The sequence below is a fragment of the Sabethes cyaneus genome, chromosome 3, assembly GCF_943734655.1.
Source record: "Sabethes cyaneus chromosome 3, idSabCyanKW18_F2, whole genome shotgun sequence".
NCBI lineage: Eukaryota > Metazoa > Arthropoda > Insecta > Diptera > Culicidae > Sabethes > Sabethes cyaneus.
In genome coordinates this window covers 104,876,509-105,164,866 of record NC_071355.1, presented here as the reverse complement: position 1 = coordinate 105,164,866, position 288,358 = coordinate 104,876,509, and the positions used below count along the sequence as shown (strand labels likewise).

General features: G+C 38.9%; 3 protein-coding genes across 5 annotated transcripts; 1 reads left to right on the top strand and 2 right to left on the bottom strand.

The window, feature by feature from the left end:
• Positions 1 to 6,143: 6,143 nt before the first annotated feature.
• On the bottom strand, positions 6,144 to 57,565 carry LOC128742525 (uncharacterized). 2 transcript variants are annotated; one of them, XM_053838919.1, is made up of 4 exons: positions 57,543 to 57,565; positions 55,119 to 57,488; positions 27,483 to 27,677; positions 6,144 to 6,243 (listed from the first exon to the last, which is right to left on the bottom strand). In XM_053838919.1, the coding sequence occupies exons 2-3, from the start codon at positions 57,465 to 57,467 to the stop codon at positions 27,495 to 27,497; spliced, it is 2,532 nt and encodes an 843-aa protein (XP_053694894.1). In that variant the 5' UTR covers positions 57,468 to 57,488; positions 57,543 to 57,565; the 3' UTR covers positions 6,144 to 6,243; positions 27,483 to 27,494. The 2 variants fall into 2 exon arrangements, with proteins under 2 accessions (XP_053694894.1, XP_053694895.1); XM_053838920.1 differs by having other exon boundaries at positions 55,119 to 57,478; positions 57,543 to 57,547.
• A 29,585-nt stretch (positions 57,566 to 87,150) lies between these two features.
• Positions 87,151 to 173,869, bottom strand: LOC128743217 (protein-L-histidine N-pros-methyltransferase). The gene is made up of 6 exons (XM_053839750.1): positions 173,765 to 173,869; positions 173,614 to 173,704; positions 161,238 to 161,525; positions 125,749 to 125,900; positions 99,753 to 99,925; positions 87,151 to 87,526 (listed from the first exon to the last, which is right to left on the bottom strand). Coding segments are annotated over exons 1-6 (918 nt in total). The 5' UTR covers positions 173,767 to 173,869; the 3' UTR covers positions 87,151 to 87,314.
• A 7,961-nt stretch (positions 173,870 to 181,830) lies between these two features.
• LOC128743215 (protein ROP) lies at positions 181,831 to 275,850 on the top strand. 2 transcript variants are annotated; one of them, XM_053839745.1, is made up of 8 exons: positions 181,831 to 181,905; positions 182,528 to 182,689; positions 200,448 to 200,603; positions 226,068 to 226,171; positions 256,706 to 256,854; positions 267,670 to 268,444; positions 268,500 to 268,684; positions 273,940 to 275,850. In XM_053839745.1, exons 1-8 carry the CDS (start codon positions 181,878 to 181,880, stop codon positions 274,157 to 274,159), a joined length of 1,779 nt encoding a protein of 592 aa, XP_053695720.1. In that variant the 5' UTR covers positions 181,831 to 181,877; the 3' UTR covers positions 274,160 to 275,850. The 2 variants fall into 2 exon arrangements, with proteins under 2 accessions (XP_053695720.1, XP_053695721.1); XM_053839746.1 differs by lacking the exon at positions 181,831 to 181,905 and adding an exon at positions 182,069 to 182,113.
• Positions 275,851 to 288,358: the final 12,508 nt, after the last annotated feature.

Below are 288,358 nucleotides of genomic sequence, written 5' to 3'. Positions count from 1 at the left end.
TTGACGAGCCAGCTCAGTGAGGTTTTCATTAATGTAGATCCGCGAATCAATATCGAATCCTAGGTGATTCAACGACAATTTTCTCGTAGAGAGATATCGACCATAAAACTCATCACGCACGGTTCGGAAAGCAAATTGTAGCAGTATAGGGGGACTCACACCAGACGCAATTGGAAAGCGAGCCAGCCGTTTAGCATGAATCAATGGAATATTAGCATCTGAATATCCAAGTACACAAGACACTTTGCGGATGAATGAGCTTAAATCTTCCTCTGGGACAAAAGGCACACCGGTCAGCAGCAAATCATTTAACTTCTCGGTTCTGTTAACAGTTTCTTTGGTAAAAACCACCTCATCACTGGTTTTTCGTAGGGAGCCCGCAATATTGTTGATTTCTGCTGCACAATCCGCTTTAAACTGTTTCATTTCATCACGAATCGCTGATATGTCATTTCGTAGATCAGATTTGCACGCTTCAATTTTAGCCTCGATCCTAGAATTCCCATCGTTAAACATAGTTTTGATGCGATTCAGCAGTTCATCATACGATTCCACATTCTCATTTGTTGTATCCAAGTCGTCTCTAGAGCGTTTTGATGTAGTTCCATGTTTTTCGGTTTGTTGAACCAACGATGATTTGCCCTTCACCATACTTAAGATTGTTTATTTACTATCAGTTTTGAGTGACCTAGCGTGAGTGGCGAATGAACTTGTCAGCTAGTACGCTAAAGTCAAAATCGACCAGACAAGATGAACAATAGGCACTACGATAGAACCATCAATACAATAAATTGAACGCTTATTTGCACTTATAGCAATCGTTGGCTGGAGCAAACTTTATGCACAGCAGATAGAGTCGCACTTGCTGAATAAGCCGATATAAGGGAAACGTTACGTACGAATCAAAAACGAAATAAATCTTCGATTGATTACACAACAACGCTCTTCTCACTCACTATTCGTACATCCCTTCAGAAACTCTGCAATTATGATTCGTAAATAGTAAATGTATATGATGGACTTTAAGCTGTCAAAGCATGTCAAGTCCATATTAATGTTGTCAAATTATGCGGAATCGGCACTGATAAATCCTTGAAACGGACTTTTGCCCCACCTTACTCTATCTCAAAAAAATAAATCTTACATTAACTTTTGTTGTAGTGCAGAACAAGGTCTACTATGTTCTTTTTATGATAATGGCAGCAGTATGATTATTTCAAATCATTGTGTGATAAAATAAGCACAATTGTCTATGTATTTTGTCTTTTGCTACGAGATTTATGCCTTTTTGACATTAAATGGCCGTTTCTCCAAAACTGTGCCTACGATTTTTTTAAAATTTTGACTGAAGATGGTGGAAAGTAATACAAATCGACTGGTATACTCGGATTTTATGGAGAATTTTGTTTGATAATAATGCTATTTGGAGCACCGTGGTTATACTATTGGCAGGCTTAATGAGTGTCTGCAGGGACTCTGCAGAGCATGGGAGGGCATTTTCAGTCTGTTAAGCGATTGCTTCTATTTCTTCTGCCTAAGTCTAGTTCTAGTGGAAGAAGAGGTAGTTTTGATGTCCTTTTAATAAAAACAGCATATTACTTACATTTTTACCTTTGCTATAGTATATAACAAAGGTTTAGAAATTGGTCGAAAAACACGAAACTGATCCGAGGCCCGGAGGGCCGAATCACATATACCAATCGATAGAGCTCGACGAACTGAGCAATGTCTGTGTGTGTGTGTGTGTGTGTGTGTGTGTGTGTGTGTGTGTGTGTGTGTGTGTGTGTGTGTGTGTGTGTGTGTGTGTGTGTGTGTGTGTGTGTGTGTGTGTGTGTGTGTGTGTGTGTGTGTGTGTGTGTGTGTGTGTGTGTGTGTGTGTGTGTGTGTGTGTGTGTGTGTGTGTGTGTGTGTGTGTGTGTGTGTGTGTGTGTGTGTGTGTGTGTGTGTGTGTGTGTGTGTGTGTGTGTGTGTGTGTGTGTGTGTGTGTGTGTGTGTGTGTGTGTGTGTGTGTGTGTGTGTGTGTGTGTGTGTGTGTGTGTGTGTGTGTGTGTGTGTGTGTGTGTGTGTGTGTGTGTGTGTGTGTGTGTGTGTGTGTGTGTGTGTGTGTGTGTGTGTGTGTGTGTGTGTGTGTGTGTGTGTGTGTGTGTGTGTGTGTGTGTGTGTGTGTGTGTGTGTGTGTGTGTGTGTGTGTGTGTGTGTGTGTGTGTGTGTGTGTGTGTGTGTGTGTGTGTGTGTGTGTGTGTGTGTGTGTGTGTGTGTGTGTGTGTGTGTGTGTGTGTGTGTGTGTGTGTGTGTGTGTGTGTGTGTGTGTGTGTGTGTGTGTGTGTGTGTGTATGTGTGTGTGCAGGTCATATCCTATCGCCTGTTTCTCGGATATGGCTGAACCGATTTATGCGTTATTAGTCTCATTTGAAAGGTATTATTGCCTAGTATATCACTATTGAATTGCTTCGTGGTCCGATGTTTCGTTTAAAAGTTATAAGCAAAAATGTGAAAACTACGTGACACGATTTTCTCCGGAACCATACAACCGATTTCAATGATCTTAGTACCAAATGAAAGCTCTTGCTGAGTTATAAAAATTTTCAAAAAGTTTTATTGAAAACAAACAAGTAGTTTAAAAGTTATGCTTAAAAACGTGTTTTGACAACGTAATAATTATCGCCTGTTTCTCAGATATGACCAAACCGATTTATGCGCTATTAGTCTCATTTGAAAGGTAATATATCCGGATAGATCACTATTGAATTGTTTTTTGATTGGACTTTTAGTTTGAAAGTTATGAGCAATTGAAGTTACACGTTAAAATTTACAATACTTTATAGCGATTTTAACCAAGATAATTTATCTAGTTTCAATTGTTTTAGTATTAAACGAGAGGTCTTAACACTGTAAATGTATTTACCAAATTTCATAAGGATTGGTTTTACTGGTCAAAAGATATTTAAAAATGATTGATGAAATTTATTCAAGAAAACCTTAATGACCAAACCTTTAATGGGACCAAACCTCAAAAACAGAATAATATAGTAAAAATGTGTAATTTTTCAATGGGTGTTTCTTTGCAGCAGTTAATTAATAAAATATAGCACATTTTCTTACACTTTTAGGGTGACCGTGAATCCGCTTAGAAGGGTGACACAAATTTTTATTTTTGAAACGCGTCCAAAAACATAGCGTCTTCACAAAAATTGTAGAACACACTAAAATAAGCAACTTTGTTGTAAATAGTAACTATCTATCTCTTACTGGTTGCGAAATTTAATGATTTGTTTAAAGAAACCAGTTTAAATTCAAGCAAAGCAAAGTCATGGGTGTAAACGTCCTTCAGAACTTAACCCTTCTTTATCGACAGACTTCGCAGCCGGTTATTAGAGTACAGGAAAATTACGGGCTAGGGCAAAGATCCTATTAACTCTGTAACGGCACCGATCAGTCGAGATTCGAACATACGACGATTGGCTTGTTAGGCTAGCAGTGTACCCCGAGACAAACAGCCACGTTAAAATCAGTTCTGCTCAAAAATTCTGTACACGCTGTTTTCATTGCTTTCATATGTTCTATAAAGTTATTTAGTAGGTTAAAATACACACTGAAGATTGTTTATCGCTAGGATGCATATGGATGATAACTAGCGCAGCATTAACAAACAGTTGAATTAAGTTCCGAAGACGTGTCGATATCTGTATGATCATTTCCAGCTCAAAACGCTTAAAAAGGCATTTTTTTCTCGACTATTTTCGAATTGGAATTTGAATGTGAATATAGTTTCTTTCTAATCCTAATATTTGACGAGCAATATTTCGAAAGGTCCAATGTGCAAATGAGATTCTTTTTGCGCATCCTCTCTTACGCTTTTTACGGCGGTATAAAGGCACTTGAATGCATCTATTTTACATGGAACGGTTGCTGGTGTTATTGGAAAGCTAAAATCCTTTAGAAAAATAGGGTTGAAATGCATTTATGTCTCCGTAATAAGCATAAGAGAGGAGACGCATAGAGAATCTCTCATTTACACATTGAACCTTTTGACATGTTGGTCGAGATTTCCACGTTTATCTGTAAGTAAAAAATAAAAAGGTTCGACAAAACGGGTCTTTTCTTTTAAAAATGAGGTACTGCCATTAATCGTGGGGGGTATCAATCGGCACCAAATTTAAGATGTTTGCTTTCTGACCTATAATGAACAATCTGACAAAATTTGGTTCGAATTCGTGAAGGTCGATTACACGATTATCGGATACTTTGCATATGTTAACTTTAATAGATAATTTTTAGATTTCACATCTGAATAACTTGAGAATGGTTGGGCCTGGAAACAGCTTATTTAAGACTTTAGTTCAAAGTGATGTGTATAGAATTTGACTCTGTCAGTTTTATAAAAATTACAAATTCAAATACAAATTAAAAATAATATTTGACCTGGAAATGCCCATTTCAAATGACATATAAGCTGGTATAACAAAGGTTCCTTTCACCACTAGGTGGATTAAATCGGGTTTGATAGACTGAATTTAGAAACAAGTTAAAAATACATACTCGTACTCCGGTAGAATTTAACCAGAAAAAAGTTTCGTTTTTTCTTTCTATAATTTTGGTATTCTACTATTTTTAGTCAATACATACTGTCTTTTGCATCAATAATTCGACAGCAATCTACTGCCGAAAATATACAATCATATTGTTGTCCCCAACCAGCATCTTGAGTATAAATGTCTTTAAGATTTGACCCTTTTTTATCGACCGACTTCGAAGCCGGTTATCAGAGCATAGGACTACTACGGGGCTAGTACAACGATCACACTGACCCTAGCAGCACCGCCCAGCCGAGAGTCGAACATACGACGACTTGCTTGTTAGACCCGTGTCGTACCTGAAAACTAACTCAGCGGGTACTGTTGCACCAAAAATCAGCTCGCACTACATTCAAATGGTCATCAGAGCATTAGGAAACATTGCGAATTTGCATATGTACATGGACACTGATATACTACAGTACTCACATGCTCGCTATCAGTTTAGAACATGTAATCTTTCAAGTTATTATTTATTTTACAATAAAATTGAGAAATATATAATTCGCACAATCGATTTTGTAATCTATTGATGAAAAAATCTGCGGCGTCATGTTTGAAACATGTGAAATTGTAAAAATTATGCAAAATTTCAAATACAAATACAATTCTTATTTCAAAAGCACTGCCAACCATCATAAATCACCATTAGTATAAGTAGTGTGTTGGGTTAATAACCTATTGACATATTCCTGAACTACATATAAGAGCAATTTTATTATTGAACTTTTCAAACGAAAATTTGACCGCCATCCACATTTTCGAAAAATCTAAGAAAAACGTATTATTTATACATTTGATTGACCAATTTTTTGATAGAGAAAAATTAGCGGCGCTATCTTTGGAACACTGAAAAAAATGCTCTTGAAAACTCTTTCGATTTTTTTTACTGTGATATACGCATCGAAAAATTTCCAAAAAACAATGGAAATTTGTCCTGCAGTGAGCATAACATCTATGATTTTTTTCAGATTTTTATGATAATTGGTTTCGGGGTAAACTGCGAAAAATGAAATTCACTCTAGCCGCCATTACTGATTCAAGATGGCGTCTAATAATCTGAAAATTTGCCAAAATGCTCCCCAGGTCAAGCACTTTGTTTGAATCATTGCATAATTTAATTAGGTTCGGGGGCATTTTTTGTTTGGAAAACCGGCTAGTCCCTTTAAAAAAATCGCATGGCGTGCGCATTGTCTGTGTGTCTCACTGTTCCAAATAAGAATGTTTTATAAAAAATAGTGAAATAGTGGTGTTAGCAAACAATTCGATTGTCATATTTTTTATATTTTTATCTCTCATTGGTATGTGATGCCATGTGGTAAATTCTATTTGGATGAAATATGCGGTTTGCTGTCACCTGCAAATGTTTGCAATAAAGTTTACTTTGACCCCCCAAAAATGACATTATAAATAAATACATTCATAAACTTCACCTTCCATGAAAATATCATGAATCTTGAATGCTTTATGGCGAAGTTATTCACGTTGACTCACTGTCCCTGTTGTCTCACTGTTGACTACTCTCCCCTATTGATAAAATAATCTAATATTTTGCGAAAGAAATTTTCTTTACAATTATTTATTCAATTTACTACATATTATCCGCTTTTGTAATAACATGCATATGTGATATCTTATTCTTAATTGTCGTTCTTGGTGGTTCCGGATCCTGAAAAAAATAAAAGACGAATGTCAATGCATACAATAACTTTGAATTATAGTTTGTATTATTTTATGGGATATAATTTTGACCAATAAGCCTTATACGAATTTCAATAAAAGTTTATGTCACTCCCCCCCCCCCCCCTTCAAAAATTTTCGAGATGTGAAATGTGAAAAAATAAAATGCAATATTATTATGCTGCATTCGTAAGTGATAAGCAGATTTTTCACAGTTCAACGAGTTTACATTTCTAAATTACCCAATTTATGCAAAGGAATTATCCCGTTAGTCTCGATCTACTTTCTTTCGACAACTAAGCTTTTTCATTCCTTCTGCAGGCCACAGGCGACTATTGTGCTTAACCTTTAAGTTCCCGACGTCGAAAATTGGGGTGCTTGCAATCAGACTTTTGACTCTATGTACTTTAAATTTTGTTCTATTTTAATTCAACTTGTTTTAAAAGAACCGAATTAGACTGAAGCAACAATCGATTAAACAATATATTTATGAAATTTGGTACCGCTTTTGACGAAGATACTCCTAATTGCAGTGGGATTGTTTTCGTTAAACTCAAATATACAATTTTTCACTATGCATTGGATGTATGCAAAAAGGATGTCACTGAACTGTTCAAAACATGGAATTTTCTAACTATTGGCATGTTATGATTTTAATTGGGATGAATGGTGGCTCTGACCTTAACATCAAATCAAGTCATCTTGAGTTATGTTGCTTTTTTATTGAGTTAGATAAGAATTACCTATGCGCCGTAAGCACTCTTCCAAATTTTTCTGGTACGTTCATCATATAGTTATCAATCTTGCTGAACAAGTTAAGAGTGTTTTACTTACTTTGTTTAATTTTTTTTATATATCTCATTTATTTGATTTGGCTCATTTGCGGTAGCTAAGAGGAGCCGTAAGGCTTTTATAAAAATAGTACACGAACACGAGGTGCACTGCTTACATCTAGAAGGTATGATCGATACACCTGATTTACTGGGGTTAGTAGGTATTTACAGTTTTATTAATATAGAGTGTTGGCTAGGAAAGGTGGATTAAGGGTTTCATTGTATTTGTATCATTTGCGATAGTGCAGATACATTGGCAGTGTGTGGTATCCTATAGCAGGCATATTGGCGTTCTTTGGTGCTGGATAGCGTCTTACTGTCTTCAGGCCATGTCTGCTCTCTCCACTACATGATATTATTACAGTGGGGTGTGGGACGTGTAATCTGAGAATTAAATGCAGATTTTTTTTTAAATCTTTATGTCAACATTTTTCAGGAATTCGTATATGAGGCTCATATACTGAAGATCTCGGCTAGCCAGAATATCTCGTACAGGGACGTTAGGTTGTCTTCCTTGGGCCCAAAGAGAATTAGTTAGCTTAGACCTAGCATCACAGAATTCGGCACACGACCAAACAACATGCCCGATGTCGTGGAAGCCATCGCCACAAACACAGTGGTTACTCTCTACAAGCCCAATACGAAAGAGATGCGTGTTTAATGTGTAGTGATTGAACACTACATCACGCGAATGAAATCTCTACTTACATTCAATCCCTTTAACCATGCTTTCGTCGATACCTTAGGAATGATGGAATGTAGCTATCGTCCCAACTCATCTATATTCCATGATGTTTGCCAACTAATGAGTGACCTCTGATGAAGGGCCCCAAGAAATACAGGAAGTGCTTTACCATCTTCATCGATCGCAGAGCCTCAATGGCACTGAGACTATCTGTGAAGATGAAGTAGTGGTTTTCGGGCATAGTTTCGATGACCCCAAGGGAGTATTGAATTGCAGCAAGTTCTGCAACATACACGGAAGCAGGAGCATCGAGTTTGATGGAGGCAGTACAGTTTTCGTTGAAGACACCAAGGCAGTGGACTCGTCGAGGTATGATCCGTCAGTATAAAACATCTTATCGCGACTAACAATTTTAAATTTATTGAAAAAAATGTTGGGAATCTCTTGCGATCGCAATTGATCCAGGATACTGCAAGTTTCTTCTTTCATGGTAGTGTCGAAGAATAGAGCAGACTTCGAAGTATCTAGTGATGCGACATTTATGGGAGTGTACTGAGAAGTGTTGATATCTTGAGCTATGTAGTCAAAATATAAGGTCATAAATCTAGACTGAAATTTAACGCCCAATTGAACAAATTGTCCAAAGTATCTTGCAAAGGACCGTGCAAATCGTTAGCCGTAGATCCTGTAATGGAAACGACGCAAACATCTGCAGGTTGCTTTAACATGCATGACTTTTCGAGACAACTATCAATATCGTTAACATAAAAGCAAATATATTATATTAACAATATAGTTCACTCTTCTACAATCCTGAAGACACGACTACTAGCGCCATATTGGCATAAAAAGTACCAATGTACACTGTAAACTCGACACGTCTATCGGAAACAACTCAACTTTCAGTATAGAGTTTAGCAAATTCCAGATAGAATTAGCAAAAGGGCGAAAGTCGCAAACGTAAACAAAACGGGAGAGGGACCAGCATAAGAAAATCAGCTCTCCCTCGGTTTGTTAGCGCTTACTACGTTCGCCGTTTTGTTAGTTCTATCTTTAATTCACGACTAAGAAGCGCTATCATCCCTTTTACACTCATTCATACACCAAATCATCAAGCCGTCAATTGACAGATACCGGCGCCTTTGTTTATATTTTGAACTATTTTCTTTTTCATTTATATTATAATGTAGTGTGTGTTTAACGTTTCACAGGTATAATGGCTTTTCTAATTCAGGTTTGCTGCTGTTTAAACAACAAACATGCCGTTTAAGTAACTGAATCTTTGCTGGATTCTGTCGTTTGATATGTGAACAAGGGAACCAGCATAGTATGGATAGTAACACAATTAAATTTTATACCTAACGTTACAATCTAGAAAAATGACGTCATAGCGTTAGAGATAGCACATTCTATCTACCGCAGCTTTTTCTTATGTATTGGTTACACGCTTCAAAATTTTTATTACAAAAAACTTTTAGTCACCGTTTTGTCCGCAAGAGGGTGTTACTTTTGCGTCTCTTTGGATATATATAAGATTTTGCGAAGTGAACTATATCGTTAATATAATATATTTGATAAAAGTTATACAGAAGAGGACTTAGACATAAGGCCTGGGGAAGACCCATGTAGCTAATTCGAGATGTTGTCAAATCATCATGTGTAAAACTCATGCGTTTTTCCGGCAACAGATTGAGCAAAAAATTATTCATAAGCAGTGAGAGTCCCTGCAGGTAAAGTTTCTCGGTCAAAACTTCTACGGAGAAAGATTCAAAGGACCCTTTAATGTCCAAAAAGACGGATGCCGTTTGCTTCGTCTGAGCGTAGGCGAGTTGAATCTCAATAGACAGCAACGCTAAGCAATCGTTTGTGCCTTTACCCCTGCGGAAGCCAAATTGGGTATTTGAAAGTAAGTCATTCTCTTCGACCCATTTATCTACGCGAAGGAGGATCATTTTCTCCATTAACTTTCGAATACAGGAAAGCATCGCAACCGGCCTATAAAAATTATGATCGGAGGCTGGTTTCCCGGGTTTCTGAATGGCGATGACTTTCACCTGCCTCCAGTCCTGCGGAACAATATTCAGCTCGAGAAACTTATTGAACAGATTCAACAAGCGTCTTTTGCCAGGGTCAGGCAGATTCTTCAACAAGTTGAATTTGATTCTGTCTAACCCTGGAGCAGTATTGTTGCAAGAGAGAAGAGCTATAGAAAATTCTACCATTGTAAACGGGGGTTCATTTGCAGTCGAAGGGAACGCGTCGCGAAAAGATCTCTGAGCCGAGACAGAGTCCGGACAGACCTTCTTGGAAAAGTCGAGAATCCATCGGTTAGAGTATTCCGCACTTTCGTTTGTAACGTTACGGTTCCGCATACGTCGAGCGGTGCTCCAAAGAGTACTCCTTGCTGTTTCTCTCGACAATCCGCTCACGAACCGGCGCCAATGAGTTGCCATTTTGAAATCTGTGTTTCTGGCTTAAAAATCTGTGAAAATTTGTAAAACTATAGAAAAAATCTGCTGCTATATGCTCCCATGAAGAAAAACTAGCATTTTAATGTTTTTGAACCATATGGTTCATTCAATATCATTCATATGCTTCGTAAATTTTGATTTTGATGTGCAGAAATTTCGGTTTTGTAACTTTACCTCCCGATTTTGTGTACCATTTCGCTTCCACTGATAAAATTGATAAACTATTCTTCAACATGTAGCATATTTGTGAAAATCTGTGATTTTCAAAACTATCTGTCATCTGTGATCACAGATTCTGTGCTTTAAAATGACGTAAAAATCTGTGATTTTACAGAAAAATCTGTGAAAATGGCAACTCCCCATTACCCGCGTTTTTTCGCTTTCATTAGGCTTCATCTGTCTCTCAAGTACCTCGTACTTCCTAAGCAGATCTATCGGAAGTCCTTATACGCCAAGAACTTTTGCGCGTACAGTTCCGAGCACTCTTTGTCTCACCAGATGGTGGAAGTCGGCCGGTTGAACGTTTTCTTGTGCATCGGTTTCGTCTGCACTTGAGTCGTGGCGTCGTGAATCAAGCCAGTAATAAAGTTGCATTATTCCTCCGGAGAAAGTTCATCGGGCGATTTGATGTTTTCTGAGATTACGGCCGCGTAGCGTCTCCAGTTGATATTGCGTGTGAGGTCATATGTAACATTGATTGAATGCACGGGCGGGTAACTATTAGTAATTGATATAAGGATTGGCAAATGATCACTACCGTGGGGATCATTAATTACCTTCCACACGCTGTTGAACAAAGAGACCCCCAGTGTTTAAAAGTGCCATATCGAAGTCGTCAATCAGGTTATTAATTAGGGAGAATCGGTTTTCGTCGTATAGCAACTCCCATTCGCTATGACGGCGCCGCAGTGAAGACACCTATATTAGTTTCAGGTTTGCGTGAAGCAGAATAGCGATTTGTTAAAGAGTGCAAAAGACAGAAATATGTCGGAAATATTTTTCACGCATTCAGCTATGGGCAGTTCTGTAAGTGGAAAAGAGGTCGTGCGGTGCCGTCATAGCGAATTGAGTGCAATGGGAATTGAAATCTTCCAAAATTAGCAAAGGTGCGGAAAGCAATTCTGCTATATCCAAAAATTGCTTCTGCTCAATCCGCACCGATGGATGGATATATATCGAAGCGACACAAAGGTCTTTTCTTTTTATTCTAGCATGAATGGCAACGACTTTAATATTCGAGAACGAGGAGAGGTCTAATCGGAAGAACGAGTAGCACTTCTTGATCCCTTGTAGTACTTCTCCACCATGCACAGAGGAGTATTTGAACCAAAAAGCTGGTCAAAATGAAGAAAGTTGAAACTCGTTCAATCCCCTCCAATTAAACTTCGTTGTCTTCCCAGATACCTATCACACAATGTAAGGTTAATTTTGAAACCTTTTGTCTTGTTTACATCTTGCATAGAGCTGTCAAACTTCGAGTAAAAAGGGCCACATATTTTCGCTCATGTAGGTAAGGACGTTGCCTTTCACATTTCTAAGGCTATATATATATCCTATCGACCAGCTGTAAAAAGGCTTTTGAAACTCAAAGATTTTACAATTATTTGTTGATATAGACTTTAGATTTCAATAAATATAATGATGACAAGCGAGCAGTATTTATTATAGCAAATTAGCACAAATATGTTGCTACTTTAAAGTAATATTTGTTTATGTTCTCACCTTTTCTCATCACAATCTTTGATGCCATTTGATAGCTTAGAGTCCCAGGAAGAGCGTTGTGAGTGAAATTTTTGCAATTTCAGGAAATAAAAACTTTTTACTAAATGATGAAATATTCAATTTTGCAGCATTTTTCTTATGATAATTATACTTTTATGAAATTTCGAGCATTTGAGAGATAAATTTTATGTCATTGTGCTTGTGAGACACCAGAGGAATGCTCTATAAAGTAATTGAACAAGAAATTTAAGATATTAAAAGAGAAATTTGCCAAATTCCTTTAATTTCTATCAAATTTGCGCATGCTTTGAGTCTCTTCATTACGCAAATCATTCGATAAGCGTGTTATCATTCAAAAGGTTTGTTTTGTAAGAAGAATAAGTACATCCTGGATCTGGATTAGGTTTTCCTGTGATAATTTCCGGAGGGTCACCCATCGAAGGGATTCAATAATAGACTGAGAGAGAAGTTGTAGATCTCACCTCTCTCTCTCTCTCCACAACTCTCCACACACCTCTATTTCTCACCTCTCTTTCTAATACACACCTGTCTTTCTCACCTCTCTCCCTCTCACCTCTCTCTCTCTCTCTCTCTCTCTCTCTCTCTCTCTCTCTTACCTCTCTCTCATGTATATCTCTCCCTTTATTCTCACAATTTCTAAAAAAGTTTCCATTCTTCAACTATCAGTAAAAGCAATATCAGAAAAGTTGTGCTACACTACTAGGTAGATACAAACATAATTCCATAAAAAATTGCTTCATAGCACTAATGATACTATTTTTCACTCATTACCGCTTGTTTACTCTACTAAAAATGATTAACAATACTTTTGACCAACTTTTCAGCTCAAATACTCCTACGTGCCATGTGATCCTCGATTTCGTCGGGTGACGTCCAGGTGACGTAGAAGTTGAGATCATTACTTGAATTGAAAAATGTTTCACAGAGCGCGAATACGTCACAGTTGGAAATATTTAATAATTGTTTGAAAAGGGCGAATTTACAGTTCCACTGTAACACAGCGATAGAGTTCACAGCATTGTTCATCGAAGGCTGGTAAACGGCTGGGTAATGCGTACCATCGGTGCATTGCGCACTGGACATAAAATATACCTCAGGTCCATAGCCTCTTACCCAGCAACTCCTACCCCTACCTCCTCGTGATAGCCTAAGCCGGGATACGAGCAACCTCGGTGGAGATCGGGTAACCAACCCCGCTGGAAGCCAAGGTCGTATGCTGACAGGGGAGGAGGGCTCCTTCGAGCTACGCTGGCCCTCCGGCGATACAGTGGGGTTGGTTGCAAGCGTTGCAAGCCTGAACCACTAAAAAATCAAAGCAATGGACTTCGCAAGTAATAATAACTCTAATCGGGACAATCGGCAAAGACCCAGGCGACGAAAGCTGACTAACGATTGGAAATTAGGAACATGGAACTGTCGGTTCTAAATTTCCTCGGAAGTATCCACGTGGTTTCTAAAGAAGTGAAGAGCCGCAAGTTCGACATCGAAGCGCTGCAGGATGTATGCTGGAAAGGAACGATGGTACGTAAGTATAAAGATGGTCATCTACCAGAGCTGCGGCAATACACACGAGCTGGGCGCATCTTTTATAGTGATGGGCGAGATGCAGAAGCGGATAATCAGGTGATGGCCGATCAGCCCCCGAATATGCAGACATAAGCATAATTAACGTGCACAGCCCTCACCTCGGAAGTACCGAAGATGACAAAGACGAATTTTACGCGCAGTTGGAGCGTGAATACGACCGCTGCTCAAGACATGATGTCAAAATTGTCATCGGGGACTGTAATGCTCAGGTTGGTCAGGAGGAGGGATTCAAACCGGTGATTGGACGGTTCAGCGCACAGCCGCAAACGAGCGAAAACGGCCTAAGACTTGTCGACTTCACCGCCTCCAAGAACATGGCCATACGTAGTACCTACTTCCAGCATAACCTCTACCATCGGTACACCTGCAGATCACCCAACCAGACAGAATCACAAATCGACTACGTTCTGATAGATGGTCGGCACTTTTCAGAAATTATCGACGTCGGAACCTATCCGGGCGCTAACACCGATTCGGATCACTACCTAGTGATGGTAAGGGTACGTCAAAAAATCTGTTTTGAACAACTTACGATACCGGCGCCCGCCATTGTATAATCTAGCGCAACTGAAGCAACTGGATGTCACCGAAAGCTACGCGTTATCTCTCGAAACCGCGCTGCCGGAATAGGGTGAGCTGGATGAAGCCCCTCTTGAGGACTGATGGAATGCCGTGAAAACAGCCATTAACAGCGTAGCGGTGAACGTCCTAGGCCGTGTGGCACCGAATCGACGTAACGAATGGTTTGACGAAGAATGCCAGCAGATATTGGCTGAGAAGAACGCAGCGTGGGTACAAATATTGCGAAGAGCCTCCCGTCAGAATGTGGAGCGATACAAACAGAAGCGGAGTCTGGAAACCCAATTCTCCAGGGAGAATAAGCGCCACCAAGAGGAGAAGGAGTGCGAAGAACTCGAGCAGCTGTGCCGCTTTCACGACACACGGAAGTTCTATCAGACTGAAGTTTTTTGTTAAGTTTTTTTGGATAAGTTTTCTTATTTTTAAGTTCTATCAGAGACTCAACGAATCTCGCAAAGGCTTTGTGCCGCGGGCCGAAATGTGCAGAGATAAAGATGGAGGTATCTTGACTGACGACCGTGCGGTGATCGAAAGGTGGAAGCAACACTACGATGAACACCTGAATGGCGTATAGGCGGAAGACCATGATAGCGGAGGAAGTGACCACATTGGTGTAGCAAGTAACGAAGATGTGCCACCTCCATCGATAAGGGAAGTTAAAGAAGCTAGCCAGTGGCTGAAGAACAACAAGGCAGCGGGAAAGGATAGCATTGGAGCGGAACTTATTAAAATGGGCCCGGACAAGTTGGCCGGCTGCTTGCATTTACTGATTGTCAAGATTTGGGATACAGAACGACTACCGGAGGAGTGAAAAGACGGGTTTATCTGCCATATCTACAAAAACCCGATTTAATCCACCTAGTGGTGAAAGGAACCTCTGTTATACCAGCTTATATGTCATTTGAAATGGGCATTTCCAGGTCAAATATTATTTTTACAGAGTCAGAGTCAAATTCTATACACATCACTTTGAACTAAAGTCTTAAATAAGCTGTTTCCAGGCCCAACCATTCTCAAGTTATTCAGATGTGAAATCTAAAAATTATCTATTAAAGTTAACATATGCAAAGTATCCGATAACCGTGTAATCGACCTTCACGAATTCGAACCAAATTTTGTCAGATTGTTCATCATAGGTCAGAAAGCAAACATCTTAAATTTGGTGCCGATTGATATCCCCCACGATTAATGGCAGTACCTCCTTTTTAAAAGAAAAGACCCGTTTTGTCAAACCTATTTTTTACTTACTATTTATTTTTTACTTACAGATAAACGTGGAAATCTCGACCAACATGTCAAAAGGTTCAATGTGTAAATGAGAGATTCTCTATGCGTCTCCTCTCTTATGCTTATTACGGAGACAAAAATGCATTTCAACCCAATTTTTCTAAAGGATTTTAGCTTTCCAATAACACCGGCAACCGTTCCATGCAAAATAGATGCATTCAAGTGCATTTATACCGCCGTAATAAGCGTAAGAGAGGAGGCGCAAAAGGAATCTCATTTGCACATTGGACTTTCGAAATATTGCTCGTCAAATCTTAGGATTAGAAAGAAACTATATTCACATTCAAATTCCAATTCCAATCGAAAATAGTCGAGAAAAAAATGCCTTTTTAAGCGTTTTGAGCTGGAAATGATCATACAGATATCGACACGTCTTCGGAACTTCAACTGTTTGTTAATGCTGCGCTAGTTATCATCCATATGCATCCTAGCGATAAACAATCTTCAGTGTGTATTTTAACCTACTAAATAACTTTATAAAACATATGAAAGCAATGAAAACAGCGTGTACAGAATTTTTGAGCAGAACTGATTTTAACGTGGCTGTTTGTCTCGGGGTACACTGCTAGCCTAACAAGCCAATCGTCGTATGTTCGAATCTCGACTGATCGGTGCCGTTACAGAGTTAATAGGATCTTTGCCCTAGCCCGTAATTTTCCTGTACTCTAATAACCGGCTGCGAAGTCTGTCGATAAAGAAGGGTTAAGTTCTGAAGGACGTTTACACCCATGACTTTGCTTTGCTTGAATTTAAACTGGTTTCTTTAAACAAATCATTAAATTTCGCAACCAGTAAGAGATAGATAGTTACTATTTATAACAAAGTTGCTTATTTTAGTGTGTTCTACAATTTTTGTGAAGGCGCTATTTTTTTGGACGCGTTTCAAAAATAAAAATTTGTGTCACCCTTCTAAGCGGATTCACGGTCACCCTAAAAGTGTAAGGAAATGTGCTATATTTTATTAATTAACTGCTGCAAAGAAACACCCGTTGAAAAATTATACATTTTTACTATATTATTCTGTTTTTGAGGTTTGGTCCCATTAAAGGTTTGGTCATTAAGGTTTTCTTGAATAAATTTCATCAATCATTTTAAAATATCTTTTGACCAGTAGAACCAATCCTTATGAAATTTGGTAAATACATTTGCAGTGTTAAGACCTCTCGTTTAATAATAAAACAATTGAAACAAGATAAATTATCTTGGTTAAAATCGCTATAAAGTATTGTAAATTTTGACGTGTAACTTCAATTGCTCATAACTTTCAAATTAAAAGTCCAATCAAAAAACCATTCAATAGTGATCTATCCGGCTATATTACCTTTCACATGAGACTAAAAGCGCATAAATCGGCTTGGCCATCTCTGAGAAACAGGCGATAATTATTACGTTGTCAAAACACGTTTTTAAGCATAACTTTTAAACTACTTGTTTGTTTTCAATAAAACTTCTTGAAAATTTTTATGATTTAGCAAGAGCTTTCATTTGGTACTAAGATCATTGAAATCGGTTGTGTGGTTCCGGAGAAAATCGTGTCAGGTAGTTTTCACATTTTTGCTTATAACTTTTAAACGAAACATCGGACCACGAAGCAGTTCAATAGTGATATACTAGGCAATAATACCTTTCAAATGAGACTAATAACGCATAAATCGGTTCAGCCATATCCGAGAAACAGGCGATAGAAAATTAGCTGCACACACACACAGCCATTGCACAGTTCGTCGAGCTCTATCGATTGGTATATGTGATTCGTCGGATCAGTTTCATGTTTTTCGACCAATTTCTAAACCTTTGTTATATACTATAACAAAGGTAAAAGGTGATAAGCTGGATTGTGAGAATTATCGAGCGATCACTATCCTGAATGCCGCCTACAAAGGGCTGTCCCAAGTCATCTTACATCGAATATCGCCAATAGCCAATAGATTTGTGGGAAGTTACCAGGTCGGCTTCATGGAGGGTCGGTCTACAACGGACGAAATCTTCACCCTACGGCAGATCCTCCAGAAGTGCAGCGAATTCCGAGTCCACACGCATCACCTATTCATCGATTTCAAAGCCACATATGATAGCGTAAACCGACAAGAGCTATAGAAAATTTTGGACGAAAACGGCTTTCCGGGAAAGATTACTAGACTTATCATGGCTACGATGGATGGGATCCAGTGCTGTGTGAGAATGTCGGGTGGATTGTCGGACTCATTCGAATCTCACAGGGGACAGGGGACAAGGGAGCCTTTCCTGCCTGCTATTCAACATTGCGCTTGAAGGTGTTATAAGACGAGCGGCGATCGAAATGCGGGGCAAGATTTTCAATAAATACAGTCCATTTATCTGCTTTGCTAACGACGTGGATGCTGTCGGCAGAACATTTGAGGCGGTGGAAGATCAGTACACCAGACTAAAACGCGAAGCAGAGAAGATTGGATTGAAGATAAATACGTTTAAAACGAAGTATATGCTGGCGGGCGGGACCGAGCGAGCGCGACAGGGTCGGTGCCGCTTGGGCAGTACCGTGGTAATCGACGGGGATGAGTTCGAGGTAGTCGACGAGTTCATATTCCTTGGCTCACTGGCAATACCGGGCGATGTTACTAAAGTTACTTTTATCTCTGACATCTTAACGTCGTTCGTTGATTGGTTCGATATTCTACATTAATAGATAATAGATTAATAGCGCATAAATTGGTTTGGCCACCTCTGAGAAACAGGCGTTCATTTGTACCTTGTCAAAACTGGTTTTTTAAGGGTCACTTTTTAACTGCTTGTTTGTTTTCAATAAAACTTGGTGAAAAGTTAGCAATAGCAAGAGCTTTCATTTGGTACTAAGATCGTTGAAATCGGCCGAGTGGTTCCGGAGAAAATCGTGTCACGTAATTTATAACAATATTATTTTATAGCGATTTTTTTTCCTGTATGGACTCATCACTGCGATCAGTATTGTTTGATCTATTGTGATCAGGGCCCGGCATCGTCGAAACAAATAAATGAAACTGATTTTCTCTTACCTTCGCTTCATACATGAAGTGACTTGCTTCATTTGTTGAATAGAACGTTTCAAGCAAGCTTCAGTTAAAGTTGGTGACTGTTTCAATTGACGGCGACAGAAAGTCAGGAACGATTTGTCGACATTGAGTAGGTTAACTATAATATGCGTTGCATTGCAGGAAATATTACTCAAATTCAATTCATTTGCATTCAAAGTTGCTGGCCTTCTTCTGAATGTTTGATAGAAAAGTACAAATGAAAAGTTAAAACCGATAGTCACGATGAAGTGAAACCCGTTTCACTGACGCTGACTTAAGCCAGTTGGAAACCGAAGCGGTGCTGCTTCTGTTGAAACCGAAGCTTCACTGCTTCATTGTTAAGTGACGCTATGCAATTGAAGGGCCCTGATTGTGATATCGCCCGGGTGTTTGCTGTATAACCCGCACTGCATTTATTTTTGCATTAATCGCTATTGAGTGAGCGACATGCTTATTGAATTTTATGCGTGCTTGTGTGTAATTGGTAATACCCTTCCCTCAATGCTTTTCTCTACTTTACCCACGTCGTTCCACATGACAGCGCTGTCCCCAATTAGAGCCCTGGCGCAAATAAGGGTCTCATTTTTGCACTGTCAATAGTCCGTTTCAGGATAACATAGAATTCATCATGAAGGAAGGGTGGTGATGGGCCTGAGAATAAACCCATGCTAAAGTCACTTTGACATCGAATGGCCTGATTCTACTAAGATTCGAACCCATGACCATTCGCTTGTCCAAGCAGACTCGGTAACCTTGCGGCTACAGAGGACAGAGCCCCCCTTTATAGCGATATATTCCACACACACACACACACACACACACACACACACACACACACACACACACACACACACACACACACACACACACACACACACACACACACACACACACACACACACACACACACACACACACACACACACACACACACACACACACACACACACACACACACACACACACACACACACACACACACACACACACACACACACACACACACACACACACACACACACACACACACACACACACACACACACACACACACACACACACACACACACACACACACACACACACACACACACACACACACACACACACACACACACACACACACACACACACACACACACACACACACACACACACACACACACACACACACACACACACACACACACACACACACACACACACACACACACACACACACACACACACACACACACACACACACACACACACACACACACACACACACACACACACACACACACACACACACACACACACACACACACACACACACACACACACACACACAGGAACCATTTCTGCTGGCTACGCCTTTAAGTCAAGGTCATACCTGCCAGAAGGAATTGAAGATGCCAAAGACTTGGGAGCTTTTACGATTGGGAGCGGTTTCAAACTTGAATAGTTTTAGAGATTTTTTTTATACATGTCGATAACACAGCATTTGCGTTCCAAGTAAAAAAAAAACTGTAGGGACCTAAACTGCCATTTTCACAAATTGATTACGATACTATTTTTGTGGTTACCGAGATCTGAACTAGTAAGTGACACGGATTTAGAGTATTCTAAAATACGAGGTAATTAACAGAGTAACACGCAAATTCAAAGCAAAATTCAAGTTGTACGTACGTTTGTGGCATTTTTACAGTTACATTTACATTTTTTTATAAAACCAATTGTCTGTGGGCTCTACAGCCTAAAACACCCGAAAAATGAGTGTAGGACGAGTTGAGTTAACGCTTCTAGCACAAAATAGAAATGGAAGTTCAAACAGTGGAATTTCCGAAACTCGGCCAAAAAAATTTCTTTCATTTTTGTTTTTTTGTTGGTAGATTTTTGCATGAAAAATAACAACGCATTTATTAAAAGCAAGGATAGATTTGGTTTTCACGTTTAAGTTAAATAGTTAAAAATAGTTAACTTTAAGTAAAAATGCCTAAAATCCATATTTTTTTGCTCGATTAAAAAATTCTCTTTTTTTTCGCACCACCATCCCCCCCCCCTTCAGTGGTCCAACACCAAAGGGACAAAAACTTTTTTAAATATTTGTAATGGCCTAATATGGAAAAATAAACACGGTTTTCATCAAATTTTTTAAAATTTTTACGTTATTTTTTTTTCTTGCCCCCCAACAATATTTTGAGACCAGGACGTAAACTTTTGTTCAAATTTGTATAAGCCTAATAAGTGTTTGTCTCGCCCAGTTAGCTTCGAGGTACGATGATGGTCTAACAAGCCAGTCGTCATATGTTCGAATCTCGGTTGGGCGGTGCTTGCTAGATAGTCAGTAGGATCGTTGCACTGGCCCCGTAATTTTTCTGTACTCTAACAGCTGGCTGCAAAGTCTGTCGATAAAGAAGGGTAATGTCTAAAGACGGTATAAACTCATGGCTTTGCTTTAATAAGTGTTTGTGGGTGTTAAATAGAGCATTGCTCTATTGAATATATCTCAGCAGCAATTAAAATATATTTGGTGATCAATAATTCTATTCTCAAAAGGTTTGTAACGTATATTGATATTCTTAGACGATCAACTACAGCAAACGAAAATAGGCGCTGTTTAGGCTTACAAATTAACTTTCACAAACAATATTTGGAATAATTAAAATTATTGCTGAGCGTCTTAAAATGACAGAAAGAACAAAACCGAATGTTCAATACTCGTGAGTCAACACGGTATACTAGAAATTGGGCCTAGAATGGTACAGTGGAATTGATTTTTACATGGAAGGGTTCTCCTGCGATTCCTGAGATTCTTATAACCATGAATTGTATACAAGCGTCTCTGCTTGTGGGTTCAGGTATCAGGTATCAGCATCTTTGGCTCGAGCAGCACGTTCCTCACAATCATGTGGAAGATTTGTGCCTTGCCCATCTTGCCCGTGTCATCATTTACCTGATGAGGACGGGAAGGAAAACAGGAGGAATAGGAAGGGGTGGATGAGGAATTTGGACAAACACAAACATATATATACCGAGAGATTTTTGTACCCCCGAGGGGATACTGCAATCCTTGGTAGTTAACTTATCAAAAGTACACCCCCTGGGGTGTATACTCATGATAAATAAGAGCTTATAGCTCAATACCGCTTTCGGTAAGGAACATCAAAATGTCTCGTAATTTTAGTTTCCTAAAATCCGATTCATTTAAGACGTAGGATCCAAAGATCCTATGACGCAATTGTGCTACTGCAGGACAGTTGCAAATTACGTGATATGGTGTACCGTAGTCGGATTCACATAAATTACAATGAAACGATTCAGCTCGCTGAATCGTAGCCATATGATAATTTAGTCTGCAGTGACCAGTCAGTGATCTGACAAGAATACTGCAATTTACCTTTGAGTGTTGCAAAAGAAATTTCGCAACCTTCTCACAAGGCTTAACAATGAAACTTTTCGTATGACGACAAGTTTCAAGATTTTCCCAATAACGTACATGTTCAGATGAAAACCAAGATCGAATCTTTTGTTTTATCCAACATGCCGCAATTGGTAAAGCAGGTTCCGGTCCGAAAACCGACTTTTCTGCTCCAGATCTTGCTAGTTCATCAGCCCATTCATTTCCGGTTATACCAGAATGGCCAGGAACCCAAACCAGATGAACGGCATTTAGAATGCTTAGTTCTTCTAATTGGGTGTGGCAGGCGATGACTGTTTTAGATTTAGAATTAGCCGCACAAAGGGCTTTTATAGCGGCTTGACTGTCAGAACAGAAGTAGATAATCTTGCCTATCAGTTCTTTCTGAAGTGCAAACTGAGCTCCGCACATAATTGCAAAGATTTCAGCTTGAAAAACGGTGCAGTAACTACCCAACGAATAGGATTCCTCCAATTCCAGCTCACGGCAGTAAACACCAGCACCCGCGCGACCTTCGTACAAGGAACCATCGGTATAACAGACCACATAGTCGGAAATTTTCCTTTCCATGTAGCCTGACATCCAATCCTCTCTAGGAGGAAAGTCACTTGAGAAAGTCCTATACGGGAAAGTACGCATGAGCGTTACATCGCTAGGAGCAAGGGCAAACTTGTCCTCAGCAACAATTTGCGACCACAGTCGAGTATGACCAGTGGAACCGTCCACAGACTGCCAAAGGCCAATCGCGTGTAGTCGATAAGCACATATTAGTGCCTCTTGCTTCAGGTGGAAGTGTAGAGGTTCAGGCTTCTAGGGCGGCAGTAGGAGTTGTAGTAAATGCACCAGACATTGCCATTAAACACATCCTTTGAAGATGGTTTAGCTTTGTCTGGACAGTCACAACTTCCCCTCTCTGCCACCATACAAGACAACCATACGCCAGTATTGGTCTGACAACGACCGTGTATAACCAGTGTATGTATTTGGGTTTAAGCCCCCAAGAGTTGCCAATTGCTCGTCTACATTGCCCAAAGGCCATGCACGTTTTTTTAATTCGGAAATCAATATTTGTGGACCAGTCAAGCTTGGAGTTGAGAATCAACCCCACGTACTTCACTTCGTTCACAACATCAACATACGAATCGTAAAAGCGCAGAGCGCGAGCTCCATTGGTATTTCTACGTCTTGAAAATAAGACGATAGATGTTTTGCTCGGATTTACCGAAAGTGCAGTTTCTCGGCACCACGTTTCTACGACACGTAGTGCCTGCTGCATTAAGTCAAATAATGTGCTTATGCACTTTCCAACTACTAGGATGAGATAATCATCCGCAAAACCATATGACGGATAGCCTAGACCATTGAGTTTCCTCAATAGGCCGTCCGCCACAAGGTTCCATGCTTGTGGGTTAATCCCTTTTGACAGCTCATTCCTTTTCCAATAGTGGAGAATTCCACACTGGCAAGTCGTTGAACTGATGACGATTCCCCTACTACTACTACTACTACTACTACTACTACTACTACTACTACTACTACTACTACTACTACTACTACTACTACTACTACTACTACTACTACTACTACTACTACTACTACTACTACTACTACTACTACTACTACTACTACTACTACTACTACTACTACTACTACTACTACTACTACTACTACTACTACTACTACTACTACTACTACTACTACTACTACTACTACTACTACTACTACTACTACTACTACTACTACTACTACTACTACTACTACTACTACTACTACTACTACTACTACTACTACTACTACTACTACTACTACTACTACTACTACTACTACTACTACTACTACTACTACTACTACTACTACTACTACTACTACTACTACTACTACTACTACTACTACTACTACTACTACTACTACTACTACTACTACTACTACTACTACTACTACTACTACTACTACTACTACTACTACTACTACTACTACTACTACTACTACTACTACTACTACTACTACTACTACTACTACTACTACTACTACTACTACTACTACTACTACTACTACTACTACTACTACTACTACTACTACTACTACTACTACTACTACTACTACTACTACTACTACTACTACTACTACTACTACTACTACTACTACTACTACTACTACTACTACTACTACTACTACTACTACTACTACTACTACTACTACTACTACTACTACTACTACTACTACTACTACTACTACTACTACTACTACTACTACTACTACTACTACTACTACTACTACTACTACTACTACTACTACTACTACTACTACTACTACTACTACTACTACTACTACTACTACTACTACTACTACTACTACTACTACTACTACTACTACTACTACTACTACTACTACTACTACTACTACTACTACTACTACTACTACTACTACTACTACTACTACTACTACTACTACTACTACTACTACTACTACTACTACTACTACTACTACTACTACTACTACTACTACTACTACTACTACTACTACTACTACTACTACTACTACTACTACTACTACTACTACTACTACTACTACTACTACTACTACTACTACTACTACTACTACTACTACTACTACTACTACTACTACTACTACTACTACTACTACTACTACTACTACTACTACTACTACTACTACTACTACTACTACTACTACTACTACTACTACTATCTTTGGTAAAAAACCCGATTTAATCCACCTAGTGGTGAAAGGAACCTTTGTTATACGGTTTTACTTGCTCTTTGAGATAGAAATCAACACGTCTTCGGAACATAATTCATTCATTGGTTAACGTTGCATAGTGCGTAGGTATTCATAAAGTTTTTGGAAATTGAATAAGTTTACAAAATTTGAACAAAATAGCAGCACCTATAAATTTTGATAGATCCTTTTTTTCATGAAATTACTGAGTAAGGGTAAGTTGGTTGTTACTAATTTGAGTAAGTGCAAGTAAAAGCAAGTTGTAAGAGGAAATATTATTCTTTAACATATTATTCTTTTTTTCTTCTTTATTATTCTTTGAATGCCATATTGTTATAAAGTTACAAATCGCTGTTCAACTAATGTATATTCTTCAATTAACTTGTTATGAGCAAAACGTCATAATGATTCAATGCATTAATACTTTAAATTGTTGAGAAAATTGATCAGCATAAACTGACATCACAGAAACGAAGCAATCGGCATGTAAGGTGTACCGCGATTGGCCCTGGAATTTTCTCTCGTTTCTTCATATGGAAAAATGGTATCTGTATGCAGCAAAACTATCAGCAAATAAAAAATGTAAATGTATCTGTTGGTAGTCGAGTCATTCGGGGTCAAAATCAAGGCATTTTTTTAATCAAAGTTCTACAGTACCTAAACAAACAAACATAGAAATACTCTATATTCATCAAAGTTGTGTATTTTTACTATTTATACAATTTTGTAATACATGAAAAAGTCATACAACAATTACAAAAAGAGCTGAAAGAGAAAAAACTGATTTTACAAATTCATATACATTGAACAAGATTTTTCTATCTTCGCTGAATAGATAGAAGGTTACTGTATTCAACAAAATTTCTTGTAATAATATGTTCTAAAACTTTGCAGAACACATCAATATAACACATTGAATTGAATATAACACATTGAAACTGAAGAAAAATATTTTTTTTTATTTCACTTTTAGGGGGATTATTCAAAATTTAAATTGCGCCAGATGATAGAACTTTCAATTTCAAGAAATTCTTCCGAAGGTTCCATAAACCTAAAAGCAAGTTTTCCCAGTCAAAATTCTAGCGCGCATGTCTTTTTGGCTTTGGGCCATTGCGCGCGAGTAACCATATTACAAAAGTTGGCGCGAGTGTTGGAGGGTTAATATCTTTTGATCGACAAAACCGATTCTTCTGAAATTTTGCAGATATATTTGCAGCATTAAAATCTCTAATTTGATGCCAAAATAATTCAAACTCAATAAATCATCTTAGATGAAATCGTTATAAATTATAGTAAATTTTAATGAGTTGTATTCAATTGCTCATAACTTTCAAATTAAACGTCCAATCAAAAAACAAATCAATAGTGATCTATTAGGTTATGTTACCTATCGAATGAGACTAATAACGCCTAAATCGGTTAAGTCATCTCTAAGAAACAGGCGATAATTATTACCTTATCAAAACAGGTTTTTTAAGCATAACTTTTAAACTACTTATTTGTTTTCAATAAAATTTATCCGAAAAATTTAGTGTTAAGTAATTTTCACTTTTTTACTTATAACTTTTAAACGAAATGTCGGACCTCGAAACAATACAATAGTGATATACTAGGCAATAATACCTTTCAAACAAAAGTAATAGCGAACAAATCGGTTCAGCCATCTCAGAGAAACAGGCGATAGAAAAGTTGCGCCCCGCACATACATACACACATACACACACACACACAGACATTGCTCAGTTCGTCGAACCTTGTCGATTGGTATATGTGGCTCGGCCCTCCGGGCCTCGGATCAATTTCGTGTTTTTCGACCAATTCCTAAACCTTTGTTATAGTATAACAAAGGTAAAAACCCGATTTAATCCACCTAGTGGTGAAAGGAACCTTTGTTATACGGTCTTACTTGCTATTTGAGATAGAAATCGACACGTCTTCGAAACATAATTCATCTATTGGTTAACGTTGCGTGGTGCGTTGGTTTTCATTAAATTTTTGGAAATTTAATAAGTTTACAAAATTTGAACAAAATAGCAGCACCTATAAATTTTGATAGATCCTTTTTTCATGAAATTACTGAGTAAGGGTAAGCTGGTTGTTTCTAATTTGAGTAAGTGCAAGTAAAAGCAAGTTATAAGAGGAAATATTATTCTTTAACATATACATTGCATAGTAAAAGTCTAGTTCATAGGTTTTTGAACTACGCATAAATTTCTGTAACGCCATTATTTTTGATTGACATCAATAAAGTTTTCTTGAATAAATTTCATCAATTTCTATTAACCTTCGATTACTCACGCTGTTGCATTTTGTACAACGCTGTTGCATATAGTATAACAAAGGTAAAACATTAAATTTTCAACATATTATAACTTATTTGCCCTTCATTCGCCAGCAATGAAAGTTTCAGAAAAAGTAGTGCATATTGTTTCCTTTAACATGTCAAAAAATTAAATTTTTAAAAAATGCACTTTTTTAGATATTTAACTTTTTAGTTTTATTTTTTTTTTCAACAAAAAAATTTTTTTTACGATGCACATATTTATTTTAAATAGACAATTTTATTATCTACAACTTTGCTGAAGACACTATTTCGATCAAATGAACCATTTTTCCAATATAAAATATTTAATGGATTAGCACCATTTTTTGGTTAGGCCTTTTTGAAAAAGCAGTCGACATCTTAAAAAAATACCTGATATGATAAAATTACACCATTTTTTAAGAAGAACAGCTATGCCAATTTTCAGCTAAATCAAAAATGATAAATTAAAAAATATGTTATTTTTTCATCACTTGGCGTGGAATCCCTCAACAAATACTTTCATCGTACAATAAACATCCCGTTCTGTTCACGCAATATAACACTACTTACTCTGATAGATTTTCAAGGAGCCACTTGTTTAGGCTTAATTGTGAATTTGTGAGTAGCATTTTCCGTGCCGCAATGAGGACATTTTAGGAAAAGATCATTGGTGTTCCCATTAGAACTGTTTTCGGTGTCCGTGTTCCGGCTTTCTGCGCAGCGTTGATGAAAAATATGTCTGTAACCACACATTACAAAAACACCCTGAAAATAAATATTGCGTTTAATGAAATGGAACAGTCTGCGGAAAAGGTAGCAAAAAAACAAAGCGGAGGATTACGCAGTTAAAAACCCTGTTATATAGTAGCATAAGGGCGTCGCGAGACAAGTCGGTGAATGAACTATGTGGCGATGCAAAATACATGCTCGATATTTAATTTTCTATTTATTTTTTGTATATTTATTTTTATATGTTTATTTTGTATATATTTATTTTTTATATATTTATTTATAATTATGTTGTCATTTACCTGAAATTAAAAACCCCTAACATTACGAGTTGAAGAAAAAGTTTTCCGTTTAATTCTCTTATATAACAAAAATCTATCACAATATTCCCGTATTCGAGATTCTGCTAAGACGCTCAAAGTAATGACTTTTAATTACCTTAATTAATTAATTTAATTTAACTAGTTTGCTTTTCTTACTAGTCTCTTGCGATGCAAATAGAACAAAGCTTTGGGTATAACCGTCTTGAGGACATTACCCTTGTTTATTGGCAGGCTTCGCAGGCGGTTATTAGAATACAGGACAATTACAGGGCTAGTGTAAGAATCCAATTAAATTCTAGCAGTACCACACAGCCGAGATTAGTACATACGACGGATGGCTTGTTGGATTAGCATCGTACCTGTTAACAGGGCGATAGGATATAGTAAACAATATGATATATATGTCTCTAAAAGACTGAGTAACACTTTTTGGAAATGCAAATTAAATGATGAAGATACTTAAAGAGACAAATGACTTGGCATGTTTTAAGATCAGTTTTGAATGTACTTTCACATTAATTATATCTCGGTCGCCAGTTTTTCCAAGTTTTTTTTGTATAGCAGTACAAAATATGGCTAATTTTTACCTAAATCGTTCAGTAACTCGCTCTGTATAGGAGATACGTGTTCACTTTCTTCTGCAAAAGTGTGTAATTTTAATAGATGCAAATGTTTGTAGAACATTATTTTTCCCTAAATCACATAGTTTTGAAGCTACAGTGAAAAACCCGATTGGGGTCCGTCAAAAGTGTGTAATTTTAATAGATGCAAATGTTTGTAGAACATTATTTTTCCCTAAATCACATAGTTTTGAAGCTACAGTGAAAAACCCGATTGGGGTCCGTCATGAAAGACGCTTAATATCTCGAACACTGTGATACTTAGAGGAATAATGTTTTCAGCAAAAAGCTTCATAATGAGATTATCTAAAACTTTCTAGAACGTACTATAGCTCTATATCATCAAATTAGAAAGTTAAATTTTGCAGCGCCACCTGTGTATGAGTTCCGAGCTAATACTAACCACCAGTCGTTGCGTCTATTGATCTTAAGAAATGCTTCCTAAGACGCCATATTGAAAAAAATGCTATGAAAAGAGATATTAAAAAAGTTCACGATTCCAGAGCAATCAAACCACTGTGCATTGGATGTAAAAACTGACAATCTATTGACAATAAAATAATCGTGCCGTCCGGACAAGTAACAACAGTTCTGTAACATGTATTTTGTGTAGCAGACTGTAGTAAAAAACAAGTTACATCAACCAGAGCGGGGGCTCCGTAGCCGCAAGTTTACCGAGTCTGCTTTGACAAGCGAGAGGTCGTGGGTTCGAATCTTAGTAGGATGAGGCCATTCGATGTCAAGTGACTTTGGCATGGGTTTATTCTCAGGCCCTTCATTCCCTTCCTCCATGCTGAATTCTATATGACCCCTGATAAAAACACTCTTGACAGTGCAAAAAGTCACTCTTATAGTTAAAATGTCTGCTCAGCCTCGCCAGGGATGGCTGTAATTGGAGACTGCAGTACTGCAATTGAGGAGCAAGGTGGGTAGAGTAGATTTAGCATTGAAGGAAGGGTAAACCCCACTCACGCAAGCAAGCATAAAATTTAAAAAGCATATCGGTTATTTAATAGCGATTATAGCAAAAAAAATTGCAGCGATGGCAGTGAAGAGGCCATTCGCTATGACGGCGCCGCAGTGGAGACACCTAAATTAGTTTCGAGTTTGCGTGAAGCAGAATAGCGATTGGTTAAAGAGTGCAAAAGACAGAATAAGTCGTAAATAATTTTCACGCATTCAGCTACGGGCAGTTCTGTAGGTGGAAAAGAGGTCGTGCGGTGCCGTCATAGCGAATACAGGAAATAAAAAAAAGAGCGGACCGAAAAACAACCATAGAAACTTGGAATACAGATCCACTGCTCCCCTGAAGTATCAATAGCATTGGTAGAGCTGTACTGCCCATTAAAATGAAGAATTTCCTAATATGCCACGAACATGAAATTGAGAAAAATGCAATTTTATTCCTTTTGTCTGTCAAAAAGGTTTCACGCGGTAATGTCAACCTGTTTAATGTGCATATTACCCGTCATACATGCCGAAACCACGCCGTTGAACTGAAATAACGATACCTGTGGTCAAATTCCCTCCGGGGAACATTTTTAACGCAGCAGCCATTTTTTCATTCATAAACACGAGAGTTGACAATCCAGGCAAAAATTTGGCTAACGTGCATAAATTGTTAATTATCTTATGCTGGTGAGTCTTCAAAATAGGTTCAAATTATTTAAACAGTACGAAAGCACAAGTGAGGACGAAATGGACAATGAAACATCTAATCCGTGCACCCCGAAGAAGTTGCATAGTTCCTAAACTAGTTAGTTGCATAAACCTTAAATTTGAAAATTCAGGAATGTAGCAAGCATAGTTCCAACATGTATTTTTTACGTATTTTAATATTTTTCCGAGTTGGTTTTTTGTTATTTACAGTGTGACACATATGTATTCGAACAAAAGCAAAATCATATATTTTTGTAAATAAAGGACGAACTTTACTTTTATATTGGCTGCGTTAGTGTGAGATAAGATAAGATAAGATAAGATAAGATAAAGGACGAACTTTACTTTTAGACGTTATTTACCCATAGATACAGAACGCAACAAACAATTATTACTCTATTGAATCGCATTTTGCCTGGATAACACACTTCAAACGCTTTTAAAGTCGTTACATGCGGCACACACTACGTCCATCGGAATATCTTGTTGAAAACTTACTTAAATTCATCCAAATTATGATATTTATAATCCTTGAGCTTCTGCACACTTCAACGATTCGGTAAAATTTACCGAAATCTAAACAGCTGAACGTTCGGTAAATTTTTTTATTGCACCAAACATTACTAATGATCTGTAAACGTCGATTGGCACCATCGAAATTTTTACCGAACGTTCAGCTGTTTAGAATTCGGTAAAATTTTACCGAATTCGGTAAAATTTTACCGAATTCGGTGCTTTTTGTTAAGTGTGTGCTGCATGTACCGCCATTTACAAAAATCCAGATGTTCAAATCAGGAGAACTTGGAGGCCATTCCTTTTTCGATATGAAATCCGTCGGACTGGCTTTGCACCACGTCTTCACAAGATTTGCAGTCAGCCCAGCGTTCCATTCTGTTGAAAGATGCAATCTACTTCACCATACAGCACCGAGTTCGGTAAAATTTTACCGAAATCTAAACAGCTGAGCGTTCGGTAAAATTTTTTATGATGCCAAACATGATCCGTAAACGTCGATATGCACCATCAAATTTTTTGCCGAACGTTCGACTGTTTAGATTTCGGTAAATTTTACCAAATCGTTTAGGTGTGTACATTCCCGGACGTAAGGTATCAAATTTTGTTCTAAGACCATTTCTAGATAGTATTTTGCATTAACTTTCACACCCTTGTTAGTAAATAATAAAATAAGTTTCCCTTCCTTTGAAATACAACCCCATACCATGACCGCTGATAAATTTTGGTATCGTGGTACATTTGGAACGTCCTTGATCGAAACTAGAGCTGGTCGGGTAGCGGAAAATTTGCCCGATACCCGCACCCGTACCCGTACCCGCCGGTTTCGAGTCGGGTTCGGGTATTGAAAAAAAAATAATTTGCTGGTTCGGGTCGGATACGGGTTCTTAATTTTTGTTTTTGAAACCGGGTACGGGTCGGGTCGGGTATCCATTGACCACATTTAACACTAAAGATGGTCGGGTACCCGGGCCCGTCCCGTACCCGTCGGGTTGCGGTCGGGTTCGGGTATAAAAAATAATAAACTTGCGGGTTCGGGTCGGGTACGGGTTTTGAATTTTTTTTTCTTGATCGGGTACGGGTCGGGTTCGGGTATTCAAATTTTCATACCCGACCATCTCTAATCCACAACCGACCACAACCGATCATTTTGAGCATGATGCGGTTTTTGAAGAACAAACAACTTCTCATCAGAATAGATAACTTCCCAGGTAACCAATAAGGATTAACATAAGCAGCAAATCAACCGCTTATTAGCATATCTGGCATTTTATATTGCACGTTGTTGTATATTAGCTTTTTGACTGCATAGGTGTTGTAAATTGGCATCCAAAATTCTATTCAAATTCTTCGTATCGGTAATTAGCTGCAAATTAGCATTTTCAGCACTATAAAAAATTGGCAGTAAAGTAGTCGTATATTTTGCCAAAATGGCATTTATTGGCTTGCATTTGAACAGCATTGGTGATACTTATTGGCTACCTGGGTTCTGAAATATCGTGCCGATAGAGAACCAGTTTTCATCTTTCCCGTCGATTTTGTTTTGTTGCTTCCGTTAATCCATGGATTTTACGTTTTTTAAATGCTTTCATATCCAGATCCATTTTAAAAATTCGACGAAGAGATTTCCTTTTAATATTCAGCTGGATTTTTATTACGGTTTTCAACAGATCCCGTCTCGACAAATCTTTTTACTGTATACCTAGTATACAAATCCTCTTTTTATGCCGGGATGACTGAGGTCACGAAAAATAGTGCCGCATGTAGCACCGTTTCAAAATTTATTTATTATCAACGACCATAACTCAAACTCTGGTACGAGCACACCGAACGAGACACAATACGAACCAATAGAGAAACGTACAATTTTAGATTCTGCGTTAGAAACATTTTGTAGCAAATACAAATAATATATACAGCGCTGCAAGCAAATCTATTTGTGTTATTTCTTCTTTTGCTTTTTAAAACTTCTACCAAATTGGCTTTTTTTTATAGTTTAGCCAGTTTATTTAAATTAGTATTTACAGTTCTAGACTAGCTTTTAGCGAATTGTTGTCTATAAAGTTATTACAGTTATTTATAAAGCAGATGTAATTTGTAACTAAACACAATATTTTGTTCTTGCTTGTTTTCGACATTCTATTGAGCACTGGTTGTTTGATGTCTATGTACTCCAATCTTCGTCGTCCGGGAAGGCACGCTGCGATCATGTGCTGTAGCAATTTCCATGCATCATCGGCTACACGTGGGCATTCCACCAGTTTATGCTCAAACGTTTCTGCTGCTGCGTGATAATACAAGCACTGTTCACTATCAACACGCTGAGTGATGTACATTAAGCGACGATGTTCTATTTCACCGTTCACGAACAGATAGAGCACAGACTAACAGACGTAACACTTCGAAAGAATTTTCTAACAAAACATCGTTTCAATGACACCCCTAAAACTTGGAAAACACTAGCATCACCTGGTGCAGCCTTGGCGCTACGCAAAGCAGCTTGCTATAAATTTAGCAATGCTATAAATTTACTTGTATATTATCTGATAACAGCGGCAGCGCAAGCGAGCGGCTCTACCTTTGGTTTCTCTGTGCTGTCCACTAGATAGCGATGAATGTTGTCGGAGGACGGATTCAGCAGAATGTGCTGGGGAATCAGAGTTGTTTGCTGTTGTAGCTGCTTTATGCATGGGCAGATTGCTAGAAGATGTGTACGTTTTTTTATTTTCTTGCAGAATGGATTTGTAAAATGGCATGGAATCCAATTCCCGCAGGTGGCGGTTAGTGAATAGTGCCTTGGATTTAAACGCTGGTAGTTGAAGATTTAGTCCACCTTGCCTACGGTCGCGTGCTAGCTGAATATTAGGAATATAGGAATATTCCCATCGCTGACGTTAGCTTACCCACGTGCGCATTGGTCGATTGCAAAACGGAAGAGATATACCAGATTTTGGAGGATGCGAAAGTGTTTAGAAACGTTACGTTTTTGTAGCAAATTGAGCGTCCTCAATGAATGCAAAAACAGGATTCTGGTGAATTTCGTTTGCAAATCATCCCTGTTCAGTTTAACCATTATTCGTATAGAATTCGTGTAGATGATTCCTAGGATTTTTACAGTTTCTGCTGTCTGTAGCCATGGTGCTCCGAGCGGCTCCCCATTAGTACCACCAACGTCAATAGAGATGGTTTTCTGAAGGTTTAGCTTTGCTCCGGAAACGCGGTTGAAACGGCAAAACATTTCATAAATATCCGGTAACTTTCTAAGAGAGGTGATTATTATGCTGATGTCGTCAGCGTATGCGACGATTAGATCGGTTGCATATATCTGCTCCAACTGATCTGGCAGCGGTAGCAGATAAAGCGCAAATATGAGAGAACTCAGTGGGTTACCTTGTGCGATCGAACGCTGTAGGGAGATCGGGGATGATAGATGTCCATTGACAAGCAGCCGAGAGGATGAGTGTTCCGCAAATCATGTCAAAAGTGCCACTAGCCTCGGATTGAATCCATGTTGCCGAATAGAAATTCTCGGTTAACCCGATCGAAGGCATGATCCATATCGAATGATATTAGTTTGCCTCTCTGTTTACGTTCGATTAGTTGCGCGATACGATCCTTGGTGGAGAGTGTGGCTTCAAATATGTTGTGCTTCGCGTTCGAGCATTTTTGTACTCTGCCGAGTACGCGATGTGTCTGCACGATTGCCATCAGTCTTCTCTTTAGTATGCGACATATTAGTTTATAATCGAAATTGAGAAGTGAGACCGGCCTATACGACCGCGCAGTACTCCCGCCACCTTTCTTTTTCACTAGCTCTATTACACTACCTACGTACTCACTAGGAAAGTTGGACTCGAGAGCTTCGTTTAGGATCAAATTCAATTCTCTGTGTATTATATCGAAAGTTCGTAAGAAAAACTCTCTTGGTAATCCATCGCTTCCCGGTGACTTTCTCACCGCACTTGTTTTAATTGCAGTGAAGATTTCGGCAGTTGTTATTTCGCTCATGCAGTCGTCATTGGCGACGTCGCCTTGTGGTAGGATAATTCTCCTGCAGTTGAAGTCGTCATCTCGTTGAACTTCGGCTCTATTCGATGCATAAGGTTGCCTGTAGTACTCAAACAGATGCTGCTCGATGTCTTCGGTACGGTAGATGGTTTCTTCCGCCTCGTTCTGCAGGCGGCTGATCGTTGTTTGCTTTCTTTTCCGTTCTCCGAGCTGGAAGATGCAGAGTGGTTTGCCTGCTACATAGACTTCGTTGCTACGTACAAAACAGTGTGTTGATGGTCGCTGCATGGTTAACATTTCGGCTTTCAGTCGGTTGATAGTAGTCAATATACTAGGGCCACGATGAGCATCTTTGGCTCGAGCAGCACGTTCCTCACAATCATGTGGAAGATTTGTGCCTTTGGGTCACGATAGTATCCATCGTATGCTGCCCGAAGCTGTACGTACCGCTGGTGGTATTCGCGTTAGAAATCGTCGTGGAAGGTTTTAGACTTCCTGCAGAAAAAACTTTTAATTTTTGGCTTAGCGTAGTTCGTCCACCACATCATCCACGAAGGGTAGTTGCGACGTTGGCGAGTCCAATATTGCCACTTTATTTTGAACTCGTCAATATTTTCCAGAGTTAGAAGCTGAGGCCGGAGCGACCAGAATCCACGACCTCGCTCTCTGTCGAGATTCGGAAGGGACAGTCTAGCGGTGACTACTTTATGGTCTGAGAAAGAGCAGACGTGTGTATTTACATCTCGCAATTGATCGCAGAGTTCAGTGTTGACGTACATTCGGTCGAGACGAGATCTAGCATTGTGTGTTACATACGTAAAACCCGGCGTCTGTGAGCGGAGTTTTATCCACACATCATGGAGAGAAATCTGTCGGATGGTCGTGTTAAGAGATGGACTGTTATTACAGTCTGTTGAGTTGCACTGTCGGAGAACACAGTTGAAATCACCCGCGAGAATTACGTTTTCAGTACGGTGTCTAAGGTAGTATGTGATCGTGTTGTTAAAAAACCGCTCTCGTGCTTGCCGTAAAGCAGTTTCTGATGGTGCATATACGTTGCAGATCGTTGTGTTTTCTATTCGTAGCGCTATTAGTCGTCCATCCAAACTTTTCTCAACTTGAGAGAATTCTATGTACTCCTTCAGCGCAATTCCGGTTCCCCTCCTTGCTTGATCTACATTACAGATGACGTTAAATCCGGGTAAGTACAGTTGCCTGTTTTCTACTTCTTGCATCATTACTGTGTCTAGTTCTAGCGCGTGTATGAGGCTACGGAGAGCGTTCAGTTTGGTTGTGTTCGTGATTGTGTTAATGTTGACGGTTATAGCTTTGAGGCTCCATTACAGAATTTCCTCTCCCATCGAATCGTCCACTTCTTCGGCTCGTGATTTTTTGCCTGACGGTCGTTTACGGGAGGGTCGTGTACTGCTTGAAGAGGTTGTGCATCGATCGGTCTCACCCCCTTCCTTGTCTCGTTCAGGCGTAGTGATCTTACGGTTGGGATGTTCGGTCGGTGGCAGTCGTTGTGGCAGTTTGAAGTTTACCGCATTTGCTAAGCGCGTGGTGAGCGCCGACGTTGCGGGCTGGAGTGCGAGATTGTTTGTATTGGGTATTGGCTGGTATTGGTATATGACGATACCCGGATTGAAACAATCGCAAATTAATGCTTTGTCTTAGTGACCGGTCGGTTTGGGCAGCGATGGCCCGACCGCTCACAGATCCAGCACACTTTACTGTTCGATGCGCTTCGTAAACCATTATTTCACCTTTGCTCCGATTCGTAAACATGCACAAAATCTCTACTTTTGAGGTTTCCTCTCCCAGAATTCGAAAATCCACAAGCTTCTGTCGTATACTCAAAACTGCCAATGAACAGGGGCCAAACTTCGGGTTCCCCCCTAAACTTAAGCAGACTGTGGGACACCGCCTTCCGAGCGGCCGACTACCCATTGAGGTTCGATCTACGCTACGCGCCGGCCCATGGTTTCTAGCATTCTTTTCGGATACAGTACTGCTGCATGCACTCCCATCACTATCTACCTCGGTGCCTTCTATACCCTGCTCACGCTGGAACTGAAGTCCACAAGATCATAATAGAAAGTTCACATTAAATCGTTTCCATGTCAACTTTACATTAGAAGTGCATAATGATAAGAGTATGTCAAAACAAAGTGAACAATAAATTGTTTTGCAGTCGTGCGTGTCCTCATATACAACTCATGACTGTGAATTATAAAGCAGTACAGATGATTTCAATATTAAGTTTTATCTGAATCATATATTCTGGAGTATTGAGTAGCGTGTTATAAAAACCGTAGTATAAAATGCAAGATAAAATTACAAATAATTGTCCAAATTTTCGTACGTATATTGCCTCCACTTTGGTACATATATGTTCTTATCTGGCGTGAAATATAACTTTTTCGTTCAGATATGATGTCGTATTTCTGAGTTGCAATCGAGTGGTTTACTGGTTTACTGGGTGCTCACGCATCTCCCACTCTTGCTGCATTTGCAGTTCCAACAGCGCCTTCTTCCTGGCAAGTTGCGGCTTCCATGAATCCACTTGCTTTGCAAAGGTCTCTCTCATCAGCTGTTCTTCTCCCAATTGCTGCTCAGATGGATTCTTAATGGAACCAGCTCCTTGATCAGACCCTGCATCACTCTTTGCGCCGGATTTCTAAGCCCTCCTTTTTGTGGAAGGTTCTGGAACTCTCTGCTGTACATCAGGCCGCACACACTGCAGGCAATGCCAATCCGTTTTGGCTATTTTCTGGTCAACACCAGCACAAGAAAAATGAGCCTTAAACATACACAAAACATAGAGCATTGTACCCAGTCGATGTCCGTGGATTGGGCCTTAGTTTTCCCGCACTGGCGTCGTTGAAGCCAATAATTTTTGATTTTGTTGTGAACAGCAGATATAAGAAACGCCTTTTGTAAATCGAGCTTTTCATTGCGTCGATCAAAACCAAAAATATGTTTTGACCGTTAGTATTATTTTCGTCTTAACGTTATTCTTACTTCCTACTTACATTATTGTTTTCTAACTGCCTTGATTTATGCGAACTTCTTTTGCTATCTATCATGCCGTTCAAATTGAACCAGTTTTAATAAATGTTTTCCCGGCTTTAGTTTTCAATGTTGTTGTAAATCATGATAAATTACTCACAGCTACGCTATTTGTAGTTTATGTTTTTGCCTTTCCGTTTAACGTTCGTTTCTCTGCTCGTACCTATAGTTGTAGATCAATTATTGTAATCACTTAAAAGCATAGAATTCTCTTCATTCGACTTAAACTATTTTTCTTCCCGCAATACACTTTCTTGACACTACAACAGGTATTCTCTCGGTATCTTTCAACTCACTTTCGAGAACTCTTTCCAACTATCAGCCTTTTAAACTCTATAAACTTCAACTATCTTCAACTATAAATTCTATACACTCTAACTATCTAAGATTACTTTCGCTTTTCAATCAATCTTCTATCCTCTGTTTATTTTTTTCCAACTCTCACTATTGCAGATTGCTAGAAAAATCCTCACTTTGCGGTTATCTTGACAGCGGAATCAAACTACCAAAAAATAACCCCTTGATTTACTATAGTAATTTAGTATTTGAAAATTTACCAAATCAATTATTTTCCACCACAAACACGCTACAAAACTGATATTTTGTCGAGCCACAAACCAGAAAACTTAAATTTCAATTTTGCGGTTGTATCGAGGTTATCTCCTGAGCGCGTTACCACCGCCGCAGCAGGAGGATTTATTATAAGCGCCGCAATAACATCGGTCAACTTAAGTTCGTTGCGCGAGGGCCTCACCAGTGTGGCCAGAACAACAGCATTTTTCATATCTTTGCGCACCTGATAAAAAGACTCACGCAGTATGCACTTTGAACTTTTCATGCAAATTTTCAATTGATTTTACCCAACGCACAGTGGTCGGCAATTTAAAATTCTTGGCCAAAACCTCTAGATGATACGATTCCATGTTTTTCGGGCCGCTGATTTCAAAAATGATATTGAAAATGTGAAATTCAAAATGGCTGACCCAAAATGGTGGCCGTTTTCGTTAAATTTTGTATGTAAATTTCATCTAAAGGTGACTTTCAGGTCGTTGAGTTCAAGAACAAAATTCAAAATGGCTGGTCAATATGGCGGACCACTTTTGTATCTTTTAGTGCTTTTTGGTTTATAGCTGGTTCAGCACGTTTTTTTTGGTCCCTATTTTAAAAAACAAATTTGGATTAAATAACAAATCAAATTTAAAATCGCCTTTTTTACCCTATTAAAATCGCAAAATTCTATATTCTAATCTTTTCTATATCTAATTCTGTTTACCGGTTGAGTCTTCTTAATCTATTGAAGATACTAGATCTTTTTGCCTTTCTACTATTTAAATATATAGTATAAAGGTATAGAAACCACTCGGAAAACCGGAAATGGAAAGAAGGTTCTGCGGGCCTATGACATTCGGCCCATTCGGGACTCAGTTTCGAAAACTGAGCATTTTCTTTTTGTGTGTATGTATGTGTGTGTGTATGTATGTAACGCTTTCAAACTCACTCACTTTTCTCGGAGATGGCTGGACCGATTTTAATATTCTTAGTTTCAAATGAAAGGTCTAGGTGTCCCATAGGTCGCTATTGAATTTCATACTGATCGGACTTTCAGTTCAAAAGTTATGTATAAAAATACGAAAAATATGGGACCTCATTATCTCATAGGTCCCTTAACCGATTTGAACAAAATTGATTGCATATGAAAGGGGAGCCTTTTAAACCCTTAACTTCCGAATTTCATGATGAATGGGCTTGTGGTTTGAAAGTTACATAAAGAAATGTGATTCAAAAGTATTTAAAACATATTATTGTTATAAGCATCAATTCAGTGGGAAATACTTCACAATTCATTGTTATTTGAAAATTACTGTTGAGATCTATCAAACGAAACCGAGTTATTGAAAATCGGATGATTCCTTCAAAATTTATTCAAACTTTAACACTTAAGCACTGTATATTAAAACATTTCAAAAGTTCAAAACCAAAATATATCAATCAAGGGTCAATTGTATATAATGTATGTATGTATGCATGCGTGTATGTATGTATGTATGTATGTATATATGTATGTATGTGTGTATGTATGATGTATGTGTGTACAATTTGCAGTTTTGTAATTTGCATTGTAATACAGGAAAAGTGATGAATTCCAGGTCAACTAACAAGACGGTTTGATTCAACTATTTTTGATTAAAATGAAATTTTGCTGGTATGTTGGATACTACGCAAGAATTCATTTTCCATGAAACTAATTTTTTTTTCGTCAAGTGTAATTTTTCAAACGGGTGCATTTAGAAATGAGTTTATTATGTTTTTAAAAATTCATATCTCAATATCTACTTATTTGTTCAAAATGACGTCAAAGAAAAAGTTGTCGGAAATTAAGTGTATTTTCAAAAAAACTGAAAGAAAAAACTTCAAAATTTCATGAAAAACTATGATAAAAATCATAATATGAGAATTATCTCAAAACATGTTCCCTCAGATTCGTCTCATATTTTTTTAAAGATAGCCTACACTAAAACCAGGCGAAGAGCTATCGAAAACAAATTTTGTTTTCAAATCGAATTAAAAAGTATTTGGTAGCACTGCCGTTAAAAGAAATAATATTTCTTAGAATTTCTTGGTCAATTGTCTTTGGAAGATGATTTCTTCTTAAACCAAATATTTCCGGAGATATAAGCAAAAGAAAATAAGAGGGTTTAACAAAAAGGAGTTGCTCCCATTAACCGTGGGGAGGACCATCCGGTGCCAATTTTGAGTTTTTGTTTTTTGACCTAAAACGAATAGTCTGACAAAATTTGCTTTAAATCTGTGAAGGTCGATTACATGGTTCTCGGATACCTCGCGTAGAATTACCCTAAGACATAATTTCAGATTTTAACATTAACTTGAACTAACAATAACTTGAGAATGGCTGGGCCTAAGAAAGAGAGTTTATATGACATATTCTGTTCAAAATTATACGTAGAATTTGATTTTATTTGAATTTTATTGAAAGAAAGTAAAATTTGGGTATTTTCGAAAAATTTGTCAAATTTCAAAGATTTTTTTTAATTCGAAGGAGTATCCCTATCGATAGCACTTCACCAGATTTTGGAGCATAATTTAGGCTACATATCAAATATTGACCTCATTTCTAAATATGCCCTCTTGAACAGTTACGCTTGACGAAAAAAAAAGTTTAATAGAAATTGAATCCTTACGTGGTATCCAACACATCAGCAAAATTTCATTTCGATTAAAAATGGTCGAAACGAAAATGGCTCTTTTTCCAGCGTTTTAAGCAGGAAGTGCTCTGAAACATTTCAATCGTAATTTTCTTCTCTTACTGTTACCCGCAATCGTAAATGTTTGTGGCATTTTGGTTTTTGATTTGATGATATTACTTCATATTTTCATTCTGGAGTCTAGTAAGGAAAATACAATAGTTGCTCGCAGTAAATTTAAGTTTAAAAATATGGCTAACTGGATTATAGATACATATTCAGATACTAAGAAATAAAAAAAAATCTAGTAGAAAGGCCAGGTCTCGCCGCTATGTGGATTAATTCAGGTTTTTAAAAAGAACATTAGATCCAAAAAACACAAAATTAGTAACTTTAGAAACGGGAAAAATGGTTCGATTATTGCTGAGTGTGCAATAGGGGATGACATTGAAGTCGGGAAAAATGACATTCAAAGCAATCTGGGCGGACAGTTTAACGCTGTTATTCCTACAATTGCTAAACCGAAGGTTAAAATTGTAAAAATGAGTGATCAATATTCTCCCGATGTTTTCGTTGACTTGCTTAATAGCCAAAACGAGAACATCGGCATTAATGACGTAAAAATAATTGCGCAATATGAAAATCCACGCTTCAAATATAACAAATATAATGTAGTAATTGAAGTTGACAAAGACACTTATAAAAGCTTGATGAATGCTGGTAAAGTAAGCATCAGGTGGGATAAGTGTCCTGTTACAGAGGCCGTTAATGTTTTGCGTTGGTTTAAATGTGGAGAATTTGGCCATAAAAGCACGGAGTGTGTTAACACTGAAACATGCTCTAAGTGTAGTGGAAATCATAAAACATCCGATTGCACTTTAATTGCGTCAATTGTAAGAAATCAAAACAGAAAAAGCAACATTGTCAAGTAAATAGCAACAAAAGGAATTGCAATGCGATGGGAAGTTAGAAATAGTCTTTCTGAGTATTGCTGGTTTATCTACAAATTATGTTGCTTTGCGACATCTTGTAGAAATAAAACGTCCAATGTTGGTAGCACTAGCTGAAACTCATATAGTGGACTCTGATGCCTTTAACCAATATAGTATATCGGGTTATAAAGTTGCTTTTTGCCTTTCGCATTCCAGGCATACTGGTGGTGTTGCTATTTACGCCAGGGAATCAATTAAATTCAACGTTCGTACAAACGGTACAAACGAATCTATTGAGAATAATTGGTTTCTAGGGATTTCAGTTGAAAGAGGCATAACGATTGGAAATTATGTAGGGTATCATTCCCCTAGTACAAGTGACCAGCGCTTTTTAGAAATTTTAGACAGTGATGGGATAATTTTATAATTTTATTCCATTAGGTTATGCAACATTACTTTAAAAAATAGTATTAATCGGAATGATCATCGCTGTTACTTTCATCACCGTCACCGATTTTATCGCTGTCAGTATCATTCAATGTTATGCAGCACAACAACGCGATTGCAAGCAAGCATTCTTCGAAAAATAGGGTAAAGAACTAGTTTTCAGCAGTCTAAGCGGGTCACTGATTGTTTTACCTTATTACAAGCGATGGGTTGACTAAGTGGGGGATATCAGCATACCAATCTTCTTGCTATTTTTAGTTCTTCAAGCTGTTACCATTGGAAGACACTATTGTTGAGCTAAACTTTTGATTTTTCGCTTTAAAAGTTGGAGCGGCGGAACTAATTTTGAACACACCGAACCCATTTTCACCCGCAAGGTGCTATTTTAAGCAATCCTGAAATCTGAATTTTTTTACGTCCCGTTAAAAAATCCCTCGAACTTTTCCCCCTATTCAGTAAGTTCGCGTTCCTATCCGCGACCTACTAATCGGCATCTCATGCGTAATCGGCATAGCGTATCGGCATATATGCGTAAAATGCCATCTGTCTAAATTGTTTATCGGGGCATACACTCACCGCACCGTTCGGCAAACGGTATTCGTCGTCTCTTTTATTCGCTAGTATTCTTATGGGAAACTGCGAGTTTGACGTCTCACTCGCTGTTCATAAGGATGATGGGAGAACAAAAGAGGTAAACGGCAGTACAAACGATCCGACTCAGAACAGTGTTGTCAAAGCAAATAACATTGAAACACATCGTTGCTTTATTAAATCACTGAGAAAATCTTCGAAAATTATTGAAAAAGCTGTCTTTTGTGTTGTTTTTAATAAAGAAAAATTAATTATGAACATACATTTCTCTTGAAAGTATTGTACCACGTTTTCACCATAGGAGGTTTCAGGTAATTTCAAACTTAAAATTCTTTTTCCAGAACCGAAACAGTGTCTTGGCAACACGATAGTTCATCAGTTGTTCTGCAGCTGCTGCTAGTGGTCAACAGGTTCCGTCAATTCAGAATTTGTTTTCAGTTTTATTAGAAAATAATAAAACTTTTGGCTAGTGACAAAGCCTTAGATAATAGAAAAAAAAGAGACTGAATAATATGGTATGTGACAATTCAGTGCTTGACTTTCAGAGTGGTTGTAATCAGTGCTGAAAATTTGATGAATTCGTTAGTAGCGAGGTGGCGATTGCTGAAGAGCAGCTGAAAAATGTACGTTTTTGGACAACAATTTTTAATTCATCATATTTCTTGTCGGAAACCCAGTAAATTGTGTTTGTGTGAATCAAATGTATGGTTAAGTGATTTGTGAAGATGATCCTATCAAAAGATTTTGAAAATATGAATAAAAAAGTGCATTTTCGGATCATTTATGTTCAACTGATTAAAATAGGTAACACTGCTTAACTCGTTCCTTACCCTATCTTCCATTATCTTCTTTGTCGTATGTTTTCTCGAAAAGTATGTATCCTTGATGCTTTATATTCACGTTGTGCGATTCCCAAACCCCAGAATTTGTGCGGACACTTCCCAATGTTCAATAAAACGTCCTGCAGTATTTCCGTCATTAGAATTGCCTATTCCTGGTTTCGAGCGATCATAAAAGCATGTTTGAATGCTTATGCATGTTTCTATCTGTAATTTCCATGTTTCAACCGTTTTCTTGCCGGTTTGTTTACATTTTGCAGATTGGTCCTTTTGAAAAGTTGTTGCCGACTTGCAATATGTTCGATGTTAGCTGCAAAATATGGCTGCCTGCTAGCTCCCTGGTTTGCATCTGTAAAGTGTGGGCGTATTGGTAAGCTTTGTTTGCGTATTCCAATACGAAAGTGTAAAACTGCGAGCCCAGAATTTCTGGACAAAAAGCCACTAATTATCCATTATCGGATGTTTTGAAAACCATGGTTGTTTACTGAATTGCAGTATATTTATCCAGCTAAAGTACAACGTTGAACGAGTAAACGAGAAATTGTTCTATTGAGCCATATGAATAAAACAGTTTGCATCACTTTTATTGTGTAAGCCTTACGAAAAAAGTAAAGCAAACTATTTTATTCTTACCGGCCATTGAATTCTAGAATTTAGTTTTGTTTAGAAAAACTTTAAAATCTTGGAATTTGGCAGCTCTGCCAATTTCTGACAGTGTCGTACTGAGCAAACAGAGATGCCAGAAGTGAAGACATGTCTTCATTTTGAAGACATTTTTGTTACAAAAAAGTGAAATGTCTTCACTTGAAGACCTGTGAAGACATGTCTTCACCATGCAGTTTAAATGGGCATAAAGCCCAAGGAAGACAAATGAAGACATTTTTCCTTGGTTCGTGAAGACTTTTCAAAAAATCACCTGGCATCCCTGTGAGCAAACGAACCCAAGTTTGAATTGAATAGCACCTTGCCGGCACAATAAGCTACAATTTAAACAAAAATTGGCACGTATATGGCGCATAGAGTGTACTAAGCGACTTATTATTGTATTTTTAGCAAAATCTATTAAACGATTTACAATGCAAAAGATGTCATATTTTGCAAATCTTCTCCGTGTAAATACGTTAGAATTCTTGTTACAGATTCTGTTTGTAAGATTAATGTGAAAAATACAGCTCAACAATATGATATGACAATATTGTTAAAGATGTAAACAACAGACTTCATACCTCTAGACAAGTAGAGGCGCTAGTGTGCCCATTGTATAGAGCTTGCTAAGCCCAGTGCAAAAGGCTACAAAAACTTATCGTTTATCACTCAAACGTATGTTTTTTTACCGGGGTATAACTGGGGGAAAACAAAAACAAACGTGTAAAATCTAACAACAGCAACAACAAATCGCGCGTCGATGTGTGCGTGTGGCAAACGTCAGCAAGCTCAATTCCTGGGAAATCATCTTCAGCAAGCAGCCAGCACTTTCTAAGCTACAAGTGTCAAAAGTATGTTTACGTTTCGTTTACCAAAAACAGCTGTTCGGTGTCGGTGTTTGCGGAATAGTGTAAATCGTATAGACGGATTCCTTTTATCAAACACTCGACCGTGCTTAAATTTAATTTCTATCTATTTCGAAATCGCTGAGGGTGCCGGGAGCAGCTGCTGGTGTTGGAATAAGTACAGTCTGTGCCGCCGCCCGCAGAGTTTCCAGCTATCACGCCAAAATAGGTCGCTAAAGCAGCAGTTTGTGCTAGTGTTTGCATTCGTGATTATGTTTTCTACCGAGAAGTTGCCGAATATCATTCAGTTTATTGGGTTGCGGTTAAATGAAAGTACGATCCAGCGCTCAATTGTGGAAAGTTTCACCAATTCCCTAATGATGGAAAAAAACAACAGCGCATGAAGTTAGCGGTAGTCCACATAATTTTGTCGTATATTTGAAATTATGTATCAGCTAACCGGTAAAAATCTGCTGCAAATTGTGGTGCAGGACGTTATCGACTCGACAATTGAAAGCACTTGCAGTTTGTCCGCATCCATTCGGGACGCAATCCGTTTCGAACAGACTTATAAAACGATGCCGCCGGACCCGCTTACCGTTTAGATAATCAGCAGCCACGTCTGCAGCTGACTACGTAGTATTTCCGCACCATTTTTCGCAAGAAGAATCTTCAAGTGTGTTTAACCTACCAACGCTGTATGATTGGATCTGCACAAGTTAAATGAAAACACGTTTGACATTTGTAGTACAGTACATATACAAAACAGAACATAACCTGTAAATAACCAGCGATGCCAGCGCCAATACTTGTCTATGGACTATGAGGTCTGTTATGTAAACATAACTTTTTGGGCATTTCGGGTAATAAATTAACTACCAACAATCAACTTTTCTCTCATAAGAGAAATTAACTCAAGTACAAAACCGTCTTGTTCTGGTTATTATACCCTATCAAGATGCAAACGGACAAAAGTGACGTCGATCTGCGAATGGATCCATGAAGAGTGATTTGGAAACTGGAAACTGGAAACAGGTTTCTAAAATCACAACTGCTTGATTTCGGCGCTAGTGTACACATACGCTAGCGCTAAATTTAGTCAGTGAAGAATTCAGTAATGAGCGAATATCACATCAATACAGCTACAAGAACTAATCTCTAACTAACACATAGAGTGCAATTTGCCAATGTGTGGTTCATTGCAGAAACGCATACATAGATGTAGCTGTCATTTTTCTTGTTACTTTTAGGTTGTTACTCTTTTCGTCTAATGTACGGTCATAAGACGAAAAAAGTAATACATTATTGCTTAAAAACAACAAAATATTCTCCCCGAGTTTTGGGTGTATCTTTAGTGAATAAAACTAATAATGGAGTTCAATCGTTAACACGTTTTCTTTAATTTAATCTTCGTATCCGACTAAGACACTCAAAATTTTTAAGGAAGTTAAAAAGAGATAAAACCATTAGTCTGACAACAACCTTCCCAAGTGAATGGAAAAATCATGGATAATCACATCCGTAATGAGTTCTTAAAGAACTCCCCTCTGCATGGCAATCAACATGCTTATCAACGCGATAAATCTATGGAAACCGCTCTTCGTTGCCTAGTGACGCTGATTGAAAAGTCGCTTCAATACCGAGAAACAGCACTTTGTGTTTTTCTGGACATTGAAGGCGCTTTCGACAACACTTCCTTCGCTTCAATTAATACGGCTCACCTGAACAAAGGAACTGACCAGCCGACAATGAGGTCGATTCAAGCAATGCTGTCAAGCAGTGGAATCACAGCACACAGCCTGACCAGAAGATACATCAATCACGATCTCAGCAATCAAAGGATGTCCTCAAGGAGGAGTCTCTGCCCCTTGCTTTGGTCACTGGTGGTCGACGCACTCTTGCACAAATTATCACAACATGGTTATATAAGGCCATTGCTTACGTCGACAACGTGGTACTTATTGTCATAGGTCTAGACGTATGCAAGGAGCTCTAAATGCCACTCTTTCGTGGTGTTTACCAGAGGTGCTTAATATAAACCCCACCATAACAGTCGTGATACCATTTATTGGGCGGAGGAGACATACTTTTACTCTCTCTACACTGAATGACGTCAGACGCTTTAAGTCTACTTCGTATCAAAGCGTTACATGCGAATCTTTTCTAACGAAAATGTGAAAAATTAAATTGTCTATTTGTAGACTTTGAATTATATTATTAGTCTGTATGTGTCAGACGAACAAACACACATCTTTATAATCATACACAAAATGTATTAAAACCGCTTCAAAAACTGGCTGGTTAAAATATATTATCTCAAGCAACTAAAATATATATCTCAAATATCCAAAATATGTATTTTGGTACAGTGAAATATATGATTATTTTTTTTAGTTTGGGTACCTGGGTGGTCTAGGAGGCTAAATGCATGTCCTCTACGTGGCCAAAATATTTACGTTACCCTATACCTAATAAAATTAAAAAGAGCACAATTGTAAGATAGAATCATGTTTGTTATTTTGCCAAAATATGAGAGTTAAAACGAAGCTGTTTTCAGTCTCCGATTCGATATGTCTCGGTCCAATGTGCAAATGAGAGATTCTCTTCGTGTTTCCTCTCTTACGCTTATCCCACTGATGCAAATGCGCTTGAATACATCTATTTAGCATGAAATGGTTGCTGGCCTTATTGGCTAGCTAATCTTTAAGAAAAACTGCGTTGAAATGCATTTATGCTGCCGTGATAAGCGTAAGAGAGGAGACGCTAAGAGAATCTCTCATTTACACATTAGACTTTTTAACATGGTGCTCGTAATGTGGTTTGTCACATCTTCTTCTTCTTCAGCAGCATATAACCGGGGTGGCTCATACTGTTTCAAGCACTCGTCTCCATTCAACTCGGTCTTGGGCCACTCGTCGTCAAATTCCTAGTCGTCTCAGAAATCGCAAAACGCTTTCGACCTGGTCGAGCCATCGTGCACGTTGGGCCCCCTGTTCCTGGTGCCGGTGGGGTTGTTGAAGAGGACTATTTTCGTCGCACTGTCGTCCGGCATCCTTACGACGGGCCCGGCCCACCGTAGTCTGCTAACTTTCGCTAGATGGACGATGGGAGTCTCCCCAAGCTGTGCCTGTAGCTTGTGATTCATACGCCTCCGCCACTCTCCGCTTTCAGTTTGTACTCCGCCAAATATCCGCCAAGGGCGCGTATGTCCTCCGTAAACAGCTTCACGGCTTCAAGTCCATAAAGAACTACCGGTCTAATAAGAGTTTTGTACATTGTTAGTTCGTGCGGCGGCGTACGCTTCCTGATCGTAGTGTTTTACGAATGGCAAAGTTGGCCCGATTTACCACTTGGATGCGCCGCTGGATCTCATTGCTAGTGTTGTTGTCCGCGGTCACCAGCGATCCCAAATACACGAACTCCTCTACCACTTCTAGTTGGTCGCCGTCAACGGTTACCGTCCGTGGGAGGCGCGCGTTTGTTTCCTTTGAGCCTCTTCCCTTCATGTATTTGGTCTTCGACGCATTTATTTTTAGCCCAATTCTCCTAGACTCCGCTTTAAGTCTGGCGTAGATTGCCTCCGCCATCGCAAAGTTCCTGGCTATAATATCGCAGTCATCTGCAAAGCCTAGAAGTTGGCTACCCTTGGTAAAAGAGATTTTTTTCAATTAAATATGAAATTTAACTAAAAAAATAATTTTCCTCACTTTAGGGCTGAAAGTGACCTTAACAGTTGTAAGATTAGGCGGGTGATATATGGGAGGCAACAAATTCTACGTACAACTCTTAAAAATGGTCTCAAATTTGCAAATGTTGACCGATTTGGCTGAAATTTCGACCAAAGTCTTAGGATTGAATATAAACCAAGTGATGTTGAGCTGAGGAATGTGGGTCATTTTTAAGGTCACTTTCAGGACCCCTAAAGTGAGAAAAGTGTTGAAAAAATTTCGTATAACTTTTGTAGTACCGTCGTTAATATATCCTGAAAGCTTGTCCTCTAAGCTTTCCAAAAATTGTATAAAAATCAGAGGGGCTGTGTACAAGACACGACCGCATATATAGGTGACGCAGGACTACGTAAGTCTCTTTGTAGTGATAGTAGCATGTATTCATGCTTGTAATCATTCGTTTCTTCATGTATACATGCTATATGCAACATATATGCATGCTACACGCGTTGTATGTAACATTTATCAAAGTAGTAACATTGCATACGTTCAATTCTCAAAAGATTGTGCATTTGAAAACAATTTAACAAAATCAAGAACACAAACTATTGCTTTCCTGCTATCTTACTGAAATTAAAGATTGTTTTTATTATCCATGGTTTCCCACGCTGAAGGGATTTTACCAATTCAATCCTATTTTATCAACAGCACATCTTTTCCCTACACTTCTAATGAAACGGCAAGCATGCGTATTCATACAGAGTCGTATTATAACCGAACACTACAGCTGTAGCACATTTTTCCAACACAGATATCAAATTCGCGGTTCGAGGTTTAATCGTCTCGCAGTAAAGAATTTGCGATCTGTTGGGACAACGAACTTGTGTCATTTTTTCTAGCACACTTCCCTAACACAGACATCAAATTGGACTAGGTTTATTCGCATTCGTAAGAAATCTGTTGGCACGAGGTGGCTTTGTTACTCTCTCTGGCGTACTTCCCAAGCAAGGACATCAAAATGGTCTAGGTTGAACCGCGGTGTTAAGAATTCTTGTTGAAATGAGGAAACTTTGTCATTTGTTTTGGCTTACTTCCCAAGCACAGATATCAAATTGGTATAGGTTTAGATCATCATAAAGAATCTTCCAACCAGTCACGAAGCGAGAATTCTGGTAAAACATAGGTTCATTATTTTCAATTTTTCAGTAGTTCAACATCAAGAATCCATACTTTTCTTCATTTGGGTCAATTCTTAGAAGATTTTCCGATCGATTGGTATAAGAATATTGAACATCGATCGAAAAACCGCTGAGCTATTAGCGCTCAAAACCTTTCATTTTTCGTGACGCTCGCATTTTTCGATTTTTTGGAATGACACCCTATCTCAAAACTTGCCGTAAGACGTAGTCCTACGTCAAAAACTTAAAAATGCTTGGAAACTGATTGAGTTATTTATGATAGTATGTGTACACCTAGCCAAAAAACTTTTTTTGACGTAGGACTACGTCTTTGTTTACTATACTGGGACTGGGTAGCACTTTGTGAAAACGAAAATAAAAGTGTAACGTTTGAATGAAAGATTTCAAATGCTAACTACTAAACTACTGAACAAAACTGAACAATTTATATGTCGTTGGATAGATAAAATGACCAGTAATTTTATGAGGGGGTCAGCGACCAATTTTAAGGAGGGCGTAAGGGGGGAGCTCCCATACAAATGAAAGACAAATTTCCTTAAAACTCGAGAAATGATCTAGCAAATGGAACCAAATTTGGCATGTGGAGGTTTCAGAAGGCAGGATTTTTTTCTATGGTGAATTAAGTAGTCTAAGTCCCCCCTAACAAAAAAAAGACTCCTACTCTCTTTAAGCGGGGGGCTCCCATACAAATAATATGCAAATTTCCTCATAACTCGAGAACTCAAGCAAAAGGAAATAAATCTTCCTTTGAAGGGAAGATTTTTTTCTATGGTGTACTGAGACCCCTTTTCTTCTAAGAGGGGGGGGGCTCCCTTACAAATGAGATACAAATTTCCTCATAACTCGAGAACTAATCAAGCAAATGGAATCAAATTTGGCATGTGGGGGTCATTGGAGGCATGAATTTATTTTATGGTGGTTTGACGATAAGGACTCTCATGCAAATAAAACAGAAATTTTTGCGTATGAGCCATATTCTCTGCTATGTCACAAGCGATAAGCTATGAAAGTAAACTAGTAAAGTCTTCTCGGAGCAAAAGACAGGGAATCGACGCCGCTAACTTACGTGCCTATTGCCATTCATGTCAAAAGAGAAGGACATTTGAATGGCACGTCATATTTGCAATGAATGTGCTTTGACTTTAATGTTATTTGTAACCAATGGCCTTTTTAAAGGCCACAAGCGAGTTATAGTAAGATTGTTGAAACATGTCAAACTACGCATAATCATATTCAATACAATAATCTGTGGGCTGGTCATTCATTACAATTTCAACCTTTATGATGCACACAAGTGATTTTTAAAAGAAATCTCTATGTCTCATTGGTTGCAGGCCTTGTACTTATGAACCCCCGTCCACGTATTTCCAAAGCGACCATTGCATTCAATGAAGAATTGAATTTGAATATTTCGCTTTTCTCTTTTAAAAATTCAATTAAACAATGGCACTAACAAATTCTCATAAACATACATATTCCAGAAATGCAGTTTACATTAGTTCTTGATCTAATGATCTGATATAGTCCTATGTCGCCCTTTCGTACAACCCTTAGGGATGTATACCTTGTAGTTTTTGCAATAACTTAAAATTTTAGGGGTGTTAGGATGATGTCATATATGTTTTCATGATGTACTAGGTAACAACTTACACTAGATCACTTGCAAAATATTTAAAAAAAAATTTTTTGTCACACCGTGTAATTGATGAAATTTATTTAATAAAACTGTACTGATATGAATCCGTAGGACCAAACCTCAAAAACACAATAATTTAAGTAAAAATGCGAGTTTTTTGCGCAAATCAATTCCAAAATATCGCACATTTTTTACACTATTATTATAATCCTCCTAATAAGGTGATACAAATTTTTGTTTTTTTAAATGCGTCCAAAAAAATATAGTGCCTTTACAAAAATTGTGGAACACACTAAAATAAGCAACTTTGCTGCATATAACTATCTATCTCTTACTGGTCGCGACATGTAATGATTTGTTTAAAGAAACCACTTTAAAATCATTTCTGCACAAAAACTTTGCACATGATAATTTTTATCGCTTTCAAATGTTCTACAAAGTTATTCAGTATGTTAAAATACACTTTGAAGATTGTTTATCGCTAGGATGCATATGGATGATAGCTAACACAGCGTTAACGAACAGTTGAATTAAGTTGCGAAGATACGTCGATTTCTATATGAACATTTCCAGCTCAAAACACTAAACAAGCCATTTCTGACTCGAATATTTTGCACAATCTAACAAAATTTGGTTCAAATCCGTGAAGGTCGAATACACGATTTTCGGATACGCATAAATTGACCCTAATACATTATTTTTAGATTTTACATTTGCATTAACTTGCTGGGCCTAAAAAAAAGTTTATGTAACGATTCTGTTAAATGTTGGTGCATATACAATTTGATTTTGTTAATTTTGCAAAAAATACAAATTTCAAAATCTATACCTAGAAAGAAGGATTTCTGTCTGTCTGTCTGTCTGTCTGTCTGTCTGTCTGTCTGTCTGTCTGTCTGTCTGTTTTGTGTTCCTTATAGAATCAAAAACTACTGAACCAATCGGCGTGAAAATTTGCATGTAGAGGTTTTTAGGGCCAGGAAAGGTTTTAGTGATGGTTAGAGACCCCTCCCCCCACTAAGAGGGGGGGGCTCCCATACAAATGAAACACAAATTTCTGCATAATCCGAGAACTAATTAAGCAAATAGAACCAAATTTGGCATGTGGGTGTTTTCGGTGACAAGAATTTATTCTAGGGTAATTTGAGACCCCTCCCCTCTTTATAAGGGGAATTATAACTCCTCTCCCCTTTAAGAGGGGGGGTTTCCATACCAATTTCCTCATAACTCGAGAACTAATCAAGCAAATGGAACCAAATTTGGCATGTGAAGGTTTTCGAGGGCAAGAAAATTTTCTATGTTGAATTAGGACCCCTCCTCACTTTAAGAGGGGGGGCTCCTGTACAAATGAAATACCAATTTCCTCATAACTCGAGAACTAATCAAGCAAATGGAACCAAATTTGGCATGTGTGTGTTTTTGAAGACAAAATTTTTTTCTATGATGAATTGGGACCCCTCCCCACTTTAAGAGGGGGGGGGGGGCTCCTATACAAACGAAATACAAATTTCCTTATAACTCGAGAGCTAATCCAGCAAATGGAACCAAATTTGGCATGTAGGTGTTTTTGGAGGCAAGAATGTTTTCTATGATGAATAAGAACCTCTCCCCACTTTAGGAGGGGGGGCTCCTATACAAATGAAATACAAATTTCCTCATAACTCGAGAACTAATCAAGCAAATAGAACCAAATTTGGCATGTGGGTGTTTTCGGTGACAAGAATTTATTCTATGGTAAATTGAGACCCCTCCCTCTTTATAAGAGGAATTGTAACTCCTCTCTCCTTTAAGAGGGGGGGCTGCCATACAAATTTCCTCATAACTCGAGAACTAATCAAGCAAATGGAACCAACTTTGGCATGTGAAGGTTTTCGAGGGCAAGAAAATTTTCTACGGTGAATTAGGACCCCTCCCCACTCTAAGAGGGGGGGCTCCTGTACAAATGAAATACAAATTTCCTCCTAACTCGAGAACTAATCAAGCAAATAGAACAACATTTGGCATGTGGGTGTTTTTGGAGGCAACCATTTTTCCCATGATGAATTAGGACTTCTTACCTTTTTAGGAGGGGGGGGGCTCCCATTCAAACGAAATACAAATTTGCTCATAACTTTAGAACTAATCAAGTAAATGGAACCAAATTTGGCATGTGAGAGTTTTAGATGGCAGAATTTTTTTTCTGTGGTGTATTACGACCCCTTTCCCTTTTAAGAGGGTGGGCTTCCATACAAATGAAATACAAATTTCCTTATAATTTGAGTACTAATCAAGCAAATGGAACCAAATTTAGCATGTAGGAGATTTTTGAGTCTTGAATTTATTTTATGATAGTTAGAGACCTCTCACCCCTGTGGTAGGGGGATATGGACTCTCATACAAATAAAACAGAAATTTTGGCGAAACTCAAAAACTAATCCAACTCGAGAAATTCGAGACTCTTCCATAAAACATTACTCAATAACAAGACCACAAAAACTATCTATAGTAACACTAGATCATTCAGGACGAGCCGGTCGCGAGTGTTGCCGGTGACCCGCCGTCGGAAGCGCCGCCCACTGGGGGACTTGCAAAACTCGAGAAGTGATAAAGATCATCCGAGATTCATGATTTATGTACAACACAGGTTAATTTGTGGCAATACGAAGTTTGTCGGGTCAGCTAGTTAAAAATATAACAGAAAGAGTGTCCATGAGTTATGATGATTTAAAAAATAAGGCAAATAGGAGGATATATTTTGAGAAAATTAACATTTTATGACTATTATCATGTTTTTGCGAAGTTTTTTTTTTTCATTGTATTTTTTTCTGAAAATACACATAATTTCCCACAACTTTTCTTTTGACGTTATTTTGACCAAATAAGTAGTTTTAAAATATAATTAAAAATCTCATCATCAAATCTCATTTTTGAATACGTTGAAAAGTTACTTTTGGCGAAAAATATTACGTTTTATGGAAAATGAATCCTTGTGCGGTATTCAACATATCGGCAAAACTTTATTCCAATTAAAAATAATCTAGACCGACCAATTTGATATTTGAGCTGGAAATGTCCATATCAAGTGACAAATAAGATGGTATAACAAAGGTTCCTTTCACCACTAGGTGGATTAATTTGGGTTTTTTCAGATGATAGCAAACGCTCATCTTCCTATAGGGTAACTGTATTCCTTTCTGTAACCCTAAATAATTTTCGGCTCAAACCGGAATTACGCAGAATATCAATATCCTTTATAAATAACAAGCTAAATACTCATTACATTTGAAAACAAAAAACATACCTTTGTACAAAAAATGCCGCACACTGGACAACACCCGTGATGCCTCAATCTGTTACGATGTGTATGACAGAGCAGTTGATAACTTGTTTTGTTATTTACGCGCAAGAAATTTTGAAGATCTCCTTCTAATTGTGCAGTACAACCGAAACTTTCACCATTAATATCATCCGTGGCAGTACACATCATACGATTTGTTGCCTTTGTTGTAAAATATCGTGTACGTTTTTGGCAGTAACAAATGCATCTCGGTTGATTTATAAACAAGGTACTGTCCATACCATAAATTGCCTGAGGAGCATTGGAGTCGCTCAATGTATGCAAATTTGCAAGAGAGTCGTTGTAAATTATCTTTACTTCATCTGAATCATCTCTATTAACCGTTTCGGATGAGGCGGCTTCATCGTCAGTATGGATAGATGAACATCGATTCTCATTTTGTTTTTGTTTGTTTGTGAAATCGGGTAAATTGTTGACTGTATTTACTTCAACCGTAACGTTATGCAAGTCTTCAATAACTGAAGAATTGTTATATTGTTGTTTAGACACCACATTGATTTTTCGTAAACCTAACATTTTAAAATGCATTTCTTTAAGTTTTAGCAAACGTTTTTGCTGTTTTTTGTTGAGTTTTCTATTTTCCGGAGATCTTTTATTACCCAAATTTTGACGCTTTATTTCATCGAGAAAATCACTTAGATCAAAACTCTTATTTATGTCGCTTCTAGTTATTGATAATCGTCTCTTTTCAGCAATAAGATTTTGCTTTTTAGAACTATCTGGCAACAAGGTTGTTGTACACTTTTTTGGGTTTGTTTTACCTTTCATTTCAGTATTGATGCTCAACCTTAAAGTATTTTGCAGTTCAAACCCGTGCCTCAATTCAGCATTAGCAAGAATTTTCGCAGAAAGTTTGATTGGCCGGGAAAGTCGTCCCTTATGTTCTAACAAATCATGTTTCATGTTATTTTCAACATTTAAAAGCCGCCTTAATGGTTTTACACTATTATTTTTCTGTGTTTCTGATTTAAGCAACATAGAATCAATTGACAACACGTTAGATTTGCGTTCAGATCGCCTGTAATAATTACCTGATGCAGCCGATTTTTGCTTAATTGAATGTTTGTTCGAATTATTCAAATACGAAGATTGCCTATGAAGTACGGTTGCTTTCTTTGATAATGCACAAATCTTTCCTTTGCTTTGTTTCGAGCATATTTTTTGTGGAACTCGTAATTGATTGAGTTTTTTTATTGCATTACAATCCTTTTTTCTATGGTCTAAGTATTTATATCGGTTGTGTCGATTCCTACGAAGCTTTTTTTCAGTTGCGTGGTTAGTATTTGAATTCAATGATTTGTTGGTTTGCTTAGGTAGTACGCTTCTAGTAAATTTGGGAGTAATGTCAGAACTTATTCTAATGAAATCAGTATCACCTGTTGTAGGTTCATCGATAGTTTGTACAATAATTTTTGCATCATGATAGTCAAGAGTTGAAGTCTGATCTCGTTTTAGCCTGCCAGATCTTCGCAAGTTTTCTTGAAGTTGAGATGATACTTCAGAGTTTAAGCCACGAGGTGCCGGTTCGATATAATCTTTTGTTTGAAGATGTGTTTCATTCGGTTCATGTACTTTATTTGAATCTATGGAGTTTTCTTCAATACGACTTAATTTATTAGAAATAGATCCGTTGAACGTGTATGACATTTGAACAAATATGCTATTGATACCAGATGACACTTGTTCAGAAAGCGGCTGAATTTTCTCGATCCTTGATAAGTCATTTCTTGTTTGGCTGATTTCTTTGTTAATTTCGGGTTTCTCAAGAGATTTTTTTATCGTATTTACGTTATTACTAGCACGCGACGACCTAGATATTTTATCTCTTATTGAATAGGAGCTAGTTGACGAAGAAAGCGATGGTAGATTGCATTCACTTTTGTCAATCATGTCAATATTTCCACTCAATCTCTCGATATCTGTAGATTGATTGTTTAAACACTCAGTTACTGAAAATATACCTTGAGTGATTGCCACTATCTCTTGAATTTCTGCTCGGCTTATATCATTTTCAATCTCAATTTCTATGCTATCATTTTGATTCAAACCATTAATTGTACTGCAACTATGAGTCGTGTTTTCGGAATAATTATTACTCTGATCGATTTTCTCCTTTTCTTTCAACCGGTTCTTCGAGAATCGTACTTTTTTTGACCGACTAGCAAACTGGTTGTTTTTTAAAGCTCGCCATTTGAATGTTTCATCCATAGATATTTCAGCTTGAATTGGTATTGCTCCTTCTCGATTAAATGTTGATGACATTTGATTAAGGAGTGTATCAATGAAATCCATTTTGCTGTCAACTATGGAAAACTAATAAAGCAAAAACCTGAAAATTCGTATAAAATATATGTTTATTCAAATTACCTTGATTAAAGAAAAAGAATTAACTTAGCACTGCACATACAAGAACAAAATATTTACTCGCTCTGACAGTTCTGAAGTCAGGATAATATATGAAGAGGAAAATACATTTGAAGATAGAATTAACAAAGGGTGAATGTCGCACACTGAGAAAACTTTCCGTATAGTTTCTATGTGTTTCACACATAGATTTTTTCCATGTGCCCAGTAAATGAACTTTATGTGCCAAACAGTTACCATTCATGTGTTTTTAAAATTTACCTTTAAAATTTGCACATACTATTCATATGCATATAATTTTCATGTGTACTTCTGGGCGGATTGTATTTATATGTGGCACATAATAATCATAAGGATTTTCATATGGAAATTTTCCATTAGTTATGTGCGGATTATTTTGAGTGCAAGCTAACATCAGGCGGGCTCAGGAGTCGTGCGTGGGCCACACTGACAGCTGAAGAGCTAACTTGCGTGAAGAGTGGCGAATATATGATTTCTCGTTTACGCTAACGCTAACATGTTGGCATCAAAAACATGGCTGCCTACCAGCTACTTGATAACGAGCTGCAGTGAACGTCAGCGACAGCATGTCCTGGGCTCAAAATGTGACAGCGAGCCCAAATCATACTTACTGCTGGCAGTTGAGTGAAACGCAATGCTGACATGCTATCTCATTTTCGCACACACGAGATGTTGGCAGCGAAAACATGGTTGCCTGCCGTTGGGGTGATTAAAACTGAGTGCTAATCGACCTGAGCCAGGTTGATTTATGGATTCACTATTAGATTATTAAATATTAAAGGGTATCTTCTACGGTGATCCAAATCCTTAGTTTGGTACAAATTTTTAGACTAAACAGAAAAACGTTTCCGCGCTGGTGTTGTAAATCTAATTTTATACCGGAGCGAAGTTGTAAATTTTTTACAACTCGTATTGCGATTAGGGTAACCAACTTGATTTGGACCCCTACATGAATTGGACCCTTTCAACTTATTTAGCCACATTACTACGTAACAGCTCCAAATTCGATTGGTTTGATACCGTAATAATATTCTTTGGATTCTTTTCTAAACCTGAATATTTTCGGATCACTTTAAATTACTCTTATTTAGCTAAAATTTACAATCATAAAGTGTATTGCCATATACCGCTCGCAATCCGACGTAGATGAAGAGGAAACGATATTTGCAACACATTTTCAATTTGGTTTTAATAGCTGAATTCAATGAATTCGTATTGATGAAATCAGTTAGTTTTATTCTGAAAGACGTATTTTACGTGGTTTTGAAGGTTTCTTCTCAAGATTTTAATTGAAAACCACAAAAAAATACTGTCCAAATTGTATCGTGAAAATTTTCTTACCATCAGATTTTTGACACCCCTGAATTTGGATTTTTGACAGCAGTTTGTTTACCTAATAAGATTCAGTGGAAATGAAAAATTGTAGGGTAGAGGATCCATATTTCGCCAGGAGCCATATTTCGCCAGTTTGATAAATCCAAAGCTTTTTTGCATATTTTTGGTCGACTTAAAAGAAATTATTTGACGAATTGGTAAAATTAAGGGCATGTACTACCAAAAATAATTAATACCTTTGGCTTGTTATTAATTTATCATGTATTATTTACAATTTGAAAATACCATCTCATACTAAGTGCATATTTTTTTACAAAATCAAAACGAGAGGCGAAAATACTATTGGGGAAAAATGTACTCAAATAGTTTCATTATTCAATTATTTTTGAGTAATATGATTCTATGTGCAATATTTCAACTAATTGCATACCGATTTCACTATAAACTTTGGATAATTTTGAAAAATTCTTCAAAATTAAAGTGGCGAAATATGGTATCCATTTTTAGTTATGGATCCAAATTTCGCCATTTGACTTTTTTTAAACCCGTTTTCGTTGTATGGTCTCTAGTTATGTCATTTCTTTTATAAAATTGTAGAAATTAGAACAAAATCAATAAAAAAAGTTAGTTAACTAAATATCGATCATTTATCTTAAATATTACAGTTTCCCTAACGATACAAAGTTTTAAAAGTGGATTAAGAGTTTTATTACTTCATCAGTTGAATTTCAATGCCAATGACTCCGCGAAATTCCTTGCTATTCAATGCTAAAGGGACGACAAGTGCATTATTGTTGTGGAATCTTCGGGAATACAAAACACGTTTTTAAAATTAGCGAAGTGTTTCACAGGGAAAATCGTGTTTGAATAAAGTGTAACTAAGGTCGGCGAAGTTTGTAACAGAAAATTTAATGGCGATTTTGTGTGATTAATGGGAAGTGTGATTAAGGGGAAGTCCTGTATGGCCGGACACCGGCAATTTCTCAAAAACAAAAAATGATAAAAATATTACTTAAACGGTACTATTGTCCTATTCTTTCCAAATATTTTTATCATTCTTTATTTTTGAGAAATCGCTAGTGTCCGGGTTTAGGGGCTTGTCCGGCCATACAGGACTTCCCCCTAATACAATTTGACAATTTGACAGAAAACATTAGGAGAAAGTTATGCTTAAGTAGATTCAAGGTGCTTTGATTCTTTATATTTTGTAATTTATGAATTGTCTTAACCCCTTAAGGTCTACATCATTTTTAGCATCGCAAAATTCACCAAAATGGTGTTTTTAAAAACTTTTATATCTTTCAATATTTTTTCACCAAATTTGGGGAATGTCCCGAATTTTTTTTCTATTTTCATAATATCTATAAACAATGGTCATATGTCTTATGGCCCCGGAATTATTCCGGAGTTCCTTGAGGGACCACGACATGGCTTTTTTAGATAAAGTTGTCAAATATTTTTTTTTAATCTATTGGTTTTTGTAAATCTATCATCGACTATGGACATATCAGTTACCGCAGTTACGAGCCATGGTGCGCACCATCCGGATCCGGGGGAACACTATGAATCCGGAACATGTTCCTATAAGGGGAATTTTCAGCATCAGTAATATATGTCGTGTCGCATATCAAAAAACATCACCACTCGACAAAATCGCGATTGGCAATCATCTCATGTCTCTCGGAAGCCAGGTCTCGGACAAGTTCCTTCGAAATCCGTTCCGTGCTTGAATGGCATCTGAGAGCGGTAACTGCGGCAAAGTAACTGATATGTCCACAGTTGATGATGTGGTTACAGAAATCAACAGATTGCAAACAAATTACAAATATTTGTCATCTCATCTAAAAAAGCCATGTCACGGCACCTCAGGGAACTCCGGAATAACGGTGGGGTCATAAGATATGTGGCCATTATCTATAGATATTATGAAAATAGAAAAGATATTCGGGAAATCTCCCAAATTTGGTGAAAAAATATTGAAAGATAAAAAAGTTACGACCTTTTTAGTGGATTTTGCGAAGCTGTAAATGATGTACAGTAAACCTTAGAGGGGTTAATACAGAAGAAAATATTCTGAATTTTTTGCTAAGTTTCCTAAGGCCTATATGATACAATTTCGATGCGCATATATTTACCGAAGACAGAGAAAATTAAGTTACTTTATGAGTGAATTTTATTCAATATGTAAAAATATTTCTCCTATTTTGGTACTTTTCATTGATTTATTTATGGTTTTATTGGCATTTTATTGGTTTTCAAAAACGTTTCATAAAAAATCACTTGAAAACGAAGCAAAATCTATTTAACAACTGGATTTATTAAGAATATAGAGAATTCGTTTATAAATTTAACATTAAAATCTTTTTGAATCGGGTTTTTCTAAAGTGGCGAAATTTGGGTCCAGAGGCTGGCGAAATTTGGCAACTGGGTGGCGAAATTTGGGCTCAGAATACACATTTAAATAATCGATATAACAAGAACAATACACAATTTAGTTTGAATATGATGATTGAATCAGTAAAAGAAATGTCCAAAGTACAATATTTTAATGTTATCAAATATCTGAACTTATAGAACCTTGTTCTGTTTCGTTTCATGTAAATTTTTCGGATAAAGGTGGCGAAATATGGATCCGTCACCCTATATACCCGTAAATCGTTCATACGGAATACATCATGCAAAATACAACAAAACCGTGTAGAGTAGTCCGCTCGTAGGAGGCAATTGATGAGTGCTTGCAGGAAATCAGAAATGGTGTGGCAATTAAAACAGTTTGTCGCCAGATCGGTATTCCAGGACCGACGAACGAGTTTCGGCAAAGCAATCAATATAAACACCGGTCAAGACCTGGAGCTGCACTAGCACTTGATCATGCCGACGAACTCAAGATTGATAAATAAGTGAGAAAAAAGGGTTCAGAAGGGATACCCTGTTACTAAATACCGTATCATGAACTGCAAATTACAGCTCAAACTTCCCTGAAAGCGTTTTTAGTAATTCAATCGGACACAGAAGAAATACTTCACTTGCTGCGATTTTCTCGACGAACCCGATACCGAGGATGTAACAATTTGGACTTCACTTACATTAAATATTTTATCTCTCTGCCTGAGGATATTTTCTAACTTTCCAACTATATTAAATCGTATATTTTAATCTCACGTCAGATGTAATTAATAAACATGAAGACTGATTACTGTTATGTTATATGATAAACGAAGAGTTTTTTATCTACAGTAATCCAATTGTGTTGAAAATATAAAACAAGCATAAATTAAAAACGTTTTTAAACCATATAAAGTCGTGATTGACTTTATATTGAAATTTACTTGATCCCACCCCATGATAAATTTTTGATTTAAAATGAATTTAAATACTAAAAATAAACTGCACTAGTATTCTGGTTGAATGCATCTTAGAGTGTCCAAAATATATTCGTTGATATTTGCCGTGTCCAAAATACATTTTGGACACTGTCTAAAATAAAGTGAGAGGGTCCAAAATATGAAAACTACATTCTAAATAAAGATATCTATAGCACATTTTTATCGACAAATGGAAGATCCTACAACACTTTGGCTTTTAGGTAAGTTGTTCTAAAAGAGAGTATTGCATGATTTGCATAGCAAAACAAGGTTAATACACATTTTATTCCAATAAATGTAAAATTACTTCCTCTAGGGGTCCAAATTCGGTTGGTTGCCCTATTATCTAAAGTTTTTCTTTCGTCGATTTAGTTGTGCGTCTAAGGGTACCGCCAGAGTGCAAGCGACATGCGACGCGACGCGACATTTCTTGCTGTAGTTATACGCGCAGCCCTTTTTCGCCCGAAGCAGGACTGTGCATTTAGCAACATGAGAGCGAAGTCGTGTCGCGTCGCTGTCGCATTTACTCTGTACGGGGCCTAACAGTTGCGCGCAGCTCTGTTCTGGTTGCTCGCAGTCAAAGTATCTCTTTTACACTCACACGAAATCTCGTAAGAAACTATCAACGCTAGAGTGATGAGAAAAGCAACAATATTTCTCTCTCGCTCATCAGCTGAATGCTAGGGTAGCTTGATTCGTGTTTGCCCGTTCAAACATGGACAAATTTTTGACAAACGCAATCAGCATTTAAATTTTATCATTTTCGGTTAACGTAAGACATTGTAATTGTGTTGTTTGTAAGTCTGTACGTAATAGAACAAAACAAAATGATATCTAAGCAAAGAATAAGAGCATAAACATAGAAAACTTACACGTGCTTACACTGTCAATAATACATGATTTACCTTTGCGCACAACTATATAAAGCTGAAAAACGAAATATTTTCTCGAGAAGCACAATATAACTTTTGGTCTATTTCTGACTCGATTTGGAACAGCGCAAAAGTTGTTTTAAATCTTGCAGATACGGGGGAGTGACATTTGACAGGAAAAAAAAAACATTGAATACGGTGAAGTTTATAAAACCGTCATGGTTCAGATGGTCGTCGTTTTGTATTGGGAAAAGCCAAACGATGAACTAAATGTAAAAAAATCTGAAAGCAATGGTTAAACACGGCTGGGGTGGAGTAAGCGGGTGGATTACGGCTAAAGGTGTTGGCAATTTAGTCTTCATCGATGGCATAATGGATCAAAATGTCTATTTAGACATTTTAAAGCAAAATTTGAAGCCAAGTGCCAACAAAATGGGATTTAGTCAGAGGTCCAAGTTTTACCGAGACAAAGACCCATAGCTCAAAGCACTTAAGAAACCCACATGGTTACTTTGCAACTGCTCAAAACTTATTGCTACTCTACCATAATATCTCCAGACATCAATCCCATTGAAAATCTTTTGGAATATTTCGACAAAAAAGTGAGAAACCATCAAATTTTTAACAAAAACGATCTTAGAAAGCACTTGATGGACGAATGGGACCAAATTCCCACCGAATATACGAAAAAACTGGTAGACAGCATTCCAAAACGAATAAAAGGCAGTCGCAATGACCACCATACCACCATGGGATACCATACTAAATACTAATCTTTGAAATTACGTCACATCTGCGAAATCAAAACTGTTAATTCGAAGCCCGTACGAATATGGATTTGAGTGGAGTTTTTCATACGCTAATTTATAACTTTTTTTTTCAGATAAATAAAAACCATTTTTCCAAAACCAGATATCATACCTTAAAATTAACATCTGACACTATGATTTTACTTGAATAACATGTCACTAAAATTTCTGTTAAACGTTCGAATGTAGAAAAACGAAATCTGCAAGGTGCCGTACTAATACGGATTTGTATCACTGTAGTTACTCAAATTGAACATGCTTTTGAGGAATAATGAAGACCTCGCTAAGACCTTTTTTTAAATCCTCCTTTGTCTAAAATGGTTTGCATTCCTTATAAATATACATCGTGCCATGCCATTTATTCATAGCTATAAGTAATCTTATTTTAATTTATCAAAAGCACAAGAACTTCTGACTTTTTTTTTAATATCGACATTTTCTCATAGATTCTTCCCCATCATAGAGATTATGACCCTCAACCTTGAATGGAACAGTCAACTTTTGACTGGGAATATGTTTTCGGTATAGGGATCCAGATTGCTTGTACCTGCTGTTCCTATTTCGATCGCATGTATGTTGCATTTTATACCTGATACTTGATGTTTATGTATGCGTGAGAGTTTCAAGACGATCTCTAGTAAAGAATTGTTAAAACAAATATATTTATATATATAACCATGGGTATAAACGTCCTTCAGAACTTGACCCTTCTTTATCGACAGACTTCGCAGCCGGTTATTAGAGTACAAGAAAATTACGGGGCTAGTGCAAATATCCTATTAACTCTGTTGCGACACCGTCCAGCGAGTTTCGAACATACGACGACTGGCTTGTTAGGCCAGCATCGTACCCCGGAGCTAACTGTTGAACAAATATGTTCAACAGAAAAATTCATGTAATTTTGTGGTAACTTGCCATTAAATAAATTTGTGCCCTACACAACCATTTTTTTATATTACCCTCCAATAAGCTCTGCATCAATGTAGATTCGATTACTTCAAGCACAAAATAAAAGGACCCGAAATAATGTTAAAGGTTCAAGGTCGAATAGAACTTCAGTGTTCGGTGCTGTACAGACTGGTGGGTAGGCTGGTAAATGGTTGAATAATACGCTCCAGAACTACCACGAAGTTCCACAGCCTCTTATTTAGCAACTCTTATCTCTACCTCCTCGTGGTACCATCCGGGATACGTTCCTTAGTGGAAATCGGACAACCGGTGGAAACTAGGGTCGTATGCGGACAGAGAAGGAGGCACTCATACGAATGCTGAGTGTAAACTCTCCGGCTGCAAATGACGGATCTCAGTAGAAGCATGTTCATGAACCTGAAAATACTGAGAACCAGAGCAGAGGGTCCAAAGCCCCTGGAAAGAAGGATGGTTTTAACAGCTGTGATCCATGGCTAAATGTAAAATCGCGAATGGATAAATCCCTAATCCAAGGTGTCATGCGACCCGTGCCGAGGGATGAATGGTGGGGGGGGTTCTATAAATACTCAGCCGCAGGGCGCCCCCACAGTAATCTGTTCTTACCGCATCATGAGGGGCTCTGATGCGGCGGACTCTTATTTCCCCTCAACTCGTGGGACTTTATTTGGACGAAAACATAATAAATTTAACTTCAGTGAGCGTGGACGGATTAGATAATCCGTCCGCATCATCTCGGACCCATATCGCGTCCCTGCCGGAAACGGCAACTGGGTCTCGGATGGGTCCGGGACGGCGGTTATATGGACGACAAGCAGGTTCCCGGTTCAAGAGGTTGTGTCAACCGCAGACGAGGGATTTGCGGTTGCCAAAGTGGGTGGAGTGTTCTACTGCAGCTGTGATGTTCCGCCGAGATGGTCTATCAAACAGTTTACGCGGGTGGTAGACCGAGTATCAGTTGTACTGACTGGTCTAAGGCTGGTGGTTGTGGCGGGAGACTTTAACGCTTGGGCTGTAGAATGGGGATGTCGTCGCACGAACCATAGGGGTCGGATTCTGTTTGAGGCTCTGGCAAAGCTCAACGTAGATTTGGCCAACGTCGGCACCACAAGTACCTTCAGTAGGAACGGTGCGGAGTCTATCATCGACGTGACATTCAGCAGTCCTGGTCTGATAGGAGACTGGAAGGTAGACAATGGCTACACTCACAGTGACCATCAGGCGGTCCGCTATGGTGTCGGGTAGATAACGAGGCAGCAGGTGGCGAGTAGAGCCAACACTCCAACCACCCGTGGATGGAAGACATCATACTTCGATCCCGAAGTATTTGTGGAAGCAATCCGGAGAGAGTGCGGTGATCGCGGTATGCCCGATCCGAACGCTGATCATTTGGTTGAGGTACTGTCGCGATCGTGTGACGCTACCAAGCCTAGGAAAGGTCGACCTAGGTATGGTAGGTCACCGGCTTACTGGTGGACAGATGAAATTGCGGAACTCCGCGGAGCGTGCTTTCGTGCGAGGAGAATTATGCAAAGAGCTCGTTTGGACGAAGGCAGGGCTGAATGTCGAGTAGCGCTTGTTGCTGCAAGCGCAGCGCTTAAGAGTGGGATAAAAGCTAGTAAACGAGCCTGCTTTGAAAGGTTATGTGCTATTGTTTTACCTGACTTACTGCGAATATACGTGTTATTGAAATAAAACGTAACCATACGTTCGGCCTCCCAGCCGAACATCCAAAGTAACGTGGGCGACGGCGGTTTGGAGTTCGGGAGGAAGTGACGGTTACGAACGAGGAACTCATTGAGATCGCTAAATCCCTAAAGGTGAGCAAGGAACCAGGGCCAGACGGTATCCCGAATATGACCATTATTTTTATCTTGCTAAAGCTTTCGATAGGGTGCCGCATTCTTTGATGGCAAAGAAGCTGGTAAGGTTAGGATTTCCTGAATGGCTGACACGCCCGGTCAACACTGAATGTAACACAATATTGCTGTTATGTAACACAGAAGCAACATTGTAATGTAACAAAGTTATCAAAATTTGACGTAACATTTAAATAAAAAAATGGTAGCATTGTTACGTTAAAATATTACCTGTAGAATATGTAACAATAACTTTAAGTTTGTAATGTAACAAGCTTAATGTTATTGTTACATAACCTACAGGTAACATTTTAACGTAACAATGCTACCATTTTTTTATTTAAATGTTACATCAAATTTTGATAACTTTGTAATATTACAATGTTACTTCTGTGTTCCTTAACAGTAACATTGTGTTACTTTTAGTGTTGAACACCGTGTGTTGATGGTCTGATGATGGCCGAACGAAAACAGTAGGCAGAAACGTCACACCAAATCAATAGTTTTTGATTTTCACCGAAAAGAATCAACAAGTTCTAATAATAATAGAGTAACAGGATGGTTGAAATTTCCCACTTTTTTACGTAACATTGTTACATTACAATGTAACATTGCGATAATGTTTATGATGTGAGGTTGTAGTTACGTAGTCTGAAAGTAACAGGATGGTTGAAATTTCCCACTTTTTTATATAACATTGTTACATTACAATGTAACATTGCGATAATGTTGATGTAACATTGCAATAACATTAAAGCAATGTAACGTTACGTTACATTATTGCCATTGTTATGTAACAATCCTATTATTTCTGTCATGTAACAATATAAATGTTTTTGTAACTTTTTACTGATTTCGACTGTGAATAGTGTTTGGTTTAGGTATACGGCTTTTGCAGTCCACGAAATGATTTTAAAACGATATTTGTTGTATATCCGACGTTTCGGCCGTTGGTTTCGGCCTTTTTCAAAGGAAATCTAGCAATTGTTTGTTTTATTGACAACATGTAACGTACAAAACTATAATTTTACTCACATAGGTATCGTTTTACGTTAAGCGCACTAGCTCTGCGGTCTATTGTTAAGAGATTTTTAGTCCAAGTTTTAAGCTAATTTAGAAGATATAATTAGTATAAGGTTTTGATACAGCAGTGCTTGTTTTATAAATTGAGATTATACCATTTGTTTTGCAAATTGTAGAGGATTGTGCATTTGAATATTTTCTTTTTTCACTTTTTGCTAACTTTGGTTCCGTTTGCGTACACTGTGCTATCTAGCTTATTTAAGCTTTGAGTTATCAGAGCTTTATGTGTTATCTAGAGTGGCTGATTTGTTGTGGTGGGTGTGATTGGTTTACAAAGTTTTGTTGTAACGTCACAAAAAATACTTAACTGTGACACCTCAATAATACTTGCCACCAGAATGCAGCCTCGAAAATACTATGCGAATTGACTAACTGCTAGCAAGTGCACTTAAAAGCTGATCATAAACTCACGCAGTTTACGATTAGCTTGCAAGCGCATTTGCTAGCAGCTACATAGTCAATTCGCCTAGTATTGTCGAGACTTTACATATATTCAGACCTCCGTCACCAATCTTTGTTCTTTAAATAATAATCTATACCTATAAAGAAGGATTTCTGTCTGTCTGTCCTGTGTTCCTTATAGAATCAAAAACTACTGAACCAATCGGAGTGAAAATTTGCATGTAGAGGTTTTTGGGGCCAGGAAAGGTTTTAGTGATGGTTAGAGACCCCTCCCCCCACTAAGAGGGGGGGCTCCCATACAAATGAAACAAATTTCTGCATAACTCGAGAACTAATTAAGCAAATAGAACCAAATTTGGCATGTGGGTGTTTTCGGTGACAAGAATTTATTCTAGGGTAATTTGAGACCCCTCCCCTCTTTATAAGGGGAATTATAACTCCTCTCCCCTTTAAGAGGGGGGGTTTCCATACAAATTTCCTCATAACTCGAGAACTAATCAAGCAAATGGAACCAAATTTGGCATGTGAAAGTTTTCGAGGGCAAGAAAATTTTCTATGTTGAATTAGGACCCCTCCTCACTTTAAGAGGGGGGGCTCCTGTACAAATGAAATACCAATTTCCTCATAACTCGAGAACTAATCAAGCAAATGGAACCAAATTTGGCATGTGTGTGTTTTTGGAGACAAAATTTTTTTCTATGATGAATTGGGACCCCTCCCCACTTTAAGTGGGAGGGGCTCCTATACAAACGAAATACAAATTTCCTTATAACTCGAGAGCTAATCCAGCAAATGGAACCAAATTTGGCATGTAGGTGTTTTTGGAGGCAAGAATTTTTTCTATGATGAATAAGAACCTCTCCCCACTTTAGGAGGGGGGGGCTCCTATACAAATGAAATACAAATTTCCTCAGAACTCGAGAACTAATCAAGCAAATAGAACCAAATTTGGCATGTGGGTGTTTTCGGTGACAAGAATTTATTCTATGGTAAATTGAGACCCCTCCCTCTTTATAAGGGGAATTGTAACTCCTCTCCCCTTTAAGAGGGGGGCTTTCATACAAATTTCCTCATAACTCGAGAACTAATCAAGCAAATGGAACCAAATTTGGCATGTGAAGGTTTTCGAGGGCAGGAAAATTTTCTACGGTGAATTAGGACCCCTCCCCACTCTAAGAGGGGGGGCTCCTGTACAAATGAAATACAAATTTCCTCCTAACTCGAGAACTAATCAAGCAAATAGAACAACATTTGGCATGTGGGTGTTTTTTTTGGTGACAAGAATTTATTCTATGGTGAATTGAGACTCCTCCCCTCTTTATAAGAGGAATTATAACTCCTCTCCCCTTTAAGAGGGGGGGCTTCCATACAAATTTCCTCATAACTCGAGAACTAATCAAGCAAATGCAACCAAATTTGGCATGTGAAGGTTTTCGAGAGCAAGAAAACTTTCTATGGTGAATTAGGACCCCTCCCCACTTTAAGAGGAGGGGCTCCTGTACAAATGAAATACAAATTTCCTCATAACTCGAGAACTAATCAAGCGAATTGAACCAAATTTGGCATATGTGTGTTTTTGGAGACAATTTTTTTTTCGATGATGAATTGGGACCCCTCCCCACTTTAGGAGGGGGGTCCTATACAAACGAAATACAAATTTCCTCATAACTCGAGAACTAATCCAGCAAATGGAACCAAATTTGGCGTGTAGGTGTTTTTGGAGGCAAGAATTTTTTCTGTGATGAATTAGGACCTCTTCCCACATTAGGAGGGGGGGCTCCAATACAAATGAAATACAAATTTCCCCATAACTCGAGAACTAATCAAGCAAATAGAACCAAATTCGGCATGTGGAGGTTTTTGGAGGCAAAAATATTTTCTACGGTGAATTAGGATCCTTCCACACTTCAAGAGGGAGTGCTTCTACACAAATGAAATACAAATTTCCTCATAATTCGAGAACTAATCAAGCAAATGGAACCAAATTTGGCATGTGAGAGTTTTAGATGGCAGAATTTTTTTTCTGTGGTGTATTACGACCCCTTCCCCTTTTAAGAGAGTGGGCTCCCATACAAATGAAATACAAATTTCCTTATAATTTGAGTACTAATCAAGCAAATGGAACCAAATTTAGCATGTAGGAGATTTTTGAGTCTTGAATTTATTTTATGATAGTTAGAGACCTCTCACCCCTGTGGTAGGGGGATATGGACTCTCATACAAATAAAACAGAAATTTTTGCGAAACTCAAAAACTAATCCAACTCGAGAAATTCGAGACTCTTCCATAAAACATTAATCAATAACAAGACCACAAAAACTATCTATAGTAACACTAGATCATTCAGGACGAGCCGGTCGCGAGTGTTGCCGGTGACCCGCCGTCGGAAGCGCCGCCCACTGGGGGGCTTGCAAAACTCGAGACAGTGACAAAGATCATCCGAGATTCATGATTTATGTACAACACAGGTTAATTTGTGGCAATACGAAGTTTGTCGGGTCAGCTAGTCGACAAATAAAAAGTACATTCAGATTCCAAATCGTTTATTATTCGGTTCCTTTTAATTCATGTAGGGTAGATGCTCGAGTAGTTGTGGTAGTACCTATAGTGGTGGAAACTTTGAATATTCCGTTATTTTTGCAGATTTTGGTACAGTTTGACAAGTATCGATATTGACCAAACTCGTATTTTAGTCTTTGACCTTGAAATGCGGTCAGGCATTAATATTAATATTTTTTTGAAACGATGGTTTTTACTATTGATGGAGGGACGGTAGGGGAAAGTAATGAAATTTTTTTGGGAAAGAGTGGAAAGGAAGGGGGAGGGTAATAGGTAGCTACGCTTTAACAAGTTGTCGTTGTTGCTTAACAAGCATTGGACAAAAGATAGGAGTCACAACGACAACTTGTTAAGCGTAGCTACCTATTACCCCCCCCCCCCCCCTTCATTTCCAGTCTTTCCCCTCCTTTCCCAAAAAAATTTCATTACTTTCCTCTACCGTCCCTCCATCAATTGTAAAAACCATCGTTTCAAAAAAATATTAAGTATCGATATACCAGTACCAGTTTCATTCGGTAAGTATCAAGCGTCACTCGCAGTGCCTTGTAAGTCGCAAGGGTCTGCATAGTGTCGTCGTCCCGCCAGTAAAAACAAAGTTAGATTAAACTTCTCCGCCGGTGGTTCTACAGTAGACGAAGGAAGAGGCACAATTTGTGTCTAAAAATAACCTAACCCATGTCGCTAACTTAATAAGGAGGGTTTGCAGTCTCTTTTTGTCCAGCACCTCCAGCACCGCAGTTAGTGATGTCCGAAATTTTCAATTATTCGATTACCGATTAATCGGCGAGCGTTGTCTGCACTAATCGATTAATTCAACTATTCGTACTAGTGGTATTCGATTAGAAATATTCGTATACTTTTTTTATTTATTCGATTAATCGAACGATTATGAACGATTAGCGGCCATTATTCGGGGATTATTTGCATTCATATTATTTTCTTTGAACTATTCGATTAATTCAACTACTCGTGCTGGCCGTATTCGATTAAAAATTAATCGAATATTTTTATAGTTATTCGATTAGTTGAATTAATCGAACGATTAACGGACATCACTAACCGCAGTTGCAGAAATCCTGCAAACGTTCAACGAGTTTCATGATAGGCTACGTTTCACTATAGAAAATGAGAAAGACGGAAAATTGAAATTCTTGGATTAGATGCTTACTAGAAAAAATGATAGGGTGGAAAAGTCATGGTTGCCAAAACACGTGGATGGAAGATATTTGGACTTTTCGTCGGAATCTCCATTCATGCACAAATCCAATACAGCTATTGCGTTGATTGATCGTGCTATTAAACTTTCGGATGGTGAAAACCGTCCGGAAGCAATAAAAACTGCGAAAAATATGCTAGAGTTAAACAACTATCCAACATGGTTTATCAATAAAACTACAAAAGAGCGAGTTCACAAACACTACAACACCCTAAGTGAACCACAAAAACCACAACTAAAATATGCTGCCACAACATACATCCCGGGACTGAGTGAAAAACTCAACAAAATCATGCGCAAACAGAACATTGCGCTTGCGTTTAAGCCAAAAAATAAGATAGTAAACAACATCTACAGTAAACTGAAGGACACGATTCCAGCAGGGAAGCAGACGAACGTAATATACTCAGTTCCGTGCGGTACGGACGATGGGAAGGTCTACATTGGTCAAACAGGGAGGAAACTGGAGGTGAGGCTGGCGGAACACAAGAATGAAGGAGGCTAGGACTGGATTATCGCAGCACACTATCCAAGATGGACACCTGACCTGTTCAACTTTGATGATGCTCGAATAGTTGCACGGATAGAGGACCAGGAGACCAGACTCACAGCAGAGGTATTCCACATCAAAGTAGTGGGTGAGGAAAAAACGGTGAATCTTCAGCGAGAATGTGGAAAATTCAATACGGCATACGATGGGTTAGTGTTCAAACTCCGCCACATACAAACAAGAGAAGCAAATCGTAGGAGCTCAACCCGAATACGAACCGACGGGGTTACATAATTGGTTGTGAGTGATGATGCAGAATTGACGCGTTATTGTAAGTGATAAATTGGACTAAGTAAATGTATTGTAATTAAGAAATTGACTGAAAATTTTATGTTGTATGTAAAATAAAATAGTAAATAAATTTTATAATTGTTTTGTAGACGTCTGATGATGGCCGAAGGAAAACAGTAGGCAGAAACGTCACACCAAATCAATAGTTTTTGATTTTCACCGAAAAGAATCAAGTTCTAATAATATTAGTGATCTAAATAAGCAAATAACATCCTGTTACTCTCAGGTTACGTAACTTCAACGTCACATCATAAACATTATCGCAATGTTACATTATAATGTAACAATGTTATGTAAAAAAGTGGGAAATTTCTACCATCCTGTTACTCTCAGGTTACGTAACTTCAACGTCACATCGTAACACAGTTACGTAACAATCTGGTTAATGGTATGTAACAATGTTGAAGGGGTATTCAGTAATTTTTTTTTAATTCAGATATATTGCAAAATTGAAGCCAAGCAAAGCAATAGTAAAATTTTGAAATCAATCATTTTGTTGTAGATATCCTTTTTCTTCAAAAGCGAAATATAATAATAATTTTCTGAACTCTTGTTTTTCAAAGATGCTAACTTTTGAATGCATGGTATTAATATCAAAATATCAAAAAATCTGCTATGAACAAATACTTCATATTGTCAATTCAAAACAAGTTTCGTATGTGGCTCTGAAGCCCGAAAGTTAAGGCCGTCTGTAGACCCGTTAGAGGGTTAATTTCTAATTTTCTATACATATTCATTCAAGTCTGTAAAAATTATCTTTTGTGTTTACATTATTTTTCTATAAATCACAAAAATATTATAAAACTAAATAAGGTGTTCATTAAGTAACATAAATGACGCTTACATGTATTTACGCACCCAAGGAAGGAAAATATAATTATTCTACACAATACGTTGTGAATTTTACTGGCAAATAAGGATTTTGAGAAATACGGAACGGATATTTAAAAATATAGTCTAATATAACATCTATACAGCTACAATTAAGTTCCTGAGAAATTAAATAATGATTATTGTGGCAGTAGAAAGGCTAGGTCACGCCGCTAGGTGGATTAATTCAGGTTTTTATCGACAGACTCCGCAGCCGGTTATTGGAGTACGGGACAATTACGGGGCTAGTGCAACGATCCTACTGACTCTATCTAGCAGCACCGCTTAGCCGAGATTCGAACCGAGGGGCAAGACACTGTCGAAAATATATTACTTTTCCCTATGGAAATATTTTTCCAACCTTAATATATTGACCTTTCCCACCCATAATATAACCGAAAGCCCTATAAAGTTACATTTATTTATACATTTATAGGGTTTTAATAGAGCCTAATATATTAATATTATGATAATATTATGAAGTGTCTTGCCCCTCGATTCGAACATACGACGACTGGCTTGTTAGGCCAGCATCGTACCCCGAAGCTAATTGGGCGGACTTTTTTGACTTTATTTTTAAGTATCCGGTCCTTATTCCTCAAAACCCTTATTTACCAGTGAAATTCAGAACGTATTGCGTACAATAATTATATTTTTTCCTGAGGTGCGTAAATACTTATAAGCGTCATTTAATTTACTTGTTGAACACCTTATTTAGTTTTATAATATTTACGTGATTTAAAGAAACATATATGTAAACACAAAAGATAATTTTTGCAGACTTGAATGAATATATATAGAAAATTAGAAATTAACCCTCTAATGGGTCTACAGACGGCCTTAACTTTTGGGCTTCTGAGCCACATACATTGAGTATTATTCCATGATCGGCGTTTAGCATTAAAGTCACCGATAATTAGAAATTTTGAGCGATTCCTTGTAAGCTTTTGCAAGTCGCCCTTCAGAATTTTTTTTGTTCGTTTGTACACTGGTAAGGGAGATACGCAGCCGCAACGAATAATATTCCAAGTTCCGTTTGAACTTCAATCCCCAAAGCTTCAAGAACTTTTGCTTCAAGATGAGGAAGTGATGAGTGCTATGTTTAATTTGACGGTAGATAGCAATAGAAACTCCACCGCCAGAACTATGAATTCTATCAAACCTATGAACTATGTAGTTGGGGTCATATTTTTGTTTGATCTCTGGCACTTTATTAACCGTTAAAAAATTGTAAAACTCGTCTTCGCTCGCTTTTAATGAGCCAATTTAGAAATTTAATTGAATTATTGAAAGTCATTGTTGAGCTTTAACTTTATTACAATTTCATATGTATAATTTGTTCCAATTCGGATAGCTTCGGTCATGCAACTTGTTTGCAACAAAGCAGTCATTAGAGTAGACATTGCTTGTTGCAGCAATAAAAGTTTATCCTGGGTAATCATACCTAGGTCATCATTAATGGCATCGTCCCTAGGTAGCTCAGGATTAATGGTCTTTGTGGAACTGCCTGGAATAATAGGTATGTTCGAGTTTCCGGCTAAGACCGAGGCATATGTTTTACCTGACCTAGCTTGTACGGGTAGATAATTCACAGGTTCTGCTCTTACTACCGGTACAATTGGCACACGTTTAGGTAATTTAGGATTCTGTTTACCCTGACCTGATTTCTTCGCTGTAAAATAGCGATTCTAACAGGACAATCAAAAGAATTACTCTTATGATTATTACCACAATTAGCGCATTTGCTGGGGCCTTTGATATCTCAACCACAGCTGTTATGGATAAGTGGGTTGTAATTAGTCGTACTTAAACCATCGTTCGTAGTTCGTTTTAGAATTCAAATGGATTGAAAGAGATAGATATATTATCGACGTATCGGAAAAGTATCGACGGCATATCGTTTGCTTGTTATGGAAAATAAAAATAGATTCGGTCGTGGTTTAAAAAAACTTAAAAAGTATTTTCTCACATTCATTTTTTGCAGCATCTCAAGGGGATCAAGAATTAAGAGAACCATTTTTTGAAATGCTTAATAATATGTTATCTCCTGACAGGACTCTAACCGGGAGTTAGTCATGCAACCTCATTCGTCCCCTTGCACCTTTGCTATCCAAACCATAGTGTACGTGATTGAGTGAGTTGAAATTAGTCGTATTTAAATCTTGGTGACATTCCGCCTCATAGCATAGCTACTTGTCCTACATTACCAATAGGGTAGAAAAAGACGGCATCCATTAGGTGGAAGAGGGCACGAATAGTGGCCGTATAATAGCAACATAAGAAGTCAAGTACAAGCCGTTTATCAACACTTACGGCTCGTTTTAATGCAATTGACTAAATGCATTATATTAGGCCGTATGAATAAAACAGTTAGAGCAAATGCTCCCATACGATTTAAACGGGAAAAGCAAAGCAAACTGTTTTATTCATACGGCCTAATGTTACGTTATATACGCATATATTGCTTTCTTTAATGCTGACTTACGTTAATGCTTCTGTGCATCAACAAAGTTAATATACGTTTTAAAGCATTAAGATTGCTGATACAAAAGTTTGGCACTAGGGATGCAGAATTATTTCCAATATACGGTTTTGGATTAATGCTTATGGTTACTTGGGTACCGTCAAACGGGGTAACTTGCAACAGTTCTCAACTATGAGTGCAAGTGAAAACTTATCTGTAGTACATTTGAGGACATTCAATTAACACAAAGTTATTAGGTCTAGTATAGAACAATTTCACATATTGAGAAAAAATATGCGATCAATATTGGCTGTTGTAGAATTTTTCAACTAATTTGGCACTGGTAACCCCTTAAACGGGGTAACTTGCAACAAGCAATATTTTTTGGAAATTGAACGAACTTAAAGATTTGTATGAAATTCTTTTGACTTGAATATGCAAATAATAATCCGACTTGCGATTTTTAATGCTTTTGCTATGAATATACGCATAAATGTCCTAAGTCACGGTGGTGAAAAAAATTCATGAGCCCCGTAAAGGAAATTACAGAAATAACTTTTTATATTATTCATGCAGTTGATATTCCTTGTCTGGATCCTTTAGAGCTGCCTTCCTTAAGGACTATTCACATATTACGTAACGCACTTAGGGAAGCGGGAGTTGTGTAGTAACGCATTACACGTCCTATATCCACTATGCAAAATCACGTCATGAAATGGAGCGGGAGAGTTAAAAATCATCGATATCTTGCCTAAAAATAAAAAATAAGAAAACTTATCCAATTTAATTCTACTATGTGTATTTTATTCAATGACAGATACGTATTTCGCCTACGACTTGCAGGCTTCCTCAGTGTCTGTTTTCGAACTTTCGTAGTTCGAAAACAGACACTGAGGAAGCCTGCAAGTCGTAGGCGAAATACGTATCTGTCATTGAATAAAATACACATAGTAGAATTAAATTGGATAAGTTTTCTTATTTTTTATTTTTAGGTTTCGTATTCTACTAAGACGCTCCCAAAACTTCAGTCGATATCTTGGTTACGTAATATATAAATGTTCATTACGTTACGAGTGATCGTAATTAGACACAGTCATATTGCTGGTCGATTCTCCCAGTGAGGTTATTTTCTTTTTGGCCTCTTCTATGGCCATTTTCAGTATTTCCATAGAAAAACTGGCATATTTCCGACTTACCGAAAGTATCTTACACTCTTCAGGTGTGCTTTAGTATTGTTTGATGCAAAATTAAATGATAACTTGCCTCTTGAAGCTAACGGAACACAGCTTTTTATATCTACGAGCTGTTGCAAGTTACCCCGTTTAAGTACTTGTTTTACGAATAATGTGGTAACAAGTAAGATAAACAAAACTAGTCATCATAAATCGATTATTTTGTTTCCTTATTGTTAATTTTGCTATAAAAAATGTATATTAGGCTTCTTTTATTTGAAGTGCCTGTGGGCGACACAAACGTTTTACTGACGAAAAATTGACGATAAATTTGACACCATCCTGTGGAATTTTTTAAAAATCACCAAAACAGTAGAAAATCAACATAACAGTCATGGCACAACATCTATGGCTTCTTTGAACTGTAAACAACAAGATTCAGTGACTGATATAGATTAAAAATTGAAGTAACAGATCAAAAAGTACAGTAAATTGGATCGATCTAGTGTTGTTGCATGTTACCCCGCTGTTGCAAGTTACCCCGTTTGACGTTACGTCTGTTAGTCTGTGCTATACCTATAAAAATGGATTTATGTCTGTCTGTCCGTATGTTCCTTATAGAATCGAAAACTACTGAACCGATCGGCGTGAAAATTTGGATATAGGGGTTTTGGGGCCAGGGAAGGTTCTTATGATGGTTAGAGACCCCTCCCCCTTAGTAGGAGGTAGTAGGGGGGCTCCCATTCAAATGCAACACAAATTTCTGCAAAACTCGAGAACTAATCAAGCAAATGGAACAAAATTTGACATGTGTGTGTTTTTGGAGATAAAAATTTTTTTCTGGTGAATTGAGACCCTTCCCCTCTTTAGAAGGGAAATTATGACCCCTCTCCCCTATAAGAGGGGGGGCTTCCATACAAATGAAATACAAATTTCCTCATAACTCGAGAACCAATCTAGCAAATGGAACCAAATTAGGCATGTGAAGGATTTTGGAGGCATGATTTTTTTCTATGATGAATTAGGACCCCTTACCTTTTTAGGAGGGGGGGGGGGGGGGGGGCTCCCATACAAATGAAATACAAGTTTCCTCATAACTCCAGAACTAATCAAGCAAATGGAACCTACTGTCGTGTCCGTCGGTTATTTTCAACCTTTTCAACCGAGTCCTTACGGAACAACGTCCGTCAAAGTTTACGTTCGTCCAAAAACTGACTCTTGCTTGGAGCATGCTATATCATGCCACAGTATGCGTAAGTCTCATATTGAACGATTCATTTCTCTCCTTGTCTCTTATCGTTCGTGTGACGGTATTCTTCCTATGCAAGGGGTTTCAGTTACACTCAAGTAAATAATTCAGTTTCATTAGATTTGTTTTACGCTGATTCATCTAGCTCGGCTCGTTCCCTACATTCACCCCCTCCTCTACTCTTCTGATTAATTAACCAAACAAAATCTCATGACCATCATCATTTTCGACATCAGCATCGTTTTCATCATAACCACTATCAATTTCGTCATTACCATTATAATTACCATTTCCATCATCATAATTATAATCGTTAACATAATTAAAATCATCAACATCATCAAAACGTTCAAAATCATCATCATTTACGCCATCGAAATAATTAAAATTAACATCGTCATCAAATAGTTATCATTATCTAAATCCTCAACATTATCCACGACATCAAAACCATCAGCATCATCAAAATGATAATCATCCATTTCAACAAATCTAACATCATTAAAATAACCGTCAATATCGTCTGCATATTTTTTGACATCATCATTTACGTCATTATCACTATCATTTTTATCATTATCGTCATCATTTTCTATCATCAATACTATCATTATCGTCATTACCATCATCATTTTCGTTATTACCCTCATCATTTTCGTCATTACCATTGCTATTTTGCCATTACCATCATCATTTTCGTTATTAGCATCATCGCTTTCATCATCACCTTAATTAGTTTCGTCTTTACAATCATCACTTTCATCAGATTCGTCATTGCCATCATTTACTTCATTTTTATCTTAATATTCGTCATTACAGCCATCACATACGTCAGATTCGTCATTACCATAATCATTTTCCTCATTTTCATCATCACTTTCGTCATTACTATAATTATTTTCCTCATTGCAATTCTTACTTTCAATATCACCAGAATCAGTTTCGTCATTACCATAATTATTTCCATCATCATAATCATCATTTTCATCATCACCTCTTAGGGGAACCTTCGCACACAAGCGATTTTCTGCAGGCCAGATCAAACTACGCATATCAGCGTGTTTCAGTAAACTATTCTACCTTCCCAGAGGCACGCGAATCACACACGAAGCATATGCAAAAAGTGGCCCTCACAGAGACAGCTAAAACATAACCATCAGATGCGCACAAGCATCTTTTCAACTTTCTCAGATGAACGTTTGCCAGACGCCAGTAAAGTTAGACGCACACAAGCGAGCTGCTAAAAGTTCCTCACAGGGGAGCTATCGCATACAAACGAATTTGCACTGCCTTCCCAGAGGCGAACAAACAACGCATACCAGTGTGTTTCAGCACGCGAATCACACACAAAGCATATGCAAAATGTAGCCCTCACAGAGGCAGCTAAAAAAAACCAGATGCGCACAAGCATCTTTTCAACTTTCTCAAATGGACGTTATCCAGACGCCAGTAATACGCGCACACCAGCGTATTACAATAAAGTCAGACGCACACAAGCGAGTTGCTAAAAGTCCCTCACAGGGGAGCTATCGCATACAAACGAATTTGCACTGCCTTCCCAGAGGCGAACAAACAACGCATACCAGTGTGTTTCAGCACGCGAATCACACACAAAGCATATGCAAAATGTAGCCCTCACAGAGGCAGCTAAAAAAACCAGATGCGCACAAGCATCTTTTCAACTTTCTCAAATGGACGTTATCCAGACGCCAGTAATACGCGCACACCAGCGTATTACAATAAAGTCAGACGCACACAAGCGAGTTGCTAAAAGTCCCTCACAGGGGAGCTATCGCATACAAACGAATTTGCACTGCCTTCTCAGAGGCGATCAAACAACGCATACCAGCGTGTTTCAGCACGCGAATCACACACAAAGCATATGCAAAAAGTAGCCCTCACAGAGGCAGCTAAAAAAACCAGATGCGCACAAGCATCTTTTCAACTTTTTCAAATGGACGTTTGCCAGACGCCAGTAAAGTTAGACGCACACAAGCGAGCTGCTAAAAGTCCCTCTCAGGGGAGCTATCGCATACAAACGTATTTACACTGCCTTCCCAGAGGCGAATAAACAACGCATACCAGCGTATTTTAGTAAACTATTCTGCCTTCCCAGAGGCACGCAAATCATACACACAAGTATGTACAAAAAATAGCCCTCACAGAGGCAGTTACGCAAACAGCCAGATGCGCACAAGCATCTTTTAAATTTTCTCGAATAGGCGCTTGCCAGACGCCACAATATATAATCAATTTACTATACTCACTATTCGGGAGCACTACGCCAATGTCGTGTCCGTCGGTTATTTTCAACCTTTTCAACCGAGTCCTTACGGAACAACGTCCGTCAAAGTTTACGTTCGTCCAAAAACTGACTCTTGCTTGGAGCATGCTATATCATGCCACAGTATGCGTAAGTCTCATATTGAACGATTCATTTCTCTCCTTGTCTCTTATCGTTCGTGTGACGGTATTCTTCCTATGCAAGGGGTTTCAGTTACACTCAAGTAAATAATTCAGTTTCATTAGATTTGTTTTACGCTGATTCATCTAGCTCGGCTCGTTCCCTACACCTACTTTAGCATGTGGGTGTTTTTGCAGGCAATTTTTTTTTCTATGGTGAATTGTGATCCCTCCCCTCTTTAGGAGGGGAATTATAAACCCTCTCCCCTTTAAGAGGGGGGCTTCCATACAAATGAAATACAAATTTCCTCATAACTCGAAAACTAATCAAGCAAAAGGAACCAAATTTGGCATGTGGGAGGTTTTGGAGGCAAGATTTTTTTATGGTGGTTTGACAACGCTCACCCTTGTGGTAGGGGGATAAGGACTCTCATACAAATTAAACAGAAATTTTTGCGTAACTCAAAAACTAATCGAACTCGAGTAATTTTAGACTCTTGCATAAAACATTAGTCATAACACCAGTCATAACAAGACCACCAGAAACTATCAATAGTAGCATTAGATGATTCAGGGCGTGACAGACATAGGTCGCGAGTGTTGCCGGCGACCTGCTGTCGGAAGCGCCGATCACGGGGGGGGGGGATGTTGCAGCCCCTCGTAGAGATCTCCTCTATCTAGGTTTGATTTATTTATTTGATGTATAGGCTTTGCCCGTTATCACACTTAAAGATGTACATATAGATTCTAACAAGTAAATAAATACATAAAAATTTTACACATGATTATTAAAATACTGTCTAAGGTTATGTTTAAGCTGACCACTTGACATATCAATGGAAATTACGGATTGAAGATCGTTATAAATAGCCATCATTCGATACATGGGCTCATTCCGGGCATAATTCTGCGACCTGTTCGATAAATGGAACGGCCTAATTCTTCTTAAGCTGGTTCTGCCTTCATATCTAGTCACCTGGCTAAACAAGTATGATGCGCTGTATTTCTCCGAAATAACGTTTTTTAGAAACAGAACATCAATTAAAATCCTGCGGTCATTCAAGCTGTTGATTCCTACTAGCAAACAAAGAGATCGGTAGTCAGGCATTTCATCTCTCCAACCAAGATTGCGCAAAGCATATCGCACAAACTTTTTCTGCACACGCTCGATCCGGTTAACGTATATGTTATAAAATGGACGCCATACCACACTTGCATACTCAATTGTGGTGCGGACTAAACCAGTGTAGATAGTAATTATCGTGTACGGGTCATCTAATTCACGGCTAAATCGTTTCACCATTCCGAATAATGAATTTGCTTTCGTTACTATCTTCTCGATGTGCTTGCCGAAGGTCAATTCACTGTCCATTTCAACGCCTAAATCACAATGGCAAGTTTTCCTTGGGACTAAATCATCACCTAGGCGGTATCCATATTCGATTTTACTCGATTTGCGACTAAAAGAGACCACTTTGCATTTGGAAACGTTTACTTTTAGTCCAAACAATTTGCAAAAGTCCAGAAAACGATTCAAGTTCTCTTGAAGAGTCGCACAATCCTTTGGGGAACGTACAGGAGTAAACATTTTTACGTCATCAGCATAGGTTAACACGAAAACATCGTTTAGCATATCGGGTAACTCATTCATGACGATAACAAACAGCAGAGGGCCCAGATGACTACCTTGAGGTACTCCTGAGCGCGTATTGAACAGTTTAGAATTTGTATTGTGTAGTCTAACATATTGTAAGCGGTTGGTCAGGTACGAAGTTATCCATTTTAAGCAGACACCATTGAATCCATACTTCCGGAGAACTGCGGTCATTGCCCCTATGTTGACTACATCAAACGCTTTGGACATATCTGTATACACAGTATCGACTTGGAAGCCATCTGACATCCATTGCACTGTCCTGGAAACGAATTCCGTTAGATTGGTCACTGTTGAACGTTTTTTCAGAAATCCGTGTTGACAGTTTAGCATTAGAGGCTCGATCCATGTATATGCATGATCGTATACAATACTTTCAAACATCTTCGGTATTGCCGACAAAATAGAAACGCCTCTATAATTTTCTACGGATATCTTCGAACCATTTTTGTGAATTGGTACAATATGCGACATTTTCCAGATATCTGGAAATATTCCTGTTGTCAAAGATGCGTTGAATAGTACATAGAGCGGAAGTAGCAAGCCATCCACACAACGTTTTAGCAAAGAGTTCGGTATTCCATCCGGTCCCGATCCTTTCGATACATCCAACGAAATTATTTTGTCACGAATTTTTTCCATGTTCAGATCAATTACAGGCATGCTTATGTTAGATGCGATAAACTCAGGTATATTGTTAACCGTTGCACTGTCGTAAACACTTTTGAAGAAATCAGCAAACATATCGACGGCATCCTGCATATTTTCACTTATTTTAGAGTTTAGAGTGACATTCAAAGGAACTCCTTTGTCCTTACGTTTATTATTTACAAATTTCCAGAAACATTTTGGATTGGTCTGGATATCTCGTTGCAGCCCATCCAAATACAAACGGTGTAACTGTCGATGTCTTTCTTTAAAAGCATTTTTCGCTAAATTATAAGCGATTTCATCAGTCGCAGATCGAGTCCGTCGGAACCTATTATACAGCTTCTTTTTTTCTTTAAGAAGTCTTATCGTTTCATAGTCAAACCATACCGGATATTTACGCTTGATTTTAACATCACATACACGGCAATGGCGAGATAAAATACTGTATACAATATAGTAAAATATAATTACATTGTAGTCAAGTGCTGTTTCGGTATTCCAATTGTTAACATCTATCACGTTAAAAACGGAAAATTTACTCAGAAAAACCAACATAGAAGTAACGGAAGGTTTCACATCATCCGTGCTAAACGCATCGTCGGAAATAAAAACGTTACGCCAGTCTACACATAGTAGTTCCTGGGTGATCCGTGCTCTTGCTGCATCTTCGATTTGATGAGTGTCTAAAACCTTTACAATTTGACCAGTGTGTGCGACAGCATCTACAGATGCCATAGACAACTCACTAATTGTAATGTCAATTGACATGGCATTATGATGCACTTCGTTTCTGATCAGCGGGTCACTCACTTCAACACGGCAGCACTCATCGTCGTTAGTAAACACTAGATCCAGGAATCTGTTGTTTTGATTCGGAATACTGCAGGTTTATTTGTTTTCCTAGATGTACTGACTAGTGATGTCCGTTAATCGTTCGATTAATTCAACTAATCGAATAACTATAAAAATATTCGATTAATTTTTAATCGAATACTGCCAGCACGAGTAGTTGAATTAATCGAATAGTTCAAAGAAAATAATATGAATGCAAATAATCCCCGAATAATGGCCGCTAATCGTTCATAATCGTTCGATTAATCGAATAAATAAAAAAAGTATACGAATATTTCTAATCGAATACCACTAGTACGAATAGTTGAATTAATCGATTAGTGCAGACAACGCTCGCCGATTAATCGGTAATCGAATAATTGAAAATTTCGGACATCACTAGTACTGACCTCTATTACTTTCCTTCAGTGGGGTCACCCCTGCGAAATGGTACTTTCCAGGAACATTTTCCGTGAAACGGTACATCCTGCGTGAGGTTTTTCGCGAAATGGTATTCTGCGAAACTCTACATTCCGCGTTATGGTCTACCGAGAATTGGCGTTCCGCAAAATAGTATTCGGCGAAATGGTTTGTAATGGCTTGTAATTTTATCAGGCTAAGCAATGTGGGGAGTTGTTTTCTATTTTACTGTGAGGAAAATTGTTTACTTGATTAGTGCTTGACTCTCTCATGTCAAGACACTGAGGAGTTAACAAAAACGAGACGAGGTGGTTCCCTGATAGCGAGAGGAGGGTCCCTAATAGGGGGAGCCCATAACTCCGAAACGCCGTGACCATTCTTTAACAAACTTGGCACACATGTTCCTTGACATCAGGGAATCAACACCAAGGGTTGACAAAGGGGGGGAAACCATAACTCCAAAACAAAAGAGAAGGTGGTTCGTAATAGGGGGGAGGCCATAACTCGGAAATGCCTGGACGATTATTTATCAAACATGGTGCACATGTTCCTTGACATAAGAAAATCAGCACTGGGGGGTTAACAAAAAAAAGGGGGAGGGTCCCTGATAGGGGCGGCATAACTCCGAAACGCCTTAACCGTTATTTATCAAACTTGGCATACATGTTCCTTAATATAAGGGAATCAGAACTGAAGGGGTTGACAAAAGGGGGGGGGGGGTAACAGGGGGAAGGCTACGAAATGCTTGGACAGTTCTCTCATAAGCGACGGTGGGACAAAAGGAGGAACTGATGACCGGAGGAGGCTGACAGGAAGGGAGGAGTAACGTCAAATGATTGTAACAATTTATCCGTACACTCAAGGCTTTTTATACACGGTTTGTTTTTTTTTTGATTACTCAAAAATAGTTCGACTTGGGGAGCATTTACAAACTACGTGACGAATGTCGGCCCTTTCCCAAATACATTGAGTAATAAGTAAATGGCCCCTAAGTTGTCCCGTTCTTAATAATCGAAAAAACAACCCTTGCAAAAAAAGTACTTGAGTGAACAATAGAAAAAATAAAAATATTAATTTCCCACCCTTTCGTACGCGATGAATTATAACCTTCGCCAGAATCGTCGCGGGGGCAAATATCGTTTATTTTGTCAAGTAAATCAATAGCTTACGTGCTAGACAAGCATAATATATACTTATAACTTACATATAGCCAAACAGATTCTTCCTGCAACGATTTCAAGCTATCAAAAAAATAGCAGCGCTTTTTGTTACCAAAGAAACGGGCAATACGAAACACTAAACGGCAATGCTCGCAGCTGTAGATTTGTCAAGTGTAACTTTAGTGAGCGTATAAAAAGTGTTCGATCATTAGCGCTAAGTGTAGTTGGTCGACTCTTTGAGTCACAGGGGCAATCATTCAAACAGTGTGAAGTTGATCTGAGGACACCATGTTTTGCCATGGTCAACTTCCAGAGTGGGCTCGGCCAATAATTTGTGCATACTTACTTCTGCTGGTAAGACTAAAAACATTGTTTACAAACAAGTTTTGTCTTGAAGTAAGATTAAAGGTTTTTTGCTGAGAGAGAGGCGCCAGCTGGGATTGTTATTGTGCGTCGAACTGTCGTTGGAAACCATGTAAGAAATGTCAGTGTAAACCGGGCTACTGTGTTACCTGACTCATAACGAATATACGTCATATACGGGGGAGAGTCTCATAACTCACAAATTTTGTGGTTTTTCGTTTAATTGATCATAAATTCGAATAGAGCATACAAATGTCAACTATATAACATAAGAAATTACATGTTTACTCCAAAAATAAAAGCATGAGATTTTAGAATTTCGGAAATAGGGGTTCGTTATGAGTCAGGTAACACAGTAGCTTGATTGAATAAAACAGGGGAAGTTTTTATTTGCGTTGAAATTTCAAACACCTCGCAAACCGGAGCATGCTGACTTGATTTAAATTGTAGTATTTGAATTTTTTGCATCACATATAAGAAGAAGAAGACAACGACAACAATCAATCTGTCACAGAGCTGGTGCGTCTCTCAGGTTTTTACTATCCATGGAAGAAACAGTGTTGCATCTTCCACTTCTTTTCATTAGGACAGTATATAGTACTATACTACTAAATAAGTAAAAAGTTATGTTTGAAAAGTACAATAACAAAACTATTCATTTGCTTTGAGTGGAGTGGCCATTGTTGGAAAAAATGTCTTTGTTTCTCTTTTTTATAGGGTTTTATAGGGATTTCATTAAAGAAAACCGATGTGTAAGTGGCCGGGTTGGCAAGAGGAGGAACAGGTAAATGGGTAGGAACGTCCAAAAGAGGAACAAGCGTTTTATTTTTGCATTATAAGCATTTCGGTTACAACAACTGATGTATAAGTGGCTGTGAGACATCGGCGCCCCGAGTAAGATCGGGCACTCAGCTAGTATCGTATATTACTGGGTACAAAAACACATATGAAGATTGCTTGAGTTTTTGCGCATCCTCTTAAAGTAGGTGTTCAACTAACGTACCCATTTCTACAATCGTAAGGACATGGTCAGGTGTATGGTGTACTTACGGGTACATCATATTAGCCACCCATGATGTGTACGGTTGTCTATGCTATGCTATGAATCTACATGTGAGATGTGATATACGACGAATGCTATATTCCACAAAATGTTTTCGTATACAATAATAAAACAGGTCTAAAAAAACATTTTTTAATCTGTGCTGAAGCTTAAACAGTTTTGCCGAATTTGCTCCTAAACACAGTTTTACTTTGAACAAACTACAACAATATCATCTAACCAATAATATGATTGCTTTAAATCGCCTTCGCATAAATAAGGAGCTTTAGTCCAAACTACAATTTTGAAACCAACATTCTCGAGTGCTTCGAAGAAATACTCAATCTCTCTTTCTATTGGCAGGCATTGGGATGTTGGCCAGTGTTCCATCAACGGTTTCAATGGTAAATGACTAGAATCTGGAATAAAATAAAACAATATTTGATTACCACGAAAATTTTCAATTTTACACTTACAAAATCAAAGAGAAAATTTCAAGGTTTCCGAAAATAGCAGATGATCTGAATTGAGATATTTTAGTGTTGAAAAACGTTTCCATAAACTTTTACTAATCTTATACTAGTAGGGGGAAATTTTCTACGCTCCGACACTTAAGGTTTTTTAGATAAAACTCAAGAAATACCGACTTTATTACATCTATTTTCACTTTGATGTAGAGAAAAATAATATTATAAGCAAAAAAATACAAAGCAACAAAACTTGCGCTGCAAGGTAAAAATTAAAATTATTTTGTGTATAAATTAGCTTAAATGGAAAGCTGTCTTGACCTTCACCTTCACTTGACCTTCAACCCAGTATAAAGCATTAAAATGCACAAAACTTATTGCAAACAAGTTTAACTAAATAAATAAACCCGTACCTTTCTACTGTAACAATAATTTATTTTAGTTTCTCAGAATATATTGTGCTTTGCAGCTGTTCCTGGATTAATCCAGATTATTTTCTCTAATGCCAATGTATATGACAAAACAAAACAGCAACATTGCAATTGTCAGTCTTTCTCTTTCTTACTCACAGCATTCGCATTGTCGCACTTTTTGTGCCAGTCGCACTTTTAGACTGCGGTGTCCAGTAAGGTGCAAAATGCGGGATAAATGATTCTGATGATAAATGATTAAGTTGACTATATTTTTAATTATCGGTTATCAAAATCGTAATTTAACAGTAAAATTCACAAGAACACGGACACACACACACACGCACACACACGCACACACGCACGCACACACACGCACAAACACACGTACACGCACACGCACACACACAGTACTTGGTAAGTCGTAAGGGCCTGCATAGTGTCGTCGTCCTGAAAGTAAAACAAGTTAGATCAAAAACTTCTCGGTCGGTGGTTTCTACAGTTGACGGAGGAAGAGGCACAATGTGTGTGTCTAAAAATAACTCAAGAACCAGATACGTCGCTACATTAATAAGGGGGGTTGCGCAGTCTTCTTTTGTCCAGCGCCTCTATGGTTCAAAGGTACACGGGTACCTGCGAGCCACACGCCCTGGCGGGTGTTGTGGGTTCGAATCCAGTTATAATCTCTGATTATAGTTCGGTTCAACCCATGCACCTTCCAGCATTGGACAAAAGGTAGGAGTCGCAACGACGAATTGTTAAGCGTAGCTACGTATTCCCCCCCCCTTACCTTTCCACACTCCCCCCATTCTCCAAAAAAAAATTCATTACTTTCCCCTACCGTCCCTTCATCAATTGTAGAACCATCTCGAAAAATATTAATCAGAAATATGGCAAATGGGGTATCAAATCAAAGGGATTTTTCAAGGCGATTTCTTGCGTGGACTTTTAGGTGTATTTTGACCCGAACTGGACATTCCGGAATATTGTAGCCCTGACGCAAATAAGGGTCTCATTTTTGCACTGTGAATAGGGCATATCGGAATAACATAGAATTTAGCACGAAGTAAGGGTGGTGAGGGGCCAGAGAATAAACCCATGCTAAAGTCACTTTAACATCGAATGGCCTGATTCTACTAAGATTCGAACCCATGACCATTCGCTTGTCAAAGCGTTATGTTCTGTTATGTTTACTCACGCGGTAAAAAGTTACTAACTAATCAGCGTGTCCGGTTTTTTCGAATACAGTTTTCAAAATACCCACAACTCAAAAGCGAAAGGTTCAATCAATAAGGTGTATTCGGATAAGTTGTAGGAAATTAAATGTAGTTATTAGAAATTTTATGGAAACAGTAAAGCAACTGGATTAACATATGAAAAAGACATGTTCAAAAGCGACTACGTTACAATTTAGATAATACATTTTTACACGTCAAAAATCAGCCTAATCGGTCCTCTAGATACTGAGATAAACGCACTGTCGCTGAAAACATATGGTTTCGAGGAGAGCGCGTTTAAACTATTGTACAGCACTGCACTTCCCTTCAAGTGATCCCACAGTTTACTGTAGTTAATTCTTAACGAGACCACGTACCAGGAAATACTTTGGGCTGAGGTAAAAGGCTCCTGAAAATGCAAAACAAACAAGTTTTTCGACTTTCCAGTTAGGTTCCCCCCTTAAATATCAATCCTGCCCAAGAACTTTGCACACGATTTTTTAATTGATTTCAAATATTCTACAACTTTATTAGTATATTACATATCACACGCATATGTGTTGATGATAACCATTACTGCCCATAAACGCATAACAGTCCTATGTGATTTTTCACCACTTTTGAAGTAAGGCTAAGAATCATCTTTAAATTGTTCATTCTTTCAATATTTTAAACAGTACCGTCATCCGGGGCGAGATTGTGCCAAAAAAGCATATATTTTTGTTCTTTAGCTCAGTATACACACAATTTAGGAAGTTAATTTCAAACCTGTCAATATATACTAAATTGTTCAATAAACAACTACCGTAGAGATGGTTTAGTTACAATGAAACCTAATTTTACTAGAAGTGCATGAACTTTGGCACAATCTCACCCCTTCTAGGGGGTGACATTGTTCCAAACACATAAAGTTAGGCTAAAAATCTAAACAGAGAACATTAGCATGTTTATAAACAATACAGTAGTTCACATGGGGCCGTCCATGAACTAAGTGGACTATTAGGGGCTTGATTAGTTCTCGAGTTATGAGGAAATTTGTATGGAAGCCCCCCCCCCCCCCCTCTTAAAGGGGAGAGGAGTTATAATTCCCCTTATAGAGAGGGGAGGGGTCTCAATTTACCATAGAATAAATTCTTGTCACCAAAAACACCCACATGCCAAATTTTGTTCTATTTGCTTGATTAGTTCTCGAGTTATGCAGAAATTTGAGTTTCATTTGTATGGGAGCCCTCCCTCTTAGTGGGGGGAGGGGTCTCTAACCATCACTAAAACCTTTCCTGGCCCCAAAAACCTCTGCATGCAAATTTTCACGCCGATTGGTTAAGTAGTTTTTGATTCTATAAGGAACATACGGACAAACAGACAGACAGACAGACAGCCGTATGTTCCTTATAGAATCGAAAACTACTGAACCGATCGGCGTGAAAATTTGCATGTAGAGTTTTTTGGGGCTAGCGAAGGTTCTATCGATGGCAAAAGACTGTTCTCCCCACTAAGAGGGGGGGCTCCCATACAAATCTATGCCCATAAAAATGGATTTCTGTCTGCTCTATGTTCCTTATAGAATCGAAAACTACTGAGCCGATCGGAGTGAAAATTTGCATGTAGGGGTTTTTAGTGCCAGGGAAGGTTCTTATAATGGTTAAAGATCCCTCCCCCACTAAAAGGGGGGCTCCCATACAAATCCATACCTATAAAAATGGATTTCTGTCTGTCTGCCCGAATGTTCTTTATAGAATCGAAAACTACTGAACCGATCGGCGTGAAAATTTGCATATAGGGGTTTTTGGGGCCAGAGAAGGTTCTTTTGATGGTTAGAGACTCCTCCTCCCACTAAGAGGGGGGGGGGGCTCCCATATAAATGAAACACAAATTTCCTTATAACTCGAGAACTAATCAAGCAAATGGAACCAAATTTAGCATGTGGGTGTTTTTGCAGGCATTTTTTTCTGTGGTGAATTGAGACCCCTCCCCTCTTTAGGAGGGGAATAATGACCCCTCTCCCTTTTAAGAGGGTGGCTCCCATACAAATGAAATACAAATTTCCTCATAACTCGAAAAGTAATCAAGCAAATGGAACCAAATTAGACATGTGGGGGGTTTTGGAGGCAGGAATTTTTTTACTGATGGTGTGAGACTCCTCACCTCTGTGGTAGGGGGATAAGGACTATCATACAAATAAAACAGAACTTTTTGCGTAACTAAAAAACTAATCGAACTCGAGAAATTTTAGACTCTTTCATAAAACATTAATCAATAACAAGACCACCAAAAACTATCAATAGTAACATTAGATAATAGAGGTTTTCCGTCAGATCACACCCCTTCTTTTCTTATTTTTTTTGAAAGTACTCCCCATATGAGTGACAATGGTGCAAAAATATATTTTTTCCGTGGACTCTAGAATTTACTACGATTTTTTAAACAATGTAAATTGCAAGAATGTTGAGTTTCTTTCACCAAATCACGAATGTTGAGTTTTGAAAAATTCGTTGCGGCTGCACTGTTTATCAAAATTTTCAGATTTTCTGGTTGAGCGGTTGAGTGAAAAGGACAAAACGAATGAAAAGCTAAAGATTACCTTCTTTTTCGTTTCGGGTGTTGCTTGCCACAAGAGTAAAGAGTGGCATAAATGGTTTCGAAATGGTGAAAATAGAGAACACTGGTACAAAAAGGCATGTAATACATCCGAGAAGTGACGGGTTGAAATATACGTATTTTAGTTTTTCATTTTTACAATAGTTAGAGGCTTTAATAAAGAAAGTTTTATATGGGTATCATTTCTAAGAGTCAAAACCGAACATTTAGTGGCAAAAAAATTTTTGACGAAAAACCTCTATTCAGCGCGAGACGGCCACAGGCCGCGAGTGTTGCCGCCGACCTGCCGTCGGAAGCGCCGGCCACTGCGGGGGGCAGCCCCCCGTAGAGATCCCCTCTATCTAGGTTATTTATTTTCCTAGATCTACTGACCTCTATTACTTTCCTTCAGTTGGGCCACCCCTGCAAAATGGTACTTTCTACGAAAAGATTTTCCGTGAAATGGTACATCCCGCGTAAGGTTTTTCGCGAAATGGTATTCTGCGAAATTCTATATTCCGCGTTATGGTTAACCGAGAATTGGTGTTCCGCAAAATGGTATACGGCGAAATGATTTGTAATGATGGCGAATATTTAAATGCTATCCGCTTTATTTTATCAGGCTACGCAATGGGGGAGTTGTTTTCTACTTTACTGTGTGGAAAATTTGTATATTAAAACACCCATAAACTCCCCAGAAACTTGCAAAACTCAAGATTGTGACAAAGGTCATCCGAGATTCACGATGTATATACAACACAGTTTAATTTGTGGCAATACGAAGTTTGTCGGGTCAGCTAGTATATATATTATTGTTTTCCATGCAAAAACCTACAAAAAGAAAGAAAGAATGGCGATTTTTGCAAATTCTATTGTTTCAATTTTCATTTCTGTTTGGTGTTAGTCGCGGTAGCACTCCGTACACTCATTTTTACCCGAATGACTCTAGAGTTAAAGGGTCATAAATGTAAATCTATACCTATAAAGAAGGATTTCTGTCTGTCTGTCTGTCTGTCTGTCTGTCTGTCCTGTGTTCCTTATAGAATCAAAAACTACTGAACCAATCGGCGTGAAAATATGCATGTAGAGGTTTTTGGGGCCAGGAAAGGTTTTAGTGATGGTTAGAGACCCCTCCCCCCACTAAGAGGGGGGGCTCCCATACAAATGAAACACGAATTTCTGCATAACTCGAGAACTAATCAAGCAAATAGAACCAAATTTGGCATGTGGGTGTTTTCGGTGACAAGAATTTATTCTAGGGTAATTTGAGACCCCTCCCCTCTTTATAAGGGAAATTATAACTCCTCTCCCCTTTAAGAGACGGGGTTTCCATACAAATTTCCTCATAACTCGAGAACTAATCAAGCAAATGGAACCAAATTTGGCATGTGAAAGTTTTCGAGGGCAAGAAAATTTTCTATGTTGAATTAGGACCCCTCCTCACTTTAAGAGGGGGGGCTCCTGTACAAGTGAAATACCAATTTCCTCATAACTCAAGAACTAATCAAGCAAATGGAACCAAATTTGGCATGTGTGTGTTTTTGGAGACAAAATTTTTTTCTATGATGAATTGGGACCCCTCCCCACTTTAAGTGGGGGGGGGGGGGCTCCTATACAAACGAAATACAAATTTCCTTATAACTCGAGAGCTACTCCAGCAAATCGAACCAAATTTGGCATGTAAATGTTTTTGGAGGCAAGAATTTTTTCTATGATGAATAAGAACCTCTCCCCACTTTAGGAGGGGGGGCTCCTATACAAATGAAATACAAATTTCCTCATAACTCGAGAACTAATCAAGCAAATAGAACCAAATTTGGCATGTGGGTGTTTTCGGTGACAAGAATTTATTCTATGGTAAATTGAGACCCCTCCCTCTTTATAAGGGGAATTGTAACTCCTCTCCCCTTTAAGAGGGGGGGCTTCCATACAAATTTCCTCATAACTCGAGAACTAATCAAGCAAATGGAACCAAATTTGGCATGTGAAGGTTTTCGAGGGCAGGAAAATTTTCTACGGTGAATTAGGACCCCTCCCCACTCTAAGAGGGAGGGCTCCTGTACAAATGAAATACAAATTTCCTCCTAACTCGAGAACTAATCAAGCAAATAGAACAACATTTGGCATGTGGGTGTTTTTTTTTGTGACAAGAATTTATTCTATGGTGAATTGAGACCCCTCCCCTCTTTATAAGAGGAATTATAACTCCTCTCCCCTTTAAGAGGGGGGGGGGGGGCTTCCATACAAATTTCCTCATAACTCGAGAACTAATCAAGCAAATGCAACAAAATTTGGCATGTGAAGGTTTTCGAGAGCAAGAAAATTTTCTATGGTGAATTAGGACCCCTCCTCACTTTAAGAGGAGGGGCTCCTGTACAAATGAAATACAAATTTCCTCATAACTCGAGAACTAATCAAGCGAATTGAACCAAATTTGGCATATGTGTGTTTTTGGAGACAATTTTTTTTTCAATGAAGAATTAGGACCCCTCCCCACTTTAGGAGGGGGGGGTCCTATACAAACGAAATACAAATTTCCTCATAACTCGAGAACTAATCCAGCAAATGGAACCAAATTTGGCGTGTAGGTGTTTTTGGAGGCAAGAATTTTTTCTGTGATGAATTAGGACCTCTTCCCACATTAGGAGGGGGGGCTCCAATACAAATGAAATACAAATTTCCCCATAACTCGAGAACTAATCAAGCAAATAGAACCAAATTCGGCATGTGGAGGTTTTTGGAGGCAAAAATATTTTCTACGGTGAATTAGGATCCTTCCACACTTCAAGAGGGGGGGCTTCTACACAAATGAAATACAAATTTCCTCATAATTCGAGAACTAATCAAGCAAATGGAACCATATTTGGCATGTGGGTATTTTTGGAGGCAACCATTTTTCCCATGATGAATTAGGACTTCTTACCTTTTTAGGAGGGGGGGGGCTCCCATTCAAACGAAATACAAATTTGCTCATAACTTTAGAACTAATCAAGCAAATGGAACCAAATTTGGCATGTGAGAGTTTTAGATGGCAGAATTTTTTTTCTGTGGTGTATTACGACCCCTTTCCCTTTTAAGAGGGTGGGCTCCCATACAAATGAAATACAAATTTCCTTATAATTTGAGTACTAATCAAGCAAATGGAACCAAATTTAGCATGTAGGAGATTTTTGAGTCTTGAATTTATTTTATGATAGTTAGAGACCTCTCACCCCTGTGGTAGGGGGATATGGACTCTCATACAAATAAAACAGAAATTTTTGCGAAACTCAAAAACTAATCCAACTCGAGAAATTCGAGACTCTTCCATAAAACATTAATCAATAACAAGACCACAAAAACTATCTATAGTAACACTAGATCATTCAGGACGAGCCGGTCGCGAGTGTTGCCGGTGACCCGCCGTCGGAAGCGCCGCCCACTGGGGGGCTTACAAAACTCGAGAAGTGACAAAGATCATCCGAGATTCATGATTTATGTACAACACAGGTTAATTTGTGGCAATACGAAGTTTGTCGGGTCAGCTATTAAATAAATAAATAAACACTCAGTTTTCTAGTTCTTTGGGCTGTATAGCCCACAGACAATTGAAATCGAATTGGATTGAAAAAAAAATCGTCTTGCATCCCACAAATTATTTTTTGCCCTCCGATTTTTCAAACCAATTTCAAAAACTTTAAAAATAATTTCAATTGGGTCCGAACGAGCGACAGCGAGTAAGGAGAGGATCACCCCTACGAAATGGTACTTTCCACGAAACAGTTGTCCGTGAAATGGTACATTTACATTCCGCTTAAGGTTTTTCGCAAAATGGTATTCGGCGAAATGTTATACAATCACGGCGAATATTGTTTTCTACATTACTGTGCGGAAAAGTTGCAAATTTGTATATTAAACTACCCATCTATTTATTTAAGAGGCTTATGTCTGTACCGAAAACCAGGTCTCTGACAGGACGTCATAAGAGGCTTATCGGTAACTAAGCACAGGTCCCTGTCAGGACGTCATGCTTTCGTAGTACAGTGGTATTTCGATTATATCTACATCTGGTTTAATCTACACCCGATTTTAGGTATCCCCGATTTTGTCTACCATTTTTATCCGGTTTTATCTACCTATTTTTAAATTGTCATTTCAACCATGCGGCATGAAAATTTGGAAGATTTCATGCATTTATGCAGAACAGAGAATATTTCTTTGTATTTTATAGTTTATTATATGTTCTTATTGTATGGCATCTGTGGTATGTAATTATACCCAGAATGGTTAATAATGCTGAAGTCAAATACGAAAAGTAACTTCCATTTATTTTGTAACGCATATTTTTAACATTTCATAATAATCATTTGTGAGATTTTTTTATACCGTAACGCTAACGGACACACCCCGTCTCCGCTAGGAAATATGGTCACTTTTCTTTCCTTAAAAATTCTAATCTTTTGGAATTTTTAAACAAAGAAAGGTGGAAAATGGTAACTTTTGGGACCACATTGACTCAGAAAAGAGAATCCTAAGTACCAAATAAAAATACGGATCTAAAATTTACTACAAAGGAATAAGTACACAAAATCTGAATAAAATCGGAGCAATTTTGAATTTCGATATGTCTTTTTTCATAATATTGTTGAGTTGACATGCATTATGGCTAATGGTTGATATGAATAAAATGAGCCCTATGCGTAAAATTACGCTGAAATATTACATAATTGAAAAAAATGATTAATAATAATATTTTTTGTTCATTTAAATTATTTTGGAGCAATTTATTTTTCCCCAAATTTGTCTACTTTCCAAAAATTTTCGGATGGGTAGATAAAATCGGTAAACCACTGGGTTGTATTCTCAGTCACCTCACTGGTCGACTGCTGGACTGCTCGATTGCTCAACTGGTTAACTAGACTGCTCGACTAGACTGGTCGATTAGACTGCTCGATTTGATTGCTCGACTGGACTGCTTAACTGAACTGCTCGACTGAACTGCTCGATTTAACTATTCGAGTGGGCTACTCGATTCGACTGGGTAATACATTTGCTGCTCGACTGGACTGCTCGACTGAACTGCTTGACCCGACTGCTCGACTAGACTGCTTGACTAAACTGTTCGATTCGAGTGCTCGACTCAACTGCTCTACCAGACTACTGGATTCAACTGCTCGACTGGACTACTCGGCTTAACTGCTCGATTAAACTGCTCGACTGACCTGCTCGTTTAAACTGCTCGACTCGACTGCTGGGTTCAAGTGCCCAACTCGGCTGCTCGACTCAACTGCTCGGCTGGACTGCTTGACTGAACAGCCCGACTAGACTGCTCGATTTGATTGCTCGACTCAACTGCTTGACTTCTGTTTGATTCGACAGCTCGACTTAACTGCTCGACTGAACTACACACTTAACAAAAAGCACCGAATTCGGTAAAATTTTATCGAAATCTAAACAGCTGAACGTTCGGTAAAAATTTCGATGGTGCCAATCGACGTTTACAGATCATTAGTAATGATTGGTGCAATAAAAAATTTTACCGAACGTTCAGCTGTTTAGATTTCGGTAAATTTTACCGAATCGTTTAAGTGTGTACTAGACTCAACTGTTCGATTCGAATAAATTGCTCGGCTCAACTGTTCGACTTAACCGCTTGACCCAACTGCTTGACTAAACCGTTCGATTCGACTGCTCGACTAGACTACTCGATTCAACCACTCGACTTAACTGCTCGATTAAACTGCTCGACTGAACTGCTAGATTTAGCTGCTCGACTCGACCACTCGATTCAATTGCTCGACCGGCCTGCTTGACTAAGCAGCTTGATTTAACTGCTTAACTAGACTGCTCGATTTGACTGTTCGACTAGACTGCTCGACCCAAGTGCTTGACTCGATTGCTTGATTCGACTGCTCGACTCACCTGCTCAACTCGATTGCTTGTCGCGATATCATATGGCCGGTGTTAAACCAGACCGGACCAAGTCGCAAAATTTAAAAAAATGAGTTAATGATAGCAAACGATCAAAAATTTTCTAAGCAACATTTTTTTCAGACTAGGCGTGGTAGGGTAACCAACGTATTTTGGACCCCTCAGCAGCTGTACATAATTTGGACACTTACAGCAAAATCAAATGCAAGTGTCCAAATTATGTACAGCTGCTGATGGGGTCCAAAATAGGTTGGTTACCCTACACAAATTACGTAACGCAAAAATGTAACAATAAGTAACGCTTGGCATAACCCCCCCCCCCCCCCATTAAATTACGTAACGTTGACCAAACCTCCCCCCCCCCGTACCTCAACATTCAACAAAAATGACGAACCGCATATTTTTTTTAATTTTTAAGAAATTCTACCAAATTAGCAAGATTAGCAAATTAGCAAGCTTCATATTAAAAACAACAATCAGGCTTCGGCCCATGTTAAGCTGAAATGGTAAAAAAAGCAAAGCCAGGTAAAAACGTCCTGTTGAGAATTTGACCCTTCTTTATCGACAGACTTCGCAGCCGGCTATTAGAGTACAGGACAATTACGGGGCTAGTGCAACGATCCTACTGGCTCTATAGCAGCACTTCCCAGCCGGGATTCGAACATACGACGGCTTGTTAGGCCAGCATCGTACCCCGAAGCAAACTGGGTAGCCTGAAATGGTCTTCAACCGTAATAACTGAAAATTTAGTAGGAGTATCTTCATCAGCTACAAACCATAATTTTGTATCATAATTTTCATTAGTATAAACCGATTCACTGTTTTCCACCTCCAACACGTTCTTTCCTCATTTGGCAACTGCCTTTTTGGTATTCATATATTTGTTACGTAACTATTCTCATGACTCCCCCTCCCCCCTATGTAACAACAAGTAACGCTAACTCAACCCCCCTCCCTCCCCTCTAAGCGTTACGTAATTTGTGTACGAAGCCCTACATAAATGTTGCAAACAGTCAGAGTTAGATGATTTCGAATGCAGAAAACTTTGAATGCATTTTTCTCGAAGTCAGAATTTTGCCACTTGGTTCTGTCTGACTTAACACCGACCATATGAATCGGATTGTGGCAGACAATAGACGGTTCAGAGCCACTCACACAAAAGAGCCATATTGCCCGGCTATAGAATCAGCGCAGTGAAGATGTTTTTATTCAGTTAAATAAAATCCAATACGACCATAAACACTATTTGTTTCAGTTTCCGGCTATGACTGTTTTATGTACAACATCTTAGAGCTATATATTATGCAATATAAGAACTCAAAGAACTAATACAAAAATTAAACATTCTCGCAAATACTGACTAATGGAATGTATCCACAGTTTTCTGAATTCTGAACAGACATTTATATTTTCCGGATCGTAAGATTCGGGTTCAACTAGTGCTTTTATAGTTACGTAACTGCCTAAATGAATCACCCAAGGTTGATCTCCTCAGAAACTTGCAAAACTCGAGATTGTGACAAACAGCATATTTTGACTATGTCTAAAGGTTGAGATATATTATATAGTAAAAGCATGTTTACTTGGCGGCAGGTTTGGTTCGTTCACTTTGATTCAATTTTGATTCATTTGACAGTACCGTCTCTGCCGAGCAAAATTTGACAAAGTTATATATGGGACATTTAGAGAACAATTTTGCTGAATGAAGTTTTACTGTACCTTTCGTATTTACGGTGCTACAATGCTAGTTTATTAGTGACTAAATGAATGGTTCATTTAGTAACTAATGACGTACTAGCATTGTAGCATCGTAACTACAACAGATACAGCAAAACTTTATTGAGCTAAATTGAAGATGATAACTACTTCTACAAATATTCCATACAATTTTGTCAAATTTTGCTCGTCTGAGACGGTACTGTCAAATGAATCAAAATTGAGTCAAAGTGAACGTAGGGGCGATGATTGTGGAGGGCGTGAATGCATCTACCCTACCATTTATAAGTCAAGACAGAAAAGTACAAGAGTATTTACGACTCATTTTGCAAATTCGCAAATAATTACTTTTTTCCACATAATGGCTGTAAGGAAGCACCAAAGCAAGAAGCAGCCTTCCGTTAGGTGCCAAAACATTATAAATATCATGTAGAATCTGATGCGGGTCAATGCATCTATCCAGTACGTTGAGACATGAAACAATGTCCACATCCGACATGTGATTGATATCATCCATAACACTGTAAAGAGAAAATTATACTACATTAGAACCGTTGCTATTATATATAATGAATATTGCATATCAATGAATGTAAAATGCAAACGAAATCATGTACCGTCATCCGGGGATACTTGCAACACTTTTGAACTTTGGCTCGGTATAATTTTCGAAACGTACCGTTTAGGTTAAAGTGTAAGTAGCCCAAAGTTGTACAGTGGTCAGTACTTTTGATTATGGTTAGGAGAAAAAATATCAACTAAAAGAATCTGTAGAACGAATCGAAAACGGGGTTACTTGCAACACTGTTCTGATTTTGCATTTCTTATGATTTTAAATTTGATTTCAAATCGCGAATGACTATTTTTAGATATTTGCAGTAAAACCAGAGATATCAGAGATATGTTCTGCTTCTCAATTTCGTCTATCGCTTTTTTACGTAGGACTACGTCTTTGATTTGTATTCTATCTATATGGGGGTGCACTTTAGAAAAACGAAAAGGGAACATGTAACGAAAAGTGGTTATAGTTTGCACGCTTATAACTCAGTCATCCGTTAATAGATTCTAGAGATATTGGTATCAATCGATTGGAAATTTTTCAAAAAATCCATTATGATTGTATTTAATTTACGCCCTAGCTGTTGCTGCTTGAGTTTAGAGCACATTTTTTTTTAAGTAGGACTACTTCTTTGATTTCTATATTGGGGTGCACTTTAGAAAAACGAAAAGGGAACATGTAACGAAAAGTGGTTATGGTTTGCACGCTTATAACTCAGTCATCCGTCAACAGATTCTAGAGATATTGGTATCAATCGATTGGAAATTTTTCAAAAAATCCATAACAATACAATAGATTCCATGTTTTCCAAACAAACGTTTAATAATTGAGAAAATTTTAGACGGATATTCATTATTTCATTATTTTCATGTTTTTGCCTTCCCACGCCAATGCTTCCCTAGCACAGATGACAGAAATATATACGAAATGAGCTATGGGTTAAGCTGACCTTGGATTGTATTTCTTTACGCTTACGCTCTATAGAATCCGCTCGAAAATTGTTGAGCTTCAGCGGTTGCTGCTTGCTCGGAATAAGGCATCGAAGACATTCAAATTCACCAAGCAAGACGCCAACAAACCGAAGAAGCCACCGACTCGTCCGCCAGCGAACGATATGGTTTTTGCTGCTATCAATACCCAGTAAAATCAATGGATCCTCGCTGCAAGCCGTTAGAAGTAAATCGCCGCTAGCCACAATTGTGACGTTCGAAAGTTGGACACATTCGTGAAAAAGGTTTTGAAATTAGCTGTCGAAAAGCTGGTCCAAACAAAAAGAACAGGCGATTCCGATTCGTTCAAGGTTGATAAAACGGACGAAAACAATTTATCTTTGCTAACTGCTGCAAAGGCGGCTCCGATTAAAGCTGTTCTAGCAAATATGCGATGGTACCCCCGAACAAAAATCTACTAAGCCAATGAAAACCGTAGCAAAGGCACCGAAAGCCCCAGAGTCAAAGGAAGTCGTTCCAGCGGAGAAGGTGCCCGAAAAAAACTGCTGCCTAGATGTAAATTTCGTTGATTTGCATTACTAATATCTGGTAGAAAACAATCAGTTCTTTTAAGAACTACTGAATAAAAGTATACGAAGCAGTAAAATTGATTTTTCTCACATTTTAAAGTGATGTTGGCAGTTTAGTATGAGCGTTCGAAGTACGAGCCCGTCAGAAATTACATGTTTAAACTGTATTAAGACAAACCTTCCGAAGAATATTTCTGTCTTTTTCCTATCGCGCTTTGCGGCCTTTCCACTGATTTTCGGTGGCATGAAGACGATGTCGATGCTTCATATTAGGTTGCTCTGCAGAAACTGGTAGCTGTTCATTAAGGAAGCACCGGACACCGGTTTTGTTCAAACAATGTACGGTTTCGTTGTACGATGTACCGCCTTTTTTGCGTGTCTATGATTCTCTGCCCTACGTTGATCCGCCTTTGTTACAACTTGCTGCCGTTTGCTCTGGTATATAATCAGAAGTAAGCCGGCGAACGGCATCATTTTCGCATTGACATCGGTACGGTACAGAGCAGACAGCAGAGAGTTGCGATTATATCTCCCTCACTGGACTCGGCAAACTGGTAAAACGCAGCGCAGCGGCAGCAGCAGCAGCGGATCATTGTTCGGTGTAAAGTGCGCCGGAGCATCGATCTGTTATCTGCTATATTAGAATATTTGATTGCGGGAGCGGAAGAGCTTGAATCAATGGAAAATGCTGTGCCCGGTAACCATTGTCACCATTGCCCTGGGAGATGCTGTTTCAAACATTCAAGCCATTCTGCTGGCCGGATTTTCAACCACATAATTTACCACAACCCGTCCTTTTTAGGACGAACGAATTTGTTTATGAAGAGATGAAAATTTTCTGTATACTAAATATCTTTAATTAAATTTCCAAATGTCGCTGATTCTTGAAATCATGAAGAATTTCTTCTGATTTGATCTATAAATCGTTAAATATGTGGTAACTCACCATGCGGTCTTCTAACTCATGACGTTGCTTTAATTTTATTTCTGCTAAGAAATTTTGCCTTCTCACGCCAACGCTTCCCTAACACGGATGACAGAAATATATAGGAGAAGAGCTATGGATTAAATTCCCTTTAAATCAAAGGGATCAAAGTTTGATTGTATTTAATTTACGCTCTATATAATCCGCTCAAAAATCGTCGAGCTTCAGCTGTTGCTACTTCCCCGGAATAAGGCAACGAAGACATCCAAATTCACTAAGCGAGACGCCAACAAACCGAAGCCGCCAGCTACAATAGTGACGTTTCAAGGTTGGACACATTCGTGAAAAAGGCTTTGAAATTAGTTTTCAACAAGAGAAAGCTGGTCCAAACAAAGAACTGGCGCTTCCGGTTCCTTCGCCTGCCAAACTTGCTAGAGAGAAGCAAGATTACTAAGTCAAAGAAGACCATAACAAAGGCACCGAAAACTCCAAAGCCAGAGAAGTTGTTCTAACGGAGAATGCGGTCCGAAAAAAGCTGCTGCCAAGCAGTAAATTTCTTCGATTTGTATTATTAACAGCTGGTAGAAAACAATCAGTTCTTTTAAGAACTACTGAATAAGTATATGAAGCAGTTGAATTGATTTTGTGAACGGCATCATTTTCGCGTTTGAGTTACAAATAATAATGAGAGTTACGCTTTTATCTCCCTGTCCGGATCCGGACGCGGCAAAGGTGGAAAACTCGGCAGCAGCCGATTATTGTTTGGTGTGGAATGGAAATTACGCCGACCGTGTTGGATTCGAAACATCGATCTATTATTGTCAATTACAAGGAAAATTGTCCAATCAATAAGTGCGCAATCGCTCATAAAAGTGCTATGTTAGCTTAAATCGTTTCGGTCTCTTCGGCGCACTTATTGTTTGGAAAATAACGAAAAAGTGCGCCGAAGATCGAAACGATTTAATGCAAAATAGCACTTTATGAGCGATATCGCACTTTGGATGGTACAATTTTACTTGCAATTGACAATAAGCTGCTATAATAGAATATTAAATAAGCTAGAAAATCCAAATTTTGGTCGCGGAAGCAGAAGGGTTTAAATTGGTGGGAGCCCATCTGAAGGACGAAAGTTGACAATGGACACTGCGAGTCAGAAATTCCTTTTCAGGTCCTTTTCAGGTCCACCATATAAATTAGCTGAAGAGTTAAAATTATGAATTTCTCACATGTAAGAACACAATTCTTTAATGCGCAACTTGAGCATCTATATATGAAATTCATACAAAAATCACCGGCTTTAGCATTGGGAGACGAATTGCGCTACATTCGTAGTCCTACTTCAAGCCTGCGCCCGTGCCACTAGGCATGGACCCTTGTACTTTTTTGGTTGAGCTTCCGTTATCGAACCGACCAAACCAAAGGGGAATTCAACCAAAAAAATTAATGTGCTCTAAAATAAATGAGATAAGCCCTATTCGATTCTACGGACTTTTTTACACAAAATTAACTGTTGTTTTCCCAAATCCTTGCTTGAAACCAGTGTTGCCACATATTCATCTGTACTGGAAGGTAAAAAAATCTTTTTCATCTGTACTTTTGCTTTCAAAAATCTGTACCAAAATCTGTACCACAAAGTTGGTTTGTTACATAGGGAAACCTGGTTTGTTTGCTTTAAAAAATAGAAAAATCGCAAATTACTGATTTCTTTGATGATATTGGTACATAACCTTAAAGACAGACATGTTTTGTTTTGTTTGCATTCATGTCAAGAGGTGCTCCTCTATTGATTTCAAGTAACAAAACTGAAAGAAAAAAATTAGTTTTTGACACCCAAAAAAATCTGTACCCAGCTGTACTTTATGACAAAAATCTGTAATCTGTACCGTACATAATCTGTACCAAAAAAATCGGAAAAATCTGTACTTTTCCAGATAAATCTGTACATGTGGCAACACTGCTTGAAACAGTCCAATCAGGGTGTAAAATATTAAAAAAAGGGGAAAATGAGCAAAATGGGGCACTTCCCGATGATAAACAGGAAAGGGGCCGGCACCACGCGATTCTCCGGAAAATTTTACATAAGATCACCTATATTTTATAAGCCTGCAGGCCGCATATTAATTCCGTTTTTTCTCTCGTTTTTGCCCATAGTGCATCGGCAGAAAAGGTTGCACAGTGGACTCTCGGAAAAGTTAATCGATTGGGGAATGGGTCGATTAACTTTTCCGAACTATTAACTTTTCCGAGTAGTCCTAAAAATCACTGGAAATGATAAATAAAAGTCGTGGGCTTAAACCGTCATTAGACATTACCCTTCTTTATCGACAGACTTCGCAGCCGGCTGTTTAGAGTACAGGAATATTACGGGGCCAGTGTAACGATCCTACTGACTGTATCAAGCAAGCACCGTCTAGCCGAGATTCGAACATGCGACTGGCTTGTTAGACCAGCATCGTACCTCGAAGCTAAGTAGGCGGTGAATGATAAATACAAAAGCGAAAAATGCATTCTGGGATATCCAGCTTTTTACGAGCCATAATGGCGGACGTGTTCGTAATATTTGAACTGTATTTTTGACATTTCCCTAATACATCGCACGTTTTCTTTCCGTACATTCTTTTAGTTTTACAGTGAACTTGCGGAAAGAAAACGTGTGATGTATTAGGAAAATGTCAAAAACGCTGTTCGAATATTACGCCATTATGGCTCGTAAAAAGCTGGATAGGATACACATTTTTATGTATTTGGAAATTGTAATGGAAAGAAATATGTAGCAAGATCTTTATGAAACAATACTTGGTTCCTTTCAGTAAGTTCAAAATAATCGGTTACACAAGTTTACTTTTGTTTTTTCTGCGACTACGTTTTGATAATGTTCGCGCTTATTTTTAGTTCCTTACTGTTCCTTCTTTGGCATTTAAAATTCATCTGAGTTTGCGCTTTTCCAGTATGTTATCAATAATGAAGTAACTATGTGCTCGTATTGAACTATTGTTGCGACTGTCCGGTACAAAAGTTTAATTTAATCCCAGTTATGATGCGGCTCTTTATGAAACTGCTGAAAGGCGACAATAAACTGAAAAATGAGAAATAATGATAGAAGGTAAACTCACGTGTGTGGACGAACACTTGGACAACCAAACTTCAATTCACACTTCAATTCAAACTCTCAGAAAAGTTCATGCAAAAATTAACTTTTTAGAGCGTTGCATGAGAGCTGATATTCGCTTAACTTTTCTGAACAATTAACTTTTCAGAGAGTTAACTTTTCCAAGAGTCTACTGTATTAGAAACATTGCTGCTGCTTGCCTGCATTTTGCTGCGGTAGGATTGACATTTGAAACGTTGCTTCTGCTTGCCTGCCTTTTCCTGCCCATCGACATTCGGTCGCGACACATCGGCAGGAAAAGTTGTACAGTAATGACCCGATTTTGTCACCCCCATGATGAATTTAGGGGTGACAAAAACGGGGCAGTGACAAAATCGGGTATTTTTTCAATTTTTTATTTTTTGCAGATAACTTAGAACGAACTACATATACTTCATTCTGATCACTTTTAGGACATGTCGCACTTCCTTCTTCCTCTCTGTGGACATTTGTCACCTTTTCACAGCACTCCCAAAGGTATGAAAACACGCGTTTTTTAATTGCGCCGAAATGGTTGATTATACTGGTTAACTATGTTCAGAGAAATTTCACAGCGTAAGAAGCTCTTTCTTATGGTATGAACGATTCTTTGATTAACCCCCATAAAAATAAGATAGAAAATTTATTTTTCAGACAGTAAGAGATAGAGCAAAACAATGTTCTACAAAACTTTTGAGAAGATTATTATAAAGAACTTTGCCAAAGAAAGTAACCTTCTAGCTATTATAGTTGTGGAGATAAGAAACAACTTTTGTGGAAACTCCACGATAATCAACTTGTTGAACACAATTCTTTTCACAGTGTTTTAACACATTTGGCATACTAAGCTTTTGATAAATCAAAAGCGTGACAAAATCGGGTATAAAACGTGACAAAATCGGGGGTGACAAAATCGGGTCAAAAACGTGACAAAATCGGGGGTGACAAAATCGGGGAGTGACAAAATCGGGTTAGCACTGTATTTGAAACATTGCAGCTGCTTCCCTGCGTTTTGTTGCGGCAGGAAAAGTTGTATTTGTAGCATTGGTTGTGTTTGCCTGTCTATGCTGCTCATCGTCATTCGGTCGCGACACATCGGCAGGAAAGGTTGTATTTGAAACATTGCTGCTGCTTGCCTTCGTTTTGCTGTGGCAGGAAAGGTACAGCTGGATTTCAAATTTGGCAACAAATGCGTGTCGCCTATGTTGCCAAAATCGAAACCGTGCCAAAATCGAGACCCTTTTTTGATATGAAAAAATTGAATATAAATGCGTTAGAAATTGAGTAAATATTATTAATCAACGATTGCAATCATTTTATGCTTGAAAAGTCCGCGAAGAGCTATCCGTGTGGTGCAAGTAAGTTTTTGGGAACCTGCGGTAAGACCTAGTCATACGGAAATAAAAATAAGATTGTTCAGAACATTCTATAACTGCAAACTTTTTTTCATGAACACACGGAGGGCATCATTTTTTCGTCATTTAAAGCTTGTATGCGGAAACTGACCGGTATTTAAGCATATTTTGAAGTAGGAATTTGAAGCGTCATCAGTTGGTCGCCGACTTTCGTTGGCGAACCATCAGCCAGCAGCAGCTAGCTTGCAACGCATCGGACAGCTAGTTTTCGAGACACATCGGTGGCAATTTTAAAGGTTGTATTTGAAACATTGTTTGCCTTTGCCTCGGCGTGCGTGATCAGTCTGTCGCCGACTTTCGTTGGCGAAACATCAGCCAGCAGCAGCTAGCTTGCGACGCATCGGACAGCCAGTTTTCGAGACACATCGGTGGCAAATTGGCAATTTTAAAGGTTGTATTTGAAACTTTGTTTGCCTTTCCCTCGGTGTGCGTCATCAGTTGGTCGCCGACTTTCGTTGACGAACCATCAGCCAGCAGCAGCTAGCTTGCGACGCATCGGACAGCTAGTTTTCGAGACACATCGGTGGCAATTTGAAAAGTTGTATTTGAAACATTGTTTGCCTTTGCCTCGGTGTGCGTGATCAGTCTGTCGTCGCTGACTTTCGTTGGCGAAACATCAGCCAGCAGCAGCTAGCTTGCGACGCATCGGACAGCCAGTTTTCGAGACACATCGGTGGCAAATTGGCAATTTTAAAGGTTATATTTGAAACTTTGTTTGCCTTTGCCTCGGTGTGCGTTATCAGTCTGTCGCCGGCTTTCGTTGGCGAAACATCAGCCAGCAGCAGCTAGCTTGCGACGCATCGGACAGCCAGTTTTCGAGACACATCGGTGGCAAATTGGCAATTTTAAAGGTTATATTTGAAACTTTGTTTGCCTTTGCCTCGGTGTGCGTTATCAGTCGGTCGCCGGCTTTCGTTGGCGAAACATCAGCCAGCAGCAGCTAGCTTGCGACGCATCGGACAGCTAGTTTTCGAGACACATCGGTGGCAAATTGGCAATTTTAAAGGTTGTATTTGAAACTTTGTTTGCCTTTGCCTCGGTGTGCGTCATCAGTTGGTCGCCGACTTTCGTTGGCGAACCATCAGCCAGCAGCAGCTAGCTTGCGACGCATCGGACAGCTAGTTTTCGAGACACATCGGTGGCAATTTTAAAGGTTGCATTTGAAACAATGTTTGCCTTTGCCTCGGTGTGCGTGATCAGTCTGTCGCCGACTTTCGTTGGCGAAACATCAGCCAGCAGCAGCTAGCTTGCGACGCATCGGACAGCCAGTTTTCGAGACACATTGGTGGCAAATTGGCAATTTTAAAGGTTGTATTTGAAACTTTGTTTGCCTTTGCCTCGGTGTGCGTCATCAGTTGGTCGCCGACTTTCGTTGGCGAACCATCAGCCAGCAGCAGCTAGCTTGCGACGCATCGGACAGCTAGTTTTCGAGACACATCGGTGGCAATTTTAAAGGTTATATTTGAAACTTTGTTTGCCTTTGCCTCGGTGTGCGTTATCAGTCGGTCGCCGGCTTTCGTTGGCGAAACATCAGCCAGCAGCAGCTAGCTTGCGACGCATCGGACAGCCAGTTTTCGAGACACATCGGTGGCAAATTGGCAATTTTAAAGGTTGTATTTGAAACTTTGTTTGCCTTTCCCTCGGTGTGCGTCATCAGTTGGTCGCCGACTTTCGTTGACGAACCATCAGCCAGCAGCAGCTAGCTTGCGACGCATCGGACAGCTAGTTTTCGAGACACATCGGTGGCAATTTGAAAAGTTGTATTTGAAACATTGTTTGCCTTTGCCTCGGTGTGCGTGATCAGTCTGTCGTCGCTGACTTTCGTTGGCGAAACATCAGCCAGCAGCAGCTAGCTTGCGACGCATCGGACAGCCAGTTTTCGAGACACATCGGTGGCAAATTGGCAATTTTAAAGGTTATATTTGAAACTTTGTTTGCCTTTGCCTCGGTGTGCGTTATCAGTCTGTCGCCGGCTTTCGTTGGCGAAACATCAGCCAGCAGCAGCTAGCTTGCGACGCATCGGACAGCCAGTTTTCGAGACACATCGGTGGCAAATTGGCAATTTTAAAGGTTATATTTGAAACTTTGTTTGCCTTTGCCTCGGTGTGCGTTATCAGTCGGTCGCCGGCTTTCGTTGGCGAAACATCAGCCAGCAGCAGCTAGCTTGCGACGCATCGGACAGCTAGTTTTCGAGACACATCGGTGGCAAATTGGCAATTTTAAAGGTTGTATTTGAAACTTTGTTTGCCTTTGCCTCGGTGTGCGTCATCAGTTGGTCGCCGACTTTCGTTGGCGAACCATCAGCCAGCAGCAGCTAGCTTGCGACGCATCGGACAGCTAGTTTTCGAGACACATCGGTGGCAATTTTAAAGGTTGTATTTGAAACAATGTTTGCCTTTGCCTCGGTGTGCGTGATCAGTCTGTCGCCGACTTTCGTTGGCGAAACATCAGCCAGCAGCAGCTAGCTTGCGACGCATCGGACAGCCAGTTTTCGAGACACATCGGTGGCAAATTGGCAATTTTAAAGGTTATATTTGAAACTTTGTTTGCCTTTGCCTCGGTGTGCGTTATCAGTCGGTCGCCGGCTTTCGTTGGCGAAACATCAGCCAGCAGCAGCTAGCTTGCGACGCATCGGACAGCTAGTTTTCGAGACACATTGGTGGCAAATTGGCAATTTTAAAGGTTGTATTTGAAACTTTGTTTGCCTTTGCCTCGGTGTGCGTCATCAGTTGGTCGCCGACTTTCGTTGGCGAACCATCAGCCAGCAGCAGCTAGCTTGCGACGCATCGGACAGCTAGTTTTCGAGACACATCGGTGGCAATTTTAAAGGTTGTATTTGAAACATTGTTTGCCTTTGCCTCGGTGTGCGTGATCAGTCTGTCGCCGACTTTCGTTGGCGAAACATCAGCCAGCAGCAGCTAGCTTGCGACGCTTCGGACAGCCAGTTTTCGAGACACATAGGTGGCAAATTGGCAATTTTAAAGGTTGTATTTCCACCATTTGTCTGCGGATCAACCTTACTGAAAACAGTAATTTTATTTATTGCTAGATTCCCGAGATATACCGAGATAAAGTCAACGGTTCACAGGTGTTGTACAAAATACAACAGCGCAAGTAAACCTTCCGTTACTGCGCAACTGGGGAATCTATTATATGAAATTCGTACAAAAATCACCGGATTTGGCATTGGGAGACGAATTGCTCTACTCTACATTCGTAGTCCTACTTCAAGCCTGCGCCCGTGCCACTAGGCATGGACCCTTATACTTTTTGGAAGTGAAATATTTTGTGTTGCCAAAAATGGATACTTTTTTGACGTAGAACTACGTCTTACGGCAAGTTTTGAGATAGGGTGTCATTCCAAAAAATCGAAAAATGCGAGCGTCACGAAAAATGAAAGGTTTTGAGCGCTAATAACTCAGCGGTTTTCCGATCGATTTTCTATATTCTTACACCAATCGATCGAAAAATCTTCTAAGAATGGACCCAAATGAAGAAAAGCACGGATTCTTGATGTTGAACTATTTAAAAATTTGAAAATAATGAACCTATGTTTTACCAGAATTCTCGCTTCGTGATTGGTTGGAAGATTCTTTGCGATGATCTAAACCTATACCAATTTGATATCTGTGCTTGGGAATAAGCCAAAACAAGTGACAAAGTTTCCTCATTTCAACAAGATTTCATCGCGGTTGAACCTAGACCATTTTGATGCCCTTGCTTGGGAAGTACGCCAGAAAGAGTGACAAAACCCCGTCGTGCCAACAGATTTCTTACGAACGCGATTAAACCTAGTGTAATTTGATGTCTGTGTTAGGGAAAAAATGACACAAGTTCGTTGTCCCAACAGATCGCAAAATCTTTACTGCGAGACGATTAAACCTCGGCGAATTTGATATCTGTGTTGGGAAAATTTGCTACAGCTGTAGTGCTCGGTTATAATACGACTCTGTATGAAGGTGAAATTAGTCATCATCGATTCTGCCAATTTCAAAAGCAGTTTTTTTGTTTGAAACAAAAATTCGGTTTATGAAAATATATTCGCTGTGTTCAGATTGGCAAGAAGAATGCAGTATATACATTATTATAAACACAATCCCGCTTTTGGGCCGAAAAGCTGCTTCCGAAATTGGGCTTTCCCACGAAAAGTCAATGACTGCTAGTTTCCCGTGAATACGCATGCTTACCGTTTCATTAGAAGCGTATTGAAAAGATGTGCTGTTGATAAAATAGGATTGAATTGGTAAAATCCCTTCAACGTGGGGAACCATGGGTAATAAAAACAATCTTTAATTTCAGTAAGGTAGCAGGAAAGCAATAGTTTGTGTTCTTGATTTTGTTAAATTGTTTTCAAATGCACAATCTTTTGAGAATTGAACGTATGCAATGTTACTACTTTGATAAATGTTACATCCCGAGCAGGAGCGAAGGGTAAAATAATATAAAAACAATATCAAACTGTGTTATAATGCTATATTTTGTTATTGAACAGATATGGAGATACATTGATAACACATTTTGTTATTGAGTAGATATTTGAAACAGTGGTTGTAAGATCCATAACTGTTTAATAACTGATTTTGTTATCGTATCTTATTTTGACCTTAAAATGACATTCGATATATTTCATAATTTTTTTTTATTGATTAAAGAGATTTTAGATTATAACTATTTTATAAAATGTTTTTTAATATCTCATATGTCACTGCATTTGTTATTCAATACCTTAATAATACTAAAATATGATTTTCTAAACTCTGAATAAATTCATGTTATTACTTTGTTATTCAAATAACACAAGTAGTTATTCTTTTGGCCTTAAAGGAGCAAAATTTTGATATTATTTTTTGTTATTTTACCAACTATGTCAGCCAAAACAAGACCAAATTTAGATACGAGTTATTCGATTTCCAATAACACATTTTGATATCATTTTGCTCTTCGCTCCTGCTCGGGATACAACGCATGTAGCATGTATATATGTTGCATATAGCATGTATGCATGAAGAATCGAATGATTACAAGCATGAATACATGCTACTATCACTACAAAGAGACTTACGTAGTCCTGCGTCACCTATATATGCGGTCGTGTCTTGTACACAACCCTTCTGATTTTTTGCCAAAATCGAGGCATGCCAAAATCGAACCATGCCAAATTCGAAATCCTGCTGTATTCGAAACATTGGTTCTGCTTGCCTGCCTTTGCTGCACATCGACATTCGGTCGCGACACATGGGCAGGAAAGGTTGTATTTGAAACATTGCTGCTGCTTCCCTGCGTTTTGCTGCGGCAGGAAAGGTTGTATTTGAAACATTGTATCTGTTTGCCTGCCTTTGCTGCTCATCGTCATTCGGTCGCGACACATCGGCAGGAAGGGATTTATTTGAAACATTGTTGCTGCTTGCCTCTGCCTGCCTTTGCTGCTCATCGTCATTCGATTGCGACACCTCGGCAGGAAAGGTTGTATTTGAAACATTGCTGCAGCTTGCCTGCGTTTTGCTGCGGCAGGAAAGATATTGCAGATTGCAAGAAAAATCCTCACATTGCGGTTATCTTGATTATTGAGCCAAATCATCAAAAGATCACCGCAGAGCAGATTTCTGCAATTTAATACATGAAAATTTACTAAATCAATTGTTTTTCATCAAAACCATGCTACAAAACTGTTATTTTGTAGAACTGCAAACCATAAAACCTAAATTTTAATATTGCGTTTATCTCGCGGTTATCTCCTGAGCGCGCTATCAGCCGCAATATTTGAAACATTGCTTCTGCTTGCCTGCTTTTGGCTGCTCATCGTCATTCGGTCGCGACTCATCGGCAGGAAAGATTTTATTTGAAACATTGCTTGCCTTATGGTGCGCATCGTCATTCGGTCAGCGGCTTGGGCTTTGGTTGGCGACACATCGGCGAGCTTGCGACACATAACATCATCATAACATAACATCATAAACATAAAAGTCTATCTTGATTACAGATCCTACCAGTAGCGTTTGTCCGGTAAACAGTACCCAAGTAACAATTCTAAAGCCACTTGGTTTTACTTGAATTTTATAAAGGTTTTATTGCGGTATTAATCATTACCTCTGGGTTTATTGTGGTATTGCGCAATACCAAGAGGATACGAGTCCAAACACACTTATAGCTAGCTAGAAAACCATAATCAAACTGCTAATAAAGCAAATTTATTGTGGTTGCTTATATTACCACGTTAAGACTGGTTGGATGCACCACGTCTCTTACAAACTTACCATAAGTGTGGCATGGCAATACAATATGACGCACCAATCAAAATTGATCTTATCGCGGTTACTTGTCAAACCGCAATAAATCTGTGCTATTGAAACGGTAACACCCTGACCAAACAGTTTTTTTGCTGCTATTATGAAGAATACCAAAGTTCAACACCAAAGTCATTTTTTTATGCGAAGCCATATTGCCATATTGTAGTATTTTGTTTTAGCTCGCAAACAACAGTTCATCAAAGCAAAGTATTTTGCAGAAAGAAAGTTATTATAAATCGGTTTTCCTGTCAGAGGAAGCAACTAAAATGATTTTGCTAGAAATTGAGATTGACTAACTGAATATTTTTAATTTGTCAAAACAACCAGTTTACGAAAATTGCAAAATATTAGTGGCGCGCTGATTATATCGACCTATCATTCCAATATGCACGATGAAATTAAATGCACACATGCAGCAAATCAAAGAAATTGCTTAAAATTTAATAAATATTCTATGGGATATTTTATTCTGGTCGCTATAAACCAAATCGTTCAGAATGATCTGTCAGTAAAATTTAAACTTTTCTGATCACGAATATATTTTCAAGTTGACAACTTATTTAGCTTTTGCCAGAAAAGCAAAAAGCTTTTTTAAACTATGGCGATGGCTGTCAAGCAGCGAAAGCTTAACCGGTTTTATTGCTGCTTTCAGCAGAGCGTGATACGACTACTCGAGCTTATAGCCTGATTCTTATAGCGGTTATGAAAACATTGTGAGTAGTGGGCCACTTGGTCAGAAAGCAGTTTTATAGCGGTCAGCAGAAAGTTCTGGTGGCAATGAGCTTTTATTAGCGGTTTTATGAAATTGGTCATGAAAACTACTATACGAACGTAATAAAACTTGGAATTGTTACTTGGGTATTCCCACCATTAATCCACACACCAATAACCTATCTGATGGACGAAAGTAGACAATGCACACCACGAGTCAGAAATTTGAGAATTCGAGATTAACAAACGGGCCTTTTCAGGTCCACAGGTTTAATGCGCCACTTGGGCATCTATATATGAAATTCGTACAAAAATCACCGGCTTTAGGGTAACCAACGTATTTTGGACCCCTCAGCAGCTGTACATAATTTGGACACTTACAGCAAAATCAAATGCAAGTGTCCAAATTATGTACAGCTGCTGATGGGGTCCAAAATAGGTTGGTTACCCTAGCATTGGGAGACGAATTGCTCTACATTCGTAGTCCTACGTCTAGCCTGCGCCCGTGCCACTAGGCATGGACCCTAGTACGTCTTAAAGATATATGGTGAAAATGCAGCATGTAGACGAACTCCGAATTTCAAGGCACGTGGAGTTTTTACAATTTGAATTTTTCTGGAGATGGCAGTAGAGAAAATAGCATCGTATAGAAGCATACTTACTTTGTACATACTGTCTATTACGATAATTGTGTATTTTAGAAGCCGCGCCTTATTGGAAGTAACAACATGAATTCATCATTTCTTCTCCAAATTCAAAACAAAAACAAAGCTCAATGTAACTATTTGTTAGCTTATATGATGCACTAATTGTGTATAGGAACTAAACCGAAAAAAATAATTTCACGTTGATGAACTAACGCAACTTTGCATACCCATTTTTCCTACTGTGAAAATGAAATTACTTTCATTTCGTATAAAAACAAACAAAATAATAATATAATTGATTGAACTTAACTAAACAATTGGTAAACGTCCATTCTTTAAAATGGCATGGACTATAACTGGTTATGTAAACAAACAAATGCGTTAGAGCTGTCAAATGCGCCATACGCAAAAGTGTTGCAAATAACCCGGTGTTGCAAGTATCCCCGGATGACGGTAGTTTCTTATTCTTTGTGAATAACATTTGGAACTTTTGACATATTGCTCGTGATTTGCAGTGAAATTGCATGTAGGGTTTTTGGGGCCGGAGAAGATTCTTATGATGGTTACAGCCCAAGCAGCACTTGCAACATCTTCCATGTTGCTATTAAGTCTTGTTTAAATTGCAAAAAACTTCACCGGTTACAGTATTAAAACACGCAACAAATAAGAAACTTCATGTTATTAATACGTTGGATTCAGGTTACCCAATACTTATACTGGCTGTCACAAATATATTAGTCTATATCTAGTCAGGGATGGCACAATCACTTTGACTCAATTCACATTCATTTTAAAGTACCGTCTCAGTCATGCAAAATTTGAAAAAGTTATACAATATGGGACGATTGAAGAACTAGTTATAATAACTACAACTTTTTTGAATAAAGTATGGCTGTATATTTTGTATTTACGGTGCTACATTGCTAGTACCTCTTTAGTGGCTAAGTGAACGTTCATTTAGTCATTAACGAGTTACTAGCATTGTAGCGCCGCAAATACAAAAGATACAGTAAAACTTTATTCAGCAAAATTGTAGATAATAACTAATTCTACAAATCTCCCACATAAAAGTTTGTCAAATTTTGCTTGGCTGAGACAGTACTGTCAAATGAATGTGAATTGAGTCCAGTGCTATTAATATTCATCAGCATTACGTTCAAACTTCTGGATTATCAGTCTACCTTGTATTGAAAATCTGCTTGCTTTGATCAAACGTACATAATAACTAAATGCAGCAAGCATGAGCTTCATGCACGAGAATATAGAATATCAGCGCCCTGTGATATTGTAACAAACTGATATTCACGTTTGAGCAGTGAAAATCAATAAAAAAATTTATTTTGTGGTTTAGCATCTATTGCGTTCAGTTGTTGGACATAAGATTTTTCTTTTCATTAACTGCATTTAAAATTGTTTTTTACCTGAAGTGAATATCACCTTCTGGATTTGAAAATCACTTTCTCCTGTTCTATTTTCGCGATATATTGAACTTGTATACTATGATGAAAATCACTGTGCAGTTGTACATATGAAACTCAGAGACATAAAAAACAATGTATTCTGAGAAAAAAGATTTTCTGTTTTGTTTGAAATTCGGTGATAATTTAAGGCCTTGATTGAGCCAAAGCGATCGAGCCACACCTGTATCTAGTAACATGAAACTTCATCGCAACATCGTGTTATTATAATGTCATTGCTAAGCAATAATGTCACATGATGTTGATTACGGCATCTTTTTAAATAAAATGTAACCAAACAAATACAATCAATGTAACATCCTATTCCGCCATACTTTTATGAAAAAATATTTTTCAACGAAGAAATGTTTTTATTTTGACAATAAGGCCATTATTTTATATGGCCTTATATGGCCTTTATATGGCCAAATATATTATAAAGTTTTTGTCCTTCCGGTGTTCGGCCACTGAAGGGGGGGGGGCGAAAAAAAAACAAAGTGATTTAATCGAGCAAAAAAAATGGATTTTAGGTATTTTTATTTTAAGTTTAAACGTGAAAACCAAATCTATTCTTGCTTATAATATACTAGCTGACCCGACAAACTTCGTATTGCCACAAATTAACCTGTGTTGTACATAAATCATGAATCTCGGATGACCTTTATCACTTCTCGAGTTTTGCAAGTCCGCTAGTGGGCGGCGCTTCCGACGGCGGGTCACCGGCAACACTCGCGACCGGCTCGTCCTGAATGATCTAGTGTTACTATAGATAGTTTTTGTGGTCTTGTTATTGATTAATGTTTTATGGAAGAGTCTCGAATTTCTTGAGTTGGATTAGTTTTTGAGTTTCGCCAAAATTTCTGTTTTATTTGTATGAGAGTCCATATCCCCCTACCACAGGGGTGAGAGGTCTCTAACTTTCATAAAATAAATTCAAGACTCAAAAATCTCCTACATGCTAAATTTGGTTCCATTTGCTTGATTAGTACTCAAATTATAAGGAAATTTGTATTTCATTTGTATGGAAGCCCACCCTCTTAAAAGGGAAAGGGGTCGTAATACACCACAGAAAAAAAATTCTGCCATCTAAAACTCTCACATGCCAAATTTGGTTCCATTTACTTGATTAGTTCTAAAGTTATGAGCAAATTTGTATTTCGTTTGAATGGGAGCCCCCCCCCCCTCCTAAAAAGGTAAGAAGTCCTAATTCATCATGGGAAAAATGGTTGCCTCCAAAAACACCCACATGCCAAATGTTGTTCTATTTGCTTGATTAGTTCTCGAGTTAGGAGGAAATTTGTATTTCATTTGTACAGGAGCCCCCCGTCTTAGAGTGGGGAGGGGTCCTAATTCACCGTAGAAAATTTTCTTGCCCTCGAAAACCTTCACATGCCAAAGTTGGTTCCATTTGCTTGATTAGTTCTCGAGTTATGGGGAAATTTGTATTTCATTTGTATTGGAGCCCCCCCTCCTAATGTGGGAAGAAGTCCTAATTCATCACAGAAAAAATTCTTGCCTCCAAAAACACCTACATGCCAAATTTGGTTCCATTTGCTGGATTAGTTCTCGAGTTATGAGGAAATTTGTATCTCGTTTGTACAGGACCCCCCCTCCTAAAGTGGGGAGGGGTCCCAATTCATCATTGAAAAAAAAATTGTCTCCAAAAACACACACATGCCAAATTTGGTTCAATTCGCTTGATTAGTTCTCGAGTTATGAGGAAATTTGTATTTCATTTGTACAGGAGCCCCTCCTCTTAAAGTGGGGAGGGGTCCTAATTCACCATAGAAAATTTTCTTGCTCTCGAAAACCTTCACATGCCAAATTTGGTTGCATTTGCTTGATTAGTTCTCGAGTTATGAGGAAATTTGTATGGAAGTCCCCCCTATTAAAGGGGAGAGGAGTTATAATTCCTCTTATAAAGAGGGGAGGGGTCTCAATTCACCATAGAATAAATTCTTGTCACCAAAAAAACACCCACATGCCAAATGTTGTTCTATTTGCTTGATTAGTTCTCGAGTTAGGAGGAAATTTGTATTTCATTTGTACAGGCCCCCCCTCTTAGTGTGGGGAGGGGTCCTAATTCACCGTAGAAAATTTTCTTGCCCTCGAAAACCTTCACATGCCAAAGTTGGTTCCATTTGCTTGATTAGTTCTCGAGTTATGAGGAAATTTGTATGGCAGCCCCCCCTCTTAAAGGAGAGAGGAGTTACAATTCCTCTTATAAAGAGGGAGGGGTCTCAATTTACCATAGAATAAATTCTTGTCACCGAAAACACCCACATGCCAAATTTGGTTCTATTTGCTTGATTAGTTCTCGAGTTATGAGGAAATTTGTATTTCATTTGTATAGGAGCCCCCCCTCCTAAAGTGGGGAGAGGTTCTTATTCATCATAGAAAACATTCTTGCCTCCAAAAACACCTACATGCCAAATTTGGTTCCATTTGCTGGATTAGCTCTCGAGTTATAAGGAAATTTGTATTTCGTTTGTATAGGAGCCCCCCCCCTCCTCTTAAAGTGGGGAGGGGTCCCAATTCATCATAGAAAAAAATTTTGTCTTCAAAAACACACACATGCCAAATTTGGTTCCATTTGCTTGATTAGTTCTCGAGTTATGAGGAAATTGGTATTTCATTTGTACAGGAGCCCCCCCTCTTAAAGTGAGGAGGGGTCCTAATTCAACATAGAAAATTTTCTTGCCCTCGAAAACCTTCACATGCCAAATTTGGTTCCATTTGCTTGATTAGTTCTCGAGTTATGAGGAAATTGGTATGGAAACCCCCCCTCTTAAAGGGGAGAGGAGTTATAATTCCCCTTATAAAGAGGGGAGGGGTCTCAAATTACTCTAGAATAAATTCTTGTCACCGAAAACACCCACATGCCAAATTTGGTTCTATTTGCTTAATTAGTTCTCGAATTATGCAGAAATTTGTGTTTCATTTGTATGGGAGCCCCCCCTCTTAGTGGGGGGAGGGGTCTCTAACCATCACTAAAACCTTTCCTGGCCCTAAAAACCTCTACATGCAAATTTTCACGCCGATTGGTTCAGTAGTTTTTGATTCTATAAGGAACACAAAACAGACAGACAGACAGACAGACAGACAGACAGACAGAAATCCTTCTTTATAGGTATAGATACGTTATTTTCTATGCAAAAATATACGAAAAAAGACAAAAATGAAGGAAAATTTTTTTGGACGATTTTCGGAAATTCCATTGTTCGAATTTCCATTTCTGTTTCGTGCTAGAAGCGTTAATTCAACTCGGAGACTCATTTTTCGAGTTTTTCAGACTGTAGAGCCCACAGACAATAAATATTTTTAAAAAAAATTTGACTCATATCCTACAAATTATATTTTTGCCCCCTGGTTTTTCAAGCCAATTTCCCAGGGGGGGGGGGTTGACAAAAACTTTAAATATAATTTACAATGGCCTAATTACACGAACATTAATCAGGAATCCATGGCATTTACTAAAATATTATTTGATTACAGTATCTAGTTCGATTTTACACCGCATTTTTCCATCGTAAACGAATTCTTAATCTGGCTGGTTTAATTCTTTAAATTTGAAAATTAATAAATTAATAACTTTCACAAGGCGCATCAAATAATGCAAGGCGAAATTAAATTTTGCACGATAAATTTTGAATGGCATGAAAATTAGCTCATAATAGGCCCAAAAAACTAAAGTTTTGTTTCGCATTACGGATGTAAATAATTTTCGTTTTGGAGACCAGAGAGAAAATTTGTTTCCCGGTTCCCGCTAAACATAATTCGCGATTACGAAGTTGCTCATAATTGTTTGGTTATGAAAAAAGAGAAGAAAGTATTTTCGTTTTTGTATTCACGCAAGTTTTGAAAACGCGACATATAGGATTTCGTGTGAGTATGAACAGACTTAAAATCTCTTTTAGTATCGTAGTCGCAAGTTTTGACAACGCGACATAGGATTTCGTGTGAGTGCGAACAGGCTTGAAATCTCTTTTAGTATCGTAATCGTAGCCACGAATAGCTGCTTGTATTTAGATAACGCGCATTGGTTACTGTGCGAGAAAAAAAGAGCAGAAGTATTTTTGTTTTTGTTTTCACGCAAGTTTTGACAACGCGACATAGAATTTCGTGGAAGTGCGAACAGGCTTAAAATCTCTTTTAGTATCGTAGTCGTGAATGGATAGATAACGATTGATGTTCCATCAAACATCTGTGTAACATTTATTTTGAAACGATGATTCTACAATTGATGAAGGGACGGTAAGGGAAAGTAATGAAGAAGGATTTTTTTTTCGGGAATGAAGGGGAAGGGTGGAAAGGAAGGGGGGGGGGGTGGAATTGGTAGCTATGGTTAACAAGTTGTCGTTGTGACTCCTGTCTTTTGTCCAATGCTGGAAGGTGCATGGGTCGAACCAAGCTGTAATCAGAGATTATAACCGGATTTGAACCCACAACACCTGCCAGGGCGTGTCGCTCACTGGTACCCGTGTACCTTTGAACCACAGAGGCGCTGGACAAAAGAAGTCTGCACAACCCCCCTTATTAACCATAGCGCGACATGGGTTGTTCTATTTTTAGACACACAATGTGCCTCTTCCTACTCCTACTGTAGAAACCACCGACCGAGAAGTTTTAGTCTAACGTCTTTTTACTTTCAGGACGACGACACTATGCAGGCCCTTACGACTTGCAAGGTACTGCGTGTGACGCTGTTCGTCCGAAAGCGTGTTAGTCCGCGTTTCTCAGCGCGGTTCTTCGGAGAAAGGCTCCGTTCCTATGGAAATTGACTAAACTCGTGACTTTAGTCATGACCTTGAAATGCGGTCAGGCATATATTAATATTTATTTTGAAACGATGATTCTACAATTGATGAAGGGACGGTAAGGGAAAGTAATGAAGAAGGATTTTTTTTTTCGGGAATGAAGGGGAAGGGTGGAAAGGAAGGGGGGGGGGTGGAATTGGTAGCTATGGTTAACAAGTTGTCGTTGTGACTCCTGTCTTTTGTCCAATGCTGGAAGGTGCATGGGTCGAACCAAGCTGTAATCAGAGATTATAACCGGATTTGAACCCACAACACCTGCCAGGGCGTGTCGCTCACTGGTACCCGTGTACCTTTGAACCACAGAGGCGCTGGACAAAAGAAGTCTGCACAACCCCCCTTATTAACCATAGCGCGACATAGGTTGTTCTATTTTTAGACACACAATGTGCCTCTTCCTACTCCTACTGTAGAAACCACCGACCGAGAAGTTTTAGTCTAACGTCTTTTTACTTTCAGGACGACGACACTATGCAGGCCCTTACGACTTGCAAGGTACTGCGTGTGACGCTGTTCGTCCGAAAGCGTGTTAGTCCGCGTTTCTCAGCGCGGTTCTTCGGAGAAAGGCTCCGTTCCTATGGAAATTGACTAAACTCGTGACTTTAGTCATGACCTTGAAATGCGGTCAGGCATATATTAATATTTATTTTGAAACGATGATTCTACAATTGATGAAGGGACGGTAAGGGAAAGTAATGAAGAAGGATTTTTTTTTCGGGAATGAAGGGGAAGGGTGGAAAGGAAGGGGGGGGGTGGAATTGGTAGCTATGGTTAACAAGTTGTCGTTGTGACTCCTGTCTTTTGTCCAATGCTGGAAGGTGCATGGGTCGAACCAAGCTGTAATCAGAGATTATAACCGGATTTGAACCCACAACACCTGCCAGGGCGTGTCGCTCACTGGTACCCGTGTACCTTTGAACCACAGAGGCGCTGGACAAAAGAAGTCTGCACAACCCCCCTTATTAACCATAGCGCGACATGGGTTGTTCTATTTTTAGACACACAATGTGCCTCTTCCTACTCCTACTGTAGAAACCACCGACCGAGAAGTTTTAGTCTAACGTCTTTTTACTTTCAGGACGACGACACTATGCAGGCCCTTACGACTTGCAAGGTACTGCGTGTGACGCTGTTCGTCCGAAAGCGTGTTAGTCCGCGTTTCTCAGCGCGGTTCTTCGGAGAAAGGCTCCGTTCCTATGGAAATTGACTAAACTCGTGACTTTAGTCATGACCTTGAAATGCGGTCAGGCATATATTAATATTTATTTTGAAACGATGATTCTACAATTGATGAAGGGACGGTAAGGGAAAGTAATGAAGAAGGATTTTTTTTTTCGGGAATGAAGGGGAAGGGTGGAAAGGAAGGGGGGGGGGTGGAATTGGTAGCTATGGTTAACAAGTTGTCGTTGTGACTCCTGTCTTTTGTCCAATGCTGGAAGGTGCATGGGTCGAACCAAGCTGTAATCAGAGATTATAACCGGATTTGAACCCACAACACCTGCCAGGGCGTGTCGCTCACTGGTACCCGTGTACCTTTGAACCACAGAGGCGCTGGACAAAAGAAGTCTGCACAACCCCCCTTATTAACCATAGGAACGGAGCCTTTCTCCGAAGAACCGCGCTGAGAAACGCGGACTAACACGCTTTCGGACGAACAGCGTCACACGCAGTACCTTGCAAGTCGTAAGGGCCTGCATAGTGTCGTCGTCCTGAAAGTAAAAAGACGTTAGACTAAAACTTCTCGGTCGGTGGTTTCTACAGTAGGAGTAGGAAGAGGCACATTGTGTGTCTAAAAATAGAACAACCCATGTCGCGCTATGGTTAATAAGGGGGGTTGTGCAGACTTCTTTTGTCCAGCGCCTCTGTGGTTCAAAGGTACACGGGTACCAGTGAGCGACACGCCCTGGCAGGTGTTGTGGGTTCAAATCCGGTTATAATCTCTGATTACAGCTTGGTTCGACCCATGCACCTTCCAGCATTGGACAAAAGACAGGAGTCACAACGACAACTTGTTAACCATAGCTACCAATTCCACCCCCCCCCCCCCTTCCTTTCCACCCTTCCCCTTCATTCCCGAAAAAAAAATCCTTCTTCATTACTTTCCCTTACCGTCCCTTCATCAATTGTAGAATCATCGTTTCAAAATAAATATTAATATATGCCTGACCGCATTTCAAGGTCATGACTAAAGTCACGAGTTTAGTCAATTTCCATAGGAACGGAGCCTTTCTCCGAAGAACCGCGCTGAGAAACGCGGACTAACACGCTTTCGGACGAACAGCGTCACACGCAGTACCTTGCAAGTCGTAAGGGCCTGCATAGTGTCGTCGTCCTGAAAGTAAAAAGACGTTAGACTAAAACTTCTCGGTCGGTGGTTTCTACAGTAGGAGTAGGAAGAGGCACATTGTGTGTCTAAAAATAGAACAACCCATGTCGCGCTATGGTTAATAAGGGGGGTTGTGCAGACTTCTTTTGTCCAGCGCCTCTGTGGTTCAAAGGTACACGGGTACCAGTGAGCGACACGCCCTGGCAGGTGTTGTGGGTTCAAATCCGGTTATAATCTCTGATTACAGCTTGGTTCGACCCATGCACCTTCCAGCATTGGACAAAAGACAGGAGTCACAACGACAACTTGTTAACCATAGCTACCAATTCCACCCCCCCCCCCTTCCTTTCCACCCTTCCCCTTCATTCCCGAAAAAAAATCCTTCTTCATTACTTTCCCTTACCGTCCCTTCATCAATTGTAGAATCATCGTTTCAAAATAAATATTAATATATGCCTGACCGCATTTCAAGGTCATGACTAAAGTCACGAGTTTAGTCAATCTGTGTAACAATTGGTTGCATATAGGCTCCACCTTTTGCGCTTTTTCAATCACATAACAGTTCGATAAAGGTAACTGAGGCGAACTTTTACCATATTTGAATGTTTCAATTATAGTTGCGTAACCCTTCATGCAAAAATGGTGCTGCTTGGGAGACCTCTCCGCCCACTAAGAGGAGGGGGCTCCCATACAAATTAAATACAAATTTCTGCATAACTCGAGAACTAATCAAGCACATGGAACAAAATTGGCATGTGGGTGTTTTTTGAGGCAATTTTGGTTGGTAATTGAGACCCCTTCCCTCTATAGGAGGGAAATTTTCAAACCCCCCCCCCCCCCCCTATACGAGGGGGGCTCCCATGCAAATCAAATAGAAATTTTTGCGTAACTCAAAAACTAATCGAACTCGACAAATTTTCCACTTTTCCATAAAACATAACAAACAATAACAAAACCACTAAAAATCTGCAGCCCCCCGCAGAAATCACCTCTATCTAGGTTTATTTGTTTTCCTAGGTCTACTGACCTCTATTACTTTCCTTCAGTTGGGTCCGAACGAGCAACAACGAGTAAGGAGAGGATCACCCCGAGGATCGAAATGGTACTTTCCACGAAAATGTTTTCCGTAAAATGGTACATTCCGCGTAAGGTTTTTCGCAAAATGATATTCGGTGAAATGTTATACAATCACGGCGAATATTTAAGTGCTATCCGCTTTATTTTATCTGGCTAAGTAACGAGGGGATTGTTTTCTACTTTACTGTGAGAAAAAATTGAAAATATGTAAATTAAACTACCCATGCTTTCATAGTGACGTAACTGCCAAAATGAATTATCTCTTCAGAAACTTGCTAAACTCGATATTGGGACAGATTCACAATTTATGTACAACACATTTTAATTTGTGGCAATACGAAGTTTGTCGGGTCAGTTAGTAATACATATAGTTTCAATGATCAAAATTATGTAAGGGTTGGAAATTTGTTTGACGTGTTACATCTCTTAGTCTGGTACAATTAATATGTCAAGCGCATGGAAGTAGTTAGCAAGACGTGCAAGTTTCCATGGTCCAACGAATTAAAAGTTCAAAAAAAAAATCGGTGTAAATAATATTATCCTTTCTGGGAGTTAGTAGAATGCATTCAATATTTACCTAACGCTAACCCACTAACGGATAACTCCGTTTGAAGACGACCTTCGATTTCGGAGCTTCAGAGCCGTGTACAAAATTTATTTTGACTTGACAATATGAAAAATGCATTCAGAACAGATTGCATGGCATTTTGATATTAGTTACGTAACATTCTGACCATGCGTTCAAGGGTTAGGAGCTTTTACAAACAAGAATTATGGAAAATTGCAAAAAATATCTGAATTGAAAAACTATCTGAATAGAGCAACATGAAAAACGAAACAAGGAGATTGTACTACTGGCCTTCCTCCAAATAATTATTTGTGCATTAAAATAAAAGCTTAAGCTATTTTTGAGTGTACCTTTTACATTATCTTGATTGCAACGTTTTTACGATGTTTCCCATTAGAGGGTTAAGTTTAAGTTTTGTTTTCAGCAGACAGTCAAATTTCAGTTTGCAAACACCCTGTATACAACTATGGTGAACGAATAGATAAAATCCAACAAAATGATTTGATTGTGCATCCTAATCCAATAAAAATTATCTGAGCATGTTCTAATTTAAAATTACTGTTGAAATATTTGAAATGTTTTGGGAATCTGAATATGGGCACAGGTTGTGCAGTTCTACCAATTGTGATTCATCCAGAATTTTTCACATTTTCCTGGCAACTTAAGGTTAAATAACTCACATTACTATCTTACGAATACAGACACAGAACAGAAGTGGAAGCTAAATCCATAGCTTTTGTCACAGAAAGCATATCAGTAAGTGGGAGGAAGCATTCTGCTCATATTGTTGTTATTTCTAACCATGCGAAAACATTTTGATCATTGTTCGGTGTTCCGCTTCTATTCTGTGATACAGACATGATAGAAAATAAACCGCATTTACATAATTCGTAAAACAGAAAAAAAACTTACAAAATTTGCTTTTGACTCAGTCTTGATCTCATAATCCAACTAGACTCTGTGGCAAACAACTTAGTTATACTTGACGGGAATATATTTCTTATTGCTTTAACAAGTCTGATTGTTACTTCACCATCTCCGGCGCCAATGTCTAAAACATTTATCTGAAAAGAAAAATGTTTATTAATAAGAATTGTTTCCGGTGGAAACTGGGGTAGAGTAGAGTCCGTTGGCTTTGAATCCAATATTAATCGACTGGAATTATAAACCATCTGTAACACCGTGGATGTCTGGCTTGCCAAAATAAAACTACGAATCTAACAAATGTACTTTAAAAAATTTCGCTAATTTTTCGCTCCTGTCCTACCCTAACGATATCTAAGGATACTTAAATATTTTTATACACCTATAAAAAATTTCCCTTAAATCTACATATTCCACGCGATGTGTCCGAAACACATGTAATCGCCCTCCTCGGATTTGAATCAAATTTTGTCAGATCCTTCGATTTTCGTCAAAAGTAAAAATTCCAAAATTGGTACCGGTTGGACTTCTCCTCATTTTATGGGAGCACCTCCTTTTTTAAAGAAAATGCCCGTTTTCATCAAACCCTTTTTTCTGCTTATATCTTCAGAAATATTAAATTAGGAAAAAAAACTATTTTCACATTTTCAATGGAAATTGCCCAAGAAATTCGAAAAAGGTGGAAACATAACTGTCCCATGTTACATTTTGTCATTTTCGACATTTTGTTATCTAACGTCAGCTGAAGAAGAGATGGTCGGGTTTCAAGTTTTCAGACCCATTGGGTTCAGGTTTGAAAGTTTTAGCAGGTTCGAGTTCAGGTCGGGCTCGGGTTTAGCCGGAAAGTTGAAGTTCGGGCTCAGCGAAAAAATAAAGCTGGGTTAGGGTCGGGTTTAAGTTTGAGTAATGAGAAACCGGTCAATCCACATATCTCGTTGGTTTATTTACAATTTGCAATAACGCCTTTTATATTTTGTGCCGAATTTTTGAAAAGGTCACAATTTTCGATATCAGTATAGAGAATTTTCAAAGCTACCTTTCGGCCATTAGATATCGTTATAACTTGATAACATAATGAAACTTCTCTTTTTATATGGTTTCGTAGAAAATTTGGAACGCATTCCTGCCAAAAATTAAATAACGACTCTAGTGTACACTTTAGTTTTTCAGAATTTTCAATTAATTTTTCAATTCAAAAAGAAAGGGAAGGGTGAAAAAAACATAAAATTTCAACTTAACTTCAGAGTTCGAACGTAAAATATAATACGAATACGGCAAGATTTGGATCGAGGTGTGAGTTTTATGAAAATTAAAATAAAATTCGAGTTCAGGGCGGGTTCGGATTCAACGAAAAATAAAAAGTCGGATTCGAATCGAGTGATGTTATGGTTTGATCGAATATAAAAATTCGGGTTTGGGTCGGGTTCAGGTTTGAATGAAAATAAAATTTCGGGTTCGGCCAAACTCGTGTTTTAGTCTTTGACCTTGAAATGCGGTCTGGCATTAATATTATTTTTTTTTGAAACGATGGTTTTACAATTGAAGAAGGAACGGTAGGGGAAAGTAATGAAAATTTTTTGGAAAAGGAGTGGAAAGGAAGGGGGGTAATAGGTAGCTACGCTTAACAAGTTGTCATTGTGACTCCTTTCTTTTGTCCAATGCTGGAAGGTGCATGGGTCGAACCAAGCTATAGTCAGAGATTATAACTGGATTTGAACCCACAACACCTGCCAGGGCGTGTGGCTCGCTGGTACCCGTGTACCTTTGAACCATAGAGGCGCTGGACAAAAGAAGACTGCGCAACCCCCCTTATTAATGTATCACCCTCTGTGGGAGTAAAAGCCACATTCTAGTTGAACTTGAACCGGGACCCGCTGATTATGGCAGATGACAAAATTTCCAGTACACGGAACTGGTTTTTGAATTATTTTTAGACACACAGATTGTGCCTCTTCCTCCGTAAACTGTAGAAACCACCAACCGAAATGTTTTTAATCTAACTTGTTTTTACTTTCAGGACAACGACACTATGCAGGCCCTTACGACTTGCAAGGTACTGCGTGTGACGTTGTTCGTCCGTAAGCGTGTTAGTCCGCGTTTCTCAGCGCGGGTGATCGGAGAAAGGTTCCGTTCCTATGAAATTGACTAAACTCGTGTTTTAGTCTTTGACCTTGAAATGCAGTCAGGCATTAATATTAATATTTTTTTGAAACGATGGTTTTACAACTGATGGAGGGACGGTAGGGGAAAGTAATGAAAATTTTTTGGAATAAGGAGGGGAAATTTGTGGGTTGCCTGACCGCATTTCAAGGTCAAAGACTAAAACACGAGTTTGGTCAATTTCATAGGAACGGAACCTTTCTCCGATCACCCGCGCTGAGAAACGCGGACTAACACGCTTACGGACGAACAACGTCACACGCAGTACTTTGCAAGTCGTAAGGGCCTGCATAGTGTCGTCGTCCTGAAAGTAAAAACAAGTTAGATCAAAAACTTCTCTGTCGGTGGTTTCTACAGTTGATGGAGGAAGAGGCACAATCTGTGTGTCTAAAAATAACCCAAAAACCAGATACGTCGCTACATTAATAAGGGGGGTTGCGCTGTCTTCTTTTGTCCGGCGCCTCTATGGTTCAAAGGTACACGGGTACTAGCGAGCCACACGCCCTGGCAGGTGTTGTGGGTTCAAATCCGGTTATAATCTCTGATTATAGCTTGGTTCGACCCATTCACCTTTTAGCATTGGACAAAAGATAGGAGTCACAACGACAACTTGTTAAGCGTAGCTACCTATTACGCCCCCCCCTTCCCCTGCACTCTTTCCCCTCCTTTCCCAAAAAATTTTCATTACTTTCCCCTACCGTCCCTCCATCAATTGTAAAACCATCGTCTCAAAAAAAATTTCGGTTTGGAAAATATGAAACCCGACCATCTCTACTGAAAAATAATAGAGCCGTCGGAAAGGACTGGCTTCCAACAGAACTCTACAAAAATAGCCAAAAAAGCAAAGCCTTGGGTTTAACCGTCTTTAGACATTACGCTTCTTTATCGACAGACTTCGCAGCCGGCTATTAGAGTACAGGAAAGATACGGGGAAAATGCAACGATCCTACTGACTCTATCTAGCAAGCACCGCCTAGCCGAGATTCGAGCATACGACGACTGGCTTGTAAGACCAGCATAGTACCTCGAAGCCAAGCAGCGCTAGCAACGGCACTTCATCGGATAATTTCAAATATTTTAGAGGAGCAGAAACTAGCGGAGAAGTGGATGGAAGGTGTAGTCTGTCCCATCTACAAAAAGGGTGACCGGGTAGATTGCTGTAATTACCGCGGCATCACGTTGGTCAACACCGCCTACAAGGTGCTCTCCCAGGTTTTGTTGCGTCGTCTATCTCCAATAGCAAAAGAATTCGTAGGGCAGCATCGGGCGGGCTTTATCGGGGCCCATGCTACTACGGATCAAATTTTTATTCTTCGACAAATCCTCCAGAAATCGAGTACGGTTTTCCGGACAAACTGATGTGGCTGATCAAAGCAACCCTGGAGCGAGTGATGTGCTACGTGCGCGTTTCGAGGACACTCGAGTCCTTTCGAATCGTGCAGAGGGTTGCGGGTTGCGGCAAGGGGTTGAACTGTCCAGTATAACGCTATTGAAGGTGTGATCCTGTGAGCAGACATCGACACGAGAGGAACGATCTTCAGCAAGAGTAGCCAACTCCTAGCCTAGTCGATATGTATTTTTAAAATATAATTCGAAAACCAAGTTTATACTACATAAACTCGAAACAATTTGTCCCACTGAAAAAATGGACGTATATTTATCTCACTGCATATATTATTACATATAAAATGTTGTCAAGTCAAGTTGTAAAATTGGTTGAATTTTGTCAACATTTTCACAAAGAGGGAAAATGATAATATCAAAACTAAATAATTTTAGAAAAAACAGTTTTTCAACTTTGAAAGCGATTTGCTCATTTTCGTGTTTTGAAACATGGGACAAACATGACAGAGCGGCAGTCAAGGGAATATTAGGCATGATAACAATACAAGGAAGAATATATTTTAGCGCTTTTTGAAAATATTCTCTTAACTACTGTAACCAAAAACATAAGAAAAACTGCAAAATTGGCAGCACTGTTAAGGAAAACACTTTATTATATACTGTGTGTCAGAGTCTTTAATAATATAGTCGTCAGTCGCGCAGAGAAAGTGGTAACACGGTAACATATAATGATATTGTACGGACAAAACTAACAACCAGGCCAAATGCAGTTATTCAACGTGCCTTCATGAAACCCAAAAGGAAGATTTGTTCAATACACCAATTAGAACAACGTAATAAAAGTAATTAACATACGAGCAATTCCAGTTCAACTAGCAAAACGGTTTGACTCGACTATTTTTGAATGGAAACAAATTTTCCTGATGTGTTGGATACCACGCAAGAATTCATTTTCCACTAAATTTGTTTTGTTTCGTCATTCACGTCTCTCACGCCGAGGACCCGCGTTCAATTCCCAACCCTGCCGAAATCACGAGTGACTTAAGCTGTTAAAGTGACTATAATCAAAACAAAAAAAAACTTCAAAAGGGCGTATTTAGAAATGAGATTACCTTTCTTCAAACCATCATATCTTGAAAACTACTTATTTGATAAAAATGGCGTCAAAGGAAAAGTTGTAGGAAATTAAGTGTATTTTCCGAAAAAAAATACACTGAAAGAAAAAACTTTTCAAAATCATGATAAAAATCATAAAACGTCAATTACCTCAAAACCATCGCCTCTGACCTGCATATTTTTTTAAAGATAGCTTAAATTATACCCTAAAATCTGATGAAGAGCTATCGATGGACAATATTTTGGATTTTTTTTAAATCTTTGAAATTTAATGAGTTTTTCTAATACTAAATTATACAGTTTTTTTTAAACTCAAACCAAATCAAATTCTAAGCATCAATTTGAACAAATTATGCAAAACACGCACCTCGGTAATACGTACAGCCGCACATCGTTTAGCATACGTACTATCGACAAGTACGTACTATCGAATCGAATATTCAGCTTTTTACGAGCCATAATGGCTGGATTGACTAATGTTTTATGGAAGAGTCTAAAATTTGTCAAGTTCGATTAGTTTTCGAGTAACACAAAAATGTCTCTTTTATTTGTATGAGAGTCCTTATCCCACTACCACAGGGGCGAGGAGTCTCAAACCATCATAAAATAAATTCATGCCTCCAAGATCCCCCACATGCCAAATTTGGTTCCATTTGCTTGATTAGTTCTCGAATTATGAAAAAATTTGTATTTCATTCCCCCTCTTAAGAGGGGGAGGGGCCATAATTCACCATAGAAAAAAATTATGCCTTCTAAAAACCCCACATGCCAAATTGGGTGCCATTTGCTTGATTAGTTCTCGAGCTATGAGGAAATTTGTATTTCATTTATATGGGAACCCCGCCTCTTAGGGAGGGAGGGGTCGCTAACTATCATAAGAACCTTCACCGGCCCCAAAAACCCCTACATGCGGATTTTCCCGCCGATCGGTTTACTAGTTTTCGATTCTATAAGGAATATACCGACAGACAGAAATCCATTTTTATAAGTATTTATAGATTATAGATAAATGACCGTAAATCGAACATTGGTACGTGTACACCGAACGAGACACAATACGAAGATGAAACTACGTCAAGTAAGACTTAAGTCATGATGACACACACCAATGGTATTAGTTTGATTGTATTAATTGAGTGGGTCAGAAGGAAAGGGGTGTAAGTGGCAAAAAGTAAGTTAACATCACCTAGAAAATTCATCAGGTTATATAATACAAAAAGTAGTAACGCGCTATGGTTGTGTTAACTTCACTTTATTAATTTCTGTTGAAGTCTTGGGAAAGCATTTTGATTTTCGGAATTTATAAGAAACTATTGCCACAAATTAAAGTGTGTTGTACATAAATCGTGAATCTCGGAAGACCTTTGTCACAATCTCGAGTTTTGCAAATTTCTGAGGAGTTCAAGGATGTTTTAATACACAAATTTTCCTCACAGTAAAGTAGAAAACAACTTCCCCCATTGCTTAGCCTGATAATAAATAAAGCGGATAGGAATTAAATATTCGCCATCATTACGAACCATTTCGCCGAATACCGTTTTGCGGAACACCAATTCTCGGTTAACCATAACTCGGAATACAGAGTTTCGCAGAATACCATTTCGCGAAAAACCTTACACGGGATGTAACTTTTCACGAAACATCTTTTCGTGGAAAGTACCATTTCGTAGGGGTGACCCAACTGAAGGAAAGTAATAGAGGTCAGTAGATCTAGGAAAATAAATAAACGGGGCTGCCCCCCGCAGTGGCCGGCGCACAGTGGGACCATTCTGGAAAAAGGCGGTCAAAAGTTTTTTCTCGCTTTTCCTGACGTTTTCGAGCTTAGGTGTCTTAGGAGAAGTTTCATAAAAAAGTATTCTGCATCTAATGACATTTTCATATAATTATATATTAAGGGGATAACAAATTTGAAAAAAATAATTTTTTATAGAAACTAGATAGCATGGTCATGTGTTCGGCAAAGTTGTAGAACTTTGAATTTCATTAAACTTTGCCGAAGATACTATGTATCTGCATCATATGGTTTGCGAAATATAATTGACTTTCTGTCGTGACCCCCTTAAAATCAGTTTTTTAAACTTCTTGTACACAAAACCTCATCTAACAGGTTCGACATGTTCTACAAACTTTTGGATACTATCAAAATACGTAACTTTCTAGAAGGTATATATATCATATATTGCTTTATTTGCTTTAAAAATGGATTTGAAGCATAAATTTTACCGTTTTTACAACTAATTTTTTCCGTAAATAGGCAGCTACTGGCAGCTAAAGTTAGCATCGCTTGAACCGCCATAGAATGTAGTATAAGTGTGCCAAAAAATTTTGGCCGGGTCTGGCCGGGCATTTTGGTTATTTCAATGATGAATTACATACATATATGCTGGTTTTAGTAAGTTATCAGGGTTTTTTTATTCGTACATGTTCATAATAATTTCACAGGACCTCGTCCACGTCTGTTTCGTTATCTGTTGCAGAATTATTTTCGTTCTGGGATTTTTGTAAAAGTTTGTATGCTGCTGGTAACAACCGCATTGATTTTTTTTACTGTTGGTCTTCTTAAAGTTGAAATCAATGAATCCGTGTTTGTGTGTGTGTGTGCGTGTGTGTGCGAGTGTGTGCGAGTGTGTGCGGATGTGTGTGTGTGTGTGTGTGTGTGTGTATGTGTGTGTGTGTGTATGTGTGTGTGTGTGTATGTGTGTGTGTGTGTATGTGTGTGTGTGTGTATGTGTGTGTGTGTGTGTGTGTGTGTGTGTGTGTGTGTGTGTGTGTGTGTGTGTGTGTGTGTGTGTGTGTGTGTGTGTGTGTGTGTGTGTGTGTGTGTGTGTGTGTGTGTGTGTGTGTGTGTGTGTGTGTGTGTGTGTGTGTGTGTGTGTGTGTGTGTGTGTGTGTGTGTGTGTGTGTGTGTGTGTGTGTGTGTGTGTGTGTGTGTGTGTGTGTGTGTGTGTGTGTGTGTGTGTGTGTGTGTGTGTGTGTGTGTGTGTGTGTGTGTGTGTGTGTGTGTGTGTGTGTGTGTGTGTGTGTGTGTGTGTGTGTGTGTGTGTGTGTGTGTGTGTGTGTGTGTGTGTGTGTGTAACGCTTTCAATCTCACTCACTTTTCTCGGAGATGGCTGGGCCGATTTTAATGTTCTTAGTGTCAAATGAAAGGTCTAGGTGTCCCATAGGTCGCTATTGGATTTCATACTGATCGGACTTTTAGTTCAAAAGTTATGTATAAAAATACGAAAAATATGGGACTTCATTAGCTCATAGGTCCCTTAACCGATTTGAACAAAATTGATTGCATATGAAAGGGGAGCCTTAACTCCCAAATTTCATGACGATTGGGCTTGTAGTTTAAAAGTTACATAAAGAAATGTGAAAAAATAGTATTTAAAACATATTTTTGTAACATATAAGCATTAATTCAATGTAAAACATCACACAATTTATTATTATTTGAAAATTACTGTTGAGATCTATCAAACAAAACCGAGTTATTGAAAATCGGACGGTTCATTCAAAAGTTATTCAAACTTTAACACTTAAGCACCGTATATTAAACCGTTAAAACGTGTAAAAGCAAAATATATAAATCAAATGTTGATTGTATTCAATGTGTGTGATGTATGTGTGTATGTATGTATGTATATATGTATGTATGTATGTATATTTGTATGTACGTATGTATGTACATGTGTGTATGTGATGACAATTTGCAATTTTGGAATTTGCATTGAAATTCAAGAAAAGTAAGAAACATGTCAATTGTCTGAAGTTTTTGAAGTCTCTTAGTGGAATGTGGAATACGAACTTTGAAATTAAAGAAAAGAAAAAACTATTTCCGACTAAATTCCACTATTTAATATTTATTCGCGACAGACACGTATACGCTTCGAAATAAGATACTGATGAAGCCTGCACGTTGTAGGCGAACTACGTATCTGTCGCAAAAAAAATATTAAATACAGTAGCATTTCGAATTTGGCAAGAAATGCGTGTCACCTATGTTGCCAAAATCGAAACCGTGCCAAAATCAAGATCTTTTTTTGATATGACAAAATCTTGAATGAAATTAACTAAATGTTATTAATCAACGATTGCAACCTTTTTATGTCAAAAAATCCGCCAAGAGCTATCCGTGCGGTGCAAGTAAGTTTTTGGCGACCTACGGTAAGACGTAGTCCTACGGCAATAAAAATATTATTGTTCGAAACATTCTATAACCGCAAACTTTTTTTCATGAACACACTTAGGCCAATAATTTTTCGTTATTTAAAGTAATGCGGAAACTGACTGATATTTAAGCATACTTTTGGAAGTAAAATGTTTTGTGTTGCCAAAAACGGATACTTTTGTTGCCAAAAGCAAACCATGCCAAAACCGAACCATGCCAAATTCGAAATCCCACTGTAGTGGGATTCAATCGGAAAGTTTTTTCTTTTCTTTGATTTCAGATTTCAATTGCCATTTTCTTCACTTGCTGTTACTCACAATTGTACAAGAAAGGCAAAAGGCGAAGAAAAGCAGTTAATTTAAGCATATGTAGGTATAGTGGTGTATGGGATTAAAAATACTAGTGAGTTGATTTTTCCAAATAAACTTCAAACGATTTCGGCGCATCAATAGATGCTCTTTCCAATCAATAGATACTAGAGCTTAGAAGTTTTATATGAAAAATAGGAGGACAACATTGTACGGTAGTAATTTTGTACGATTTGTTTTCGTTAGTGACACTTTAAATGACAGAAATCTTATGTTATGTATCAAATTTTAACGAATAAATCGAATTGACAAGCACTGGAAATCATATCGATCATATTTCCCATTCTCAAGCATGTTTATGACGCAGCTTTTGCATTATTCGACCTCATCTTGTTTTCCTGACCCTCTAACGGGATACATTGTAAAAACGATGCGATCAAGCTAATGACTATCTTTTCATAAAAGTACATTCAAGCTTTAGTTTTGATTTTCATGCAAAAACATTATCTGAAGGAGCGCCAGCTAAGAAAAAGTTCAATTTCTCTTTTTCATAACCAATGCTCTATTCAGTTATTTTTTCTAATTCAGATATATGTATTACAAAATTGAAGCCAAGCAAACTAATAGTAAAATTTTGAGATTAATCATTTTGTTGTAGATATCCTTTTTCTTCAAAAGCGAAATATAATAATTTTTCTGAACTCTTGTTTTTCAAAGATACTAACTTTTGAACGCATGGTATTAATATCAAAATATCAAAAAATCTGCTATGAACACATATTTCATATTGTCAATTCAAAACCAGTTTCGTATGTGGCTCTGCAGCCCAAAAGTTGAGGCCGTCTGTAGACCTGTTAGAGGGTTAATTTCTAATTTTCTATATATATTCATTCAAGTCTGCAAACATTATCTTTGGTATTTACATAAATCTAAAAAATCTATAAATTTCTATAAATCACGTAAATACTATAAAACTAAATAAGGTGTTCATCAAGTAACATAAATGACACTTACAAGTATTTACGCACCCAAGGAAAGATTATTGTACGCAATACGTTGTGAATTTTACTGGCAAATAAGGATTTTGAGGAATACAGAACGGATATTTAAAAATATAGTCAAGTTAATTATAGATGTTCCTGAGAAATTAAATAATGATTATTGCGGCAGTAGAAAGGCTAGGTCACGCCGCTAGGTGGATTAATTCGGGTTTTTTATAATGTAATAAAAATTCTAGGTTTTGTCTTTTCTGCCGCAAAATCGGATACAGGAGGCGTACGATGCGATCCCGAGCAAAGTTTGATCACAAAGCGATATCTACAAGATAACTTGTTTTGTTAACGGATAACTCAATATGTTATATTGATGTTATTTAATGAATATTTCTATATAACATGATATGGTACACGGATATCAAGATTGGTTATCCGTAATAATCCCTCTAAACAAGTTAAAATACTATCAAATCATTTTGCAATTTCAATAAAAAGAAGTAATATATTAACCCTCTGATGTCCACCGTCACCTTTTGGCGTTGTCAATTAGTTTGGCAGATTGTTTCAGCTCAAAGTTATTATGCGAGATCAAATAAGAAATGTTTACACGCGTGTGATTCATATACAAAATATTTACTTTCATGAATTTGTTGCATAACAGAATAAAACGAAAAATTCCTTTGAGATTCTACTAAGATGCTCGCCATTAAATAATTGTCAAAGCTATCTTTTTTTTCTTAATTTTCTTTATAATTTATTACTAATTAAACTTGCTCGAATGAAAATGTGTTCGCTTTTTTATTAATATTTATATTGAAACTTTCCTATTCTGGTTTTTGTGTATTACTCAAGTCTTTTTTCCCATGAGGGATACAACGGCGCGTAAAACCGTTTAAAAAATCATGGTAATTCGAAAAATTCTGTAAAAAAACTATGTTACTTCAAAAATCACCTAGAAAGCTATTTAAAATCTAAAAGTCGTCGAAAAACCGCTCGAATTTAAAAATTGGTGAAAAAACCGCAGTAATCGCAGAGATAGCGTTTATTTTCTTACAGTTTCATGATTGATTGTACAAGTTACATTCTTTTAAGTACTTTATCACTTTTTCTTCACTATAACTTTCGTTTCGGAGTCTTTGTAGTGTTACTTCGTCAATATTACATTTTCGTTTGGCGTCTATATATTTTCTGCAGTCGAGGAGAAGGTGTCGTACGTTAATTATGGTTTCGCAATAATCGCATAATGGTGGTGAGTCTTTGTTAAGTAAAAAGCTATGTGTTAGTCTCGTATGCCCAATTTCCAGTCCGGTTAGAATACGTTGATCGCAGGCGTAGCTGCAGTCTACCCATTTTTTAGTTTCAAATTTCACTTCTCGCAGTTTTACGTCTTGCATTGAAAACCACTAGTTGTCCCAATGTTGTTCGATCTTACGTTTCATTTCTTTCATAGCGACTTCTGCCGGAATTGCTGTTGAAATGGGTGTATAGTGGACCCCCGTTCGTTTGAACGATTCCTCATGCAAACTAACGAGGTTAGTTTTTAATTTGAACAACTGGCAACCCTAAACATACCGGAACTTGTGTGAACTGGTCGCCCTACTCTTTGTTATTGTTTTGATGGTTTGATTCAGTTGGAAGTTGGAAGTAGCGAATATTTCATTCTCCGATTGGATTTCTATCATAATCGTTGGGAAAACGCAATGTGAAACAGATTAAACACGCTAGATCGGTTACAAACAAATCGCGTTTATGCGCATTGTCTGCATAAGCAAATGATGTCATGTTGTGAATTACATTTGAACCATTTTTAATTTGCACGTCGTGCAAACCAACGGGGGCACATTAAAAAGTGTTCAGATTAAAAACGGTCAAACGAACGGGGGTCCACGGTATTGTTTCTAGCGTTAGCGGATAATTGATTACAGCACTCGTTCGCTAATTGCACGAATGAGGTGATCCAACTAGCGAATTTCGTTTTGTAATTGCACGATGGCTGCCAATATTTATTGTAAAACGTGATACGTTTTCACCGTAAAGAATTCTTCACATGCACTCACACGTACGCTAGATTGTGAAAAAGACAGTTAAATCTTTAAAAACGAACCAAAAGCTTAAGGAATACGTGTCCAATTCATTCCAAAGTTTAGCAGAATTTGAATTAATTTGCTTTTAATATATCTACGTAATGCAGAAGAGAGCTTTTGTTCGGCATCGCTGCATTTTTGTTTATAGCAACCACCTAGGAAACCACGTGCCGTTTGACAGATAACTGTTTTTTAGTTGCACTATCGTGCAACTAGCGAACGTGCAATAAAAAGACGGTGCGACTAGAGGACGTGCAATTAGCGCACGAGTGCTGTTGCTGCTTCATAACCTTGACAGCATGACCGGGAATCCAGCAGAGTTCTGTCAGTCTGTTTTGTAGTAAAGTTTCTATTCTTTGAGTCCAGTTTACTAATAATGAGCTTCGAATTAGAATGAAAATTGAAACTAAACTCGAAAAAACACCACGATTGTACAATATTCGTCGACATACTCAAAGCTTGCTTCTATTTATAGCAGACTTGAATCTACGGTTGACACTTTGACAGCGAAGCCATTTACTGCGACGCAGGGGGAAGAGGGAGAGAATAAACAAGACAGAAAACTCTTGAACAATTTCACACTTATATATGGGCAGCACTGCGAGTGTAAAAGAGATCGTGCAGTGCCATAACGTCACTGCCATATTAGCGAATTGGCCAAAGCACATACGCTTTTAACCCAGTCACACACAAGAGTAGTTGTGGTGCACAGGTAAGGTAGTTGCATAGGGTGCTCTAAGGCGTGAGTTCAATCCTGGCCGGTAGAATAAGTATAAACGCATGGGGAGGTTTTTTCGAGGCACCCATTGTAACTCCCAACAATTATTTTTAGTTTTTTGGCAGTTAGCCGAGACAAAATGTCGATATAGTAGACTATGGTAAAGAAGTTTTTTTTGTTATTTAGGTAACATCATGATAACAACACATGTTCTCAATAGTGAAGAAATTCGATAACAAAATTTGGACTTCATTTGCTATCACCGATAACTGAGTATAGTATAAACTTGATACCATGCCGAACGATTTTTGTTATCATTTTTGTTATGTTGTCACTTAATTCATACAAGTTTTTACTAAATCCTGTTATCAAAACTTGATCACAGGATAACAAATTTTGCTATTTTTATGTTATGGAACTTTGCTCGGGTTCCCATCACCTGTCAATGACCAGGATCATCACAGAGCTGCGGGTGGAGCAAAAGGCGATAGAGGAGAACATCCTTAGAATTCTTCAGGAGGATGTTTTGAATTCGCGCTGAGAAATAGACGAAAATATCTACTCGAAATGTGTTATTGCACACAAAATGAGCAGCAAAAGTTTTGTTGACGCAGTTGCGCTTTTATTTAGCGCTAAACAAAGGCGTTCGTGAAGCATGTTTTGTTTGTTTAATAGTAGTAGTTTGTTTGATTAAAGTGATTTGCTAACTACTTGCCAATTCATGGTTTTTATTGAGTAGTTATTTAGGCATTCCGAAAAATGTCGGCCTTTCGTGATTCGGCCATTCGTGTATCGGCCATTCGTGATTCGGCCTTTCGTGATTCGGCCTTCTGTGACTGTTATTGAAACTCGGTCATTTGAATTTCGGCCATTCGTGATTTGGCCATTTGTGTTTCGGCCATTCGGTACCAGCCCGACTGCTCGATTGCTCAACTGGTTGACTAGACTGCTCGACTAGATTGCTCGATTGGATTGCTCGACTAGACTGCTTAACTGAACTGCTCGATTTAACACTAGATATACCAGACCAGTCATTTTGACTGGTCGTGCAATTTCAATTTGAAATTTCTACAACATATAACATTTGCTTTTAGAAACGATGTTATGACTTTTGTAACTATAAGTAGAGAATACATTTAATGAACTTAATGTTACTTTATATATATTAGTAACAAATATAATTTTTGCTTTTGCCATTTATACCAGTGATTGGTGCAAGATTCTATGAAGAAATGTAGCATTTTGGGAGAACAGTGAGCCCGAATCATGAATTTATTCAGTGAAGTGCCGTTCCTAATGGTTCTTGGCCATTTTTGTAGAGTTTTGTCGAGAGTCTGTCCTTTTCGGCGGTTCTATTCTTCAGCTGACCGATTTCTTGCCGGATCTCTTTGAGATCGGAAGTCGAAACGCCTATACACTCATCTACGTTGACTTTTGCTCCATTTCCCTTTGCTATATCGCAATTGAGATCCCTGTCAAAGAACTGCCTCCACTTACCAACCACCTCGCGTTCGTTTGTGACCAGGTTTCCCTACTCGTTCCTACTCATGTCAGGCCTCGGTGTGTATCCTTTACGAGATCGGTTCACCTTCTCATAGAACTTGCGCATCTCACTAGCCTAAAATAGTGATGCTAGCTCTCCTTCTGGCGTTTTTCGGCCTCATTTATTGCCGAACGTATCCTGCTCCATTTATCTTCGAGGGTCGAAGCACCTGGCCACAAAGGATGGCGCGTAGTACGCGCGTAGTTCTTAGCACCTTGCAAATTTTCTAATTACCGAATGTTTAACCGAGGAGGGTGGCTTTGTCGCAAGGTATATACCGTCGATAATTTTGAGCGCACGTGTACTGCTACTAGGTAATGATCTGAGTCGATATAGCCGTACCCCGTAGGGAGCGTACGATGCTGATGTTCGAGAAAACCAGCCCTTCGATGAGAATATAGTCGATTAGGTTCAATGTTAGTTGGTCAATTGATCTCCTGGTGGTTTTGTAGATCTATGCGGGGAAAGAATGTTTTTCTGATCCCCAGGCCTCGGGAAGCTGCAAAGTTGATGCATCGCTGGCCGTTATCACTATAAATTGCTTCCCTGTCGATCTGAGCGTTCATGTCCCCAATGACGATGATATCCCGTGGCGAGCAGCTATCGTATGTTGCCTCCAGCTGGACATGGAATGCTTTATTCTCGTCGTCGGGACTACCTTCGTGTGGCCAGTCCACGTTTATGATGGTGTAGTTATCGAAGCGACCTGTTATCCTCGACACACATATCCTCTCGCGATACTGCATTCTGCCCATCACTACGAAGCCCGTTCCCAGCTCGTTGGTTGCTCCACCGTTCGGCAAAATTGGGCCTTGCCGCCACGGATCCCCCACACCTTCCCGCCTTTGCGACAGATCTCCTATAGTGCCACAATGCCAAACTTCTGCGGTTCTAACTGAACGAACAACATCCTGTCGCCATTCACAAAATTTAGTGATTTACAGTTCTAGGTAAGAAGCATCCAAATCCTTATTTCATCGCCTTTGTCCATGCTAAATTTTTCGAGTAGAGTTTTCTTTATTTTTCGTAATATTTTAGATATAAAAAGCTTGCTTCACTAGGGCTATGACTCGGTAGCAAGGTAGCCCTCATGATGGGGCTGCCATCGTTTAGTGCCGAGACAATACAGTGCCTCCTTGCCTGTCGGTATACGACCTTAGTTTGCACCAGGGTTGGTTACCACATCTCCGCTAAGGTTGCTCGTATTCCAGGTGATAGGGTAATCAACCTATTTTGGACCCCATCTGTAGCTGTACATAATTTGGACACTTACAGCAAAATCAAACGAAAGTGTCCAAATTATGTACAGCTGCAGATGGGGTCCAAAACAGGTTGTTTACCCTACCACGAGGAGGTGGAGATAGAAGTTGCTGGATAAGAGGCTAAGGACCACTATGGGGTCTGTGTTGCACATTATTCAGCCGTTCACCAACCGTTTCTTATCCACCAGTCATTTTGACTGGTTTTGGTATAAATAGGAATATTTAAATTGCTGGTATATCTAGTGTTAATTGCCCGAGTGGACTACTCGACTTAACTACTCGATTCGACTGCTTGACACATTTGCTTGACTTACTACTCGACCCGACTGCTCGACTTAACTGCACGATTGAACTGCTCGACTGGACTGTTCGATTCGACTGCTCGACTGGACAGCATGACTTATCTGCTCAACTAGACTGCCCGACTCAACTGTTCGATTCGACGCTCGACTCAACTGCTCAATTCAACTGCTTAATTCCACTGCTCGACTGGACTACTCGACTCAACTCCTCGACTCGACTGCTCAAATGAACTGCTTGACTCAACTACTTGATTGGACTATTCGAATCGGCTGCTCGACTCAACTGCTCAATCCGATTGCACGATTCAACTGCTCGACTAGACTACACGATTTGATTGCTCGACTCAACTGACAGCTTGATTCAACAGCTCGACTAGACTGCTCGACTTAGCCACTCAACCCGACTGCTCGACTCAACTGCTTGACTTAACTGTTTGATTCGACAGCTCGACTTAACTGCTCGACTGAACTACTCAACTGAACTGCTCGACTCAACTGTTCAACTTAACTGTTCGACTAGACTGCTCAACTCAACTGCTCGACTAGACTACTCGATTTAACTGAGTGAATAGACTACTTGGTTCAACTGCTCGACTGGACTACTCGACTAAACTGCTCGATTAAACTGCTCGATTCGACTGTTCGGTTCAACTGCCAAACTCGACTGCTCGACTCAACTGCGCAGCTGGACTGCTTGACTGAACAGCTTGATTTAACTGCTCGACTAGACTGCTCGACTTAACTGTTCGACTTGGCCGTTCGACTCGACTGTTCGACCCAACTGATTGACTCGATTGCTTGATTCGACTGCTCGACTCGACTGCTCGACTCAGCTGCTCAACTGGACTACTCGACTCAAATGCTCAAATAAACCGTTTGACTGGACTACTCGACTCAACTGCTCGACTGGACTACTCGACTTAACTGCTCGATTAGACTGCTCGACTGGACTGCTCGATTTAACTGCACGACTTGACTGCTCAACTCGACCACTCGATTCAACTGCTCGAGACTGCTCGACCGGACTGCTTGACTGAACAGCTTGATTTAACTGCTCGACTAGACTGCTCGATTTGACTGCTCGACTTGACTGTTTGACTCGACTGCTCGACTCACCTGCTTGACTCGATTGCTTGCCGCGATATCATATGGTCGGTGTTAAATCAAACCGGACCAAGTCGCAAAATTTTAAAAGATGAGTTAATGATAGCAAACGATCAAGAATTTTCTAAGCAACATTTTACTCTAATCAGACTACATAAATGTTGCAAACAGCCAGAAGTTTCTATTCAGTTTAATAAAATCCAATACGTCCATAAAAACTGTTTGTTTCAGTTTCCGGTTATGATTTTTATGTACAACATCTTAGAGCTATAGTATGCAATATAAGAACTCAAAGAACTAATACAAAGATTAAACATCTTCGCAAACACTGGCCAATGGAATGTATCCGCAGTTTTCGAAATTCTGAACAGACATTTATATTTTTCGGATCGTAAGATTCGGGCTCAACTAGTTGAGAATAAACTGCGATTTTATAAAGAAACGAAAGTATTTTTCAAGGACTTTTGAAAGGAATTCAACCTGTACAGAAAGGAATTCGCCTGTACAGAATCTGTATGCATAGAATATAGATTTTCGCCAAATTACACAGATTAAACAGATTTTTGAGCTTTTACATGAGAGTGAAAGAGACGGAAATAGTCAGCAAAATGACTCTCTATCTCTTTCACTCTCATTGTTTTGCATTGGACAGATTTTTGCACAGATATTTTTCCTCGCCGTACAGATTGTCAGATTTTTCCAACAAAAAACACAGAATTATATGTGGCATCCCTAATGGCGTGAAGTATCAAGAAGTCTACTTGTATTTTATCTAGGTCCTATCTCATTGCGGTGTCGAAGGCAACGAAATAGGGGACATTGCGGCAAAATTTGGTACTACCTGCGATAATAAATTTGAACGAGGTATTCAACGCAGTGAATACTATCCTAATATCAGTACTATGGCAGAGGAAACATGGCAGTTTAGGCAAGCCATCTGTTTCGCATAAACGTCGTGAAGTCTAACTTGTGTTCCTGTCAGCAGGGCTATCAAGACATAGTTCATATTATTTGGTTGGTAAATGGTTTGATAATGCGTAAAACAGACCCCATTGTGGTACCTAGCCTCTTATCTAGCAACTCCTACCCCTAACTCCACGTGGTACCAGCCGGAATACGAGCAACTTTAGCGGAGATCGGGTAACCAACCCCGGTGGAAACTAAGGTCGTATACCAACAGGGGAGGAGGCACAGGGTTGTCTCGACACTGAAAGATGGCAGCCCCATCCCGAGAATCGATAGCGTAAGCCCTAGTACGGCTACCTATCTAAACCATAAAAAACTAACAAGAATCAAGAAATATCTTCTCGGAATATTCGGCATGGACCAAGGCGACGAAATAAGGACATGGAATAGAGACTTGGTACCTGGAACTGCAGATCGCTAAACTTCGTTGGTGGCGACAGGGTGCTGCTCGATCAGCTAGAACCTCGAAAGTTTGGCATCGTGGCACTGCAGGAGATCTGTCGCAAAGGTGAGAAGGTGTGGAGGATCCGTGGCGGCAAAGCCCAATTTTTCCAGAGCGGTGGAGCGACCAACGAGCTGGGAAAGGGCTTCATAGTGTTGGGCAAGATGCAGGATCGCGTAATGGACTGAAAAGCGATCAACGAGAGGATGTGCGTGTTGAGGATAAAAGGCCGTTTCTTCAACTACACCATCATAAACGTGCATTGTCCACACGAAGGTAGACCCGACGACGAGAAGGAAGGGTTCTATGCGCAGCTGGAGGCAACGTACGACAGCTGTTCACCACGGGACATCAAGATCGTCATCGGGGATATGAACGCCCAAATTGGCAGGGAAGCAATGTATAGACCGGTGATCGGGCCCCATATCCTGCACACCGACACGAACAATAACGGCCAACGATGCATCAACTTTGCGGCTTCCCGAGGCTTGGTGATCAAAAGCACATTTTTTCCCCACAAAGATATCCACGAGGCCACCTGGAGATCACCTGACCAACGAACCTCGAACCAAATTGACCATATTCTCATCGAGGGCCGGATTTTCTCGAACATCACCAACGTACGCTCCCTACGGAGTGCGGATATTGACTCGGACCACTACCTTGTAGCAGTACAATCGCGGTGCTAGATGTGGAAACCTCGAGTGCACGAAACGATTGGTTTGACGGGGAATGCCAAGAAGCGACAGAGAGGAAAAAAAGAGCTTGGGAAAACTATCTGAGCATATCCACGAGAGAGAATTTGGCCAAGTATCAACGAGCGAGGAATGAGTTGACCACGATCCTGAGAAGGAAAAAGCGCCAGAAGGAGGACAGAGATCGTGAGGATCTTGAACAACTATTCCGGGCTAATGATACCCGCAAGTTTTACGAGAAGGTGAACCAAACTCGCAAGGTCCATTACGCTGGTCAACTCCGCCTACCAGGTGCTCTCCCAGATTTTGTTGCGTCGTTTATCCCCAATATCTCTTGCTTCGTAGGGCAGTATCAGGCGGGCTACTACGGATCAAATTTTTACTCTCCGACAAATCCTCCAGAAATGTCGAGAGTACAACGTGCCCACGCATCATATTTTCGTGGATTTCAGAGCAGCTCACGATGCCGTTGAACGCGAACAACTATGGCAGATAATGCACGACAACGGGTTTCCGGACAAACTGACGCGGCTGATCAAACTCTGGTTTGATTGAAGCTACTCTGGAACGAGTGATGTGCTACGTGCGCGTTTCGGGGACACTCTCAAGTCCTTTCGAATCGCGCAGAGGGTTACGGCAAGGAGATGGACTGTCCTGTATGTTATTCAATATCGCTATTGAAGGTGTGATCCGGCGAGCGGGCATCGAAACGAGAGGAACGATCTTCAGCAAGAGTAGCCAACTCCTAGCCTTTGCAGACGACCTCGACATCATTACCAGAAACCGTGGGACGGCGGAGGCAATCTACGCCAGACTTAAAACGGAGGCTAGGAGGATAGGGTTACAAATTAATGCGTCGAAAACCAAATATATGGTAGGAAGAGGCTCCCAAGAAAGTAACGTTAGCCTCCCACGGACAGTGACTATTGACGGCGATGAACTGGAAGTGGTTGATGAGTTCGTATATTTGGGATCTCTAGTCACCGCTGACAATAATACGAGTAAGGAGATCCAACGACGCATTCAAGCTGGAAATCGAGCCTATTTTTCCCTCCGCAAGACGCTTCGATCCACGAGCATACGCCGCCGCACAAAGCTGACGATGTACAAAACGCTAATAAGACCGGTAGTCCTCTACGGAGTTGAGACAGTAACTTTGCTTACGGAAGACATACGTGCACTTGCCGTCTTTTAACGAAAGGTGTTGCGGACTATTTTTGGCGGAGTACAAACGGAAAGCGGAGAGTGGCGGAGGCGTATGAATCACGAGCTACAGGCGCTGCTTGGAGAGATTCCCATCGTACACCTGGCGAAAGTTGGGAGACTACGGTGGGCCGGCCACGTCGCAAGGATGCCGGACGACTGTGTAGTGAAATCCGTTCTCTTCAAGAACCCCACCGGCACCAGGAATAGAGGGGCTCAACGTGCTAGATGGCTCGACCAGGTTGAAGCTGACTTGCGTGTGTCGAGACGCGCAACGAATTGGCGACGAGCAGTTTAGGACCGAGTACAATGGAGAGGAATTCTTGATACGGCAAGAGCCACCTCGGCTCTCGGCTGAATAAGTAAGTAAGTCATATTATTTGGTCATGCAGCATCCATTGTTCACATCGATCCAACCTAATTGCGCAAATTAGAGCGGCTGGGCAAAATAGTAATATGCCAGTTAAGGATATTGTTGCCAGCAAAGTAATTATTGACAATCGGCCCGCTGGTGTCAAATGGAACAATGGAACAAGCGAACTTGACAGATTTCCGCATTTTCTGCAATGTAATTTAATGGACTAAATGATAAAATTACGAATTGTGACTTGGTGGGGAAGACCTTTTACAAGGAGGGGTCATAGTAAAAATAAATCGGAAAAATCGTATTTTGACGTAGGACTAGGTCTTTGTTTACAATACTGGGACTGAGTAGCACTTTGTGAAAACGAAAATAGAAGTGTAACGTTTGAATGAAAGGTTTCAAATGCTAATAACTACTAAACTACTGAACGAAACTGAACAATGCATATGTCCTTGGATAGATAAAATGACTAGTAATTTTATAGGGGGTAAGAGAGCAATTTTAGGGAGGGCGTAAGAGGGGGGGGGGCTCCCATACAAATAAAACATAAATTTCCTCAAAACTCGAGAACTAATCAAGCAAATGGACCAAATTTGGCATGTGGGGGTTTCAGAAGGCAGGATTTTTTCCTACGGTGTACTGAGACCTCTTGCCCTTTTAAGAGGGGGGACTCCCATACAAATGAAATACAAATTTCCTTAAAACTCTAGAACTAATCAAGCAAATGGAACCAAATTTGGTACGTGGGTGTTTCAGAAGACAAGAATTTTTTCTATGGTAAATTGAGACCCCTCCCCTGTTTAGGAGGGGAGGCTCCCATACAAATAATCGACAAATTTCCTCATAACTCGAGTACTAATCAAGCAAATGGAACCAAATTTTGCATGTGGGGGTTTTAGGAGGCAGGAATTTTTTCTACGGTATAATGAGACCCATCCGTCTTTTAACAGGGTGGGGGGATTTTTTTCTATGGTGAATTAGAATCTTTGCTTTCTTTAAGAAGGGGGGATCCCATACAAATTAAATACAAATTTCTTCATACCTCGAGAACTAATCAAGCAAATGGAACCAGGTTTGGCTTGTGGGGGTTTTTGGAAGCATGAATTTATTTTTAATTTATTTATTTTATGATGGTTTGAGACCCCTCACCCCTGTGGTAGGAGAATAAGGACTCTCAAACAAATAAAACAGAAATTGGTCCTTCATTACCCTTTCAACCTTTATGATGCCCCAATAAGTGCTTTTCAAAATAAATCTCTATGTCTCAAAAGTTGCAGGCGTTGTACTTATGAATCCCCGTCCACGTTAAACATTCACTTAAACAATGGCAGACACAGATTCTTATAAACATACATATGCCAGAAATGCAGTTTACATTAGTCTTTGATGTAATGATCTGATATAGTCCTACGTCACCCTTTCGTACAACCCTTAGAGCTGTATACCTTGTAGTTTTTTCAGTTTTGTGACGTTTACATCACGAAATCCTTACCACCACCGAAATCCTTACTACCGCCGAAACCCTTAGAACGATGCTTTCTTCTACAAAAATATACGCGAACATGAAATCTTCAAAGTTACATGTGGCTTTTTACAGGATTTGCGCCACCTAGCGTTTAACTGAAGAAATCGATCTTTTTTGGACGCAAATTTTTTGAGTTCCACTAGCGTAAATTGTTCTTGTTCTCGCTAAAGTTGATTATATAGACAAGGTGAACATAGTCGGATGGTAGATAAAACCTTGGTAAATGGTTCAGAATTCATCCAGCAGGTGGTGTACGTATACTGTTTTATAATATTGCAGTTAAACAAGTAGATTACATGCAAGTTTTTTGTCTTCGGCAAGATTGGTCAGGCCATTCTATGATAGACAGTTTAGCACAGATTTAATCACCAGGTGACGCTAGTGTGCTTTTTGTTTTGATTTATTTATTGTGTAAGAAAATCCCTCCCTTGGGTAGGTGGTTCGTCGAGTCCTTCAACAGCCGTTTAGTTCTTAGTCCGTGTGTAGAATGTTATCTAGCTTAATTTAATTTAGTTCCTGTGTAGTATGCTAGTATTGCATAATTTAGCTCTAGGTGTAGTATGTGTCGTGGAACTGAACGAATTCGATTTAAAATCAGATCCGTTCACGGGTTGAAGGCACCAGGAGCAGCAGCAGCAGTCGATCTGGTTTCCCCCAACACCTACACTAGCTTACAAGTAGCAGCGGCAGTGCCAGTGACTATAAAATGGTACACTTCGCTCGCCGCCTGCTCATTTATCGCACGATCGCACTGATGGACGGTCAGTATTTATCATCGACGGCTATTGGTGGCGAAACCAACGGCATTTGGCGGCAACACCGACCGCAATTGGAGGTAAAAACGATGGCATTTTGGCGGCAACACCGGCAATTGGATGCAAATCCAAGGACTTTTGCGGCAATTCGAGGCATACCCGATGGCATTTTGGCGACAGTTTCAATGGCAATTATCGCAAACAAACACTGAAGGAAAATGGAAACGGATCGACTGACGGGCAGCAAATTCAGCAGCAGGCCATTGTGGTCTTAAACAGTTCTTATAAGAACTATAGTCATTGAAGAATGGAAAGATTTTTCTACACTTTCTAAATGATTAACGTTCCATTCGGATAATTATTTGAGCAGCAGCAGCAGCCGATCTGGTTTCTCCCACACCTACACTAGCTTACAAGTAGCAACGGCAGTGCCAGTGACTATATAATAGCACACTAGGTTCGCCGTCTGCTCATTTATCGCACGATCGCACTGACGGACGGTCAGTATTTTGATCAAACTAATCCATTTCTACTTTACAGTGAGTTGGTATTTCCTATCACTCCTGTATTAGCGGGCAACCATCATCCTAGAGTCTAAAGGACCGAATAGCGACATCCATCTATATATTGGCAACAGTAATTATAGTATTATGAGCTATCAGCTCAAACATAGTTCTTTTCAGGGCCAGCAAACATCTTCAAACGGTTTTTTCAAAACCACCATTGATTCAATGAAGAATTAAATCAGAATATTTGGCTCTTCTTTTACAAATAAACACTCGAACAATGATACTCACAGATACACAAATATGAATATGCCATAAATGCAGTTTGCATTAGTTTTTTATCTAATGATCAGACGTAAAGTTATACTTCATCGATTAAAACATGTTATCAATGTAATGAGTATTATATGATACAGCCCTACGTCACCCTTTCGTACAACCCTTAGGGCTGTATACCTTGTAGTTTTTTCACTATGTGGTTAACTAGTTATAAACTAATTACATAATTAAACAATCTATCCTTAGTTTAGGTCAAGGTCAACGGAACCAGTGAGCAACTTAAAAATACCATTGAAGTCTAAAATAAAAGTGATGGAGTACCCTGGGCTTGGCGGTCAGCCTTTGGGGGCATACGGATGGGAGTGGGAGCTAAAAAGAGTCAGAGTCACCCTACCTCTTATTTAGTCTCTTATGTGGGCGGAGTTCTTAAGATTCTATAATCTTGGGTTCTAGCTTTGAAGAACTCTGTCTCGCATGCCAACCAGACCACCTTTTTCTTACCACTGACTAAAAATCCCATTTCTTCTTATTTTCTCTTCTCAACCTCGTCTTCCACAATGCATTAATGTGTGTGAGAGACCATCACGCCATCACACACGCCATCCAATGCCTTGCACGCCAGGGAAAGAAACTAAGACCACCACCCAAACAGGGATAGTTGCAGCAGAAAGGCTTAGGACACTACCTACACTGGATCAAGGTGTTACTAGAGGATCTGACTTCGCTCGAGAAACCCCCACTAAAACAAGGCAAATATGGGTACACTTGATGAAGACAAGGCAATGGCGGCTCTAACAGGAATGGGAATTCCTGTTGAATTGAGGCAAAATTCATCATAAAAGGGTAAGAGAAACGGAGTATGAGCATCCGAACAACAGGTATGAAAAACGTATATCTTTATCTCTTTGCTTCAAACGTCTACCATTTTAACCATTGATAACTAGACTGATTTAATTTTTTAATTTTATTTCCTAGTCTTCGATTATATCGTACAGACAGTTCTTAATATAAACTTATTCTATTTTTAAAAATTCTTCTAGATACATTACCGAACCGAACGAATTGACGCTGGATTCATCCGGTTGATTTGAACAGCATAGTAAGGTGCCCACACAAGCACCCCGTATGACGTATGATACATAACTATATGACCAAAACTTGACGCTGTCTGATCTTGGAACCTCCAGAGTCAATTCGCTACTGCGTTTTATTGGCTGTCGTAAGCTATCTCGGCAGGCAGAAATGACTCTTGGAGGCCCCGATATAAGATCACCCCTCGGACCTAGTGTAGAAGTAATGCACTCATCAGCATCCAGCTAGTCAACCCCCCACAGATTACAGATTAAAGATTTATTTACCTATTGTGTATGAAAATATTGTTTCTAAAAGAGGTCGTCGTCTTCGACATTAATTCGCAAAATAAAACTAGTACAATTATTCGCAATACCAATATAGCCAAGTAATGTACCCATTCAGCCAGGATGTATGTTAAAACGATGCGCAAAAATTGAACATAGTAAGTACCGGAAGAAAACGAATACATCACTAGCGTCACCTGGCGACTGAATTGTGTACCAAAATTTTCAGAATAGAGTGGTCTCGACTATTTAAACAATTATGCCGTAGACAAAAAAATCTTACATCCAGTCAGTATTATAAGCTGCGATAAAGAACTAAAAACAAATGGAGCACCAAAGCCACCTAGCGATCAAATTCTGAACCACACTATTAGCCATAGATTTTTTCTGCCACAAGACCATGCTTACTGCAAATCTTGTGTATCTGTCCAATTTTTCCGCGAGCAAGGACGATTTCCACGAAGAGAATTCATCAATTTAAGACAAAAGTTGATTATTCTCGCATTAACGCCACCTAGCGAGCAAATCCTGTAAAACGCCACATGTAACTTTGAAGATCTCGTGTACGTGTATATTTTTGTAGAAGGAACCATCGCTCTAGATGGTAAGGATTTCGTGATATAAACGTTACAAATCTGAAAAAATCCGATTTTTCCGACTTTTTTTTACTAAAACTTTTACTTTTAAAAGGTCCCCCCCCGTCAGTCACCATTCATAATTTTATCATTTAGTCCATTAAATTACCTTTCTGAAACATCTACAAATTCGAAAATCCGTCAAGTTTTCACTGAGATATACCCCAATGTACAGACAACGTAAGTTTTTCAATAAAATTGTCGCAAAACGTAAGTTTTCGAAATTTTTTGATTAAATAACTTTTATAATAAAAGATCTCCAGTAGATACATCCAGTCGCGAAAGAAATAGATTAATTCATTGAAAAATAAAAAAAGTTATAGCTTCTCAAAGTGGCCAGGGCTCAAATTGACCCCAGTGTATAAACAAAGGGTTAATAAATACAGGGTTGTTTCAAAGAAATTCCATACTAAACTTAATTGAGAAATTCTTATTGAAACATCTCTTCAAACATTGTAACTTTTGAACTTGATTGGTTGGAAATGATTAGAATATGAGAATTTGTAATACCTCGAAACAGTAGATACCTCGTCCCTTCGCGAACGATGGTTTAAAAAAAAAGTAGATTTTTTAGCAAAACAGAGTATAAAAACTTGCACATACTGATGTCATCATTTTGAGTATTTTGAACATGTATACAAAAATTAATTGATGTTTAAGCATATTTTTGTTTGCGTGTTGAAAAAAAACGAATACTTTTGTTGCCAAAATCGAGGCATCCCAAAATAGAACCATGCCATAATATAAATGAAATCCCACTGTATTTAGAAAACCAATTAAACATAACTCCAACATGTAAAGAGATAAGTTCATCATTTCGGTAAGTGTCTCCTATCCCAGAGATTGGGTTTCTCGATACAATTCTTTTAACTTCAAGTTCGATAACTGCAACAACTTTGCAGTCATCAGATCCATATATGTATGACGTTTAAAATCAACTCACATGATGGAATCCACAATGCAATAAAAAAATAAATATTTACGAATACGAAATGCTTTTTTATAGAAATACAGTAGGGTTTCAAATTTGGCAACTCGCCTATGTTGCGCCTATTTTGCGTCTCGCCTATGTTGCTAAAATCGAGACCCTTTTTGTTATGGAAAAATTGAGTAAAAATTAGTCAAAAATGGACTAAATATTATTAATCAATGATTTATCTATGATTGCAACAATTTTATACTCGAAAAGCCCAACTCATAGCCCGATGTACTCATAGTTCTATGTCAATAAAAATATCTGTTGAAAAATTCTACAACTGCAATCCATTTTTTATGCACATACTGACGTCATCATTTTGCGCCATTTTGAACATGTATACCGAAACTGATTGATGTTTAAGCATATTTTTGAAAGCGAAATACTTTCTAAATTCTACTGCTAAATTCGGTCCGTGTCAAAATCGTGGCATGCCAAAATCAAAATACTGTACGCAATTTCATACATTCGATTTTTGAGCTTAAATGTCTCAGGATAGATTTTTTCATGAGTAATACTCGTAATACGTGCTATCCGTAAATATTATAAAAGTTCAACTAAAGTTCGTTGCGAAATTAACAACACCAGGTTTTATTAAGCTTCTGCTAAGGTACCCTAATCTTAACGATTACTCGATGTTGAAGTCTGCTGGACACCTAAACTTAACTTAATAATTGTTAATATTGAATTATGAATATTCACATTTTATTTATTTTAGAAATCAGAACATATGTTTAGCAACTTTTAAAACTTCAGAATTAAAATACAATACATAGCGTATCTGTTGAATTTTTCTGATTTCTGATGTTTCTCAAACTACCACTTCAGCCGCAGAAGGTAAACTTTCAAGCACTATTTGCAACCAATCCGTTGCTACCTGCCTAATTATTGACTATTCAACGCGCTAGATTGCAGAAAACACGACGACGAAAAAAAACCCAAGCTTTATGCAGCAGCACAAAGCGTAAGGATACCGCCAGAGTGCAAGCGACATGCGACGCGACGCGACATTTCTTGCTGTAGTTATACGCGCAGCCCTTTTTCGCCCGAAGCAGGACTGTGCATTTAGCAACATGAGAGCGAAGTCGTGTCGCGTCGCTGTCGCGTTTACTCTGTACGGGGCCTAACACACGACATGCGACAAGCAGCGCGACAAGCACACGAGCAAGTCTCGCGAGATCAAGCGCACGAACTGTCTCACGTACATGCCATACAAGTATCTCGTTCAACTTGTAAAGCGACGAGAAATCTTTGGACGCACCCCGCTGGTTCGCGAAGGAAAAGCAAAAGAGCAAACAACAAATCGTACGTGACCTACGTGACATACGTTGTCACATCACTTGCAGATAGAAATACTGTGCGCGAGAGTAAAAATAATTTCGTCGCACGAAACAGAGGCGCGCGCACAGAAAGTCCCTGTGCCTATCACTTCCCTCGTAGTTGTTGGCGCCATGTAGGATCCTCCACAGCCCACTTACATCTTATTCCCTTTCTTCCTGCTGTTCTGCGATTCGTTGATCAAGCTTTCTGGTGTACTCCACTACAACGTCATATGCCGTAAACCGCTGAATGTTGAAATGCAACATCCTCTCAGTGCGAGCCTTCGCCGATTCCGATAACCTTGCGCGGATCTTACGACGAAATAGTGGTCAAAGTCGATAAGAAAATACCGTACATTGATGACTTCCAAAAAGTATCGACCGTTAAGGATCGGTCTGGGAGCTAGAGTTTTGAATTTTCAAGTCGTACGCACCCCATAAATCCTTTCGAGCCTGGAATCGAATTCGTCGCTAGTAAAGCAATGCAAAGTCTTGGGCTTAAATCGTCAATAGACATTACCCTTCTTTATCGACAGACTTCGCAGCCGATTGTTAGAGTTCAGGAAAATTACGGGGTCAGTGCAACGATCCTACTGACTCTCTGCACTAGCAACTGACTAGCAAAAACCGCCTAGCCAAGATTCGAACACGACTGGCTTGTTAGGTCAGCATCGTACTTCGAAGCTAACTGGGCGGTCCAATTCGTTCCTAGTATCATCGGATTTATGATTTGTTGGTGAGATGACAGAACTTGACTCTATGCAAACCCGCTACAATTGTATAAGCAATAACAATGAATGTACTTATCTTGATCTTCTCCTTCCTTTTGTTTATCCGCTTCTCTGCATGTATCAGTCTTGTTCGTATATTCGTAATAACTTAGGGCCTACGTTGACTTCACGTCGTCCGCTCCAACGTCTTCAACCTATGGCTGATCCCTCGTTGCCCCCCACGACAACGTACGGGTCACCATGGGAAGCAACGACAGAGATCAGACAAGAAAAAAGAAAAAGAAAAGGGGGAGGTTTTAGTTAACATGTTGATTGCAATTTTCGGGTAAGTAATATACATTGGCGGAACCAGCGCTCATTTCAAGGAGGGGTTATAGCCCTGGCATTTTTTTCGACCATGTTATTGGTCGGACAAGTAAATTTTTCTAGGGGGGCTAAATCTCTCCTAGGGGGGCCTTAGTTCCGCCAATTGTAATATCACGAGGATTCTAAAATTCTGTCTGCCCATATCCTATGCTACTACTAACTACTCGCTAGGAAGGACGCTACTCATCTCTCTAACTACCCATGTCATCACGAACGGCAACCCAGCGCTGTTCAACCACCTATGCTCATTAAAAGCCACAGCCGCTTCTTTACATGCCATCATTGTAGTATTGTAGCTGTTGGCGTTAATTTCCGAATATTTTGTGCGGAATATTATTCAAGAGCAATATTATCGCTGACTGACAATTCCACCAACTTCACAGTAGCGGGACAACAAGTTGAGCAGGTAGACGCCTTTCAATATCTTGGTAGTCAGACAACGCCCGATGGTGGTACGAAGAATGATATAACCACACGCATCAGGAAGGCCAGGGGTGCCTTTGCAGGTCTGCGAAACATTTGGCGCTCAAACCAGATCACTCTACGTACGAAAACCCGAATCTTTAATTCAAACGTTAAATCCGTACTGCTGTATGCCTGCGAAACGTGGTGCGTTTCAGCGGAGACGACGCAAAAACTGCAGGTATTCATTAACCGGTGCCTGCGATACATCATTCGTGCCTGGTGGCCTGATGACTGGATATCCAATGAGGAACTCCATCGTCGGTGTCATCAACGGCCGATAGCCACAGAAATTCGTGAACGTAGGTGGAAGTGGATCAGACACACTTTGAGGAAAGGAGCGAACGAGGTTTGCAGAGAAGCACTCGACTGGAATCCACAAGGACAACGTAGAAGAGGCAGACCCAGAGGCTCATGGCGATAGAGCTTAGCCAACGACATCCAGGCTGTAGACGTGAACCTGTCCTGGCGACAGGTAAAAGCCATGGCGGGTAACCGTCAGCAGTGGAGATCTCTGATTTCATCCCTTTGTTCTGCCGGACCGGCGGACATGGACACATAAGTAAGTAAGTAAGTAATATTATCGCTCCAGCACTATCGAAAAACTACTTGAACTTCCGAATAATAGAGCAGACGCGATATAATGGGGACTGGCACTCGCTCGTATTATTCCCGGTGGCAGTAAATGCTTATTTGTAGGGGTAGTCAACCGGTTTGTCGGTATGCTCTTCGGTCGGTATAGTCGTCAAACTGAAGAATTTCTGTAACTAAGAAGGATATGGTGGATCATGTAGAATAGTGATGGCCAAACTGCGGCCCTTCGTGATGATTCGTATGGCCCGCGGGCTGATTTGAGAGATGGCAGACTTATGAATAATTTTTTGATGACACAGGGGTCACTCAGTTTAATCGTAGTACCTCGTGCATATTGTAGATCTTATTAATAATTTTTGATCTTATTGCTTTCCGGTTTAACAAGATGTGGTGATTCCTGGAAATCGGTTTTTGTTGCCGCCTATTTTACATTTTGCTATGCACAAGAATGGCCAGAGGTCATTGCGGCCCGCGGACTCTTGGGACGATCTGATTTGGCCCACACCACACCTATGTCTGGGAACCACTGATGTAGAACTTCACTTGGAGATATGTATATATGCCGTGTTTAGTGCAAACTGTTACTGAAGCAAGACTTAATAACATGTTAGCGAGATTGACAATCTTTTAAGAAGTGGGAATGATGGTATATTGAGGACAGCCTTCCGCTATCCTTTGAATCAGCCAAAGAATCGAATACCTACTTGAAGAGCTATACTCCAAAAAGATCTAGGTAGAAGTGGAATTTCATTTGAAGTCTGCCAGGATTGGACAATGGATAGAACAAAATGCATATTGAAGCTATAAAGCTTTTCGAGAGATCCACTGAGTCCGACCGCGACGACAGCAGCAAGAATCGAGAGGAGCATGCCGCCGGTGAGTTGCCGCCGTCCGACTTGATGGATTCTCCAATAGTAGCTCATCAGCATTAGGAGAGTCCTTGGGAGACAAACAGCATCATTCAAGATAATTTTATATTGTTAGTTGAATACCGTTAACGCAATTAGTCACAAGACATGCAAATCACTCTAATAAAGGAGCGAAATAAGAAAATAACAATAATAACACAGGTCTGCATCAAAAAAAACTGCATAGGATTTTTCAACTGATTCTTATAGATTTTTGTCCACTGAATTCAGAAAAAATAATAAAAATTGTCCATCACGTCACGTTTTAATGCAATACTTGTTGAATAATTTTGAAAGTTGGTTTTAGACATAAAGCAGCAGAAATATCCCGGTTGTAATTTACATCAAAAAATTTATTTTTACATCAGAATTGTATTTATTAATGTAAACCCTACCATGTTTTGGAAAAAACCATATATGATGGAGAAACTATGGAGAATATTATTTTAAAGCAGATTTGGTGCGCTCAAATAAGCCCACTTGTGCTCAGTCAACTGTATTGCCTAATAGAAGCAAATTAGGTAAAAGTTAAGTATGAAACATTTGTAGAGCGGAATGCAATCTACAATCTTACTGAACTGAGTACTCCATTATCTGTTGTATTTACGCAATAATAGTGTTGCAACTTTATCCTTAACGCGAACAAACATTCTATTTATATAATAAGATTTAAAGGCCGTTTCTATTATAAATGGAAAAAATAATGCACTACTCTATTCAGCAAAATTGTAGATTACATTCAACTAGACAAATGCTTCATACATATTTTTTACAAATTTTGCTTCTATGAGGCACTGCAGTTGAATGTGCGCAAGTTAGCGTACCTGAGTAAAGTAATCCTGTATTGAAGAGAGAAAAAATAGTAGAAGTAAAATATTTCAGTCCAGTAGTATTTTTCCTGTATTTAATAAGTAAAAATTTACAAAAATACTAAAAAAGACCTTATTTAGGGTCTTTATTACGAATCTGTGATAATAATTTTTCCACCCAATTTATGACTTTTCCATATAAGAAGTATAATTTGCAAAAAATCTATACGTGATGGAGAGAAACGGAAGTCAGTTTTGGATTCAGCACCTCAAAAAACATATAATTCACCTAAAGTATCTCATGCATCTGGAAAAAAATTATTTTTTGCAGACCTGTGTAATTATAATAAATTACATGCAGAACTATACAATAGAGGTGACAGTAACAAATATGATAGCAATATTGAAGATGATTATAATTGTAACACCAGTAGCAATAATAATAATAATAATAATGAAGTAATAACACAGGAAACACAGCTACTGACTAAAACTTCCTGCCCATTAATAATTGTAGTTTGGCTGCATAGGTATAAGCGAAAACTCCGACTCATCATAGAACACTCAAACATATATTCATTCATACCTATGCACCCATGCACACTCATACATGCGAATATATACACATGTATACATGCACGCGCGAGTATATTTTTCAGTGCTGTGCTGTCCATAATCGCATAACAGCCATAAATTCTATAGCAATCCCATAGAAAATGTCTCGATTACGCAAATAAAGACATCACATCATTTTAGAACACTCGTTCGTTCTAACTAGCGATAAATTTAAATTTTCATGAGTAAGTCAAAATCCCATAAATGGTGGGTTAACCCTCTCTGTCCCATGGTAGCACAAGTGCTCCATGACTTCCGGTACTAAAATTGGCCGATAAAATTTTTGAGGCGTTCAAATATGGATATTTTGATTTTATAACGTAGTAAAAACATTGTTTTACTAACTGTATAGTTGCGTTTGACGAATTGCTAATTTATAGCTTTTTTACATGATAAAAAACTGTAAAACACCAAAACACCTCTGGGACAGAGAGGGTTAAAATCAGATCCGTTCAATTCCGCTCCATTCCGCTTTACGATACACATGCTACACGTAAAAATAAATTATGCAATACTACATACTACACATATATCCAACTTAAACTATATTACATTCTACATGCGGAACTAAGCTTAGGCGTAAGCCAAAATGCGCGTCAAACCACTTACCCATGGGAGGGATATCGAGGTATTGCTGTATTATGTCGAAAAAATAGGAATAAACCACGCTCAACAGGTGAAATAACCAAAACAAGAAAAATACCTTCAAACGTTGTTTTCTCAACTCGATGATATTTTAGATGAGACTGATATGCGATTATAGGCAGCATAGTCCTACCACAGACAAACAGACATAACTCTTGGAAGAAAAATCAACAAAAATTATCGTACCTCACATTTTTCCTAAATACCAGCACCATTTATGATCGACATTCCCATATATCAAATTGCAACAGGAGTATTCCTTGAACTAGCAAGTATTTGTTAAGGGGCATTCCCCTGCTTTCGTTAAAAAGCGCCACCTTGGCCAAAACGGAGACATTCCCAACAAAGCCCAAATTTGAAACGACTGTTTAATCGGTACAAAGAATGGAAAACGAGTGTTATGTTTGTTTGTCTGTGGTCCTACGTCAAAAATTCTAATCACACCATTTTTCGATTTATTTTTCAAATACTGTTATTTACCGGTATTCAATTTATCAATACCGAAAAACCGGGTTTTGAAATACCCCGCGGGATTGGAATCTCTACATGAGACCATCACCGACATGCCGTTCCATTGCGTTGCCGTTGATATTTGCTGACGGTCAATGTGATTCTACTTCTACTGAAAGCGCGCGAGGAAAGATTTTCGAAGTCAAATAAATCTACGAACAGCGTTAAGTTGCAGGTGCATGACGTAAAATACATGGTACATGGTTCGATGGAATATAGTTGTCAGTAACCTCGATGAATATCATAATAGATCAACGTACTGGTCGCAGTGATGAGTCCACACATGAAAAAAAACTCGATTAACGACGCTGTTTACGTACCCTATTGGCGGTAACCTTATGTTTGCCGCGAACATACCAACATATACAAAAAATCACACAACAACCAATAGTCTGATTTGGGCCCGCTGTCAAATTTTAAGCCGGAACATGCTTTCGCTGTCAGTTACTGCAACTCGATATGAAAACGATAATAGGATGTTTCCAACATTCCCGATTTTGTCACTCCCCGAATTTGTCACCCCCGATTTTGTCACGTTTTTGACCCGATTTTGTTACGTTTTTTCCCCGATTTTGTCACGCTTTTGATTTATCAAAAGCTTAGTTTGAAAATCATTTTCAAACATGTCAAATGTGTTAAAAAACTGTGAAAAGAACTGTGTTGATTATCGTGGAGTTTCCACAAAAGTTGTTTCATATCTCCACAACTATAATAGCTAGAAGGTCACTTTCTTTGGAAAAGTTCTTTATAATAATCTTCTCAACAGCGTGGTGAATGACCCTTTGGGTTAAAACCACTCAAAAAAAAAAAAAAAAAAATCTTCTCAACAATTTTGTAGAACATTATTTTGCTCTTTCTCTTACTACTTGAAAAATAAATTTTCTATCTTACTTTTAGGGGGATTAATCAAAGAATCGTTCATACCATAAGAAAGAGCTTTTTATGCTGTGAAATTTTTCAGAACATAGTTAACCAGTATAATCAACCATTTCGGCGCAATTAAAAAACGCGTGTTTTCATACCTGTGGGGCTGTGCTGTGAACAGGTGACAAATGTCCACAGAGAGGTAGAAGGAAGTACGAAATGTCCTAAAAGTGATCAGAATAAAATATATGTAGTTCGTTCTAAGTTATCTGCAAAAAAATTAAAATTGAAAAAATACCCGATTTTGTCACTGTCCCGTTTTTGTCACCCCTAAATTCATCATCATGGTGACAAAATCGGGTCATTACTGTAGTACAAAGATAAAAAGATGGTTGGTAAAACAAAATCTTGTCTTCGTTTTCTTTTTTCTCTCTGTCTGTTTTGTGTATAAATATAATACCCACTTTCCAAACAAACTTTTCTACCAACAAAAAAAGTTTGCTCCAATACGTTAATTATTTTCCGAGAAAAAGGAACATAAAGTTTGAAAAACCTGTTTTTACGAGAATGGCGTTTTATTTCGACGAGTTTGTTCCACGCGGCCCTGGAATACTTATGTATATAGACGTTTTTCATCCACTTCCCGTGGTCGAATCATTACAAATTAGTATCAAAATAAGCAAAAAAGGATGTAGATTCGAGATCTAATACGATAATTTTTTTTATTTTAGTTGTTTATATCCCCTTAAGTATTTTATTTTACCGAACAATTGAGTAAAGTTACATAACTAGTCAACTATATTCAACGAACATAATTCGGTTTTACAGGGAAAATATATTACTAAACGTTATACTTACTTCTGAGGATTGTTTTAGTGATTCTTTTGTTCCTCCTTTTAGTAGCAGATGTTGAAACTGAAGCTCAGAAAGAATGAACATGGACCCTCTCCGAAGTAATCCGTTTACGTCTGTTTGCGTCATGAACACACTTAAAATAGCTTTAGCTAGTAAATGCCACAATTGTAATAATAATTTACTAGATATTTCTTTCGATCTTTCCAACCAGCTCAGGGTGATTTCGTCAGGTTGACGCATATCTATGAACCTATCTGCATATTTCTCCGGCGGCTTTGATAACGAATACCACTGAAATATACAAAACAAAACATTGGGTCTCAATATTGTTTAACAAATTATCGTTAGTAATTTTTATCGTTAGCAGCATTAAATTTTATTTTTTTATAAAAGAGAGTTGGTATTCGTATGTCTCGGATACACTCGAAATCAGATTGACGGAATTAAAAGATTTTATTAAACACAACCTTCGTAAAATGCGGAACCAATATTTCCAAACTAAAAACGAATTTGATAAAATAAGCTTCGGGAATGTGAGAGTACAAAGCGGTCCCTCAGCAACGCACGAAAATTACCTACAAAGGATTCAGTCAGCTGTCAAACAAGATCCTTCGCGTTTCTGGGATTTTATTGAAACGGAAACTCGGTAACAATGTTCCTTCGTCCGTCAGTGTCGACAAAACAACTTCTCAGTCCAACTCGGAAGCAGCCAATCTGGTTTACTCATTTTTTGAGCGTATCTATACCTATAGCAAATCATCACCCGTCCAGCGGCAAAACTGCTTCGCTGACATACATACATACATACGCTTACATATCAATCTGTCGCTTATACAGTTTTCTGCAGACGAAGTTCAGAACGCCCTGGAAGATCTCGACTCAATGAAAGGGGCACCCGGGGCAGACGACCTGTCTCCAATTGTTCTGAAAAACTGTGTCTTTTCGCTTGCGTTACCGATTGCCGCCGTTTTTAATTGCTCACTCCAGGAAAGGAAATTCCCAGGCACATGGGAAATGGCTTAGTAGAATTAAGACATACGATGTCAAGTGACTTTAGCGTGGGTTTATTCTCAGGCCCATCATTTACCCTTTCTTCATGGTGAATTCTATATTTGCCCACTGAAGCCTCTTGACAGTGCAAAAGTTTCTCCTATAGTTAAGTGTACTGGTCAGAGGAATGAATAAGTCCTCGCCAGGGACGGCTGTAATATGGGATAGTACTGGAAGCGAGGAATAAGTGGGTAAAGTAGATCAAGCTCTTGAAGGAAGGGTAAACCCCAATACACACAAGCACGCATAAAATTTAATAAGCATATCGCTCACTCAATAGCGATTATAGCAAAAAAATGCAGTGCAGGTCATACAGCAAACACTCAGGCGATATCACAATAGATCAACTATACTGGTCACAGTGATGAGTCCACACATGAACAAAAACATCGCTCTACAACATCGAATCTAATGTGCTATGTAACAGCGATATCACATGAGATCGAACTTAAGCGACCAGTGAACTCGATTTATTTTGATTTTGCCAAAGTCTTTGATACTGTCCCACATAATCTCGTCATCGACAAATTGAACCACATGGGATTTCCATCAAGGTTCACTGACTGGCTAGACTCATACTTGTCTGACCGCAGAGCCTTCGTAAAAGTGAATTCTGCGCACTCCAGAATATTCTGCATATCATCTGGTGTACCCCAAGGCAGTGTGCTTGGCTCTCTCATCTTTATTATCTATATCAATGATTTGTTGGGACTGCTTTTATCAACAAAACTTTCTTTTGCCGATGATCTAAATATTTCTCGTGGGATAGCCACTCCTGTCGGCTACGTTGCATTACAAGCAGATATCAACCAACTGCTTATTTGGTGTGATGATAACGGCATGCGTGTTAATAGCAAAGATGCAAAGTAATTTCCTACAGTCGCTGCAATACTGTTTCTCTGCACCAGTATAAAACAGGATCGGATTGTCTGGAACGTGTCAACTCTATCCGCGATCTAGGAGTTACAATTGACTCTAAGCTAAAGTTTAACGAGCACATAAGCCTAATTACTGCCAAAGCTAACATAGTGCTTGGTTTTGTGCGGCGACATGCTTCTGGATTCACGGACGTTTATTGCCTCAAGACACTGCATTGCTCGCTTATCTGAAGCATTTTGCATCCCCATTTGATGCATTTTGCAGTATGCATCCCCTGTTTGGGTACATTCCCAAATAACGCAATCCCTTGCGATTGAGCGTATCCAGAGGAAACGTTGAATGCTCCGAGCTCCTGGGTCAGATGCGATGGAATGTACCTCCTCGGCGGTTTCGTAATCCGCCATTATTTGTAATTTGTAATTGTTTTGGTTTTTGTTTGCGGTCTTTTAATGATGTTTGTAATGTGTTTGATTCTACGATGTCTAGAAATATGTTCAGCGTTAGGATAAGAGATTTAAATTAGCAATAAGTTAGTAATCTGTACGGCGTAGTTGGAGATGGTACATAAATAAATAAATGAAAAAAAAACTTTTTGACGATTAAATTCCGCTATTAATTTTATTCACGACAGATACGCATTTCGCTTACAACTTTCTGTTTCTGTTTCTGTTTCTGTTTGCAGCACGAGGTGGGGCAGTTAGAGCCAAGTCTGTCCAGGGCTGAGATAAGGTGGTTGTGATAATGATAAAAGAATCCTTGCGGATAACGCTAGCGCCATAATGCGTTGGTGATGATGGATTAATGAGGAGGAAGAAGAATGACAGAACTTGGCCCTTTCCATATCCGCTATAATTGTGTACATGATGGAATATTGAATAAGATGACTTGTACTTATCTTGTTTTCTCCTTCCTTTGTTTGTTTGCTCGTCTTGTCCGTCTTTGATCTTACTTAAGCCTAAAGTCGGCTCCACGCCGTCCTCTCCATCGTTATCACCAGTGCAGTCGTCTGTGGCTGATCTCTTGCCGTCCCTCATGACAACATTGTTGCCGTGAGAAGAAGCGATAGAGATCAGGCAGAGAAACAAAAGAAAAGAAAAGAAAAGAGGAAATTTTTAGTCAACATGTTGATTGCAATTTTCGGGTTAGTAATATCACGAGAATTCTATGTCTGTCCATCACCTATGCTACTACCGACTAACTACTCGCTAGCATGGACGCTACTCATCTCTCCAACTACCCATGTCATAACGGTTAACCCAGCGCTGTTCAACCACCTTTGCTCATTAAAAGCCACAGCCGCTTCTTTATCTACCATCTTTGCAGTATTGTAGCTGTTGGCGTAAATTTTCGAATATTTTGTGCGGAATATTATTCAAGAGCAATATTATCGCTCAGAACTATCGAAAAACTACTTGAACTTCCGAAAAATAGAGCAGATGCGATATAATGGGGACTGGTACTCGCTCGTATTATTCCCGGTGGCAGTAATTGCCTATTTGTAGCGGTAGTCAACCGATTTATCGGTATGCTCTTCAGACCGTGGTCAAATTGAAGCAATTCTGTAACTAAGAAAGGATGCGGTGGATCATGTAGAACTTCACTTGGCGATATGTATATATGCCGTGTTTAGTCTTAAGTGCAAGCTGTCACTGAAGCAAGACTTAATAAGATGTTAACGAAGTTGATAATTCTGTGAGGATGGTATTGAATCGAAAAAAAATCCTCATACCATGGCCATATATTATGTACTATGACCATATTTTAGGAAGTGGGGATGATAGTATATTGAGGACAGCCCTTCACTATCGCTTGAATCAGCCAGAGAATCGAATACCTGTTTTTACTTGAAGAGCTATACTCTAAAGAGATTTAGTTAGAAATGGAATAGTTGAAGTCTGCCAGGATTAGGCAATGGACAGAACAAAATATATATCGAGGCTATAAAGCTTTTCGAGAGATCCACTGTACTGAGTCCGACCGCGACGACAGCGGCAAGAATGGAGAGGAGCAGGCCGCCGGTGAGTTGCCACCATCCGACTTGATGGACTCTCCGACAGAGGGTCATCAGCATTATGAGGGTCCTTGTGAGACAAACAGCGTCATTCATGATCATTTTATATTGTTAGTTGAATACCGTTAACGCGGTTAGTCACAAGACATGAAAACCATTCTAATAAAGGAGGGAAATAAGAAAATAATAATAATTATAATTAATTACATTCAAAACAATACAATAGAGGTGACAGTAACAACAACGATAGCAATATTAGTAATAACAGTAATAACATAGGAAACTGACACAGGAAACACAGCTACTGACTATAACTTCCTGCCCATTATCAATTGTAGTTTGGCAGCATAGGTATAAGAAAAAATTCCGACTCATCATACTTAGAACACTCAAACATATATTCATTCATACCTACACACCCATGCACACTCATACATGCATACACATGTATACATGTACGTGTGTGTATATTTTTCAGTGCTGTGCTGTCCATAATCGCATAACAGCCACAAATTCTATGGCTATCTCATAGAAAATGTCTCGATTACGCAAATAAAGACATCACATCATTTTTGAACACTCGTTCGTTATAACCAGCGATAATTTTAAATTTCATGAGTAAGTCAAAATCTCATGAATCGTGGGTAGGATTTGGTTTCAGTTTCCTAGAGAAATTTCTGTGCGTACCAGCATTTCATCTAGGGAACTGAGTAAGCCCTCCCGGTGCTTCGGCATTACGGGTTGAATTTAAAATCAAATCCGTTCAATTTCGCTCCATTCCGCTTTACGAGACACATGCTACACATAAAGCTAAATTATGCAATACTATACTACATACTACACATATATCTAACTTAAACAATATTACATTCTACATGCGGAATTAAATTTAGGAGTGTGCCGAAGTGCGCGACAAACCACCTACCTATGCTATGGGAGGGAGATACGCATTTCGCTTACAACTTGCAGACTTTATAAATGTCTGGTTTAGAATATAGACACTAATGAAAACTACACCGCCAGTAGAAGTATAACTGTCCCATCTTACATATTGCTACTTTGGTGTCTAACGTTGTAATTCGATATGTTACTTTTTATTTAACATGTCTAGCGTACCAATACGATTTAGGAATCCCCCAGCTCGGATCGAAGGTTTTAGGCATACTTTCGTAAAACTAGTAGATAACATTAAAGGATACAAAGGGTTATTAAATCTATAAGGTACCCCGGGGCAAGTGGGAATACGGGGTAAGTGGGAACGGAGCTCATAACTCTCTACAACCTCATTTTGTCCAACGCAACCGAACCTTTCTAGAAATGAAAGATACAGCTCAAACGCATGTATTAAAATTATGGATTATTTATAACTGGCATTCCAAACACCAAAATTGGCCTTAAAATTTGAGCGTTATTTTCAATTTGCATTGTAAGTTTGACGCACCTTTCTATAAATGATATTTTGGCCACAGGCTTTTCGTAAAAGAACATGTTTTTCTGGCAGTAGGTAAACATAATGAGTGTATTAACAAAATAAACCCGAAAACTAATTGTTTAATTTGACAAACGGCATTTAAAAAATGGGTCGGAATAAGATCGGCACTTGAAAGCACCCGGGGCAAGTGGGACCTATTAAAAATAAAGTGTTTCAGCACAAAACTTCCTGTCTTAATACATTTTTTAGATGTACTACCGAACATTTTCAGTTCAATTACATAATATTTATATCAGTAAAGGCTTAAAATAAAACCGAAAAGGACTGAACCAAGAGCACCCAAAAAAGATCATTGGCACAGCTTATGAGGGAACAAACAGTTTGGTCACATTTTGGTTACACCTAAATGATGTTGATTGAATGTGGAAAGGCAAATTTTATATAATTAAGCAAATTTGCAACTGGAATTGAAACAATAAAGTGTTGTAGTTATTATAGCGTAACTATCTCTTATGAGTAGCTCTACCGAATTGGGCATGGTAGAGCAAACCGATCATAATCGTATTTTCGAGTTATTAAACAATGGTTAACCATAAATTATGTCTCGCAAGAATTGGATCACATCCCATTACAATAATGCATTACGGCGTAATTGCTCACGATCTGTGTTTTATATAAATTATGAAATCGTCCGTTGTGGATCTGATTTTGTTACGCTATTTTTTGACGAACCATTCGTACAAATATTGTCTCTGATTGCTTCTTGCAATGCTTTAACATTGCTTACAAAATTTTCTGTTATTTTATGCTTTTTAATCAAATTTGAATATAGGTCCCACTTGCCTCATTTACCGGGGCAGGTGGGATCTATTGCCATGATCTTGAAAATTCTCCTCCAGATTCATTTCATATGCATTGATAGGCCTTTTTCCTAATTAAACCTTCGAAGTGATACCACTGAAGAGTTTCTGTGCTGAATGCCCCGGGGTACCTTACATATAAAAATGGATTTCTGTATGTCTGTCTGTCCGTATGTTCCCTATAGAATCGAAAATTACTGAACCGATCGGCGTGAAAATTTTTGCATGTAGGGGTTTTTGGGGCCAGAGAAGGTTCTTATGATGGTTAGAGACCCCTCCCCCTACTAAAAGGGGGGGGCTCCCATACAAATCTATACCTATAAAGAAGTATTTCTGTCTGTCTGTCTGTCTGTCTGTCCGTATGTTCCTTATAGAATCGAAAACTACTGAACCAATCGGCATGAAAATATGCATGTAGAGGTTTTTTGGGGCCAGGAAAGGTTTTAGTGATGGTTAGAAACCCCTCCCCCCACTAAGAGGGGGGGGGGGCTCCCATACAAATGAAGCACAAATTTCTGCATAACTCGAGAACTAATCAAGCAAATAGAACAAAATTTGGCATGTGGGTGTTTTCGGTGACAAGAATTTATTCTATGGTAAATTGAGACCCCTTCCCTCTTTATAAGGGGAATTATAACTCCTCTCCTCTTTAAAAGGGGGGGCTTCCATACAAATTTTCTCATAACTCGAGAACTAATCAAGCAAATGGAACCAAATTTGGCATGTGAAGGTTTTCGAGGGCAAGAATATTTTCTATTGTAAATTAGGACCCCTCCCCACTTTAAGAGGGGGGGCTGCTGTACCAAAGAAACACAATTTTCCTCATAACTCGAGAAGTAATTAAGCAAATGGAACCAAATTTGGCATGTGGGTGTTTTTGGAGACAAAAATTTTTTCTATGATGAATTGGGACCCCTCCCCGTTTTAGGAGGGGGGGATCCTATACACATGAAATACAAATTTCCTCATAACTGAAGAACTAATCAAGCAAATGGAACAAAATTTGGCATGTGAAAGTTTTCGAGGGCAACAATATTTTCTATGATGAATAAGGACCCCTCTCCACTTTAAGAGGGGGGGCTCCTATACAAACGAAATACAAATTTCCTCGTAACTCGAGAACTAATCAAGCAAATGGAACAAAATTTGGCACGTGGGTGTTTTTGGAGACAAAATTTTTTTCTATGATGAATTGGGACCCCTCCCCACTTTAGGAAGGGGAGCTCCTATACAAATGAAATGCAAATTTCCTCATAACTCGAGAATTAATCAAGCAAATGGAACCAAATTTGGCATGCAAAAGTTTTCTAGGGCATGAATATTTTCTATGGTGAATTAAAACCCCTCCCCACTTTAAGAGGGGGGGCTCCTATACAAACGAAATACAAATTTCCTCATAACTCGAGAACTAATCAAGCAAATGGAACCAAATTTGACACGTGGGTGTTTTTGGAGACAAAAAGTTTTTCTATGATAAACTGGGACCCCTCCACACTTTAGCAGGGGGGGGCTCCTATACAAATGAAATACAAATTTTCTCATAACTCGAGAGCTAATCAAGCAAATGAAACCAAATTTGGCATGTGAAAGTTTTCGAGGGCAAGAATATTTTCTATGGTGAATTAGGACCCCTTCCAACTTTAAGAGGGGGGGCTCCTATACAAACGAAATACAAATTTCCTCATAACTCGAGAGCTAATCAAGCAAATGGAACCAAAGTTATCATGTGGGTGTTTTTGTAGGCAAGAATATTTTCTATGGTATATTTTCTATGGATTTCCCCACTTTAAGAGGGGGGGGGCTCCTATACAAATGAAAAACAAATTTCCTCATAACTCGAGAACTAATCAAGCAAATGGAACCATATTTGGCATGTGGGTGTTTTTGGAGGCAACCATTTTTTCTATGATGAATTAGGACCCCTTACCTTTTTAAGAGGGGGGGCTCTCATACAAACGAAATACAAATTTCCTCATAACTCTAGAACTAATCAAGCAAATGGAACCAAATTTATCATGTGGGTGTTTTTGTAGGCAAGAATATTTTCTATGGTATATTTTCTATGGATTTCCCCACTTTAAGAGGGGGGGGGCTCCTATACAAATGAAAAACAAATTTCCTCATAACTCGAGAACTAATCAAGCAAATGGAACCAAATTTGGCATGTGGGAGATTTTGGAGTCTTGAATTCATTTTACGATAGTTAGAGACCTCTCATCCCTGTGGTAGGGGGATATGGACTCTCATACAAATAAAACAGAAATTTTTGCGAAACTCAAAAACTAATCGAACTCGAGATATTCGAGACTTTTCCATAAAACATTAGTCAATACAAAACCACAAAAACTATCTATAGTAACACTAGATCATTCAGGACGAGACGGTCGCGAGTGTTGCCGGTGACCCGCCGTCGGAAGCGCCGCCCACTGGGGGGCTTGCAAAACTCGAGATTGTGACAAAGATCATCCGAGATTCATGATTTATGTACAACACTGGTTAATTTGTGGCAAGACGAAGTTTGTCGGGTCAGCTAGTCTATACCTATAAAAAAGGATTTCTGTCTGTCTGTCTGTCCCTATGTTCCTTTTAGAATCGAAAACTACTGAACCGATCGGCGTGAAAATTTGCATGTAAGGGTTTTTGGGGCTACGGAAGGTTCTCTCGATGGCAAAAGACCCCTCTCCCACTAAGAGGGGGGGCTCCCATACAAATCTATGCCTATAAAAATGGATTTCTATCTGTCTGCCCGAATGTTCCTTATAGAGTCGAAAACTACTGAACCGATCGGCGTGAAAATTTGCATATAGGGGTTTTTGGGGCCAGGGAAGGTTCTTATGATGGTTAGAGACCCCTTCTTCCACTAAGACGGGGGGCTCCCATACAAATGAAATACAAAATTCCTCATAACTCGAGAACTAATTAATCAAATGGAACCATATTTGGCATGTGGGTGTTTTTGGAGGCATGAATTTTTTCTATGATGAATTAGGACCCCTCTCCCTTTTTAGGAGGGGGGGGCTCCCATACAAATGAAATACAGATTTCCTCATAACTCGAAAAGTAATCAAGCAAATGGAACCAAATTTGGCATGTGAGGAGTTTTGGAGGCAGGAATTTTTTTAATGATGGGTTGAGACCCCTCACCCTTGTGGTAGGGGGATAAGGACTATCATACAAATAAAACAGAAATTTTTGCGTAACTCAAAAACTAATCGAACTCGAGAAATTTTAGACTCTTTCATAAAGCATTAATCAATAACAAGACCACCAAAAACTGTCAATAGTAACATTAGATAATTCAGCGCCAGACGGCCACAGGCCGCGAGTGTTGCCGGCGACCTGCCGTCGGAAGCGCCGGTCACTGCGGGGGGCAACCCCCCGTAGAGATCACCTCTATCTAGATTTATTTCTTTTCCTAGATCTACTGACCTCTATTACTTTCCTTCAGTTGGGTCACCCCTGCGAAATGGTACTTTCCACGAAAAGATTTTCCGTGAAATGGTACATCCTGCGTAAGGTTTTTCGCGAAATGGTATTCTGCGTAACTCTATATTCCGCGTTATGGTCAACCGAGAATTGGTGTTCCACAAAATGATATTCGGCGAAATGGTTTGTAATGATCCGCTTTATTTTATCAGGCTAAGCAATGGGGGGAATTGTTTTCTACTTTACTGTGAGGAAAATTTGTATATTAAAACACCCATGAACTCCTCAGAAACTTGCAAAACTCAAGATTGTGACAAAGGTCATCCGAGATTCACGATTTATGTACAAGACAGTTTAATTTGTGGCAATACGAAGTTTGTTGGGTCATCTGGTCTATACCTATAAAGATGGATTTCTGTCTGTCTGTCCCTATGTTCCTTATAGAATCGAAAACTACTGAACCGATCGGCGTGAAAATTTGCATGTAGGAGTTTTTGGGGCCAGGGAAATTTCTCGCGATGGCAAAAGACCTTGTACCCCTACCACAGGGGTGAGAGGTCTCAAACCATCACAAAAAAAATTCCTGCCTTCAAAATCCCCCACATGCCAAATTTGGTTCCATTTGCTTGATTAGTTTTCTAGTTATGAGGATATTTGATATTTCATTTGTATAGGAGTTCCCCCTCCTAAAAAGATAAGGGGTCCTAATTCAGCATAGAAAAAAAATCTTGCCTCCAAAAACACCCACATGCCAAATATGCTTCCATTTGATTGATTAGTTCTCGAATTATAAGGAAATTTGTATTTCATAATTTCATTTCTATAGGAGTTCCCCCCACCTAAAATGGAGAGGGGTCCTAATTCACTATAGAGAAAATTCTTGCCTCCAAAAACCTTCACATGTTAAATTTAGTTCCATTTGTTTGATTAGTTCTAGAGTTATGAGGAAATTTGTATTTCATTTATATGGAAGCCCCCCCCCCCCATCTTAAAGGGGAGAAGGGTCATAATTCCCCTCCTAAAAAGGGGAGGGGTCTCAATTCACCATAGAAAAAAAATTTCCTTACAAAAACACCCACATGCTAAATTTGGTTTCATTTGCTTGATTAGTTCTGGAGTTATGAGGAAATTTGAATTTCATTTGTATGGGAGCCCCCCTCCTAAAAACGTAAGGGGTCCTAATTCATCATAGAAAAAATTCTTGCCTCCAAAAACACCCACATGCCAAATTCGGTTCCATTTGCATAATTAGTTCTCGAGTTATGAGGAAATTTGCATTTCATTTGTATTAAAGGGGAGAGGAGTCATAATTCCCCTTCTAAAGAGGGGAGGAGTCTTAATTCCTATAGAAAAAATTTTTGTCTCCAAAAACATCCACATGCTAAATTTTGTTCCATTTGCTTGATTAGTTCTCGAGTTGTGCAGAAATTTGTATGGGAGCCCTCCCTCTTAGTGGGAGGAGGAATTTTTAACTATCAAATGCAAATTTTCACGCCGATTTTCGATTGTATAAGGAACATCCCGGCAGACAGAAATACATTTTTATGGGTATAGATTTCATCAACTGTATACACTCCAGTTGCTTGATACATGGATAAGTTCCATATAAACTTTAAAAATCGCGTAAAACTGCCTAAATTCTAAGATCTGCATAAAAATCCGCGTAAGGAGCGACTCCAGTGTATTCGATTCAAATATTACAGTTGAATCAGGAACCGAATTTTTAGAACCGAAACTAAATTTAGATTCGGTCTCGCCAAAACGGATTGCCGAAAACATTGATGGCATTATACCGGGCAGACGCTTGCGGTATAACCCGCTACCACTCGTTGGACCACAAGTCCAAAACTACAAAAAACATCCTTCGTTATAGTAAACCGGGTAAACTCTTGGATTAGTTATTTGCTTGGAATCGTCAACGCAACGCAGTCTTTGGATAGTGAAGATTTCGACGGCTTTTGGCGATCGGCTAAAATTTAGAATACTTTCAAAATACTTGAAATGAAATGCTTAACAGTAAATATCTAAAACTATTCCTACTGAATCCTTAAAGTTAGAACCTAAATTCACAGACTTCAATAATTGCTTGATATTTCAGCTCGCATTCGTAAATCAACTTAGGAACAAAGTCATAGAATAACGTCCCGCATAAACCACATTTTGATGATTTCGGGCTTTTTTATCATCAAAGTTCGACATACAATTGAGTGTGTCGTTGATAAAACATTAGACTGGTCAAGAAAACACGCTTCACAACCTCTGTATGATTCAGATATCATCCCACACCTGACTTACGAAGGGATTTAGCTACCGTTCTCGTAAGGAACTCCGGAAGAAATAAATGTATGTATAAAGATGCTCAACGAGATATCTTCAATTTTTTCTAGAGGATATAAAAATTCTTAACAAAAAACCCTGCATTAATTATATACATATATTGAAATCGTTTTCCAAATATAAATGGGAATAGTATTTAGTATTTACAGTATTTATTTTTAAATTACAATACACTCGTCGCTTTTTACACGAAGGATTCGTTCCGCGTTTGATGTAAATTCCGAAATTCACGTAAAAAGCGATTTCAGTGAATGATCACCAAGATAAAAGATTACGGGACTTGATTGTATATTGAGTTACTGTTAATACATCAAAATAAAGCAAACACTTAGATGCCTATCCATTATAGGAAGATACTCGGTCTTTAGAATAATTATTACTTACGTTGGACATATTACAGTTGGCGAGGTGTTCATCGTTCCGACTTTTATCAATTGCAAGTCTTGCAAAAAATCCTCTCGGCACATAAGCCATCCTACAACGAAACCATATATTTATTTTTTTTAAACTCGAACGATTCATGTTTCCATAATACATAGCACACTTAAATAGATAATCTACTGTTTACTGAACTGTCTATTCCGTAATTAATAATTTAGAGTAGTAATGTATAAACTAAAATCGATTTAGATTAAACAAACATTTCGCGACTACGAAAGCGAAACTATTTCTAGATAGAATTAACAAAAGGGCGAATGTCGCAAATGTAAACAAAACGGGTGATCCAATAGAAAATTTTGACAGATGCTGTTTTACGCGTCTACCGACGAAAGAGGATGCCAAAGAAATCAAGCTATTAATCAAATCAACCGACTTCGTCGAATCGCGTTGGGTGGTTGTCTCCGTCACCCGACGCATTGGTATATATTAAATCTTTTACCGTCGGGTAACGATTAAATCAGGTGATGATCGGTTTACTCTGTACAGAATGATCTTTTGACAGCTTAGTCTGATTGATTTTTGAACAAGGCCACTTTACTTCTAATTTACTTGTTCTTTATTTGAATAGCTAGGTAAGTATCCGTTACATAAAAAGACAACTGCATTGAATTTGTAACTTATTATCGCTATTTCAGTTGGAATTTGGCACTGAAAATTATCGTGCGACTATTTTTTCCTATCGGATTGCGGAGCCGCACAACGGAGAGAGAGGTTAGTGATAAGCTGCTCTTGACTCGGTTGATATCTTCCTTAATGGAACTCCGTCCGGATCGGCGTCGCCGTCAATCAGGCATGGAATCGAAAAGGTTCTGCGACAAATTCATATCCTTTGTCACGATGCAAACGGATTGGTTCTGCGAAGGAAATTGATCTATTGGCTTCATGAAGGAAATTGATTATTGATAACCAGGTTAGTGAAATGAAACTATAGGAGTCTATATAAGTGTTCGTGTATGTTCCAAAGAGAGAAATTTCTTCAAAGAACAGCTTTTTTTCGATTCCAATTAATTACCTTTTGATTGTTACAGGTTGTCATAGCGCCGGCGTCGCTCGTGCTATTTCATGCGGTCTTCTTCGTTTAACTCGGTCTTGGGCGGCTGGTCGCCAATTTCTCAGAAGTTGCAAGTCGCTTTTGAACTGGTCAAGCGATCCAGCACGGTGGGCATTTCTGTTCTTGAGACAGGAGCAGTTGTTGAAGATGGTCACTTTCAGGGCATTATTAGGAGCATTATTATTAGAATTAGGGTTAGTTTAATAGACTGTTCAATTTAATGCTCTAATTGATCCACCTATTTTGTCTGTATTGATAAATTTTATATCCCGAATAATCGACCTATTTCGTATGGTTGCGTAGGTTACAAAATTTTCACCTCTATTTCATCACCCGACTAAACAGCCAATTTAGTCGGTTTTAGTCGATCGATTAAACATACCGACGAATCGGTAGATCGCCCTGTTAAACTCCCATTTTTTATCGGGAGAGTTAGTTTTTGCTGGGCCAGCATATCCAGCTTTTTACGCGCTATAATGGTGGCCGCTATAAATTGTGTTCGTGATATGCGTACAATCTTTTTGGCAACTCTGCATACATCAAATCTGGCACTCTTCACGCTTAAAAAATTTAACCCACGAACGAATAAGATTAACTCAGAAATGAGTGACTCAACTAAAAAATGAGTAAAAACCGACTCACTATGACAAAAAGTGGAACAGCCCAAAAATTTGAGTAATGGCAATTTCTCAATTCTGAGTAGTTTAGGTCGACCTCATAACTGAGTTAAATTTACTCGTAATTTGTGTAAGTACTACTCAGTTTTGGGTGAAATGGCACTCATTTTTGAGTAAATATTGCTCATTTATGAGCTTTTACGGTGGAACTCATAAAAGGAGTAAGAGTTACTCAAAATAGTGTGTAAAATATACGCATGTTTTGAGCTGTTCCACTTTTCGTGAAAGTGGGTCAAATTTTTTAAGCGTGTTCTCTTGCAACACTCCATTATAACGCGTAAAAAGCTGGATAGAACTAAATATATCCAGCTTTTTACACGCTATCCAGCTTTTTACGCGCTATAATGGCGGACGCTATAAATTGTGCTCGTAATATGTGAACAATCTTTTTGACAACTCTGCTTACATCAAAACTGGGCACTCTTCTCCTGTACGGCAGTGTTGCTCTTTCTTTCGTTTACGCAAAAGAAGGAGGGCAATAGTTTTGTTTACATTTCGCACAGTTTTGCTTTCCTTCTTTGACGTAAACGAAAGAAAGAGCACGGTACCCCATAAAAAATCCCTCCTACTTTTCCCCCTATTTAGTAGGTTCGCGTGGGGTGAATCAGTTGAATCAATATATCCAGCTTTTTACGCGCTATAATGGTGGCCACTATAAATTGTGTTCATGATATGCGAACAATCTTTTTGACAACTCTGCATACATCAAATCTGACACTCTTCTCTTGCAACACTACCATGCTCTCTCTTTCGTTTACGTCAAACAAGGAAAGCAAAACTGTGCGAAATGTAAACACAACTATTGCCTTCCTTCTTTTGCATAAACGAAAGAAAGAGCAACACTGCCGTACAGGAGAAGAGTGCCCAGTTTTGATGTATGCAGAGTTGTCAAAAAGATTGTTCGCATATTACGAACCCAATTTATAGCGTCCTCCATTATAGCGCGTAAAAAGCTGGATATAGAATGCCAGTGTCGCTGCAGTGCTCGTGGTAAACATCACACATTTGAAAATTACGTATTTACACTGTATGCGCATATGTGTGAGTGATCGATTCGAAACGGGAATCTGATTGTCAAACTAAAAAGGCAACCCAATAAAAAATCCTTCTGCTTTTCCGTAAATCACGTAGGATAAATCACCCGATTTGGTCGTTTTGGGGTATTTCGTCGGCAGGAAAATTTTCTATTGGGCAATTTGACAATGTAGTTCCCGTATCCAAGACACGAACCAGCAACATGTTTGCCACCCAAATATCCATGAAACACCAGCGACACTGGCATTCTATATATATTGATTATACTGGTGAATCGCCCTATTTCGCTTCCTACGAATCGGCCGATTCTTGCAACATTTACCAGCCTACCCTTATGGGAGTTTTACAGGGGCATATACCGATTCGCATGTATACAGAATCTACCGACTAGAACCGACTACGTTGGCAGTTTAGTAGGGTGATCATTTAGAGCCGACCTACGGAACCAGACGAAATAGGCTGATTATTCGGGAGATAAAATTTATCGATTCAGACGAAATAGGTGGATTGATTGGTGCATGCAATTGGGCTCCCTACTAAAATCGATCAAATCGGAGGACGAATCGGATGACGAAATAAGTAAATCAAACTAAATAGGCGAATGAATCGAGGCAGAAAGTTATGCAACCTACGGAACCAGACGAAATAGGTGCATTAATTGGTGTATGCAATTGGGCTCCCTACTAAAACCGAGCAAATCGGAGGAGGAATCGGATGACGAAATAAGTAAATCAGACTAAATAGGCGGATGAATCGATGCAAAAAGTTATGCAATCTTCGGAACCAGACGAAATAGGTTGATTAATCGGGATTTAAAATTGATCAATAGAAACGAAATAGGTGGATTAATAGGTGTATAATATTAAACACCCCAATCGATCGGAAATCACACTCTCCTTGTTCTTTTATCTTTTATTCAAAAAATTAGTGCACAATAAAAATTAAAATTAATAAAGGACTTGCTTGTAACTTACGTAAATAGTAGGCACTCCTGCCGGCCAGCACTAAACCTGGCTCTCAGTCTCTGCTTTCTTGCCAGTGCGATTCTGGTCAAGCCGTATCTCCTCGTCAGATGGCATTAGCAGGTAGACTTTTTCTTTGTCCTGAAACTCAGATCTTTATTAGCGTAAATTTAATAAAGCGTTAAAATTATTCATCGCAATACTCAATACCTTATGGCTCCTCGGCCGGTTCAGTAGCAGCAAAAATTTTACCAGTACGGACGCCCTGTCGGAATCAGAGCGGCTAAACTTGGGTTAGACCCAAGTTTGGCAGCTGCTTCCTTGAAAAGTTTACAATCTGCGTTTTATCTTTTGCAATGGCCTCCGATGGTACCGTAATTTTCAATTGCAAATAAAGCACAATTCAAACCGCACGTTCCTACGAAAACACATTATTAAAATTGTGGACTAAATAATTACACTCGAAAATAGTATACTTACCAACTATTAATGCAAACTCCACGAACATCATCCCGTAACGCCATTTTCTCGATACTCAGATTTGTCAACAGTTATATACAGGTATTTATATACAGAATCATTCTATTTTTTGATTGATTTAATAGAGACCCTACGATCACAGATTAAATTCGCCAATAAATCGGGTGACGAGTCAGGTGACCAAAACCGATCCCGTTTGATGATTGGTCAGTACTCTTAGTTGGCAAACTAATCCTTGCAGCCTAAATCGACTCTTTGACCGATTTAATCAATACCCTACGATAACAGATTAAATTTGCCAATAAATCGAGTGACGGCTCGGGTGACGAAAACCGATCCTGTTTGATGATTGATCGGTGCACTTAATTGGAAAACTAATCCTTGCAGCCTAAACCGACTATTTGACCGATTTAATCGATATCCTACGATAACAGATTAAATTCGCCAATAAATCGGGTGACGGCTCGGGTGACGAAAACCGATCCCGTTTGATGATTGATCGATGAACTTAATTGGCAAACTAATCCTTGCAACCTGTACCGACTCTTTGACCGATTTAATTGACACCCTACGAAAACAGATTAAATTCTCCAATAAGTCGGGTGACGAAATGAACCTACCTACGAAACCCGACTATGTAGGTTGATTAGCAGGTTGATGTCTTAAGCACCCTATTTCGTTGGTAGACGCGTAAAATGCCATCTGTCAAACTTTTTATGGGGTAGTGTTGCAAGAGAAGAGTGTCAGATTTGATGTATGCAGAGTTGTCAAAAAGATTGTACGCATATTACGAACACAATTTATAGCGGCCACCATTATAGCGCGTAAAAAGCTGGATAATGGCGGACGCTATAAATTGTGTTCGTAATATGTGATCAATCTTTTTGACAACTCTGCATACATCAAAACTGGGCACTCTTCTCCTGTACGGCAGTGTTGCTCTTTCTTTCGTTTACGCAAAAGAAGGAAGGCAATAGTTTTGTTTACATTTCACATAGAGTGACTGTATACAGAGTGGCGACAATGTCAAAATTGGAATGATAATTATCTGTCAGTGTCATTCCAATCGAGCAGATGACCTATCCAATAGATCATTACACGGGAGCTCCTAACCACACTTTTTTGACAGCACTTGGTGGTTTGTTTACATGGTGTTAAAGTTTGAATTGAGTTTTCTATCTTTGTCCGGCAGATAACGATAAAAAATTTTAGTTTTTATTTAAGAGAAAGTACCTTACATGCAGTTTAAAGCACCTGATGCAGTAATCCTTCACGAAATTTCAAATCGAAACCGCTGGATGTGATAAAAAACATGTAAACAAACCACCTAGTGGTGTCATTTGACGGCAAAATGACGTCATCGCAAAATGATCTACACGTATGCAGGAAAAAGAAAGAAAAACCTTGGAAAAACCGCATTGCATACATTTGGGATGACTTGTCGCCACTCTGTATATAGTCACTCTAGCGGCCACCATTATCCAGCTTTCCACGAGCGATAATGGCGGATATTGAGCACAAGTGGGCACAATCTTTTGACATTCATTGGAGAAGCGTCGAGTTCGCCCTGACGGAGTTACTATGGATACATTCATGATTGTTTGTTGTTCGAGTGTAAAAATGTAAACATTGTTTAATTTTGCAGATCAGCTGAAGTGGAACATAACTAAACGGATTCAAACTTTTATAGTGGTTTGCGGCCATAATTTGCTGAAGGCACTGGCTCAGAATACTTTTTCACAATCGCGAATTAAACATTCGAAACATTACACATTAACGCAAACATTAACTTCATGTTGGTCGAGCCGTTGTCAAGTTTGCTCTCGAACAGCGTCTCGACTTGATAAGAAACTTTCCGTTGCGTATTTGGACATTCTCCCTGAAATTTGCGAAAACTGGAAAGCCACAATCCATAAAACTTGTTGTCCGTTCAATCATGTTCCTCTTTAGCTGATCTGCAAAATTGAACAATGTTTACATTTTTACATTCGAACAACAAACAATCATGAATGTATCCATAGTAACTCCGTCAGGGCGAACTCGACGCTCCTCCAATGAATGTCAAAATATTGTGCCCACTTGTGCTCAATATCCGCCATTATCGCTCGTGGAAAGCTGGATAGTAACTATCCAGCTTTCCACGAGCGATAATGGCGGTTATTGAGCACAAGTGGGCACAATCTTTTGACATTCATTGGAGGAGCGTCGAGTTCGCCCTGACGGAGTTACTATGGAAACATCCATGATTGTTTGTTGTTCGAGTGTAAAAATATCCAGCTTTTTACGCGCTATAATGGTGGACGCTATAAATTGTGTTCGTAATATGCGAACAATCTTTTTGACAACTCTGCATACATCAAATCTGACACTCTTCTCTTGCAATACTACCGTGCTCTTTCTTTCGTTTACGCCAAAGAAGGAAAGCAAAAATGTGCGTGATGTAAACAAAACTATTGCTCTCCTTCTTTTGTGTAAACGAAAGAAAGAGCAACACTGCCGTACAGGAGAAGAGTGCCCAGTTTTGATGGATGCAGAGTTGTCAAAAAGATTGTTCGCATATTACGAACACAATTTACAGCGTCCGCCATTATAGCGCGTAAAAAGCTGGATAAACATTGTTTCATTTTGCAGATCAGCTGAAGTGGAACATAATTGAACGGATTCAAACTTTTGTAGTGGTTTGTGGCCACAATTTCCTGAAAGCACCGGCTCACGATACTTTCTACAATCGTGCGAATTAAACATTCGAATGCACTCAGAGGCAAACGTGAACATTGAACTTCATATTAGTCGAACCGTTGCCAAGTTTGCTCTCGAACAGCGTCTTGTTTTGATAGAAACTTTCCGCTGCGTATTTGGCCATTCTCCCTGAAATATCCGAAAACTGCGAAGCCACAATTCATAAAACTTGTTGTCCGTTCAATTATGTTCCTCTTTAGCAAAATCAATTTTGATCTGCAAAATTGAACAATGTTTACATTTTTACATTCGAACCTTGATTCGAACAACAAACAATCATGGATGTTTCCATAGTAACTCCGTCAGGGCGAACTCGACGCTCCTCCAATGAATGTCAAAAGATTGTGCCCACTTGTGCTCAATAACCGCCATTATCGCTCGTGGAAAGCTGGATAGGCAAAAGGTGCACCCAAAGTTGTGGCATGTTAGAGTGACTATATATATAGAGTGGCGATAATTGGCATGACAATTATCTGTCAGTGTCATTCCAATCCTACGGGGTGAAGTGGCTGTCAAATTCATACATTTTCGATGTCCCACGCATAGGTACCAAAATGTTAACTTTGACAGGAACCAAAAAATGTGCTGGGAATTCCCCTTTACCGAGGACCATTTGAAAGTTGCTCTCTTCACTCCTACACGAGAAAGAGATAACAATACACCATGCCCTTGTTCCAGGAGGTTTCGTATGTATCCGTCTGTCGGTAGTATAGTTACTATATATATAGTTCGGCGGATAGAAAACCAGGCGAATTGGCATCCCTGATTTATGAAATTAAATTTGAAATTATGGTGAAATGTGCAGGTTTTTACGAAAAATAATCACTGGCGGGTGTTGAAAATGACTAGTTCTATGAAAATAAAGTGTGTTTTTTTTAACATTACTCCTGCATTTTGGATTTTGAAAAGCTTTTGGCTCCGCTTTTGACGTTTATTTGGCTCCCGATTTTCTATCCGCCGAACTATATATATAGTAACTATACTTTTGCCCCATGCCATGCATACTGGCCGTAGAGTGACTATATACAGAGTGGCGACAATGTCAAAATTGGAATGATAATTATCTGTCAGTGTCATTCCAATCGAGCAAACAACCTATCCAACGCGTATGAAGGAAAGAGAAAGAGAAACCTAGGATAAACCGCATTGCATACATTTGGGATGACTTGGCGCCACTCTGTATATAGTCACTCTAACTGGCCGTACTGTTGTTAGTTAGTCATCTCTCAGTCAGTACCTAGTGAAGTGAGGTAGACATTCAGCATGGCGTTAAAATTGCTTGTTGGTCAAAGTGAGTAATTATTCCTTGAATTCAGTTTTAAACCGATTGCTAACATTGGCGTATATTGTTTATCAAATCTCAATCAATGATCTCGTGTTTTTTTTCCATTTTCACATCAGATGAAATTTTGGAGATTGATTAGATTAATTGTAATGTTTACGTTTTTTTAGCTTAAATGTTTTCATTTTTTCGATTTGTGCCTAAAAGCATCAAACGCGTAGGTAGTAGCAAAAATAAGTAATTTCTAAATAAAATTGTAAAACTTTAACAAATTTATGAAATTTACTGTGACTTCCTCAATACGTATAATATATTATATTGATTTTTCATTTTCTGTCTTGCGCAAAGAGCATGAGTGTACCTAAGAGCAGGAAATAGTCACCTTTCACGAATTTGCGTATTTTTAAATTTTTGCTGAAACACAGATAATTCATTAAATAACAAACAATTACGTTAAAGAAGTTTTAAAGTTATATTTGCCCAGCAACCTAATTTATAGCTCTGTTGTATGAGAAGAAAAAAAAACAATTTAATTGATTTCGCTCGTTAACATTTTAAATCTGATTGTAAATGTAATACCGGTTTTCTCTATAAATAATAGAACCTAATAATGTATTTTGTATTTTTATAGAAATTATGAACGAAGTAGTTCGTTACAAAAATCCAGCTGGTAAAACACAGGCAAGCGGAAAACCTGGAACCGAATGGAGAATATTGATAGTAGATCAACTAGCAATGAGGATGGTATCAGCGTGTACTAAAATGCATGAAATTAGTGCCGAAGGTGTTACACGTAAGTGTCTTTATAATAAAACTGCGATACAAATAGACATTTGTTTTTAGAAAAAAGATCACTTGCAAAACGTTGAAGCAAAACCTGGGTGTTTCATTCTATCTTCGAAACCCGATTTGCTTTTATAGGATAGACTTCGCAATCAGCTGTTAGCGTATTGGGACAACTGCGGGGTTAATGCTAAGATGCTAAATCCTAATTGTTCCAAAACGTTTATTACCCTTAAAGAGGACGCTGTGCAAAATTTTAGCTTAATTGAAGTCCGGTTGTCGAAACTAAAAATGATTGATTTTGAGTCGATGCAATATTAAACCCTTTTTTCCAGGAGGAATATGCATTTCATTGATAAAAATTTTCCTGATAAACAAAACTGCTGAATTTCGACGTTGCTGTATATTCGTTTCGAAAAATTTATAATGCTTCCAAAGAGGTCCTGAATATCATTTTAAGTTCCGTGCAGTGGACTATAGTTACTATATATATAGTTCGGCGGATAAAAAAACGGGAGCCAATCAAACGTCAAAAGCTAGTGCTATTGCAGATTGCAAGAAAAATCCTCACATCGCGATTATCTTAACTGTTGAACCAAACCATCAAAAGATCACCGCAGAGCAGATTTCTGCAATTTGATGCATGAAAATTTGCTAAATCAATTGTTTTTCATCAAACCCATGCTACAAAACTGTTATTTTGTAGAACTGCAAACCATAAAACCTAAATTTTAATATTGCGTTTAGCTCGCGGTTATCTCCTGAGTGCGTTATCACCGCCGCTGCAGGCGGATTTTTCATAACCGCCGCAATAGTGCTTTCTAGTGAAAGCAACGCTTAGTAAAATTATCAACATTTCAAGATTTAACTGACATTTTTGGTTCAGAGATCAATTGTCATTTCGAATTCGTTGATACTGATATTTGATATTCGGTTTTGGAGATGGAATAATGATTATCTGTTTCAATAATATTGTAATATGCGATTAAAACAAGAGTCAAATCAAGAGCGTAAAATTATCTCTGAGCTCACATTAAAAAAAATTAACAAAATCACTTCAACCATTTCAAAACTTTTTGTTGAAAACAAATTCCTTCCTTCCTAAGTTACTAATTTAGAAATTTAATTTGGTATTTTAATAAGGTAAGTTTTGATGAGTTTGATAAATATTTTTAGTGTTTTCATAGTTTGAGCACTAAAGGGACTATAAACCAAATCATCATACCGTCAATTGACAGATACTGGCGCCCTTGTTTACATGTTGGAAAACTTTCCTTTCCATTTATAGCGAATGTAGCGTGTTTTTTAACATTTTACAGGCAAAATGGCTTTTAAATTTAATCCTAATGCTGTTTAAACTCGGTTTAAACAACAAACTTGCCGTTTAAACACATGAAACTTTTTTGGATTCTGCGGTCTGTTTGTAAACAAGGGCGCCAGTATCTGCCAGATGACGTCACCTTGATTTGGTCTATTAGTTTTAAATTTTTTTTCTGGGGAGTTTACAGTGTGACACATATGTATTTGAACAAAAACAAAGTCACATTTTTGTCCATAAAGACTTTATTTCGGATTTCTGTTTTAGAAGTTGTTTACCCATAGATTCAGAACGCAAAAAACATTCAATCGCTGGCCTTTTGCCCGGATAACACACTTCAAACGCTTTTTAAAGTTGTTACATGCGGCACGCACTACTTCCATCGGAATATCATCCCACATCTTGTTGATAACTAACTTAAATTCGTCCAAATTATGATATTTATTATCCTTGAGCTTCTGCTGCATGTACCACCATATACACAAATTCAGTGGGTTCAAATTAGGAAAACTTGGAGGCCATTCGTTTTTCGGTATGAAATTCGTCAGATTGGCTTTGCACCACGTCTGCACAAGATGATTTGCAGTGCAAAGTTGCAGTTTGCAGTTGCTGTTGAAAGCAATAATATTCTTTACCATACACTCCCCGAACGTAAGGCATCAAATTTTGTTCTAAGACGATTTGTAGATAATATTTTGCATTAACTTTCACATCCTTGTCAATAAATACAAGAGGAAGTTTCCTTCTCTTTGAAATGCCTCCTCATGCCAAGACTGCTGATGAATTTTGGTATCGTGGTACATTCCGTTTGTGCTTTAGAACATCGATGATCGAAACCGACCACAACCGATCATTTTAATTTTTTTTTCTCATCAGAAAAGTTCACTTCGCGATCACCGTGCCGACGGAGCAGCAGTTCGCATCTTTCCTGCCGTTTTTGTTTTGTTGCTTCCGTTAATCCATGGATGGGATCCATGTAATTTCACATCTAGATCCATTTTCAAAATTCGACGAAGAGATTTCCTGTTCATATTCAGCTCAACTGCCATTTTCCGTGCGGACCGGTCGCAACTATAAAAAATTCACTCTCGAGTAGCCTTTATGACCTCTGCAGTTCTAACGCTTCGTTTTCTTCCGGGTTTTTTACTCACGAAAAATAGTGCTACATGCAGCACCATTTGGGAATTTACTTATTATCAACGACCGTAACTTGAACATTGGTACGTGTACACCGAACGAGACACAATAAGAAAATGAAACTACATCAAGTAAGACTTAAATCATGATGAGACACGCACATGATATTAGTATATGATTGTATTAATTGTATATGCCGTTGCAAGCCCTCCCATGGGTAGGTGGTTTGTCGCGCACTTCGGCACTCTTAAACTTAATTCCGCATGTAGAATGTAATATAGTATTGCATAATTTAGCTTTATGTGTAGCATGTGTCTCGTAAAGAGGAATGGAGCGAAATTGAACGGATTTGATTTTAAATTCAATCCGTTTGGGCCGAAGCACCGGGAGGGCTTACTCAGTTCCCTAGATAAATTGCTGGTATGCACAGAAATTTCTCTAGAAAACTGAAACCAAATCCTACCCACCATTCATGAGATTTTGACTTACTAATGAAAATTAAAATTTATCGCTAGTTTGAACGAACGAGTGTTCAAAAATGATGTGATGTCTTTATTTGCGTAATCGAGACATTTTTTATGAGATTGCCATAGAATTTGTGGCTGTTATGCGATTATGGACAGCACAGCACTGAAAAATATACACACGCGTACATGTATACATGTGTATGCATGTATGAGTGTGCATGGGTGTATAGGTACGAATGAATATATGTTTGAGTGTTCTATGATGAGTCGGAAATTCTTCTTATACCTATGCTGCCAAACTACAATTATTAATGGGCAGGAAGTTATAGTCAGTAGCTGTGTTTCCTGTATCAGTTTCCTATGTTATTACTATTATTACTATAATATTGCTATCGTTGCTGTTACTGTCACCTCTATTGTATTGTTTTGGATGTAATTAATTATAATTATTTTTTTTCTCATTTCCCTCCTTTATTAGAATGATTTGCATGTCTTGTGACTAACCGCGTTAACGGTATTCAACTAACAACATAAAATGATCATGAATGACGCTGTTTGTCTCCCAAGGGCCCTCCTAATGCTGATGAGCCTCTGTCGGAGAGTCCATCAAGTCGAACGGTGGCAGCTCACCGGCGGCCTGCTCCTCTCCATTCTTGCGGCTGTCGTCGCGGTCGGACTTAGTGGATCTCTCGAAAAGCTTTATAGCCTCGATATATATTTTGTTCTGTCCATTGCCCAATGCTGGCAGACTTCAACTGAAATTCCATTTCTAACTAAATCTTTTTAGAGTTAAAACTTCTTCAAGTAAAAACAGGTATTCGATTCTCTGGTTGATTCAAGCGATAGCGAAGGGCTGTCCTCAATATACCATCATTCCCACTTCCTAAAATGGAGTCATAGTACATAATATATGGCCATGGTATGAGGATTTTTTTTTTCGATTCAATACCATCCTCACAGAATTATCAACGTCGTTAACATCTTATTAAGTCTTGCTTCAGTGACAGCTTGCACTTAAGACTTAACACGGCATATATACATATCTCCAAGTGAAGTTCTTCTTGATCCACCTCATCCCTTCTTAGTTACAGAATCATTTCAATTGACCACGGTCTGAAGAGCATACCGACAAATCGGTTGACTACCGCTACAAATATGCAATTAATGCCACCGGGAATAATACGAGCGAGTACCAGTCCCCATTATATCGCATCTGCTCTATTTTTCGGAAGTTCAAGTAGTTTTTCGATAGTTCTGAGCGATAATATTGCTCTTGAATAATATTCCGCACAAAATATTCGAAAATTTACGCCAACAGCTACTATACTGCAAAGATGGTAGATAAAGAAGCGGCTGTGGTTTTTAATGAGCATAGGTTGTTGAACAGCGCTGGGTCAATCGTGATGACATGGGTATTTGGGAGATGGGTAGCGTCCATCCTAGCGAGTAGTTAGTCGGTAGTAGCATAGGTGATGGACAGACATAGAATTCTCGTGATATTACTAACTCGAAAATTGCGATCAACATGTTGACTAAAAATTTCTTTTCTTTTCTTTTCTTTCTCTGCCTGATCTCTATCGCTTCTTCTCACGGCAACAATGTTGTCGTGAGGGGAGGCAAGAGATCAGCCACAGATGACTGCACTGGTGACAACGATGGAGAGGACGGCCGGCGTGGAGCCTGTTTTAGGCTTAATTAAGATCGACTACGAACAAGACGAGGAAACAAACCAAGGAAGGAGAAAACAAGATAAGTACAAGCCATCTTATTCTATATTCACCAAGTACACAATTATAACGAGCCAAGTTCTGTCACTCTTCTTCCTCCTCATTAATCCATAATCACCAACACATTATGGCGCTAGCGTTATCCGCAAGGGTTCTTTTATCATTATCACAACCACCTTATCTCAGCCCTGGACAGACTTGGCTCTAACTGCCCCACCTCGTGCTCCAAACAGAAACAGAATTAATTGTATATGCCGTTGCAAGCATAAAATGATTTTTGTTCGAATATATATGTGTCACACTGTTGATTTTTTACACATAGCTACCTACCTAACATCATAAATTCAGACATGTTATCTTTAGTTTTTGAGAAACAATTTTTAACAAAATAGTATTCGGATAATACAATGGAGACGCATAGCTCAGAGGTTAGTGGACCAGCCTTGGAGGGTGTATTCCTGATGGCGAATAGGACTGGAAAATGAAAACGTGGGATTTTTGTGGTTTCTGCCCAAGACCATGCCATGAATCGCATAACAGTCTCATTTTCTATGGAGTTTCCTATAAAAATGGGGCTGTTATGTGATTCACGGCAGTATATGTTATATGAGCATGGTTCAAGCTATACTGTAGCTGTATTTTCAACAGTGCAAAATTGTGATAAATGGCGGAAAAAAATTGAAAAAATGGCGAACAAAACTTTGTTTCCAAAACGCACGAAAAAGTCTACGTTTAGTGACGGAACGTTACCTGACATGTAAATTGGTATTTAAATGTAAAGTCTATCACAAAATTCGATAAGGAATCTGTAAACAACTTTGTAATATGTTTGTTTGAAACTAAGCCTATGAAATATTAAACCTGCGATATTTTGGCCTTGAAAGCATTCCAAATGACGATTTTGCGTTTTCCGACACATTCGATCCATAATATAATAGATTACAGAGTTTCACTTCATTTGGTCCAAATTTAGGTATAGGGGGTCATAATGGGTTAATGACGATTTCTACCATCAATGCAGCTTGAAAGATATGAACATTTCATATTTCATAATAGAGATTGCTGAAATTGATAAAAAATACCAGCCGTGCCGTGACTGGTGCTTTCGCGGAATTTTTCATCATACAATCTTGATTCCGTTTATTGTTTATTGTTTATTGTTTATATATAAAATTCATCTGACATTTGTGTCTTAATGAATAAACTAGTAGCTAATTTCTACGAAAAACATCTAGAAGACGGTCACGAAAGACATTGATGGACACGTTAAAGTCAAACATTTCGAATACTTCATTAAAACGATGACATATAACACGTATCGGTTCATTAGCACCAAACAAATGAGCCCGCGGCTCCAGGTACAAAAAGTTTCTTTGTCGTAGTGGTCGTATGGGAGCATATATGTTCAGCTGCTCTAACAACGCCGGGCAGTCGATGTGGTCGGTCAGAAGTTTAGCAGCAAAAACTGCTTGTGCGATTCGTCGTCTCAGTTCCAATGGCTGAATACCGAGAAGTCGGCAGCGGCTTTCGTACGGCGGCAAATTAGACGGATCGCTCCATGGGAGATGGCGAAGAGCATAGCCGACGAATTTTTTCTGTACCATTTCAATCCTGCGTGACCAATTTGCGTGAAATGGGCACCACACAACAGAACTAATTTCGAGGATTGATCTCACAAGCGAACAGTACAGCGATTTCAAGCACAGTGGGTCACGAAACTCATCCGCAATCTTGAAAATGAATCCCAGCTGTCGGTTGGCCCTCGAGATTATGTTTTCGTAGTGGTTCTTGAACGTAAGTTCATTGTCTAGTAGCACTCCCAGATCCTTTATGCACTGTACACGAAGAAGACGATGGTCGGCAATAGTGTAGCTATATTCAACGGGCGTACGTTTTCGGTGAAACGAAATCACATTACACTTCTCTATGCTTAACGTCAAGCGGTTTCTAGCACACCAATCCACAAATATATTCAAGTACTCTTGCGGCTCCGCGCGGTCACTCAGGCAAGTAATGACTTTAAAAATTTTAGTGTCGTCGGCATAAAATAATCGGCAGCCATGTGAGAGCAAAAGTAAGACATCGTTTATAAAAATTGAAAATAGCAGTGGACCCAGGTTGCTGCCTTGTGGGACACCTGATTGATTAGAGAAACAGTTGGAGACAGCAGAGCCTATTTTGACACACAAACTTCTATTAGTCAAGTAAGATCTGAACCAGCATACGGCGTTTACAGATACACCTAATTTTTCCATTTTGCTAAGCAATATTCCGTGGTCGACTCGATCGAAAGCCGCTTTCAGGTCTAGGTAAATAGCGTCAGTTTGAGAGCTAGAATCCAAACTTTGTAGACAACGGGAAACAAATTGCATCAGGTTTGTGGTCACTGATCTTTTCGGAAAAAATCCGTGCTGGTCAACGTCAATATAGAGTTTACAGCAAGCAAACAAAGCGTCATTTATGATAATTTCGAATAATTTTGAGCAAGCGCACAATGACGTGATTCCGCGGTATTTAGTGATGTCTCGTTTGTCACCTTTTTGTGTATTGGAAACAGATAAGAAAACTTCCATTGGTCAGGAAATTTGCGCTGCTGTATCAACATATTAAAAAGTTTCGCGATTTGTGGACTAAGCACGTTACTGCATCGTTTCAAAAGAGCAGAGGGGATACCATCCGGACCAGCTGCATATGAAGTCTTCAGTTTACCCAGCGCGGCATTTACAATATCACTGTTAATATCCGGTAACTCAAACGAAAAAACATCACATGGCACTGCATTAGGGGAGACCAGATAGACTTGATCCCTTGGGACACTTGATCCATTCATTGTTTCTCAGTAAATACAATGTTGTTTTTATGCAGAAAAAAACAAAGTTGTACATTTCATTCAACTAACAAAATTGCAGAACAAAAATGTAATAAATTTTTGCATTGCAAAGAAAATATAATATAATAAGATTGCAACGGAATAATTCTCTATACTTCTTTTTTTAGTGAAGTCCAACTTTTTGGCTACGGAAAACTGCCTTGAAATTTTTGAATTACTTTTCAAACAAAAAATTAGCTAAACATGCTTATTCATTGATGCTGTATACATTTTACAATAAAACTTGTATATATTTTACAAAATTAATTTTCAGTAAAACTTACTACGGCAGGTACACTTGATCCACATAATTTCAGTGATACTTGATCCTTTTGTTAGGAAATGAAGAGCTTGGAGGCCGTTATGTCGTAAATAATAAAACGAACAATTCTCCATATCGTAAACATTCGTTATGTAAAAATCACGAATAGTTTGGAAATCCGGTCAGAACGACCGCAAAAATGTTCAATTTGAATGTAATGACACTTAAGCGATATGTGAGAGAGCGAAAAAATGCTTCTGAAAAGTTCATCTACCAACCGGACTACGGAGGAGCAACCTGTGCATTTTCCAAGGATGAAGAAAGACTGCTCGGACAAAGATTTCATTTGAACAAAACAACTCATCTTCTTTGAAGAATTCTATTAATCAGGTACCAAAATCGATGATTCCGTACAATACAATTATCATAACACCTGTAAATATAAAACCATTTCCGAAGGCATCACCATGTAAAAATATGCGAAGAGTAAGAAAACGAGGAGATACACATCCTTACAGATGCACCAACGAAATTGAAGCTGGAGGCCGCTCTGATTATTAAACAGGAAAAATATAATGCTTCGAAAATTAAAACCTAACGAAAAAGTTCTCGTCGCAAATTATAAAAGATGTCCAAAGCTATACTTTTACAGATCGATGCACTTAACGATTTCTATACACTTTTTATACTTTTGAATTAAACTGTTGTACACTAAATAATGACACTATATGAACTAGGCCTATTTTAATAAAACTTTCAAATGAAAGTTGAGCTTTAAAAATATATATTTGCAAATGGATCAATTGTGCCTAGACGGGGGATCAAGTCTCCCGCATATTTTGAATATGTACAATTTTCTGTACTTTCCAAAATATCTCATATCTTTTGTTAAGCGCTACGTATCACTAATTGATAAATTGTAGGTAGTAAGCTGTATTGTAAACTGCCGAAAAATTGAAAACCCAGGTTTTTTTTCTAGTAGACTTTTGAGAAATATACATAAAACAAAATGGGGATCAAGTCTCCCTTGTTTCCCCTACTGGCTTCTTCAATTTCTGTAGCAGATGCGATGGAATCGGTAAATACATGTTTGAAATGCTCGGCAAAAAGGTCACATTTGTCTCCTTCACTATTAGCGATGCAGTTGCCCATAAACATAGAAGAGGGTAATCCACATTATTTTCGTTTCGCGTTCACAAACGACCAAAATTGTTTAGGCTGCATGCGAAGACGATCTTGAATGCGATTCACATAGCAATTGTAAAGATAACGATTGTAACTACGATACCGGTTGCTTGCAGTGTTGAACCGATGTTTGTAATACGGTGAGCGATGGCAGCAATATTTTCGCAACGCGGCCGATCGAAGACGCTTAAGCGAACGTAGGCGTGCATTGGACCATGCTGGCTTCCGTAATGGTCCACATACTGGAACTACCCGATTGGTGACATTTTGAATGGCACTGCTAAAAGAACAAACCGCATCGTCGATACTAGAGGTATCCAAAAGAGCATTCCAATCAACCTCAGAGAAGGCTGCACAGAGTTCGATGTAGTCGGCCCGACGAAAATTCAAAATTGAGCTCTGCGACGGCTGGTCATACCGCACAGGTAATAGGATATTAAGTGACGCAATTATAGCAGGGTGAACAGCTTCTAAATCGACCAGTGCCTCGTGTGCCACAGATACGTCACAGTATTACATAGCCAATTCGTTTGCAAGAACAAGATCAAGCATGCGACCGTCCCGATTCAAAATTGTGTTGATTTGAGTCAGCCCATGCAAACTGAAACCATCTAGCAGGGCACAGCAGCAAAGAGGCATTTGCGACCGTAATGTATTCGCTATAGGCAGACCATTGTTTGTAATGTGCCAGCTCCAACCAGACTGGTTGTAGTCACCGAATAGTAACGCCAGTGTATGAGGATCCTTACACATCAGTACTGCTCCTATTGAATCGATATGCTGTTGAATGAGCTGAGGATCAGATTTTCGATCGGGTGGCAAATATATAACGCCTACGCTGACGACCGAACACGATGTTTCGATGATCACCCATAATTGTTCAAGAGTGTCGAAGATAGGAGCGGTATCAATGCGGCAATTTAGATTGTTAGAAACAGCAATCAGTACGCCTCCACCCCGTGTTTTTCGACTAGTTCGATGAGAGCGGTCATTCCTAAATACAGTGTAGAGATCACCAAATAGTTGCGTTGAGAAAATGCGATCGTCGAGCCACGTCTCGGTGAGTGCTATCACGTCGTAGTCTCCTTCAGAAACCGCCAGAAAGAAGGAGTCGATTTTTGTACGCAACCCGCGCACATTGTGGTAATAAATCCGCAACCGATGTGGTGGAGAAGCTGACCCGTGATTTGAAATACTGGAATGCAAGGAATCATCAGGTACCGACAGCTCTGGAATACAATCATACTTGCCTGAGGACACAGGCTGGAAGACCCCGTCACCACTTCCGAACACAGGACCGGGACGACGATTGTGGCAGGTTTCTACAGCTAGCTCGACTGTGTCAGAGGGATCAGGGGCTTCCATAATGCCTGTAAAAAATTGTCCCGGATCCAAAACAGCAACAGCAGGAATATTAAAACAGCACGTGGACGAGGTCAAAGTTTTATCAGAAATGCAAGCATTCCGATCATCAGCAGTTAAGAATAATTGCATGGCATCAATCATACAGCTTCGGGCGGATTTATCACTTCCATCGATCCAGTATATCGGTTTTTTAGCATATCAATGAATTCCCGGAATAATAGTCCAGTTGGCCAGGAAGAGGCAGTCAAAGCTAAATGCTTGAGCTGTGGATCCAATCCGATTTTGTACGATACAAATGTTAAGTTGCACGAGTCAATTCCTTTTGGAACCAAACGAGTGACGTCAAAAGTGTCGGTTTCATTTAGACCTAAACAGCGAGACACAACTTTCGTAACATCAGCATTGGTTATTGTCGGTTGAAAGCCGGATAAATACAGCCACCATCTAGCCGGACGGGGAGCGGGAGTAATAGACGTAACCGACAGATCACTAAAATCGATCGTGCTGGTGCCACGGTCAGTCGAATCACGTGCAGCTCGATCAGAATCAGCTCGTCGGCGTTTAACACCCGGTTTGGGCCATGATGTGACAGTCGAGCTCTGTTCATTACGACTTTGCATAAGACGATCCACTTTATCGCTTAACGATCCATCGGTTTCAACCAACTGTTGGAATTGATTAGATACTGCATTATCTGGTGGTCCCGACACAGAATTTAACTTCTCGGCTAAATATGCACGGATGCTTCTTCCATTCAATTCCACTTTGCAGGCTGTGCAAATGAAGATAGCTTTCCCTTGATTGAACAGCTCTTTGTGTGCACTGCCGTTGAATCCACAACATTGCTGTCCGATGTGGAAAAGGGATTCGCAAAAGCCACAACCAGGGCTTGAAAAGGGATCGCAAGTTGAATGTGACTGCCGTGAATGCGAACTTGCCGCATTCAAACTCCGCTTTTTGAACGATCATTTGACTGTTTTTTTGAATCCAGTCAATCTCCCGCTTGCGCTGCTGCCGTCTTACAATTCATGCGGCATCTCTGCAGAAGCAAACAGTCAATCTCCCGTTTTGCTTTGCTCTTTGAGAATATAAACTGCAAACTGACTGGAAGCATACGGTGACGTATTTTTTCGTTTCTCTTTTTGTCTCCAAATCGGCTGCTCACAGTAATAGTTTGTCACCCGGACGTCGGTCCGACGCAAGCAAAATATTCGTTTGTATTGGACGGAGTCCGACCGACTTCTTCCATGCACATGTAGTGGTTGTTTTTTGTAGTATTGAATCATACGATTGTGCGGTTGCTTTTCGTTAGCGTGGTGATTGCCAATCATTTGACTGTTTTGCAGGCATTCGCTGCTCCAAACGGTAAAGGCAACTTGAACGAAACAAAAATGTCAACAAATTTTAGAGCGCGGTCGTTCTGCTGCGTGCGATCGGCGTTTGACTGAGCAAACTGCCAGTTGTGTTATGCATAGCGTTCGTATTCCACCTCTAAACGGACGGTGTGAACTTGAATGCGCGTTGGTGTGACTGCGGTAGAAAAAAAGGATCGGTCGAAGCCCTGGCCACAACACACAGGCTCCAGATCGTTGATCGGTAGGTGACATTCTCCACACACTTTTGTATCCATTTTGCGTTGGATGCTGCCACGTACAAACAATAAGCGTTGGACCAAAAATGCACGTATGAGTCATACTGCTCACGACCAGAAGCACAATCGAAATTGATATCACACACGGTCGAACCGAACTAAACTTCAATTTGTGCAGATACTTATTCGTCCAAATAGCGGGATTTCACTGAATATAGAGATAAAATTAACGGTTTACACTATAAAATATTCAAAAAAAAATTTCCAAACACTCGAAAACGATGTAAACAACCATATAATATAATAAAACCAACGTTTTATTCTTTACTAGCTGACCCGAAAAACGTCGCATTGCCACAAAATAAACTGTATTGTTCATAAATCGTGAATCTCAGATGACCTTTGTCACAATCTCGAGTTTTGCAAGTTTCTGAGGAGTTCATGGGTGGTTTAATATACAAATTCTCCTCACAGTAAAGTAGAAAACAACTCCCCCCATTGCTTAGCCTAATAAAATAAAGCGGATAGCATTAAAACGCCATGATTATATAACATTTCGCCGAATACCGTTTTGCGGAACACCACTTCTCGGTTGACCATAACGCGGAATATAGAGTTTCGCAGAATACCATTTCGTGAAAAACCTTACGCGGGATGTACCATTTCGCGGAAAATGTTTTCGTGGAAAGTACCGTTTCGCAGGGGTTGTTCCAGTTGGAAGTTGAACTGTTTTATTATCGCAATATTATCGACATTCATCTTGTTTCTGCAACATCGACAATCATACTTTTGCATTATCGACATTTGTTCATATTCACCGTAGTGACATTTGTCCTGTTTAATCAACGTGCCTTTCTTCTGCTTTACCGATGCGACATTTGTACTGCACCCGCTTAGTCGACAACGATCTAGTTAGAACTTTATCTGCGCAGCCGTTTTTGTTCCAATACGAATTTGCACCATTTAATGGAACTCCCGTGGAACATCGAATGCGAGTGGTGGGGGTATTTACTTATGTACATTATTTATTTATTTATTTACTATTTGATGGGGCTTTCAACCGTTGGTTGGTTCGCCCCAATGTACATCATTATGTATTTTAATAAATCGCTTGTGCGATTTGTGCTCTTTAGGTTAAGACAGCGCTCCTTGTACGTTAGAATTTAAGTTTGAAGTGAAATATACCGCGTTTATATTCGATAACCAGTACCAGTGTTTTACTAGCAGTGTAGTCCAAAGGTGAAGAACAGTAATAGTCCTGACTCTAGTGCAAGTGTTTCCACCCCAGTGAGTCTGCAGAAGCAACCTAGTGCTCTGCAAGTAGTGATCCTGTGAAAGCAAGGTGTCCACCAGGAATCCTTATTCCGTTGCCTTGTTTGCTTCTTCCGACAGAAGCCGTACAGTCCATCTTGATTGTTCCACCGAAGAGGAACAGGGGTTATTCTCTCCTTACTCGTTGTCGCTCGTTCGGACCCAACTGAAAGAAATTAATAGAGGTTAGTAGACCTAGGAAAATAAATAAAATAATTGATAGTTTTTGGTGATCTTGTTTTTGACTAATGTTTTATGAAAGAGTCTAAAATTTCTCGAGTTCGATTAGTTTTTGAATTACGCAAGAATTTCTGCTTTATTTGTATTATGATAGTCCTTATCGCCCTACCACAGGGGTGAGGCGACTAAAACCATCATAAACAAATGCCTGCCTCCAAAACCCCCACATGTCAAATTTGGTTCCATTTGGTTGATTAGTTCTATAGTTTTGAGCAAATTTGTATATATTTCATTTCTATGGGAGCGTCCCTTTTTATAGAGGGAGGGGTCATAATTTACCGCCTGAAGAGAGGAGAGGTCTCAATGCGCCATAGAAAAGTTTCATTTGCTTTAGTTTCATTTAGTTTAGTTTCATTTGCTTGATTAGTTCTAAAGTTATGAGGAAATTTGTATTTCATTTGTATAGAAGCCCCCCCCCTCCTCTCCTAAAGTGGGGAGGGGACTCATCATAGAAAAAATTCTTGCCTCCAAAAACCTTCACATGCCAAATTTGGTTCCATTTGTTTGATTAGTTCTCGAGGTATGAAGAAATTTGTATTTCATTTGTATGGAAGCCCCCACTCTTAAAGGGGAGAGGGGTCATAATTCTCCTCATAAAGAAGGGAGGGGTCTCAATTCACCATAGAAAAAAATTGGCCTGCAAAAACACCCGCATGCTAAATTTGCTTCTATCTGCTTGATTAGTTCTGGAGTTATGAGGAAATTTGTAATTCATATGTATGGGAGCCCCCCTCCTAAAAAGGTAAGGGGTCCTAAGTCATAGAAATTCTTGTCTCCGAAAATACCCACATCCCAAATATGGTTCCATTTGATTGATTAGTTCTCGAGTTATGAGGAAATTTGTGTTTCATTTGTATAGGAGTCGCCCCCCCCCCTACTAAAATGGGGAGGGGTCCTAATTCACCGTAGAAAAAATTCTTGCCTTCAAAAACCTTCACATGCCAAATTTGGTTCCATTTGCTTGATTAGTTCTCGAGTTATGAGGAAATTTGTATATCATTTGTATGAAAGCCCCCCCCCCCCTCTTAAAGGGGAGAGGAGTCAAAATTCCCCTTCTAAAGAGGAGAGGGGTCTCAATTTACCATCGAAAAAATTCTTGTCACCAAAAACACCCACATGCCAAATTTTGTTCCATTTGCTGGATTAGTTCTCGAATTATGCAGAAATTTATGTTTCATTTGTATGGGAGCCCCTCCTCTTAGTGGAGGAAGGGTCTCTAACTATCATAGGTACCTTCCCTGGCCCCAAAAACTTCTACATGCAAATTTTCACGGCGATTGGTTTAGTAGTTTTCGATTCTATATGGAACATCCCGACAGACAGACAGACAGCCAGAAATCCATTTTTAGGGTATTGTCGTTATCGTCGGGCCACTGTTATGGTCGGGCCATCACGATTTTACAGTTTTAGTAACTCATGATATCTAAGATACAATCATTGTAAAACTTCTTACTGTGATAGCTAACTTTTCACAATATTGTGAGTTTCAATCGTGTATTCAAAACACCCGTACTGAATTCAGTGACTAAATCTTACAAAAAAATCAGTGGGGTTGTGTATAAGACACGACCGCATATATAGGTGACGCAGGACTACGTAAGTGTCTTTGTAGTGATAGTAGCATGTATTCATGCTTGTAATCATTCGATTCTTCATGTATACATGCTATATGCAACATATATACATGCTACATGCGTTGTAAGTAACATTTATCAAAGTAGTAACATTGCATACGTTCAATTCTCAAAAGATTGTACATTTGAGTCGCTCAGAAGGAAAGGGGTGTAAGTGACAAAAAGTATATTTCGAGAAAATCGGATCCAAAGTTAAGCTAGAAGTCAGCTAGAAAATTCGTCAGGTTAAAATACAAAACTAATGGCGCACTATGGTTCTGTTAACTTCACTTTATTAATTTCTATTGAAATCTTGGAAAAGCATTTTATAATTTTTGGGAGATATAAGACATTTTTGAAAATGTTATTTGCACTTACACACCCCTTTCCTTCCAAGCGAAACCCAACTTTTATTTTGCTCTTTTTTTCATGTTTCTAAAAAAGTCATTAAACGGTAAAATTTTGACATGAATTTTCTAGCATGCATAAAACCATGCTCAAAGTATCATTTCCTATCATTATCTCGATTTTTTCAATTTTGTCACTTACACCCCTTTCCTTCTAACCCCCTCATTTGAAAACAATTTAACAAAATCAAGAACACAAACTATTGCTTTCCTGCTACCTTACTGAAATTAAAGATTGTTTTTATTACCCTACCCATGATTCCCCACGTTGAAGGGATTTTACCAATTCAATCCTATTTTATCAACAGCACTACACTTCTAATGGAACGGCAACCATGCGTATTCATACAGAGTCGTATTATAACCGAACACTACAGCTGTAGTACATTTTTCCAACACAGATATCAAATTCGCCGAGGTTTAATCGTCTCGCAGTAAAGAATTTGCGATCTGTTGGGGCAATGAACTTGTGTCATTTTTTCTGGTACACTTCCCTAACACAGACATCAAATTGGACTAGGTTTAATCGCGTTCGTAAGAAATTTGTTGGTACGAGGGGGCTTTGTCACTCTTTGTGGCATACTTCCCAAGCAAGGACATCAAAATAGTCTAGGTTTAACCGCGGTGTTAAGAAATCTTGTTGAAATGAGGAAACTTTGTCACTTGTTTTGGCTTACTTCCCAAGCACAGATATCAAGTTGGTATAGGTTTAGATCATCGTAAAGAATCTTCCAACCAATCACAAAGCGAGAATTCTGGTACAACATAGGTTCATTATTTTTAATTTTTCAATAGTTCAACATCAAGAATCCATACTTTTCTTCATTTGGGTCAATTCTTAGAAGATTTTCCGATCGATTGGTGTAAGAATATTGAAAATCGATCGGAAAACCGCTGAGCTATTAGCGCTCAAAACCTTTCATTTTTCGTGACGCTCGCATTTTTCGATTTTTTGGAATGACACCCTATCTCAAAACTTGCCGTAAGACGTAGTCCTACGTCAAAAGTTTTCCACGCGCAATGAACTTTTCTTCAGGAAATGATTCATGAAATGCAATTATCGAGATAAATTTTGAAAATGTATGAAGTGTGTTGTGCTGCACACGTAGACTATAGAAAAATCCCCTCCAGTAAGGTGTTTGGGAAGGCTAAGGTGAAATACTAGAAAAGCGCTATTTGTACAGGTCGGGTCACTTGAGTAGTTATGGTTAGGCCACCATAATTTTAAGCGCAGAAGCGCAATAATCGCTAGAGAATGTCAGTCACGCAGAGGTTGGAAAACTCGCAAAATGAATAGATACGTCGAGCATCGGCAAACGGTTTTTATCATGATAAAACAACAACGCGAGTGGTTCAATTCGTCTATAACAATGAGCAACATACACTCACGCTTCGTAGCATCGCTGAATATACGAATATCGTGAGCAACGCAGAAGTGCAAATTGCTGCTTTCTGGTGCTTGTAAAGCCACTAACACTACTTTAAACTATTCCCTTTTCGTGGTAATATTATTTTGAATACTTTCTGGCGTCCTCGGACATTCTATATCCGATAAATCGAACACACTCAATGTTCAATATTCAATTTTTGACTGAATTCTGATGTTCACATTGAGGTTCTGTTCGTGATAAAATTAAAAGCTGATGCGTGCATTATCGGCGAGGCAGGCGAATAGTGTGTGTTCATGAGGGATGTTCATCGATTCAAATGATCACTTTTTCGCGAATTCTCCAACCACTGCAGTCACGTAAAATGTGATGAAATGAAGCAAAATTAATACGATAAATACTTAGATTTTTGTTGTTATTTCATTGTAGTTGTACAATTCGGAAAAGGCAATTGTAGCAATACTGATTTTACAAGATCGCCAAAATTTCGCAAAAATGCAATTAAAAATAGGGTATTTGTGCATATATGAGCCGTTGTTCACGGAATTCATTCTTTTCATGCCTCTGTATAGAATTTCAATACGTATGTCTTAGATTTTCTGCGGTGGCCCAAGCTGTACAACATGGCCCGACTATGACAACATTTTTTGTCTTCACGTAAATACCTATAACTTTTTTATTTTTCAAGCAATCAGTTCAAAACTTTCCGGAAATATACCTTATTCTTAGACCTTTGCCACGATGTATTTAGATTTCCAAAATTCCTTTTGAAACGAAAGTTATGGGCGAATTCCAAAACGTGGCCCAACCACGACGACACTCCCCTATATATAAGATTCAATAAATAATTCCGTTTTAAAAAACTTGCTTTATACTATCTCATTTTAGTTGTCGAAGATATAAATAAAAAAAGGGAACCGTTACCAGCCATCGAAGCAGTCTATTTGATTACGCCTTCGGAAGATTCTATACGATTACTAATGAGAGATTTTGAAAATCCCGCTAAGCCAACATACAAAGCTGCTCATGTTTTCTTTACTGAAGGTACGTATACACTAACTCCTAGGCTAATTTTGTGTTGCTAGGGTAAACTGATGTTTATGGCGACTTAAATAGTTTTTTATATAATTATTAGCTGTACCCTCGGTGCGTCGCTACTCATGCAAATGATGATGATGATATTCTCTTGTTTTATTTTCTACGCGTTACGATTAGGGAAACTGCGGGTAAGACGAACAGGGTGGGCAAGACGGACAGGTGGTTGATTCTACCAGTTAAGCATTAAAATTCGTAAATATTTTGATGCGCATCCAACCATCTTGCTATCTTATGATGTCCGAACGTTCCCATCATCATTTAGAACTTTCAGATTTTGATAAAGTACAGAAAAACTGACAATTGGAAGTGATTCTGCATTTGGATGTAATTTTTTGTCATCGAAATTAAGCTTTTTATGTGGTTTAATTCTTAAATGTTACCCATAACATGAAGTATTTCGATTTAAACCTTTTCAAGAAAAAATAGGTAATTTTATTTGCATATGAAAAATCGTGAACATTTAAAAAAAATGTATAATTATGGGGTGAAATGGACAACTGTTAGTGTGGGTAAGATGGTCAGTGAACATATTATAATAAAATTGTTGATTTTGCTTGTTAGTAATATCTCATGCATATAAATGAAAATTTAACCGGCAAATGTGGACTTTAAACTAATTAGCAGCTGCCAGGCATGAAATAGATTTTAGAATGCTGGTTCACTTTGCCGCTGTCAAACAATTTACGATTGGCTGCCACTGGTGGGAGGGGGACTGGCCCATTCACTTTTTGCACGCTTACTTACTTTCTCAAGCAGCACAGTTTTGGCACCTCTTGTTGCAGCAACTTATTTATGACTAGAATTAGTCATATCTCGGTAGCTACAACTGGTTTGTAACAAGTGTGCTAGTAGGGTTAGTGGCAACGGTCCGTTACCGATCCTGCGCCGAACGAATTATGGTCCTCCAGCACCGTCGGTCCTGGGCTGCCGTTCTCCAATCCCCACGAACACCAACTGAACGTGCATCGTCTTCGACAGCACACACCCACCGGGTGCGGGGTCTGCCTCGAAGTCTACGGCCTCTTCCTGGTTCTCTGCTGAAAATAGTTTTGGCTACTCTTTCATCGGGCATTCTGGCCGCGTGTCCAGCCCACCGCAGCCTGCCACATTGCACTACCTTCACTATAACAGCATATTTGTATACTTGGTACAGCTCGTGATTCATGCGTCTGCGCCACACTCTATTTTCCATTTTGCCACCAAGTATAGATCGCAGAGTTTTACGCTCAAAACCCCCAAGCACTCGCCGATCAGCTTCCTTTAGCGTCCATGATTCGTGTCCGTAAAGGGCCACCGGGAGGATTAGTGTTCTGTAGAGCGCCAGTTTTGTGCGAATTTGCAAACTACGTGACTTCAGCTGGCTACGTAATCCGACGAAAGCCCGATTCGCGGCTGCAACTCGTCGTTTCCCTTTGCGGCTTACATCGTTGTCACATATCACGAGTGTTCCAAGGTATATAAATTCCTCCACTGCTTTATATCGTTCCTCATCTAACTCCACCTCGGCACCAACACCACTTGGGCTCCCACGTTCCCTACCAGCAACCATGTACTTCGTTTTGGCGGTATTAATGGTAAGTCCCAATCTCGCAGCTTCCCTTTTAAAGGGCCTGAAGGCCTCTTCCACTGCTCTACGGTTGATTCCGATGATATCGACGTCATCCACAAAACCTAGAAGCATGTGAGATTTCGTGATGATAGTTCCATTCCTTTCCACGTTTGCCCTTCGTAATGCACCTTCCAAGGCAATGTTGAATAGCAGGTTAGAGAGTGCATCCCCTTGCTTCAGTCCATCCAACGTCACGAAAGCAGTTGAGGTCTCATCCGCTATTCTAACGCATGATTTGGATCCGTCTAGCGTCGCACGAATCAGCGTAACTAGTCGAAAAACCATGTTCTAGCATTATCTGCCACAGCTCATTTCGTTTAACTGAATCGTACGCCGCTTTAAAGTCCACAAACAGATGGTGTGTCTGCAAGTTGTACTCCCGGAACTTGTCTAGCAATTGACGCAGGGTAAACATCTGATCCGTCGTGGAGCGACCCTCACGAAAACCAGCTTGTTACTCGCCGACGAAGGACTCCGCTAACGGTCTCAGTCTGCAGAACAGGATACGGGAAAGCACCTTGCAGGCAGAATTGAGCAATGTAATTCCTCGATCCAACTACTCCAACTACTCCTCCGGCATTTGTTCTTTTTCCCAGATCCTGACAATGATCCAGTGGATTGCTTCGTACAGCCGCTCGCTCCTCGCTTTTAGAAGTTCAGCCGGGATACCGTCCTTCCCAGAAGCCTTACCGTTTTTCAGCTCACTCATTGCCTTCTTAACCTCCACTTGTGTTGGTGGCTCCACAGCTTGACCATCGCTTGCAATTACTATCCTGTCCCTGCTGATCTCCGCATTTACCTCTCCATTCAATAGTGTCTGAAAGTGCTCCTTCCACCTGGCTGCTACCGCCGTTTTGTCGGTAAGCAGGTTGCCAGCACTATCACTGCACATCACAGGCATGGTAAAATTCCTGCAACTCACCGTTTTATAGTAACTCCATGTGTCGTTGCTCGCGTATCGCTCCTCTGCGCCGGCGAGCACGTGCTCCTCGTACTCACGTTTCTTTAGACGATGGATTCTTTTTTCCGCAGCTCTAGTCTCTCTGTATCTCTCTCTGTTTTCGATGATAATAAAAACGACCGTTGGTTTTGTTATAGATGTGGTACTGGCTTTTGGTCACGGGTTCCGTGCGAAAATATTTATATTTCGTTTAATGTCGACGTTTCGAAGGGTATCCCTTCATCCTCAGGACAGCTATTGGTTTACAAAATTTTTAACATAGTTATACAAGTCTAACATTTAACATTTAACTACTCACAACGTATGCAAATATTTTGTTTGTCAAGTAATTTGTGTCATTTGTGTATATAAAGTTGTCGGTTTCTCTACACTGAAAAAGCAGCACATTTATAGTGTGGATTTTTGCTGACTATTGACTTTAAAAAGAAGAACTTACACAGATTTTACCCGGGCACATTGGACACAGATTGAAGAATGAAACTTTTCAAATGGCTGTGTGAGATGGCGAAATTTCAAGAAAAGATTGCATGGAACGCTTGGAAACTAATAAGAACAGAGATGGCGTAGCTAAAGAGCAACGTCTTGGCTGAGAGTTACAATCAGAATTATTGAGCGAGAAAGTGTAAAATGCCAGCGTAGGTAGAATTCAAATTCTCTCTGTTTTGACGCGTTGCCGCAGTGAGCATGCGACACCTGGCCTGGTTTTTTCCATCTATCACTCTCTGGCATTCGGCATCGAACCAGCTGTTACGCTGTCTTCCACGCGTCGTGCCTACCACCTCTCTCGCTGCTGTTTGGATGGCACCATGGATGTTCCTCCACAGCCCATTTATATCTTCTTCTTCTACCTGCTGTTCTGCGATTCGCTGGTCAAGCTTCCTGGCGTACTCCACTGCTACGCCGTCTGCCGTTAACCGCTGGATGTTGAAACGCAGCGTCCTCTCAGTGCGAGCTTTCGCCGTGTTCGACAGCCTTGCGCGAATCTTACTCACTACGAGATAGTGGTCAGAGTCGATATTTGGTCCACGAAAAGACCGTACATCGATAACATCCGAAAAGTGTCGACCGTCAATCAAGACATGATCGATCTGAGAGCTAGAGTCTCCATTTGGATGCCTCCAGGTTTGTTTCCGAATATTCAAACGTGGAAAGTAGGTGCTACGGATGGCCATCCCTCTGGCCGCGGCAAAATTTATGAGCCTCAGACCGTTATCATTGATCGACAGATGCAGGTTATGTCTTCCAATAACTGAACGGAAAAATTCCTCCCTCCAGATCTGCGCGTTTGCATCTCCGATGATGATTTTCACGTCGTGTTTTGGGCACTCTCCATAGGTCCTCTCAAGCCTGTCGTAAAACTCGTCTTTAGCATCATCGGATTTATCATTTGTCGGTGCGTATAAATTGATTAGGCTATAGTTGAAGAAGTTGCTTTTGTTTCCCCAACACTACGAAACCGACTCCATGTTCTGCTTTCTTACCGCCACTGTAGTAGATGTGGTACTTGAAAGAAGTGCCTGCAATAGGGTCTACTGCACGGAACTCCCTTTCTCCGGAATTTGGCCACCGAACTTCCTGAATAGCAGCGATCTCCACTCCGAGTTGATGCAGCTCTCGAGCAAGCAAGCCAGCCCGTGCCGGTTCATGGAGAGTTCGGACATTCCAGGTACCAAGTTTCCAATCATTATCCCTTAATCGTTTCCTTGTCCCTTGCCGTGTCCTATACCGATTGTTCCGTCCTGAATTTCTTTGTTCGTTGTTCGTGGTAATTGAAGTTTCGGTATACTACCTCACCGGGGTCGCGATACCTACATCCCGCTGATGGGTCTGCCATCTTAGGCATAGCTTGCGGGATACAGCATTTCATATTCAGCCGCCCGTTACGAGACAGACGCTGTGTGAGCCGCCCCTCACCTGGAGGACAGGCGCACTAGTTCGCACCTTCTAGCTTAGCTGCTTTAGTAAGTACATGAAGCAATTCCGGGTAAGGCCATCGACCGTCATCATTTGACTTAGTTCTGCGTGGAAGCGCCAGGTGGGAGCTTGAGTGAGCCAGAGCTATGTTTGACACTCCTTCCAGGTAACTCTCTCCTTTTCATACCCTTTTTGCACGCTACATCCCCATATTTTACGTATTTAGTTTGTTAATGGTCAAAAATAATAACATGCTCTCAGTTGGGACGATTTAGAATACCTGTCCATCTTACCCCCACACATTGTTCGTTTCACCCGCAGCAATAAAAAAGTTCACTTTTTCGGACCATTTTTAATACCGCCATCCGGGGTGAGATTGTGCCACGGGGGTGAGATTGTGCCAAAAAATAAAAATGTTTATTTGTGAAAATTTATTATATCTTTAGAAACTGGTGACCTTAATTCAAAATGATGATGAAAATAACATATTTATTCATAACTTAGAATGGAACACAAATGATATTAGCAAACTATTTAGCCTAAACAGAGTTTCAAAGTTCGCGATCAAAAATACTCTGAAATAACTTACTTACTTACTTATGTGTCCATGTCCGCCGGTCCGGCAGAACAAAGGGATGAAATCAGAGATCTCCACTGCTGATGGTTACCCGCCATGGCTTTTACCTGTCACCAGGACAGGTTCTCGTCTACAGCCCGGATGTCGTTGGCTAAGCTCCGTCTCCATGAGCCTCTGGGTCTGCCTCTTCTACGCTGTCCTTGTGGATTCCAGTCGAGTGCTGCTCTGCAAACCTCGTTCGCTCCTTTCCTCAAGGTGTGTCCGATCCACTTCCACCTACGCTCACGAATTTCTGTGGCTATCGGCCGTTGATGACACCGACGATGGAGTTCCTCATTGGATATCCAATTATCAGGCCACCAGGCACGAATAATATATCGCAGGCACCGGTTAATGAATACCTGCAGTTTTTGCGTTGTCTCCGCTGAGACGCACCACGTTTCGCAGGCATACAGCAGTACGGATTTAACGTTTGAATTAAAGATTCGGGTTTTCGTACGTAGAGTGATCTGGTTTGAGCGCCAAATGTTTCGCAGACCTGCAAAGGCACCCCTGGCCTTCCTGATCCGTGTGGCTATATCAGTCTTGGTACCACCATCGGGCGTTGTTTGGCTACCAAGATATTGAAAGACGGCTACCTGCTCAATTTGTTGTCCCGCTACTGTAAAGTTGGTGGAATTGTCAGTGTTCACTACCATAGACTTAGTTTTCGCTACATTGACTGTGAGACCTGCTGCCTGGGAGCTCTCGGAGAGGTCGTCTAACTTGCTCTGCATATCGTTTCGGCGTTGTGCGAGCAAGACAATGTCGTCGGCTAGGTCGAGGTCATTTAGCTGCTCCATCGTTAGAGGATTCCAAGGCAATCCTCGATTTGGTCTACTGTCAATTGCTCCAACTAATATCTCATCCATAACGATGAGAAACAGAAGCGGTGATAAAATGCAGCCCTGTCTCACGCCAGCAGTAACCCTTATGGGGTCGGACAAGACGCTGTCGTGCAAAACCTTGCACGAGAACGCCTCGTACTGAGCCTCGATGAGATGGACTAGCTTATCTGGAACTCCTCTACGCCTAAGTGCGCCCCAGATGTTTTCGTGATTGAGTCGGTCGAACGCCTTTTCGAAGTCAACGAACACCAGCAGAAGAGAGTCCTGGAATTCGTTGATCTGCTCCAATATAATGCGGAGCGTTGTGATATGGTCTACACATGATCGGCCAGCACGGAATCCAGCTTGCTGCCGCCGGAGAGTAGCGTCGATCTTCTCCTGGATCCGGTTGAGGATTACCTTACAGAGTACTTTGAGAGTAATACAGAGCAACGTGATGCCACGCCAGTTACCGCATTCCGTTAGGTCTCCTTTCTTAGGGACTTTGACCAATATGCTCTGCATCCAGTCCACCGGAAAAGTTGCGGTTTCCCAAATATTGCTGAAAAGCTGATGCATCATCTGGGCTGACAAAGATGGGTCCGCTTTGAGCATTTCGGCTGAAATACGATCTATCTCTGGCGCTCTATTGGATTTTATACTCTTGATGGCTGCTACAATTTCATCCAGCGATGGCGCCTCCGAGTTCACGCGATTTATTCGACGAACTGTAGGCGTCGTACGCTGCTGGTTTTGCTGGTCTCTGACATTTGAAACTCGGAAGAGTTGTTCGAAATGTTCAGTCCATCGCTTAAGCTGTTCTGGACGGTCAGCTCTGTCCTTTAGCGGTATCTTTGTATTCATCCTGGCACCACTAAGGCGGCGAGAAATATCGTACAACAAACGGATATCACCATTGGCGGCGGCGGTTTCTCCTCGTTCGGCTAGGGAGTTAGTCCAGGCTCTCTTGTCCCGCCTACAAGCACGTTTAACAGCCCTCTCCAGTTCGGCGTATCGTTGACGGGCAGCTGTCTTAGCCGATCTGGTCCGCGCTCGCTCAATGCCGGCTTTCGCCTCTCTCCGCTCGTCGATCTTCCTCCAAGTTTCATCCGAAATCCACTCCCTCCGCCCACTGCGCGCTTTGCCGAGGGTTTCATCACTGGTCATGATGAAGGCGTTCTTGATGCCGGTCCATTGCTCTTCGACGGTTCCACCAGATGGCAACTCCGAGGCTCGAGATTCAAGTTGTTCAACAAAGGCCCTTTTCACCTCAGGATTCTCCAATCGGCGGACGTCGTAGCGGCACCCAACTTTCTCCTCCCGTCGTTGGACACGTGCGACGCGTGGACGTATCTCAGCGATAACAAGATGATGGTCGGATGCAATGTCAGCGCTGCGTTTGTTGCGTACATCAAGAAGGCTCCTTCTCCATTTCCGGCTGATGCAGATGTGGTCGATTTGGTTTTCTGTTCGGCCGTCGCGGGAAACCCACGTGACTTTATGTACTGGTCTATGGGGGAAGAGCGATCCACCAATGACCATGTCGTTATTACCACAGAATTCCGTAAACAGCTCCCCGTTTTCGCTCATCTCTCCTAGGCCATGGCGTCCCATGACGCGTTCAAGGTCCGCGTTGTTTGAGCCAATCTTCGCGTTGAAGTCGCCCATGTGAATTTGGATGTCCCCCTTCGGGATTTTCTCAACCACGCTGTTCAGCTGGCTGTAAAAGCTCTCTTTCTCCTGCAGGTCGGCAGCATCTGTTGGCGCATAGGTAAGGTTCCTAACCCGTGTTCTAAATCTGGCAACGATTATTCGCTCATTTATTGGTTCCCACTTCATCACTCTGAAATAACGCTTGTAAAAAATGTCCCCCATAAACCAACCCAAACAAGAAATCGTATCAACTTGCTATTTTGAAGGTATATATATAAACTAATCATTTACAATGTATTGAAAGGTTATTATGCGTTGGATAAGTTTTGATTACGAAAATTATATTTTTCGAAACTTTGTACTTTTCGAGCTTTACGGGGGTGAGATTGTGCCAAGCCATAATGATCGATCCAATTTTTGGATTTCACATATACAATAAAAATACACCAGTACACTCACATCCTTTACTATTAAGCACAATATTTTGACAGATTAGATTGCATCATCCATTTTGGAGCAAACAGCATCATAGGTCTGGTAAATAATTTAAACTAATTTTTATTTTTCTCAGGAAATTTCAGATGCTTTGAATAAACACTCTAATATAAGACGAATTTATTATACAGTGTATAAACTGCCAGTTTTAACGAGGGGGAAGGGGGGTGGGATAGGTCACATGTTCTGCGGCCGCGAAGTAATGGCTACTTTTGTTAAATGATCAATTAGATATGCCCCCTTAGGATACACCTCTTCATATATCTCCCCCTTGTTAACCCTAGAAACGCTATTGGCTATATAAAGGCCGTCCATTGACTGCGAACTCATATTTAGTAATTTCAGACCTCCCCGGGTTATTTTCGTTCATGCTTTTTGTATGATGCGTTGTTTTTGGCCGACCCCCTGCCCCTAATAGTCCACTTATTTCATGGACGGACCCATATGAACTAGTTTATACTGATATTTATGTCTATTGTTTATAAACATACTAATGTTCACTGTTTAAGTTTTTAGCTTAACTTTATGTTTTTGGCACAATGTCACCCCGTAGAAGGGGTGAGATTGTGCCAAAGTTCATGCACCTCCAGTAAAATTTGGTTTCATTGTAACTAAACCATCTCTATGGTAGTTGTTAATTGAACAATTTAGTATATATTGACAAGTTTGAAATCAACTTAGTTCGTAAATTGTGTGTATACTGAGCTAAAGATCAAATATATATGTTTTTTGGCACAATCTCCCCCCGGATGACGGTACTCAAAATACACATTGAAAAACATTTTTTGGTGAAATATTTACCAAAAAATGTTTTTCAATGTGTATTTTGAGTACGCTTTTGAAAACTAGGCGCTAGGCGCTTTTGAAAACAGTATATTGAACTGAAGTGAACTGTATTTAGGTTTTATAAATCATAAGCCCTCTGTATTATTGCGTTAAAGTGGATTTTGCATAATTTATGCACCCCTGGGCTTGGTGAATGGGGCCTACTACGAGTGGGATGATGAAGGGGGAGATGAAAAGAGTCAGTTTCTGCTCTTGGCCAATTCCTAGACTGTAGCAGGTGAAAGGTTCGCTTGAGGCGGACCGACCATTCTTACCAGGTGTAATATATTTTATCCAAGATTGAAAAATTTTAGAATTGTAATATGCAGCCCCAATTATGACTAGATCATGTTTTCAACGTAAAACTACGTTTTTGTTTTCTATATTGGTGTGCGCTTTAGAAGTACGAGAAATGAGCATGTAACGAAAAGGGTTGTATGACATTTACCCGAAAACCATTCCCCAGATTTTTTTGCCAGAATGCCATTTGCCCGAAAACCATTCCCCAGAATGTACCATTCGCCCGAAAACCATTTCCCAGAATAGATTATTCTCCAAAAAATTTAATAAATGGAACCATTTTTCGCATTTTGGTAAAAACCATCTTGCGGAATATATCAATCTGCGTCGTACGACTTTTCCCCGAAAACGATTTTCCATTTTCCAGAGTATACTATTTTCCTAAAAAACCTTTACGCGTAGTACAAAGCATAGCCTTGGATTATAAACTTCATAAGACTTGACCGTTCTTTATCGACAGATTCCGCAATCGGTAATTAGGGTACAGGATAATTACGGAGTTAGTGTAACGATCCTACTGTCTATATAGCAGCGTTACGCGTTACAACTCTCCCGAGTTAGCGCTCAACCTCCGAGTCGGACACACGCTTTTTGCTTTTGCTGTCTTGGAAGTCGTGCACGGGCTATTCGAAACGTTAACGAGTAATAGGCTTTGGGCATCGCCAGCCCCTGTTATTGCTAATACTTGAGTCGTCGCGCGTAAAATCATGTTACGACGACGCGAAAACACGTTCCGCATCGACTATGCGCATATTCCGCGAAAACCGTCATTCGAAGAATTACACGAATTCGTAAACACGGAATTGAAGCTAGAGAAAGAACAAGTCGTACGAATACAACCAAGCAGAAGCTTACATTGCGCTTTCATAAAGGTCAGTGAACTGGCTATTGCGCAAAAAATTGTGCAAGAGCACGACAATCGGCACGAAACAGAAATCGAAGGAAAGATATACAAATTACGTATAACGTTGGAGGACGGTGCAGTGGACGTTAGACTGCATGATTTGTCCAAAGACGTGACGAGCGAAAAAATAATCAACTTTCTGCGCAAGTATGGAGAAGTACTCTCAATCCGCGATCTGATTTGGGACGAAAAATTCACCTTCGGGGGAATACCAACTGGTGTGCGTGAGGTAAAGATGATGATAAAGGAAAATATTCCATCTTTTGTCACCATCGACGGCGAGATCACGGCACTGACGTACTACGGTCAACAGCAAACATGCAGACTAGAGCTGTCTAACCGGTAGTACCGGTAGTACCGAAACCGGTAATACCGTCCAATTTTTGGATACCGAAATACCGGTTTTGGAAAGGCAAAAAAACCGGTATTTACGGTATTTTCTAATCTGCTTGTTTTTTCCAACTCCTTATTCGAATAAGAACTAAATTTGATAAAAGACTATAAAACTCTTAGAAAAACAACCTGATGTTAATGCTGACGAGATTTTTCGACTATTAACAATGAAGAGAGTGAAATTGTGAGTCAAATAATTATAGCTCTGGAACCCGTTTAAGGCACAGTAGAGTAACTTTGCTGTAAAAATGTTTCATTGTATGAGTCAGACGTCGCGTTTCAATTTATTTTTGAACAACTTAATATTTAAAAGCCACCAAATTATTCGAAGCTCACAAATAACGAATTTAGGAAACAAGATCAGGAAATCAAGACCCAGAAACGTCGCTTACAATAGTAAATTGTTATTCAACAATGAAGTAATGAAGCTCCAGTTTCAACAGAAGCAGCGCCGCTTCGTTTCAAAACTGGCTTCAATCAGCGTCATTGAAACCATTTTCACTTCATCATGACGACCGGTTCAAAAGTTTCATTTGTATTTATTTCTCTATCAAATATTCAGAAAAAGGTCAGCCTAGACTTTGAATGCAACTGAATTGATTTTGAGTAAAATTTCTTGCAATTTAACGGATATTATGATTAATCTACTCAACATCGACAAATCGTGCCTGACTGTCAATCGTCGTCATTTGACACAGTCAGTAGCTTCAGCAGAAATCTTGAAACGTTCTGTTCAACAAATGAAACTAGTCGCTTCATGTATGAAGCGAAGGTAAGGGAAAGTTAGCTTTATTTATTTGTTTCGACGATGCCGGGCTCTGATCAGAATACGGGAATCTTTGCGCTTTTTGAGCATTCTTGCCATCAAAGGATATGCCAGGAAAGAATTTGGAATGTTTTTCAAGTCTTTAGAGTGATACATTGATTAAACAAGGAAATGAAATCTGCATCCCACTATCTTCACTATCACTATCTCGAATAGTGGGATTGATAACAGAGAAGAGAAGGTATTTGTGAACAATGATGAAGAGGATGACGTTATGCAGGAGTTCCGGTTTAAGGATAGAGAAAAAGTTATTGAGAGGCTATAGGAGATCGGGGCACTAATTATGCTGGCAGCTACAATACAAGATATTTTGTAAATAATTAAAGGCGGGTTTCCCTACTACAAATTTGAAGAAATGTAAAGAAAATTCCTGATGTGCTTAAAGCTGTTCGCCAGACCTCGATGAAAGCGGAAGTTTTTTCAATTGTAGGAAGTGCTGGCAATAAAATTCGTTCTAGTAAGGGAATTAAATCGCTAAGAGTATTATATCTGCTTAAATTCTTCTTTGCTAAGCAATAATAATGAAGCTAAAGTTTCAAAATAAAAAGATTTACTGAAAAACATCGACATTTCTATTGATTTCGAATAATTTGCCAATACCGGTATTTTACCGGTATTACCGGTATTTTCTACGCCTATACCGAAATACCGGTTTTCACTAAAAGCACCCAATACCGACAGCCCTAATGCAGACACTGCAACGAATCGGTTCACAGCGGTATCTCATGTGTCCAGAACAAAAAACTTCTCGTACAGAAGCTCGACTCCGAACAATCCTACGCAAAAGTCGTCAAGCAAGTGGCTATACCTAAGCAGTTACGGCCTCTTCCGACCCGTCAAAATACCACCAAACCGAACGCAACTACTACAATGGAGCCGCAACAACAAACGACAATGAAGAATCCAAACGTAAACAAATCCGTAGCAGCCCCAAAGACACCAGTACCCGAGTCACCTGCTGGTCCTTCGACAAGCTTCAAACGTCCCCCGCAGCCCCGCAGCCAAGCAGAAAAGTCCATCCCAAACATCACACTAAGCGATCAAGGAAAAGACGGAGATGAAACCGACCAATCTACGGATTCTATAAGTAGCAGAACTTCACGCAGACGACCACCGGGTAAGAAACCGAGACACGACTGCGACGACGATTCGATGAGTGAGGATGTGTTGTAATAGAGTTCACTAGTTACAATATCGCCACTATCAACATCAACAACATAACCAACACAACTAAACTAAATGCTCTCAGAAACTTTATCAGAATACTCCAATTTGACATCGTGTTTCTGCAGGAGGTAGAAAACGAGCAGCTCTACTTACCCGGCTATAACGTAATCTGCAACGTCGATCATACACGACGAGGCCATCGCATTACGAGAGCACATCCAGTACTCCCACATCGAGAAAAGCCTGGACAGTCGCCTACTAACACTACGCGTAACAAACGCAACACTGTGTAACATTTACGCGCCGTCTGGCACAGCAATGCGCGCCGAGCGTGAAGCCTTTTTCAACACGACGATTGCATACTACCTTCGACAACACACAGAAAATTTGATTATGGCAGGTGATTTCAACTGCGTTCTGCGCCAAAACGATGCGACGGGTCAAAATCCCAGTCGAGCTCTACAGGCAGCCGTCCAGCAGCTCCAGCTTAGCGATGTATGGGTGAAACTCCATCCAAATATAGCAGGTTACACGTATATTACACACAACTCGATGTCCAGACTGGATCGCATGTACGTTAGCCGCGGACTTTGCGAGCAGTTAAGAGACATAAACACACACGTCTGTTCGTTCACGAACCACAAAGCCGTCACTGTACGTATATGTCTGCCACACCTCGGCAGAGAACCTGGTCGAGGATTCTGGACTCTTCAGCCCCATCTGTTAACCGCCGAGATTCGCGAAGAGTTTAGGTGGAAATGGCGATGCTGGACACGACATCGGCGCCACTTTCCATCTTGGATGGACTGGTGGATAGGATACGTTAAACCCAAAATCAGGTCTTTTTTTCGATGGAAATCGAAACTAGCGCACGACGACTCTCAACGCAACCAACAAAGATTGTACGACCAACTACGTGTAGCGTATGACCGATACTATGTAGATCCTACAATGCTAACGACCATCAATCGACTGAAGGCGGAGATGCTCATGCACCAACGGCAATTCACGTGCGCATTTGTACGGATAAACGAAACATACATTGCCGGAGAACCACTCTCCATTTTCCAACTAGGAGAAAGGAGAAGGAAACGAACAACGATCGCACAGATAGAAAACAACAGAGGGGAAATCCTCGACCGATCGGAACAGATTGAGCAGCACATGCTGGAATACTATATGCAGCTCTATGCGGAAGAGCAGGATTCCGCGACCGATGAAAACGACGAGTTTGTATGCCGAAGAGTGATACCTGAAAACGATTTAGCTAACACAGCTTGTATGAGCGAAATAACCACAACCGAAACCGCTGTGAGTATAGCGATTGAAACAAGTGCAAAGAAAAACTCTCCCGGATCCGACGGCCTTCCAAGAGAGTTCTTCTTGTACATGTTCAATGTAATACACCGAGAGCTAAACCTCATACTGAACGAGGCTATAGCATCTAACTTTTCGTCAGAGTTCGTGGACGGTGTGATTGTCTTGGTCAAAAAGAAGGGAGCAGGAAATACTGCCAACTCCTACAGACCGATCTCGTTACTCAACTTCGACTATAAACTTCTCTGTCGCATCCTAAAAACAAGATTAGAAGGGATCATACAAACACACAATGTTCTCGGCAATACGCAAAAATGCGCCAACTCCGAGCACAACATCTTTGAGGCTACTCTCGCACTGAAGGACAAAATTGCACAGCTGAACGAAAGTAAACAGAGAGCTAAGCTGATCTCTTTCGATTTGGACCACGCTTTTGATCAGGTGAATAGACACTTCCTTTTCAGGACCATGTGCTCGCTCGGGTTCAACCCGAGGCTCGTACAGCTGATGGCTCGATTTGCTCACTAGTCATCCTCTCGTTTACTCGTTAATGGACACTTAACTAACCCGTTCCCACTGCAACGATCAATAGCACAAGGTAATCCACTCAGTTCCATTACCTTTGCACTGTATCTACTGTCTCTACTGAACCAAATCGAACGCGTGTGTGAGTCAGATTTGGTTGTCGCATATGCCGACGATATAAGTGTGATAACTACTAGCGTCGAAAACATAAACAGAATCAACGAACTGTTCTCCCGGTTCTCTGGTGTCTCGGGAGCGAAGCTAAATCTAGCGAAAACACAATCCATTGGCGTAGGGTTCACTAATGGTAACCCGTTGAATGTGGACTGGTTGCAAACGACAGAAACAGTGAAAATCTTGAGAGTGATATTTGCCAATTCATTGCGGCAAACTATGCAACTAAACTGGGATAAAGCGGTAGGAAAGCTCACACAAGTACTATATATGCAGTCTTTTCGATCTCTAATGCTGTTACAAAGGGTCACATTCCTCAATACTTTCGCTACATCCAAGTTGTGGTACTTAGCATCAAATATAGCCCCGACAAATGCACACACGGCTAGAATAACCTCAGCAATGGGAACATTTCTCTGGCGGGGAATTCCAGCCCGCGTTCCGATACAACAGCTAGCACGAAATAAAGAACAAGGCGGGCTCGGATTGCAACTGCCAGCGCTCAAGTGCAAAGCGCTGCTCATCAATAGGCATATCACTGAGCTAGACTCAATCCCTTTCTATAAAGCGTGCTTTACACAAAACAACCTGAATCCGGCCAATTGCCCATGCCTTCGTATGATCAAGCAGCAACTACCGCTTCTTCCCCCGCATCTACAACAAAACACAACAGCAATCTCCATTTACCAGCACTACGTGGAGGGTACGGAAGAACCAAAGGTGCAACGAGAAAATCCAAGGTACAACTGGCGTCAAATCTGGAAAAACATCCTACGCACGCGAGGACTATCGTCACAACAAAAAACTATATTATACCTGATAGTGAACGGAAAAATAGAGCACCGACGATTAATGTTTCTTAGCAGAAGAGCGGATGGTGAAACGTCAATCGAAACACTCGAGCCCAAATTTAAAGAATGTATCCGTGTAACAGCCGCATGGGAACTGCTGCAGGATACGATCGCACCGTTTCATCTAGGACACAGACGCCTCCAATTTCGTGATATCATGAAGCCAGTGTTGAGAGGAATCAACTGTAGAAATAAAGTAGAAGTGCTGAAGAAAATGGTAAATTATATAAATTTTATTGATAAAGCAAGTAATACGGTAGATGTAGGTGCTTTAAGATTAGAACTACAATTTGATCTGTAAAAATTAAAATATAATAAACTTTACTATTGACAAAAAAAATAGACTGTTTCATCTCTTTGTCCTGTTTTCCCGATATTTTCTTTCCCGAAATTATATTTTTCCTGAAAACTTTTCGCGAACAATATCATACATTAATAAGAATATATTCTTAAGGTTAACATTGACCGTCATAAAAACAATTCAAAGTTAATCTTTTGCGTTTTAGCAGAATATGGGATAACGAAGAAAAGAAAAAAGCATTTCTCAAGATCTACTGCTTATGGTATATGGTTTATTATGGTATTTATTTGCATTGGTTAGCGGGACATTGGATTTTACGTGGCCATACACAAAAAAATATATTACTTGCACTACAAATCCTGTTTTCTTTCCCTTAAATGCAAATAAGTTATAAGGTGTGACTTATTTACCGTCTTAGTAGCAAGTGTTTTCAGATGATTCAGGGCGAGACGGCCGGAGGCCGCGAGTGCTCGCCGGCTACCCGCCGTCGCCAGCCACCACCCCCCCCCCTGCAGAGATCACCTCAATTTAGGTGCAAGCATTTTCCTAGGTTTATTGACTAGTAGGGGCTATCCCTTAGTTGAGTCCGAACGAGCGAAAGCGAGTAAGGACAGCATATACTCAATAAGTAGGCCGAACTTGCTGTCGCAGTTTTTGAACAGTAATAGTTAAATCCAAATTACTATAAGCTGATTTTAGCGAAACTGTTAATAGGAAATTATTCGAAAACTAGATATTTTTATTGTTTCAAGTATTTATCATACACTTGATCCATGTATCCAGTTTTTTACGAGCCATAATGGCGGACGTGTTCGTAATATTTGAACGCCATTTTTGACATTTGAGTCACACGGCTTGTTTCCACATGTTTACGGTAAAACTAAAGGAACTTCTGGAAACAATGTACTCTTCTTCGGAAGCTTCTTTCTTATTCCATATCAGGTATGGAGCCTAAATCCCAAAACGGTCATTGGCTTTATAAACCATGTAGTACCGATTTGGGACACAGGATCCATCAATGGGTATGAGCGGTACGTAAACTGTGTACAGCAATCGGGGCCTGCCATAAGAGACGATCATTAAGGCTGTCACAGTGGTCTTTTAACCCAATGCCCTTCTGAGAAAAAAAAAGAATCAAAAACCAATAAAACGCTTCATTGTTCCAAATTTCTGGTAAGCTCATGCAAATACATGTATTTTGGGGTATGGTCCATTCTGGTGAAGTTTCCTGGGAGACAGAAGATAACTTTCTGGGAAATGGTCCATTCTTGGGAATGGCTTTCTGGGAAATGGTTCATTCTGGGGAATAGTTTTCTGGGAAATGATTCATTCTGAGAAATGGTTTTCTGGGAACTGGCTCATTCTGGCAAAAAAAATTCTGGCAAGTGGTTTTCGGACAAATGTCATACAATCACGAAAAGTGGTTATGATTTGCACGCTTCTAACTCAGTCATTTTTCAATGGATTTTAGAGATATTTGCATCAATCGATCAGAAATGTTTCTAAAAATTGATTTTTTTTAAAACCCACTTTGTCGATTGAATTGAACTTTTGTAGTATATCCCTATTTGCTCTACGTGTCAGGCAAACCAAACACCATTATACAAGTGATTGGCCATTTGCCACTATACGTTCGCAGTTAGGTATGAAATGGTTTATGAAACCAATAACCTTCCCGGCATTAACAAACCAAACTTCACCAGGAGATAAACAACTCTTGTCAAAAAATTTTAATCTACTCGTATATAACGCACCACAACTGCATAACAGGGGTCAGTCCCGGTGTAGTGGTTAGCATTCACGCCTCTCACGCCGAGGACCCAGGTTCAAATCCCAACCCCGCAGAAGTCACGGATGACATAAGCTGTTAAAGTGACTATAATCTAACAAAAAAAAAACCTGCATAACAGATGTTCCGAAGTTTCACTTTCAGGATTACAAAAGCGACAGATATCACTACTAACCCGACCAATGTTTTTAAAATGATATCTACTCGAACAGTGCCCAGTTACTAGGCCAGTGTATGTTCAAAGGGCTCTCTTATTGAGCTCTATGAGCTTTGTTGTGGTTTTTGCATTTGGAGTTATAAATCTTTTGAACTGGTTACATCCTCTGACTGCCATCCAATTGGCTGTCACTTTCTGTTCTTCCCAGCGTCTAAGTTCCATTTTTATTGAGCAATTTGCAATTAGAAATATATTTACAAGCACTTAGTGCCTTCATTGCTGCTTGACTGCATTGCTGCTTTATTCCAGGGCCATAGATTCCAGCACCAGTTTTGGAACCAATTTTTGAGCCATCAGTGAAAACTATCGTTGATCGTTGAGAATTGCATCTAATGCTTTCGATGGAGTACTGCGCATTGCTCCGGTTATTGCAAATGCACGCAAGTCGTTGAAGTTTTTCAAGCTTTGATTCAGCAGTAGCCTCCTTTGTTTTTGGCCACCAGACTAACGAAGCATACGTAACTTTCGGTCGTATAATAGATGTGTAGATCCACATTGTCATTTTTGGATTTAAGCCCCATTTCCTTCCGATAGTTTTTGAACATAGCCGCAATGCACTGCCTGCCTTGTTTATTGCTACGTCGAGACGTGCATTCCAGTTTAGCTTTGCGTCCAGAACAAAACCTAAGAATTTTACCTGTTCACCAAATTTTATTTGTTTTCCCTCAAACTTGAGAAGCTTTAAGTTGAGTTTTCTCCTTTTAGTGAAAGGGACAATTACGATTTTTGACGGGTTAATGCTTAAGCCCTCCTTCTTACACCAAGATTGGATAAGCCTTAGAGCCTGTTGCATTCTTTCCGAAACTATGTTATCGAATTTTCCTCTCACCATGATGACAAGGTCATCTGCAAAATCGACAACTTCGAAACCTTCAGCTTCTAGACTTCTAAGTAGATCATCTACAACTAAAGACCACAAAAGTGGTGAAAGAACTCCTCCTTGTGGACATCCCTTCATTGCCTTTAATGCCATAGACGACCCTCCAAGCTCAGAAGTGATTTCTCTTTTTGCCTGCATGGCATGAATCCAGTCGATTATGTGCGTATTATATTGTCTTCGTTTCATAGCATCTTTCATAGATGAATAGGAAGTATTGTCGAAAGCTCCTTCAATATCCAAGAAAGAACAAAGTGCAATTTCCTTTACTGAAAGAGTTTTCTCAATTTTACCTACAAGCGTATGTAGTGCTGTTACTGTTGAACTACCAGATTGCAGAGGTGGGCACCGCTAATCAGCTAACCGCTAACTTTTAGCCAGCGAGTAGTGCGTTCGCTAGGTTTTAAATGTGTTAGCGCTTTCATTAGCTTCCAATAAGTTAAAATGCATCTAAATAAACTACTAGCCGCTAATTTTTGAAAATAATAACAAAAATAAGTGTGTGATCTCTTGCAAATGGATAAAATTGGTCGCTGCTGCTCGCGACGCGAGTAACTATAGTTCATTCATGGCTAGTTGTACTATTTCCAAAAATTCATTGCAAAAATTAGTGGCTGGTAGTTTATTTAGTAGAACTTATATTTAACAGAAGCGCTAGCACATTTAAAACTTAGCTAAAGCGCTACTCGCTAGCGAAAACGTTAGCGGTTAGCTGATTTGCTGATTGATATGCAAACTGATATTTAGATAATTGCATGTATGTTGAATCAATGTTGCAGAAATTCATCGATTCGAGTATTCATCAAGCTTTCAATAACAGCAGTACTCGACCAAATGAATGTAGTGGTTTGCGTCTTGAATGAAGCTTTGCGAGCATGCATTGGGAAACCCACGAATTCATCAACTCAACTCTCGAACTTTAACGAATCCACGCATACAAGTTCGGCTTATATGCGATTCACCAGTAATCTTCGATGCATACTCGTAATAAACTTTGTCGTTCATTTGCGATTCTTCGCTTTATGTTCCACGTAGGTATTCGTTCACTATTATTCGCAGTGAACCATTTGCGATGAATATTGCGAATCGTGGTACTGGAGCGACATTGCTCGAAAATAAACGCTAAAATACATCATTTTCTAATTAATGATTTTCAATTTTAACATGAAAATTTTAACTCCTAAAATAAAATTGGCCATAGCATATCAATCGAAAAAGAATACAACACGCTCTACTCGTAATGATTAATTTGAGTTCATCGCGTAGAAATTAATTTTGTAGTGAGGAATTCATGCATTAATTTCGAAAGCAAGAACGGTAGCATAATATTAACATGCGTCATATTACTTTTAACATGCATCATGTAAGTCCAAAGGATGTGTTCTAGCTCGGACGTCTGGGGAGCGGTCAATGCGGCTGCTACCCAGATCGTACTTAAGCTACAAAACCGCTGGAAAGCCGATCAACGGCGAATAAACAGCCTAAACACCATAGTCCAGTAGTTATCTAAGAGTGTGCGTTAAGCACAATAGCCCCTCCCTGAAGTAATACCGATAAGGCGGTGCCAGGGGGGATCGAGGTTGGATACTCGAGTAGGGTTTTAGTGGGACTGGATCCTCACGCCCCAGTAGCGGGGTCGGGATACCAAACCCCACTTCCTGAGTTGTCTTCTCAGGTGTCTGATAGCAGATTTCCCTACTCGTCAGAAAAAAATGCATCATGTAACTTTTAACATGCGCCATGTAAATTTTAACATACGTCGTGTAACTTTTAATATGAGTTACGTAACTTTTAAATTTTTAAAGGGAACATGTACATACTTGTTTCATGTATCATGTTATAAACCCCGTAGGTGCGAACCAGCATACTACTGCTGTGTTACCTGACTCGCTGTGAATATGCGTTGTATTCGCGGGATTGTATCGAAAATATCGTTAATTTTGATCACTAAAAATAACGTACTTAAACGTTATATTTCAAGTGCCAGTAGTACGCAGTAATTGTATTGTGAAACTGAATTGTTATTTATGCAACTTTTTACAAGTAACAAAAGCACAACTTATAAAAATAAACGTTTGTTATCGATATTAGCTGCATATGCGTTATAAACGAATAAAACGGTATGGTTACGTTTTATTTCAATAACACGTATATTCGCAGTGAGTCAGGTAAAACAGTAGCGCTCGTTTTTTTGCAATGATATTTTTAAGTTGTGATTAACAAAAAAGACAAAGTTGGTCTGCTTGATGTGATCAATGATATCGACATATTCGCAGTGAGTCAAGTAACACAGTAGTCCATTAAGGGGAAACCGAAAGTGGCTTAAAGATGGTTGGGTAAATGGCTACCATTCGAAGCATGTATTGTTTTGCGCCATAAAAATGCATCTGTATTAGCAGAGCACGCTTTCGCCACGTAATCAGTGCTTCCAGCGCTGTTATAATTTCCTAAAACTTGTAATTCAATTTATCGATCTGCTATGTATCAATAAATGCTCAGCAAAACATAATTGCTAATGGAAAATAAATTTAACTGATCATCTCGATCATTACGTGTTCATAAAAGCGACCAATGTATAATTTAGAATTAGTTCATAGATATTTGGCTGCGCACATATTTCGTTGAACTAGCGATTTTCGAAAAAGCAGTAACACAGTATCAAACTTTCGTCACATCAATGAGCTTTTAAAGAGCTATCAACTTTCGCCGCATCGATGAGCTTAGAGTGAAGTAAACAAACAAAACGCAAGCGCAGGAATCAAAAACGCAATCCGATGCAAGCGGATTAATTAAACATCCTAGTGATCCTACGCATTATTCAGTTGCTGCTGTTAATTTTGATTGAACCGGAATGCCTTGACCCTTAATAAAGAAAACAAACCATATTTCGAGATGTTCGTAGTCGTTGCGGTTGGCTGCGGATCAGCTGTTTATGTTTGCAAGCTCCGCTATTTGACATATATTACCAATACTAATGCAATATTCAAATAAACGTTTAGGTTTTTAACGAACACATGAGATGTACAGTACAGTGTTTGTCGCACTAACACAATAACGTTAGCCACTTTCGGTTCCGCCTTAACCTTTACGTCCCCGACATCAAAAATGAAGGTACTTTCAGTTACACTTTTGGCTCTATCTCAACTGATTTTCAATCGATTTTTATGCAACTAGTCTTAAAAGAACCACATTGGATTGGCCTTTAATAAAAAAATATGCTGGTAAATTCTGGTTTCATTTTCCCGGAGATATTCCAGATCGCGGTGGGATTTTTTTTGACGTCATAAGTAGCAGATGAAATAATACTGGAAATCTACTTAACTGACTGCGCAAAAGTTATCCATTTTATTTGTAGTCACTAATACTGACTTTTACGCTACCCTGTAGAGCGCTGACTTATGCCCCACACTTCAGAACATCCGTTGTCGGTTCTACCGGAACTCAAAAGTGGCCATTTGGAATGCTCTCCAGAAATATGGCAAATGGGGTATCAAATGACAGGATTTTTCAACACGGGCTCTTTAGGGGACATTTGGATGTATTTTGAGCCGATCTGAGTATTCCGGAACATCCGGCATCGGTTCTACGGGAACGCAAAAATAATCATTTGGAATTCTCTTTGAAAATATGGCAAATGGGGTGCCAAATGACAGAATTTTTCAACACGAGCTTAATAGAGGGCATTTCGATGTATTTTTAGCCGATCTGGACATTCCGGTACATCCGGTATCGGTTCTGCCGGAACTCAAAAGTGGCCATTTACAAATCTCTCCGGAAATATGGCAAATGGGGCATCAAATGACAGGATTTTTCAAGGAGAGCTCTTTAGTGGACATTTGGCTGTATTTTGAGCCGAACTTGGCATTCCGAAACATCCGGAATTGGTTCTACCGGAAGTCAAAAGTGGTCATTTGGAATTCTCTTCGGAAATATGGCAAATGGGGTATCAAATGACAGGATTTTTCAACACGAGCTCTTTAGTGGACATTCGGATGTATTCTGAACCGATCTAGACATTTTCACATTACAAAATTGTTTGGTTTGAAAAAGAAAGGGTTTCAAACGTTTATTTCTACGGCATTACGCGAATTTCCGGACCGGTAGCAGATGTAAAACTGGCAGGGATGGCAATAGGGAAAAGTTTGGGGGCGGCCATTGGCAAGCAGGAGGTTCAAAAAAGACTTAGTTTTCCTTTTCAGTGATTTGATACTCCATTTGCCATATTTTCGAAGAGAATTCCAAATGACCACTTTTGACTTCCGGTAGAACTAATTCCGGATGTTTCGGAATGCCAAGTTCGGCTCAAAATACAGCCAAATGTCCACTAAAGAGCTCTCCTTGAAAAATCCTATCATTTGATACCCCACTTGCCATATTTTCAAAGAGAACTCCAAATGACCATTTTTGAGTTCCGGTAGAACCGACGCGGGATGTTCCGGAATGCCCAGATCGGCTCGAAATACATCGAAATGTCCACTAAAGAGCTCGCGTAGAAAAATTCTGTCTATTGACACCCCATTTGCCATATCTTCGAAGAGAATTCCAATTAGCCACTTTTGGTTTCTGGCAGAACCGATGCCGGATGTACCGGAATGTCCAGATCGGCTCAAAATACATTCAAATGTCCACTAAAGAGCTCTCCTTGAAAAATCCTGTCATTTGATACCCCATTTGCCATATTTCCGGAGAGAATTCTAAATGGCCACTTTCGAGTTCCGGCAGAACCGATACCGGATGTACCGGAATGTCCAGATCGGCTCAAAATACATCGAAATGTCCTCTATAGAGCTCGTGTTGAAAAATCCTGTCATTTGGCACCTCATGTGCCATATTTTCAAAGAGAATTCCAAATGACTATTTTTGCGTTCCGGTAGAACCGATGCCGGATGTTCCGGAATACTCAGATCGGCTCAAAATACATCCAAATGTCCCCTAAAGAGCTCGTGTTGAAAAGTCCTGTCATTTGATACCCCATTTGCCATATTTCCGGAGAGAATTCCAAATGGCCACTTTTGAGTTCCGGTAGAACTGATGCCGGATGTGCCGGAATGTCCAGATCGGCTCAAAATACATCCAAATGTCCTCTAAAGAGCTCGTGTTGAAAAATCCTGTCATTTGATACCCCATTTGCCATATTTCTGAAGAGAATTCCTAATGGCCACTTTTGAGTTTCGGTAGAACCGACAACGGATGTTCCAAAGTGTGGGGCATAAGTCAGCGCTCTACAGGGTAGCGTAAAAGTCAGTATTAGTGACTACAAATAAAATGGATAACTTTTGCGCAGTCAGTTAAGTAGATTTCCAGTATTATTTCATCTGCTACTTATGACGTCAAAAAAAATCCCACCGCGATCTGGAATATCTCCGGGAAAATGAAACCAGAATTTACCAGCATATTTTTTCATTAAAGGCCAATCCAATGTGGTTCTTTTAAGACTAGTTGCATAAAAATCGATTGAAAATCAAATGAGATAGAGCCAAAAGTGTAACTGAAAGTACCTTCATTTTTGATGTCGGGGACGTAAAGGTTAAGCAACTTTAATGCCAAAAATAGCTGCTTTCAAAACTGGAAATGCACGGAAAATTCCAAATCACTGTATGAATCTAAATCTAGTCAACCTGCCATTCGCGTTACCGAGCAACCTGGCACGCAACGCGCATATTTTGTTATTCTTCATGAATGGCTCGCGGAGAATAATATGCATGCTCTTCATAACGCATCCTCGCCGGTGATTCATCATCCAATTCATCCAGTAACACTTGCATCGAAAAACGGACGAATGATTAAGCTAAAAGTAAAGTAAGATTCATCGAATGAATATATGCAAGTAACCTATCGAAAGACTTCCATTCGTTCAGTGCTTGTTTACTAGCTTCATAGATTGCATGCAATGAACATTATTGTGGGCAATGTTCCTGGCATAACTGATATCGTTCATACCTATTTATATTAGAAGCTTATGTCTGTACCGAACTACCGAAAACCAGGTTTCTGACAGGACGTCATAAGAGACTTATCGGTAACTAAAAACAGGTTCCTGACAGGACGTCATACTTTCGTAGCAATGGATTGTATTCTCAGTCACGCCACTGGTTGACTGCTGGACTGCTCGATTGTTCACCTGGTTGACTACACTGTTCGACTGGACTGGTCGATTGGACTGCCCGATTTGATTGCTCGACTGGACTGCTTAACTGAACTGCTCGACTAAACTGGTCGATTCAACTGCTCGACTGGACTACTCGACTCAACTGCTCGAATGAACTGCTCGACTCAACTGTTCGACTTAATCGCTTGACCTGACTGCTTGACTAAATCATTCGATTCGACTGCTCGACTCAAATGCTCGACTAGAATACTCGATTCAACTGTTTGACTGAACTACTCGACTCAACTGCTCGACTCGACTAACTGCAGTTAAATAAAATCCAATACAACCATAAAAAATTTGTTTCAGTTTCCGGCTATGACTCTTTTATGTACAATATCTTTGAGCTATATTATGCAATATAAGAACTCAAAGAACTAATACAAAGATTAAGCATCTTCGCACACACTGGCCAATGGAATGTATCCGCAGTTTTCTGAATTCTGAACAGACATTTATATTTCCCGGAGCGTAAGATTCAGGTTCAACTAGTTCATGAATATATTCACCGATCTGTAACCTTGGATAGAATGATGTTTTTCGATTTTTCTTTAAAGTTTTCGTGGAAACGTCGAAATTTGGTTGAAAACTTGAGGTTTTAAATAAAAATAATTTCTCTTTTTTTATTGGGGCTCGGATGCTTATGGTTAGACCATGTTATATATTATTTTTTTGGGATCCACTTGATTCAAAATTAAAAAAAAATTATTTCTTATTTTAGTTTGTCCAGAAGAGCTGTTCAACGATATTTGTAAATCTGTGGTTTCAAGAAAGATAAAGACATTAAAAGAAATTAATATTGCTTTTCTTCCCTACGAATCTCAGGTAAGTTTGGATTTTTTTTGCATTCTAAACATTGCACTTTAGACTAATATTCACAATTTTAATTTCATATGGAATCCTCCTCTCCCCTCCCCTACGGCTTCTTAAAGGTGATCATGCAAAGAAAACACCAAATGCGGTACCTCAAGGGCATATCGGAAATGAAAAATTCCGAAACGTCATAAAAGTATATTAAAATATCTCGTGTTTGACTCATCCTTTTTTTAAATTCAAATGCATAACAAAATGGCGGACATTCAAACATAAAAGTTTTTTAGTCGAAAAAATTGACGTCGAAAGAATTGATTGATTGAAGTTTTTCTAAAAAAAACAAAAAATGCAATATTCAAACAAAGATGGGTCAAACACTAGATAATTTTATAAGCTTTAAAACAAAAAAAGAATCAACTGAATTACTTGAGTCATTCTTGAGATATTTATGGTACCGACTTTCAAAATCTGATTTCGAGAAAAACGGCGTTGAAGTTTTTATTCGTTGTTTAATCGTTCTAGGCATGCGTGGTTCAAATAGTTGTAACTTTGTCAATTTTTGGAATTCATCCAAAAGGCTTCAAACACATATGCTCAAAATGTTAATGTTTCGAAATCTTATATACAGTCAGTCCACAATCATGGGTCACACAATTGTGGGTCATTTTAGCTTAAGCTGCTAATTTCCATTTAAATATCACCTAATGATTGATCAAATTGTTAGTGCTACTTATAATTAACAGTTTTATCAATCAATTGGTATAATATTCACGCATTAATCGGCAGAAAAAGCTAAAATGACCCACAATTGTGTGTGATCCATGATTGTGGACTGACTGTATATAAGATTTCGAAACATTAACATTATGATGGTTAGAGACCCCTCCCCCCACTAAGAGGGGAGCTCCCATACAAAGGAAACACAAATTTCTGCATAACTTGAGAACTAATCAAGCAAATGGAACAAAATTTGGCATGTGGGTGTTTTTGGAAACAAGATTTTTTTCTATGGTGAATTGAGACCCCTCCCCTCTTTAGAAGGGGAATTATGACCCCTCTCCCCTTTAAGAGGGGGAGGGGGCTTGCATACAAATGAAATACTAATTTCCTCATAGCTCGAGAACTAATCAAGGAAATGGAACCAAATTTGGCATGTGAGTTTTTGGAGGCAAACATTTTTTCTATGGTGAATTAGAACCTCTTTAGGAGGGGAATTATAACCCCTCCCCCCTTCAATAGTGGGGGGGGGGGCTCCTATACAAATGAAATACAAATATTCTCATAACTAGAGAACTAATCTAGCAAATGGAACCAAATTTGGCATGTGAGGGGTTTTGGAGGCAGGAATTTTTTTATGATGGTTTAAGACCCCTCACCCCTGTGGTAGGGGGATAAGGACTCTCATACAAATAAAACAGAAATTTAGCGTAACTCAAAAACTAATCGAAATCGAATTATAGACTCTTTCATAAAACATTAGTCAATAACAAGACCACCAAAAACTGTCAATAGTAACATAAGATGGTTCAGGGCAAGACGGCCACAGGCCGCGAATGTTGCTTTCCTTCAGTTGCGTCACCTATGCGAAATGGTACTTTCTACGAAAAGATTTTCCGTGAAATGGTATATCCCGCATAAGGTTTTTCGCTAAATAGTATTCTGGGAAACTCTATATTCCGCGTTATGGTCAACCGAGAATTGTTGTTCCGCAAAATAGTATTCGGCGAAATGGTTTGTAATGATGGCGAAGATTTAAATGCTATCCGCTTTATTTTATCAGGCTAAGCAATGGGGGGAGTTGTTTTCTGCTTTACTGTGAAGAAAATTCGTATATTAAACCACCCATGAACTCCTCAGAAACTTGCAAAACTCGAGATTGTGACATTGGTCATCCGAGATTTACGATTTATGTACAACACAGTTTAATTTGTGGCAATACGAAGTTTGTCGGATGTCGGATCAGCTAGTAACCAATAAAAAAATTCGATTTTTAAAAATTGAAAAGGTAGGTATGTCCGCTTAACACAAAATCGAAAGAGACTGTTACTATTTTTGATCCCGCTTTGTACGAATTTTCACTTCTGTTATGTGATAGCACAAAAGTGACCCGTCATAAAATTGCCAAAACAAACAACAAACTCAAATGATCCACACAAAACACAGATCATCAGTGGTTATCAATTGCAATAAATTTCAACTTCCATTTCTCAACGGTGTACTAGATCAATCGTGTATGTATATATGACCTATTCTGTGATAGGTCTACAGAGCCCAGAGCCGACAGGGCACCCATCCTGACTCCTGAGACCATATGGCGAGCGCGTTTCTATATAAAACCCGCCGCTCAATCCCAAGAAAAAATTTAGTTTGCAATTGTATGGTACGGTCGAATGATTATTTATTTATATACTAGCTGACCCGACAAACTTCGTATTGACACAAATTAAACTGTGTTGTACATAAATCGTGAATCTCGGATGACCTTTGTCACAATCTCGAGTTTTGCAAGTTTCTGAGGAGCTCTACCTTCGATGATTTATTTTAGCAGATACGTAACTATGAAAGCATGGATAGTTTAATATACAAATTTGGAATTTTTCCGCACAGTAAAGTAGAAAACAACTCGCCCCATTGCTTAGCCAGAACGCGGATAATAAAGGAGACAGCAATACTCGCCGTGATTATATACAGTCAACCAAAAAAGTATTCGGACAGCAGCGCATAAATTTTTCATTTAGTAATTTTGCGCAGTATTTTTGCAAAGAATGGAACCACATATTTTTTAAAACAATGTTTAACTAAGGCATATTTAGATGCACAACAAAAATTCGGGGAAAAGCTTTCCGTTTTGAAGATAGAGTACATATAGTTTGAATTGGCTAAAAATGCAGTCAAAAAAGTATTCGGATAGTTAACTATTAGTTGAAACAAATGTCCTTTCTCGTTCAACTACTACCTTGTAGGACCATTTACATTCTTGATGACCTGTTTTAATCTGTTTGGGATAAAATTAACAATTTTTCAAATATCCCTCTGTGAATTGCTGACCTTTTTTTACTAGAGCTCGGTTTAAGTCATTTTAATATGAAATCGAATGATTTTTCATTATAGAAATGAAATTACCTAAAAAGATGTTCAAAAGGGTTCAAATCTAGACTGAATACTGATGTTTCGATAGCGCTAGGACAATTGTATGGTGCCTACCGCTTACAATTATCGACAGTATGTTTAGATTCAACATCCCTGTACAATATGTATTTACCACACAATTACAATTTTGCGTTAATTTTGCCTAGAATTGTTCAGATAATTAAGTTTACACTTACTTCTATCCATAAATATATATCTTTGCTACCTCGGAGCTTTTCATGCACCCCAACAAGGTATGACACCAACAACCCTTATGCAGGAATAACTAAAAGAGAAGGGCTACAAGAGGAAAATCACTCGTCAGCAAGTAAACAAGCAATACGGTTAGTTAGAATCTGGGAGACATGTCGACACCCCTACAATTCTGAAACACATGAATCTTTAGACCTCAAACGAAATCTTCGTACCAGGAATTTTCTCCACCTGCAAAGACGAACTGAAAACCGTCTGTAACTGTGAGCGTATGGCACTCTCTGTATCAGCTTTTTCGTAATAGTGGTGTGTGGAGGGTACAGCCTTCCAGTTGGTTTCAAGGAACGTCGCTGGACTTGATCCCTTTGTTCTGCTGAACAACAAGCCAACGGATGAACACATCAGAAATTAAGTCATCAGCAACAAGATAAAAACGGGGAATATTACAATATTTAAAAATACTGGACGCAGTGGTTCAGTTCAGCAACAGAAGAAGAGAGCTCCATTTTTTGCTAACCGTCTCCTTTCAGTTGGCCTCTTGGTTATTAAAAAAATTTAATACTTCTTTCCGCACGTATAACAATTTTTACTGAATAACAATTTGTATAAGTTAAGCACTTTATATTTTTACCTTAAAGTAGTCAGCTTTGATCTGTAGATTTTTTTACGAGAGATGTTTGAAATCAAAAAACGGGTAGCAAAAAGCAAACGTGCAAAGTACACCAACTGTGCCCACCTGGCTACAAGCAAGTGATCGTTTGCTTGTGAGATCTTATGTGTGATTAGTGAAATGCCAGTGTCATGTCAGTTCGTCAGTGACTTGGCCTCCTAATGTTGTGTTTGATATGCTTTGTGGTCAACTGTTAGTGTGTAGCAAAATTGATAGGTTCGATCATACGACGACTGGCTTATTTGATCAGTATCGTACCACGAGACCAACTGGGAGGAGACGATTAGTAATAAATAGAGCTTTCTTCTTCTGTTGCGGAGCTGATCCACTGCGTCCAATATTTTGAATTATTGTAATATTCCCCGTTTTTATCTTGTTGCTGATGACTTAATTACTGATGTGTTCATGTCCGTTGGTTTGTGGTTCGGCAGAACAAAGGTATCAAGTCTGGTTGGTGGACGGTTATCTGCCATGGTTTTCTGCCATCTGCCACATGTCGCCAGGTGAGGTTCCAATAATAATCTGAATACAGTTAGCAAGACCACGCCGTCAGTAGCTTCTGGATCTGCTTCCTCTGCTCTCCTGTTGAGTTCGCCCCTCTTTTCAAAATATATCAGATCCTTCTCCACTTACGCTTCCGAATCTCTGTTTCTATGTGGCGATATTGACGATAAGGTTCCTAATTGGAAATCCAAGTGTGAGACCACGAATCCTGAATGATGCAGAACGAAGACCTGCAGTTGCCTCCACCGACACGGACCACGTCTAGCATGCAATCGAACGAATTTCACGTTTCAATTGAAAATTCGTATTAGGATCGGTACGGTAATCTGATTTGTGTGTCGAGCCCCAATTCCCAAATTCTATAGTCCCAAATCCCTGGCCATCCTGATCTAACTTTGAAATTGGATGGATTAATAATGTTTAATCTCACTGACTTGATCGACGCGACGTTGAATATGAGACCTACTATCTTGGAGTTGTTATCAAGGTTGCTCTGCACATCATATTGTCGTCAGCAGAGCAAGAGAATGTCGTCGGCCAAAGTCAAAAGCAAAGCAATAGCAAAGTCTTGGGCTTAAACCGTCTTTAGACATTATTCTTCTTTATCAACAGATTTCGCAGCGGGCCAGTGTAACAATCCTACTGACTCTATCTAGCAAGCACCGCCTAGCCGAGATACGAACATACGACGACTGGCTTGTTAAACCAGCATCGTACCTCGAAGCTAACTGGGCGGAAAGTGAAAAGACCCCAGGGTAATCTTCGGTCTGGTTCACTATCAATGGTTCCAATTAAAATCTCGTCCATCACAACGAGGAGCAGTTGCGGTGACAGTATATATGTAGCCTTATGTCACTCCTGCAGTAGCACATATAGGGACCGACAGGAGGCCATCGTGCAGTAATTTGCACTAAAACAATGAGATAGACTGCTTTATGAGGAACTCATCTACGCCTTAGTACGCCCCAGGTGTTTTCATGTTTCGGTCGAATGCTTTCTCGAAATCAACAAGTACCAGAAGAAAACAGGTCAGAATTTCGATGACTTGCTCCAACATAATACGGAAAGTCGTATTATTTCGATTGGCAGGGAATCTAGTTTGCTATTGCCGGAGAGCGGCGTCGATTTTCTCTCGGATCCGGTTGAGGATTACCTTACAGAGTACTTTGAGAGTAATGAAAAGCAACGTGATGCCACGCCAGTTACCGCATTCAGATAGTTTCTTAGGGACTTTGACCAATATGCCCTGCATCCAGTCCATCGGAAAAGTTGCAGTTTCCTTATTGCTAACATATTGCTAAAAAGCTGATGCATCATCTGAGCTAACAAAGATGGGTTTGCCCAGGCTTCATTTTGTTCATCTTGTGCATACAGAGGCAGAGTAATCTGCTTCTCACAACGATCAAATTGCTTTCGTTTTCTGTTCAACCGTTTCCTCTCCCTTCGAACGATGCCTAAATACTGTTTACTCTTACGACCACTCATCTTGCGCAGAAGGCGGACAACGACAAGCAGAGCTAGTATTATCTTCGCACGCTGGAGACACGAGGCTATTCGCTCCGTGTCCCAAAGAGAATATGCGTTAGGTAATTATATGGACTGGAACGATTTGTCCCGTGACCTTGAGAGCATGCATTCGGTAGCGCTCCGGCAGAAAAAGAAAGATGACACCAAACTGATGCTCACTCGCCGGCAGAGCAAAGCATTGCAAAAGCAAAACAAAACTCGACGAAGGTAACATTCGACTGAGAGAGAGCAAATCGATTCGTTTTCTGTGCTTTGCCAGGAAAACGCCGAGAATTGAGATATTTTGCAGAGCACGACAGAAGCCTGCGAAAATTTGCCACTAGCGGAAGGGTGTAAAAAGTAACGTCGTCATTCATCAGCTAGATATTTGACCCTGGCTCTCTAGTCCTGCTTACAAGACTTCTTAACAGCCCTCCCCAGGTTGGCGTATCATTGACGGACTGCTGTCTGAGCTGATCCTTGTTTCGCTAGGCTGTCAAGCTTATTACTCTCGTTTCCGTAGTGTCCAGGCACCCTGAATAATGAAACTTTGTTTTGGCGGGAAAGTTCCCTTCGTTGTGCTGCACTCTTAAACTAATTTAAATGCACATTTAGTGGGCTTGAGAGCCAGTCGTGCCTAGGCTGTCCATAAAGATACCTGATTTTCGGCTACTACATTGTTTGAACTTCCACTTCTGTTTCGTGGCAGAATCGACGAGTGCACTCCGTAGACTCACAGTAAAGTGATAGTTTCGATCCTTGAGCTCTGCTCTGCAAACTGCAATATACACAGCATATGTTACCTTTATTTTATAACGGAAAAATGAAGGAAGTTTCTGTCGGGAAAATTTGAATCCGATCGGGAAAATATCGGGAAAAAGTCGGGAATTTTTTTCTGTGGCCACCCTGTAAATGAGAAATCATTCGATTTCTTATCACAATGACTTAAACCGAGCTCTTGTAAAAAAATGGTCAGCAGTTCACAGAGGGATATTTGAAAAATTGTTAATTTTATCCCAAACAGATTGAAATAGGTCATCAAGAATGTTAATGGTCCTACAAGGTAGTAGTTGAGCGAGAAAGGACATTTGTTTCAACTAATAATTAACTATCCGAATACTTTTTTGGCTGCATTTTTAGCCAATTCAAACTCTATGTACTCTATCTTCGAAATAGAAAGCTTTTCCCCGAGTTTTTGTTGTGCATCTGAATATGCTTTAGTTAAACATTGTTTTAAAAAATATGTGGTTCCATTCTTTGCAAAATACTGCGCAAAATTACTAAAAGAAAAATTTATGCGCTGCTGTCCGAATACTTTTTTGGTTGACTGTAACAATTCGCCAAATACCATTTCGCGAAAAAATTTAAGCGGAATGTACCATTTCACGATAAATTTTTTCATGGAAAATACCATTCCCAGGTGTGATCCTCTTGTTACTCGCTGTCGCTCATTCGGCCTTAACTGAAGAAAAATAATAGAGGTCAGTACACCTAGGAAAACAAATAAACCTAGACAGAGGTGGTTTCTGCGGGGGGCTGTACCCCGCAGTGGCCGGCGCTTCCTACGGCGGGTCGCCGACAACACTCGCGGCCTATGGCCGTCTCGCCCGGAATCAGCAAGTGTTACTATAGATAGTTTTTGGAGGACTTATTAGGCCAATGCAAATTATTTTTAAAGGTTTTGAAATTGGCTTTAAAAATCGGAGGGCAAAACATAATTTGTGGGATGCAATTCGATTTTTAGCAATTGGTCGAAAAACACGAAGTTGATCCGAGGCCCGGAAGGCCGAGACACATATACCAATCGATAGAGCTCGACGAACTGAGCAATGTCTGTGTGTGTATGTGTGAGTGTGTGCAGCTCATTTTCTATCGCCTGTTTCTCGAAAGTTGCTGAACCGATTCGACCGCTTTTACTTTTGTTTGAAAGGCATTATTGCCTAGTATATCACTATTGAATTGCTTTGCGGTCCGACGTTTAGTTTAAAAGTTATAAGCAAAAATGTGAGAACTACGTAACACGCGTTTCTCCGGAACTACGCAACCAATTTTAACGATCATAGTACCAAACGAAAGCTCTTGCTATTACTAAACTTTTTACTAAGTTTTATTGAAAACGGACCAGCAGTTTAAAAGTTTTAAGGCTAAAAATCTGTTTTGACTAGGTACAAATGATTGCCTATTTCTCAGAGATGGCTAAACCGATTTATGCGCTATTAGTCTCATTTGAAAGGTAATATAGCCCAATAGATCACTATTGAATTGTTTTTTGATTGGACGTTTAATTCAATAGTTATGAGCAATCGTATACAACACACTAAAATTTACAATAATTTTTAACGATTTCATCTTAGATCATTTATCTAGCTTAAATTAGTTTGGCATCAAATTAAGGTTTTAAGGAGGTTTTAATGCTGCAAATATATAAGCAAAGTTTCAGAAGAATTGGTTTTGCCGATCAAAAAATATTAGCCCTTGAACACTTGCGCCATCCTTTGTAACATGGTTACTCGCGCGCACAATAGCCCAAAACCAAAAAAACGTAAGCACTAGAGTTTAGACTGAGAAAACTTGGTTTTAGGTTTATCGAACCTTTGAAAGAGTTTCTTGAAATTGAAAACTCTATCGTCTGGTAGAATTTAAATTTTGATTAATTTCCTCAAAAGTGAAATAAAATAATTATTTTTCTTCAGTTTTAATATAACACATTGATGTGCTCTGCAAACTTTAAGAGCATATTATTACAAGAAATTTTGCTGAAGACAGTAACCTTCTATCTCTTCAGCGAAGATAGATAAACCTTATTTATTTTATATAGTTTTTCCATTTTAGCTCGTTTTGTAATTGTTGTATGACTTTTTCGTGTTGTACAAATAGTAAAAATACACAACTTTGCTGAATATAGTATATCTCTATATGTTTGCTTGTTTAGGAACTGTAGAACTTTGATTATAAAAAAATACCCTAATTTTGACCCCGAATTACTCGACTATCGATTATTATAAGTGCTCTTTTTTGTTCAAATTTTATAAACTTATTCAATTTCCAAAAAAATTATGTAAACAAACGCTTTACGCAACGTTAACGACCGTATGAAGACCGTATAACAAAGGTTCCTTTTACCACTAGGTGGATTAAATAGGGGTTTTAAAAAAAATTAATTGTCTGTGGGCTCTACAGCCTCAAGAACTCAAAAAATGAGTATACGGAGTGTTAACGCGTCTAACACCAAACAGAAATGGAAATTCAAACAATAGAATTTGCAAAAATCGCCATTTTTCTTTCTTTTCGTAAGGTTTTGCATGGAAAACCATAACATATATATGACAAGCAAGAATAGATTTGGTTTTCCCGTTTAAACTTTAGGTAAAAATGCATTATTTTTGCTCGATTAAAGAATTCTGAAGGGAAAGCCTTCAGTTACCCAACACTGGAAGGACAAAAATTTTATAAAATATTTGTAATAGCCTGATTGATTAATGTTGTAACGAAGAATCTAAAATTTCTGGAGTTCGATTAGTTTTCGAGTACCGTCATCCGGGGATACTAGCAACACTTTTGAACTTTGACTTGGTATAACTTTTGAAGTGTACCATTTAGATCCTAGTGTAAGTAGCCAAAACTTGTATAATGGCCAGTACTTTGAGTTATGATTATGAGAAAAAATATCAACTAAATGAATTTGTAGAATGAGCCGAAAATAGGGGTGTTGCAAGTTACCCAGTAAACGGGATTACTTGCAACACTTTTCTGATTTTGCGTTTCTTATGATTTTAAATATGATTTCAAACCGCAAATTACTATTTTTAGATTTTTGAGTGTATTTCTAGTAAAATAAAAGATACTGGAAGCATGATTTGTTTCCCAATTTTGTTTATCGCTTTTTTAAAGATATTCGGTGAAAATGCAGCATGTCGGCGAACTTCAAATTTCCGTTTCAAAACACGTGGAATTTTTCACAATTTTAATTTGTCACGAGATGGTAGTAGACAAAATAACATTGTGATTGTACAGATGCAAACTTATTTTGTACATACTGTCTATTGTGATAATTATTTATTTTACAAGTGTAGCAAGCCGCGCCTCCAATATGGCGTAACAACACGTAACAACACAAATTCATCGTTACTTCTCCAAGTTCAAAATATAAACCAAGCTCAAAGTTGCTATTTGTTAGCTCATATGATGCACTACTTGTGTACTGGAACCAAACGATAAAAAATATTTTTATGTAAATGAACTGACGCAACTTTGCGTCAGTTCATTTTTCCTACTCTGAAGGTGAAATGACTTTCCAATCGTATAAAAACAAGTAAAACAATGATATAATGGATCAAACTTAACTACACAATAGGTAAACGTCCCTTTCTAAAAACGCCATTGGCTACAAATAGTTATGTTAACCCCCACATGACAAATTTTGTTCCATTTGCTTGATTAGTTCTCGAGTTATGAGGAAATTTGTATTTCAAAAGGAGTTGACGGAATATTCATGCATATGACGTGATGTAACAATTTTCGAAGGGATGAAGAATTTGCGACCGTCTGATCCGAAAATAGGTTTTGGGCGTTTAATATTGATGATATTTCAACTGTCATAATTTTAACTCGTTGTTCATATGTTAATTGAAAGGCAATTACATTTCAAATCAACCTGTTAAAAAAAAGGTGCTATATTTTTGCAAAGAAATTTACGAAAGTGAACCAGTGGTAAATGATAACCTAGATTATTTATTTATTATTTCCTTTCAGCCATAAGATGAGCGTCCAATGACAAATCGGCACCAACTTTTCAAAAGGGCCAATCTGCAATATGCAAGTAAACCGAATGAGAGTTATTTTCTGCTGGACTAGCATAGAGAAAGAAACCCTCACTCGGTTTGTTTACATTTTGCAGATTGGCCCTTTTGAAAAGTTGGTGCCGAAATGTTTTAGTAGTTAACATTCGTTTCAAGCCAGTTACGTAAAGTTTACTAGTGCTACAAGTCACACACAAATTTTCAAAATGCGATATCGTGGCCAAGAAGTGTGATTGTGGCCTAATTACAAACTCTAAGAAACGGATATAACTGATGTACAGGAGCACGAGCATTTAGGAAATTTAAACTTGTCTTCTTGTATCAAATTTATAGGAACGCTTCAGAGCATTTATTACAATACAGTAAATACAGCTTTGTCGAATTGAGCGAATTGAATCGAAGTCTTACGTAAGCCTCTCGTTCGTGCCCCTAGGTACAGACCTTCATACTTTTTTATAGATAAACCAAACAACTTCTTCCATCCATTCTTCCGGTAGCTTCTCCTCCCTTGAAAGGTTGGAAATAACCCAGTGTAGAACCAGCGCTTCTTAGCCATGTTCATAGAGCTTTACCAGCAGGTCTTCAGCAACCCGATTTCTCGTTTGACTTCTTGGATATTAGGTGCTGGGACATTACTATCTTCCATGCAGGCTGGATTTTGATTATCTTAACCATATAGAGACAAAGCAATCTGGTTCTCACAACGACCAAGTGCTTTTGTTTTCTTTCTGTTTGACCGTTTGATGCCTGAATACTGTTTTCTATTATAACCAGTCATCTTGCGCAAAAGGAGTACAATTACAAACAGTGCTAATCTTTTCTTCGCATTCTTCGCACAGATTATTTGCTCCGTATCCCAAAAAGAATATCAGACAGGCAATTATATGGACTGTAACGATTTGTTCCGTGACCTTGAGAGGATGCATTCGGTAGAGCACCGGCAATCTTCTATGCATCAACCCCAATAAAGAAACCTATTAATTTCAAAGTGGCTGATGATTTCAGGTAGGCTTTGCAAGCCGTCACCACCAAAAATACTAAAGCACGGAACGAAGAACAAATAAATTCTTACTGGAACAATCGGAATAGACCTACGCGACGGAAAAGGACTATGGATTGGAAACTCGGGACGTGGAACTGCTAATCTCTCAACTTCCAAGGGAGCACTCGAGTACTCTCCGACGTACTGAAGAGCCGCAAGTTCGACGTCGTAGCGCTGCAGGAGGTGTGCTGGAAGAGCTCAACAGTACGTACGTTCAGAGATGGACATACCATCTACCAGAGCTGCGGCAACACACATGAGCTGGGTACAGCTTTCATAGTGATGGGCGAGATGCGGAAACGGGTGATTGGGTGGTGACCAATCAATCCTCGAATGTTCAGGTTGAGAATCAAGGGTCGATTCTTCAACATAAGCATCATCAACGTGCACAGCCCTCACCTCAGAAGTACCGATGACGACAAGGATGAATTCTACGCGCAGTTGGAGAGTGGATACGACCGCTGCCCAAAACATGATATCAAGATCGTCATCGGGGATTTCAATGCTCAGGTCGGTCAGGAGGAGGAATACAAACTGGTGATTGGAAGGTTCAGTGCACACCAGTGCACCAATGAAATGGGCCTAAGACTTATCGACTTTGCCGCCTCCAAGAATATGGCCGTACATAGTACCTTTTTCTAGTACAAAATCCATCACAAGTACACCCGGAGGTCACCCAATCAGGCAGAACCACAGATCGACCACGTTTGGATCGACAGTCGGCACTTCTCAGACATTATGTCATATGTGTTTATATCATGAAGACCACCTTGTGTCCGATGATTTTTGTTTACAAATAAACAAATGAATTATCGACGTCAGATCCTATCGAATCGCTAATGTTGACTCGGACCACTACCTAGTGATGGTTAAGATGCGCCCAAGACTCTCGGCTGTGAACAACATTCGGTACCGACGCCAGCCTCGGTTAGATCTCGCGCGGCTGAAGCAGCCAGACGTCGCCGCAAACTACGCGCATTCGCTCGAAGCTGCGCTGCTGGACGAAGCCCCTCTCGAGGACTGTTGGAACACTATCAAAACAGCCATCAGCAGTGTAGCGGAGAGCTCCATCGGGCATGTGGCCCGGAATCAGCGGAACGCTTGGTTTGACGATGAATGTAGGAGGGTGATAGATGAGGAGAACGCTGCGCGGGCGGCCAAGATGCGCAGTGCCACACGACAGAACGTGGAAAGACACAAACAGAAGAAGATGCAGCGAAACCAAATCTTTCGGGAGAAAAAGTGCAACCTGGAAGAGCAGGAATTTGCAGAGTTGGAGCGGCTGAATTGTTCTCAGGAAACGCGGAAGTTCTACCAGAAACTAAACGGATCCTAAAGGCTAAAGGGATAAAGGCTTTGTGCCGCGAGCCGAAATGTGTCGGGATAAGACAGGCAGTATTCTGACGGACGATCGTGAGGTGACCGATAAGTGGAAGCAGCACTTCGACGAACACCTGAATGGCGCCCAGGCGGAAAACCATGGCGGCGGAGAAAGCGATTTCGACGGTGCAGCAAACGAGGAAGAGGTGGCAGCCCCAATGATAGGCGAAGTTAAGGAGGCCATCATGCAGCTAAAGAACAACAAGTCAGCTGGAAAAATGGCATCGGAGCGGAGCTTATCAAAATGGGACCAGAAAAGCTGGCCGTTTGTCTGCACCAATTAATTGTTAGAACTTGGGATACGGAACAGCTACCGGAGGAGTGGAAAGAAAACTACAAAAAGGGCGACAAGTTGGACTGTGAGAACTATCGAGCGATCACCGTTCTCAATGCCGCTTATAAAGTGCTGTCCCAAATCATTTTCCGCCGTCTATCACCAATTGCGAATAGATTTGTGGGAACATATCAAGCCGGCTTTGTCGAAGGTCGGTCTACTACGGATCAAATATTTACACTGCGGCAAATCCTTCAAAAGGGCCGTGAATACAGAGTTCCCACGCATCATTTATTCGTTGACTTTAGAGCCGCATATGATACTATCGACCGGAAAGAGCTATGGAAAATCATGGGCGAGAACAGCTTCCTCAGGAAGCTCATCACACTGATTAAATCTACGATGGATGGTACACAGTGCTGTGTTCGAATTTCGGGTGGATTGTCAAGTTCATTCGAATAACACAGAGGGCTTCGTCAAGGTGATGGTTTTTCATGCCTGCTGTTCAACATAGCGTTACAAGGTGTTATGAACCGAGCGGATGTCAACACGCGGGGCACGATATTCAACAAATCTAGTCAATTCGTCTGCTTTGCCGATTACATGGATATTATCGGCAGAACATCTGTGGCGGTGGCTGAACAGTACACCAGACTAAAGCGCGAGCAGGCAAGATTGGGTTAAAGGTAAATACGTCTAAAACAAAGTACATGCTGGCCACCGGAACCGATGCCGAACGACACCGCTTGGGCAGTAGTATACTGATCGACGGCGATGAGTTTGAGGTAGTCGATGAATTCGTCTACCTTGGCTCACTGGTAATGGCGGACAATGATACCAGCCGTGAGATTCGGAGGCGTATTATCAGCGGAAGTCGTGCTTACTATGGGCTCCATAAGCAATTGCGGTCGAGCAGACTAAGTCCCCGTACAAAGTGCACCGTGTACAAGACGCTTATTAGACCAGTTGTTCTCTACGGGCATGAAACATGGACAATGCTCGAGGAGGACCTGCGAGTGCTCGGAGTTTTCGAACGACGAGTGCTAAGAACAATCTTCGGCGGCGTACAGGAGAACGGAGTATGGAGGCGGAGGATTAACCATGAACTCGCGCAGCTCTATGGCGAACCCAGTATCCAGAAGGTGGCTAAAGCTGAACTGAACGGATACGATGGGCAGGGCATGTTGCAAGAATGCCGGACAACTACCCTGCAAAGATGGTGTTCGCCTCAAATCCGGTAGGAACAAGACGACCAGGGGCGCAGCGAGCAAGATGGTTAGACCAGGTGGAGCGAGATCTGGCAGAGAGTACTCGGTGTCCGAGGAATTGGAGAGCGGTAGCCCTCAACCGAGTTACATGGAGAAACTTTGTTCAACAGGCTTTGTCTTAGGACGGCAAGCCACCTAAGTAAGTATTGATTTCAAAGTACGCATTAGGCCATTGCAAATCATGTTTAAAGTTTTTGTCACCCCCCCCCCCCCTTGGAAATTGGCTTGAAAAATCGGGGGGGAAAAAAATAATTTGTAGGATACGAGTCAAATTTTTTTATAAAATCAATTGTCTGAGGGCTCTACAGTCTGAAAAACTCGAAAAATGAGTATCCGAGTTGAATTAACACTTCTAGCACGAAACAGAAATGGAAATTCGAACAATGGAATTTCCGAAAATCGTCCAAAAGAATTTTCTTTCGTTTTTGTCTTTTTTCGTATATTTTTGCATAGAAAATAATAACGTATATATTACCCAAGTAGCACACTTTAGGTCCATTTAGTTGAAGCAACCGGATTACGACTGAAATTAGTTATAAATCGGTTAGCACAACTACTTTGTAACAAGCGTGCCAGTAGGGTATAAGCATGAATGGATTCGGTTTTCACGTTTAAACCTTAAATAAAAATTCTTAAAATCCACGTTTTGTTTTGCTCGATTAAAAAATTCACTTTGTTTTTTTTTTGTCCCCCCCCCTCAGTAGCCGAACACGGCAAGGACAAACACTTTATAACATATTTGTAATGGCCTTATTGAAAAATCGAAAACAATGATGCATTATCTAACTGTGAATCCTCGCTTCATGACTGGTTGCAAACGACGCCATCATAGCTTTAACGTATTTTTAGGTAAAAAAAACTTCAAGGTATACAACCCTAAGGGTTGAACGAAAGAGTGACGTAGGACTATATCAGAAAATTAGATCAAAGACTAATGTAAACTGCATTTCTGGCATATGTATGTTTATAAGAATCTGTGCGTGCCATTGTTTAAGTGAATGTTTAAAAGATTCAAATATTCAGATTCAATTATTCATTGAATGGTGGCAATGGTGGCAATGGTGGCTTTCAAAATACGTGGACGGGGGTTCATACAACGCCTTCAACCATTGAGGCATAAAGATTTCTATTGAAAATCACTTGTGTGCATCATAAAGGTTGAAATAGTAATGAATGACCAACCCACAGATTATTGTATTAAATATGACTATGCGTAACTTGACATGTTTCAATAATCTTACTTTAACTCGCTTGTGGCCTTTAAAAGGCAATTGGTTACAAATAACATTAAAACCAAAGCACGTTCATCGCAAATATAACGTGCCATTCTAATGTCCTTCTCTTTTGACATGAATGACAACAGGCACATAAGTTAGTAGCAACGATTAATTGTCTTTTACTCCGAGAAGGTTTTACTAGTTAACTTGCACAGCTTACCGCTTATTACATGACAGAAAATATAGCACATACGCAAAAATGTCTGTTTTATTTGTATCCTCATGAGTCCTCATCCTGCTACCACAGGGGTGAGGGGTCTCTAACCATCATAAAATAAATTCATGCCTCCAAAAACCCCCACATGCCAAATTTGGTTCCATTTGCTTGATTAGTTCTTGAGTTATAAGGAAATTTGTATATTATTTGTATGGGAACCCCGCCCCCTTCTAAAGAGGGGAGGGGTCTCAATTCACCATCGAAAAAAAATCTTGTCTTCTAATGTAACAATGTCTACTCTTTCTAACAAAATTTCTTACGAATGCGATTAACCTTATCTAATTTCATATCTATGTTTGGGAAGTACGCCAGAGTGCAAAACCATCTCTCTTCTTCAACCGATGTTATCATTTGAACATTTAACCTAGTCCAATTTGATGCCCTGAAAGTAAAGAATATTGTTAAAGTATAAAACCACCCCTTTTTTCAACCGAGTTTATCTTTAAACTTTGAATCTAGTCCAAATTGATGTCCTGAATGTGAAACGTCTTAGACAAGTGAGCGGTCATTCTTTCCTTTTGTCAGATTGTATTCATATAGGTACTGCAAGAATTTGTTCGGAAGGGATCACGTCTGCATGTGACGTGATGCAGCAGTTCTCAAACCGAGGAAAATCAGCGACCCTTTTATCGGAAAATAGTTTTGAACGTTTCATTTGCTGTTTGCGTCTGTTAGTTGCTTGCAATTATTTATATAGTTTTAATAGTCAAGCATTACATTTAAATTAATTTCTTTCAAAAATGATTAACAAGACAAAGCAGGAGGAATCCGTAGTGTAGTGATGTGAATGTTTATTTGACCGTCAAGTGAGTATATAAGGCAGTCAGGTACAAAACATTTGGAAACAACTTTAACTTACTTATATAATGGCTTTCAATCAGGAAAATGAATGCAAAGATTTAGATTTCTCAACCTGCCGCACAATCAAGCCAATTTTTCGATATCATCGAAAAACATTGGTCATTCCACGCGAATTGTGCGAGACCCGTGTAATAATCGACCATCATAGGTTTGAACCAAATTTTTGCCAAAACCCAAAATTCGGTGCCGATCGGACATTGCCTCGATTAATGGATGCACCGCCATTTTTTAAGGAAAATACTCGTTTTTTTGCAAAACCATGAATGCCGGGGTTTTTGGGGCCGAGGAAAGTTCTTATGATAGCCCCCCGTAAGAGCGGGGCTTCCATACAAATGAAATGCAAATTTCCTCATATCTCGAGAACTAATCAAGCAAATGGAACCAAATTTGGCATGTGAGGGATTTTGGAGGCATGAATTTATTTCATGATTGCTTGAGATCTCTCATACAGTGGTATCAAAACACACGTTTTGCCTTTCTACTATATAAATATATAGTATAAAGGTATAGAAATCACTTGGAAAACCGGAAATGGAAAGAAGGTCCTGCGGGCCGAATGTCATATACCATTCGACTCAGTTTTGAAAACTGAGCATTTTCTGTGTGTGTGTGTGTGTGTGTGTGTGTGTGTGTGTGTGTGTGTGTGTGTGTGTGTGTGTGTGTGTGTGTGTGTGTGTGTGTGTGTGTGTGTGTGTGTGTGTGTGTGTGTGTGTGTGTGTGTGTGTGTGTGTGTGTGTGTGTGTGTGTGTGTGTGTGTGTGTGTGTGTGTGTGTGTGTGTGTGTGTGTGTGTGTGTGTGTGTGTGTGTGTGTGTGTGTGTGTGTGTGTGTGTGTGTGTGTGTGTGTGTGTGTGTGTGTGTGTGTGTGTGTGTGTGTGTGTGTGTGTGTGTGTGTGTGTGTGTGTGTGTGTGTGTGTGTGTGTGTGTGTGTGTGTGTGTGTGTGTGTGTGTGTGTGTGTGTGTGTGTGTGTGTGTGTGTGTGTGTGTGTGTGTGTGTGTGTGTGTGTGTGTGTGTGTGTGTGTGTGTGTGTGTGTGTGTGTGTGTGTGTGTGTGTGTGTGTGTGTGTGTGTGTGTGTGTGTGTGTGTGTGTGTGTGTGTGTGTGTGTGTGTGTGTGTGTGTGTGTGTGTGTGTGTGTGTGTGTGTGTGTGTGTGTGTGTGTGTGTGTGTGTGTGTGTGTGTGTGTGTGTGTGTGTGTGTGTGTGTGTATGTGACGCTTTTAATCTCACTCACTTTTCTCGGAGATGGCTGGACCGATTTTAATGTTCTTAGTGTCAAATGAAAGGTCTAGGTGTCCCATTGGTCGCTAGTGAATTTCATACTGATCGGACTTTTAGTTCAAAAGTTATGTATAAAAATACGAAAAATATGGGACTTCATTATCTCATAGGTCCCTTAACCGATTTGAACAAAGTTGATTGCATATGAAAGAGGAGCCTTGCAAACCCTTAACTTCCAAATTTCATGATGATTGGACTTGTAGTTTGAAAGTTACATAAAGAAATGTGAAAAAATAGTATTTAAAACATATTTTTGTAACATATATGCATTAATTCAATGAAAAACATCACACATTTTATTATTATTTGAATATTACTGCTGAGATCTATCAAACAAAACCGAGTTATTGAAAATCGGACGGTTCATTCAAAAGTTATTTAAACTTTAACATTTAAGCACCGTATATTAAACCGTTAAAACGTGTGAAATCAAAACAAATGTTGATAGTATTCAATGTGTGTGATATATGAGTGTATGTATGTATGTGTGTATGTATGTATGTATGTATGTATGTATGTATGTATGTATGTGTGTATGTATGTATGTATGTATGTATGTATGTATGTATGTATGTATGTATGTATGTATGTATGTATGTGTGTGTGTATGTGGTGACAATTCGCAATTTTTAAATTTGCATTTAAATTCAAGAAAAGTAAGAAACATGTCAATTGTCTGAAGTTTTTGAAGCCTCTTAGTGGAATACGAACTTTGAAATTAAAGAAAAGAAAAAACTTTTACCGACTAAATTCCACTATTTAATATTTATTCGCGACAGATACGTATACGCTTTGAAATAAGACACTGATGAAGCCAGCACGTCGTAGGCGAACTACGTATCTGTTGCAAATAAATATTAAATAGTGGGATTCAATCGAAAAGTTTTTTCTTTTCTTTGATTTCAGATTTCAATTGTCATTTTGTTCACTTGCTGTTACACACAATAGTACAAGAAAAGCAAAAAGCGAAGAAAAGAAGTTAAATTAAGCATGTAGGTATAGTGGTATATAGGATTAAAAATACTAGTGAGTTGATTTGTCCAAATAAATTTATACAAATTTCAAACAAACTTTGCGCATTAATAGATGCTCTTTTCAATCCATAGATACTAGAGCTTAGAAATGTTATATGAAAAATAGGAAGTAAACGTTGCACGGTAGTAATTTTGTAAGATTTGTTTCCGTTAGTGACATTTTAAAGGACAGATGTCTTATGTCATGTATCATGTTTTATCATGTTTAAATAAATCAAAAATGACAAGCACTGGAAATCATATCGATCATATTTCCCATTCTCAAGCATGTTTGTGACGCAGCTTTTGCACTATTTTTCGACCTCATCTTGTTTTCCCAACCCTCTAACATTGTAAAAACGATGCGATCAAGCTAATGATTATCTTTGCATGAAAGTACATTCAAAAAAAGCTTAAGTTTTGATTTTCATGCAAAAATAATTATCTGAATGAGCGCCAGCTAAGAAAAAGTTCAATTTCTCTTTTTCATATCTAATGCATTTCTAATCTAATGCATATCTATTCAGTTATTTTTTCTAATTCAGATATATTGCAAAATTGAAGCGAAGCAAACTAATAGTAAAATTTTTAGATTAATCATTTTGTTGTCGATATCCTTTTTCTTCAAAAGCGAAGTATAATAATAATTTTTCTGAACTCTTGTTTTTCAAAGATGCTAGCTTTTGAACGCATGGTATTAATATCAAAATATCAAAAAATCTGCTGTGAACACATATTTTATATAGTCAATTCAAAACAAGTTTCATATGTGGCTCTGAAGCCCGAAAGTTAACGCCGACCGATTATAAAACTAAATAAGGTGTTACAAGTATTTACGCACCCAAGGAAAGAAAATTTAATTATTCTACGCAATACGTTGGGAATTTTACTGGCAAATAAGGATTTTGAGGAATACGGAACGGATATTTAAAAATATAGTCAAGTTAATTATAAATAGATGTTCCTGAGAAATTAAATAATGATTATTGTGGCAGTAGAAAGGCTAGGTCACGCCGCTAGGTGGATTAATTCGGTTTTTTTAATTGCTTTAATTTTAAATTTTTGAAAAGATTATTATAAAGAACCATTTTGGCGCAATTAAAAAACGCTTGTTTTGATATCAATGGGACCACTGTGCTCTGATTGGGGGATAAGAGCTTTCATACAAATAAAACAGATATTTTAACCAAGCAAGATTTTGCGAAAACAAAACATAAAAACCTAATAATTTCGTGTAGAGAAGTTCGCAGAATCAAATAGGGTTAACCCCATTTGGTTTAGAGCACATCAATTTGTTGGTCCCGTTTGGTATGGTCGGTTTGATAACGGGAACTCAACCCCTATTTGAGTAAACCCTATTTGAGTAAACCCTATTTGAGTCTGCGGACTTCTTTACACTAAATTATTATATTTTTATGTTTTGTTTTCTTAAAATCTTGCTTGGTTTAGGCGAAAAAAGGTTAAAATATATTAAAAATAGAGGAAAATGAGCCAAATAGGGCACTTCACGATGACAAACAGGAAAGGGGTGGGCACTACGCGATTCTCCGGAAAATTTTATATAAGATCACCAACTTTTTATCAGCATGTAGGCCGTATCTTAATTGCGTCTGTTTTTTTGTTCATTTTTGCCCATAGTGCAATGGGGGGAATTGTTTTCTACTTTACTGTGAGGAACATTTGGTCGGTGTTAAATCAGACCAGAGCAAGTCGCAAAATTAAAAAAAATGAGTTAATGACAGCAAACGATCAAGAAATTTCTAAGCTACATTTTACTCTAATCAGACTACATAAATGTTACAAACAGCCAGAGTTTTGAAATGATTTCGAACGATTGATTGTTATAAACAATACAGAGTAGCAAACTTTGAACGCATTTTTCTCGAAATCAGAGCTTTGTCTCTCGGTTCGGTCTGACTTAACATCGACCAATTGCAAATTTGTATATTAAACTACCCATAATTTCATAATGTAATAACTGCCAAAATGAATCATCTAAGGTTAAGGTTAATCTTCTCAGAAAAATTCACTTGCAGAGCTCAAGATTATGAGAAAGGTCATCCCAGATTCACGATTTATGTAAGGGTAGGCGGGGCAAGACCGCCCGCCTAAGCAAAACCACCTGTATAAAAAAAAGTTGTAGCTCAATTTCTAATTTATCTGCTTTAAATGAACAATCCATCTATTACCTACATGTAAAAAATAAAAACATAAATATTTGTAATGTTTTTCCATTTTTTATTGTGATTTGGAAACACGTCCAAATAACAGAGTATTTTTCCATGCGGGGTGAAACACGCCCACTAACGGGGTAAAACCGCCATAGCCTATAACTTTAACAATATTCAACCGATTTCAACGAAACTGGTGGAATTGGATTCGTGAATTTATCTAATTTAAACAAATTAAATCAGTTTGCCATCAAACAATACATGGTTTCCCGAGATTAGCAATTTCGAAAGAGTGTCCGGCAACCACTCGTATTTGAAGAATATCAGTAATAGAGGTACAAACAGTCTTGAAATTGATACCGTGTAGTTTCCTGAGACAACAAGATGGATCGGTTTAGGCGTCCTGGAGTCAATCTTTAAGGACTAGAGAGGATCTAAGATAAAATATAACAACCGGTGGGTCATTTTTTGACATTTCAAATTATTCAGGTTGATAAACCAGATGCATATTATTTTTGCATTGCTAAGAAAATTTGTTGTATTTGTTGTTCCAAGAGGGAGGAATTATTGAAAAAAGCTATATCCGAGAAAACAAGAAAATGTCCATAGCGCCCGCAGGGAAAATTGGCGATTTATATTTTTCCAAACAGTCTACCAGCTATAAACTAAGCACATTTATATTGTTTTATGTAAATCTGAGATTCTTTGGTCCAAACTATGCAATTATTTTAAAAATTTCCTTATCGCACTAGCATTATGCACGACGGTCTTGCGCCGTTCGTTGTGGGCGGTTTTACCCCCAAATGACCGATTTACACATTTCACTATTTATTTCAACAAAACTGCATGAACAGTTACCTAATTTAGGTACTGTCGGATGGGGACAGGATCAATGATGCGATATGGGTTGGATTTACTAAAAGTTTTAACGTTTTGAATAAAATAAACCCTAAGTTCTGCGGTAACAAAGTTATAAAAAACGAAACGATTATAACGAAAAATCTGTTTTTATTTATTTCTCCGATGGTTTATACGATATTGCTGTACAAGGTATTGTAAAATATTGCGTACGCATTCAGTAATATGACTGTCATCAACATTTAACACCAATTTGAGCAAGGCCCTGTAAAACCATGGTGGGCGGTTTTACCCCGGCGGGCGTTGTTACCCCGTTTACCCTTACAACATAGTATAATTTGGAGCAATACGAAGTTTATCGGGTCAGCTAGTTATATATAAATATCTTTTATGCGTTCAGCGAAACAGTACGTAGTTTCAAGGTCAAATATCTCCATACATTTGCCTTGTAATTGCTTTGCTCCACAGGCACAGACGACAATTAGGTAGGGGAATATCTCCGGTTATGAAACAGGTTTTGTGTTTTAGTCATTGCTTTTGAACGGATTATTTAATTCCGAATCTTTTTAAAGCATTTGAAAGATTGAAGACTTACGTACGTTCTTGCTAAAGACAGCATATATTTTTTACTTGAAACAAAAAAGTTTTAGCGAAATTGTGAGACATAGAATTTTTTGACCAGTTTCCCCAGTTGTGAAACACTTCGAAAAATCCATAAAAGAAAACAAAAATAAAGAAGAAAATAAAGAAATATAAAATGAAAATAAAATATTACATTCATTTTTAACGGAAAACACCTTAAATGCAAAGTAATTTATCAATTTCTAAATTTTATCATCTAAATCTAAATTGTAATCAATGCATGTAAAAACAAGAAATTCGAGATCTCAAATTCGCGGATTTTGGTCTCATGTGCCTGAAAAGTGTGTTGAAAATGTTTATTATCATTAAAGTATTGAATAATCGCTTTTCTGAATTTTTCATAACCGAAGAACTTCAATGTGTCACAACCGGGGCGAACACGAGTTTGTAAAAACTTGTATAATAACGGGTGACAACTAAAATTTTGGAATTTTTTCGAAGCCCCTATACTCAACAACAAACGAGCTCAGAGAGAATTGAGAGCATGTAGGTGTTAGTTCTCTCTCCTCTTTTTGTCAATATTTTTTGTTTTGTTTATGCTTGCCCAGTTTTGCTTAAAATGGCGTCGAAACAAGAAGCATTTCGGGAGCGCGTAGTACACTTCTACGAACTGCCAAAGAATTCTCAGCAAACAGTATACGGTACAACTTTTAAAAAGCGAATATGTTGCGGCGTCGACTGTTTACCATATCCTAAGATGTTCTACAACTATTCGCAAGCAAGGTAGTAGAAGACCAACCAAAATTATATGCGCAGAAGGACATCATTCTCTTTCTCGTGCTTTCAACAACAAGCCCTCTGGTTCGGCTATCAATTAAGATGTACACCAGACGAATGATTGAAGAAAATGTTGATCCCGTTCCTACAAAACATCATGCAGATGGACAATACGTGTTTTGGCCGGATAGAGCATCATCGCAATACGCCAAGAAAGACAATTTTTCCTAAATACGCATTCGATCTTATTTGTACTCAAAAATCACGACCCGACAAATCTGTCTCAGTGCGCCCAATCGAAGATTTCTTCAGAATTTTGAATTCCTTGGTGTACAAACATGACTGGAGAGCCACTAATTGCAAACAGTTGATTGGTAGAATGAAGAGATGCATTTGCAAAGTTGACATTACGGCCATACAACGCTCCTGTTCCGATATCAAACAGAAGCTCCGCCGAACAGCGGATTATGGACCGTTTTCATATGTTCACTATTTTTCTTCAGCAATGAACAATGTATCTTTAATTTCGGTAAATCAGATCTTCTTCATGTATCTTTGTCTTTTTGGCAGCTTGAGAAAAAAATTTCAAAATTTTACTCATCACCCGTTATATTTCGAGTAAATTATTTCACTTAAGGCGGAACCGAAAGTGGCTAACGTTATTGTGTTAGTGCGACAAACACTGTACTGTACATCTCATGTGTTCGTTAAAAACCTAAACGTTTATTTGAATATTGCATTAGTATTGGTAATATATTAATATTTTTTTTTGAAACGATGATTCTACAATTGATGAAGGGACGGTAAGGGAAAGTAATGAAGAAGGATTTTTTCGGGAATGAAGGGGGGGGGGGGGGGGTAATAGGTAGCTATGGTTAACAAGTTGTCGTTGTGACTCCTATCTTTTGTCCAATGCTGGAAGGTGCATGGGTCGAACCAAGCTGTAATCAGAGATTATAACCGGATTTGAACCCACAACACCTGCCAGGGCGTGTCGCTCACTGGTACCCGTGTACCTTTGAACCACAGAGGCGCTGGACAAAAGAAGTCTGCGCAACCCCCCTTATTAACCATAGCGCGACATGGGTTGGTCTATTTTTAGACACACTTTAGAGTGCCTCTTCCTTCACCTACTGTAGAAACCACCGACCGAGAAGTTTAATCTAACGTCTTTTTACTTAGAAAGTAAATAATCTAACGTCTTTTTACTTAGAAAGTAAAAAGACGTTAGATTAAACTTCTCGAAAGTAAATAATCTAACGTCTTTTTACTTAGAAAGTAAAAAGACGTTAGATTAAACTTCTCGGTCGGTGGTTTCTACAGTAGGTGAAGGAAGAGGCACAATTGTGTGTCTAAAAATAGACCAACCCATGTCGCGCTATGGTTAATAAGGGGGGTTGCGCAGACTTCTTTTGTCCAGCGCCTCTGTGGTTCAAAGGTACACGGGTACCAGTGAGCGACACGCCCTGGCAGGTGTTGTGGGTTCAAATCCGGTTATAATCTCTGATTACAGCTTGGTTCGACCCATGCACCTTCCAGCATTGGACAAAAGATAGGAGTCACAACGACAACTTGTTAACCATAGCTACCTATTACCCCCCCCCCCTTCGTTTCCACCCTTCCCCTTCATTCCCGAAAAAATCCTTCTTCATTACTTTCCCTTACCGTCCCTTCATCAATTGTAGAATCATCGTTTCAAAAAAAAAATATTAATATATGCCTGACCGCATTTCAAGATTATGACTAAAGTCACGAGTTTGGTCAATTGGTCATATATGTCAAATAGCGGAGCTTGCAAACATAAACAGCTGATCCGCAGCCAACCGCACTAACTACAAACATCCCGAAAAAGGGTTTGTTTTCTTTATCAAGGCATTCCGATTCAATCAAAATTGACAGCAGCTACTGAATAATGCGTAGGATCACTAGGATGTTTAATTAATCCGCTTACATCGGATTGCGTTTTTAATTTCTGCGTTTGCGTTTTGTTTGTTTACTTCACTCTAAGCTCATCGATGCGGCGAAAGTTGAAAGCTCTTTAAAAGCTCATTGATGTGACGAAAGTTTGATACTGTGTTGCTGCTTTTTCGGAAATCGCTAGTTCAACGAAATATGTGCGCAACCAAATATCTTTGAACTAATTCCAAATTATACATTGGTCGCTTTTATGAACACGTAATGATCGAGATGATCAGTTAAATTTATTTTCCATTAGCAATTATGTTTTGCTGAGCGTTTATTGATACATAGCAGATCGATAAATTGAATTACAAGTTTTAGGAAATTATAACAGCACTGGAAGCACTGATTACGTGGCGTAAGCGTGTTCTGCCAATACAGATGCATTTTTAAGGCGCAAAACAATACATGCTTCGAATTTGAGCCATTTACCCAGCCATCTTTGAGCCACTTTCGGTTTCCCCTTAAAATTTGTCTGTGTGATGAAATAGAGGTCAAAAACTAAGATTATATACATTTTAATGCTCTTTTCTATTCTATTTGGTACACAAAAAATCAATCTCAAAACCTTCTAAAAACCCGAATTAATCCCCCTAGCGGCGTGACCTAGCCTTTCTACTGCCGTAATAATCATTATTTAATTTCTCAGGAACATCTATAATTAACTTGACTATATTTTTAAATATCCGTTCCGTATTCCTTAAAATCCAGTACCAGTAAAATTTACCAGTAAAATTCACAACGTATTGCGTAGAATAATTATATGTTCTTTCCTTGGGTACGTAAATACTTGTAAGCGTCATTTATGTTAGTTGATTATTTAGTTTTATAATCGGTCGGCCTTAACTTTCGGGCTTCAGAGCCACATGCGAAATTTGTTTTAAATTGACAATATGAAATATGTGCTCAGAGCAGATTTTTTGATATTTTGATATTAATACCAAAGTTAGCATCTTTGAAAAACAAGAGTTCAGAAAAATTATTATATACTTCACTTTTGAAGAAAAAGGATTTCGACAACAAAATGATTAATCTCAAAATTTTACTATTAGTTTGCTTGGCTTCAATTTTGTTATACATATATCTGAATTAGAAAAAATAACTGAATAGAGCATTAGATATGAAAAGGAGAAATTGATCTTTTACTTAGCTGGCGCTCCTTCAGATAATGTTATTGCATGAAAATCAAAACTAAAGCTTCTTTTGAATGTACTTTCATGAAAAGATAGTCATTAGCTTGATCGCATCGTTTTTACAATGTATCCCGTTAGAGGGTCAGGAAAACAAGATGAGGTCGAATGGTGCAAAAGCTGCGCCATAAACATGCTTGAGAATGGGAAATATGATCGATATGATTTCCAGTGCTTGTCAATTCGATTTATTCATTAAAATATGATACATGACATAAGATTTCTGTCATTTAAAGTGTCACTAACGAAAACAAATCGTACAAAATTACTACCGTACAATGTTTCCTCCTATTTTTCATATAAAATTTCTAAGCTCTAGTATCTATTGATTGGAAAGAGCATCTCTTGATGCGCCGAAATCGTTTGAAGTTTATTTGGAAAAATCAACTAACTAGTATTTTTAATCCCATACACCACTATACCGACATATGCTTAAATTAACTGCTTTTCTTCGCCTTTTGCTTTTCTTGTACAATTGTGAGTAACAGCAAGTGAAGAAAATGGCAATTGAAATCTGAAATCAAAGAAAAGAAAAAATCCGATTGAATCCCACTACAGTGGGATTTCGAATTTGGCATGGTTCGGTTTTGGCATAGTTCGCTTTTGGCAACAAAAGTATCCGTTTTTGGCAACACAAAACATTTTACTTCCAAAAGTATGCTTAAATATCAGTCAGTTTCCGCATTACTTTAAATAACGAAAAATTATTGGCCTAAGTGTGTTCATGAAAAAAAGTTTGCGGTTATAGAATGTTTCGAACAATAATATTTTTATTGCCGTAGGACTACGTCTTACCGTAGGTCGCCAAAAACTTACTTGCACCGCACGGATTTTTGACGGCGGATTTTTTGACATAAAAAGGTTGCAATCGTTGATTAATAACATTTAATCCATTTCATTCAAGATTTTGTCATATCAAAAAAAGATCTCGATTTTGGCACGGTTTCGATTTTGGCAACATAAGTGACACGCATTTCTTGCCAAATTCGAAATCCTACTGCATTTAATATTTTTTTGCGACAGATACGTAGTTCGCCTACAACGTGCAGGCTTCATCAGTATCTTATTTCGAACCGTATACGTATCTGTCGCGAATAAATATTAAATAGTGGAATTTAGTCGGAAATAGTTTTTTCTTTTCTTTAATTTCAGAGTTCGTATTCCACATTCCACTAAGAGACTTCAAAAACTTTAGACAATTGACATGTTTCTCACTTTTCTTGAATTTCAATGCAAATTCCAAAATTGCAAATTGTCATCACATACACACATGTACATACATACGTACATACATATATACATACATACATACATACATACATACATACATACATACATACATACATACATACCCACGTACATCACACACATTGAATACAATCAACATTTGATTGATATATTTTGCTTTTACACGTTTTAACGGTTTAATATACGGTGCTTAAGTGTTACAGTTTGAATAACTTTTGAATGAACCGTCCGATTTTCAATAACTCGGTTTTGTTTGATAGATCTCAACAGTAATTTTCAAATAATAATAAATTGTGTGATGTTTTACATTGAATTAATGCTTATATGTTACAAAAATATGTTTTAAATACTATTTTTTCACATTTCTTTATGTAACTTTTAAACTACAAGCCCAATCGTCATGAAATTTGGGAGTTAGAGGTTTTTAGAGGCTCTCCTTTCAAATGCAATCAATTTTGTTCAAATCGGTTAAGGGACCTATGAGATAATGAAGTCCCATATTTTTCGTATTTTTATACATAACTTTTGAACTAAAAGTCCGATCAGTATGAAATTCAATAGCGACCAATGGGGCACCTAGACCTTTCATTTGACACTAAGAACATTAAAATCGGCCCAGTCATCTCCGAGAAAAGTGAGTGAGATTGAAAGCGTTACATACACACACACACACACACACACACACACACACACACACACACACACACACACACACACACACACACACACACACACACACACACACACACACACACACACACACACATACACACACACACATACGCACATACACTCACACACATACACACAGAAACTGAATCGAATGGTATATGACATTCGGCCCGCAGGACTTTCTTTCCATTTCCGGTTTTCCGAGTGATTTCTATACCTTTATACTATATATTTATATAGTAGAAAGGCAAAACCATTTCTGGCATGTTTTTCGAACATGTTTCCTACAAAACATGCTAAAAGCTGTATTTTGATTGTTGTTTGCTCAAAAGGTAGCGTACAATGAGATGAGACATTGGTAGTAATTTGGTAGTGCTAGTTTAATAAACACATCAAAAATGATGGCTGTTTCACAACCGGAGCCGTTTCACAACAGGGGACAATCCCCTACACCAACTAATTCGGATCCAAATGATACGGTACGGTTTGTAAGCCACACCCTTTTTCAAAACGTGCCATGTTTTCTGCTATGTAATAAGCGATAAGATGTGAAAATAAAACTAGTGAAACCTTCTAGGAGCAAGAGACAATGAAATGACGCCGCTAACTTACGTGCGTGTTGCCATTGATTCTGAATATTTCACTCTTCTCAAGCATTCACTTAAACAATGACGTCACAACACAACAACAATATACATATGCCAGAAATGAAGTTTACATGAATCTTTGATCTGATAATCTAATCTAATGATCTGATATAGTCCTACGTCACCCTTTCGGAAAACCCTTAGGACTGTATACCTTGTAGTTTTCTACATAAGAATCCCTCATCGCTCTAAGGTATTCTTGGCTGATCCCGAGATACAGCGTTTTAAAGGAAGCAATCCCCCATTTTTTATATAAAACTAAGTGCAAAATAACTTTTCTTGAAGCAGTGATTCTCTATGCAATGTAAAAATACTGTGTCATATCGGGAAAGCATTTATACCGCATATAACCAAGTTTTCTGCGAGGTGGTCCAATTCGCAAGTTTATGAACTTACCGTCGCGGGCGTGAGAAGCAAAAGTGTAGAAAAAAATTTATCCAATTTAATTCTACTATGTATATTTTATTCACGACAGATACGCATTTCGCCTACGACTTGCAGGCTTCCTCAGTGTCTGTTTTCGAACTAACTAGTTTATATAAATTAAATATTAGGTTTCGTATTCTACTAAGACGCTCCAAAAACTTCAGCAAAAGTGTGCTTACATGAGATTGGTTGATTCGCTTTATTGACAACGCTAGTTATTTATGTTTATTTCAATAGTGATTTGAAACTACATAAATCAATTCATAGAAAAATTTCTGATCCATTTGTTGCAAATATCTCCGAAATTGATTGAAAATTGGTTGCGCTCATAGCGTACAAAGCGTAGTTCTAGGTTGTACAGTAACTAACCCTTATGCACAGCAGATTTCCAGATAGAATAGCCAAAACTGAAATAGTAACGTTCTTCAACTGTTTTATCGCAATAGAAAAAATTGCACCTTGATGGGGATGGGGAAAAATCACTTAAAATAGCCAAAATACACCAGATTTTTGGTTTAATTAATGCAAGGCATCTGGTTTCAAAAATCAATTTTAATCAAACGAGTAATGTGAAAACAATTTTCAGGTGTATTCTCTCGATTCTCCTGTTACTTTCCAATGCGCTTACTCACCTGGTCTTGCTGGTGCACGTTGTGCCAATATGGAGCGTATTGCTGAGCAAATTGCTACACTTTGTGCTACACTCGGAGAGTATCCATCGGTTCGATATAGAAAGTAAGTGTATTTTATGCATTTATAGTAATTTCAGACAATCAAAAAATAGATCACTAGATTTTAGTTGACATGCAATGTTTATCATTTATATTTAGCTGGTTTGCAAGTGTACAACTGTTGATCAATTTGAGTTCAATATATGTATATTATTCAAATTATTGTTCAGCAATTATCACGAATAATTTGGTGAATGTATCCATGCACCTTCTAGCATTGAACAAAAGGTAGGAGTCGAAGGCCTCATTTGACACTACCGTCTCAGCCGAGCAAAATTTGACAAATTGATGTATGGGACATTTGTAGATAATAACTAGATCTACAATTTTGCTAAATAAAGTGTTGCTGTAACTTTTGTAGTTACGATGCTACAATGCTAGTACCTCTTTAGTAACTAAATGAACGTTCATTTAGTTACTAATGAGGTACTAGCATTGTAGCACCGTAACTATAAAAGATACAGCAACACTTTATTCAGCAAAATTGTAGATCCAGTTATTATCTACAAATGTCCCATACATCAAATTGTCAAATTTTGCTCGGTTAGCACACTACTGTCAAATGAATCAAAATTGAGTCAAAGTGATCGAACCATCCCTGGTTAAGCGTAGCTACTAATAACCCCCCTCTCATCCCTCCATCCCTCTTCTACCGTCCCTTCATCAATTGTAAAAAGAACTACCGATTTAAAAAATATTAATACATTGCCTGACCGCATTTCAAGGACAAGACTAAAACAGGAGGTTGGTCTAGCTCATGCATAAACAAAATCCCATATTCTACCTAAATTTTGTGCGTCGTCGACTATTTTTACTCAAGTTTCATTGTTTCAGAATATCGTTCATGTCATGTTCATGTTCATATTCATGGGATCATAAAAAGAAGACACAAGAAAAGTGATGATACAAAATGAAAAAGGCAGAGTAATGGAGGTATTTTGGGCCATGCTATGGAGCTATTTTGACCTACTCCATTTAATTTTGCCGTGGTACGTCAAAATAAAAACCGCGTAACGTATGGTCCAAAATACCTCCATTGCCCTAGTACCCGAGAAGAATCAGGGTGGTTAAGTGGGAATACGAAATTTAAACATATATGAAGGTGAAGAAAGATTCATACCATTTTAAGAGTTTTTTGAATCTCAAGATTAAATTTACCGAAATAACTTGACTTGCAACCTAATTATTAATGTTGCTGGCCAACGCACTGTATCTTAGTACGCTTTCTACGCGTTTTTTTTTTTTCAGAAAAGCGACTTATAAATGAGCGCCTCGCCAACAGACAAATTCTGTTTACTACTAATTTATATGAATTATAATTTATGTATGTATGCATGTATATGGGTGGAAGCCAAGGTCTTGCCAGTGTATGTGAGTAGATTTACAGTAGATCCAAATTGGATTAATAAATGAATTTCACACTAATACTGTTGCAGAATGGCGAAAAAGAGTTATTGGTTGGACTGACAAACAGAATCACTTGAGCGCAATCCAAGGTTGTGAGAATCTCCTTCCAGCATTAGGATCCCTTCATGTAATATTCAATTTCGGTGCCCCAGTTTTAACCCAAGGGAAGGTTTGTTTGTTAGAATTGACTACTAGTGACTCCGGTTGATTACTCACTCCGTCATCTAGCTTTCTACTCGTATGATTCCCCTATATTCCTACTATCCCTTGAACTTAACATATAATGCATATAATGAATTTTTCATATGATACATACTGCCGCTGGAAGCATACCTGTTCCATGTTACAAAACACGAAGATGAGCAAGTCGCACTCAAGGTCGAAAAAATGATTTTTCTAAAATTAGGCCATTACAAATATTTTATAAAGTTTTTGTCCTTCCGGTGTTCGGCCACTGAAGGGGGGGGGGCGAAAAAAAAACAAAGTGAATTTTTTAATCGAGCAAAAAAAAACATGGATTTTAAGAATTTTTATTTAAGGTTTAACCGTGAAAACCGAAACTATTCTTGCTTATAATATATACGTTATTATTTTTTATGCAAAAAAAATACGAAAAAAGACAAAAACGAAGGAAAATTTTTTGGACGACTTTCGGAAATTCCATTGTTCGAATTTCCATTTCTGTTTCGTGCTAGAAGCGTTAATTCAACTCGGAGACTCAATTTTCGAGTTTTTCAGACTGTAGAGCCCACAGACAATTGATTTTATAAAAAGAAATTTGACTAGTATCCTACAAATTATATTTTTGCCCCCCGATTTTTCAAGCCAATTTCGAAGGGGGGGGGGGGGGGTGACAATAACTTTAAATATGATTTGCAATGGCCTTATCTAGTTTTAATGTTATTATTTGTCCCTCTTTGAGAAAATGTTGAAAAACTTCAATCAATTTTGTATACAACTTGAAAACATTTTTGAAAAATTGTCTACAAATTTTTTTCGATTGGGGTAGAATATGGTTTCCGATTCATATTTTAAAAATACATAGAACTATTATAATATTAGATAACAAAATGTTAAAAATAACAAAAGTGTAACATAGGACAGTTATGCTTCCACCAGCAGTATAATGAAATGGAATGAATATGGGTAAAAATAGAACAATCTCACCAGCAGCCCTTTCGAATCAAGTGTAGTTGTATCATTTGAATTTCCGTCAATTGGACTTCCCAACGTCGTCACTTCCCTTCGTGAATGATGTGGTGGATGCACTACGCTAAGCCAAAAATTAAAAACTTTTTCTGCTGGAAGTCTAAAATCTTCCACGACGGTTTCCAACGCGAATATCAACAGCGGTACGTACATCTTCGGGCAGCATACGATGGATATTATCGTGACCCTAGTATGTTGACCACTAACAACCGACTAAAAGCCGAAATGTTAACCATGCAGCGACAATCAACACACTGTTTTGTACGTAGCAACGAAGTCTACGTAGCCGGCGAATCACTATACATCTTCCGGCTCGGAGAGCGGAAAAGAAGGCAAACGAAGATCAACCGCCTGCAGAACGAAGCGGGAGAAACTATCAACCGTGACGAAGACATCGAGCAGCATCTGTTTGAGCACTACAGGAAACTTTATGCAACGAATAGAGCCGAAGTTCATCTGCAGGAGAATTATCCCACAAGACGACGCACAGTGCGTTGAACGTATGGGACTGCGGGACAAAAATCAAAACTGCTAGTTTTAGACATTTTATCAAGCTAGTGTAATGAAAAAAGTAGTTTGTGATAATCGAAACTAGGGTAATTTGCCAATTATTGCATACCTAACGCAGGAACTTTCAGTTTTTCTTATCTCTCGGGGAAACTATTACGTTACTTATATCACATTTTTTCCTGTAAACAAAATGACCTTTCAGTAAAACATTATTATGAATGTTTTTATAGCATAAAATATTTCATATATTATGCAATTTGAGTTTTTGTCTTACATCATAGAGACCCAATTGTTGCCCACTTGTTTAACATCATTTGCCTAATATTGCACACGTTCAACCCAATTGTTGCACGGCAAAGAAAAATATTAAATTAGGAGAATTGCCAAGCACAGAAAATTGATATATGAGGAAGAACTCCTTAAAAACCGATTTAATAAATAAACGTACCGTATCATTACCATTTTGCCACATTTATTTCAATCATCACCGAACAATGGTTTACTTGAATATAAGTTTACTTGGTACAAATGATTGCATTGATTGAATACAGTATACTCTCGGAAAAGTTAACTCTCTGAAAAGTTAATTGTTCAGAAAAGTTAAGCGAATATCAGCTCCCATGCAACGCTCTAAAAAGTTAATTTTTGCCTTAACTTTTCTGAGAGTTCGAATTTATTGGTTGTCCAAACGTTCGTCCACACACGTGTGTTTTCATTCTATCTTTATTTCGCATTTTTCGGTTTATTTCGGTTTGTTTCACAGTTTCATACAGAGTCGCATCATAACTGCGATTAAATTAAATTCTTGTACCGGACAGTTGCAACAATAGCTCAATACGGGCACATAGTTACTTCAGGATTATTGATAACATACTGGAAAAGCGCCAGCTCAGATTGAATTTTAAATGCAAAAGAAGGAATAGCAAGGAACTAAAAATAAGCGCGAACATTATCAGAACGTAGTCGCAGACTACGAAAAAACAAAAGTAAGCTAGTGTAACCGACTATTTTAAACTTACTTAAAGGAACTAAGTATTATTTCATAAAGATCTTGCTACATTTTTCTTTCCATTACAATAAAAATGTGTACCTTATGTCCCGAAATGCATTTTTCGCTTTGGTATTTATCATTTTCACTGATTTTTAGGACTACTCGGAAAAGTTAATTTTTCGGAAAAGTTAATCGACCCATTCCCCAATCGATTAACTTTTCCGAGAGTCTACTGTATATCTATTCATTATAATGAAATGATACATTTTTTCCGGTGTCTTTCCTTTTTCAAATTTAAACGCAGTAGGTATATATTTTTGTTTGAGATTTTGTTTTTTCAAAAGCAAAGTTTCTTGATTTTTTTACATTCGAGCGAATAAAATTCTTTTAGCCAGAACATAACTTTGTCCTCTTCCTTTAATAGAGGCTGAGGCATTGCTTTACGTTATAATCTTCGTTTCTCAAGAAATTTTCATAACAAACCTCCGCACACACTGCTCCGCTAATCGACTGCGGATTACGGATACGAGAATTATTTCCCATTCACGAAAATTGCAACATGCCGGTAATATCAGTATGTTTTTGTGAATTTAGTGTTCAAAGAAGTCGATAATTATTGGTTTTGTTTCAATCGGACATCCAAATAGTGGTAAAATTTCAATACGAGTTGGATCAAGCAAGAATAGTAAAGCAGGAACAAGTTTAGCGGCATTTGCGGATGGTGTGCAGGAAATGGACAAAATCCAAAGTTTTTTCCAATTATTAACCAATATGCATTAGAACACAAAAATAGGAACATATAGTTATTTATTTAATCAAACATTATAAATGCAGGTATTTTGAAAGGAATAGAAAGTAATATGAGGAAAATTTACTTTTTGTTGAGATCTAATAGCTTAAATTTGATGAGTGATTCCTTAAACCAAACTGTAAGCGTTCGGCGCATTTTGGCTCTACTAAGAGTCAGATTTTATGGGTGAATTTTTCCATGCCAAACATTTGTTTGCTAACAATCATGTTTACACATATTTGAAGGTAATGACATATATTTGTGTTTTGACCGTTTGGAGTGCTGCGATAATATTGATATTCTCAGATATTATTCAAAAACCGCGAAGTGGGCAACAATTGGGTGGTGAGCAACAATTGGCAAACTACCCTAGTATTTGCTTAAATGTTTCAAAACACTTACATAATGCCAAAAATGTCCCAAACGGCAAATTTTTACGCAAGCATTGCAAAAGTTTTTCATTATTATATGCGTGGCCGTCGGCTATATTACTACCAAAGTTGGTTGTGAAAGCGGCATTTGTACTAGAAATACTTTGGTAAATTCAGCAATGCCATCTAGTGTTAGATAAAGCAGCACTCGAAGATCAACCTTGGCTGCAATTTCGGTTATCGAAAAGTTTTACTTCGATGCATGAAAGCTTAGAAAGCTATGTTTATGGAAGACGTTTAAGCATTTCTAAGCAAAATATACTTTCGCACTAACAAATCTATATCTGTGAACAGAGCTAGTGTTTAAGTAATACTTAAGCCTTTTTTGTCACTCTCAGCCGTAACGGAAAAGTAAATAGCAATTTTCCGTGGCGTAATTTGAGACAAAGTCTGCAGCTCGACGTTCTGTTTGGGCAATTTTTTAAAACCTTTTAATTAGTTCCACGAAACGAATTTCTAGCAGGAAAACCGCTATCATTGATTATTCGTCATTATTATCAACCCGAGAAACAGGAAAAAACGGCAACCGGTATTAAGTTTATTTTTTTAAAGAAATATTTAATACTCGCTATATGAAATAAATTTGCTTTTAGTTTCATTTTGAACAGTAATAGCACAAAGCTTCATAAACAGTGGTTTCTTTTAACAGGGATACCAGTGCTTTACCAGTGCTTGACGTTGATCTACAAATATTTAAAAATCTTGCAGAGTTGCAGCTAAAACCTGTCCGATCTTGTAGAAGACACTTTGCACAATTATTCTGCGTATATTTTAGCTTGGAAGTCGGTGGAACATTTTTTAAATCAGTAATCAAAGTTGGAGTTCTGTTTTTTTGAAGGACAATATCTATGTCGTTTCTATGGGGCGATTTTTTAGGAGTGAGGTCAAAATGAATTCCTTCTATAACAAAAATTTATTCTACTAACCTTGATTGTTATTCTCCATTTTAAAAATTTTGAATACACATACTATGAAACTTTTACGAGCGTGATGAATAACCTTCAAAAAATGAAAGCAAAATTTGTAAGTAAAATCTACTCTGCAACTTGACAGTTGGAACGCTTGTAATAGTAGTTGTGGCGCTTTGCCAAGCAACTAATACTTGTTTATATAGCAGAAGGCATCTATAAACAATTCTAAATACATAGTAAAGTGAAAAATGATTTTTGTCTATTGCTCAACGCACTGTGCGACGTCGCCAATAACGAGTGCATGAGCGAAATAACAACTACCGAAATCTTTACTGCAATTAACGGGTGGCAACTAAAATTTTGGAATTTTTTCGCGGCTCCTTTGCTCAACAACAAACGAGCTCAGAGAGAAATGAGAGAATGTATGTATTAGCTCTCTCTCTCCTCTTTTTGTTAATATTTTTTGTTTTGTTTATGCTTGCCTAGTTTTGCTAAAAATGGCGTCAAAACAAGAAGCATTTCGGGAGCGGGTTGTACACTTCTACGAACTGAAACAGAAATCTCGGCAAAAAGTACAACATTTAAAAAGCAAATATGTTGTGGCTTCGACTGTTTACCATATCCTAAGATGCCCAACAATTATTCGCAAGCAAGGTAGTGGAAGACCAGCCAAAATCATGGACGCAGAAGGACATCGTTCTCTTTCTCGTTTCTTCAACAACAAGCCCTCTGGTTTGGCTATCAATTAAGATGCAACAGACGAACTTTTGAAGAAAATTTTGATCCCGTTTCTACAAAAACATCATGCAGATGGACAATACATGTTTTGGCCGGATATAGCATCATCGCATTACGCCAAAACAACATAATCGTTCCTGAATACCCATTCGATCCCATTTCTACCCAAAAACCACAACCCGAAAAATCTGTCTTAGTGCGCCTAATCGAAGATTTCTTCGGAATTTTGAGTTCCTTGGTGTACAAAAATAACTGGAGAGCCACGAATTGCAAACAGTTGATTGGTACAATCAAGAGATGCATTCGCAAAGTTGACATGACGACCGTACAACGCTCCTGTTTCGACGTCAAACGAAAGCTTCGCTGAATAGCCGATTACGGACCGTTTTCAAATGTACACTAATTTTTTTTTTTTTCAAAATGGATAATGTATCTTTAATTTAGGTAAATCAGATCTTCTTCATGTATCTTTGTCTTTTTTTGACAGCTTGAGAAAAAAATTCCAAAATTTTAGTTGCCACCCGTTAAAAGAAGTGCGGTGAGAAAGTCACCGGGAAGCGATGGGCTATCAAGAGAGTTTTTCCTACGAACTTTCGATATGAAGTAATTTGCGGTTTCGTCACTAACGAGAATGACATTAGCTGCGGATCGTTTATGTAGGAGTGAGAGGGGAGCAAAGAGTGGAGGAGAGGATCCGGGAGTTTGGAATTTGATGTTCTTGATATTATTCCTACTGCAAACAGCTTCAGCGAGGTCCACAGCTAATGTCAAAAAATCTTTACATGTGTGCGTGGTGGAATACTTCATAATCCACAGAGAATTGAACCTAATCCTAAACAAAGCTCTTGAGTCCAACTTACCCAATGAGTACGTAGATAGTGTAATAGTGCTAGTAAAAAAAGGGTGGCGGGAATACTGCGCGGTCGTATAGGCCAATCTCACTTCTCAATTTTGACTACAAATTGATATGTCGCATTCTAAAGAGAAGGTTGATGGCAATCGTACAAACACATCGCGTACTCGGTAGAGTACAAAAATGCTCGAAAGCGGAGCACAACATATTTGAAGCCACACTCTTTAGCAAGGATCGTATTGCACAACTCATCGAACAATAAACAGAGAAGCTCATAAACAGAGAGGTAAATTAATATCATTCGATATTAGACTAGTGGCACTACTGACACGATTTGCGGACCACTACTCCTCTCGCCTGCTCGTCAACGGACATCTATCGACACCGATCGCCCTGCAGCGCTCGATTGCACATAGTAACCCACTGAGTTCTCTCTTGTTGGCACTTTATCTGTTACCGCTGCTAGATCAGCTGGAGCAGATATGTACAACCGATTTGATCGTCGCGTACGCTGACGACATCAGCATAATAATCACCTCTGCTAGAAAATTACCGACTATTAAAGAAATGTTTGGCCGTTTCAACCGCGTTTCAGGTGCAAAGTTAAACCTTCAAAAAACCACCTCTATTGACGTTGCTGGTACTAATGGGGAGCCGCTTGAAGCACCGTGGCTACAGATAGCAGAAACTGAAAATTCTAAGAATCATCTACTCGAATTTCATACGAACCATGGTTAACTGGGATGATTTGCAAAAATTTCACTAGAATCTTGTTTTTGCATGCAATGAGGACGCTAAATTTACTACAAAAGGTAATGTTTCTGAACACTTTCACTACCTCCAAAATTTGGTACATCTCTTCCGTTTTACAACCAACCAATGCGCACGTGGGTAAGCTAACGTCAGCGATGGGAAAGTCCTTCGCGTGAGAATGCCTATGGTTCAGCTAACACGCGACCGTAGGCAAGGTGGACTAAACCTCCAACTACCAGTATTTAAATGCAAGGCACTATTCACTAACCAACACCTGCGGGAACTGGACTCTATGCCATTTTACAAATCCTTTCTTCAAGAAAATACAAACCGTATACATATCCCAGCAAATTATCCATGTATAAAACAGCTCTGATTCCCCCGCACGTACTGCTGAATCCGTCCTCTGACAACATATCGCTATCTCGTTGACGGCACAGAGAAACCAAAAGTAGAACAGGAGAACCCAACAGTAAAGTGGTGTCAGATTTGGTCAAATACACTAAGGGATCGACAGCTGACATCAGAACAAAAAACAACACTCTATCTATTCGTTAACGGTAAGATAGAGCACCGCCGCTTAATGTACATTACACAGCGCGTGGATAGTGAGCAGTGCTTGCATTGGCACATAGCAATAGAAACACTGGAACATAAACTGACTCAGTGCCCACGAGTAGCTGATGCGTGGAAGCTGCTACAGCAGATGATCCCGACGTGTCTTCCAGGACGCTGAAGAATGAACTACGAAGACATTAAACAACCAGTGCTTGACCAAGTTTTGAGAACAAACAAAACCAAAATATTATGTTTAGTAATATGTTACATCGGGTATATAGTTAATTGTAGTAACGCAATTCCCTTAAAGGCGCTTTAGAACTATAATTGTATATAGAAATTTCAATAAACACGACTATGTATACCAAACAAAAAATCAATACATACTGATTATAGTTACTATATCCAGCTTTTTACGAGCCATAATGGCGGACATGTTCGTAATATTTGAACAGCATTTTTGACATTTCTCTAATACATCGCACGTTTTCTTTCCGTACATTCCTTTAGTTTAACCGGGAATGCGCGGAAAGAAAACGTGCGATGTATTAGGGAAATGTCAAAAATGCTGTCCAAATATTACGAACCCGTCCGCCATTATGGCTCGTAAAAAGCTGGATATATAGTTCGGCGGATAGAAAACCAGGCGAATTGGCAAATCTGATTTTTGAAATTAAATTTGTAATTATGGAGAAATGTGCAGGTTTTTACGAAAAGTAATCGCTAGTGGGTGTTGAAAATGACTAGTTCTATGAAAATAAAGTGTGTTTATTAACATTAGTCCCACAATACGAATCTTGAAAAACGTTTGGCTGCGCTTTTGACGTTTATTTGGCTCCCGATTTTTGTATCCGCCGAACTATCCAGCTTTTTACGAGCCATAATGGCGGACGTGTTCGTAATATTTTAACAGCATTTTTGACATTTCCCTAATACATCGCACGTTTTCTTTTCGTACATTCCTTTTGTTTCATCGTGAACGCGCGGAAAGAAAACGTGCGATGTATTAGGGAAGTGTCAAAAATGCTGTACAAATATTACGATCAGGTCCGCCATTATGGCTCGTAAAAAGCTGGATATATATAGTAACTATAAATTATAGTCTATGATACTGATACATGTTACATGTCTGCATGTACTGATACATGCTATAGCACAAACCGAATAGCTATGTTTATCATTCTGTGCGGCAGAAACAAAAAAAAGCAAACAAAAATATACTCTCGCTGGGTAAATGTGTGAAGAATAATAGAATTGTAAGAGCGCAACAAAACTTGATTTTAGACTACGGAATATTAGAGATGGAAATGGATGAACACGCTCAACTAGAGACTGGTAGTTCGAGTCTCACCTCCGCTTAGTATATTATTAGCCTAATATCGTGTATTTTCAGTTTATCTAAATTTTCATTTGTCATATCAAACATTTACTGTTCCCCAAGAAAAATCGTTCTCACTAACTGTGACAGATGTGAACTGTAAACTGTGAACGACAGATTTAAAATATTATAGGTCTATTTTCATTATTTTTTGCATGGTTTAGAACGGTCAAGATGGACAATGTACGGAAAATGGTTATTGCGATATCTTTTTTTCAATTCAAATAAAATCTAGCGACTCCAGATTTGTTACTTGGAATTGACATTTCGTTAATTTCTTTTTCTTCCAGTGAGTGGGATGGTAACGTAGAATTGGCGCAAATGGTACAGCAAAAGCTGGATGCATACAAGGCTGATGAACCAACAATGGGTGAGGGTCCAGAGAAGGCAAGATCCCAGCTTTTGATCTTGGATCGCGGCTTTGATTGTGTTTCTCCGCTACTGCATGAATTAACACTACAAGCAATGGCGTACGATTTATTACCTATAGTAAATGATGTATATAAATTTGTTCCCTCACCGAACGCTGCTGAGAAAGAAGTGTTGCTTGATGAAAATGATGACCTCTGGGTCGATTTGCGTCATCAACACATTGCTGTAGTTTCGCAGAGTGTAACACAGTATTTGAAAACATTTACTGAATCGAAGAGACTCACTCAAACAGAAAAACAATCTATGAAAGATCTTTCGCAAATGATCAAAAAAATGCCACAATACCAAAAACAATTGTCAAAATATTCTACTCATTTACATCTTGCTGAGGATTGTATGAAATCATATCAAGGATATGTTGATAAATTATGTCGAGTGGAGCAAGATTTGGCAATGGGAACAGACGCTGAAGGAGAAAAAATCAAAGACCATATGCGTAATATTGTCCCCATACTGCTAGATCAAGCAGTATCTAACTATGATAAAGTGCGGATCATTGCATTATATGTTATGATCAAAAACGGAATTTCAGAGGAAAACTTGACCAAGCTTGTCACTCATGCTCAGATTGAACCAAAAGAGAGAGAAATGATTACGAATTTGAGCCTTCTTGGAATAAATGTCATTGCTGATGTGAGTATAATATACGTAAGTGAGATTATTCGATGGTTATTTGGTATACTTCCAGGGCAATCGTAAGAAAACTTACACTGTACCACGTAAAGAACGCATAAACGAACATACTTATCAGATGTCTAGGTGGACGCCTGTCATCAAAGATATAATGGAGGATTCCATAGACAATAAATTGGACGAACGACACTTCCCGTTCTTGGGTGGCAGAAAAACAGCTGGCTTCCATGCCCCCACAAGGTAAGATTGCGAATTCACTGAACATACTTTTTTCATAAAATAACAAATTTTGTTCTATCTTGATTTTTGACCAGTAAGTTAGCCATTCTCCCTTAAGGGGACATAGTACCTTTTACACCATATTTTTTTGCCTTATTTCAAATATTTTTTTTTTTTCGATAATGCGAAAGGCTAATCGAATCGAGTTTTTTGCATTCAAACCATTGCATTTTATACTAACACTAGCTGACCCGGTAAACTTCGTATTACCACAAATTAAACTGTGTTGTGCATAAACCGTGAATCTCGGATGACCTTTGTCACAAATCACAATCTCGAGTTTTGCAAGTTTCTAAGGAGTTCACGGGTGTTTTAATACACAAATTTTCCTTACAGTAAAATAGAAAACAACTCCCCCCATTGCTTAGCCTGATAAAATAAAGCGGATAGCATTAGAATATTCGCCATGGTTATATAACATTGCGCCGCATACCGTTTTGCGGAACACCACTTCTCGGTTGACCATAACGCGGGATATAGAGTTTCGCGGAATAGCATTTTGCGAATAACCTTACGCGGGATGTACTGTACTGGATGTAGTGGGATACTGCATTTCACGAAAAATGTTTTCTTGTAAAGTACCATTTTGCAGGGGTTATTCTCTCCTTACTCGCTGTCGCTCGTTCGGACCCAACTGAAAGAAAGTAATAAAGGTCAGTAGACCTAGGAAAATAAATAAACCTAATTGATAGTTTTTGGTGATCTTGTTTTTGACTAATGTTTTATGGAAGAGTCTAAAATTTCTCGAGTTTGATTAGTTTTTAAGTTACGCAAAAATTTCTGTTTTATTTGTATGAGAGTCCTTATTCCCCTTCCACAGGGATGAGGCGACAAAAACCATCATAAAAAAATCCCTGCCTCCACAACCCCCCACATGCCAAATTTGGTTCCATTTCCAAAACACCCACATACCAAGTTTATTTCCATTTGCTTGATTAGTTCTAAAGTTATGAGAAAATTTGAATTTCATTTTTATGGGAGCCCCCCCCCCCCCCTCCTAAAAAGGGAAGGGGTCCTAATTCATCATAGAAAAAATTCTTGCCTCCTAAAATCTTCACATGCCAAATTTGGTTCCATCTGATTGATTAGTTCTCGAATTATGAGGAAATTTGTGTTTCATTTGTATAGGAGCCCCCCCCCACCCTCTTAAAGGGGAGAGGGGTCATAATTCTACTCCTAAACAGGGGAGGGGTCTCAATTCACCATAGAAAAAAAATTGGCCTGTATAAACACCCACATGCTAAATTTGGTTCTATTTGCTTGATTAGTTCTGGAGTTATGAGGAAATTTGTATTTTATTTGTATGGGAGACCCCCCTCCTATAAAGGTAAGGGGTCCTTGTTCATCACAGAAAAAATTCTTGTCTCCGAAAACACTCACATGCCAAATATGGTTCCATTTGCTTGATTAGTTCTCGAGTTATGAGGAAATTTGTATTTCATTTGTATAGGAGCCCCCCCTCTTAAAGGGGAGAGGAGTCATAATACCCCTTATAAAGAGAAGAGGGGTCTCAATTTACCATAGAAAAAAATCTTGTCACCAAAAACACCCACATGCCAAATTTTATTCCATTTGCTTGATTAGTTCTAGAATTATGCAGAAATTTGTGTTTCATTTGTATGGGAGCCCCCCTTCTTAGTGGGGGGAGGGGTCTCTAACCATCATAAGAACCTTCCCTGGCCCCAAAAACCTCTATCTGCAAATGTTCACGCCGATTGGTTCAGTAGTTTTCGATTCTATCATATCGATATTTCGATCGATTTTCATATGGGAACCTCTTCCCCTTTCCCCTACGGCTCCTTCAAGAAAGTCATTCAAAAAAACATGAATTTCGGTACCATGGATTGGCGCGGGGGGGCTTATCCGGTTTAAAAATTCCAAAACGACATGAAAGTATATTAAATTATCTCGGGTTTGACCCATCCTTTTTTTAAATATCGAACGCATAACTAAATGGCGGACATTCAAACATAAATTCTTTGATTCTTAAGAAAATTATTAAAAGCTTTAGTTACCGTAGGCGCGTGTAATTCTGCGTATGGTTCCTAGTACTGCGCACTCTACATTTCAGCCAAAACGTGCAAATTTCTACAAATTTTAATCTTAATTAACACATTTAGTTAAGTTTATTTAGTACATTTAGTTTAGACGCACTTACGGTAACCAATAAATCATTGAATTGTAATGTGACAGAAAAAGAATAAGTCATTGATAAGTCTAGCTTTTTCCATATTACATTTTCAGTATCGGTTTTAAAGGTTACAGAGGCTATTATCTGCACTCTTGTAACCATAATTATCCGGTTACAATGGCGGTTACCAAGGTGCGCTTCCAGTGTGAACTGGGAGTGCGCCGTAGATACTAAAGATAGAGCAATACCTCAGTCAGCAATCTTATGGATAATAATTTACTCTATAAATGCCGCATATATAATACCGTCATCCGGGGATACTTGCAACACCGGGGTTACTTGCAACACTTTGGCGCATCGCGCTTTTGACAGCTCTAACGCATTTGTTTGTTAACATAACCATTTGTACCCAATGCCATTTTAAAGAAGGGATGTTTACCTATTGTTTAGTTAAGTTTAATCCATTACATCATTGTTTTGCTTGTTTTTATACGATTGGAAAGTAATGTCACTTTCAGAGTAGGAAAAATGGATGTGCAAAGTTGCGTCAGTTCATTGACATGGAATTATTATTTATTGTTTGGTTCCTGTACACAATAAGTGCATGATATAAGCTAACGAATAGCAACTTTGAGTTTTGTTTATATTTTGAACTTGGACAAGAAACGATGAATTCGTGTTGTTACTTCCAATATGGCGCGGCTTGCAGCACTTGTAAAAATGAAAATTATTGTAATAGACAGTATGTACAAAGCAAGTTAGCATCTGTACGATGTTATTTTGTCTACCACCATCTCCAGAAAAATTAAAATTGTGAAAAATTCCACGTGCCTTGAAACGGCAATTTGGAGTTCGCCGACATGCTGCATTTTCACCGAATATCTTTAAAAAAGCGATAGACGAAATTGGGAAACAAAAAACGCCTCCAGTATCTCTTGTTTTACTACAAATACATTCAAAATATCTCAAAATAGTCATTCGCGGTTTAAAATCAGATATAAAATCATAATAAACGCAAAATCAGAAAAGTGTTGCAAGTAACCCCGTTTACTGGGTAACTTGCAACACCCCTATTTTCGGTTCATTCTGCAGATTCATTTAGTTTATATTTTTTCTCATAACCATAAATCAAAAGTACTCACCACTATACAAGTTTTGGCTACTTACACTTGTACCTAAACGGTATACTTCGAAAGTTATACTAAGTCAAAGTTCAAAAGTGTTGCAAGTATCCCCGGATGACGGTATTTTCGAATTTTGCTTGGCTGAGGTGTTACAGTTAAAAATGCAAAATAAGTTCACTGAGTGCAGGACTAGCCTGATTGCTTGTATCTTTTTCTATCATGAATATTCATTAACATTCATATTTTGCGAAATTTCGATATGTAGGCCAAAAATATATTGGAACGATCAATGACAGGCGGAACTCCAAACCACACTCTTTCGATTGGTACCCAAATGTTTTTGCAATATATTAGATATTTTTTTTAGTTTTTTAACTATTCCATACACGCACACATACGCTCTCCCGTCGACGGTAATTATTTTTGTATGATTGACCTTTGCTGGTTGCATCCAAAAAATCTTACTTTGTAAAAGCATGGCCATTTGAATTTTGTGAAAATTAAAAAGCCCGTAAAAGCATAACTGTCCCATATGGATTTTTGTCGATTTTGAGAAAAGCACGAAAGTAGCTTATTTATATCCTAATTCACCTAAAAACTGTAATTTAGACAGACTTTGTTTCAAAAATTTTCCTAAAAATATCAACCCTGAACAGTCCCTTACGTAAAATAAAAGCATAACTGTCCCATTATGATATTGCCCATTATAAATATTCTTTTTGCCAGTTGAGGCACCCATAAAGCATTATAAAATGTTAATAAAAAAAATTGGGCTCAGTAATATATTTATTAAACATTTTAAATAGGTGCTTCGAAGCTACTTTCGCTACTTTACGTCGCGTCGGTTAATGAAATAAACCATCATTAATTACCATTAGGTTACAACAAAAATACAGAGAAACGACGCTTACCTTTATTTTCATTCTATTATGGCTCCCATCCATTACGGCAAACATACATTATAGTATTTGTCTGTATAGCTTCCGTCCATTATGGCAAACATACATTATGGCATATGGCATCCGTACGTATGGCAGCCGTCCGTATGGCTATCGTATTTATGGCTCGCGTCCGGTCACCACCAGATGTTACTGGTACGTGGTACTACTTTCACGGAAATCTCGCGTAACTTTTCAAAAGGACGTAAGTAACAATGAGAGATTCTCTTCTTGCCTCTTCTCTTTCATCTCCCACGGTACTGCAAACACACTTTAAAACACCAGCTTTGCATGAATCGGTTGCTAGCGTCATTATCTAGCTAAACGTAAGGAAATTTTTTGTTGGAATGCATTCATGTCGCCGTAATAATCAGAAGAGAGTGACGCCAAAGAGAGTCTCTCAATGTTACTTAGGTCCTTTTGAAAAGTTACGCGAGATAGTGTCCGAAACATGGTTGTTTCTCGAAGGATTTTCGTTCTCTTTTCCCTGATCGACTGGAACTGAAGTCTAGTTTTGGAATAAAATGTGAGTACCAATAAATTTTCATGACAGAAAAAGATCCAACCGATGAAAAAAAATCGTTTTTTACATACTCCCGGACAATCCGGAATATCTGTTCACTAGCTAGCACTAGCACTCTCGGTGTCCACTAGCTAAATATTTTAGAGAAAACTAGAAAAAAATTTCCCGTCTAATGTAATTGGTTTCATCTAAAAATGACTTATTTTGTAGAAGCAAGGGCCGTTTGAATGTCGTCAAAATTTTGCCTATTCCGATCATTTTGTATCATCCCCTGTCCCCTGTTGCGTTGTCCAACGCAATGTCGCAATTGCCAGTCAAGTGCGATAGCTTTACGCCATTGTCGCACCCTTATATTAGGTAGTCTAATCTCTAGTTTTATTGCACTCTTCTAAATATTCCCATTGCTATTAGAAGCTATCCTTGATACTGCAATACGATATGACGATGGTGATTCTTTCTATTTTATGTTTTATTATCTCTATTCTTATCTTTACTTCTAGTGCGCGGTATGGTCATTGGCATAAGGACAAATCTCAGACTGCAGTGAAAAACGTGCCTCGTCTTATTGTGTTCGTTGTAGGTGGAGTAAGCTATTCAGAAATTCGCTGTGCATATGAAGTTACATCTGCTGTCAAAAATTGGGAAGTTTACATTGGGTCATCACATATTTTAACTCCAGAAACATTCCTTAGTGACCTTGGATCATTAAACAAAGAGTAAAGTGAAGTTGATTGTAATAAGAAAGTATTCAGCATACAGTTCAAGTTTTTAAAACAGAAACGAACTGTTTTTAAATTATTTCGCAAGCTATTGTGTAAAAATGATAAAGTTTTTTTTAAATATATGAGGAGCTTCAACTGTTCCTTGTTATTATGCAAATTATTCGCAATGATTATACATTATTTACCAATTGCATCTTTCTGCGTGCAAAAAAATGCAAACATGTTCATTGCGATTGAGTTAACACCGGATAATAGTTTTTTCTAGAAGGTTGGCCTACAGCTAGTGGCCTACAGTTGAAATGTCAATTTCATCCCATTGTAATGTTGTAATGATCATCATTCAAATGTTTTTGTGTATTTCCTGAAGTCAGAATTCTACTATAAAGTTTTTTTTATGCTATAGATTTTTTCTGTAGATAGATGTAGATTTTTTCTATCTTAAAAAAGCTCGATAGTAGACTGATGGCTTTCTGAAATCGTTGCCACATTTTGGGTATTTCATAGATTCATAGATTCTGACACTATTAACATGCCATGAAGAAACACAATCTGAAATTATCAATAAATACACTTCGCATTCACTAAATCATTTTTTTAGTAAAGATGACCAGTAAATACTATCTTGAAAAGTTGCTTCCTTACAATTCAAAATATTCATAGTCTGTTAAACCAAAAAATGTATTCTTATTAACAAAACGCAAAGTATGAGGTCATTTAATAAAATTTAACGATGATAATAGAAGTTAATAAAGTACAGTTATGAAAAAATCAATTTGATCCTTATCTAATTTCATTACATTTACTGCATTGTATATTTTTCAAATACTTGCTTGTGCTTAGTATCCGAACTATTAAGCTATAAAAAGATATATTGTTCTTATCCTAAATGTGTGTTATTTTTCATTCGCTATGAGCAAATTAAATAAAAGCTAAAAAATTTAAACTTTAGACAATTGATAATATTGTGCTCACTCATAGTTCCGTACTAGGTATTCTTAATTTTGTTTATTCTATTCAACAAATTTAATTTTGAACAATAAAGAAAAACGTTAAAAAACTAGAACGAACAAATGTACTTGCTAGTTGGCTTTTTTACGGTTTTGTAAACATATTTATGAGAACTGAGGCGCGAAGTGATAGTAGATGACTTAAGCTTCATTCTGGCAACGTCAATTTGATTTTTTTGCTATTCATTTCCTATGAAAACGTGGTCACTTTAAGTATTGTGCGATCACGGTACTATCAACTTACACAGATCTATCGTACGTTATCAGTTCAACTCTAAGATATTCTTCGCGAATTTGAGTCCAAGTACGTCAATTAGTAAACGTGAAAAAAAAATTTGAAGCGAAATTTTCGTTGTTAATAATGTATGCATCCTTGGTGCGATCAAGGCAAATTGCAACGAAAAGTCAATTTGTTTTGAAAACCATTAGTTTTGTTACCGTTTCGTGCGCATCTAATTGAAAAAAACTTTTGTTATTTAGTCCATTGTTCTTACACATTTTCATGTATATATAGTGTTTTAAAAAAACTTTTAACATGTTTCAAATAGTTTTTGATCTGTTCTACTACTAAAGCATTTCGATTCCCAGTATTGTGGCCTAAAACCACATTTGTAAAATGTAGAAGAAATAGTAGGGTTAGATATAGTTAAAATCCTGTCAATATAAATATCATTCAATCCGATAGCTCAATTATTCTTTTTATATTAATATCCGAAAACAGATTTAACTGTTAAAGCTCCACTGTAATAGAACTTTCCAACTATAAGGATTTCATTATTATTATTATAGGCTGCAACTTTAAAAATAAAATTGGCAAAATGTTGGTATATTTCAAAATTTAAAATTTTAAGTGTCAGAGATTTACTCCGTTCACACCGCAAGATCCCAATACTTTCAGCCACTTGTCCATCTGTTATTGTAACGAAATATCTCATAATGCAAGAAACAAACCCCTTTTTCTTTATTTGAAAGTGTCTACTAACTCTATTCTACTCCGTCTACTAATGAAGACGCACTTCCCTGGCTCGACAGTGACCACTGGACAAGACATAGGCGGACAGCAGCGGAATGGGTCGTTACACAATGTGCTAATTGACTCGGTCCTGCTCGCACGCCGATTGTTTACAGAGGTTTCGATCTATTTGCATTGATTGGGAGGAGGTTCTCCGCAATTATGATGCTGGTTTCGCTGCATCGACCGTTTCTAGCATTCTTGCATAGGCTATCGACCAGTTCGTGTCCGTCAAGTCTAAACGTGTACCGCCTAAACCAGCCTGGGCGAACGCTGATCTCAAGCGCCTTAAAACGATTAAACGTGCAGCCCTTAGACGACACAGCAAGTACCGCACTGATACCACAAGAATAAGATACGTAGAAATAAATACTACCTATAAACAACTCAATGATCGCCTGTATAACGCCCATCAAAACAATCTGCAACGCCGTCTCAAGGCAAGCCCAAAAAGCTTTTGGCGCTACATGAATGAGCAACGTAAAGAATCGGGATTACCCTCTACGATGTCGAATGGTCTGTTCGAAGCCGACTCCACCGCTGGCATTGCCGTCTTGTTCCGTTCTCATTTCAATAACGTTTTCACCAATTCACCAACATCTCGAACCGCAGGATGTAGCCATCGCCATTGAAAATGCTCCACGACTTTCTGTACCTTTGTCGCAGTTTGTTATCTCCATTGACATGGTTACGTCAGCTGGAAAAAGACTAAAATCCTCCACAGGATGTGGCCCTGATGGTATCCCGTCAATCATTCTGAAACGCTGTATGGAGACGCTAGCGGCACCGCTTGCAGCGGTATTCAACCTATCTTTGGTTACAGGAATTTTTCCAAACTGCTGGAAACAGTCATATGTTTTTCCTGTCTTTAAAAAAGGTTATAAACGAGTAGTCACGAACTAACTGCATTAAGAGCCGCTTCTAAACTGTTTGAGTTGATTATTCTCCTGAAGCTTACCCAGAGATATAAACACTACATCTGTCGGATCAGCAAGGATTTATGCCTAAACGATCTACAACAACCAACTTGACTTCCTTCACTTCGTTTGTAACACGCCAAATTGAGGATGGTCATCAAGTGTACGCGATATACACAGCATCTGCAGCATTTGATAAAATGAATCATCAAATGGCAATTGCCAAATTTACTCGATTTGGCATGAACGAACATTTGCTACTCTGGCTTCAATCTTACCTATGTGGTCGTAGCATGTCTGTGAAAGTTGGTGATCACATTTCTTCGCCATTTGTTCTGGTGTTCCACAAGGAAGCCACCTAGGACCATTTTTATTCCTGCTGTATGTAAACGACGTCAATTCCATTTTGAAATGCGCGAAACTCTCATACGCTGACGATCTAAAGCTATACCATACGATAAAGCAATCACAGGATATGAGTTTTCTGCAGAAGCAGTTGCTAAAACTTCGCTAAATGGTGTCAAATTAACCGATTGTCGCTAAATGTGTCTAAGTGCTCGGTAATCTCATTTGGCAGGCATACGTTTACTGCGCGAATGCACAGTTAAGGATTTGGGAGTTTTAATCGATGCAAAATTAACATTCAAGGATCACATTTCATACGTGGTGGCAAAAGCTTCTTCACAGCTGGGCTTTTTATTTCGTTTCGCGAAAAAGTTTAAAGACATCTACTGCCTGAAAACACTATTGTTCAATTGTGCGACCTATACTGGAATTCGCGACTCCCGTCTGGTCTCCTTATTACCAGAACGAAATTAAACGCATCGAGGCTATTCAGCGAAAGTTCATCCGCTTCGCTTTACGTCATCTGAGATGGACGAATCCACGAAACTTACCCAGCTATAAAAGCCATTGCATGCTGATCGGCCTGGAATTACTAGAGGAAAAATGCATTGTGGCAAAAGTATGCTTTATTGGCGATCTTCTGCAAGGTAACGTTGATTGTTCAATACTCCTCAGCATGCTGGATATTAATATGCGTCGCCGCAATCTACGATATCACCCGTTTCTCAGTATTACTCCAGCTAGGACGAATTATGGTCCACATGAACCAGTGCTCGTCTATTCAATCAATGTTACCATGTAGTTGACTTTAATGTGTCTCGAGAAACAAACAAGCGTAATTTTAGATGTGTTTTATATCAATAATCTATGCAGACGAGAATTGTAAATACGTTAGTTAGTTAATTCTGTCATTGGGGTGACATTTTACCTGTTGTTAATAATAAATAAAATAAAAATTAAATTGGGCATTTAGGTCTTTTGAACAAATGAAATCTCCGGTCCGGATGGTATTCTACACATTTTCTTACAAAAAACGGACGGTGTTATAATGTACTTTAATGCTTTTTAGGCTGCAACGAGTTTTTTTTAAAAAACTCTCCGTTACAGTCAACTTTCGTTCGTTGGGCTATCTTTAAGTGGGCTCCGTTTTAATCGGGCTCCCGTTAATTGGACTATAGCCCATCTAAAACGAAGTCAAACGTTCTTTCTGACAGTTTATTTTTTCTTCCGTGGGACCCTTGAATGCATTATTTTAAATGCAGTAAATAATTTATATAGAAAATATTAAAATTAATTAAATGGAACACAGTTGCATCATGTCGTTATCTGATAATTTTTAAACGGGAAACAGTTAATAATGCCAATATACGTTAATATGGTCGTATGAAATTCTTTTTACTTGTTAAAAAACAGCGAAAAGATAAAGTTTCATTTTGACTCCGTGTTTAATCGGGGTGTATATTTTTATAAACCTTTATGCGACGATTTCGACAAAAATAATCGATGTATCCCTCAGTTTCAACAGCTCAGCCCAATTAACGAAAGTCTTTCACTAAGTGGGCTAAGAGCTTAGTGCAATTAGCGTAAGTTGACTGTACATGTAAATCAACATGCATACCAACACGGTAAATCTACAGAAACCGCACTGCACTGCTTAGTGACGTTAATTGAGAAATCTCTCAGATATCAAGAGACGGCACTTTGTGCTTTGCTTGATATTGAAGGCGCTTTCGATAGCACGTCCTTCGCATCAATTAATACGGCTCTCTGTCAAAAGGGACTCGACCACACTGCAATGAGCTGGATTTAAGTAATGCTCTCGAGCAGTGAAATTACGGCATCATTGGGAGATACGTCGGTCACAATTTAGGTGATCAAAGGATGTCCACAGGGAGGAGTTCTCTCCCCCTGCTATGGTCACTGGTGGCCGACGCATTCTTTCATAAGATATATCATAGCTTAGTTATAAGACCATTGCTTACGCCGACGACGTTGTACTTATCGTCAGAAGAAAGCTTGAAGCAGTATTGTCAAGTCGCTTGCAAGGAGTTCTAAACACCACCATGTTATGGTGTTCAAAAATGGGACTTAATGCAAACCCCACTAAAACAGTTGTTATACATTCACTAGGTGAAGGAAACATACCGTTACTCCCCCTATACTAATTGGTGTCAGATTGAGCTTCACTAAAGAAGTCAAACACCTCGGAATAATCCTCGATAAAAAACTAAACTGGGATGCCCACCTAGATTATGCTGTTAGCAAAGCAACTTCGGTTATCTAAGCATGCAGTTCACTGTTTGGCAAAACCTGGGGATTGAAACCTCAACTAGCCTTTTATTATTGTTTATTGTCCAGTAGTTTAAGGTACGACCTTTTAAAATATACTACCTCCGGTTTGTCATTATTAGCTCAAATCTTGTAAAATCTTGTAATCCTAATTAATTACTTATACTAACTAACTAAAACTAACTCCCTACTGACGATTCCAAAACTCGATGCAGCCTCTCTTAAAAACTACTTCCGATTACGCACGCTTAATTGTCGGTGGTAAACGGTTCCAATTTAGCACACCTCTAACGATCAACGAGTAGGCGTAGTTTATTGTGTTATTCATAGGGACCAATAAGCTTTCCAAACGGCGACCACGGGAACGTATTAATTTTCTGTGCAATATGGCAGGATTTTGTGTCGCTATCAGTTTCCTCAGGAAAATACAGGATCGATACGAGTAGAACACCTGTAGAGGGCATCCCAACAAATGAGTCACATGATCATACCGGCTTAACCCATATATAAAGCGTACGCAACAATTTAGTGCCACTCGAAGGCGATCGAAAGAAGCAGCACTGAGGCGAACGTGGAAAATATCTCCATATAGAAAATGCGGCAAGATTAGCGATTTGAACAGTTTTAACTTGATATCAACTGGTGCAGCAGACATGCAAGACACGGGCTGAGACCTCCAATGTAGAGCTGCACATCGTCAGCATACATCTGGACAGAGCAATACTGAAGAACGTTCGCGAGGTCATTTATGTGACAACAAAACAGCAAAGGGCCGAGAACTGAGCCTTGAGGTACATCAGATGTTATTTGAATCATACTCGAAAAGCGATCACCACAGAACACTGCTTGTTGTCTTCCTTGTAAATGTGAACGTATCAGGCCGACAGCTGAAGAGGAGAAATTGAATTGTGTTTGCAGTTTCGCCAATAGTTTCCGATGTGGAATGGTATCAAACGCTTTCGAAAAATCAAGTATCAGTAAAATCCCGATACCTTTTTTATCGATTATTGCCCCTAAGTCGTCATGAACTCTCAGCAGAGCGGTTTTAATGCTTTGACCTTCACGAAAACCAGCTTGAAATTCACTAAGAAGGTTGTTACTTTCCACGGAAGAAGTCATTTACTGCTTGAGAAGTTTCTCGAAAATTTTAGATAATCCGCATAATATACTGATTGGACGTAAGTTTGTGATGTCATTAAGTCGTGGATTCTTCTTCAATGGCAAAATCTTTGCTTGGTTCCAACAATTCGGAAAAGTAGAGGATGCAATGAGGCGGTTGAATAAATGCGTTATATGCTGGATAACCAACGGTAAGATGATCTTGATAAATTTGATAGGCAAGCCATCTAGTCCTATAGTATTTGACGTGATTTTCCAGATAGCATTTGTAACTTCCCACCAATACACTGGGCGAAAAGAGAAGTTATACGGTGATGGCAACGTTGCATTTGAAAAACTTTGTAAAATATGTTCGTAGCGAACAGCGAATTCAGTCAGCTTTTCTGCCAAAAAGACGAGTAATCATTATCCGGTGGGTTGTAAATGACCATCAGCAGAATCTTTTCGCCGTACAACCGAAAGTCTAAAGCCAAGCACTCAGTTAGATCAGTTGACTCCGATGATAGCACCGTTCCAAAAATCTTAGAACATTTCAGTTTGCTCCTGTAGTACACAGCAATTCCTCCTCCACGTCTATAAGATCTGTCGTTACGAACAACCGTGTACCCTGAAATACCAATACTGCGATCGCTAATTTTTTAAGTAAGCCACGACTCAGTAAAACACGCGACTTCTATTTTAGAGTTGACTAAAACATTTCGAACCTCGTCCAATTTCGAAGATTGCCGCGCACATAAACTTTGGGCGTTACCGTGGCAGATGTTCAGCTTACCAGGAATCAAAGCCGCGTTTAACACTGCTCCCGGTATGTTCGTCGAGGTGTAATTTGGCACGGGTAGCATTAAGTATAGTAAGGGAAGGAATTTTTAGAGGGCTGCATCTTCATAGCGGTAGGTAATACATAAATTTTCGACATTATAATTATCGACTCACAGTTACAACATAAAAAGTGCATAAATACATAATACAAATAACTTCAAAAAAAACTGAAAAACATAGTTACAGAAATTCATTTAGATCTCCCTCAGATCGTAAAGCGATGGAAGGTCCATTAACAGTCCGCTTCACGTAAACGAGTCCCAACTTGGTATACATCGATGCCAGCTTGCCATCCCTCTTCAAGCGTAGTGCTGCCGCTTTCGCCTTACGCGCCTCACTTGCTAGATTTTCACTGATGTACACACGTCGATCCGAATCCAGTCCAATGTGCCTCAAACGAAGATCACGCTTACGTAAATAGGCGCTGTAGAATTCATCTCGGGAATGTTTTAGCGCGAATTCCAGGATAATGAGGCCATTTTCGTCTGTCCGACTTCCGGTTTTCATACGCCTTGTTTCCGTTAAAAGTGCGGTAGATTCCCTTATCGCCAGATGGTTACAAATTGCTTCCACGGTTTTGTTTAGGTTTTCCCCACTTTGATACGGGATGCCGCTAATTACTAATTCGTTTCGATTTTCCAATGCACTAATATTTTGGGTCACACTGTCAACTGTATGTTTCAGCGAGTCTAACACAGCGTCGTGGTGTTGGAACTTTGCTGTGCATTCCTTCTTGAGAGACGTGATATCGTTTTGCAGCTCCGTTTTTACAGCATCGATTTTACCATTTATCTCGCCTAACTCAGATCGCACCGCATCAATCAGCTGTTTAGTTTCAGTGAACTGGGCCATCATCATATTCATCATGTGGGTTAACGTAGTTTGATTTGCACTTTCGACGCTGTTTGCCGAAATTAACATTTCAGACAACGGGTAGCCAGTGCGAGAACGTTATCGGTGTTATCGGTGTTCTCTCGCTGCCATCGGTAGAAAGGCTACGCATTACGTTTGCCATATCATGTATACAGCGACGAGCAACAAAACAAGTGTGTAGCAGCTTGTATATGTATGCACCACAAAAATTCGTCGACAGCGAGCAGCAACTGTCCTGTGTGGCACAACTCGAAACAATGGCAATGGAATCGCAAATGTAGCGTCGCAGAATTTTAATCCCAAACTAGCAATCAAACAGGTATCACAAACTTGATAACGCACACACGGTTTATTTCAATATTCCGGTTCTTGATAATGAGGCTCACAGTCGAAAAAACAACGGACGAACTTTATTTTTGAAGTTAATTTGCTCCGCAATTATTCGAGATGCATTCTAGCGTAGGTATTTCGCTGATCTGCTGACCATACCTACTATTGCACGGCCTAGGATAACCTATGCTGCAGTCGTATGGTGACCAAAGGTTAATGAGGTGACAACCTAAGTAAAACTAAACAAAGTTCAGCGCCTGGCCTGTCTTTCAGTCGCCAGTGTAATACGTACAACACCTGCTGCAGCCATGGAGGCAATGCTATGCTTACTGCCTTTGCATCTTCATGTGTAGAAGGAGGCAGAACTCGGCGCACTACGGTTGCAAAGGAGTAAAACTATAGTCGAAGTTGACCAAATCGGTCATCTTCGAATACTATCGGGAGTTCAATCCGAAACCCTTAGTAACTACAGTCTCTGATTGCATGGAAGCCAGGCACAATATGGACGTTCCATATGAAGTCATTGAAACAGATCGCTCAATGTGGAATAATGGAGGGCCCGATCTTCCATTTGTAACCATGTGCTTTTACCTGTTAGGTAATTCAAAAATGGTGACCTGCACAGGCTCCGGAGGGCTGGTAAATGGCTGGGTAATGCGTAACATCGGTACCTCGCGAACCTGCAGTTTTAAAAAAGACCCCACAGTGGTCATTAGCCTCTTAACCAGGAACTTCTGTCCCTACCTCCTAGTGGTACCAGCCAGAATACGAGCAACCTTAGTGGAGATCGGGTAACCAACCCCGGTGGAAGCTAAGGTCGTATACCGAAAGGGAAGGAGGCACTCATGCATCTGCATCTGTAAGGTTGTAAGGAACAACCTTACCAGCCGTGAGCGTCTGACTCCAGGTTAAGAGCGGCTCACGACGGTGATCCCATTGCACGGTGAATCGCCGTTTCCATATTATCAGGTATGCGGCTGTATCCCAGGTTAGGGGCGACAACAGCGACTGATGCGGAGCGGGCGGCTGACTTATGAAACGCTGTGTCTCGCCAGCTATACCCAAGGCAGCAGCCTTGTCCGCGAGACTAGGCGTCGCAGCCCCAGTAAGGCGGTATGCTTAAAAAACTCGCTAGGAGAAATTCAGGAAAGGAACTGCAACCAGATAATCGGTATGGACCCAGGCGAAAGAAAAAGGACAACGATTATTAGAAACTTGGTACTTGGAATGTCAGGACTCTACTTGAACCGGCAAGCGCGGGTATCCTGGCAAGAGAGCTGCAAAAGATGAAGGTCGAGGTTACAGCCACCTAGGAAGTGCGATGGCCGAAGGCGGGAGGACGCGAATTCCGTGCAGTAGATCCAATTGCGGGCATGACATTCAAGTATCACATCTACCACAGTGGCGGCGATAAAACAGAGCATGGAATCGGATTCGTATTATATGGAAAACAAATGAAGCGTTTCATTACGTGGATGCCCATCAATGACCGTCTGCGTGTTGAGAATTAAGTGCAAATTCTTTAACTACAGTCAGATAAATGTGTACGCACCGACGAATGACAAACCCGATGACGTAAAAGAAGCGTTCTATGATCTTCTCGATAGGACATATGGAGAGTGCCCAAGACATGACATAATGATAGTCATCGGGGAAACATATGCACAGGTCGGTCGTGAAGAGTTCTTTCGTCCCGTTATTGGTAGAGAAAGCCTCCATCCTACCGCAAACGGCAATGGCCTGATGCTCACCAACTTCGCTGCAGCCAGAGGAATGGTTACCTGTAGTACCCATTTTGCACAATGGAACATTCGGAAGCACACCTGGAAACACCCTAATGGAGAGGCCTGCTCTCAGATCGACCAAATTCTGGTTGATGGCCGGCACTTTTCTGATGTCGCAGATGTGCGATCCTTTCGGGGCCAAACGTCGACTCGGACCCCTATCTCGTAGTAAGTAACGTCCAACGTATTCAAATCGAAACCAACGAGGAAGATACGACTGAACATTCGACGGCTATCAGCGGAAGGAGTTGCTGCAGAGTACTGTAGGAACTAGAAAGACTGATGAGCGCATCGGTGAACACCTCGGAGAGAACCTGAACGAACGGTGGAGACACATTCACGACGCAATTAGTACTACAGCGCGGGAAGTGTTGGGCACTACTGCTGCAGCCACTTCCAGTGGGTGGTTTGATGCAGAGTGCCAGCGCGTGACTGATGAGAAGAATCGAGCAAGAAGTCACATATTGGCAGCATCTGTGACTCGCCAGAGCAGAGAGAGAGATACCGAGATGCTAGAGCTGCGTCTAGACTTCACCGTCGTAAGAAACGTCAGCACTGGGATCGCGTTCTTGCGGAGGCAGAGAATTGCTTCGAGAGGCACGATACGAGAAGCCTCTTTAATACGCTCATCGAAATCAGGAACCAGACCGTGCCAACTCCTGTTATGTGCAACGACAAGGAGGGGAACCTGCTTACCGAAAGATCTGAGGTGGCTAGGCGTTGGAAACAACATTTCGATGCATTGTTGAGTGGTCAACAAGATGGAGCGGTCAACAGAAATAGGATAACGATTGAGGATGATGGACAAGCTGTGAATCCACCCACTTTGGACGAGGCTAGGAAAGCAGCGAGAGAGCTGAAAAACGGCAAGGCAGCTAGTAAGGACGGCATCCCCACCGAATTTTTGAAAGTCGGGAGCGAACGGTTGTATTGTCTAATCCATCAGCTTATACTAAAGGTATGGACTGAGAAGGAATTACCTACGAACTGGTTGGAAGGTCTCACATGCCCTATTTACAAAACGGGCCATCGACTCGAATGCAGCAATTATCGAGGCATTACTCTCCTCAATTCTGCATACATAATTCTCTCCTGTATCCTGTTTCTCAGACTGAGGCCGTTGCAGGAAACCTTTGTTGGCGAATACCAGTGCGGTTTTCGAGAGGGTTGCTCCACGACGGACCAAATATTCACCTTGTAACACAGTCAAAATATTCTGCACATTTCCATAACATATTTCTGTAAATTTCCATATGAAATTCCATATGATTATCATGAGCTGCATATAAACACAAACGTCCCAGAAATACACATAAAAATTATACGCGTATGAATAGTATGTGTAATTATCAATGTTGGAAGTGTGACTCTGCACACGCATCCAAGCAAGTTTACAATATTGCTTGAACTATCATTCTGAGGTTGTGCCAAAACCTAACAGGCTGTGCCCGAACTCATTTGTAAGTTTTGTGCGCGGATCCTGTGCTTCGGTTCATACTTGAGTACATGTTTGCGATGAATTAGGCGATGTTTGACGATCGGATTGTATGCGCACTGAGAAAATCGAAACAGCAGGCAATGCAAAACCTGCTTGCCTACTGTACACTTGAGAAATGATTTACTAGGAATATTTGTTTCTACAGATTAGGTATGACTACTGTAGCTATAGTTCGCTTAATTTTTAACGGATGGAAACGATTCAGTTTTGTTCAATAATGGGAAACAACCATGTACATATCTTCTTTTCTAATGATCTAATGATTGCATATTATTCAAGTATGTTGGTCGACAGAACATAATTTTTTTTTAACTCTCGAAGTTTTTTTGGAATAAACTTCAAACATAAAACTTCAACGTGTTGAAATTGAAAGTTCGCTAATTATGAGTGACGTTGAAAACTATTTTTTAACACTCAAATGTAACTGATTGTTGGTAAAACGTACATTCACATACATATATTACCCTAATTTGGGTGTATACTGCGTATTGTGTTCAAAATCATTAATAAATAAATTTTAATGTAATATTTCATAGTAGTATTGTTTCGGTATATCTATAATTCGGTAATCTATAGTCCTACATAATTCAAAATTCCTGGGTAATACAAATTGAAACTGAAACGAATTTCAGGCGAATTTGGAATAACCAGTGCTGGCTTGTTCATTTGTTGCTAGCATTAGCATATGCTGGTTGATCCTTAGAAGGGTTTTAGTTACAATCTTTTTGGCTTTTGGATCAACATAAATTTTTTTTATCTCTCGAGATAACAAAACCAATGTATTCTACACATTACAATAAATATATGCAAAATTTGGCAACCTATACACACGGCCTAATCTTATACCATTGCACTATGGGCAAAAACGAGCCGAAAAAACGCGATATGGCCTACAGGCTGATAAAATGTAGGTAATCTAATGTAAAATTTTCCGGAGAATCGAGTATTGCCCACCGCTTTCCCGTTTGTCATCGGCGAGTGCCCCATTTCGCTCATTTTCCCCTATTTTTAACATCTTTTACCCTTTTTGGACTAAATCAAGCCAGGCTTTGAGAAAACAAAACTTAAAAACCAAATTATTTTGTGTAAAGAAGTCCATAGAATTGAATGGGGTTGACCCCGTTTAGTTTAGAGCGGGATCATCGCTTCAAGGCTCATAAACTTCAGCTTCTGAAGCAGCGGAACGATCGTTACATAGCTATGGAAATACACGCAAATTTTGCAAGTTAAGTTTTTATTAACCTTAATACAACAGATACACCGGAATGTCTAGATTGGCTCAAAAAACATCCAAATGTTGATTCAAGAATTTGCCTTAGAAAATCCCGTAGTTGAATACGTCATTAGTCACACTTCTTTATTATTTTTCCATTTATAAATGACCAGTTTTAGGTTCCGGTAGTACTTTATACGGAAGTTTCGTAGTGTGGAGTATGAACGAGTGCTCTACAGTAAAATTTATTCATTTTTACTGACCCAAAATGAAATGGCAGCAGCAGATTTCGTTTTATTTCATCTGTTACTTATGACGTGAAAAAATAATCCCACTGCGATCTGGAATATCTCCGGGAAAATGGATCAAAAATTTGCTAATATATTTTTTCATTGAAGGTCAATCTAAGTTTTTTTAAGACAATTTGTATAAAAATCAATCAAAAAATAGTAGAAATAGAACCAAAAGTGTAACGGCAAGTACACAAAATTTTGAAGTCCCGGCGGGAACGTAACGGTTAAAGTAGGCATACAATAAGGCCGAAACTACACAATTGTGTAGGTAAGTGAAACAATGTACATAAGTAAATTGTAAAAGTTATTTCTCGTAAATTGTAAAAGTTATTTCTCGTAAATTTTTAATTACATCAGTTAGAAATACTTATCACCAATAATTTTTTATCTAAGCAATTTCTAAATACGGATCCAATAAGAAAATACGGACCCAATAAGAATATACGGACCCAATAAGAAAACTTTTAAAAGTAGTCATGTCTCACCTACACAATTGTGTAGGCTCCGGCTTAAAGGGTTTTGCTACTTCGGGTTTCGGATATTCGCAGATGCCATTTTTTTCTTAATTAATAAGCCATACATAAACCATGCGTTGTACCGCAATTAGTTGTTATAAAACCCGATTTAATCCACCTAGTGGTGAAAGGAACCTTTGTTATACGGTCTTACTTGCTATTTGAGATAGAAATCGACACGTT

What these genes read in the sequence shown, in the direction of transcription:
- LOC128742525 (XM_053838919.1), bottom strand. Translation starts at nt 57,467, where the DNA reads ATGGATTTCATTGATACACTCCTTAATCAAATGTCATCAACATTTAAT. An exon ending in GCGGCATTTTTTGTACAAAG is followed by an intron (nt 27,678 to 55,118) that starts GTATGTTTTTTG and finishes ATTTATTTTCAG; the next exon opens with GGTGTTTTTGTAATGTGTGG.
- LOC128743215 (XM_053839745.1), top strand. Translation starts at nt 181,878, where the DNA reads ATGGCGTTAAAATTGCTTGTTGGTCAAA. An exon ending in AAAATTGCTTGTTGGTCAAA is followed by an intron (nt 181,906 to 182,527) that starts GTGAGTAATTAT and finishes GTATTTTTATAG; the next exon opens with AAATTATGAACGAAGTAGTT. An exon ending in GGCTTCCATGCCCCCACAAG is followed by an intron (nt 268,685 to 273,939) that starts GTAAGATTGCGA and finishes CTTTACTTCTAG; the next exon opens with TGCGCGGTATGGTCATTGGC.
- LOC128743217 (XM_053839750.1), bottom strand. An exon ending in CACTAAAACAATCCTCAGAA is followed by an intron (nt 125,901 to 161,237) that starts GTAAGTATAACG and finishes TTTTCTTTTCAG; the next exon opens with ATAAATGTTTTAGACATTGG. An exon ending in CTGAGTCAAAAGCAAATTTT is followed by an intron (nt 99,926 to 125,748) that starts GTAAGTTTTTTT and finishes TTCTCTTTACAG; the next exon opens with TGTTATGGATGATATCAATC.